This window comes from Camelus dromedarius, chromosome 13 (assembly GCF_036321535.1).
Source record: "Camelus dromedarius isolate mCamDro1 chromosome 13, mCamDro1.pat, whole genome shotgun sequence".
Classification (NCBI taxonomy): Eukaryota; Metazoa; Chordata; class Mammalia; order Artiodactyla; family Camelidae; genus Camelus; species Camelus dromedarius.
The window spans coordinates 59,871,328-60,159,685 of NC_087448.1; the positions used below are offsets into that span (position 1 = coordinate 59,871,328).

The 288,358-nt window shown below is 37.0% G+C and overlaps 2 protein-coding genes and 1 pseudogene across 9 annotated transcripts; all 3 read left to right on the forward strand.

Annotated features, from left to right (window-relative positions):
* Positions 1-17,339: 17,339 nt before the first annotated feature.
* TRPC4 (transient receptor potential cation channel subfamily C member 4) lies at positions 17,340-184,246 on the forward strand. Its single transcript, XM_031465903.2, has 11 exons — positions 17,340-17,732; positions 65,802-66,206; positions 98,054-98,572; positions 139,468-139,804; positions 152,208-152,347; positions 161,457-161,770; positions 166,147-166,342; positions 169,779-169,973; positions 180,961-181,002; positions 181,128-181,217; positions 182,896-184,246. The coding sequence occupies exons 2-11, from the start codon at positions 65,829-65,831 to the stop codon at positions 183,607-183,609; spliced, it is 2,925 nt and encodes a 974-aa protein (XP_031321763.2). The 5' UTR covers positions 17,340-17,732; positions 65,802-65,828; the 3' UTR covers positions 183,610-184,246.
* Positions 184,247-215,717: 31,471 nt separating this feature from the next.
* Positions 215,718-249,694, forward strand: POSTN (periostin). Of its 8 annotated transcripts, XM_010993799.3 has the most exons (23): positions 215,722-215,949; positions 217,255-217,353; positions 221,802-221,866; positions 223,536-223,693; positions 225,803-225,967; positions 226,890-227,036; positions 227,529-227,670; positions 228,815-229,027; positions 229,605-229,739; positions 230,887-231,035; positions 232,396-232,532; positions 233,107-233,237; positions 233,751-233,881; positions 233,988-234,090; positions 234,197-234,264; positions 234,982-235,027; positions 237,935-238,015; positions 241,404-241,493; positions 242,167-242,256; positions 242,949-243,026; positions 243,408-243,491; positions 247,851-247,892; positions 248,900-249,694. In XM_010993799.3, the coding sequence occupies exons 1-23, from the start codon at positions 215,831-215,833 to the stop codon at positions 248,935-248,937; spliced, it is 2,511 nt and encodes an 836-aa protein (XP_010992101.2). In that variant the 5' UTR covers positions 215,722-215,830; the 3' UTR covers positions 248,938-249,694. The 8 variants fall into 8 exon arrangements, with proteins under 8 accessions (XP_010992134.2, XP_010992126.2, XP_010992101.2 ...); XM_010993824.3 differs by lacking the exon at positions 241,404-241,493 and having other exon boundaries at positions 215,721-215,949; XM_010993807.3 differs by lacking the exon at positions 237,935-238,015 and having other exon boundaries at positions 215,723-215,949.
* LOC116157290 (U4 spliceosomal RNA) lies at positions 231,800-231,931 on the forward strand (annotated as a pseudogene).
* Positions 249,695-288,358: the final 38,664 nt, after the last annotated feature.

A 288,358-nucleotide genomic window follows, 5' to 3' on the forward strand; every position in this document is an offset into this window, starting at 1 on the left:
TATGATGGAGTCTAGGTTCATTGTTTCACATTAGCAAGGGACAGCCCAGTGAGGGTTTCACTTGGGGATATGAAATTGCAGATCAAAGGAGAGACTGTAACAAGAAAGAGGAGTTGAAGCGCAGATTTGGGAGGCATCTGCTTGGTGGTGATAAATACAGCCCGGTATTCTCCTAAGAGTAAGGAGATTTGAGGGCGAACCCTTCAGAAATTGCAGGGAGCATCAAGAAGGAAAAAAAAACACAAAGGTAGAAGTCAGTGAAGGACCAGAATTATATATGTTTAAATTATTTCTCAGTTTCTACTTTAAACTTAGAACGTAGATGGATAATTTATAGTTTTCTTCTTAGGTAAGTATTTTTATTATTTATCATATGACCATTAATATATTCTCAGGAGTGTCTTAAATGGGCTAGTACAATATAATTGTATGAAATAATTTTCTAGAAAAAGGTTGGTGTCTTTTTACCACTTAATAAACCTGGGTAAAAACTCTCATGGAATGCACTGAACAAGAAACACTTGAATTAGCATTACTTTGTCTAGAGTTATGTGTTCAATCAAGAATTCACCAACTTTTATGATTGGAAGGAGATTTGAGTTAGATGCACCTTTCAGAGCCTTTCATCAAGCTGAATACTCTGGAAGGCCTCTGTGATCTGTTACTCTCTGTGGCATATAGGAAAAGCGCATTTGCTTCTATGTTAATTTAGTGGTGTAAATTATAAACTGGAAGATTAAAACAGGCTCAAATGAGCACATACCCTCCCGGGCTTCTTTTAAGTGTACATTAGGGCCCAATAAATCCTTGCCATTTAAATATTCTAACATTTGTATTCAAAGTAAATAGTTTTCCATATATCTTAAGTTATGAAGCTTACTTATGGTGATTTAGATACTCTCAAAACAATTATACTGGTCTCATTACTGCTATGAGTGCTCCTTTTGAATTGCCACTTAGAGGCATGGAGATCCGATATGGCCTGCTGCTTTGGGTGACAAGGATTAGTTCATTATCCATCAAAAATACGTCCTCTTATTTCTTATATACTTTCCTTAGGATTGTTATTTTTACAAAACCACCCCTATCTTTTTTGAGTGTAATGTAATTATGTTGCCATTAAAATAGATAAAGTATCCATATGTCTTTTTAACTCAGCTGAAAACTCAGATCTATAAAGTAGGGGAAAGAAAATTCTGAAAACCCCTGGAGTAAATGACATATTCTACTGAACAGAGCCAAGTTAGGCAGGGCATTTGGCCAGCTCCTGTCCAGAAAGCTTTATCACAATGCAAATATTATTTAAGCTCTTAGTTTCTGATTTTGGAAAACAAAGCTATTTTTTCAGCCACCTCATAGAATTTTAGCAATTTTTTTAAGTGATGAAATGAATGATATTCTTTAACATAGAGGGGGGGGAAACAATTTGAGTGTATTTATCTTTCAAAGACCGTGTGTATCCTTTGGGCAACATGCTGTAACAGGCCGTCTTAAATAAAGCCAATTCTCGCCATTGGACTGCAATGCCCTGGGACTCAGTTTGGGATCATGAAAGTGAAATACTGATCCATTGGCCCAGGACAGACCTGGTTTACTCTGGTTGTCCTTGCTCTTTATTAATGCTACTCTCACTGCAGTCTCTAGTGTGCCCTAATTTGGATGATAAATCATACATCCACCCTACGACTTCCATGGCAATGAGGAATTGCTCTTACGGCTCCTTGTCTTTCATGAACACATGCCTCTCCTGTTTATCTTCTGGAACAAAGGTTCACACGCCTGGGTGCACACTGGCATCACCTGTCAAGCTTTGTGCCCAGGCTTCACCAACAGAGGTTCCAAATGAATCAGTTGTAGGTAGAGTCTTGCCAGGAGTATGTTTTTTTTAAGCTCCTCAAGTGATCCTAATACATGGGCAGGATTGAGAGTCACTCTTCTTTATGGAAGTGGCTCAGGGGAACGGAGCCTTGAAATCAGAAAATCTGCATTGGGCACTGAATGGCTCTGTGGTACTGCCTTGGGATCCCAAACTGTTCCCTAAGTTCTCTGAGCCTCAGTTGTCCGAATTGTCTGTAAAGTGAGAATGGAAATATTAATCCCGCAGGGGTAGTCTTAGTTTAGACAATGCATGTACAATATATGCAAAATAGCCTCATAGAATTTTAAACATTGATAAATTCTACTGAGTCATTCCATATAAAAGCATAGCCTTATACTGGGAAGGACTGGAGCTGTTTAGTTGAGAAAGTTCTTCCAGAAGTATGACTCATCTGCTTCTAAACTGAAATAAATGTCTTTCCGTTAAAAAAAAAAAGAAAGACTTTTCTTAACATCCTAGAACTGGGATACGAGTTTGCAGATACCTGACTGACTAGACTATTCAGCAGGTCACAAGGGAGGAAGGTTTTTTTTTCTCCAGATATAAAGACCATTGAGATTAGCATTATTTATCAATAATTACTGATCGTAAGCAAATGATTAGGTATCAAAAGCCCCAGATTTTATTACTAACAAGTAATGTGACTTTGAGACATTGAACTCTTCTTTCTGTTTTAGTTTCCTCGTCAAAACTATTCATACTTTTTATTCTCTTTGAGCTCTACTTGTTGTTTTGTTGGTTTTTCTTTTTGTATTCAGTGCTTGGTACTGAGGGAGAAAAATAGGAAATAATACCTTCTGAGACAAGAAACTTAAAATTAAGATTAGTTACACTATTAGGCAAATCATCATTATCATCATCATCATCAAAATATCCTATAGAAGGCTTAACAACATAGAGACGGTATTTAAACAGTATGAAAAACAAGTCCAAACTCACTTGAGATTGACAGATTTCCAGTTTCAGCTATTGAGTATAAGCTACAATGACATATTTCAACATTTTATCGTGATTTGGGGCACATGCTTTTTTTGCCTGTGGAAACCTGCCCTTGGCCAGTATTCTGTTCAACAAGTAACTCACTTTATAGAGTATAGAAAATTCTTCTGCTGCTGTTACCCAAACGCAGACATTTTCTGATTCATCAAAATCCTTCCTCCCTAGCTTTTAGAGGTTTCTTGCTTTTCTGATTAAGTTCTCCTTATATAAGTTCTACACAAACAAGTAGCAGTTGAGAAAGTGATGCGATGTGAAAGAATTCATCTAAAAGGTTTCATTTTAGAAATGCAACCTTGGGCTCATCTTAGCACGCTTCCTTATTACTCACATTTGGTTTCACATTGTATCCACTGTTGTTGTTCATCAGGACAGAAGGCGTTGAAAGTGAAAAGCTGAAAAAGAGGAAAAGCAATGAAACCTGATGGAGGGACGCCCATTAGCAGCCTTGGTCCATCCCTCTTCCTCTATTCTTGTTGCCCTTTCGCACATAATCGGACTGAGCAGGCAGAACAGTTGCTTCTTCTCAAAAGTCTTAGGTAAACAGAAAGGATAGCTAAGCTAAGACACAGGCGACCCGGAGGAAACTGTGTGATCACTCAGCATTCTGCTTTACTGCAGTCTTTAAACCATCAACAATGAAATACTATGATAGGTGAAATGCCGTTCCTACGTGCCACGGGTGTCACTTTTCCTAGTGACTAATATCTCGTTTCTTGCTTATATCCAGAACCACACAGCAAACACCCACCCACTTCATTCACTTTGGGTATTGAGTCTAATCGAAATCATTGATAACAGTAACCAAAGAAAAGCCTTCTTTAAGTAAAATAGAAAATACAGTTTTTAAATATTCTACACTAAATGTCACCAAATGCTGTGGATCAAAATACAAAAGAAACAAAAGGAAGAGTCAAGCTTTCTTTTAAGAGTCGTAAAATGGCTTTTGAGTGCTCATTCTCTTAAAGAACAGAAAGATCTGCAAAGCCTGCAAAAAATAATAAAGTGATTGAGAAGATGGTGTTATACATAGATTTGTTGATTTAAAAGACTGGGAAGAATTAAGGAAAAGAAGAAGAGTGTTGGATTATTCAAGAGTAAACAGGTCTGCACTTCTGTGAGAGAGAATTGTAGAGACAGTTCCTCTGGGCAGGGGGCTTCCTATTCCAAAGAGTAACCATTGAGAGCACCAATGATGTCACACCACGAAGCACCCTCATCAAGGTAGCCAGGAGCATCTTAACCATCAATCCACTCTTTCTTCGTTTCCCCACTGTACCTCCTTTTCTAGCTCAGTTTTCTGACATAATGACTTTCCAGATCAGTTCAGAAAGATTAGATATTCCCTTCCTCCTTCGAATCACATTTGATTTTCCCAGAAAGTCTATGAGACAAAATTTAGCATCCCCATTTTACTAATAAATGACCGACATTCAGACAGAATGAGTCACTTTTCCAAGATCTCAAGTCAAAAAGTGGTGGAACTGATATTCTAATGAGATTTAAAGTCCTCACACTCTTTGTACTACTACACCTTTGTCTTTTGGTTAATCAGGACTTTATTAAGTGACCAGATCCCAATTCAAACTGGTTTAACAGAAGACGAAACTCAGATAAGCCAATTAACAAAAAGGAAATGCATTGAATCACCTTAAAAGGATGGCAAATACAGAACTCCTCAGACTAGTTCTCTGTATCTCAGTAATTTCCACATTTTCCTTTTATTAATTCTATTTTGTGACCTAGAATTTTACACCAGTAACTAACCAACTGACCCTGTTGTTGCTACTTAGTCTCACATATGCCTTTCCGCTCATCATTTGTCACCTGCTTTTTTTCTCCATTTTATAGCATTGGCAAGTGGGCTAACCAGTTTTATTATATGTCCTTGGGGGACTTATTTCTTCTCAGATCCTCCCCCTGTAAAACCTAGAGGTGGAATTAAATATCCTCTAGCTTTTCTAGCTGATCATTTTTTAAACTCAATAATATCTACCGCCTTTTCGTGTCAGTATGGAAATGTGGTGTCTGGACATAGAGGTGTAGAACATAAATTTCCTCCACAGCACCACCTATAGGCCTATTGAATCAATTGTCACGTCAGCCACCCCACTGCTTGCTTTCAGTGTTAATTAATTACGAAAGAAACACTTTTTGTTTGTCATTAACATTTTGTCATATTCAACCTTAAAAATCAATGATTGATTGGCTCCAATAATAATGACCTGATCTGAACTTCTCAAATTATAAAACTGAGCCCCATTACTCAAGAACTATCTTGCAAGAGAGCCAAGCATACAAAAATGTATGTATAAATAATGCCAGAGAATTTTAAAATCAAATTACTCATTTATTGAATCAAAATAACTTTAATTCTTAAAACTGAATTCACCTTCTCTTGACCAGCTTTTTGCCTCTGAGGGTATAATTTGTACTAAATGACTAAGCAGTGATCTCTCTTTTCCTGGTATTACTTTCAATCTACGGCACTGTTCCTTACCAGTTTCCACTTGCAAGAACCTTTTACACTTAGTGTGAAAATTAAAAGATTTGTATATCTATATTCCATAATCCGATTCAGTAACTCTCCACTATGAATTATTTTGCTTGACTAAGATCATGTATATATGTATATATATATATATATATATATATATATATATATATATACACACATATATATGTGTATGTATATATTTCCAAAGAACTCCTGAAAAACTGTGATTCTAGTGGGAGAAAAGGCAACAGAAGGCATTTATGACACCTTAACAAATCCTAAATATCAAACGCATTTTCATAGTATTTATCCCTATATTTTGATATTATTTGCAAAAAGGCATCTCAGAGCTGAGAAGGGTAGTTTTGGGTCACACTGGGAAGGGGCACTGAAAGTCATCAAACCAAAGAAAGGGAATCTGGAGTTTCGTACAGAGCACGAGTTACATGCGCTGTGCACAGTTGTTAATAACCAAGTGATCAAACTGCACGGCTGGCATGCCTGACACTAATGTCACATTTACATATGATTGTTGTTGCTGGAGCTGCTCAGGTGTGTTGCTTTTAGTTCTCCAGACGAGCAATTTAACCCTATCTTTTCTTACTGGGGTCTATGACCCAAGGAAGCACATTCGCTTTTCACGTGAGCAACAGAGAGTCTCCAGGTAATAGCTGTTTACTAAATTCTCGTTATTTCACAGTCTATTGCATTGATCTCTACATAAATCATTATTATTTGAATCATCCACTCGCATCCATCACATAATTCATTAAATAGATGTTCCTAAATCTTGATCTACTGAATATCAATCATCTGCTTCCTCTTTCATGAATAAGAATTAATATTAATAGTAACCCTATAAAAATAAGTCACTCCATATAAAAAACAAGCTTTTTCCTATACATAGATTTTTTTTATCATAAACACCTTTGAAACTAGTTCTACTACGTATGATTTATATCCTTGAAATAACGTTTAGTATAGTTCGGTATAGTATTCGTGTGCCTAAATGAGATGTAAAATTATTTCAATGTAGGGTAGATGGATAGTTATGATATAGTTCTATGTATTTTGTAAGAATGTTTCACTTATATGATCAAAACCTTGTGAGATTATCATGCACAATACTGTTACTTTCAAGTTACCAATGAGACACTTGAGGTTTGTCAAATTTAGCAAACGTGGCCGAGACCTCACGGTTTTACTGTATGTGGCGTAAACCAAACTTTGTCCACGCCAACGACTTAACAGAAATAAGGTCATGTTATCTTTACAAATATATTTTTGTAGTTCTCTAATAAGTGCTTACATTCTTTAGAAAATCAGTAATTTTCCTGAAACTTATTATTTCAACAGTAAAAATAATCATAATATGCTAACATACAACTATGGGTAGCATTAAGTCCATCTTGAGAAGGACACAGGTTCTCCTTTTGAAAAAAACAACTCTTTTGGCTCTTCAGACACACACTCCACCCTCCTCTAAACAGAACTAGCAAAAGTCTGCTTTTCACACACGCAACCGAATTTATAGTTTCTCCTAAAGGGAAAAGATACTCCAAAAGAAACAAGCAGTGGAGGGAGGGTGAAAGTCAACATAACATTTCCCTTTCTAGAGATGCCGAGGTGCCTTGTTATATTCCACTACATCAAAAATTTACATCTCAACCACGAGCACTTCACTGCTGGCATCAGTGTGTGACAAGAGACATGGCAGAGGCCACGCTTACAGCAGCCAACTTGAATTTAATTCAAGGGACCTCTGGCAGAAAAATGACACCATTGATCTGAAACCATCATTGCCTGTTCAAAGAATAATAAAATGCATCAATTCGGTAAAACATGGAAGTATATTTTTATCTTTTATGTTCTTAAACATGAGGGAGCTTGACATACTAGGGAGGGTAAACTATTTCTCAGATGTCAAAAAACAGGTCTTTCTTCCTTCCCTTCCCCTCTTTCCCCCACCCCTCCCTCCCCTCTCTCCCTCTCTCCCCTTCTCTAAGTATTTTGTCCTTAGCAGCAACTAACATCTGCTGTATTTTCTCCCAAAAGAAATATGAAGATGGGTGCAATAAAAATAACCGGCACTACTACCAGCCAGAAAGCAGCTACCTTGGCATTTAACTTGGATGTCAGCACAATTACAGGTACCATGTAATTCAACTGAATCTTTGTGTTACTTTCAAGGGCATCCTTCAGTTTATAACTCATAAAGCAAACAGTAACCCTCCTCAGAGTCCTTAAGTAGCTTTTCATATTATGCAGTGGCAGGGCTGGGAGTTTTCTTAATCATCTCATTTCAATTAATGATTTTTTTAATTGAAGTATAGTCAATTTACAATATTGTGTCAATTTCCGGTGTGCAGCATAATAGTTCAGTCATACATGTACAACCATTTTCATATTCTTTTTCACTATAGGTTACTACAAAATATTGAATATAGTTCCCTGTGTTATACAGAGGAAACTTGTTGTTTATCTATTTCATGTATAGTTGTTAGTATCTGCAAATCTTGAGCTCCCTATTTATCTCTTCCCACACCCTTTCCACCTTGGTAACCATGTTTGTTTTCTATGTCTGTGAGTCTGTTTCTGTTTTGTAAATAAGTTCATTTGTCTTTTTTTTTTTTTTAAGATTCCACATATGTTATATCATACGGTATTTTTCTCTCTCTTTCTGGCTTACTTCACTTAGAATGACATTCTTCAGGTCCATCCATGTTGCTGCACATGGCATTATTCTTTTTACGGCTGAGTAGTATTCTATTGCATAAATATACCACAGCTTCTTTATCCAGTCATCTGTTGATAGACATTTAGGTGGTTTCCATGTTTTGGCTATTGTATATATTGCTGCTATGAACATTGGAGTGTATGTATCTTTTTGAATTAGAGTTCCCTCTGGATATATGCCCAGGAGTGGGATTGCTGGATTATATGGTAGGTCTATTTTTAGTTTTTTGAGGAATCTTCATACTGTTAAAAAGTAGTATCTAGGAAATGCAAATTAATCGTAAAGAACCTCGATCGATGCAGGTCATGATGCTTAGAGCTCACCAGTTAAAGGGTCAGAAGAAATACAATACAATTTTAAAAAGTCAAAGAAATACAATATAAATGTAGTAATTATTTCAAAGAATCAGCAGTATCTGAGCACAGGTACATTGGCTTCATGTCAAATCTACATATATTGTGTTGCTTCCTTGAGAAATTAAAATCTACCAAGGTGGTAAAACCCTTTACATGTGACAAAATATGAACTCTGTAAGTACCAAATGAATGTAACATGCTAAGCACATTACATAACAAATTTAGGAGCAAAAAAAGCTATTCGAGGTTGGGATTGTCAACAAAGAAGTAGGGTGCCCAACTGTCCTAATTTGCCTGGGATGGAGGAGTTTTCAGGGGTCAAGACTTTAAATGCTAAAGTTGAGACTGTCTTGGGAAAACCAGGATGAACTGATTACAAAGGGATGAAATCATACAGGGTCGTGAAAATCTCAACAAAAGAAATTTGAGTTCCTTGAAGAATGGAAACCAGAGAAGTTTGTGCCATGATTAGCATGTTAAGAAAGGGAAGTCCTTCTTTGATGGCGTATATAATTGTCAGCATGTATAATGGAATTCCACTGCTGTTGAATCAGAAAGAATAAACCAAATGAGGAATCCCATATTCCATTCGGGAAGCAAGGTTGATACACACACAAATTACCAAGCCAGATACCAGTGTTGGCTTCAATGACAAATCACCAGTGTTTGCTTTTGAGCACTATGAACAATTGAACTCCGTATCTTCATCACATGTTACAGAAAAAAATGCTTCTGCTCATTTCTTAAGTAGAGATGATCACACTTTCACTGGCTTTCTTCACTTAAAGACAATTTGTACTCACACAAAAACTATAGTTTTAGGTCTTACATACTATGTTTTGTGTATTGTTCTTTTTGTAAGCTCTTAAAACAAGTTTCAGGGATTGAAAAGAAGGAATAAAATTTACTATATTTATTGAATTCTTACTTTGTGCCTTATAAATACCACCACATTTAATGTTCATAACAACCACAGAAAGCAAATACTATTAATCTGTTCATTTGCCACATGAGGACCTGGAGTCACAGAATGATTAAGTGATTCTTGCCCAAGTTCACTTGGTTAAAAAAGGGGTAAAGGCAGGATCTGAGCCCAGATATTCTGACTCTAGTGCCCATGCAGTTAGACACCACACAATATCCAGTACTTGAAAAGAACATGAAATAATTTAAAACTTTGCATCCTAAAGAACTCATAAAAGATAAGCTACCCAAAAGTCTTATGTCTGAGGACAAATGTATATCTGTGTGTTAAAACCTCAAAGCTATTTTTTGAGCTCAGAACTCAACTCTCATTCTGGGACGTAACTTCCCCTGGTTTGGTGCTGTTTGCTACAGGCGAACCAGCTTTTCCAGTGTAGTTGGAAGTTCAGGCAATCCAGACAATTCAGGACTGAATTGCCCTTGCAGCTCTGAGTTCTTTGAGTTGGCTCTTTTCTCTGCTTAAATTCGCTGATAAATTGCAAACCTTGACTCTACTTTGTTCTGCACTGATACATTTCAAGAATTCCATGAAAATAAGCCTTAACTTTCTTGAATAAACCATATTTTTATGAACATTTTAGGAAATAGATTCCCCCTCTGTGCAAAATCAGAACAGGAACATACTTCTAGGTAAAGTGAAAAATAAAGCAATACGTAACATGGATCATGGTAGGTACTATAAGCAAGTTACATTCATTATTTTACATTTATTTACACTGACTTCTCTACCAATCCCACAGAGGAGGTGCTATTATGTTTGCCATTGTAGGAATGAAAAACTGAGGTAGAGTGGTAGAGTGATGTGCCCAAAGTCGTACAAATGGTAAGTGAATTCAACTCTAGGCAGTCTGGCTGTAGAACACGTGTCCTTGTCCACTGTGCTAATTGCCCACTTCATCTTCTTTTAAAAGTCATTTGATCAGTTGATGTATCTGAATCAGTCTCTAGAGACTAAAGGTTATACACAGCGGTAATTGCTATGAGTTAGTGTAACGTAAATGCTATTTCCTGGTATATTATTTTATTTGATACTGTTAACATAGGTAAGAGCCATTTCATTTAACATTCACTTATTTCCTCAGAAACTTATAATCCTTATTAAAAAACAGTGATGGCCCGGATAAATCCATACATACAATTGGTAAGAAGGACTGTTTCTAACCAATAACAGTATGTTTTCTTTTTTTTTCTCTTTTTCAAGAATGGTCTGATTTTGAAGATTAGGTAAAATGTTCCAGCCTGAAATAGCATCTGGCTAGCCGCCCTTTTACAACTTCTCTTAACTTTCCCCAAATTCGTGTCTCAGAAAGGAGATTTCATAACAATATTGAACTTAAGTAGGACTGACTGTTGCTCTGTCAGCAGAAGTGGAAGGATTTGCACTAAATGCAAAAATAGTAGAACAGAACACAAATTGTACAACAAAATGGATGGTGTACCAATGCTTTGCTTCAGGGATTGTGCAAAGCTATCCTCCTGAAACCGGGAGGAAGATCCTTTAGCCAGAGCTCATGATCTCCTTTTTTTTAATTAGTACGCATTACGTACATTAGGTACTTTTAGTCTCCATTAGTGGCCTTCGGCAAGTCTACTCCTTCTGTTTCTTAGGATAGTCAAAATGTTTCTCTTGGGCCCCCCAGTGGTACTTACTTCCATTCTAGATCTAGGACAAGACTGCAATCTCCAGAACATAACTTAGCAGGGTTTGTGGAAGAGCATGGTACCAAGTGCAAGCTCACATTGCTCAACGCATAAGAGGCCAATATGTCAAGAGACAGCAGCTTTACTCAGAAAACCAGCAGACCTAGAAGGTGGTGGTCTAGTGTCCCAAAGAACCATCTTACTCAAGTGAGTATTCAGGCTTCTTCTATACTAAAAGGGGAGGGGCCGTGGCTGGTTGTGGCGAACTCCTTGGTGCTGAAATCCTTGGTTCTTGCAGCTGGTCATACAGGTCCGGTCACCATGTTCCTGTAAACCTCCAACAAGACAAATGTTATTTTTCTGTTCTGCCACTTTTTGTCTCTATATGAATGGCAAGGGGTCGCACATTTAAAGGGCAAGCCTGGGAGGCAGAACCATGAGAATGGGCTCACAAGGACATTTCAGGCTCTAGGCCACATTCTTTTACAGAGGGGCAGAGCCACCACGGCTCAGCACAGGCGACAGAGCACAGGGTTAGCGCTAAGGGAATAGATCCAATATGGAGTCAGGTTTGTTCTTCTCTGTTACAAGTGCAGTTAATAAAGATGAACTGTGTGCTGTGAAAATGTTTCCAAGTTAGAGCTGAGAACAGACATTCGGGGATGCGTAGGGCATGCTTGGGATAGGAGTCCGCCACATTCTGTATGTGATGGAGTGCGAGGCTGAGGGTAGGCGGGTAGACAATTATTCCATCTTAGGGGCAGCAGAGCCTCATTCATTGATGGGTACAGATAACATGGACATCAGCTAACATTTGTTGACCACATTCATCCCTGTTAATAACACTTACAGGTATTAGGTCATGTCACCCTCACGATAATGGCTTTCACTGGCTGTGCCCATATAGACACTGGGGACTGATGGCAGGTCTGCCCAACACCAGCCTTCCAGCTGTGGTATTTAGTAACTGACTAACTCCAAAAAATATAAGGAATGAGACAAAAGGCAATCAGGGGCTAATTCATAAAAATGGAGGTATCAGTAGAACTGAGTAGATAGCTCAGAAAGAGGGATTGGCAAAAGAATTTGGTTCATAATTAGTTGTGATTGATTGTTGATTACCTGTTGTAGTTACCTTATCAATCAGTGTAGGAAGAAAGAATTAATTCATGAATTGCTAGTCATAATAAAGAGTTCTGGTTCCCTATTTTGTCAAAGAAAAATGGATCTTTACTAAATAATGCATGCTAAAATCATTTCCAGATATGTTAAGATTAAGTGTATTAATATTAATAGACAAAACCGACATATTGCATACTCTGTGTTGATAATTACTGTAAGTGCTTTACAAATGAAAATGCTTTGGTCTTCATAATAAGTTCCTATGAGGTAGGAACAATTATTTCACTCTTCTACGGGTAAGAAAACCAGTGTGGATGGAGGTTAAGTAACATTGTCCAAGGTCACACAGCTTATCTGTTCCAATCGGCATCTCAGATTTATCATGTTCACACACAAATTCTTCATCTTCTTTCTAAAAAAAAAAAAATGTCATCCTCTATCATCTCCATCTCAGAACATAATTTACTTAGAGTCATCTAGTTACTCAAGCCAAAAATCTCATAACCATCCTCAACTCTTCTGACTCACATCCTGCACACAAGCATGTTGAAAAATTCAGGTGGATCTAACTGGGTCCACACCCTATTTCCTAGTTTGTTTCAAGAATCTCCTAAGTGGTCTCCCTGCCTCCAGACCCCTGCTTCCTTACAGTCTATGCTCAGTGAAGCAGCCAGCATAATCCTTTCAAACATGCATCGGTCAGATTACTCCTCTACCTGAAGCACTGCTCCCCCAGTTTAACCCCACAGCCAGCTCCCTAACCTTCAGGTCTTTGCCCAAATGTCTCTGTATTAATGAAGGCTAACCTGATAAGCTGCCTAAAATTACAACTCACCATCACCATTTGTCCCCACAGGCACTTCTAATCCCCATACTTCATTCTTTTAATCACTGTCATATGATATATAATTTACTTATTTAATAAACTTATTATTTTTGTGTTTGTCTTCCCTAAAGTATAAGACCCTAGGCAGGATCCTCTCAGTTCTGTTCACAGACGTATACTAAGCACCTAGCACAGTGCCTCACATTTAATAGAGACTCTACAAATATTTTTTGAATGAATGCTGAGACTAGGACTTCAAACATAAGCAGCATGAGTCTAGAGTCCCTAAAATTAATGACTAAGCTATTCCATAAAAAATTATTTCAAAAAATGTCCAACAAATCGGTATACATGGGAGGGGAAAAGGCTTTAGGAGAATTAAAATACTAAAAGAAATTGTTCAGGAAAAGTCTGACAGTTAAAAGTATAGAAGAACTAAACCTTTTTAAAAATATAATATTATCCAAAATGTTAACAGTGAATAAAAATGAGCAATATCTACTATACGTATAGTAAGGGATTACCAGTCACAAATCAATTTGGGAAAAAAGCATTAAAACCTCTATAAGTATTATAAATACATATAAACTCACAAGAAAAGTTTAATGAATATAGAGAAAGTCATATTTCTTAATAACACAACTCATTACATTGAGATGTCATTTTAAAAAAACAGGAAGTCACCAAAAATGTAGAAAGAAAAGACGAAAAAGCAGATTATATACGCCGCATGCTGATGAGGGCTCAATGAATCATATCTAACATACCATGAGCTTTAAGTTATTCCCACATTTGGATGCAGTGGCTCTATTTCTAAGAATCTATTCTGAGGACATAATCAGATGTATAGAGAAAAGTGCGTGTACAAAGGCTTTCAACAAATTCTTACACTAGGGAATAAGACTATAAAAACAACCCACGCTTTCAAGATTTGAGAAATACTTCAGTATTTTGTACAAATGTGTAATAATTCATTAAAATGAATGTCTTTGAAGAAAACTTGGAAACTTAGAAAATAACATTTTTTTTTTTTAAGGCAAGTAAAAAGCTATGTCGATGGCATGGTCCATGTGGATTGGATCAAAGCCTAGTTACAACTGATGGCAAAACAGAGGACGCAACAACCTGGAGCAGGGTCTGGTCTACAAGGCAAGCTGATCAGACCTACGCCTTTCAGTGAAGGGCCTTCGGTGAACCTTGTGCAGAATCAGGGGAAGTCCTGGTCACACAGGTAGAATACAGGTCACTTGGACTTGAAAGACAATGCAAACGTATTTCTCAAATTTGCCTAAGATAAGAAAAGGCCATGATTTAATGATGGTGGTATCATTATATATAATTACTGTCACAGAAAATCCCAGGAGTGTCATATGTGCAAAACTAAATTTTCCAAATACCTGTCCTGTGATTGTCTCTAAGTCAGTCATAGCAGCTTTGGAAGAAACATATGTTACTTATCAACTCCTAAGTGTAAGAATAATTTTCAGAAATAAGTTGAAAGTTGAATTCCTGAAACAATTGTAACTCCAGTTCCATGATACATTTTTGCGATAAATGAACAGGCATTGGGGAGAATTGTTTCACTGCTATCATTTCTTGGGTCACTCACTTGTCTCTTGCTAATTTCAAAAGAAGAGTACTTTCTTGTTTTTCTGACTAAGGTATTGAAAAGTAATTCCCAGTCATCATATAACTTTATATTGTAAGTTTCTGTGACTTCAGTGAATTGCATGTTAAGTGCAGCGCAGGCTTGTGGAATGAAGCCAAATTTATATTTTAAAATTGAAACAAAAACAAGTTGTCCTCCTTATCTATGGCTAATGACTGTAGTATACACAGTTCACTGTGTTGTTTAAGTAGATTTCAAATAATTTTCTTGTAATTGCTAATCATTTTAGGAGGTCACATGAGGTTAGCAATCAATAATCAAGTGAATGTGTTGCAATGACGCTCGGGGATCAATAGAACATTCTTCTTCCCTTGGAAACATAGCCTACTCTGCTGGCTGTCCTCACTGTTCCTTTCTGTTTTGTATTTACTGCAGATTCACAGGCACATTTCTTATGGAAAAAATAACAACTTAGGGAAATAATAATACAAAACACCCCTCACCAACGTCATGACGGAGATGCTATTTGTTATAAAGAACATAATGTAAGAGAGGCAGGAACAGGCATATAATTTGGTACAGAGGCTAAGGTTGTAAAGTAAAAAGTTCTTCACCCTTAATTAGTGGATGTGTGTTACTGATCCACTTTCCTTTGAACGTATTTTTAAATGTAGGATAAAGACATACACTCATCTCAGTATGTGGAATTCTATTAGAGGTTTATTTTTAAAGACACACACTCAGAATATGTATTGTGTATCAGGCTGAGGCAAGACGTTACCTCCATAACTGTTGGCTTCACTTTTGTTTCTTAGGCATTAAAACATTTAAATTAATGATGATTAATGGGAGTATGTTATTTCAGAAAAAAATACAAACACATTTACTGTTGCATTGCATAAAACAGATTTTCATATACATTGTCCTCCCCTCCCCTGTTAGGTAGAAACTGGACTTGTATTTATTATAAAGTCCATTCCCTTGTCTACAGGTACACGTGTCCCTGCATGTTTCATAAACGTCATTATTTAACATTAAAACATTTTAGAAACTGTTTAAAGATGTTAAAGTACTTTTGTGGTAAAAAGCAAAAATGTTCGAGGAAAGAAAGGAATTCCTTTGTTGTCTGCACCTTTAATTGTTTTCTGAAGTTTGCCTCAGTACCTGGGAGGAGATGATCTAGAGGAAGCACTTTGATAAATTTAGAACAGGGGTCAACAGGGGTCAAGTCTGGGCTTGGGATAAACTCATGACAAGAGCAATAAGCTAGAGAGAAAGAGAAATTTAGAAACAAGGAAAGTGGTTAAACAAACAAACAAACAAACAAACAAACAAACAAACAATCCCTCAACTCTTGTGAACTAAGGAGGAAAAAATAAAAGACAGCCAAGAAGGAAATTCTTTAATTTGGCGCTTTGGAGTCTGCGCATGGGTCCGGCTTGCCGCCTACCCTTAACTCCCCTGGGGGCTAGTTCTTGGGGAGAAACTGATCCTCCCGGCAGTCGGCAGAGCACTGACTCCCAGAAGGTGTAACGACGCGTGGCTGGGACTGGGAGAAAGGGCTGTCACTCATCTGTTGCACTAGCGCGAAGCTGGAGCAGGCATCTGCCGAGATGGGACCAGCGACCAGCAGTCACCCCAGGGTTTTCGGAAAATAAAAGAAATCAAGGAGAACCCGAGGGTCGTAAGCCAAGTAACCCCTAGCTAAGATTCCGCACGGACGCCACTCTATTTTACAAATAAACTCTCCAGTCCTTAAGGTCGAGACCAACCAAGCCTCCGCGGGTGACAAGCTGGGAATCACCGCGTCGCAGTGACAAGCGAGTAAGTTATTGCCAACTTTGCCTATACAGATCTTTTCCTCTACGCACGTTAATATTATCTTCAGGTAGGAACATCCAAGTGACTGCCAAGAGAGAACTTTTATTCTGCAATCTCGCTACGCTGTTGGGTGCATCACTCACCACACACACACACACACACACACACACACACACACACGCACGCACTCAACACATCCCACCTGAAGCCACCGAACCTCGCGCTCCTAGGCTGGTGCGCATTTGGGGTTTTACTTAATATTTGGAAACTTACTGATTTTCCTGGGCCTGTTGGAAGGAGCGAGCTGGGGGCGGGTGGGTGGGACGCTTCCTCATCATTTATTCATTGCGACTGTCTCCATTGTTGACACTAGCGGCGAGCCGCAAACGCCTGCTCTTGCAGGGGAAGTCTGACACCTTGAGGACGCGAGAGGGGGTGCCGGGACCCCAGAGCAGCGGAGTAGGAGAGGCTTTGAGAGTTACGGGGTGAGGGTGGGGGTTACTTTCTCAAGTCGGGCGACCTGCCGCCCGGGTGCTTGCTTACTGGGGTGGGAGCCGTGTGTGCAGAAGCTGGCTCCGGACGCGAACTGAGGTCGGACCGCCGGCAGAGCCCGCCCGAAGCCTGGAGGTGTGTCTGGCTGGCACCCAGGATCGCAGGGTGGGTTCCGTCCGCGGACGTGGCTGCGTGACCGCTGGCTTGAGGTGAGCTCTCCTGCCCAACTGGCTGACCTCAAACCTTTGGCCCAGGGAGGCGGAGGCTCTTCCTGGGCAGCCGAGCCGGGGTCCTGCCCTCGCGCAGGTCCCCTCACCGCGGCGCGGAGCGGTGCGTGGGACGCGCATCCTCATGAGCTGCCCTTCGCGGACCCAGTCTGGGCGGCCCCTGAGTCCGGCAGCCGTGGGAGACGGAGGGCTGAGTGTCTCCCTCTGGGTTCATCCGTTGGCAGCCGTGGGAACGCTAACTTTATCCGGAGGGATCCGCAAGGGAGGGGGTGGGCGAGGTTCTCCTCCCCCGGCGCTCACCTCCCCTTCGGGGCCTCCCCTCCCCCGCCTCCCGTGGCATCTCTCTCAGAGCATCCTCACTCCGCCCAGCTCGGTGCCAGCTGCGTGGGCTCCGGCTTCGTGCGTTTTCCTTGGAATGCTCCAAAACTCGGCGGAGACCAAGGATATCCCGTTGGAATTTGCCGGGCGTGCGCTCCCCGGGCATAGCACCCGCGCCGCCGGCCTGGAATCGCTCCCTCTTCAGCCGGAAGGTTGCAACTTTGCAGGTAAAGAGGGTGTCGCCTCGGAGCTCCGTCTGACCGGAGCTGCATACACCTCGCCTCCTCCCTGGGATCTCCGTTAAGTTTCTCAAGCCGCCTGGGAAGCCGGCTCGCTCTCGTGAGGCGGACGTCCCCGGGGGGTTCCGAGTTCAGAGGCTCCGGCTGCGTGGCCTCTCTTTAAGGCTCGGGACCGGATCTGCGAAGGTTTCTCTGGTTGAACGGGCTCCGCGGGAGTTTGGGGGTGCTCTCAGCCTCTGGCCATACCCCGCTTTAAAGCAGGGGAGAGGGCAAGAGTGAACCCCCGGTGTGACTTACATGGTAAACAAAGCAGCAGCAGCCGCGCCGCGGAGCTGGGAGGAAGGCTGCTTTCAGCCTGTTATGCATTTAGGGAAGATGGAGAGCTTGGTGGCCCCTGGGTGTATGTAAGTGAGCCCTAGACTCTGGTACCTAAACTGGGGTAATGAAGAAAGCAGAGGGATCAGTATTCTGTCGCCCAATTACACTCTGCGTCATTTCCATCCTCTATCAAAAGGCAGCAACACTTTTATCCGTGCGTGGCTGGACCCAGGCTAGGGGTTCCTAGTTCGCTTGGCAACTGAAATTCCCATTAAGCCAGTGACCCTCTTTGCGACTTGGCTGAATCACTGGCGTTCGCAGCACAACTTGTTGTTCCAGCTGTGAACTCAGCTGTCTTTTGTGATGAGATAACCAGAGAATACCCGAAGGGGAAGGAGGGTGGGAGAAACTGCGGAAAGGGACCTCTGTGTCTTGTCTGGGTCACCATGCTGTATCCACTCTGGTGTATCCCTGTTCACATGGTGTCTTAGGGGGGCCCTTCCCAATTAAGATCCACAGCTATAAAATGCAGCAGGTTGCTTAGTAAGTAAGCACCAAGCCAAAGGAGTGCAAGGAGGCAGAAACAATGTTTACTTGTTTTATTAAAAGGAAATTTAGAACAGACTTGTAAAACTAAAAAAAAAAAAAAAAAAAAAAAAAAAAATTCAGGTCTCATATAATTTCTGGATTTCTATCACAGTAATTATTGCACAAAATATATTACAAATTCTTTAAGAAAATAGGGTAATGAGTTTGTTGTTTTTTTGTTTTTTTTTAAAGAAAAACTCTGAATTAGCGAGAGTAAGAGTGGGTGGATATGTGAAAACACTGAAATCGTCCTCACTGTGTTCTGTTTGGCTGTTTAAACTTGCATTTGTGATGCCTACTTCTATTCACCTGGACAGTAGACAAGAAACACCCCTCCTTTATGTATTGAAGGCAAAAAATTAATAGGATACAGGGATAACTAATAATTCGAATGTTAGTATCCAAATTCAGTAGGTATTGTTAAAGAAGCTCTTTAAAAACTATTTATGAATTAATGTCATTAATGCAAAGCAACATATAGTAGAGGTTAAATTGGCTTTGTCAAAGCATTTCATGCAAATGTCTTGAATTAATGGAGAGTCAGCACAGGTAGAAAAAAAGAAAGCACTTGTATCGTTTGTGAATAAGAGACCACAGAGCTGGAGAGCCTTCACAGAGCTCAGCTGCTCTGCTAAGCTTGCTGTTGTAGAGTGAAGAACCAATAGATTTATGCCAAGAAAGTTACAAAAGAGAAATACCCACAGGTTAATGAAATTGATACATAAGTAGTGTTTAATATTCACTGAAGTAATAAGTATATAGTGAGGTAGAAAGAAAAACTGTTTAAGGCGTAGGGAGATTTGTCATTGCAAATTTAGAAACATTCTTCCACTTAAGTAAGAACTTAAAGGAACATGGGCTTTTATCAAAGCATAGAAGATCTAAGCTCAACAGGTATAAGAAACGTATCTCTTTAGAAAAATCTGTTAAATATTAATACTCTGAAAATCTCTGATCTTGAAAAATAACATGAGTTTCCATTTACTTGCTTAATGGTCATTCTCAAAGATACAAATGGTGGAATTGATGTCCATTACCTATAAGCTTTAAAATTTTGTAATTTTTACATGATTTATTTTTCTGTGGCAGTTATTCCTGGAAAGTCAAGTTCAAAATGCAAAGAGAAAACCATGAGAAAATGAAAATTCTATGTGAATTTTATGGACACTTTGGTTATTAAAATATAAGAGCTCAAATAACTTTCCACATAATATAACCTTTATTAATTTATACTTTACATAAGTAGGAAACTTGCCAGAAACATTGCTTTTGTTCCTTCTGATTTTGAAGAACTTTGAATCTTATTCAGATCACACATTTTACTTTAAAACTTAAATTCTATTATAAACATAATACATTTCTATTGAAGTATAATAATAACCTTTAGGATGTGCTGATTAACCCTACTGAATTAAAAATACTTTCACAAATTTATTGTTGAAAATATTGTCAGAATTTTATGACTGCAGGTTTAATTGCCAGGATAACTTATGGCAATTCAGGTTATCCACATTATATCTAGCAACTGAAAGCTAAAATAATCTACCTTTTCTAATTCATTCATATATTGCAACAAAAATAAAGATATGCACACATTTATTCAGTAGTTAATATTGTGAGTATCAGTGCTCAAAGAGAGAAAGGATTTTGGAAATAAAGATGTAGAAGAAATGCTGAACATTAAAATTAGCTAGGAAAATAAAACTCTGGACTGAATATTTTCTTATGAAAACAGAATTGTTTTACTTTTAAAAACAAGCTAGGTGAAGGCAATATAATAAAGTATTAAATTTCCTTTTTTCAAAATCATATTTGCTGAACATTTTATGAGATCAGAGTCTAGTGTGCATCTTTACTTCTGTGTTTGTCTGGGTTAAACTGAAACCAGTGTTACCTCCTTAACATCTAGGAAAACCCACAATAAGCATTTTGATTCTTATTGAAAATGATGTTGAGGGACAACTCAAAATAAAAACCTTGTCTTTTAGCTTAAGTTATGCTTTATCATTCCCCTCCCCCCAAACACACCCACACCAAATAAACGTTAAATCTGGTTAATTCAACCCAACTTAAATTGGACATTTGCTAGCTAGCTGTGATGAAAAATTGCTTTCGAACATCCTCCCTCTTATGTCTTCTAGTTCTAATCTTCCCAGATGTGTCAAGACCTCAGTATTTTAAGAGATTTGAGAATATTTTGATCAGGGATGTCAGACCACGGCTATATCTTTTTAATCAGCACAAATAGAGACCTAATCTCTGAAAACATGAGTACTACCAAAATAATGCTATGATGAAAAAAACACACGTAGGAAAAGAAGCCATTTATTTGGGAAACAAAGTTAAAGACACATGCACTGAAAATATACCCATTTAAAACTACACAGTTCCATGAACTATTCAATAAATGAGATGATATACTTAAAGTTTTTTTTTTTAAATCTCAAAAATTCTTCTGAAAGTTCAGTTTCACTTAAATAGGAAATGAAACAGAGAGAGTAGTTTCAGTACTTGATCTCCTCTTGTAACTGGACTGTGGATGCTCCCCATTAACATGAGTGTATATTTTGTCAATCCTTTAAGAAATGTTTCCTTTGAAATACAGCAGTGTCCTAGAGTAACGACTCTGTGAGAAGCAACAGAAGACACGCGGGCACAGTTTTACACATAAAAAATAGAAATGTTAATTAAAACATTAATTTAAAAATATGCTTTGATAGCTTTATCTAGCACACTGCATTCTTTTTGAGAACTGGCAAGTGAAGTGTAATGAATCAGATATACATTCATTACATTCTGCCTGCCTGTAGTTTGCTGTTACATTTTTGAAGTGTGTTGAAAAATTTACCATAAGTAATTTCCTTGACAAATATTATCAAGGGTAAGATTTCCTTAAGACAGGGAAACTGGAACTATTATGAAAAAAGAAAAGGAAGAAAATGGGGGGGGGGTTATTATTTATGGGTACTTGGTGTCTGCCAGGAACTAGGCTAAGAACTTGAAATATTTTTTTTCTCCTGTTTATCTTCACAGCTACCTTAACACTAAAGTATTATTACCACCTTTTAAAGGAGCTGAAAAGACTAAATTACTAAAACAAAAACAAAAGCAAAACCACGAAGCTTTTTGGTGGTAGAGTCAGGATTTGAACCCATGTCTGCTTGATTCTGAAGCCCAAACTCCTTTGACTTGATTCTCACAGTTTCTAAAACAAAACATGTAATATCTGAACAAAATCCAGAAATTCATTAGATTTTTACAGCTATTTATTTCTTTAATTTTTCAAATGTTGTAACACAGGACATAAACAACCCCTTTAGGAGGCTAGAATTTCAAACAATACTCTGTTCAGGAAAACTTCAGCAGTTCTGAGCAGAGCAGAAGATGCGCTGCTCAGCTCAAGCAAGTTGTTCTTGGAATTATTTCCTGTCTTACTCCCAAATCTACATGTCATATAGATGGAGAGTAACAAGGTTTATTTTCATAAGTAAAATTCAAGGTAGCACATTTTTAAATAGTCAAGAGATTGTAATTACTACATAAAAAACTGTCATTCAAAACTTTAGAACATCTGTAGGCTGTTGATAACATGTCTTGGTTTACACAAAACATGGTCATGTTAAGACCTGTTAGGTTTCTCTCGTGTCTTATCAATGTCATGAGAAATTTCTAGACAAGCTGTTTTTGTCTTAATTTTAATTGCCTAATTATTTTGAATGCCCCTTGATATTTAATGAGGGAGCACTACTTCATATAGCCCAAAGACATCTGTCAGCTGGTGGCACATTTTAACAAATGTGCATGGGTTTTTTTGTTTTAAACATACACCTGAATTGAAAACTGATGTGCTTATGTCCAAAAACCTATTGACATTGAAGTTGAGGAAATGACTTTTTGGAATATATGTAATGCCATTACAAAAAATTAGCACTGAAGTGGTATCCATTCAGGAGCTGTTTGTTGAGTATTAGTAAATGAATCATTGAAGAAATAGATGAACGAGACACAAATTAGCTCTTCATCTTTGCATTTTCTGGCAAAGCTCCCTCTGTGCAGAATAACTTTTACCTTATTGCTTCCTCAAAATGTTCTCCAAGCACCAAAGCCTAGCTCAATTTCACTGTCTCCTTGAAAGTTTCCTTTTTGTCTCCAGGTGTCGCAAGTATAAATACAAGCCAAACCCTTGTTATATTCTGCTTTGCAGATGGGTAGAGGTCTCTCTGCTGAACTAGATGCAGACTCCTTTAAGAAACCCAGAGGATGCTCAAAAAATATGTTTTTAATTGAATTAGATTGTCATAAGTATTATGCGTTTGTAAGTAAGCATACTCAATTTATTTCACAGTTTTCTAATTCCTAAGTTGACTGAATTGTGAACTTGTTTATCGACTGAAGCCATTATAATAATAACATTGTGCTTATGCGATACAGTACGTACCATATTACTTCCTGTGTTATAAATATAACCTGCCGTCATTTAATGGATATAACGTCCAGTCACCTAGTTACTCCATAATTCTCGTCTTCACCGGACTTACATAACCAATTATTAATGTGCTTTAGTTTAAGTGGTGCTGTACTGGAATTCTGAAAGGGCAGTTTTTTTCTATTACATTGTGAGAAGTGTGGCTAGAACAAGTGTTTCTCAGGAATACATACTGAACTGAAGAAAGCCAGAGACGTTTGAGTGATTACATTTGGTAATCTAAGCTGAGAATTCATGGCTTAATAGTTTCTGATGTCCCGTTGTGGGATGACATGAGCTTTTGCTTTTGGGGGGTTTGGGAGATTTTGTAGTCTTTTTATTCTACTTCATTGAGAGTAAAATTGTTACAAATGAAGGTTTATGACCAGTGTTCAGATACTCTGCTACACTTCTAGTATCTTTTACCTCCAAATAATAGTGGAGAAACAACACCGTTGAGGAAGCTTAAGATCCTGTGCACCAGGCTCATAGTTCATAGCTCATTGCATTGTAATTTTCACTTTCATAGAATTAGGGTTATTAATGGTCAACACAGGCTTATTGAAGGGGTGAATGGAATAAATGAATGCATGGGTGATGGGTCTGTTGTCAGCTACTGTGCTCAGCCTCTGTATTTTAATATGCTGTTCTTTCAAGGAATGGTAACACTCCAATAGTGAATCCCCAAGAATGTGATAGAGGGGTGAGAGGACAGGCAGGAGCATAGTGTACCTTGAGTGGAGGATGGAGGATCCATCCTGCTTTATATACAGTCATCCCTACTGTTTGTGACAGGCTGGCGATCATCTTATGTAAGGATCTCTTTCACGACCAGTCCAGTGAAGGTGCCCACCCTTAAGATCACATTGAAGACTATGCTTTAAATGAATTCTCTTCTGTGGTAGTTGTAGCTTGACAAGCAATTTTGGACCTTGTTTAATTACATATCTATATATATATATATATGTATCTATATGTATCTGCATTTGAATATATACTAGCATTTAAAACCTCCATTTAAATTCTTTAATTAAACATAAAGTATACATATGTATGCCCATCTGTATATACTGTATATGTGTGTGTGTATAAACATATACATAGAGCAATATATAATGCCATATAAGTAATAAAGAATGATAAAGAATGGGAGACAGCTCTCGTGGATGGGTTCTTACAGTACTGCCTACAGAGTAATAATGATCAGAGACAGTGAGATAAAAATTGTTAGCAAAGAGCATAGCATAGCCCCTAAAAGACAACAGAAGTTATTTGCCAGTGTATTAGTGTCCCTGTAGAATAATTAGATACGTAATGAACGACTTGGAAGGTCATCAAAGTCAAAAGTTTTTTTAAGCAAGACTCTCAAATCTTACTAAGTGATTTTTTGAAATATACACATATATAATATATGTAATACATACACACATGTGGAATGCTTTCTGAAGGACTTATGTAAAGCATACGAGTAACTCTTCTAGATGCTGAGAATACAGAGGGGCACATGTTATCTTTTTGTTTAAGATTTCAAACAAAGGATTCTCAAAAACCTCTTAGTATGTCCTAGTGTCCCATATTATCTTGTCGATGTTTTGCTGTTTTATTGTCCTCTTCTCCTGGAAATGGAGAACTCATTAAGGAAATAACACAAGTCATGCTAAAATAAATACAGTCTATACTTGGAATTAAAAAAAAAATAACATTGGGTCATGTTGGAAGAAATCCAAATGCATCCTTTTTGCCTCAAATTATTGTTTCCTATAAGAGTAGGACTTAGAATTTCCAATTAAATTTATATTAACTTTAAATAGCATTATTGACACCCTTAAAGAGGATGCTTTCCTTTTGTACTTAGATGTTACTGAATTACAGTTCAAAGGTGACTTATGCTGGGAGATCAGTTGTTTTCCGTGGTCTTGACAGACTTACGGTGATGCATCCACATGTTGTCATCCCCCTTTGAACCAAAGACGCAAACCTAAGAGAGGAAGCCAGTTTCAGAACTAGGGGTGTAGTGACTTGGAATCCTCACCCCCTTACCCTTTGCTTTGGGGCATAAAAAACTTTGGCTCAAGACAGTCTGAGACAGATGAACCCATTCTAGGAGTTCTCAGTATATCCTGGGATTGTTTTCGAGGAAGCTCTTTTGTCTACAGCTGAGAATGTATCTAACAACTAGAAAGAGGGCATCCACCTCCTAGTCTTAAATATGGCAAACAAAAAAAGGACCAAGCTACATTCATCTTTTTAAAACAGGATTTTTGGGGAACTACATTCCTAGTATTACCCAGTCTTTACCAGAAGTTTTTATTTTCTGAGAGTCATCGTGTGATATAATCAAGTGCCTACCTCTATGCCTCTGAAAGCCTTGATAATTAAAAAGAAAGCAATATTTTTATAGAACACTCAAATGTTAGGGTTATTATGCTCTATAGGATATTAAATAGCTTTGTATCTAAAAAAAAAGAGATATGTCTCTCTGTATGTGCTGTATAAAAAGAAAACGTTGGCAGAGGGAAAAGACTTATTTGCTTATCTGGTTCATTTTAACCTCACAGCTTAACATTTTGATTTGTAATAGGCAAGCTACTTAGAGAACTGAACAGCGTATTTCTATTTAGTACTTCAGCACGTTCTTGGAACAAAGTGAACCAGCAAATGATTTTGCCCTTTCACGAATAAAAAAGCCTTAATGAAAAAACGTTTCATCATAATAGTTCTTATGATAAAGACTTTTTTCCAGCATATAAAATAGCAACAACTTTAACCTGAAGCACAAAAACCGGGTTTTATTCTGTTGTACTTAGCAGTGAACCACTAAAACCAGAGCTTAAAGCATAACTTTCCAGCCTACTTAAATACTTTCTTTCTAGTTATTACACTGCTATTGTTGAAATATTGGGTACAATGAAATCTTAAAAACTGCCTCTTTTTTAGATTAATAGTCAATGGTAATAATTTTTGACAACACAGAATGTATAAGATTTGCTTTATGTTGCAATATTTTAGCCTCTGATTTATTTTTGAACGTAGATCGCTACAAAATAAAATAGAGGTAGGAGACAATTTGATTAAGAAGTAAACAAATTGAGTATTTTAAAGGGAAGGATCTATTGTTGAATAACCCAGGATATGTTCGAAACATACAACCTCGGTTCATTTCAGTTTATGTAAAGAAAGCTATTTGAAAGCTGAGCCACTCACAATGGTTTTAAGAGTCAAGATTTTCTCATCTATAAAAATATACAAGGATTATGTGTCAAATGTTTAATATGATTAAAGATAATCTCTACTCATAAAACGTATTGGTATTTAATAGCTTTTAGGAGTGTTTCAGAGTCTGCCAGAATTTATTTTGATTTTAATCATGATGAAATGGATATGCAGGTATAACAAACCCAGTGACTGCTCAAAGAGTTTCATTTACCCTTTGGTTTATTTCCAATGCAATATTCAGTACTACCTATTGCTTGCACGCCCTCAGTCCTCGTATCTGCAGATGAGCATTTTCAGTTGTCTATTGGTCCATTGTTTATGGCTGCTCCCACGTAGACTGGAGGCTTATGACAGAGGACTGGCCATGTTGGAACCCACATTCCCTGCGGCCTCTACCAGATCAGGGTACTTCCATAGGTAGACGGCAAGTATGATGAACATTGATTTCTCTGAACATTTATAAAATTGTGGTAAGATTTTGTGTTCATGTTAAAATTTAATTGCAACATCTGTTGATATGACCTCTGATAAAATACTATTACCAGTTTCTTTTCTTTAGGTTAGACATAAAGTTTCTTTCCAATATATTTAAGAAAATTTCATATCAAAAGGGCTTGTATGAAGGATTTTAAGAAAGGAGACTTCATATCATTATATTCTTTCTTGTTGTACCAGCAAGTTGTACAATTAACTTAAACTACTGCATTTAAGAATGATCCATTATACTCTCTGCTGCATTATGAGAGGAAAATCATTACATGGCTGGTTCTGGAATTTCTAGCCATTTTTGCGTTTTACACTAAGATGGATGCTGACAACAATCACAAGGATAAACACTATATGAATTCACTATAAAAATCTATATGAATATTTTAAATGTCTGAAATAGCAAAATACTAAAGATATACTACTAATTTATTAATCATAGGCAATCATTCACTTTAAAAAGAATTAACCTTTTAATTTTAATTCATGCAACACTTTCCATGTATCTTCTTTTTTTTAATTTTATTTTATTGAGTTATAGTCAGTTTACAATGTTGTGTCAATTTCTAGTGTAGAGCAAAATTTTCAGTCATGCATGAACATACATATATTCATTGTCACATTCTTTTTCACTATGAGCTAGCACAAGATCTTGTATATATTTCCCTGCGCTATGTAGTATAAACTTATTTATCTATTCTATATATACCTGTCAGTATCTACAAATTTTGAACTCCCAGTCTGTCCCTTCCCACTCCTCTACCCTCTGGCAACCACAAGTTTGTATTCTATGTCTCTGAGTCTGTTTCTGTTTTATATTTAAGTTCATTTGTCTATTTTTTTTTTTAGATTCCATATATGAACAATATCATATGGTATTTTTCTTTCTCTTTCTGGTTTACTTCACTTAGAATGACGTTCTATAGGAACATCCATGTTGCTGCAAATGGCATTATGTTGTCATTTTTATGGCTGAATAGTATTCCACTGTATAAATATACCACAACTTCTTTATCCAGTCATCTGTTGATGGACATTTAGGCTGTTTCCATGTCTTGGCTATTGTAAATAGTGCTGCTATGAACATTGGGGTGCAGGCGTCTTTTAGAAGTAGGGTTCCTTCTGGATATATGCCCAGGAGTAGGATTACTAGGTCATATGGTAAGTCTATTCCTAGTCTTCCATTTATCTTCTTAAAATTCTTAGCAGGGCTTTGAAATTTCTTGCTATTTATTTGAAATATAAATTTAAGACCAACCAATACAAAATATTTATCTGATTATTGATGAGCTATTGATAAGGTACTGTCTTTACTTCTTACCATAGAAGTAGGTGGAAATAAACTTGGGGGACAGTATACTGATCTTTTTAAAAAATAAAATTTTATACATGTTGACCTACATGCATTTGGTGGGGGTGTGGGCTGAGCTGGATAAATTTAATTTTTTTTCAAGAACAATTATAAATCAGTTTTATTTTTTTATTTCAGTTTTCTTTTCCCTTTTTATAATTGCAGATACTATCCCCGCTATCTTTAGATACCCTCTGCTCCTTTGTACCACCATGCCTCTGTGGGCAGCCAAGAATTCTCTTCCTCATGTTTCATGTTAGTATGTTGGCAAAACATTTTCTCAGCTTTTGTTTGATTGAAAATGTTCTTATTCTGGATCTCACTTTTAAAGCTTTTTTAATTGGTTAGAGTATTCCAGATTAGAATTTATTTTCTTTCTGCACTTTATGCCACCCAGTTGACTTTTGACTTGCACCATTTCTGCTGAAACCTCAACCATCAGTCTGATTGTGGCTCCACTGAGGGCAATGTGGTCTGTATTTTTGGTTGCTTTTATGTTTTCTTTTAATCTTTTATTTTCAGTAGTTTTACAATAATGTACCAAAGTGATCTCTTTGGGTTTCTGCTGCTTGGCATTTGGAAAATTTCTTTTTTTTAAATTTTCTTATCTTTCATTGAAGTCTAGTCAGTTTACAGTGTTTATCAATTTCTGATGTGCAGCATAATGTTTCAATCATATGTATACATACATATATTCCCTTTCATAGTCTTCTCATTATAGGTTGCTACCAGATGTTGAGTGTAGTTCCCAGTGCTATACAGTTAGAGACTTGTTTATTGAAACATTTCTTAAATACGGCTTGATATCTTTCATCACTTGTGTAAAATTCTTGGTCATTATCTCTTCAGTGGTAGTATTGCACCTACGAAACGTTTTCCCCCCCAAACGCCTTCAATTACACTTTTTTTCCTTTCTGGTTTGTGCCATATTTCTTGTCTTCTTTTAATTTTTCTTTTAATGTATTTCCATACATTTTTGCTTTCTGTGCTGTAATCTGGGCAATTTTAATAGCTTTGTCTTCCTATCCATGAATCCTTTTTTTTTTTTCTCATCATGGCCTACTTGCTGCTAAAGTCACTTATTAAGTTGTTAATTTCAATATTGCATTTTTTTTGCTTCCAGTATTTTAATTATTTTTCATACATTTTAGACCCCCTCATAAAATTTTCTGTTTTTCCATCTAATTTCTGAATATTGTTGAATAACACATTTAAAGACTGATTGTGATAACTCCAATTACAGGGTCATGTGTTGACTGGATGTTCTTAATTTTTTCTTAGAATGCCACATACGTTTTTATTTAAAGGTGAAAAATATGTATCAACTATTGTTGAATTGTTGAGGATACACTCTGTGGTCTGGCAGGTAGATAAGATGGAGCAAACATCTTAGTCCAGTCATAACCTGAGCTCATGAGAAGCTAATTTTCAGATTTTGCAAGTCCCTATGAACCCCTGGTTGACCTCATTGAACATTATAGGATCCCAGGGTCTGGGAACTTTGACAGTTAAATAAGACCACTTCTCCTTGCAGGTTCCCAAATAAGGAATTCAGTCTCTGCATTTTTGTGAGATTGATGAATACCCTGCTCTGAATTTCAGCAGCTTTCTGCTAAGTGCCTCGCTTATTTTCCTACAAAGCTTAAGATTTTAACAAATGCTTTTCAAAATGAGCTGCTGAGTGTGAGACACACTTCCATCTGTCTCCCTTCTTACCAGGACTTGAGAACTTTGTATTTGCGTTGGCAGATGCCATGAGGGGAAACGTGGTTTGTGGAAGGTCAAACCATCTCTCTGTGGTTTCCCTCTAATGAGATCTTGGCTGCTCAAGTCCTGGTTATCTCTGCAACTCTTCTTTAGGCAGAGGTTTGTTTGCTTGTTTGTTTATATTTACCCAGCTTTTCTAAATGTTAGAAGGGATGTTAGTTCATTACATGCCATTCAGTCATAGAAGCAGTACTTCTTTCATATTTTTAAGTTAATGCTGAAAAATTTTGTCAAATGTTTAAAAGAATAGTATAGTGCAGATGCATAATTGTACCCACAGAGGGATGAATACAGCTATTGCAAAGGAGTCTTGGAATCTTTAACCTGAATTTTGTTGTTGTTGTTGTTAGCTCAGAAGTAACATTATTGCAAAATTACCAAGTCTTTGACCTTAGATACTAAATGACCATTTTAAAGTTATTTTGTATAAAAGAAAAAATTCTAAATAAAACCATATTAATGTGGCTCAAATGAGCTGTAATTAAGTTCCAACTAATAGCTCTTTCTTATTGAATAACAAACACACTGTTAACTGAACAAAAAGGAGAGGCAATATAATGCAGTAGCAATTTGACCTCTTTGTTACTGAGGTGAGGTTTTTTTCAGGCCTGTGGTTTCCTGAGTAATCTTTACTTCTCCCATCTGAAGTCCATTATACAAGGGTGGGAGAATGTCATCGCTCACTGCTGTTAGTGTTACATTTATAACTGTTGTTGCTAAAATTGCCTTAAGGCCTGATAGAATATATTTTCTTGGAGATGTTCTGCAGATGTACCAACACAATAGGACACCAGATCATATAACTTAAGACATCATTCAAACCTACCTGTGGAAACTCATCTCTGAATTTACCATCAGTATCATTGCAGCATATGATTAATATATCTGCTGGTTGTGTTCATATGGTCCAGATCAGACCTTGCTTACCCTGAGATGTGCGTCATTGTCTTTTTAAAAAAAATACACATTGTAGTTTTATTCTGTGCAAAAGGGATTCTGGAGTGGATGAGGGTGGGCTGTCTTTCCAATACACAGTGTACAGACTCAACACTGAGGAGTCCCAACACAGAGTGGTCTCAGCTCCAGCCTGACAAGTGAAAAGTTGTCAGGACTGAACTTTCTATGGCTGGAAAATCTTAAGTTTTTTTCCACAGCCCCTTCCAGCTTAATAATTGGCTTTAAATACAATGGGATTTTATTGGATGGTCTGGGGAAAGGATCATTTATGTTTGCTCAGAAGAGAATGAGGAGCTAGATTAAATTCTATACTGGATGCTGGTTGGCTGTGTCCCGGAAGTGAGATGCACATTTGTCTTTTGGGCTGACGTTCCTAACCTGTCCCTCAGCCCACAGTCTTATGCCATGGTTGTGTCCATGGTCCTGAACACCTGGAAAAGAGTTCATCTCATAGTCAGCAACGAGGGTGCCATCTCTGAGCATCAGGAGAACCCATCCTAAAGCCAGACTTTCCTTCCCATGGAACATGGTGGCCACCAACCAAGATTCATCCAAGACTGAGATTCATCCAAGTTGTGTGTGTATAGCAAGCTTGTTCTTTTTTATCCTTAGTAGTATCGCATGGTGTGGATGGAACACAGTTTTCATATCAGCTGGGACAATGCCATGGACAGGCTGAAAGGCATGAAGATCCAGGATCTCACTTCCCCACTGGGCTACCTTCCTGCTCAGGACATGAGCCTCCGTAGCTACACACCCAGTATTCAACCCCGGAAGCCCGCAGATTTCATCTACCTGCAGGGATTCAGGCCCACAGGGTGGGCTGTGCTGGGACTTCGGTCAATTTCCTGGCATATCCGGAGGGAGATATCCAGGCTTCCCCAAAAGTTGTGGGGTGCCATCTGGAGGACTTTGGGGTTATATAACCTTTGCCCAAGACAGTCTTTGCGGAAAGAGCAGATATTTGGGTTCTCTCTAACCTGAGTCAGAGAGCGACTTCATTTCTACTCCACAGACCTGTAAAAAAGCAAGTACTTTAGTCTTTAATTCTTTGTGACCTGAGTACCACTTTCTTTCTTCTCTATACATCATGTAGATTTGCTGGAAGGCCATCACGCCACTTTTATCAGTACGAGTGACCAAATACACCACCTCACAGATCCGAAGGCTTTCTTGGATAATGACTTCAGTAGCCTCTCAGTGATCTCTTACCTGGCTCTGCTTTTCCCCAGATGATGGAACAGAGGGCGGGCTATAGAATTGGAGGGGCCCATTCTCCGTTTCTGGTCTTCTTAGTGAAGACTTCAAGGCCCATCCTTCTCTGTATGCTATGACATGCCCTCTGGTGAGACCTTGTGCTCTTACAGGCAACAAGAATAGTGCAGACAAAGGGAGAAGTCAGGAACTTGAATTCCTCCCCGCTTCATACACTCCCATCTCTGCTCCTTCCTTGTCTGCTTTTTCTGTCGGCCGTGATGCTCCAAGGATGCTGTCATGACTGCAGTTTGTATATTACAGATTTTTCTACTGAAGTTTCTTGATGGCCAAAAATATTTATGCTGTACATATTTTTTTTACAAACATCAATTTCAAGACATAATTCTTCCACAGCCTAATTGCAAAGGCTCAGGACTGAAATCCTCTTTGTGCCATTAAGTAGCTGAAACTTTAACCCTACTGAGTTCAATTTCTGTGTTTTGTAAAGAGTCTCACACCGAGTATATGTTTTCCTCAAATCTTCTAGTCCTTTGCTTTGTAATATCACGATGGAGCTTACAGTCACATTGCAATCCCCTGAATATACAATTATCATGCTAAGTAACTAGTTGGCTTTCCAAGATTCTGGAACTTCAACAGCTCAGAGTATGGGAAGTTTAATGTGTTCTGACAGTGGCTAGAATGAAATTTTCCAACTTTTTTTTTCTGAAAATGGTAGCAATGTAACATGAGCTAACATTTAATGAGTGATTAGTCATGGCAGCTCCTAAGCTGGTTGGTTTGCCTGCATTATCTTGTCTTATCAGCCTCACGACAGTGATCATCAACCCCTTTTTTCAGATGAGGAAAATAAAGGCTTAGAATGGTTAAACAGCTTTCCCATGTCACCTAATTATTATGTAGTATAGCCCTGAATTAAACCCAAACCTGACAAATTCCACAACCAAGTTTCTTAACAATTATAATGCAAGTTTGAAATTTGAAGCATTTTCTCAAAGTGCCCACATGAGCTACTGAGCAACCTTTGGTTTTGTTTGTCAGTCTTAGAGCATATGACATCACATTTCCAAAAGCCTTTCTTGGTTTTATAGCACTTGCTAAAGGTATTAACTTTTGAAGGACTGGATTTAAATCCACTTGTACCAGGTCTAGGAAAACACAGTGTCCTTATTCTTTACTTTTTATTTATTATCCATAGTTATTAATGTCAATTTCAGGAAGGATCACCAAAACTTTATCTTTCATACTCTTTTCAAGTGTATTTTAAACAGGATTGTTCCAAGATCTGCCCCTTGATTTATATTTAAACACGTGGTGTGTGTGTGTGTGTGTGTGTGTGTGTGTGTGTGTGTGTGTGTATGTTTTGAAAGACACCATCTCTAACCACTAGGAACCATTAATTTGTTTCCCATCACTATAATTTTGTCATTTTTGAGAGTGTAATATAGCTGAAACCACACAGTATTTGACATTTTGATCTTGGCTTCTTTCACGCAGTATAATGCTGTTGAGGTGCATCCGTGTTATTGTGTCCATCAGTAATTTGTTCCTTTTTATCGATGAGCAATGTCCCATAGTGTGGATGAACCACACATTGTTTAACCATTCACCCACCGAAGGACATCTGGGTTTTTTCAGGTTTTTGCCATCACCAGTAACACTGCTCTAAACATGTGTGTACAGATTTCTCCGTGAACACGAGTCTTCATTTATTTGGGATACATGCCCAGAGTGTAATTGTTGAGTCAAATTATAGTTGCACATTTTATCTTTTTAAGAAACCACTAAACTATTTTTCAGAGTGACTGTCCTACTTTACACTCTGAGCAGCAATGTATGAATGGTCCAGTTTCTCCCCATCCTTACCACACAAGGATGTGGAAACGTGGGAGAAATTAACATCCTTGCCTCAATGTCATTACTGTTTTTCATTTCAGCCATTTCAGCCATTCTTCTGGTAGTAATGTCTCATGGTAGCATTAATTTGCATTTCTCCAATGGCTTATGGTGTCAAACATCACTTTATGAGCTTATTGGCATCTGTATGTCCTCTTCCATGGAATGTCTCTTCCTGTCTTTTGCACATTATCTAAGGTGTTTCTGTTTTTGTTTTTCAGGGTTGAGATTTGGAGTTAATTTAAGTATCTGTGTACTCGTCATTTATCTGCTATGGTTTTTCAGTATTTCCTTCAAGTCTGTAGCTTGTCATTTCAGCTTCTTACCCGAATCATATGCAGAGTAAAAGTTTTAATTTTGATGAAATTCAACATATCATTTTTTTTCTTTTATAGCACTTTCTTTTTAAAAAGAAAAAAATAAAGCATAGAAAAAATAAATGATTTACTCAGATCCTCACAGCATTGACAACCAGCTTCCTGCCTTCTTCTCTTGCCTTCAGTCATAGTATTCCTGAGCTGGGTATCAGTCAGCTGTCCCCAGCCATCTGCTCACTCCTAGGCCACTCGCATTTCTGTTGACATACTAGTGTAGCATAAGAGAAAATTTTGTCTTATATATTTTTGATTAAATGCGCATATGCTTATTATGATCGTCTGTAAATCACCTGTCATTAGGTACAATTCAGTATAGTTTTAACTGTTTTTTTATTCTATTTTGTATCATTTCAAAAGTATTTACAATGCATCATCTCAAGCCACTGATATAACATTTTTGCTTTCGTGGTGATTAGAAGTAGGTGGGTCTGTCTTGAATTCCAGATTCAAGATGAAATCATTAATCGAGTAGCAAAAAAATTCCGTTAAAAATGACTCTGGATTCATAGGGCAGGAAATAGATTCCCAGGCCAATACTCAACTCTGTAGTGATCAATATTATGGTTATTATAATGCAAATGAATCTTAATGATTTTCAACTGTAGAATCCAACTTTAGACAAAAGATAGAAGGCCAACTTTGGTGACAGGACCTACTGGAAATGTTATAAAGTTGAAAATGTGTAAGTAAATTTATAGCTCATTGAAGTCAGGAAGTAAAAGTTAAAACAAGAACAGTACATTGAATATAAATTTATGAATATTATTTTGCGAAAATACACTATGGTTTGAACCATATGAAACTGCCTATATGTGATGATTTTTTATATAAAAATGACTACATCATATGATTCAACCTAATACTAAAATAATTATCAACATTAGAAGGAAAAAGTAGAGAAGGATGAGAAGAGATGGTTTAGGTGAATGAGGTTTTTGTCCTTCATAGCAGCGTATCAATAGAAAAGTGTCTAAAGAATTGCATCAAAATATTTTTCTTATAAAATTGACCATTGCAGTTAACTTTCATATACCAATCAAATTCATACTCACAACTATCTAAATATTCTTTCAACTTTGTTGTGGTATAATCACAAATAAAATTGTAAGATATTTAAAATGTACATTGTGGTGATTTGATATAAGTGTATGCATTGTGAAAGGATCCCTCCCATTTAGCTGAAGTATCCACCACCTCACATATTTATCTTTTTTTGTGAGAACATTTAATCTACTCTCTTAGCAAATTTCAACTATACAGTACAGTTTTACCCACTGCAGTCACCAAGTTATACATGAAATCTTCAGATTTTACCCATAACAGAGCTGAAAGTGTATATCCTTTTAGCAACCTCTCATTTTCCCCACCGCCACATCCCAGCCCTTATCAGCCACTTTTCTCCTATTTCTATGAGTTTGACTTTTTTTTTTAGATTCCACCTATAAGTGAGACCATTAAGTGTGTGTCTTTCTCTGTCTGTCTCATTTCACTTAGTGTAATGCTCTCAGGGCTCATCTATATTGCCACAAATGGTAGGATTTCCTTCTTTGCCGTGGCTGAATAATATGCCATTGTATGTGTGTGAGTGTACACATGTATCTCACATCTTCTTTGTCCTTTTCATCCATTGATGGACACTTGCATTGTTCCTGTATCTTCACTATGGTGAATAACGCTGCAGTGAACATGAAAGTGATGGAAGTTCAGATAACACTTTGACATCCTCTTCTCATTTCCTTTGGACATTTACTCCCATAGATCATATGATGGTCCTATTTTTAATTTTTTAAGGAAACACATGAATATTTGAAAACAAACCCTTCTTTTATCTTCTTTGAATAATATCTGCATTAAAGATTTCTCATTTTTAATAATCCTCTTCATTTGAAGCATTGCGTTTCTAAAGCCTTTTATCTGAAATGGCTGGAAATGCTTTTTCCTGTAGTACCAGATACCTGACAATGGTAACAATGAAAAGGCAGAATTAAATAATTGATGTGGTTTCTTCTGGAACCAAGCTCTGTTTGATTTGATTTGTCTTCCCAGCACTTTCACTGACATGACCTGTCAACCAGAGTTGTCGAGTAAAGCAAAGGCATCAAAACACAAGAAAATGCATATTCTTTTCTGCTTGCAAAAATTCTGCTTGAGGTCAAATTTGTGTCTGAAAATTAATTATTGATGATCTGGCTAATAAAAGATCATATTTCAGACTCAAATCTGATTGTTTTTACAGTAAATTACCCAAGGCAGATGGAATGTTCTAGTTGATGGAATATTATGGTTAACAGCATTCGAAAACAATGATAGCATAATGACACACTTACACAATGTCTGTCGTTTTGAATTTTGCTAAACCACATTAGTCGTTTAGGAGAAAGTGATTAAAAGCCTCAGATTTTATGGACAGAGGCCCCAGGTTAATCCTTGACCCTCACATTCACTAGCTGGATAACCTGGTATAAATTACTTAATATTTCTAATCCTCAGGTTTCTCATCTAAATATCTACTGAGGATCAAAGTATCTACTGAGCACCATTTACTTCTCTTCCAAGGACTCAAAAATGTAATTTTCTGAGACAAGCCTGCCAATGTTTGTTTGTTTGTTTTAATTAAATGCAAATTTATTAAGAATTTCAAATTGCTTATTTCAAATGTCTAGAATGGAGGAGAACCATTTTGGAACTGGAGAGATGACATGATTGAACACTGATATCCCTTGAAACTCCAACTTGATTAAGAAAACAATTCTTCTGCAAACCACATCCCCCCGGTATCACAAGACACAACAGTGTCTACCTTTTCTCTTTGGCAATAGCCATTTCCTAAGAGAATGGGGTCGGGGGTGGGGTAGTGATTCTGCTACTTCTTTAAGTTCATTAATGCCAACGTTTTCATTTTCATTTCAGTTTCATTAAAGACCTTTTAAACGGTCATGGATGTTAGGCATTCCAGTGAACCTTTTCAACATAATGCTGAGATAATAATTGGGAAGCATGGCTTTGAATTCATAGAACATTATTTCATTATGCTCATTTCTTCCTTTAAATTCTTAAGAAAGAGAGCATAATCTTACAAATGTACTTCTAAATAAGCAGTCGAAGAAGAAAAGAAATAGATGTGAGAGGAACAAGACTTTTTAGCACCTGTCAGACTGAAAGGAGTCTGTAATCAGACCTCCTATGACCAACAGGCTGTCAGAGTCTCCTTTGAAAATAAGTAAAAATCACATTTGCAAATCAACAATTTGCAAACCTAAATTTGTATCATTTAATTGAAGATCTCAAAGTATTATTTCAAAGGGCTTCTTAAGCCTTTCGTTAGTCACCGTAGGCTAGATGCTTTTATCTCCTTTAAAACAGTTTGTCATTTATTTCAGAAACAGAATTGACACCAGTGAGAGCAATAAGTGATCACGATTCCATTTGGAAGGATGAAAAGAGTTTTCTGTTTGTTTCTCTTTGGATGTGGCAACACAGTGAACGTCTGTTGACTTAACATAAGTTGATTTAGTCCCTTTATAGTGGGTCCAGAACAGAGCTGTTCCATAATGTGGGTAGGACAGCGGACAAAGAACCAAGTGTCCTCAAGCAGTTTGTAACGTTTCACGTTGTTTTATAGTCCCCGTGTGTTTTTCTTAAAAAAGATACTAGGATTTTATGATTTTGATTATGCCTCAGGTGCAATTGGATGGAATTCTTGATTTTCAACTAGTTTAAGTAACAACACTGTTACTATTATTAATATTTGTATTAACATGATTATTTTGCTGGCAGAGGCTGAAAAGTGAATGTGACACTTTTAAGCATCCATACTGTAGGGAACTGTTTTTGATAAGTTTCCAATCTAAATGCTCAAATGGAACATTTGCGTAAGAATCAGCCGCTCTTCTGTGCAGAGAGATGAGATTATTACGAGCTTTGATGGCCCCTCAGGAAGGAAGGGTTTGAGGTGTGGGAAGAATTATTATAGCAATTTGACAAGCTCTGCGTCTATAGGGGAGATGGAGGCAGAGGGGAAGGAAGTGTGTTGGACTCAGTTTGAAGTCTTCATCAAGTATGAAGAAAGGGCAGGGAGAGAAGTCGGCACATATAATAATTGCAACTTTTTCATAGAGCATCTGAATTTATAAAGTGCCCCAGAAATCATTTTTTCCTATAAGCTGATTTAAGCAATTTTTTTTGCAGTTTCTTTCATGGACATTACTAAGGTTAGAGTTTTGATTAGATAGTTCTTTGGGAATAGGGACTGAGAGTGTCAGGACTCAAGAAGGTGAAGAATAGCATGTTAGCACATCCTGGTGATTCCGAGTCAGCAGAGGCTGGCCAGGGGCACTACAAGGACCCGGGGCCAAGGGGCCCGAGCCTGGTGGAGTGTGAAAGGAAGACACAGGAGGCTTAAGTTTAGACTTGATGCTGGTAAAGGAACATGCCAACTCCCTGATTCATCAGGTCAAACTGGGAAGAGCAAAGGTTATAATCATTCTGCTGACCCCTCACTTTGGCTCTAACGATCATGCAGCCTCAATTAATTCTCTTTTTAACTGCAAAACACAAAAGTTTTCATCAGTCAGATGCACAGGCCTGAGAAGTTAACAGAAACAAGGGGGAGAGTTTTTCAGATACATGGATGTCATCATAATTGTCCAAGGAATTATTCATTATTTGTATTCTAACTTCCCAGTATACATGTTTGCAACTGTATATCTGAGCATCTTTAGTATCAATAAAGGTTTGATAAAGTACCAGTAGTTCTCCGGGGAATAATAACTGCAAACAACACCCCCCCCCCCCAATTTTAGCTTATTTTGTCTTTTTCCTTTAATTAGGCTCAATAATTACTTTGTTCTGTACAGTAATATCAAGAGGCCACCTTTTGATTTGTACTAAAATTGAAGTGAACACAGGGAGATTACACTGCCAATACTCCTATTGGCAACAGTGCAGTATGTCAAAGATGAAGGTGGAGGAAGACAGCATACTTGATAACTCTGAGTTGCAATACTCTTAATTGTCTGATACTCTTATATACTAGCAATATTGTGTGGTGCTGAGACAGGAGGGGAGTGGGCAGGGCACAGCCATTAAAGGAATGACGCAGCAATTAGCACCAAGATGGCAGGAGATCCAACTCCCAGTAGACCTTGAGGCCCAAGATGGCGGGAGATTTGACTTCCAGTAGACCTTGAGCTTCATTATATGCTCATTGTAATGTACTGGTGTAGTAAATGGCACTCCCACAGGCACCATGACGGTTCCAAGGCTGATCATAAAAGGTCAAAAAGTGGGTGGTGGCCCAGTTCCTGGGAATCCCAGCCAACACGGTGTTGGAATAATCTTCCCACTTGTTAGCATATGAAGTTACCAAGCCCACAAAAAGTAGCAATCCCCACACCTCAGGGCCACTCTCCCTTCTGAGGAAGATGGCCTGCGTTCTGCCCATGGAATGTGTATCTCCTAGGCCCCTCTGTCGCTCTCTGGCCTGCTGAGACGGCCTGCACTCTATCTGTGGAGTATGTATCTCTGTGAATAAATCTGCCTTCACTCTGCTATGGCTCCCTCTTGAATTCCTTCCTGTGCAAAGCCAAGGACCCTCACTGGGTGGGGTGCATCCCAGGGACTCAAAGGAGAGCTGGGAAACGGCTGTCCTTTCACCCCACGTTTTCCTGTATCAGTACCTACTCCAGAATCTTTTCATATTTTCTGTTTAGATCCATGTCCATTAGGCTTCTAACTGAACTCATCAAACCTAACCAAGGCCTCATTCATTCTCTGTCAAACTTCCCTTCCATTTTCCCATGTGTGAGACTGCACACTTACTCCTTCTCTGGCTTTGTCGTCTTCTGACTCTACCTTCTGTTTCAGGGACATTTCTGATTCTTTCCAATTCCACTTAGGAATGCATTTACCTTGATCTCAAGGAAAATGTTTTTATTTCTCAATGAGACAGTGTTTAAAGAGTGGGATTTCTCATAGCTAAAGACATCAAAAAGAACTCTACTTGCTGGGCTCGACTGCAAGATTTCACTCTTAGGAAACGTCCTGATGAGTTGACATTCAGTTGGCTCTTCTGACTTGTTATCATGAAGTTCATTGTGAAATATAATATGCAAGGCTCTTGACAGCAAATTTTAAATCATAGGTTCAGAATTTGGGGTGTATTTGATAATACCCAGACTACTATTAAACAGCGTCCCAACTTTATAAAATCACAATCTTCCAAAACGTACCCTACAAAAGAACAAAACCTAGGGGTCACATATTATCAAGAGAAGAGTCTCTTTCCAACCAGGCACTAGAAACTCGTGCCTGCTGGAGGCGTTCTGTACATAGGCATCCTTACTGTAAATGGAAATGAAAATCACGGACTCATGTTTAAAGGAGTAGAGATTGCTAACTCAAAAATTCCTCAGAGAAGGCTTTACTGAGAGGAGACCATATATGCAACATGGTAGCAGCAGTAAAGATATATTCACTTTATTATGTAAAGTGACATGCAATTTGCCATTGATGGAAACAGGTTGCCTGCAGCCTATGTGCATTGCCAGAATCCATCATGTGAAGCAACACACACCCAGAGACAGTACTTCCTGCTTATAGAACAAGAAGCACTAATCAGTAGCATCCATTACCACGTTAATAAAAATAGTGTAAAGCATTTTCAGTAAAAGCAGAAGAAACCTGAATTCTTTCACACAGAGTATTCTAAGGGGGTTAAATAAGAAGATCCATGTGTTCCCTTCCAGATTTGAAATCCTGTGATCTTTTAAATGATGTATTTATAATAATCTATGCCATATAAAAATAAAGTACCAACAGTTTGAGACTGTCAGAGCATTTTTTGGCAGTTAAGAATCATATATAATTAATTTCTCATTTACAGGTTGTTAATACAGCTCTCAGCTGTTAAGACATGTCCTTATGGAAATATTCTAATTATCTTTTATGTGTCTTTATGTGTGAAGTCATTTGGACACATTACTTCTAAACCTGTTTCCTCATCTCTAAAATGGATATACTTCCTCCTGGGATTTTTAGAAAGATTCATGTAAGTGAAAACACTTTGAAACAGTAAAATATTATGTATAGATAGTCAAATTATATTTACAATTGTTACTCACTTTGCCATTATAGTTCGTTTCAGAGTATCAAGTGTAATCTTACGTACTTTTTAAAATTCTCAAACATTTTATTGTTATTATAGATTCACAAAGTGAAATTTGAAGAAATATAAAAATCTTTGTACCCTGTAAAATACAATATAAATCGTTTTAGTTACAACTATTTCACGATAAAGGTAATGACCCTTTATAAATCCATCATAATTCTTTTTTTGTTCCTGTTAATAAGAACTGCTATCCACTCTTCATAGATCTTTTCAGTTCTTATTGAAGAGCAAAACAGTGCGGGAGTAAAGAGTGTGTTTATACTGTTTGTTTATACTGTAAAGAGTGTGTTTATAAACCCAGACTGCCTGGGTTTGTACCTCGGTTCTACCAGTTCCTAGGTGTATGATCTTAGGGAAATGTCTTAATCTCTCAGTGCTTCAGTTTCCTCTTCTATAAAGTACTTATTACTTCCTCTTGGAGTTGTTGTAAAAATTAAATGAGCTAGTGTATATAAAGTGTGTGGGAAGGCTTAGAACATACTAGAGCATATTAAGTACCCAGTGAGTGTCAGTTTTTTTTACTGTGGTCTTTCTCTGGAAGTTTGTAACAAGTTCCCTCCTCCATATAGTTCCTTCTTCTTAATACAGGAAGGGTTACTTAAACATGAGGACCATCAAGAATCCTACTGTCTACGTTTAACGTTCCAGACACTTCTGCACTGGCTTCGTGATTTTGTGGCCTCTAGACTGTAGCCCCCAGGAGCCACGCCCAATTAGCTAGAAGATTTGAACTCCAGCATTAACAAGATGTTTGTCTCAATGGCCTTCGTCACGGCCCCTGCACACATCTCAGCTCAGCTCTTTCTTCCCGCGCTCCAGCCACACGGGCCTTCATGCTGAACCCGGAGTGAACAAGCCTGCCTCCTCCTAGTCTCAGACCCTTCACTCAGTTACCTTCCTCTGCTGGTGTTGTCGTTCTCTTCCATCTTCCCAACCTCCCTCCTTTTGTCACTCAGGTTCCGACAGGCTTCCCCCAACACAGTAATGGAGCTAAAGTAGCCACGTAGGTTCTAGGTATGACGTCACCACTTCTACTTGTCTGCACTTCCTCGTGGTCCTCGTGATTATCTTGTTAAGTTTGTTCTGTGTCTCCTTCCCCATCGTGAGATAGAAGTTCCATAAAAACAATGGTGTTACTGAACTCTGGTCCTGCTACTCAGTGCTCGAAAATCAATACCCAAGAGAGAGACAGGTGTTGGTAGAAAGGAAAGTTGCTTTTAATCAGAACGCTGGCAATCTGGGGAGATGGTACACTCAGTGTCCCCCAAAAACCGTCCCCCAAGATTCTGCTCTGCCGTGAAAGTTTTTAAAGCGCAAACAGGAAGTAATCTCGGTTGATAATTGAGAAATGCCCTGTGATCAGAGCCACGCCACCCCACAACTGCGTGCAGAGTCGTCGACTTCTTGTGACCTTTCCTTAGATGCTGTCTTGTTCACACAGTTTGTGAGATCACAGAAGGGAAAGCTGGAGAAGAGATCTGGTCATCTGCTAATTACTTATTCTTTATTGCTACTTCTTTGACCTACGGCAAGAACCAACAAGTTAGGCCAGGTATTGTGTGATCAAAAAATTTGAAAAGTGTGCGTGGGGGGCGCCTGGTTTAAGGTTAGTAACCAGACAAAAGGGACCTCCTGCAGAGAGCTCTTTCCTGCCAAAAGCTGCTTCCAGTGCCTACAACTGACTTACTCACTTACCGCAGTATTCTCAGCATATTATACAGTGTCGCCTGCTAACTATGCATTACATATTTACTGAATGCGGAAATGAAAAAGATGAATCATGTACTTCAGATAAAATGCCAGAGCAATTTTCATATATCTGGAATATCCTCCCCACATTTCTCTGTTTGTCAAAATTGCACTCATACCTATTCTGTGCTTTTAGCCTCACACCGGGAAAAATTAGTCTCTCTCCTATGTTCTCCTATAATGTACAGTTCCCTTAGATGCAAAGGCCTTTGTTAGGGATGATTTTGTAAGGAGCTGCTTGTGCGCTTGGCCCATATTGGGCTGTAATGCAGTTTTCTGATGGAGCTCGCCCGATACAGCTCGAGGGAGATTCTTTTGCTTTTTTTTTTTTTTAAAGATTTTTCTAACAAGCACATTTCTGTTTACAAAATCTTATACATAGAGTATGTACTGGTTTTTAACATTCAGTTACTTTTAACTAAAAACTTGGGGGAAGCCTTTGATAAACGTGACAAAATGTAATGTTTCTGATAAAGTGTAGATTCTTTTGGACAATCTATTTATCATTTGTTTATCCACTTTGGTGTTGCAAGCAGTTCTACTTTGGAACAGTCTCTTCTTCGTCTAGAGGCTTCTAACAAAAAATTGTAAGGATACTTAATCTCCATCTGCTCTTGTAAATAGCTCAAACACACACTCTTCATTCATTCATTCATTTGACAAAACAGAACTGATTATTATAGGGTAGGTAGTGGGGATACAGGGAACAGCAAACAGTCCCTGCTGTTAAGGAGGCTCTATATTATTAAGTCCTTTAATATATGTATGGAGCTAGGGTAGGAGAGGAAGATAGAACATCAGTGAGTACCGTGGAGATTTTAAATGCTCAGAGAATCCATTGCTCAAAGTATGAGACACTAGCTGCAGGACGTGGAAATGAAATTCTACCTGAACCTGCCATTGCTAGGGGGAAAGAGGGTCAGGAATTCTTTCAAGAATATGTGATGCTTGAGAGCAGAGGGTATAGCTTAGTGGCAGACTGTGTGCTTAGCAAGCACGACGTCCTGGGTTCAATCCCCAGTACCTCCATCAATAAATGAATGAATGAATAAACAAACAAACAAACAAACCGAATTACCTCCCCCCACCAAAGAAACCAAACCAAACAAAAAACCAAAAAAAAAAAAAGAGTAGGTGATGCTTGAGTTACGTCTTGAAATTCAGGTAGAGATAACCAAGGTGAGCAATTGTATTCCCATAGTCCTGGCTGCGAACAGAGATGCCCAGTGCTGGAACGGCCAATATGTTTTCTACAAAGTACTGACTTTCCATTTTCTCAGGCCCTCTTTCTCTTTACTTCATCTATTCTATGAGCAAACAGTGTGAGCACGCTCTTCCCCTGAATGTTGTTTCAATGTTGAGAAGATTTTAATGTTTGTGATCTTTGGCAGGAAGAGAACAATTTCCAAACAGAATCCACCCTGAAAACAGAACCCTATGACGTGAAAGTTGTTGATGCTGAGAGCCTTTCTGTCTCACACACTAAAAGGCATCTCTAGGCTGTAAGAGGTTACAAATGTGCTAAGTATCCCATGGCTACCGGGCGAGACCTCACAGCCACTTCCTGTTGTGCACACCCCTAGAACCGCGGGGACTCACATATAGACACTTCTTTTGAAGAAGGACCACATCCTGTCTACCTTAAACTTCAATAGCCCATTGTCCATACGTGTTAAAAATCTCAGTAATATTCTTTGAGTGAATAAATATTTCATTATTTTACCAAATGCCACTTTCATGATATTTTAGGATAAATATTCATTGGTTTTCATGCACCAGGATGCTCATTAATATTTCCGCGTTGTAGTTTGGTTTAGCAGGCATTTCTTCATTGTTATTAACACAAGTAAGAGCTCTTAGCTTCCCTTTGTGGGATCTAGCGTAAGCTTTACATCTTTTGTTCTACACAGTAATTTGTTAATGATCAATCTCTCTTGAACTGTGAACATTAAAAAATAATGGAATGGTAGGGAAGAAAGGAGGAGCTAAGTAACATTGGAAATGAACAGTTTGTCCAGATAGTACAAGGCTGAGATGCAAGGAGCTGTATACACAAACATGGTGCTCTGGTTGGTCCTTCTGTTTCTCTCAGGGGTGTGGTCTAGCAATTCGGAAACTATATTATGTGCATATTAAGGTTCAACAAATAGGTTAATATCGTGTAACTAAATAAGAGCCAGGTTTCTTATTGTCAGAAAAAGAAGTCACAAATAACCAAAGGGAATACTAGAATGAACATCAGTGACACCCCGGTAGCAGCAAGCACACCTAACACCCAGATACTAATTTCTAAGTACCGTGATTTGATCAAAGGATCTGGGCTCCTTTGAAAAATGGTTGCTTCTGGGACTAGGGCAAGGAAATTATAAGATGAGCCTGGAGCATCTTGTAGAAAGTAAGGACATGCTCAGTAAATAAATAAAAAGTCTAAGTATGTGACAAAAGAATGCCAGTGCCAACCAGATAGAGCTCCCAATGGCCAAAGCTGAGACAGTTTGAACAACAGAAAAAACAGTATGATGTTATAACTCAAATATAGAATGAATATTTACAAATCCATAATGATATAAACAAACAATTGGATAGATAAATTAATGAGTCAAAAGGACATATTTTTTTTTGAAGTAGAATTCCAAGTAATAACTGTAGGAATGAGAGAAAGAGAAAAAATACCATTAGAACAGGGTGATGATTGCTTCAGGGAGGAAACACAGATGGATACTGAAATGAATCAATGGACAAAACTTCAAGGAGAGGAAGGATATTTACATTGCCTCAAAGTATCTCCTCAAGATAAGTATTCATTATTGTGGTGGCTTTAACATATGTCCAAAAACTCTTTAATAATCCTCCCTGCAGGTGAGGCTTAATTCCCCTCACCTTGAACATGAGTCATATGTGTTGATTTGTTTCTACCTAAGTGAATAGTGGAGAAAGCTGGCAGGCATGGCCTCATTGAGTGATCAAAGTCACCACCATTGTTCATAAGTCATGTTGATATTGTGGGATGATACAGATGACCACTGTGGCATTTTTTCCCCAAATCCATAACCTTAGTCTAAGCATGAGGAAAAGCAGGCGAACAAAATTGAGGAACATCCTACAAAATACTTGCCCAGTGTTCCTGAAATGTCAAGGTCAAGGTCAAGAAAGACAAGGAAAGATTGAGAAACTGGCATGGATTTCAATTAAGAAGACATGATGACTAAGTGTAATGTGGTATTCTGGGATGGATCCTGAAAGAAGAATATTACAAGGGAAAAAAATGGTAATCAAGCCTATAGTTCAGTTAATAGTATTTTTTTCAAGTTTGATTTCTTATTTTTGCTAAAAGATCATGCTTATCTAAGATATTAACATTAGGGGAAGCTGAGGGAACTCTCTGAAGAGTCTTCGCAACTCTTCTGTAAATCTAAAATTATTTCAAAATAGAAAGTTAAAGAAAAGAATAGAAGTGTTTTAAATCCATTTTCTAGCATAGATTAAGCATTCACCAAAATTTTTAAAAGGAATTAATTAACGTATTAGGCAGTAAAAAATGTACATAACCATAGAATTATCCTCCATGATTTATATGTGATTCCAAAACTCCCCTCTCTAGCCAAATCATTTCCTTAAAGTATACATGGACTTTTTATGATGCCACATTTTGCTGTTTCCATCTTCCAGAAATGGCCACTTTTTTTCCCCTACCTTATAAATTTTTCATCCTTCAAAATGCAGTTCAAATATTATCTTTCTGTGAAGTTTTCTAAGTATCTATAAATCTTTCTAAATATACATTTGCACTCATGATATCATACCTGATACTTTAGATGGTTTTCTCACCATCTAAAAATATGAGCTTTTTAAAAGGAAGAGCATATTGTTGTATTTTTTAATTCTCAGTTTAGTACCCAAAGATAGTAGAACTTTGATAAAGTTTCCATGGATGAATAAATGAGAGAATAAATGATTAACAGATCTAAGTATCTGACTTGATTATTCTATTCGATTATGGGATATTGAAGTAAAATATTCATGTTTTTCCTTTTTTTATTTTTTGTTTTCTTCATTCACCAGAACCCATAATTAAGATTCATTTTGTATATGTGAGTGATCGCCTTATAAACCCTGTGTATGGAGGTCATTTACTGCTACCCAATTATGGTTCCAGTTGTTGTTCGAGTAGAGTGGAGTGAAGGATGATGTAATAGAACATCTACTGTGATCTTGTCATTCATTCTGGCTATTTGGTGAGGAATTTTATATTCTCTTTTAGGGCAGCATACATAGATCCTCTGCAAAATGGGGAAGATGCCCACTGTTTAAAATATTTGCCACAATGGAACTATCTTCCCCCACCTGGATAGACAATGCTGCTCTCCACAGTAACAATAAAGTATGTTTGCATATTGGGCATCTTGCCTTTTTCATGGCACAAATGAGATGTGGACTGGCCTCATGCTTAGACACATGTCTTTCAAGTGTTTCCTGTCAGGGAGGTGATAAAATGCTTGATTAGCTAAAGTATGGTGAAGTCACTATTGTATATATGATTTATTTGTATTTATTATTCTACTTACAAACAAAATATTGACCATTTTTATTTTGTTTAAATATTCTGATTGATTTTTAGCTTAGAAAAATCAAGCCATTAAATAAAAGGGACATATTCTTCTTGCGGGATCTTTTACTTAAAATATAGGCTTATGAAAATTCATATTAATTTACATCACAAAGGCTAAAGTATCAAGGTTGTATCATCATTTTATGACTTACATTGGTTCATATTATAGTAATTATTCTCGTTTTGTGTCCTGTTAATTCTATTTTATTCATATATTAAATGACTGGTAAAAATGCATTTCTTTACATATACATGTATTCTATCTTAGTAGCTCTTAAACCTGTCTGTCTACCTGCCTGTATATGTTGCATCTTGGAGAATATTTCTAACACAAATTATTCATCCATATTTCCATTAATTTTATGAGACACAGTTATATTTCCCCAGTGTTATAAAACTGACAGATAAATATTAAATGCATAGCATGGTAGTAGATTATTAGAAACTGGTCCTCTCATAAACTATGAACTTAGTATCTCCAATAGTCTGGAAATTAATTTTATAAAATTAATTTAAATATATCTTGCATTAAAAAATAGTACTGTATCATGATTATTACATATTTATTATATATATCATGGGATATATATGCTAATTTATGTCTTAATTTAAAGAAATTTAAGCTCATTTTTAACAAATATTGCCAAATAATTTTCATGAGTTTACATCTAGAAATTTTGCCAGGTAGAAATTCAGTGAAACTAAAGACAATCACCATCAAATGAATACCTACAGGTCAGCCACTCTTATACATTGAATCACGTTGCATAGCAACAACCCTGCATGTGGGCATCATTATCTACGCTGATAGATGGGGAGACTGAGTCTGGGAGGAGAGGAAATAACTAACCTGGGGCTGAGAGACAGAAGGAAACTGCAGAAACCTATTTGTGTAGGCTCCCAAATCAACACCTTTTATCGTCCGTTTAGAAGCCAGAGTCCTAAAGCTCAAGTGCTTTATCCTTATGAAAAAAGTAAAACCACTTGAAGTCCCTTAGACCAAAACTTCCTGGGTCGTGAAATTGAGTTAGTGTATTACAATGTGCTTGTAGTAAATTGAAGGTCAATTCAAGTCCTGAACTTCCAAAACTATAGAAGAAGGAAAAAAAAATTCAAGGCTGAAACTGAATAGGCATTTACTGTGTATCTTCAATCCAAGCACCGTTCAAGCTTAATATATTTTATCTTGACTCTTTAACACTGGATTCTGAGATAGTCAGTATTATCTCAATTTTATGCAGGAGAAAACATAGCTCTTGAGGTAAATTTTGTGTAGACCACACTGGTTGAAGGCATCAGTATTGGGGTACAAACAATCTCTTGCTGAGGGCAAATCTTATGTTCTTTAAAAATGCAAAATGCAGACACTCAAGAGGATTTCTAAAATTTTGACAAAGAAGGGGCAGCTGAAGGTACAGTGTATTAGGGGTTCCCCAGAGAAACAGAACTAATAAGAGACATAGAGATAGATAGATAGATAGATAGATAGATAGATAGATAGATAGATAGATCGATCGATAGATAGATAGATAGATAGAAAGAAATGATATTTATCATAAGGAACTGGCTCACACAATTATGGAGGCTGAGAAGTCCCACAATCAGTCATCTGCAAGCTGGACACCAAAGGAAGCTGGCGACATAAATTCCAGCCTGAGTCCAAAGGCCTAGGAATCAGGAATACAGTCCAGTCCAAGATCAGGAGAAGACATATCTCAGCTCAACAGTTGGGCAGAGAGAATTCAGTCTTCCTTTGTCTTTTTGTTCTATTCATGCTCTCAGCAGATTGGATGCTGCTGCCCACCCATGTTGTGGGGAGGGCTGGGGGATCTGCTTCTCTCTGCCCATCAATTCAAATGCTCATCTCTTCTGGAAACATCCTCACTGACATACCCAGAAATGTTTAACCAGATATTTGGACATCCCTTGGCCCAGCCAAGTGACACACAGAATTAACATAAACAGAAAATTATGAAAATTATCAACTAGAGAAATCAGATTAGTTTTGCAGAAATTTAGCAGAGGGCAAGTTAAGCACTACACTATTGTTTAATCCCCAAAATACAGCATTGATTAGGTATCGATGCTAAAGTTTACCTTGAGTTAAGACGGTCTTCCACTGTGTTTATTCATTATATAACATTTAAAGAGGAGATCAAAATAATTATTGACTAAAATATAATTCTAGAACAGTATATCTTGTCTGCAGTAAAAATTTACACAGAAATACATTGTAGAATTTGCACAATAATGATTATTTTACTTCTAAACACTAACAATGTTGGTTTCGGTGGCAGAAGGCTGTAATTACAATGTGTCAAACACCTAGTTTAAGAAAAATAAATATTTATTGATATTCCAATTTCTGATAGTCTGTAGACAAAATATTTAATTGATAGATGGGATTTTTTACTTTTCATCTAAATGTTCCATCAGTGCATACAGAGCGCCTGTGAGGTTATTAACATCATGGCCCTTTGAGATTGCAATTTTGAATGGAAAATGGAAAACTGACAACTAAAATATCAACTACCAGCTTCACTTTCTTGGTAATTTTAATAAATCAGCAATTGTTTACAAAACTAATAAACTGTTTTACCTGAGGTAATGTGGGATCATATCTATTAGAATTAAAGTAGATCTTGGTAGTTTAATTCCTCAATTTCCTTAGGGCAATTGAGTCCCCAGGAAGCAGAGAAAATTAGCAGAGATCCAAGGGCTGTTTGTAATGGAGCGAGAGTCAGAATGGAGGCATCTATGAAGTAATCCATAGCTCCTTCTCATCTCTTAAATTAATACTTTAAATTAGTCTATGCCAGCTCCTAGAATAACGGGAGAATGATGACTGAATGAAAATTAGTTTCATTTAGTTAAAGGTTAAATGAAGACTCGATGGAAAATAAACCATCCCACTTATGTAAATAATCCTGTCATATCTGTTAAACTTCCAAAGACACAGAGCTGATTGAATTTGGAAGAAATTGCTCACATGCCTGCTGATAAAAGCCGTTTTAAGCGTTGTCTTAAGTCTTTCAATGCCAATGTACTAAGAAGATAAACTTCTAGGATGAGTACTTTAAAATCATAATACAGCTTTATGTCATTAAAAAGTGATCACAGTGTTATAGGGCAAATGACTGTACAAAATAACAGAATCCTCTGGGGGGGGCAAATCTATCATAAAGTTGGACAATAACCAAGTAAGCTGTCAAAACTGCTTTGTGAAATAAATTTAATCTTTTAAGTTGCTCTGGGTAATTACTGTACTCATTGGAGGTATTTAGGAGATTCTGGATTCCTTGTGCATACTGAACTTCTATGAAGAGTCTTCTAAGCAGTCTAGTATAAAAAAAAGCTAATTTGTTTTGATTTGCATAATCGATGTGTGAGTTCAGGGTAGAAATAAACTCACTTGGTAAATTGAAAGGATGTGAAAAGATTGAGTAAAAGATTTAAAAGTTCAAGGCAAAAGGCAGAGATTGCCTTTTATAATATTTATGCCTTCGACTTTTCTGTTAACTGTATAGTGCTTTTAAATTGTTACTCAATCTGAATTACTATCCAGAAACAGCAAAGGAAGTGAGAAGTGCCTGCTGTGCAGTCTTACTGAGTTTTAACCTTCTGGGCTTAATTTAATATGGGGAGTGAAACCCACACTTAATTATTTACTAATTGCTACATTTTACATGAACAAGGGACTAGATTATGTTATCTTTTCTTGGCTGCTTTTGTAGTGGATTGAAGCAGATTATTTGAGATTCTGTGACCGGAGTGGGTTGGGGGAGATGAGGTGATTATGACTTGCCTTTTTAGCAGACATCTGTGAGCCTGGGAAATATTCTCCAAAGAGGAGAAGAGCCAATTGAGGGTGACAAACAGGACTCGTGGCCCTGAGTGTAGGTTAATATGGCAGCCAAGACTCAATCTGCAAAGAAACCTAAGATTTGAGGGGCTGATGTTCAGGGAGTCCAACAGGGTTGGTGAGGACCCAACAGGACTCTCAGAGAGCTAGTAATGAGGAAACTGAGTTGAGAGTTAGGAGACCAACTACACAGGTAATACAACCACTGGAAAATTAGGGAACATGTTCAAAACCCAGTCAGTGGGAAACTGAATGTCCATTCGTCAACAGAAAGAAAAGCAAAATGTATAATATGGAATAAAGAAAAGTGGGCATAAGATAGGGGACACATTTATCAAGCCCTTGTGATCTTGTCAAGTTATCTCAGTATCCTCCTCAAGAGTCACTAATGACAGTGCTTACCCCGGGGGGGGGGGGGGGGGCGGTTCCTGTGGACTGAGTTCATACATGTGAAACTTAGCACAGCCCCTGGCATGTATTAAGTGTTCAATAAGTGTGGTGGTTTTTGTTGTTGCATTGTTTTTGTTGTTACAGGGGATTGAGGTTTAAAGTAGACTCAGTCTCTGGAGACCTAAGCAATAAAGCAAGAAAAAAATTCCTAGGCATGCGAAGGGACAAGTCTCAGTAAGGAGCAGTGCTAACAGAAGTCTTGCGCCTGCCTGCCTGGATCAAAAATTGGTGGGGAATGTGGAAGAGAATTCAGACTGAAGGTGACGCTGCCTTCTCACTGCTACCATCAGCATTTTAATATCTCACCCTTTTGCTGTATCTTCTGGATGCAACACTTAGTGCCTATGAGATCTTGCAAAAGTTTTTAACCTTTTCTGAGCCACAGAAATTTATCTTTTCCTGTGACTTTGTATAGTCTTTTCGTATCCCCAAATTTATACAATCACTGAAAAGTTCAGTTTTTAGTGGGAAATAATAAGGGTCACTAAGTAATTTAGAATAAAATTGGCGTGACCAAAATTCTGAAAGACATACTAGGAAAGCCATTGTGTAAAAATCTGACTACTTATGAACAGTAACAGTTATTCTAGGAACAGAAACCAGCATAAAATGGGGAGCTCTTTCTCATCCCCATTCCTTTAAAAAAAAAAAAAAAACTGCCCCGTCTTTCTGGAATTCCTTGCTTGCAAGAGTCACTGGGGAAACACCTACTCGTAGTTAAATACTTAAGTAAATTTTGATTAGCAAGCATTTCTTTCCACCCAGGTACAACTAACAGCTTTCTCTTTGGAATCCCCAAGAGACATTTTATAAATATCTACTGGAGAACTTGCCACATGGTATTTATTATTGATTATCAACAGAACTACTCCTCCACTAGGTACCGTCCTCGCTGAGGTCAGGGATTTCTTGCTATTGTTTTAGCAGCTATACTGTGATATAATTTATGAACCATAAAATTCACCCACTGGGATTGTGTATTACTTGATTCAAAATAGTCCTGATCTGATATAGAATAAGTCTCAGTAAATCTTTTTCTGAATAATGGAACCCAAATATTCCAGTGGACACCAAGCAGATGTGAAACTGATGTACCCCAGTTAACTCATCTGTCTTTAGGAAGAAGTCAGTCGATCAGGTGTCCTCTGTCACTCTTACTCACTTCCTGTATTTCCTTTCCTTTCCTTTCAAGGATGTCCCTTCAGACAGAGGAGGGGACATAGTTTCACCAACGGTGACCCTTTTCCTGAAACTGCAGTGGACTAATAAACAGAAATAAGTTAGCTTCAGGATTTACAGCTTGGGACCTTGAGAACCGTCTCACCATGCTATCTTCAGTAACTGAAAATGGGGAAACTAAACAAAACAGTCTATCTTCTCCTCTTCATATTTATATCAGGACAGATTGTTTTAGGAATATAGAGAACAATGGATTTGAAAATATTCATGGATTAAACTTCTAAACATAAAAACTTTTTAGGAATTATGTATCAATAATTATAGGAGAGTCTAGTTTTGTGCCCCAAAATTCTAAGAGTTCTTGTTGTCACGTTAAATGAAGCAGATCATAAACTCAGTAAGTACAGGAAACACTGATTTCTACTTATGTGTTTCCTCCAAATGCCTCAGATGAAGACTAAATGGCAAATCAATGTCATATAATAAGTACCATTTAGGAGAAAAAAATTAAGGTAGATTGTCTTATTTATAAATATAACAAATAAAAATACATGTGTAAATTTTTAAAGTTATACCCCTAATAAAAAAATTCTTTCTAGTTCCTACATATATAGGCCAACCTATATATCTTCATTATCCAAATGAAAATACAGATTTTAGTTTTAATAATAAAAGTAGTGCTTTTTAGAAGTAAAAATAACCAAATTAACTTCATAACCTAATAGAGTGAAGACTACAATGGAAAATTATAAAAATTGTATGATCTCCAAAAACCTAATTTCTCTTTGTAGTTATCATAAAATAAGTAAATTTGAAACTCCTTCTTATAGTTGTGTTTATCTAAACAACTGATATATTTTGGAAACCGTTTCCTTAGAAACCTCAGTGGTATACAATGAGGAGACACCCAGCCTATAACCAAGAGCAAAAAAGTCATCTCTCAAAGCAGAATACAAATGACCTAGTATTTATAAAAATTAAGTCAGAAATTATAGAGCTTTATGAAAACATGAAGATGATTTAGTAGAACTTTAATAGAAGAATAGAAAGAGTGACAGTTAGTCATGTGTCCAAAGTCACATGGTTTATTGGCAGAGACAATGACAAAACCAGAGACTAATAGAATCACAGAGTCTAATTAGCACAGTTACAAAAGTTTATCCCATTTAATCATCCGTCTAGTCCTTGACTTCTGTCTCCAATATTCCCTCTGAGTTGTCTCCTCAATGCCTGGATCCTGTCAGAAAAAGAGTTTACGAGCCTCTGAGATACACATTGAATCTTTGAACAAATATTTCTGCTACTGATCACCCTGTAGCTGAGAAGAAAGCTTTTTCTTCTTTAAATTTCTACCCATTAGTCCTAGTTCTAGCTTTTCGAGTCATGAAAAACAAGTCAAATACCTTTTAAGCACAAGAGTTCTACTAATTATCAAGGACAATTGAGTGTTCTTTTTATAAAATGAACTTTTACTTTGTGATTAATGAGGGTTTTTTTTTTTAGTAAAATATTCCTTAACAAAAACTTAGAAAATGTAGGCAAGAACAAAAATCACCAATTACCCATAGGTAACCTCTCTCAATTATGTGTAGTTACCTCCTTTTACGTATTTTATCATTGTTGTAGATGTTAATTTTACTGTTTAAAATTTTATCCATGATTAACACATGCCATAATATGATTATTTTGCATGACATTAATTTTTAGTACATATTGTTTTAATAGTGGTTCACTTTTCTATTAAATAGATGTTTAGCTCTTAACTGAACTAGCTGACAATTAATTGCTTTTTGAATGTCTCCAGTTTTTCCTAACAACAGATTACAGAGTCCTTCTTCCTTTTGTGTATACATCATTGCCTGCCTTGTAAAATGCAGCTCTAGGGTAGATTCCTGGAAGAGATGCTCATAGGGTAAAAGACTTGAACCTTTCGAAAGACTGATATACACATTTCTAATTCCTTTTCACTTTAAACTATCACCAGCAATTAACAAGAGATACTATTTTCACCATATCCTTTCTCGTGTTGGTAGTTCTTTTGTATGTAATATAATCACATTTGGCATGCGATCGCTTTCATCTTACTGGTAGACTTCCCAGTTTTAGAGGTCAGTAAAGTAGAAGGCATTTTCCAATTATATTTTCCAATTATATTTCCTTTTCTCTGAAGGGGCTGTTCTTTTTATTCTTTGAATCCTAGTGATTTTCCTTTTCTATATAATAGCCTCTTCTCAGTCATATTTGTTCTGAACAATTTTCTTAGTTGCTTTGCCAAAATTATTGTGTATTATGTTCTAGTACTAAGATTTGTTGAATTCTATGTATGCACGCCGTGAGTCTTTCTCATAGTCATTTCTCCATGGTTTTTTGTTTAGAAAACTCTTCCCCACTGAATGGACAGATTAATATTTACTGACATTTTCTGTTATTTTATTTGTTTCAATATTAACGTTTAAATGCCCTGAGAATCCTCTCTCATGGTATTCCAAAATAATTATTTCCAAAACTTCTAACCAACTGTCTCAACATTGTTTATTATTATTCCATTTCCTGCTCTGATTTTTTCATGCTTTTCTGTTGATATGCTACTGTGAAATATGCATTCAATTACTTTCTCTCTTTTTCTCACATGCACCACCACTGCCAACACCATCACCACCAACCACAATAATATCTAAGCCACGTGGTATCCTTACCTCGGCAATAATCTAATTGGTATTTTTTTTAAAATAAAAGGATCATATATTTATCAAGAATTCTATATGTGCATACAAATTTAAACATTTTTATATTATTTTGCTATCACTACAAGATTTGTTTCTTTCTGTTTTGGTCCAAAGACTCACCATTACCGCCATGACCATTCATACACCCACATCCATACACACACACATGCACACACACAATATCAGAAACAAAAGGTGAGCTGTGGACTGGGGGATCTGATTGTTCTGGGGCACTTTGAACACATTTTGCTGTTGACTATGTCATTTTTGAAACTAGGTTATTTTGTCTTTCTTTTTCTAATCCTGTAAATGACTTGTTTGCAACATGCATTGCTTTCCCCCCACATTTCTTCTTAATACTGCTTCCTTTTTGACAAGTTATGCTTTCACTGTCAACAAGACAAGTAGTGACATCTTTGACACAATGAAAGAAGCAAAGTGTTTCTGGTGCAGTAACAGCAGTATGTATACACAGGTTCTTGTAAGATGACACACGTATTCCTTACAATCTTCACATTCTACAAAGTTATGAGAAAATTAGGGATGTGGGTAAGAACAGTTAGAGTAAGATTACTCAAAATATGTTCAATCGGAGCACTACTAAAATATTTATAAATTCAATGAAGCATGAGCAGACGTTCAAGTCTCCACAAACATACCACCTTCAGGATCTATGAATTTTGCATCATAACCCTAGGGGTTAATGTTTCCTCTTTCATGATACAGACTCTTGACAGCACTCGCTTGGTCTCTCAGCAGTTGAACTCTTAGTTTTCACTCTTAAACATTTCCAAATCAATCAGCAGCCTAAGTGACCATTAAAAGCAGAAATTGGATTATGTCAATAATCCCCCAACTCAGATCCCTTCAATAACTTCTTATTATGTTTCAGATACATTCCAGAATCTTTGCACTGCATTTCCTGTCTACAGACTCATTTCTTCCATCCTTTCCCTTCCTCCCAGTGTGCTAGGCAGGCTGCCCCTTTTCTGCATCTTAGAAAGTCCTTCTGCCTCATTCCTTTCTCACTTTCAGATCGCTTTACCGTCATGGACTTTTCTTCGCTTTTTCTTTTTACTTAGCTAGCATTTATCATCTTTCGTGTCATAGAGAGGCTACCCCTGGCCATCCTACCTAAAGTAGATCTCTATCTCTTTCCCCTCCTGCCATGTTTCTCCACCTCTTCTCATCATTTGTTTCCATTCTAGCCCTCACCAAATTGCAATTATTCTGTGCACGCCTTTGCTTTCATAAATCTTTGAGTGTCCCGTCCAATGGATCATAAGTTCTGTGAGTGCAAGGATGCTGGCTTTCACTCCCCATGGTATTGCCACGGCTTAGTACACGTATTTGACCTACACACGTTTAACAGATATTTGTTCATTTAACAAATAATTATTGTGCACTTTTTACATAGCAGAAACTTTTCTACGCACCATACGTACATCAGTGAGCCAAAGAGATGAAACTCTCAACTATTTAAATAGAAATCTTTCTTTTTATATTTCTATCTACACTTTCCATATATTATAGTACCCTCCTGTGATGAAATATGGTCTTTGTGTGGACAATCTTCTGAGCCTGTATGCATGAGACTAATTTTATTCCATCCTGCATTTAAGTAACTTTAATAAGAAATGAAATTCGAGCTTCAGAGTTCTGTTTTGGAGAGCTATTTTCCTTCTCTATTTTTCAAATAATACCCCATTATATTCTAACCTCCAAATTTGCTGTTCAGAGGTCTGATGTTAATCTGATTCTTCATTTTTTTTTAATGTATCGAACTCCACATAGTATTATTATACAATTTTCTAGATAAGTTTATTAGAGCTCCCAGCAGTGGGGAAACTGTCACATTGCAAGAGCAATGTGCCACCAAAGAGGCCAATAGGGGAGAATATTTATAAGATTTCTGCCCTGGGTACAAGTGGCTTAAGGTGGATCTTTCTAGGTGGGAGAATGATCAGGATTGGGCAATATTTGTGACATACTAGCTTAGGATTGGTAGATTTAGCCGAAAGAGAGTTCTGGAGAGAGTTTTGATAAGGAAAGTGTTTGATAAAGGAGCTATTTGCCCAGGTGAGCAGAATGTTATCTCAGGTAAACTCGTATGCAAGAGTTTCTTGACATGAACAGGGAAACAGTGAGTATTTACTGATTTAGCATCTTCTCTTCCCCGGGCAAAGTTTTTTCAGGACAAAAGTTAATGTTGACATGGCTATTCCTTATGATGTATGTGGTAGCAGTTCTCAGAGGGGATATTTTTTCTCCTCTATAATTGTTTTAATCTCTGGAGGAGTTGTTCTTATATATCTTATGTGGCACTATGGATTCTTTCCATCTGAAGTCTTACATCTTTTATAATTATGAATATCCTTGGTCATTACTACTAACAGTATTTCCTACACTCCGCTGTTTTTCTTTTCTCTTTATTCACTTGCTGTTTTATAGACGTTGGCTCTTATACATCGATTCTCTTTTTTTCAACCTTTATAGTTTCCAAACTGGGAGAACTTCACGACCTGAAATTTCAGCTTGCTGATTCATTCTGTTGTCGTTCTACCAGTAGCTCCAGTTACTTCTTCTTAAGGATTTCTCATTCCTCAGTGTTTCCCCCATCCTCTTTATAATTTTGTTGATATTAATATGCATATTTTAGTCTCCCATTAGCTGGTATATTAACTCTATTTCTTCTGTTTGCTAACAGCTTTTTCTTCAGTTTGCTGTCCCTAAGTGGACTTGTATTTTTTTTCCCTCTGTGCTCATGTTTCCCTGGAAGTATCAGCCAAGTGACCAGAGCCTTGTCCCTTCTGGTGATTTTAGGTAGTAGCGATAGGGGAAGCGTATTCCGGAGCAGAGAGCTATCGATGTGTTGATTTACACATCACAGTTGTAATTCTTCATACAGCTGAAAACAGCTGGGACTTTTTCATATCAAAAAAGACCTGTAAAAAAGAAAAACAGGTAAAAAGTGAAGGCATTTTACGCAGGCTGTTCAGTAGCTTCACGACTGTTGACTGGATGTCCAGTCAATCATTGCTGCATTCAGTGGACCTACAAGTGCTAAACCATTTTTCCAGCAATTTTGCCCTGTTCGTTTTATTCCTTTACCCAAAATGACAGAGGAACAGCGCTAAAAGTATAGTCATTAATTCACCGATTCATCAACAAACTTGGGGCACTTACCATTTTGCTTAGCATTGTGGTTGCAACACTGGATAAGTCGGAGTCTCTTATACAGGAAAAAATGTTCTTCGTCTTAAGAGGTCCACAGGGTTTATGAAGACGCATTAAAAAGGCCATTAACTCTGTCTTAAGAGGAAGAAGAAGAAAGTCCTCAGAGGCCATGATGCTTCACAGATTTTAAAACTTGGCAGGAGCTGCCAGAGGCTGAAAGGGAGGAACCACATTTCTGTTGCAAAGGACAAGTTGAGAAAATGCTTAGCACTTCAGCGGCCTGGTACTCTGGTATTCTTGTCCGTGCAAAGTAAGTTTTCCCAGGACTGTCTCGGGAGATCCATTTAAGAAGGAACTTAGAAGCCACATCATGAAGGTCCAGTATTCCAGAAGAGGTTGGTAGTCTTCCCATGAGTGGTTATCAGTCGTTTAAGGCTTCTCAGTGAAAGAGGGATTGAGTCAGCTTTACATTTGAGAGACATGAGGCACTGACATCGTGGAGGCCAATAGGGAGGACGCAAGCCTCACGTCAGTGAGATGAGGAGGAGGACACTGGGGTAGCCACGCAAACGATGATAAGCAGATGAAGTAAGTCAGCTTCACAGAGGGAATGCAGCTGAGCAGTTGAGAGGTGGCCAAAAAGACTTAAGAAATGACTCTTAATATCATTTAATGTTAATTAGTTTCCATTTAAATGGCCACATGTGGCTAATGGCTACCATATTGGACAGTGTGGGTCTAGAACTTAAGAAAGAGAGGTGGTCTGGCAACATTTTAAAATGCATACGGGATTTATGGAGCATTTTGAATCATGAGTAATGGATGAGAATGATGAATAAGAGCGACAGGTGGATAAAAGAGCCATGAGCAGAGCCCCGGTAACAGCATTTTGGCTTTAGATGGAGTCTGGGTGAACTACCAGGAGAGGTAATGCTGAGACAGAAGGCAGAGCATGAGAGAAGAGGGTGGCAGAGCTCAAAGCAGGACGCCTTTCGTGTCAAAGGGCTCAGTCACCTGGGGCTACTGAGAAGTCGAGTATTATGAAGCCAAAGTGGATCTGGCAACTAGCAGGACACACGTGATTTAAAGAAAAAAAAGTATTCCGTGAGGGAAGTAAATACCACATTAGAGAGAGAAAGTGAGCAAATGAGAGATGAGCTTAAAGTTTATAAAGTAAAGAAAAACAGACGAGAGAGAGAGCACTGTCAGAGATAAATAGAATTTAAAAATACCTCTGTGAGAGGTCAGTACATTTGCAGTTTGAGGGGAAGGAGTCAGTTTGAGGAAAAAGATTTAACACGTGAAAGATGGAGAGGACTGATGGGAAGTTTTAGAGGACAGCTCAGATGGCAGGATGAGCAGCGCGAAAGGGGAGAGAGCATCTATGGCTTTGAATTTGGTGAGAAAAAGGAAATAGATCAATGGACACGTGCCAGCTCTCAGGGTGGAGATTCCAACCTTGCTTGCTACAAGTGTTTTCTCAAATGGGTTTTCTAAATCCCATGAGATAAAAATTGGGACAAATAAAAAATGTTTAAATAAGTAGTAATAATAATAAAAGTAAATAGCTTAGAGCAGAACTTTCTTTGCCAGGCATGCTTACAAGGATGACCTAAAAAATTGACTCCCTACCCCTCCTAAAGAATGTACAGTCATAAAGGAACTTCTGAAAAAATAAAAAAACAACATTAGGTTGCTGTCTGTAATGGACTGAATATTTGTATTCCCCCAAATTCATGTTTAAGTCCTAACCCCCAATGTGATGGTATTTGGAAGTGGGGTCTTAAAAAAATTGCCCTGCATATGCCATTCTCCTCAGTATGTGTATATTTTTTAATGGGGATATTTAGTGTTTAAAGTTTGGTCTTTGTTAGATCATAAAGGACTTCCATTTTAAAAATAAGTTTAATCCCGACTTTTTTCTTTAAGATCCTAGTATGTCATAATGTTTTAGTTAGTGAAGTGTTCTTTCTTTCATTGAGTAATAGGACACCATCTTCTTGGAGTTCACAGAAATGTCTCCAAAACCTTTCAAAGAAGTTTAGTAGTTTGTTGTGCTTTTAAACATCAAAACAAGAGAAAAAATAATTGGCAGTTAATTTTTGGTCAGGCTAAGTTTCAGTCAGTATGTGGCATTTTGGGTCTAAGACTCACAGCTACTAAGGTTACATGCAGCATCCTGCCTAAAGAAAGCCGAAAAGGGTCTAGAATTCAGAAGGATAGCACACATGAGGGCATCGTGCTTTTATGTGGACTCTGCATTATGCCAGTGATTACTGAGATAATATACTCTACCGACAGCAAGAGAAAACCCAAATAGGATCTGGGAAAGTGTTATTTCATGTCAGATTTCAGAAAAAGTACAAATGCAACTTAAGTACATTCAGGAGTATCCCAACAAAAAATAAAGGGTCTTTATTTCTCACTGTGTCATGAGATCATACTGTACAAACGTATCTTTTAGCAGTGAACTAGGGAATAAAAAGCAAAAGGCAAAAAAAAAAAAAAAAAGATGCGTGGGGAAATTTTATTTTACTTTTAATAACATCTACTCAAGAGTGGAGATTTCTGTGTATTCTGTTTCCTTTGTGTTCTTTGGAATTCAAGTTCACTGTTCTCTCCGCTGTACAACTAAGTTTAGTTTTTAGGGAATATGCCTTCAGATCCCTAAAAATATCTAGAACTTTTGTTTCCCTGTAGATCTTCATGTTGTTTAGATAATTTTTGTTTTCATATTTAGTGACAGTTTTTTTAAAAATTTCTCTTGGAGGGAGGAGGGTAAGTAGACCTCAGGGGTAGAGTGCATGCTAATGCACGAGGTCCTGGGTTCAATCCCCAGTACCTCCATTTAAAAATAAATAAATAAATAAATAAGTTAATTATCTCCTCCCACAAAACAGACAAACAAAAATCATTAAAGTTTCTCTTGGGATTTATGTCAAGGTGCAGCTCTCCCCACATTTTTGTTCCTTAAGTCCCTAAAACATTTAGGGAAAATAAATGTTAGGTTAATTAAAAATTCTCATTGCAAGATTTGATTTTTTTCTCATCACATCCCATATCTCTTCCAAGTCTTTGAAACATAACTTGATGAAGCAGTCCGTTCACTTCTGGTGTATGTGTTATAAAGAGGGCATTGAACTCATATGCTAAATCTATAACTTATGGGGAGAACAGTATCATTTTTCCCACCAGGAAGTTCATTCTGAAAGTGCAGGACCAGGAACAGACTTCTGTTTCTACGTTTTAGGTCACAGTGTTTGCTGCCCCAAATCCCCTATTGTTTTTTTTTTTTTACAGACTTTCTATCCGGTAGCAATTCCTGAGTCCCTGATAAGTGTGTCAGCTCAGGAACACTGTCGGCCTTCTCAGCACTTGCAATTACATTCGTGTATCACAGTTTTAAAGTGTTAAACTTGAGTTTTGTCCTTCTACAGTATCGCTGCATCACTGGTAATCCAGAAGGATGAGTTGATATACTGAAAAATTATATGTTCTGCCTTACTCTTTTAAATTTTTAGCATCAATCGGAGTTGCTCCATTTCCTCTCTCTCTGTTTTACTATTCTGTTGTAAATATTTAAATTTTATTTATTTAATGTATTATATTTTAAGTATATTTCAAATCTACCTGGCCTTCCCACCGTGAATCCTTACATTTTTTTCAAATCCAAGACATTGAAAGAGGACAGCAGATAAAAGGTATTTCTTAGCGCTCACCCTTTGACTCTTCTCACCCAGTCCTTCATCAGTGCTGTTTTTCTCTTGTTATAGATGGAGAGATGGGTTATCTAGTGGAAACTCTCATCTCCGACTCACATCTTAAATACAGTGTTGAGTAGAATATGTCTCTCAATATTGCATTATTCCTTTTGAAAGTACTTACATAGTTTACATTTATGGCAGTTACCTGGATTAAATGACATTAAATTTTAATGTCTAGTTTCTCATTGTCTGTCCCCTCCCCTTGCCCAAATTCTCCAATGTCTTCTGTGTTGTCCACCATTCCCTTCACTGTCACCAACATCTTGCCCTCTGAAAATGAGAAATCAAATGCTGTTTAGCCATCTAATTTTTTAATTTGATACCATCATTAATAAAATAAAATAAATGAAATAAAATAACATAGAATAGAGTTTTTGCATCCTCTAAGTTGATTTCTGATCCTGATTGAATCATAATTCACATGAATTTCTGAGACTGTGTATGTGCATGGGGGAGGAGGTTCATACTTTCATTTTAACCTGAATTTTGGGTATGCTCCAATCAAACATCAGTCTTAAGCAAAAATATTATGGATGGGAAACCTCAAATTCAACTCTAAAAAAGGAAAATCCATCTAGTTTTCCGAGAGCCATGGGCAAGGGCAAAGGGAGGTAACAGAGAATGGATACTGCTGAGATTGACTATAAATGTCAGTTGTTATCATTATGAAGCATTTACATTGTAGTCCTGATAAAATAAACCACAACACTGATGCCACACACTCTTAACGGATGCTGACATGGATAGAAGTGAGTTGACAGCTAGTTTCCTGAGGCAGGTGTTTTAATGTTACCACCGATACATATATGGGACATTTGGAATCAGAAAATTAAAATGAGATATGTAGCATCTATAATGATGTTGATTTGTTGAATTTTTAGTTATACTGGAGGAACATTAAATTGTCTTTGTTATCTGATACTATAAATTTTATTCCCATTGTTCTGGTGAGTGAAAGCATCCTCCAACTACTAAAATTATAATCAAGCTTCCAGTAAGAAATTTGCACATTTAAAATTAGTATATTTGAACACCAGTATCATTTTTCATCTTCCTCTAAAAAAGTAATATTGGCATTTAAGAACTCACAACACCCTTTGCCTGCAGTTATGAAAATAAATTTAGACCATTCTGCATAGTTGGTCATTATACATTTAAAACACCAAGACTAATAAAATTGGGAATACTTGAGAAAAATATTCTGGATTATGAGATTACCATTTTTGCTTAGTCTATGAAGACACCTTAATAAAATGTTGAATGTAACATGCTAGAAGGGGACAAATTATGAAATCACAGTTTTGTGTATTAGATCCTAAATCTAGATATTTGAGAAACCATGATGAATAGTCTGGACATCAAAAGATAAAACTTTACTTGAAAACTGAAATTACTGTTAAATGAGGTAGCATGCAAACAATGCCTAATTTCCCAAATTGAGAACATTACATTAAATATAATCACATTTGTTAATGCAGTGCATGTTTAATCTACAGTTAAAGCATTATTCAAATCAGGTTAATTTACTTATAAAGTGATTAGGTCTAAAAAGTTCAATTAAGATGAATATGCATGTTCAGTTACCTTGAATGCCCCATTCATTTTAATTTGATGTAGTAAATATATGTAAATAAACATGTGAGTTGAATATAAATGACAGAGAATAATAAAATAGTTCAGACCGGAAGTAAGAAATCAGGAACTAACAGCAGTAAAGAAATGATATTCAAAACATATTACATTTTTCACTAAATCTGTATCACTAAGATGATTACCAAATCAATATGACTTCTAGCGATGTGAGACTGTTAATTAATCTCTTTCAAGATGACAATCTCTTATTTATTATTATCTCTTATTAAATAATTTCCTCATCTTCAGTTGTGTGTCTACTGTAACTTCAAAATAATAATCCATTTCACAACAAAAATATTCCTGCCTTGTGGCTTATTGTTTCATGATAGAGAGGTCATAGAATTAAGAAAATAGCATTTTCATAATAAACTCTCTATATAGGTAGTCTTTTTCTAAAATTCTTCCTTTGGAAATTGAATTGCCTAGATTCCTCTTAATAATTAATACCATCAGTACACATTCTTTTTTCCTCAGTGAATTTACTTACAAAAGGAAAAAAATAAAATTATGCCTGCCAGGCTCAGTATGGTGTTTTATTGATATTAATATCATTAATTCACATAAACTTTAACATCAATACTTACAAAGATTATGAACAGAATGCATGACAAATGAAAAGCATTTTGCCGACTTAGTGATATTCCGTCATCTCAACAGCATCTCCATGATGAGCAAAATTGACAGTGAATGACATACTCGAATATCCCTGGTCCAGTTTGGGGATGTCAAAGACAGCCTTTGATTTTCAAGGTCCTCTGCTAAAAACTACATGTATTTATGATAAGTTTTGAAAATAATCTTTAAAAATTACAGGTGCATCCTCTGACAAATGTCACTTTGAAAGTAACTTTCAAAAATAGCTTGCCAAATACTAGCCTTTGTTTATTCCCCTTAGATAAGAACTTTGTACCCTGTGATTCTAAATAACCGAGTAATTATGGTCTACTTCCATTGTTTAAAGGGAAAATAACTCTTAGTACTTAATAATTATGGTTCCATCGCTGTTATTGGCATCATCGTTAAGTGTGATGAGTCATCGTTTAAAAAAAAGTGCTAACCCTAATCCTTGTGTTTTTTTGGTTTTTGTTTGCACTTTCAGGGACAAAGAAATAGCATGGCATGAGACATGGCCCAGTTCTATTACAAGAGAAATGTTAATGCCCCCTACAGAGACCGCATCCCCCTCAGGATAGTCCGAGCAGAGTCGGAACTCTCACCATCGGAGAAAGCCTACTTAAACGCGGTGGAAAAGGGAGACTATGCAAGTGTCAAGAAATCCCTCGAGGAAGCTGAAATCTATTTTAAAATCAACATTAATTGCATTGATCCTCTTGGAAGAACTGCTCTCCTCATCGCAATCGAAAATGAGAACTTGGAGCTCATTGAACTGCTCTTAAGTTTTAACGTCTACGTCGGGGATGCTCTGTTACACGCCATCAGGAAAGAAGTCGTCGGAGCTGTGGAGCTGCTCCTGAACCACAAAAAGCCCAGCGGAGAAAAACAGGTACGTGCAAAACTACTGTTTTTAGTTTCTTTTGCTTGCAGAAAGTTTCTGCGGATGCTCAGATTCTCCCCAAATTTTAAGAAACAGAAAACCTGCAATCAGAACCGTTAAGACAGAAGAGTACCGTTAAGTCCCCAGTTTATACTCTCCAGCAGTCACCACCACCTGCCCCTCCCACCCTGGCAAGTCAGACTTCAGTGAGAACTAAAGCAAAACAAAGTCACCTATGTTGGCTTCCCGTACACTGGAGACATTTCTACGTGAGAGTCAAGATACAAGGTTCGGGGCTTCCTATGTATGGGTGGGTGTTTTTTCTCTTCTTCGTTTTTTGATATTCTACAATATTTTGCTATTTTCCTGTTTAACCTGATTGCCTGTTCAGGAATTCTGCCTCTTACTGCAAAAGCGAATTGTACATCTAATTTTGATATGGTTCTTTAGCAAACCCCATTAAATTCTTTTAAATTGAGACTTACATTTTTTTTTAAAAAAATCTAAAAAGATTACTAGAAAATAACTGAACTCTGACCGCAGGCTTAACTGTATCAAGTCCACTGATGGCAAAATGTCACTTTATCTTAATGTCATCAGTAGAAAATAAACTAAAATGGCACACAATTATAAATACAATGTGGTTTTTATTCCTGTTTTCTCCCTGCTTCTTTTTTTTTTAAACCACCAAGGAAGTGGCGATGTCATAGACAGAAATGAATGAGGCATCTATTTTGTCTGTCTAGTTCCTTCTCTTTCTTACTGCCCTGTATCTGAATTGTCTATTTGATCCTTTATCCTTTCACACTGAACTCTTCCTTCCCCGTTTCAAGTCTAATTGACTAATTGCAGAGACACTGCATGTACTGCAGTGGCTCAAAATCTGCCTTTTAAAGTAAAATCTTATACAAATCTGTGCCATTACAGCTCTAGCAACTTCTGTTCTGTTTGTTAATGTGCCAACAGTTCTCTGCAAATGATAGGCTCTTAGGAGACGTTGCAGTCTTTGAAGACGAGCTCTGCTGTAGCTCCTACTGTCTTTGCTTTACTGGAGGACTTTCAGCAGACTCCTTGCCATTAGTAAGAGAACTTCTTGGCTGCACATCTCCTGAAAACTCCTCCCCAGAAGCCCGCGTTCTATGGCCCATTCTTATGTCTCCCCACCATGCACCCCCTTTTCCTTACCGGACCCCCAAGCTTTGATAAAACAACACTCCACAAGAACCCTATTTCATTGCTTGTTGTTTTCCTGGCTTTTTCTTGTTTGTTTCACAGCCAGTTGTTTGTGGATTACCTTCTCAACATACTGGTAAAACTTTACCAATAGAAAAATTTGTTTCATTTATCCTTCCAAAACTTGTACAAACCCTCGACAGGGATGGACAGGTAATGGAATTTCTGAACATATTTGTTATGTTACATCCAAGTTTTTCACCACTGGAGAAATGCAAAGACACTTAGACAGGAAAGAGTAGAAGTCTGTTTTTATCTGTGTAAGTTCAGGCGCTACTCTCTCAGTCACCTTGTGATTTGGAAGTTTCTTCCATGATCATGTCTTGAAGTACTTGCATTTTTTAATAACAGTGATTTTATAGTGTATACCGTCTTGTTTTATGTCTCTATAGACCACCACAAGATAGGTATTAATGTCTGTGGGTCTGGATCATTTTAGACCACAACAAGTCTTTAGAACAAAATGGCCATTTGTGTTTTTCCTGTTTATTACTACATAACCTTCTTAATTCTATTTTCTAGAGAATATTGACCAAACATTTCAGTGTCTCTTTAGTCAATGACATTTGTGCCAGCCAAAGTAATTCGGTGTCTGGAGAAGATATCTGCTATTATGAGAGGGTTTGTTGGAAGATGTTCAACTTCTGAGCTAAATTCTAGTCTGACAAGTAGGTCCTGGCTCCTTAGAGGCACTTGATTTGAACCCTGAGTATTAATAAAAGGCAGTAAAGGTTTGCAATCTGCCAGGAGTCTGAAATATCCCAGGCCATGTGTTTCTGGAAGGTTTCTCTTGTATCAGTTTGTAAGCCAAGAATTTTTCTTTCCTATTCGCACATTCTGGAATTCCTTTTCAGCGAAGGTACTGAGAATAAACAAACAAAAAGAATTGTATCTTTTTCTTCAAACTTTATAATTTGGAAAGAGAAAATCCAGTCTACCTCAAAGTCCATGGTGTCTTGAACAATGACAGTGAGGTTGTTACAGCATGACATTTCTACAGTGTAGTGTGCAAAAGATGGCCTCAGGGGTTGGGTGGGAGGAGGGCAGGCAAACCCCATGAGAGCTTGGCTGTTTATCTGTGATTTACTTAGATTATGCATCTCCTATGTATGGCCACCATCTTGTGGAATAGCAGTTTCCATAAACCAGTGTCTTGTAGGTAGCAAGTAAGTTCTTGACAGGACATTTTTCTCTCAAAAAGTGTAATTCCTTAGATGATACTCATGATTGTTGAAAGTTATTTTGTGTGTTATTATAATTTACCTAATTTCCACTCTCATGGGCAACCCTCAAGGCTCTAGAACACATTACTATTCATCGTGTTGAGAGTATTGAAGCCAGTGGTTAAAACTTGAACACAATAATATCCAAGTGGACAAAATAAACATAGCTTGTCTTAAAATGAGTCAAAAAAAAGGATCTAATATTAAAAAAAAAAGCATACAAATCTCATGATTGGAACACTTAGGACTTAAAATGTGATGAATGTGGGTCTGGAAATATATTCTTCTTTTACAAATCTGTCACATATTCATTTCTTTCTCTGGAAGAAGCTGCAATGTGTGCTGGCATCCTGAAATCCTGGGGGCTATGAGACTTCAGATTAATCTGCACGTTAATCCAGTACATTCGCCTGGGAGCAATTTACAGTTGGCACACGCTTACTGTGCCGGGCGTTAGCTGAGCACTGGGAAAGAGACATTATTCCTGTTTTCTAGAGTCTGAAGGTCTAGTTGTGAAGAGAGTTGGGAAAAATATCTTGGGGATATGAATAAAGGTGATCACAATGGAAAAGGAAAAAGAGAAATAAATCCTTGGCTAATTATGAACTTGAATTAAGTGGACTCGGTAAATGCAAAATATTACTGTGTAGAGGGTGTCAGGAGAGCAGGAGAAAGGCCAAGAAGGAGGAAGAATGTTTAAGGGTTTATCTCTGGGAAAGCTCATTCCATTAACTGAGATCAAGAGTCTCAGAAAGGTTTGTGGGACCCACTTGGATATACTCAGGTTTTGATTTTTGTTGAAATTGACATGTAGGAGATAATTAGAAATTTTGGACTTAAGAAAGGGGTCTGGGATTGATACACAGACAGTAGGGAGGACATTGATGCACATAATATCACCTGTCCTCCTGTCACTGTGACATTGATTGTCTCTCCTTTCCCACGTATACTGTTTAAATGTCTATGTTATTTTCTCAACACAGCCTCTAATCAAGATATTTAGGTTTTGCCAGATACACAGATGGGCATAGATCATTAACTACTCCCTTCCATATTTAATGTAGATCTTCATAAATCAGGGCATCGAGTTCTTAGTGTTTTATTTTCATTTTTACTGTAAAGAGTGGGAAAAGTAATAATTGATTTCTGTCCTGCAGTAGACACAGCCTCCGTGCTCCACACTCGGCAGGATGACAGGACATTACGTATTCGTACTGGGACGGCTCCCTTGCTAGGATCACTCTTCTGATATTCTCCGATGACTTGAACTTTTCTTTAACCTTAGTACCTTCTTTCTCTACAGAGAATAACTGAGAGTGACTTCTTAGCCCCACTTTTCAGTCAGTTGATGGGTTCCTTGACTTTTAATTATTTCTAGAAGACCTTTCTCTTTGATGTCTTCTAAGGCCAGATTCAATTTCAGCTTTTTAGCGGCTCCAGTAAATGTTTACCAGAAACAGAATTTTCTTTTTCTCTCTTCATTTAGACAGTGGTACTTAGTCTTCAGCATCATCAGAATTACTGGGAGGGCTTGTTAAAACACAGGAGTCACAAAAGATGACCACCATGCTGTCCAGCATTAGCCATTGCACCCATTGGAACAGGGATCATTTAAAGGATTAGTTAATTATCCTAATTTACAATATGAGCTAGATACATTTAAAAGAGCCTCCAGGGCTGCATATCTAGGCTATGTCTCTATCTTGAATACCATGATGCCATTTATCATGTAGTTGCTCAATTAATACTAAGTCATTAGAAGCCCTGAAATGCCAGGGAAGAGCAGAGCTGAGTAGCAGAAGTGCTGACAAGTCTCTGAGTCTCTCTGAGCCTTGGTTTTCTTGGCTATTAATTGGAATCAGAGAATTAATTTGCTTGCTTCTTAAAGTCTGGTGGTGGTAAAATTTTGTAAAAGTGTTTTATAGGATAACATGTAATAACAACATCATATACGGTTATTACTATATTATGCCATGATCTCTGTCTTCCTGTTGACAAACAAATATACAAATAATACAACAGAAGGCTGAAAAGAAGGAGCTGAGTAAGCACTGGCCAACTTTCCTTCTCGAAAGCATGACTTCCTTTTCATTTGAAAAATGCAATCATTAGAAATAGAAACCCTGCTTAGAGAGAGCGAAGGAGAATTTAATTCAGTTTACCTTTTTTTGTTTCCATCTCAGTGCACATAGGAAATTTTTTTAAAAAATACTAATTTCTATAGATGTGCTAATACAATTTGTGGCTTTAGAAACAGTACCTATCACTTTTATGAAGTGATCAGAAAATCAAAGAGAGAAATAGGAGGTTGGCATTAGCAGGTTAATGCAAATATATCTCCAACCCAAAATACACCTTGCTGACTAAAATTAAGGAACATTTTTTCAGTTGATATGGATGCTAATAAATATACCCCTGGCTACTGGGCAGAGCAAAAGTTTGCTTTTATCTCCTGCATTTCTTTGATTTTCCTCTTTGGGCTTCACACGTAATGTACCTTCTACAGTCCCATGAAATTCACATGGTCCCTCTTCAGTGACACTGTATGTCAAGACAGCCAATATGCTTTAGAGCTGCCCCTTGCAGAATGAAAACATGTTAACTTCCTTGGTGGTTAACCAATGGGGGTTACACCTTCCTATTTATCTATATTAGATCCTTGATATCGATAGTAAGTGAAACTAAATAAATGTATAATCATATATATATATATATAGCACAGAGAACTATACTCGACTTCTTGTAATATATTATAATGGAAAAGAATCTGAAAATATATGTAGATGTATGTATGTATATATGTAATTGAATCACTTTGCTGTACGCCTGAAACTAACATTATAAATCAACTACATTTCAATAAAAACATAATTTTAAAAAAATGAAAAGGCTGAAAATGATCCCTAAATATGATCTTTATAAAGTAAAGTAGTAACCAGTATAAAGTATTTTTATTAGCAAGTACTCTGAAAATTCAGTCGAGTCTTATTTTTCCACAGCAGGGATTTTTAAGGCTATTACGACATAGGGCATAGATTGTGTTTAATCAGCTGGCAAATGGCAGTCATGAGAGATCTGAATAATTCTGCCTTACATGGAAGAATTTTTAAAAGATGGGCTATGCTACACTGTTAATAAGATAAAGTGGCTTCAGCTAACTGGTCATTCTGACTCATAAAATAATACACGTTGACATTGTATTATTCTTGAAGACCAGTAAATTATAGAGAAGTAATCCTTCTGGACCATGTTCTCTTGCTCTTTGCTCTCAGTGTATCACACTTATTATGAAGGTAAAAATCATCATCATCATTATTAAATATGTTTGGAACCCACAAGAGCAGAAGGCTTTTAGCGCTTTCTGAAACTCAAGTGAAAAGAGAAAGGAACAAAAAACAATCTGAAGCAAAGCAGTAAGTAAGCACTGAGGCATTTCCATCCCACAGTAAGAAAATACGAGACAGGGCTCTTATTCTCTGTTTGTGGACAAGGAAGGAGTGAGAAATAGTGAAAAGAGTCGAGAGATATAAATGCTATTTTATAATCTCAGACAACTTATTTAAGCCTTTTGAGCCTTGACTTTCTCATAAGTAAGAGGGGGTTTATCGTCCCTGCTCACCAGGTGGTTGTAAAGATTAGACAGTTAACACACCAATGTGATGAGCATTAAGAAAGCTCATTACCTGCAGACCCCCCCACTTTGATGCTGTCTGAGCATTCTACACTTATTAAATTCAATTTAATTAAAAATGCATCTGTACATGGAAGAGTCTAAAGGGTCCTCAAGCAAATGCTTTGTGAAGTGCTGGATGCTGCTATGAGGAGTGAGTGTATGTTAAAATAAGAAAGAGGAAAACTCATCTTTCAAATGTGAGCTTTGGTGAAAAGCTTTTGGGGGGGTCATTTTTATTAAATCCCCCCAATCCACCATAAATGTTGTGATTAAATCTAAAACTATAACCTGATGTCTCAGTAGGCAATATATTAATTGAACTTCATTCACTGTAATAATTAAAAAATTAATCATTGAGGAATATTGAGATGCCACTTAACAGTTGTAATTAATTGAATGGATAAGGTGTTAATATAATTGGGAATTTTAAAAAGACATGTTGTGATTACAATGTCTCAGAACTGTTCTCAGAATGCCCTTTCAACCTCATATTTACTTGTACTCTGATTAGATGCAAAATGAGTAAAGTTTTTGTTGCTTGAATATCTGAAGCACAAGAAAATGAGGACTGAAGTTATGTAGAATTTTAAATGGTCTTCTCAAGAACCAATTTTTCAAGCACTTAGAAAAAAGACGTGCTCTCAATTTCATCACAATTTATTCTTGATGAAATAATTTTCTGAATCAAGTCATTTCTAGATATCTCAATGTCAAGTCTCCAATGTTTGAATCGTGTGTTGGAAACTCTTGACAATAATTCCAAACTGTGTGTTTTGAGCAGGTAAGAGTCGATTTATAGAATACAGCCTTCTTAGAGGATGCTCAAATTCACCCAGAAGGAGTGGGTGGTTTTTGGAGGGAAAGAAAAATTCATAATTACAGATTTACCTAATGGATGCATAATCTCTCTACCCTTAAAGGAGACCATGCTGGGTGAGTGGAGTGGGTTTAACTTTGCAGAATCCTCACCCCCTCACGCGTGTAACCTAATTGCAACACTTCTTAGTTTCTGGAATCTCCCAGAGAAAGTATTTAGATTTGTTTGATTTGGAGACACAGGCTTAATTGTCAGGCAATACCAGCATCATCAAGTAAAAATGTGAATTTTTAATGCAATAATATCATGGTGAGTGTAAAGTATAAATTAGAAATAATTATGCGTTTATTAAGATTTTACGTGTTTTCCACTGTCCAGAATATCAGAGAATCTTCAACTAGTGGTATATTGAATAATTTTCCTCAAAAACAATACCCAACTTGAAAAATTAATAGGTTGAGGTACACTGTAAATTCCTACTACATTTTACCTTCGTGGTTGTAGGCAAAGGTAAAAAAATTATTTATGATTATTGAGCTTTCCAATGTGCCACGTATTCTCGCAAGACCATTCTATGCTGTTATCTCATTTAAACCTCGTAACAGTCTTTATTATTGCTATTTTTTTAAAGTCAACTTACCCAAAGTCACCATCAGTAACTGAGGACTTAAACTGCTCTCTCCCCTCTGGCAACCCGTGTGGATGCCACTAACAATTGCAGACTGCATTCTTGCTGACCTTCAAAAAAGCCTTAGAATCTTTGTTTAACAGATGTGGAAGCAGTTACTAAATAATAGGGCTTTAATGAGGATTAAATGCATGAGTGCGGCAGTAGGGTATACTCAAACTTTCTTTTTGACTGTCCGGTGTATATTTCCACATTTATTTAATGGATTCCTCCCAGTTACCCTGAACCATTCTAGACAAGGAAATTGAAGCTCAGAGAAATTGAGTTACTTGCCCTAGAGAGATTTGAATGTAGGTTTCTCTGTTTTCATGGACTTAACTCTTCTTGTGCCAAACTGCCTGGTTACTTTGTCCATCAGATGTCCAGCAATCTCAGCCCTTCAGAACTGCCGCCTCCTAGGAGCAAAAACTTGGTCCTGAAACAGCATAGAAAGATTTCTTCAGGTCCTTGACTTCTCCAAATTATCCTGAAAATTCCTTTAGCCAGAGGCTGCTGAGCAAATCTCTAGTGCTTTCAAATGACTCATTTAGCAAAACTGGCTATCTGATGTCCTAGATTGTTGTAGGCAACAATTGGCAGTAATGAGGAAACACTAGAGGCTGAGAAACTGCTGGGAAGCGGGAGGTGATTACATGTCAACCAATGTGCACTTCATATTGTCCCGTGGGTGGGTCTGACACGGAGGTGAAGGGACTCAGAGAGGACCCCATGGCTGAGACTCTGCAGAGACAGACCCTACCTCCTAGACTGGAGGAGGTTATTTTTCAGAGAACACAAATCCTTTTCCTATTTATGTGTGACCCAAATTATGAAACCCTGACCCAATTAAATACCTCTCTTCTTTACTACCATCATATCCTGTACACCTTGTACCAACAGTATGTAAATAGGTATCACTTTCCCCTCCTGTGCAAATCTCGCAATACCAGGAAGTGTGTGTGTGTGTGTGTGTGTGTGTACCCTCCCTCTCTGTAGGTTCTGCACTCTTGGATTCAACCAGTGACAGAGGGAAATATTTTAAAAATTCCAGAAAGTTCCCAAAAGCAAAATTTAAATTTGCCTTGTGCTGGCAACTTTTTACATAGCATTTATATTGTATTCACAACTATTTACATAGTATTTACATTGTATTAGATATTACAAGTTATCTAGAGAAGATTTAAAGTATATGGGGGGATGTGTGTAGGTTATATGCAAATACTGCACCATTATATATAAAAGACTTGAGCATTCTCAGATTTGGGGATCCAGATCTAGGGTCCTGGAACCAATTGCCCACAGATACCGAGAGGCACCCACATATACATACACAGATACACACACATATACATACACACATGTGCACACATTTATGCAGGCACTCACACTGTTTCACAATAAGAATAATGGAAAATGGGACTGCTTTTCTTAAAATCATCAACAGTATCTTAGGCTTGGAAGAGATTCTAAAGTCTATCTGAAACTATCACCCATACAGTGTTTATTATTTGTGCTAAGCATGAGCAATATAGAATTATTCCTTTTCTTTTCCTTTCAAATGATTTTGATGCTCACACAGATCAGCCTGAGTCAGTATGGAAGGAGGCTATTTACACAAGGGCATGAGTACCAGGCGGTGAAGGCGACTGGATGCCATCTTGCCGGCCAGCCACAAATACGTAGCAGAACATTAACATGAGTTATCTCTGGATATTGGGATAAAGGGTATGCTGTTCCTTTTTGTGCTTTTCTGTCTTTTCTAAAATCTCTGCAATGAACATATATTATTTTTAAATCAGAGAGAAATATGTGTCTCAATCTGTATGTGTCTATACATCTATGTATATTTATGTACAGAAACGTTTATCTTGGAGAAACTGGGTATGTATGTCATTATCTACACTGACAGACCCAGCAGTGTAGAATCACTATACTATTCTTGGTACAGAATCATGACTTCCGCACCTGCTTCAGCTCCACTGGAGCAAAGCAGCAAGGAAAACTCAAGATGAAGAGACAGACAGGGAGGCTGGGAGAATGGTTTGGGTGAGCAAAGATCAGTAAAGGAATCATGTATTTCTTCATTTTGATGCAGGAAAAATGGATGTGGGGTGTGAGGAGGGCCGTGTCCCAGGCTTCGGTTGAGCCCCTGGGACGTGCCCCGCCAAGCGTGGGTCCTTGGCTTTGCGCAGGAAAGAATTCAAGAGCGAGCCACAGTTGAGTAAAGGTAAATTTATTCAGAGAGATCCATTGAAAGGCAAGAGAAAGGCCACGAGGTGTGGGAATTGGGTGCTCAGATTAGAGTAAATGTAGGTACACACTCCATAGACAGAGTGCGGGCCGTCTCCGAACGGCTGGGTTTGGGGGGGGGGGGAGTGCGGAGCGGGGGATGGGGAGAGAGAGAGAGGCTGTGAGGGGCAGTGTTGCCCATTTTTATGGGCTTTGGTAGCTTCATATGCAACTAAGTGGAAGGACCAGTCTAACTAGTCTGGGAAAGGGGCTGGGATTCCCGAAGTTGGCCATTTCCCACTCTTTGACCTTTTGCGGCTAGCCTTGGGACTGCCCTGGTGCCTCTGGGCATGTTATTCACCATGCAAACGGGTTACAATGGGTGTATAATGAAGCTCAAGATCTGCTAGAAGTCAAATCTCTCACGTCTTGAGCCTCAAGGCCTCCTGGAGGTTGAATCTTCCACCATTTTGATGTTAATTGCTGCAGCATTCCTTGAATGGCTGTGCCCTGCCCTGTTCCTGTCTCAATTTCTCCCCTTTATCTACTGTCTTTAAAATTTTCTTGGCCTCCTACTGTGACCGAAATATTGCTAAAATGTGATCACAAAATAGTCCTTGACCTCAGGGAACTAAATCTAGCAATCAATTGCAGCTTCGAGATAAATAAAAGTAGTAATAGAGAATAGGTGTCCTCATCCATTTTGTTCTCTATACAAGATTGAATTTCCAATTGTATTTACATCTCTATTGTTGTGGGAGGAGGGGCACAGTGTTAAACATCTCAGAATTATCCACATTAGATTATACAAGACCCCAAAATTGAAGAAATTTAAGATTATTAAAAAAAAAAAAAGAAAGAGACCATTATTATAGTGTTTCTGTGAAACGATAAACGTGTCTAAAAAATATTCGGTGGATTTGGGAAAGTGTAATATGTTGACATTTTAGAAGGCTTTTTTGGTGCACAATGGTATGATACTGTTCTCTCCACCCCAAATAGAATCGGTTTGAAATGTTTTCGCTTTGCACACATATAACTATGAGCTTTATCAATGAAATGCTCAAGATTTTTAAAAATTTTATTGATCAATTACGTGTATGTTAAATGTTGCTAGTTCATTTTTCTCTTGTATACTTTACCCTAGAATATTAGAGCCCATTAATCTTTTTTTTTTTATTATCTGAGGAGCTTTTGATTCTTTTGACCTTAAACTACCAGCCTGAGGAAAGTGTATTTCAAGTATATTTAGGAAAGTGCATGTCGAGGGCTTTTCAGCCTGCACTTCACTATACTCTGAAAAGTACACTTCAAGTGCTTTTCAGCCTCGATCTAATGCCTTACTTGCAGGTAGATTAAACCATGTGTTGTGACTCCTGCTTTAGACGACTTTTACTTTACTATACCATGTGCTACTTAACCCTGGCCTAGGCTGCCTGGTTCTCTCAACCAAAAAAAGCAAAGACTCAGGTTTAACTTTGTGAAATCAGAGAGCATTTTGATATCATACATACTGATCCCATATCCCCCCCCCCTTTGCCACAACACACAAACACACACACACACACACACACACACACACACAGACTCCTGGAACCATCACAAGTATGAAGAAAGTGAAATTTAGAGAAATTTAGGAAACTTGCCAAAGATTACTGAGATTATTCATTCTTGAGCCAGGATTAAAGTTCACTTTTTGGGGTCGAGAATCAAATAGAAGTATTTATCATAAACATTACTTTCATTCCAGCCTTAAGCATTGCGTAGAACAAGGGGAAAATATAAATGTAAATAAATGTGTTAAGGCTTAGTTTTGCATAACAGAAACTGTTTCCTGTTGGAAAAGGATCAGATTTGGAATCAGACAGACAGGAATTCAAGTCGTATCTCCATCCCTTACTACTGGCATGACCCAATGGTGATTGTTAACTTGAAACAAAAAAGCGGGAATGGCTGCCTCTCACAATTACTGTGAGAACTGGAAATTTGAAATACTTTGTGTACAGTGAGTGCCTAGTGTATTTACCTTTGATGTAGTGTTGTTATCATCATCATCATCATTCACTTATTTCAGAACCAACTATGCTAATTTGATCTGTCTAGAGATTCACATTGGAATCACGATTCTATGTTGTCATGATTCAGTTCCAGATAGGATGATGCAGACCACTGGGGACAAACTTGTTGAATTCTCGTGATGAAATCTCTGAGGCCAGGCATCCTAAACACCCGCACAATGGTTAGGAGGGTTGCGAATCTATGAGAGGTCAGATGGACCCAGGAAAATTGACCGTTTCCCCAGAGACGCCAGGAAGCCAGGAGAGAGGAAATGGACCAGCCTTCTAAGACCAGTCAAGTCTACATATATATACAATCTAAACATGTTGTTAATCATCAAATACAATGTTGTTTCACTCTGAATACAGAGAGAGAAAAGGAACAATCATGATTAAAGAAAATGATCAGAGATGATCTCATGGAAGAATAAACAGGTTCCCTTAGGGATATTTGAGGGAGTATGTTTTCAGAAGAGACAGGTCATTTAAATTCAACATTATGGGAATAAATGTAGAACATCTCCTCACATAAGTCACACTGTTTCTTTTAATAAAGATGAGGTAAAGCAGATCACGTTTGTTTTGACCACATTCAAGGAAAAGACTGCCACCTGGTGAATACTGGAGGCCTCTGGAAACACGTGTATTAGCTTTAACTATCTGGCGTGAACTCAAAAATAATAGGCATATACTTTTTAGTATTTTTCTTTACTTTTCAATAGATTACAGTTCTGCATGCACACAATATTAGCCGAGGTTTTGTAAGGCGCCACAAACATCACCAGTTTCCATGAAATTTGTCCATTTTTACCTGGTATAGATGCCTCTTCTCTGGGTGACGTAATTCAGATTAAATGTTACCCCCCAAAAAAGCAAACACAAATTCATGGACCACCATGATACACTTCTTTGGATTTCTTCTTTACTTAATTCTATAGCAAAATGATTAAAATGTTATCTGGGGATTACGATAATGCTAATACATTCCATTCTTTACAAATCTGATCCAAAAAACAAGGAGCAGAGGAAGTGATTTTTTCATTCCGTAACTAGTGCTGCACTCAGCGTCTGTTTTGATTTTCCCTGAGACTCAGCCTCTTCTGTATATTTTATCTGAGGCATGAGAGATGTGGAATTCATCCCCCAAGTTTTCTTCTTCTAGTAACATGTTGCCCCTGCACCTATCCTGCTAGATACATTTTGGATGCTTTAAAATAGAGGTTAGGAAGTCTCTTGGCTGGTGGCTACAGAACTCGTAAATTGCTGAAGTCTTTCATTCTTGTATCTAAATATTCAAGTTCACAGCTAAAGAAACTCAGTGGAGGAAAGAATAGAACAGCATGATCTTTTCCCTTCCCATGTGCGTTTCTCAGCATCCAGTCAAAACTCTGGGTGACACTTTCTTTACTCGTGGGCAGAATGAAGCCACCGTTCCATCAGGAGGACCAAGTGCCCATCACTTTTCTCGTGCCCAGAAAGCCGGGCTACGGGGCTGCCACGACTTAGCTCCTGTCTTCTCTCATTAGCTTCACACTGTCACTTCCTAGAATTTTTCCAAGCGTTAGTTCAGTTATTTTTATGCAGCCTCAGAGGAAGAGTTTTGAAAAGCAAGTTATTTCCGTAGCACTCCTTGGTTTCATAGCTATGTTTTTAATCCTGAAAGGGCTACGTTTTTGTGGCCTCGACCTTCCTGGATTCTTAGCGACACAATACATCGTGTGACAGTGATAGCTCAACAGATTTTCCTCATTTGCATAAACTTGCTGATTCTTCTTAACGAAGCCTTTTTTTTTCCTTTTCCTTTTCCCTCAAGTGAATACTAAATATATAAATATAAAAACTCTTATTAGCCTTGGTTGTTATAGTTGGGTCTTTTAAAACAAAATCGCTTTTGAGCCTGTTATCCTGTGATGGTCTTTGTGGGTCACTTTCTTCTCAAACTTGTGAATGTCAGTGTGTTCCTTGGGCATCTTTTACTCTTCAAACCAAATCAAATTGTAGTCGCGTTTTCTTCTCCTGGCTACATAATACTGTGCACGTGCTGGGTATTAAGTAACAGTCTGCCCAGTAGATGGTGCATGGATGAACATGGCCGATTAAAAACCCCATCATCACTCCTGAAAATAAATCGGGCAAAGAACAATCTGGCAAGATAAAGTCGAACATCAGAGAGCTTAGAGGCTTTATTTAGTTAAGATAGCAATTCTCACTTAGACCATATTCAGAATTAATACCTTTGTGATAACGTTGTATGGGATTTTTTTGTTGCTGTTGTTTTTAATTTGGCCTCTATCTCCCCACGATGCTGTGTAGGATTGTAAGTGAAGTACTGCATCCTGAGAAGCCTCATCTCATCTTAAAAAGTTAAAGTTCCATATGGAACACGCAGCCTTCCTTGACTGCACTATTTCCATAACAGCCTGCAACTGTTAAAAAATAAAACACACCTGAAATTTTATACATATTGAGAGAGAGAGAGAAAGAGAGAGAATGTGTGTCTGGATAGAGAGAGAGACAATGTGTATCTCTGACTAGCAGGAGTTAGGGTGAATTTTCTGTCTCCTTTGTATTTCTGACATTTAAAAAGTCTTTATGCAATAAAGATATACAGCTTTTATAATAGGAAAGAGTCAGTGCTTTTCTCACAGATTATAATGCTTCTGCATATCACAACAGAGAAAGGCAACAATGAGAAAGCAGTTATTAAATATATGGGCAGGTTAAACATGAATATAAAGTTAGAATTCTTTCTTTGGAAATCTTTAATTATACTATTATAGTTATCCATGAAAGGGACATAAAATTTAGGAAATTCATACTCACTCAATAGGCCCATTCTTTTATTGCTCATACATGAAATAAAAATTTTTCTTTAGTATTCTTAAATTTAATTTCTCATTACTAACGGAAAAATAAAACCCACAATTGTAATAATTATCTGTTTTCACGTCTAAGATCATAAACGTAAAGGGTACTTTCTCCTCCTTTCATTTGTGCATCACTGCAACTCAGTGTTGGAGCTCAGAGCTCTTTCTTCCAATAGGTGACTCGATCCTGTGAGTAAACAGGCAATGCTGTTATGACTAAATGTGAAGCCAGTGAACATCGTCCTGGAGGCCACGCTGAGGGTCAGTGGATGAGCCAAGATCACCTGACTCCTCAGCTCTATCTCATCTGCTCCTTTTAAGGTATAACTGATCAACCACACATTCAGCTGTGGCCAACTCAAAATTGCCAGGCATTCAGGCTGCCCACCCTAGACAGCCTTACCAACCTGCAGCCGTTCATATCTTCTCAGCTCCAACTACCGGTTCCATATTTTCACTTTGCCATGTTATCTTCTCATTCATGGGAACTATTTTGGTTCCCGCCCTGGACTTTTGGACCAGTGTGTTTTCCCATTAGGACACCCCATCCATGTAATTCTGCTGCATCTCTCACTGCCAAGAAAGGATCCACATGAAATTTTTTTTTATCATGTTCTTTGTTAAATGGGTGCTGTGACAGAGAAAAAGCGGAGTGAATTTTCCACTTGAAGCATAGATTGTTTAAAGAAATCGAGGTATTAAGCACAGTATGCAATGGTATTTTGCCATGCTGGATTGATGACACCTCGTTCCCATGCCTCCACATTCCCCATATTTTGAGTGCTCTTCAATCAGAGTGGATTAAGATGTGAGGATTCATGTCATTTGTCCCTACATTCCTGCCAAACATGCTCCATCCAGCTAGGAGGACACAGTCTGGCGCTGTGTTTCCTACCCTCCTAAGAGTCTCAGGCTGCTTGAAAAGTACGGGCAAGTTTGATAGTGTTTGTTTAAATTTAACACAAACTAAGATACATTTTACTCCATGGATACTTCATTGGAACCTCAAATCACAGGACTTGACATAATTATGTCAACTTTTATTTATTCATGTAAATCTACATTAATCATGTGCAGCAGACTTTAAACAAACCTTTGGAGAAAACTATAAAACAGAAGACAATGAAGGTTAACCTCGGTGTGATTTTTAACCTCTGAAAGATGTGTTTTATTTCAAAATTATCTCTATAATGATTTGATAGTATGTATTCCTTTGTATTTAATACAGACAGTTTAAAATATGTTTAAGAAGTATTTAAAATAAAATGATAAAATCAAAAAAAGAGAAAAGAACTTATACAACATAAAACAAAAATTGATAAAAATAATTCTATCTAATGCAGACTGATTGACAACAAAGAACGAGAAGGCAATTATGCAATTTTCTGTATTTTATGCTCCATCTAGGTGGTGAAACTAGCACCCTTTATTTTTGTTGGAACTAAATCCTTTTGAAAAACCAGCTTAGCAATGTTTAGCAAAAGCAAAACCAAAGAAAAAGGTAGTCATAATTAATCACTCTTTCATGCATTCAAAATGGAGATGATTAAGTAAATTACAGTTTATTTTAACACCATACAAGTTAAAATATTGCACAATCATCACAATAATATTGAGAACACTTAAAATCTATCAAGGGATAAATACCAAATACCAACTGAATATCATGTGGATTAAATAATGTCATAATTAATTTAAATATGATGTGAATGCTAAGTCTCTTTAGCAAGCGTTAGAGGTTTTCATGTGGATAAGACTTTCTGAGCACAAAAGTAAAGCAGATATTTAGCTTATATGAAACCCTATACACATGGCATTCATTCATCCTCAAAGTTTGGAGTCCTATTTTAATGAATGAGTGACAGGCTACACTGAGCAATGTTAGGGGGGAAAAAGACTGATACATCTGATTAGTAAGATGAAAATAACGTTAACAGTCTTTATAATAAAAATTTACATAAAACCTAAAACATGGAAATATTTGAAATAAATACAGATTTTTCAAAAGGTTAATAAGTATATTTTAAAAATAATGGTGAAGAAAAACAGGTGAATTCTACCATTCAAGAAACACATTATTCCAGTCTTTCACAGACATTTCTAACTTTATGAGACTAATACAGCCTTGGCATGAAAAATCAGAAGGGGACAGTGTGAGAAAGGAAAATTCTGGCCCAACAAAAATATAAATGCAAAAATCTCAAGCAGTTTATTAGAAAACCCTATTAATGTAATTCACTACCTTAACAAGTAAAGGAGAAGGAAATAAATGATTATTTCACTAGATGCCAAAAAAATAAAGCCTTTGATAAAATTTTTATCCTTCTATGATAAGGAAAAAAAAACAACTAAGCAAACCGGGAGTGAAACAGACAAAAGACTTTCCTTGATTAAGAGAATCTATTAAAAAAAATCTAAATCTTGTATCATTCTGAACAGTGAAATATTAAAAGCATTTTTATTAGTATCAATAACAAAACAAGGATTCTCAATATTTTTTCTCCATACAGTACTCTACTGGAGGCTCTGTTTTGAATAACAAAAAGAGTAAAAATAAAAAGTATAAAGACTCGAAGAGATAAAAAGTATATTCACATAATGTGTCGACATAAAAACAAAATGTAATCTGTAAATTATTATAATTAATTAGAAAGCTTATCCAAGTCATGATATGAAACCTTATTGTAGAAAACTCAAAGGCATTTTAGACCCTAATCAAAGTTGGCCTATATGTTACTAACACTAGCTCTAACAAATTAGAGTTTAAAATTTTAAGTGAGTGTACAAACAAATATGTGTCGTAGGTACTTGTAAAAGGGGAACATTTTTAACAGTAACAAAAATATAAATTGTCTAGGCTATGTCTTACCTAACATGTGCAGGAGTTTCAAGGGGAAAATTATAAAAGGTTATTTGAAGCCCCTTCGTTCCTAACTGAAATCTGAGTCTCTCTGGCAGCATCAGTCACACCACTGGGTTTGGTTCCTCAGTGGCTATTTCATAGCATTGTTCTCTCTTTCATTCCAGCCCCTCTGCTCCAGTTGAATTGGCTATACAGTATTCCCATCACTTAAAGATTTTGGCCTCAGACATGGTCACACTGCTCAACACGGTCTTGTTTGACTTCTCTGATGATAACATGTGGTTAGTCCTAGAATTACCCTGGCTTTTCTAAACCTAGAATTACCTTGGCTTTTCTAAACCTATTTCCTTCCTTCCCAGACAGTTATCTTTAACGCCACCTCACCTCAACCACCTGCTCCCCTGGCCATACCAAGAACTGTTATTCTCATTAATGATACAACCTGCAAAGCTGTAGTTTCTTTCCTGCTCACTCTACCTAGTGCCCATAAGCTAAACTTTTCTTGGGTCCTTGACCCTCATAATGTCACTTCCTTAATTAAAATTTGATAGTCCATCCCTGGTGCCCCTCTCTACAGACAAGTTTCCGTCACTCCCTTTGTAATATTATCTGGTAAAATCCCATTTCTGGTATAGCCTGTACCTGACTAGCCAGAGGGGCCTTAAGAAAAACAGAACCCTTTCAATTACTTTAACTCCAAATGTTTAATCACTAATTTCAAATGGGTACTTTGTGGAGCCTGGCGATCCTACTACATTTCCTGAGTATGTATACTTCCCCCACCTTCCTCGATGATGAGTTCATTTTTCCCTCTTTTTCCTCAAACACCCAACAAGTCTGCAGCTCCTCTCCCCTTCTCTCTCTCAAGTGATGTCTTTATCTCCTATTTTACTAAGAAGACAGAATCAATCACGAGAGAACATTCATTTGCTTCCACCACCATAGCTACCAACCTGCCAGAATACGTACCTTACTATTCGAGGATTTCACACTCTTCTTGCATTTCTCAATATCCTTTGCAGGTCATTCTTCCTCTTCTTAACCTCTAAAATGTAATATGCTGGGGCTCAAGTTTCCGACTTCTCTTTTCTACCTCCACTCACTTCTCGTTTGCGACATGGCACCTAAGCTTATGACTTTAAATTCTATTTGTATGCAGATGACTCTCAAATGTCTGTCTCCAGATTTCTAACATCTCAGACTTAACATGCAAAAAACAAATCTTAATCTTTATTTATTGCCAAAGCTCTTCTTCCAGGATGTTGTCGGTAAATCGCAGTTCCATCTGCCTAAGCCAGGATCTTTTGTCATCACTGATCTCTCTTTGTAATATTATATCTCACACCCAATATCTAGTCCATTAGCAAATTTGTTGCCTTTGCCTTCATAATATATCCAATATTGGACCACTTCTCAAACTCTGTACTGAAATTTATTTCAGCCATCCACGACTATTTTTTAATGAAGGTACTGGGAATTGAACCCAGGACCTCATGCATGCTAAGCAGGCACTCTACCACTGAGCTATACCCTGCCCCCTATTTCAGCCATCTAGAACTCTTGCCTTGATTATTGAAAATTTTGCTTGATTATTATTCATTTTTCCTGCTTCCACCTCAGTTACCCTTAGTCCATTCTCAACACAGTGTAGTCTTGTAAAGGTGGTCAGAGTGCCAATTCTCTGCTTGAAATGCTCCAATGATTTTTCATCTCACTGGGAGGAAAAGCCAGAGTGCTTAAAATGGATTAAAATGCCTCATCCGCTCCTCACCTGCCACTTTCCTTTAACCTTGTCTCCTGCTGCTCTTCTGTTCAATAACTCAACTTCCATCAAATTGGCTAGATATATTAATCATAATTTATGCCTCAAGATCTTTGCACTTGCTGTTCCCTCTTCTAGGAATGCTCTGCCCTTAGATAGACGCTTAGCTTGTTCTTTAAGTTTCTTCAGCCTTTTATTCAAATGCCACCATACCACTAGGACTTCCCTGTTATTGCATATAGGGCTGCAGTCTCTCTTTGCTTCTGACACTATTTCCTCTTACTCTACTGGGCTTTTCTCCAGAACCATTACCATTTGACATTCCATCACTCATTGATGTATTCATTCAAATGTTCATTCATGCTGTGTGTTGAAACCCTCTCCTCTCTTTCTAGAATGCAATTTGAGTAAAGGCAGGGATTTTATCTTGTTTACTGCTATATTCTCCAAATGCTGAAGATTGGCATAAAATTGGTGCCCCAAAGTTTTACTGAATGGCTGGAGGAACACAAGTTGGCACGTACAGACTATAACTAACATGAGAGCAGCTAACGTGCGTGAGTTCATATATGTAGAATGAGGAGAACGCTCGGCTAAAGTTTGATCCCTGAAGAAGCAGTGGTCAGGGGATGAATCAGCGAAGGGGCCCCAGGAAGTGGGACTGAGAAAGAGCGACCAAAGAAAATGATGATGATAGTGGTGATGGTAATTATAATAATCACACGATATTTTGTGTCATCAGACATTATAGAAAGCACACGTTTATGTTCATCATGACTTTTCATCCTTAAAAGAACCCTAGTGGGTAAAGACCATAATAATCTCCATTTTACAGATGAGAAAAATGGAAGTTAAGGAGTGTTCAATAATGTTTCCAAAGCTACAAACCATCATTTGGACAGCCTGTATTTGAACCCGTACGCTACCAAGTCATGGAAATCAAAAGACTGGTGGCTTTCAAAAAGGAGACACTCATAAATACTGTCAACTAGAATCTCTGATCAGAATTTATGTGTAATTCTTATAAAATTAAGTAGAAAATTGACCTGTGAGCTATATTTTCAAAGAAGAAAGATTTCATTTAGATATCATTTAATAGATTCTCCTTCAATGTAATAGATATAAAAAGAGAGAGTTTTAAAAATAAAAGTGATATCTATGAATTGAATGATCTGGAAGTGAGTGATAGTAATCCTCTAGTTATTTGAGTGATTAAATCTAGCCAAAGCTGATGGTGATTTAAAGTTGCTATTTGTTTTGCTGGAGAGGGTGTGGAGAAAAGGGAACTCTCCTACACTGTTGGTGGGAATGTAAATTGGTGCAGCCACTATGGAAAACAGTATGGAGGCTCCTTTAAAAAACAAAAAATAGAGTTACCATATGATCCAGCAATCCCACTCCGGGTAGATATCTGGAGAAAACTCTAATTTGAAAAGATACGTGCACCCCAGTATTCATAGCAGCATTATTTACAATAGCCAATATGTGGAAGCAACCTAAATGTCCACGGACAGATGACTGGATAAAGAATATATAGTGTGTACACACACACACACACACACACACACACACACACACACACACACACAATGAAATACTACTCAGCCATAAAAAGGAATGAAATAATGCCATTTGTGGCAGCATGGATGGACCTAGAGATTATCATACTAAGTGAAGTAAGTCAGACAAAGAAAGACAAATATCATATGATATCACTTATACATGGAATCTAAAATATGATACAAGTGAACTTATTTACAAAACAGAAACAGATTCCCAGACATAAAAAACAAATGTATGGTTTCCAGAGCAAAGGGGAAGGATAAATTAGGAGTTTGGGATTAGCAGGTACATACTACTATTTATAAAAATAGAGAAGCAACAAGGTCCTACTGTATATCACAGGGAGCTATATTCAATATTTTGTAATAAACTATAATGGAAAAGAATATGAAAAAGATTATGTATATATGTCCGTATAACTGAATCACTTTGCTGTCCACCAGAAACTAACATGACAATTGTAAATCAACTATGCTCAGTAAAAAAAAGTTCCTATTTGTTCGATGTCTCCTTAGGAGTTGAAATAAATTTCTCCAGTTCTTTATCCAGGATACAAATGACATTATAGTTATTACAGAGTGCCTATAGCAGAATACAACAAAGAGCCCATGCTGTTTTAGGAGATACACAGTGTAAATGTTCAGTAATGAAAAGTACATGCTCCCAGCTTTGACCTCTACACTCACGGGACTGGCTGGCCAGGAAATAATTGTTCTATCTTTCTGATGAATCAAGCACAATAATTTGGACTGTGTTTATGTGAGGAGAAGCAGATAATCCAGCAAAACTGAGCAAAACAGTTTTCTACTCTTTCTCCTAACAATCTCGGGCTTGTCACATAACACTAGTCCCTTCCTGTTATTTAGTGATTTATAGATTACAACGTGCTTTCACATTTAATCTTCACTGCAGCCCTGTGAGTATTAACTTCGAGAAGCCTTGGATATATATTTCTCCCATTCTTATTCCACGAGGAGAAGAAATATATTAAATACATTTCCACATTTCAAAATGGGAACATGGAAATGCAGAGAAATTAACTGGTTTTGTCATTTTCACGCAACCGAAAATGGTGGAGGCAGGATTTAATGCCTATACTTGATCCCTGAGCTATTTCCAGGATCTCACAGCTGCTGTACCTGCAAGACATATAGTCTGTTGATTAAGAATTTAGACTCTGGTATCAAGCTGCCTAGATTTCTGTGTGACCACGGGTAAGCTACTGAACTTCTGTAAGGAGTGTTCTCATTTGTCCAAAGAGGATTACAATAATACGTACTTCCAAAAGTGGTTTTGAAGATTAACGAACATGAGAAATGGAAAGGTCCTAGCACACAGGGCACGGCACATAGTGAGTGCTTCACATCTGTTAGTTAGTGCTTGTGTCACTGTAATGGGACTCCAAGCACACTGGTCCTAACGGCGTCAATGAGTCAAAATGATTTTTTGCCAGATCCTCATTTACTGGGCTCAAGTGCGTATCATAATTGTCAAAGAGATCTGTCATCCATGCTATCATAGAATTATGTTTACTATGTGCCTCCTACACCTCTTCAAATCAATACGCACTGTATCTATTTGCTGATATTTTTAATTCAGAGTAGACTTGAAATTGACTCACGATAAAATATATAGCCAACACAATTTAAGATCAATGTTAACTTTAACAAAGTAAAAAGAGTTATTGATATTACATTACTTGTATTTATACTGGATGGATCACTAACCAAAGTTTGGGTAAAGTTCTAAGTAGTTCGTATGAGCACATTTAAAGAAGGTAAGAGAATCATAAATTGTACAATTTGCACTCCCTTGCTTTTCTCAGAAACTCCTCTTTCTATTTTTTTATAACTTATTTTTTAAAAAATGGATATTTATCTCTTCTGGTAAAATAAAAATAATAATACCCTTCCCTTTTCTCTGCCAGAAAAAACTGCCAGGTTTATGACAGTTCAGGCAGCAGAGAAATAATAAGGTTGAGGTGGGTCCTGAATGTCTTGTCAACTTGGGTGAGTGGGAGAGAAGAGGCAGAAGCCAACAAGAAGACCATGAATGGAAATGCGACGCTGAAATGATCGGGCCGCGGGCTGTATGTCAGGGTGGACTACAAAGTAGATTGTAATACAGGCGTGGGCTTGATTCTACAGGTCTTTGTTCATCAGATAAAGTAGTTCAGATATAATTAGGTGATTCCAAGGACAGTCTTTGATATAGAGCAGATTCTCAATTAATGCTTAAAGAACCTAAAACGAGGATCCTTTCTGTGACCGACTGTGCTAGAACTCTCAAAAAGGACAAAATGAAACTCAGCGCCAGCGCTCCGGATTGACACATACAGCATTCATTCAAGTTCAGATATTCAACAGCATCGTAGCGTTTTATGTAGGGAAATACCACAGTTACTTCAACCTTTCCCTTAGGAGAAGTGTTCAGGTGACACCCAAATTTCTATCATAATAGATAATGCTGAACTATAAATACAAAGTAATAGTCTCACGGTGGCTGGTTTTCTGTACGAAGAGTTCCTGGAAGTAAGACTATGGTTCTCAGAATTTATGTAAGTGCCAGATACTTTCCAGCAAGGCTGTACCAAATAGAGATAACTTCGTGTTGTTTCTTAATATTTTTTACTGATATTTTATTTTTCTAATCTTTTGCATTAGGTAGGAAATCCAACATAAGAGTGACTGACAATGGTGAGAATGAACATTGTAGTCTTATTACTAATTTTAATAGGAAAACCTTTCAGTCCTTATTAAGAGGTTTGCTATTGATTTTTGGTAAATAGGCTTTATTGTAGGAATGGTGATGAAATCGATCCAACACCTGTTCATGTGTGGTAGCATCACATTTGATAAAAAATACCTGAAGGTTTTGGAAACACTTCACTGCACCACTCATAGATGCATTCACTCCTTCAATAACTGTTTATTTGTTCATGTAGCATTATTTATTATTCATATGCCAGCATTAGAGCCAGGCTCAAGTTAGTGAACAAAACCGGCACAGTCCCTGCCCTCACGGAGCTTACATTCCAATGCAGAGACAGACAGTTACAATCAGGTAAATGTGTATCAAGCTCCCACTAAGGGCCATGCCTTGCTCTAAGTGCTCTATTACATAAACCCATGTGACTGTCAAAACAGTGCCACAGGTAGGTACTTTTATTGGCCCATTTTACAGATGAGGAAAGTGAAGCACAGAGAGATTCAGTAATTTGACCAAGGCCACGCAGGGAGTGTAAAGTAAAAACTTGCAGTAAATCCAAGCAATCTGACTCCGGTGTCTGTGAAAAATAATTCATTGTAATGAATTATAGTGAAAAGTATAATAAAAGGATTTACATTTCTGAAATAAGCCCTGTTTGTACACTATATTTTATTATTTTCATACACAGTTGGATTTGCTAATAGTTATTCTGGTGGTCTCCTTTCCAGAGAATTTTTAACTTCATTTCATTTTCTTTTTGATCCTTGGGTTTTTTAGAAGGGGATTTCTTACTTTGTTAACTCCTAAGGTTTGGGTTATTTATTGCTTATTTAAAATTCAAAAGTGAGAAATTGACACAACATTGTAAACAGACTATACCTAAATTAAAAAAATACAAAAGTAAAGGAGAGAGCTAAATCCAAGAAGATAAACAATAAGTATAAAATAATATGGAAACCAAAACTAATACTATTTGTTATCACATTAATATGAATAGGCCAGTTGCCCCTAATTAAAAGACAGCGGCTCACATACATATGAGCTGAATTAAGGAAGATCTATGTTGCTTCTAAGAGACTCAGTAAAATAAAGTGATATTTTGTTTTTTTATTTTCTAATCTCAGACCCTATCCCCCCAGTTCCTAGGTTACAGGGAGAGAGTTTATAACTGACTTCGAAATGATTATTGGATATTCTTTTTCCTTTTCCTTCAAGTATCTTTATTTATCAACCATATGACTAAATCCCAAGCACAATTCAAATAAGCATTTGAACTAACTCTAGATATTGCAAAATTCATGGCTCAGCCTTTTTTTTTTTTTTCCATCTGGAGGGGAATCATTAATATTGGTTACAATACCTTCTGCAAAATTTTCTCCTATAAAGCATATGTGTGATGTTCCTTCTGAATTCCAGGATAAGCAAGACACAGATATTTTTCTTTTATCCTAATAGAGTGAGAACTTGCCTGGGTATAGAATTCTTCAGTCACATTTTTTGTTAAAAATTGTTTGTAGATGCAGTTACACTGTCTTGCAGATTTTGATAAGTGAAGATGAGAAATTTGATGGTAGTTGCATTTCCATTGGTACCCACTTATTCTGTGTATCTGATGACTCTACATTATTCCTCTTTCATAAAACCTTGGGAGTAGGGGCCATCCCCAGGATGTGTCTATTCTATACCATTGTTTTCATTATTTCAGCAAAAGACCTGATGAAACCTCTCAGTCTACAGACCAAATTTCCTTAGAACAGCAAAATTTCCTTTGCTGTTTATGCCTCATTTTTTGGTATGCATTTTCCTCATTGTTCTTTATTGTCGCCTAAAATATCATTTATTTACATGTTAAATCTTCTGGATCTTTCCCTAAAATTCCAGAATTCTCCCTCCTGAAGTTAATGTTCATGTGTGTGTCCATGTGTGTGCGTGTGTGTGTGTCCGTGCGTGTGTGTGTGTCTGTGTTGTGATCTATTTGTTCCACTTGATATTCAAAGACATTTATAATCATACAACACTCTGTCTTTGAATTAAGATGAATATCTTTTTTTATTTCAAAAATAATGCTTTCTTTCTTTCCTTTCCAGAAAGTCTTTCTAATTCTCTAATTGCCTCTCCTAGAAAACAGCTCTCTAGTTAGTGCTTTTTAGTTAAAATTCTCATTTGAGTTTTCTGAATCCAATTTGATCAGCCTTGAAGAGTTCCTTAACTTAGGGATGCAATGGAGAAAATTCAAGGATATCTATGAATTAGGACAGAAAAAATTACATCTATATTTTTACTAACTTCTGAGCAGAATATATACTTTCCTTCAATTATGGACATAGGCCAAAATATTAGCTTTGTAAACAGTTACTGTGTCTTTGTCAGTAGCCAAAATCATAGATATCTTCCTATCAGATCACAATTTTACTGTATATTTGATATATTTGTATGTTGATCTTGACTTCAAAATTAGTCTAATTACCTGCAAATCAAGTGTTTCATTTAATGCATTAATAGAGCATATAAGTTACCACATCACATACTTGATTTTAAATATATTTAAAATCTATAGTTAAATACTTTTTTTTTCTGGCATAATACTGTGCACTAATGTTTAGAAATATTCTTTCTGAATAAGCATCCACAGACTGCTCTGGATACCCAAGGGAGTTAGTGGCACACGAATATTTAAGAAGCCCTGATTTAGAGCCATATGTACCCATATGTATGTATGGTAACTGATCCCTTTTGAGCTGCTTTTTATAATTATTTTCTGGATTAAGTTTTCATTAGATGTCAGACTATTAGCATCTTTAAAATCTTAGTCACTCAGAAGCAGTAGAAGGCACAAGAGTCTTTCCTCTAAAAGATGGGCTGTGAACATACTGGTAAATTATTAGCTCTATGCTGGGACCAAGAGGGAATTCCTTTTTCTGCTCAAGTAATATTTTTGAATTCTGTTGAGTCTTTCCAGAAAACAGTTTGGGCCTAAAAAAAAAGTAAAGTTGACTTTGTTTAGATAAGATTGTTACTTAACTATTCATTCATTCATCCATCTGTCTCTTCATTCATTCATATGACAACCACCCGATTTTTGTGTAGGTTCATGGGTGAATATATTTGTAGTCCTGAGTTTTAAGAAATGTGAGTTTTAATACATTAGATAAAAAACGCTGAAGTGAAAAGCAAGATGAAACTAAAGAATTCAACACGTTTTTGTTGAAGCACTTGGAAAAAAATTCTCATAAATTTTCAATTATTGTGCTACCAACTGTAGTATGAATAAGGTTTTAAGGTCATAGCCATTTCATGTTACAGGGATAGCCTCTTTCATATGACAGTAGGACAGATCTTAGGAGACTTTCACAATATAACTAATTAAGAGTACAGATTAGAATATGGACCTATTTAGTCTTAATAATTTAGGATACACCAAATAATATTATATAAGTACATCTCTTTTAATCAATTTATGCAACCTACTTTAACAAATGCTGAACTTAAGGAAATGAATCCTCTTAAATTGGATGAATTTCACTCCAGGATGAATTTCTCTCCTAGAAATGTATACTTCAGCATTAATAGTTCAAAAAATGCATGTGTTCGTGACAAAGAGACATTTCTATATTTGGATAGAATGTCACAGTCTAGATTTTACAGTATATGCCTCACACTGGTGTTGAGTCACTTCACGATAAAGCATTTGGGGATAAATTTGAGAAAAGCCATCCGTGTCTGAGTTAAGAGTAATCAGTTAAACTGATTAATGTGAGTTAATCAGTTTGTGCGTATGTCAATCATCCTTAATGCTATGTGACATGAAAAAGATTCAGTTAATAGTGTAACTAATGTTATGGTAAGGTTGAGAAAAAGACATTGAACAAATATGCATTCATAAAGCTTAGACAGAGGAAAAAGAGCGAACTTCCAGTTATGCAATGTAAGAAACAGGGACATGAATTTGGTTTCAGGATCATCTTTTAACTGCTTCTACTTAGTTGTAGATTACTGGGTGAATTATATAATTCAATCAGCTGAAATTTTTTTGATGCATGAGTGTGTTGTTTATGAGTAATGTGGGTTTATATCTTCATGCATGTATGTTTGCTTGGGTGTAATGCTTTCATGTCTATAGAGTTTACGTCAGCTAAACTAAGTCAAGCAGACTGTGTTTTTTTTTATTTTCAGCATTATGCTCCTGATTTTCATATGTATCCTTCAATATTCTGAATGGTAAATTTGAAAAACTTGGAAAAAAAGGTCTCGATCAAAACCAGTTTTAAGTAATAGCTACCGGGCACTTACAGTGACCTATTTATTTAATGTTAGAAAAATATGACCTTCACTTATAACATTGGAACCATAAAAGGAAAGAGAGACAGTTGTATATTGAAGATACTGAATAAAGCAAAGAAAAGGATGGAGACAGAAAATAGGCTGGTGAACGAAGAATGAAGAAGAGGGAGCAAGTCCATTTTCTGGATTATTCTAGATGTTTCTGAGCTCAGATGCCTTCTGTGTTAGACATCTTTAAATTTCTGAGTATTGAGTAGATAGTCAAGCTGATAATCAACTTGGTAAACGTCTCAGCTGCAGCCACTGAGCAAATAGGAGCCTCTCAGTCACAGCTCTTTGCCGCCCTCTTCTTGGCCGTGATACTGCCATCTTCCAAGGCAAGAGGTAGTTTGGGAGGGCTGTCTCATTTTCGCAAGATGTCAGAAGTGTCCTTTTATCAGCTTTCATTTAGAGCCAGCTAAAGGGCAGAAGAGAGGAGAAGGAGGGCCCTTCTTGGATTTAGGACTTCTCTAGAAGCCCCCATGTCAGCGCTAGATTTTGCAAATGTGTCATTAGAACATTGCCATTCTGTAATGGAATTTTGAATTGTTTACTTCTGTTTACATCCAGCTTTCCCTCCCAGAAAAGTAGATATTAAAGAAACTGAAATCTGAACTGGAAACTAGCTCAGGGCATCTGGACTGCACCTCTCTTGTTCTCTGACGTCTTAGTCCATGCTTCTATTCCCCTCCTCCCAGACCCCTACCTCGCCTGCTTGACAGGTCATAGTCATGGCCTTTCCTTTTCCATTGTTCACATAGCAATCGTTACCAGGCTCCTTTCTCTGCCTCCAACCACTCTACTTTCAAATTCAATAATCAAAATATTCTAGAGTAACATTAATACTTCAGAATTATCCCATTACCCTTCTGGTTCAACTCTTCTATGACTCCACTAATGTTTATAAAATAACGCTATTCAGAACCTTCCCTAGTCTTGCCCTCATCTGCATGAAGGCACTTGACATTTATTTATCTCTATATGACTTATTCCATATTCTAAATTATTTTCTATGACTTCATCTTCCTTATTTTCTTCCTGTTGCTGTCATTTTCCTGTAACTTTCCTACATTGCTTGTTCCAACAGTCTTAAGTATGAATTCCTCCTAAAATCCTTTTCTGATTCTACCTAGTAAAAATAATCTCGTCTCTAGATTAATTTCCCTTTTGCTTTATTCATACTCTCCTTAGGGAATTTACTAAATTCTTATGCTAAAATCATTTGCATAGTATTCTACTCTGTGTGTGTGTGTGTGTGTGTGTGTGTGTGTGTGTGTGTGTGTATGTGTGTATGTGTGCGTGCATCATACTTTTAGGACTAAGGAGAAAAATTATGTGATTATGAAGTATAAAAGGCCTTAGATAAGTTCAACACCCATTTCTCATAATAAATAATAAAATAAATTATTTTATTAAAACAGTTCAAAATGGTTGCTTGACATAATGAATGGCATAAATAAATAGGTGGCTAGAAAGACTGACAAGTAACTGAAATACCAAGTATAATTTGTTGTGGCCATAAAAATTGGTATCACTGCTTAATAACTCTTTAACCCAGAAATTCCATTCCTAGATACCGGGCCAATAGACATGGACAAAAATGTGCATAGGAGCAATATTCTTAATAGCCACAGATGGAAACCACACACGTGTCATCAAAAATAGAATGATAAATTGTGCCATGTTTATAAATCAAAATATTATGCAGAATAGAAGTAACAAAAACGAATACTACTAACTATATGAGTTAGTTTGGAACAGAGAAAGATAGACATAAAAAGTGTGTGCTTTATGATTCATTTATATAAAGTCAAAAAGTACGTGAAGGTTATCTGTGGTGATAGCAGTTTAGATTGGTGACTACAACATGTAATGACTGGGAGGTGACAAGAGGGAGGTTCCTGGGGTGCAGACCTTCTTCTAGATTTTTATCTGTGTCATGTCACACAGGTGTGTTCACGTTTTAAAAAGGTATCAAGCTGTACACTGATATTTACACATTTACCATATTATGTATGCCGTACCTCAGTAGCAAGTTCAAAATGAATAATCATTGCAGTGAATCATAATATATTGAATGAAATAAAGGAAGAACACATGGGTCCAGGAGTAATTCTCAATAATTAAAAGAAGAAGAGGGCAAAATTGTACATACAGAAGAATGTAAGGTATTAAACTTAGAAGGAATGGTAGAATAAGAAAAGTCCCAATTTTCAAACATGTAACTGATGCCGGCGTGTAGTTAGTACTCAGTCACAGGCAACTGATGAAGTGTTTTTGTTTTATCGTTATTTTTCAATGCAATCAGAGAAGCCCCAAAGCCTACATTCTGGGACCTGGATGAACATACATATGCCTGCTGGGCTGGCTGCTCAGAGTCCCAGCAGGCCCTTGTCTGCCAAATAAATAAACAGTTTGTGTGTTTTGTTTGAATATAGTTGGCGAAAATCATGGCATTTTAAAAGCAGCAGTGATTTGGGTTTTTTTTGATTTTGGTTTTGCTACTTCATTTCATTCTTGACCAAAGCTTCCTTTAAATAGTAAATTATGGAAAATTGTCACACTAACGTAAAGGAATGGGTGGGGGACGCCTGTAAATTGTCTTCTAAAAAAATTAAATAAAATACTTAATATGTTAAAATATATATACACATATATAGTGTGTGTCTTATGAAATAAATGGATATTCAAAATGGCCAGATGAATTAAAAGCATATAAGTTGAATTATTCTTATATAAAAATTATACATCTACTTAAAAGTAGTGCAATTAAAGTCTCCTATGAGTTTTGTTTTTCTCTACATACTTGTTTTCTTTTCATCCTTTTGTGTTTTCAATCATATTCAACCAGCAGCCTATTTTAATGACACATGGCATCACTTTTTCTGCCATGCCTGTTTCACTTGTCCTTCTGTAGCATTTATTTTCATAGATGCCTCTACGACTTTCTACCAGCAGGAAGAAATATTAAACCAGAAACTGCAAAGCAGCGTGGTGTAGTGCAATACATAGAGGTTTGAGTGTCAGACAGATGGACCTGGGTTCCAGCCGCAGGACTTCTGCTTCCTCACCAAGAGACCATGTCTATAAAGTATGAATAATGAATAGTGAGGGTTAATGTGCTTAACAGATGCCTACTGAATAACGCCTATTAAATTATTTTTGACATTACTATTCCTAGAGTATAACCCAAAGGAAGTTATTGAAGGAATGAATGGTGACCTGATTTATGGGGAAGCATTTATTTCTAATAAAACAGTGATGTTAGCACTGGAGCATCTCTTGTTATCTGGAAAACATACTATAAAGGGATAGATGAAAACTGAAGGCCGAGAGGCCAGCTCTCTTATGTTCTGCTGCCACATTTAAGCATAGGCTGGATTTTAGGAATGCAGAAGATAAAACAAACAAACAAGCAGAAAACCTGATTGAGGAATTAAAAAAAAATTTTTTTCCTATGGCAGATGAAAAGCTTGGGTTTAAAATAGATCATAACTATTTTTCAGTGTATTTCTTGATTATTTAAGGAGGCCACATCTCTGGGAAAGAAAAGCAAAGATTGTCAGTCGGGAGAAAAGGTGGGAGCAAGAAAATCTTTCATCAAGTAAAGAGCTTTCGTAGCCACTTATTTCAGATTTTTCGTAAAATGTCACAATCCGGATTAAACAAAGAAGAATGTGTCATTACATTGGAAAGCTTTTTTTCCCCTCTAATTTTTTCTTGTGAGGGGGAAAAAAGCCCCATCTTTCTTGCAAAAAAAAAAAAAAAAAGTACTGGCAAAAGATTTATGAATTTTGTTCAACATTGCTATAGCATGCTGTTTGAAATTCACCAGCTTGAGCAAATGAGTAACTTCTGCTTTCTTCTTTCTAGGTGCCGCCCATACTCCTTGATAAGCAGTTCTCTGAATTCACTCCGGACATTACACCAATCATTTTGGCAGCCCATACAAATAACTACGAGATAATAAAACTTTTAGTCCAGAAAGGGGTGTCAGTGCCCAGGCCCCACGAGGTCCGCTGTAACTGCGTTGAGTGCGTGTCCAGCTTGGATGTGGACAGCCTCCGCCACTCACGCTCCAGACTCAACATCTACAAGGCCCTGGCCAGCCCCTCCCTCATCGCCCTGTCAAGTGAAGATCCTTTTCTCACAGCCTTTCAGTTGAGTTGGGAGCTCCAGGAACTGAGTAAGGTGGAAAATGAATTCAAGTCAGAGTACGAGGAGCTGTCACGACAGTGCAAACAATTTGCTAAGGACCTCCTGGATCAGACAAGAAGTTCCAGAGAGCTGGAAATCATCCTGAATTACCGAGATGACAATAGTCTCATAGAAGAGCAGAGTGGAAATGATCTCGCGAGACTCAAATTGGCCATTAAGTACCGTCAAAAAGAGGTGAGTGTTGCCAGACCTTATCCATCCAAATACTACAGAATTTAAATCACGGTGAGGTTGGGGTTTTAAAGCATTTTCTATTTAACTGTAAGGGGATGATATTTGTTGTTTGTCAGGTTACTGATTATGAAGCACGTTGAAGAGTGGCAATAAACGGTGTAATAGTTGGTGATGGTTTTTGGCATCTGTGTCAAAATGTACACATTTACTGGGGGATAACAGTAAAACTGTTGAATTTTAGAATCTCTGCACTGAAAGTTCTGGTTCTGTCATTTATAAGTCTTGTTACTTTGAAGGGTCACACAGATCTGAAGCTTCCGTTTAAATGGACTTATTTATAATATTTGATTATGTATATTTTTTATATATAAAAAATACTTTCCCCATAGATTTCTAGGAAGTGTAAAATGAATGGATGTGTATGAAGGCTCTTAGTGATAAAGTCTGACATTAATAAAATACATAATCAGAAGTTATTAATAAAGGAAAGCCAACAGCAGAAAGAAAGTACTGAAATTTCTCTCATGTCTGGCTTAGTTTCTTGATTTGTCACAGGAATGAGACGTTAATGAAGTTAATTGCAGGAGAGTAATAAATTTTTCAGTAGATTTCCATGGATTTGAGTATTAAATAAGGAAAACTCAGATCTATTACACTTATCCCTTAGCATAATGGTTTTTTCTTCCATCACTGGGTTTGAGTAAGTTCTCAAAAATCTGTTTACATCTACGTCCAGAAAATACTGGTTTTCTGTTCACTGATGAATTACAGTAATGAAGAACAATAGTTGGGAAAAAACTATATATGTGTATAAGATGAAAAAGAAAGGAAATGAAAAAGAAACTTCTGAATAAAAAAGAGTATTCTATTTTTTTTAACTTGGCCCTGATTATTCCACATCATCACTGGCTACTTTATCTATTGCTGCTTACTAAATACTTAAGGTTCGAGATACCAGAATTTGCTTCTTTGAATTTTTCCTGTAGTTCTTCGGCCAGTTGTTATGGGAACCTGAAACTAATTGAAATGATCTTTTCCCTGAACAGTTAAGGAAACAGCTTCATTTTGTGTGTATTTCCTCTGATTCTAAAATCACAGGCAATGGTTTGAGCCACGTCAACAGTATCACCTCATTTTGTAGGTTCTTGTGTTTAGAACTCAGGGTCCCGCTTTCTAAAAGGACTAGAATAATTTTAATATGCAACTAGAAGAAACTGATGAAAAACTTCACTTGGTTAAGGGTTTTAAAATACTAAATTAGAAAATTTAAAGTGATTGCATTCATTGGAACTGATCAAACACTAAATATACATTGTTCACTGTTTTGTTCCTGAACCACTAAAACTGTTCATCCCAACTGAACATTTTTTTCGTTGCTTAGGTTCTTTTGTACATGTTAGGAGTATACAAAGCGAACTCAGCTTCAAAACTTGTCAAACAAAAAGCCACAAATTGAATCCTTCGTTAGATGTTTCAGAAGCAAAGTAATAGAAAGCATTTGGTAATTTCTAACACTTCTTTCCAGATGCTTGTACTTTTTGCTAAAATGAAGTTGTGGAATTCGAGGGCTGAAGGATGGCTAAAATCATAAAACATACTATAAGAAAATAAGAATTAGTAAGATCTTTTAAAATATACATTTTTTAAAAGATGCTGCATTTGCATTTCCTCTTTAAATCTTCTGAGATTATGGTGGAGAAAAAATTAAAACAAAATTCTTACAGAGTTTTTCTGGAGTATCCTTTATTCACTATCAAAGAGCAGATTTCCCTGGAGTGGACCATTTTTCCAAAGCAAAGTAACTTCAGAGGGCTAATAGCATTATAAAACCAAGAATAAGGTTTCACTTTGGTATAAATTCTTTGAAATTGTGGCTTGTGTTTTATGAAACATATTCCTACATTGTTCAGAAATGATCGATTTCAGAATATTTAAGATTTTCTGGTAAGGTCATATGTGTTAAATGAAACTCTGCTTTAGCATTAATGTCTTGCCTTTTTACCTTTTCACCACAAGTTTTCCTTGTTTCAGCCTAAAAAAGTTTCAAGTTTGTCTTTCGTCCATCTCTTATGTTTTTGGAATGGCTTCCCATTAGTTTTCACATGGCTGAGTGCTACTCAGTCTTTAAAGCACATCTCCAGTCTCCTCACCCAAAGGGAGACTCCATTAAAGCAATGCCCCTCCATGTGGTCTCTGGGATGAATGCCCCTTGTTATTCGCACTCTGGATTGCATTGTATTGCTGCCTTTCACTTGCCTTCTCTAGGCCATAAATGTCAGGAGCACAGCTGTCCTATTCACCAGTCATACCTCAGTACCTGATGGAGAAAAGATACTCAGTATGCGTTGCTCTCAATATGCTCAGTATGAATGCACTTGAATGAAGGTGCAGAATCTCTTAGTTCTGGAAGAGTCCCCGCATGTTTCTTTGCCTGATTAATTTGTTTAGGTTAATTGCCTTCCTCTGAACTCAGATATTAGAACAATTCATGTTAGCAAGACTTGATTGCAGACTTGTTCTGATACTTCTCTAATATCATCCAAAAAGGAAGGCCAGCATTCATTGTGTGTTATTTTACAGGCATAGAAAAAGGAATTATTGCTTCTATTAACACCAGACTAATGATTTTAGAGCTGTGTTGATTACCTACTGGTAAAAGAAAGACCATCTAGGAGCTAGCAATCTGAATCAGTAAACGTGAGGGACTTGGTTAAGTCGTTAACATGGTTTAGAATACTTAAACCTCCAAACAAACCTATGAACTATAAACTCTCTTTTTCTCCTGTGAGCAATCTGACTGCTCAATAAGGTGCATCGTTACTCTGTTAAATCTTGGAGCCCAGATGCAAATCCAGATCTTAACCACAGAAGTTTTGCTGTAACCCTCAGGCCACATTGCCTCCACCTAGATATCCTGGTAAGGGTGTGGTGAACCTGATCAGCTTGGAGCTCCTCGCCTAGTTCAGTGGAGCCCAGAACTGTGTGTCATGACTCAGCTTCTTCGTAATTAAGCCCTAATTTCAACAGGAAGCTTTTTTGTTTTCTCATTTTAAAGAAGGACTTGATATTTCCAAAGAGTGCAGAGGCCCTTCTTGCTTTCTTCCTTACTTTACTTTTTAAATTTTTTTTTTCTTCAGATAATAATCGTTATTGTCTCATTGTGAGACGGGAACAGAGAAAGTCTCCTTGACCAAGGTTAGACACCAGCATCCCATCCCAGTGTTACTGATCAAAATGAATAGTGTCAAAGGAAGCCAGAAAAATACAGAACCAGAATCCATACCCTTAGAACTGATTCTCCCGCTACGTGTGAGGTAACGTTGAGAGGTGGCTGAAGACATGCCTTAGACGAGGAACTTGTCCTTTGGTCCCGAGCATAATTTTCGCAGATCCAGAATTTATGGCAGTTAAAATTACTTTCATGCTGTCTTTCCTCTCGCCTAATATTAGTAAAATCATTGAACATGGAGGAAGAGCTTGACACATTTCTTAAGTATTTTTACAGCAAAGACCTTACCTAGTTTTAGTTCCACATGGCTGACAACATTGTGAAGTAACGAGTCCAAAAGCAAAGAAGCTTAGATGTGGAAGAATAACGGAAAGCAGTGAAATACGTTATTTTGGATGAAAAGACTACAATTCAGCCTCTTTATAGCTGTTCAAATTAAAATGAAAAAAAGATCATCTTTACGTAGTCAACAGCATATGTTCTTTTGAATTTACTTTTCCCTTTTCCTGAAGGTATGTCAATAGTTTGCAACATTAACGTTTCAGCGCCTGCCTCTGTATAAAGGATGAAGCCATGGCTGTTGAAGCAACATTAACTTTGGTACTAATCTGAGTTCTGTCTTAGAAATGAAGGGAGTTGCTAAAGAGGAAGGAGAGCAACCCACACTTGAACAGCCCTCTACTCATACCTGTTCATCCCATTTTGGAGCAGTGAGAGAAACATGAAGAGCTTCAGGTCAACCAGATGCCTTCCACAGCGTGAGGCATTGGATTGACTCCAAATATTCCACAATCACAGCTCTTTAAAGCTCTCAAGATTTATGGGTTTCTGTTTCTTGATTTATTCAAAACTCCTTGATGTGGAATCAACAGACAAACCCACTATCAGAAAGGATACCTGGAAGGTAGAATTCAGGGACAGGGGGATCACAGAGAATCCAGCCCCAGTGCAACCAGAGGGGCCCCCAGCTCAGCAGGAGGGAAGGAGAGGGAAAGGCGGAGGCACCAGAAGGGTGCTGGGAGAGCAGTTAGATGATGAATGGAGCAGAGGCAAAAGGAATTTTCCCTCCTCTCTACTTAATGTCTATCCTGCCAGTAACAGGATTCTTGGAGCTTCCATTCCCTCTATCTGCAAAGTGAGACCCAAGAGTTTGGTAGGGAAAAAAAAAAAAATCCTACTTAAAAAGGAGAATAGACCTGAGGAAATGAAAAGATGGAAGGGAAGAGGTCATATTCCCCTGTCATGTGATAGAGAAATAAAAGCTCTCCATCTCAAGGACACACACCATGGTCATAGTTTCAGGTGAACTTCCGGGCATCTAAGAACTATTGGAAAGATGTCTGTTTGTTGGTATCAAGTAAGTCATCTCTGTCTAATTGAAATAAATTTTGTGTGAAACACAGGAAGCCTATGAAATGGATACAATTCTGTTTTCTGTTCCTAACCAGGTAGGATGTTAGGCAAACTGTCCTCTGAGTTTTTGTTTTCTCACCTTTAAAACAGGAAAATACTACCTACCTTACAGGTCAGTAGTGAAGAGTGAAGCGTGGTAATACAAGTCCAGAGCTTAGCATCCTTCCTGGCACATTTGTCCATGGAAGAGTAGCTTTCTATTATAATTAGTTGTTACTATTATTCTCACTGTTTTTGTTTATCCCCTCATAGACCCTCAGTATAAAAGACTAAGCACATGCAGTGAAGTGACGTGCACCACTCTTTGTAGACTATATAGCGAAAAGAGTTGGCTTCATCATGAAATGTTTTAGTATTTGTAACGAATATTTATCTAGACTGCACGGGTAATTAAATTTTTGAATATGAAAAATAAGATCATCCTTCTTACAGTCTGTTAATATAATCAGCGTGCTAAACTATTTATATTAAAACATGCGTTCTCATCAAAAATGTATAGTGTGTAAATTTTATCTCAGACCCTAAGGTTGTCCATACTCGAATTCTTCCATTATAGTCTTTCAAAAGTAACTTAGATTACGTACTGCATACATGATTTCAGTTGGTCATCCTGCCTTGCATTTTTAAAAATACATTTGAGGCATTGATGATGTATGCCCTTTGAACCTGACTGCTGCGTGCTACACCGCAGAGCTAACTGATAACAACAGCAGGGCTCATCAAAAATGCGGGGCAGATGGTAGGGTTTTAATACATGAGGCTACAGTGAGTGATGTAAATAATTAAAAGACTTGTAAAAGGGAGAGAAAGCAGCATTCCGTTAGCTCAGTTTCCTCACTCTGTGTTCTCCGGGGTACATCACTGACCGATGGCTGGGCCCTGCCCCTCTGTTCTCCGTGTAGGTGCCCACGCCGGCTGTTGCTAGGCAAAGGCAACACGGATCAAGGCTCCCTAACGCCTCAGCCCCTCCCCCTCCTGGGGACCAAACCTTTCAGCGCCTGCCTCTGTATAAAGGATGAACCCATGGCTGTTGAGGACTTGTCAGCCTGGCTGACAGAGCTATGACAGGTCATTAGGCATTTAATTTAACACTAGGTTTTTAGAGCTTGGAATCCAATCTCCATGAGTTTCTTTACAGCTAATTAATGACATGAAACCACTTTTTCCTAAGTCATATCTGAAAGTGTGTTTTTTTTCCTCCCACAACTATGAAATTGTATGTGTCCAAAACATCATATAAATTCATCCTTTTAAGCTGCGCTGATTAGAACGTGACAAATTGTCCTCTAAAAACATAAAATAGCAAGCTTTAACTTTAAGTTAGATATACAATGTAGCTCATATTTGATATTGCTTTAATAACATACAAAAAGAAACAATTAAAGGATTTATTTTCCAAGAAGTATACTTTCCTATTTACCTAACAAAAATGCATTACGTCTGCAGGATAAGCAACTCTTCCCAATGTAACATTCATTTGCCAGGGACATAAGCTAAAAACGTTAGAGTCACAATAATATCTTTGAAAAATGTCACTTTGTATTAGACGGCTTCTCTTGGTCCTCAAATGAATTCCTTTTCTGTATAAAACTGGTGCTTCTAACTCCATGATGACTGACAAACAAGAGCAGGGGTAAGACCGGCTCTTTTGCATTAATCAGATCCAATCGTTCATTTTGTCAATGATGAAGAACCATTTCTTATGTTTCTTTTGCACAAAATTCACACTTAAATTTGAGGGTTCTTTTTGTTTGAGTCATTACTTAATGTCTCATATTTTCTCCGTCACTCATCACTAAATCAAATTAAGAATTACCAATTTTTGAAATTACAGATTTAACAGTTTATCCCAACCCACATATTTTCTGGAAAATACAGAAATCCAGTAGGTTTCCTTTAAAACTTTATGAAACAGGAACATTACTGTTCTCCAGAAAATTTGATGGTTTAGAGGTACAGTATAACCTCCTGCTTGAGATCCCTTATTAATCATGTGTATGAGAGAGAGCTTTTAAATTTATCCTCACCCTCATTCTCCTTTGACCATCTGAGGCATAGTCACAATTTTTCTAAATAAATGTTGGGGTGGGGGTGTGTGTGTGTGTGTCTCAATTCTTGGAAGCAGAGGTAAACAGGGAACAGCTCGAGGATGTATAACGCCCATACTATAATTTGGTGATTCGTGATTCTGAAACTGCGTGTTTACAGGTTGCTTCTGGGTCACACAGAACTGGGAAAACATCTCGTGGGATGAGGTTTTTGTTCTTTGTATCACACTCTGTTCCCTTTTCCCTTTAGCTTTAGGGAGCCCCCGGTGGCAAGCCCCTGCTGCCACCGAAAAATACCAAGACCTCTTTTCTTAACGGTTTTCTCTTTACCTTCATCTGCCCAGTTGCAAGCTCCCTGCATGTTGTAAAAAGGCCAGTTTTCCCTTATTCCAAAACACTGCTTCGGTTTTCAGTGTTGGGCACTATTGCTGTTTCTCCCCGTGGCATTTTCTAAGCTCAGGGGTTTTCCCCAGGCAGCTGTGGAGTGCGCAGCCCAGAACCCCTTTTCATTCTTGGCCACAGTCTCCTCTGATACTGGGGGAAGCAGGTCATCTTGTTGGCAGCTGCTCTTAAGCAAAGGCATGAGGAACGCAGCTGATGGGATTAGGGAGCTCTGGCCCAGAGATGCTCTTTCTCTGTCCAAGGACAATGTCACATATGCTTGCAGGGTACCTACTCTGTGCCAAAGACAGAGAAGACAAAATGAGAAGACAGCGGGTCCCAGGCCAAGTTTGGATTTCTTCCAGAAGTTTCCTAGAATCTAGAATTGTACTCTTGCTTAGATAATAAAATGAAGTCTCTCTCTGTCTGTGTGTGTGTGTGTGTGTGTGTGTGTGTGTGTGTGTGTGTGGACAGCAGTGCTTAACCAAGCAGAAACTGCTGACTCTAAGCTGAAAATATCTGTGCAGCTAGATTGCACTAACATTTTACATGCTGCCTCCCTCATTTACGATGTTTCTCTCATTTTCTTCCCTCCTCCCCTCCTTGTCTTCTTTCTTAATTAGGCCCTTCACTCACTTATTAAGACAGCCTTTACTATTTGCTACTTGCTGGGGATGCTGAAATCAAAGACAAAAGCCTTACTCTCAAATAACTACCAGGGTATCGGGGACGGAAGGAAAGAAGGTAAACACAACCGTCAGTGTGGTCGCAGAGGATCCGTGGAGCTGCCTTCCTGGAGCCCAGGAAAAGCGCTTCCTAACTTGGGCTGGGGGCTTTAGGGGAGGCTTCCTGGAAAAAAAAAAAAAAAAGCGCCTTAATTGAGTTTCACTGGAAAACCAGGAGTCATCCAGGCAGAGAAGCTAAAGTCATTACGGGGCAAAAACACCATGTGCAGATGCAGGGAGGCAAAAAAGAGGATGGAGTATGGAGAGTGCCTTCATTCTTTTTTTTTCTTTTTAACATTAAGATCCATCTGATTCATTTTTTTATTGTAGTACAGTTGGTTTACAATGTTCAGGTGTACAGGAAAGTGATTCAGAGAGAGATATATATATTATATATGTGATATATATATATATATATACTTTTTCGGTTTCTTTTCTATCAAAAGTTATTACAAGATATTGAATATAGCTCCCTGTGCTATAGAGTAGGTCCTTGTTGTTTGAACTGTTTTATATATAGTAATGTGTATATATTAATCCCAAACTCCTAATTTACCACCCTCCTTTCCCCTTTGTTTACCGTAAGTTTCTTTTCTATGTCTGTGAGGCTTCTTTGTCCAGTCATCTGTCGATGGACATTTGGGTTGTTTCCATGTCTTGGCTGTTGTAAATGGTGCTGCTGTGAACATCGGGGTGCATGTATCTTTTTCAGTTAGAGTTTTCGTCTTTTCTGGATTTATGCCCAGGAGTCAGATTGCTGGATCATATGGTAGCTCTAGTTTAAGTTTTTAAAGAAATCTCTATGCTGTTTTCCACAGTGGCTGAACCAATGTATATTCCCACCAACAGTGTAGGAGGGTTCCCCTTTCTCCACACCCTCTTCAGCGTTTATTATTTGTAGCCTTTTTAATGATTACCATTCTGACCAGTGTGAGGTGGTACCTCATTGTAGTTTTGATTTGCACATCTCTAATAATTAGCGACGTTAAGTATCTTTTCATGTGCCTTTTGGCCATCTGTATGTCTTCTTTTGAGAAAGGTCTATTTGAGTCTTCTTCTCATTTTTTGATTGAGTTGTTTGTTTTTTTGATATTGAGCTGTTTGTATATTTTGGAAGTGAATTCCTTGTCAGTCGCATCGTTTGAAAATGTTTTTTTCCCATTCCGTAGGTCATCTTTTCACTTTGTTTATGATTTCCTTGGCTGTGCAGAAGCATTTAAGTTTAATTAGGTCCCACTTGTTTATTTTTGCTTTTATTTCCATTACTCTAGGAGAAGGATCCAAAAAAATATTGCTGAGATTTATGTCAAAGAGTGTTCTGCCTATGTTTCCCTCTAGGAGTTTTAGAGACTCCTTTCGTTCTTTCTGTCCTCATTCCCACCCCTCATGGACTCAAGCCTGTGCCTCCGCCCGGCACGGAGGGATGGCTTCTGTATCAGGTCTCAGTTCATGTCATCACCTTCCCAGTGACGACTCCCAAAACACTCACCTAATTGCTGTCCTCTTCCTCCACCCTTCATTCTCGGGGTTGCCCTTACACCACAATGTTATCACCATGGCCTTTATCAAAATCGGAGCGCCTTCTATTTATTTGTGTGTTTTATAATTTTTATCTCTTTCTTCACCTGTATTTAAATATTATCTTGTCTGACTTGACTATCAGTGGAAGTCCAGTGCTTGGGACAGGGCTTAGGACATAACAGTGCTAACTAAATGATTATAAGTTAGAGGGGTGGCAGAAGCTGAGATTGAAGGAAACGACAAAGAATTAGCTGTGAAGGGCTGGGATCCGCAATCCTAAGGAACACGGCGTGTCGATGGTTGTCAATGGTTTGATGGTTGTGATGAAGTTTGATGTGGCAGATGAAAGACGGCTGCAATTGAGAGATGCCATCTACTTACCCTCCTCTTCATTCAGAGCCTTCCTCGGCTCCCTGCATGACCGATAGAACGCAAGAGAAATGACTGTTAATCTGGTGATGGGCATTTGGGCTGTTTCCACCTCTTGGCAATTGTGGATAATGCTGCTCTATTATGTTATTTTAAACCTGTAACCTGGTTCCCTGTCCCTTACTTTGTAGATCCTATAAAATAAAACCCAGTCTCCTCAGTAGTATATATTGGATCTGGACACTGATTTCCTGTCCAGTCTCATCTCTCACTGCTTCCTGACCCGTGCTGTGTGCTCGGCAACTCCGGATTGATACTATTTCCTCTCCTAGGCTGTGCTCATGGAATCTCACCTCTGTAAATTTCCTTGTTGTTTTATTACCTTGAAATACAACCATTACCGCTGGCTAGATCCTACTCTCTGCTTAAGATGTTAAGACTTGGCTTCAGAAGCTCCTACATCCCCTCTTGCAGCCTGGGGTTTGTATTCCCTCTTCTACGTCTGAAGCATGCCCATTGACCACTTTATGTTGTAATTCATTGTTTACATTTCTTTCCCCTTTATGAGATTGTGAGCTCTGAAAGCAAAGAACTGGGATTTTTATTTTGCTATGTTCAGCATCTACAATAGCGCTGGCACATGGTGTATGAGCTCAACAAATGCTTTTTTCTTCAAGTCGATACATTTTTGTAAGACCTTGTTAGTAGTCCTTCTAAAGGATTTTGTGCTGCAGAATAACTTGGTCATTGGTGACTAACGTTACGTTGTTACTTTCTAGTAACAAAGCTTGCTGTATGATTTTTCTTGACTGCCCCCTATCTTCAGGACACTGGTAAACGCAACCAGAAAAGACAGAAAAACAGTAGATAGCTCCCTTGCGAGTTGGGGAGGGGAGTTACTACAGTAATATTCAGGCAAACATATCAAAAATACAATTGTTTTGTATGAGTTTGCTTTGCATTATCTTAACTAAAAGAATTAAATAATTATTTTTAATAAAATAAAATGCTTTTAATAATATTGATTGATTTCCATCTTTATCTGTTACACAGTTTGATTTTTATCTGTTCAGACAAATGTTGATGTCAGTATTATTCCCATAGCATTGATCAGGTGATTAGTTTAGGTGCCAGGATGCTGTGATAGCTATTAAAATATAACTGAGATATTGGTGTATTGAACCGTTTCATTTTGTGTCCTTCCTTTGTATTCGCTCATCTTTTTCCACTTCTCATTCTGGTTTTGCTTTCTGTTGTATCATTTCTTTATGGGCTACTGGTTGCTGATACACCTTTGGCTGGGACTTTGGCTTTAGAAGCAGAGTTTTAAGTTTTGCAGCTTTTTCTGTTAAGGAAAAATAGTCAATAGCCCAGAACATGTAAGCAACCTTAGCTTTGAGATAAGGCCAGTAATCCAGCTTCAGTGTGGTGAATGTGTGGATAGGGTGTCTGAGAATCTTGGCAAACCATTTCGGAAAGGGCAAAGTGGATATGCAAGAAAATCTGTTATCCAAGGATATCAGAGAATGGAGAGACCTAAAAATAACGCTAGTAACGTTCCAAGTAGTTGAGTTTTAAGCGGCAGCGTTTTTTTGTGTGTTTATAATGTAGTCAGTTTATGTGAAAATTATTGGCTGAAAGTCTATGATTTTATGTATTCCCTCCCATTTAAACCAAATTCACAGAACAAAACTAACCTTTTCTTTATAATTCAGAGCTTTTCAATGTACCTCAGTTACTATACTCTTTGGTCTTAGCAAGTTTAGGACTTTTTAAACAAACACTGGTATTAATAGCTCTTTAGGCCTATATGAAAGTGGAGCAGAAACCCATCCTTTTCAGTTTCTGAGTCTCTCCCCACTCTCAGACTTCCAACGATGAGCTTTGGAGAGTGCTAATTCAGCTGCCCTTTTACAGTTGTTTATTTTAATCGACTTCATATTAAGCAACCCAATAACTACTCCAGGTAGAAGTATTGGAAAATAACACGGTCTGAGGGCCTGAAGACACCTCTATAAATATAATGCATAAGATTTAATGCCTGAAAACTGTGACATTTATTCAACTTCTTTGGGATCATTTTTACTTTCATGGGTTTCAGATGGATCAAGATTGCCTAACAAATTACTTATATTTAAAATGGACTTGTGTGTGTGCAAATAAATATGATTCCATGGTATGGAAATGTTAAGCCCTTTTGACAGTTAAACTATAATTAATCTAAACAATTTCTACAGGGTTCATGGAAGTACAGAAATTTTCATTAATTTAACCAAGCACTTAACATATTGGAAGTTATCAACATGTGAACAAATGGGGAAAACACTGCTAACATTTAGAGAATAATTTAATTATAAACAAAATACAGCAAGAGTTTTTTTTAAATAATCATAATAAATAAACTTAATTCCTTGCTGTAAACCAAATCACCTAGAAGTTGGGGCTTATTTTTGCTCTAATAGGTCATTAAATGCTCCACCACATCTAAATGCAAAATATGTTGAAATTGCTATGGTTTGAACTGCTTTTACAATAGGCAATCAAAATTGTTAGAGAGGGCTTTATTAGCAAAGAATTTAGAGACATTTGGAAAGAAGTATTGGGGGGGGTGTCTGTGACTATAGTTGGACATAGAGCTTTAAAGAGGTAATTAAATCAAACATGAGACCATTAAACTGGACTCTAATCTAATCTGACCGGTGTCCTTATAAGAAATTTGGACATACAGAGAGATACTAAGGGGCATGCACACAGAGGAAAGACCATGTAAGAACACAGCTAGGAGGCAGCCATCTGTAACCCAAGGAGAATGGCCAGAGAAGCAAACAAATCCTCCCACACCTTGATTTGAAATTCTAGCTTTCAGAACTGTGAGAAAATAATTTTCTGTTATTTAAGCCACGAAGTCTGTGGCGTTTTTTTAATGGCAGCATTAGCAACTAATACGAACATATGAATAGCTATCCCATAAATTACATATTACGTATGTATATACATTACAGTTTAAGCATTGCTCACAGCTCTTTCTTATAGAATTCTAGTTACTGCTTTATGGGATTAATATTACTTGTTTTAAATGTAAAACTGAAAGGAAACATGATAAACATAAAGGAAAAGATTTGAGGGAATAAGATTACTTAAAAAAAAAACTAATCTTTGCATTGAATACATCCTGTACTAAGGTGTGAGGGTCCTGAAACCTCCTACCAAACTGGGATATTAGTCTTTAAGGACAAAAGTCATGTAAGCAATTCAAAGAATCAAGGCAAACTCTTGAGATTTGTGATGAAAACTGAATTCTAATTATGCTTTTAGAAGCAAACTTTTTCCTCAAACAAGATACTAGAAAATCAAATCTGATAATGAAAAAAAAAAAGAATTATAAGCCATAACCATGTAGGATTTATCCCAGGTAGGCAAGGTTGGTTCAACATTTGAAACCAACTAATATAATTGATCACATCCACAGGTTGACAAAGAAAATCACATGATCATTTCAATAGATGCTGAAAAAGTGTTTGGCAAAATCCAACACCCATTCATGGTAAAAAGTCTCAGTAAACTGGGAATAGAGGGGAGTTTCCCTGATTCAATAAAGCATACTTACAAGAAATCTACAGCCAGAGGTTCCATTATTATTTATTATTATTATTGTACTATTTGGGAGATGAGGCTCAAAAAGATGAAGTATGACCTTATGCAAGGTCAGAGAGCTTACAAACAGCAGACCCAGGGTTCCATACAGCCCGAGTCCAGGGTCCATGGATCCACCACTATACACACTTCCCTGCTTTATTGTTGAACAGGTATCATCATCCCAGGCTATTTCTTGACACTTTCAGAAATGTGTAGGGACTTTTTGTTTCTTTGTCATTTTGGTTTTCGTATGACATGCATTATTAGTAATAGTTGTTAAAGTACAAAGTAATTGGAAGCCCAGAAAGAGAGGTTAAATTAGGAAACACATTATTCCACAAAATGAAGTCTATGATCACTTTTCCAGTTATAAGATTAATATTCACTAACACAACCTGAAATAATTAAATATACATTCATTGCCTTTGTATATTCAAAGTTAAGTGGAGAAAGTTTACTAGCCCTTAGTTTGATTAATTATTGCAATGATGCTATTTTATATAATTTTTTATAATCTACATGAAAACACTAAGTGAAACCCCTTTAAGCCACATGAGCATAGCCAGTCCTCTTCCTCTGCTACTGTTGTTTGAGTACAGATGTGTAGGTTTTATATTTAGTAAATATAGTATATTTCAGTGGCTGAAAAATGTATTACTAGTTTTAAGTTTTTTTATTTATTTATTACTATTTTCAGTTTTGGAGATCCATATCTAGACTTAACAAAGTTATACTTCATTCTCAAATTGCTACAAAATGGAAGTCTTGTTCCATTTTAGTGCTTCAGATAACACCTGATTTATAACGCTAAAATGGAATTTCTATTAGCATATCATTTGGCAGAATAAATAGGATGGGCAATAAAGCCAATGATGAATTTTTAATGAAATAGATGGTTGTCTTACAGTATATCACCTTATGTATGGAATATAAAATTCTTTAAAATCCATTTAGCATATGGCCATAAAATCGCCACCTTTCCTAAGACATTATGATGCATAATTATAAGTATGAATTAATACAAGAATGAATCTCCTCTGTTTGGAATACCATTCTTCATCCTTTTACTAATTTATTCATACTTATTAAAATGATGCCTTTCTCTGTTCAAAAGAAACAAGGATTAAAGAAAAATGTAAAATGCCTCTTAATTATATTTAATTTTTAAAATTTGGCTTTCTCTCTTTCTCCTTCCATCTCATTTTCTTTCCAAAATTGAAATCTTGACTTTGATAACCAGAAAATATTCTGCTTCCCCCACTTTTTTCCATTATTTAATTTCACTTATTTTTATGTATCAATTTAGGTTTTTCCAATTCCAGGAAATGTTACTTCTCCCTTATTCCATAGAGTTTAATATGACAATAGAAAAATCATCATTTTATACATATATATATATACTTAAAAGTACAATAGAAATACCTAATATGTGCTAAATGTACACAGTTCAACTGATTTCAGTGCACAGAGTGGTAAAAGTTATAGTCTCTTCTTTTTTTCCATTCTCAATTCCTTCCTCAAAGTTAAGAATTATTGCTGAATATATTAGAGGAAGTATCCTAGATGTTTGTGTATGCACACCTTCACACCCCACACCCCCACCCACATACACAACACACAAACACACACATCTAAATACATACGCGGACACATATTCAGTTATAAATGGTTAGATTTTTATATTTACATGCATATATATGGGATTATTTTATATAATTTAGTTTTTCCTTTGATGACCATGTCTTAAAGATTTTTAAAATGTCATAATTACAGACTTCCTTATTATTTTCAAGTTTTGTATGAAATTTGTAAATACTAGATTATCATTTTTATATAATCCTTTATTGGTGGACATTTAAATTTTCCCAGTTTTTCTTTACTATAAATAAGTCTTCACGAACTTCCTTGTAAAAATGTCTTTGCACTTATGAGCCAGTATGTTTGTAGGATAGATTTTTAGAAGAAGAATAGTTTCATCAAAATAAATATGTTTCATAAAACTTGATAGACTAAATTTGTTTCCTATTAAAAAGACAGTAATTTACACTGCCACCAGTAGTGAGTAGGAATGTCAATTTCCCTTCACACCTGTTAACCCTGGATAGTCTTATTCTTTCTGAATTTTACCAATCTAAGAAGGGGAAATATGATTTTATTATTTTAATTTGCCTTCATAATATGTTAGCATAGCTGATAATATTCTCATACATTCATTAGCCAATTGTAATTTGGGGTTGTTTTGCATGATCATTTTCTTTGCCCATTTTTCTATTAGATTGGATTTTTTTCTTATTGACTTGCAGATACACTTTATATATTGTGGATATAAATCTTTTGTTTATATACTGCAGATGGTCTTGGGTTTGCTGTTTTTGTGTACATCATTTACATTTTTCTGTATTCAATCTATCAGTCATATGCTTTGTATATATTCAGATATTTGTCTTGTTTAGAAAGAGCTTTCCCAATGCAGGATTATAAATATGTTCTCTATATTTTCTTTATATATGTATACAAGAACGAGAGAAAGGTCTTGCCACTGGTTTTTTAAGGGAATCTTATAATACTGAGCTATCACAGGTCCCATTAAGGTTTTTTTAACATTAGGATTATTTTTCTGGCTTTTGAGATTTAATTGAGGGATAAAAATTGTATATATTTGAGGTGTATGCATGTTGATTTGATATACCTGTACATTGCAAAATGATTACAATTAAGCTAATTAACACATCCATCACCTCACTTAGTTACCCTTTTTGTGTGTGTGATGAGAATACTTAAGATCTGCTCTCAGCAAATTTCAAATATACAGTAGGTTATTATCATTATTACTTTATATTACAGTATTATAGTATACAATACAGTGCAGTATTTTATTACTCCTTCGACTCAAACCTCCTTATTTTTCCCACCTCTCCCAGAGCCCCTGGCAATGACATTCTACTCTCTGCTTCTGTGAGTTCAACTCTTTTAGATTCTACATATAAGTGAGATCATAAAGCATTTGTATTTCTGTGTCTGGCTTTACAGCCATTATGGAAAACAGTGTGGAAGTCCTTCAAAAATTAAAAATAGAATTACCATGTCATCCAGTAATCCCACTTCTGGGTATGTACGCAAAGGAAATGAACTTAGTACCTCAAAGAAAAATCTGCACTCCTGTGTTATTACAGTATTATTCACAACAGCCAAGGTATGGGAACAACCTAAGTGTTTGTTAACAGATTTCATTATATATATGATAGTATTCAGCCATTAAAAAAACGAAATTCCGCCATTTGCAACAACATGGATGAACCTGGTGGACATTGTGCCAAGTGAAATAATCCAACTAAGTATTTATTAATCAAACCTTCCTCCCTACTCTTTCTATTAGCTGTCCCTCCTTTGATCTGTCCCTCCTTTATATTCCTATATTACTCTGCAAATCTCTATAATTTCACATCCAAGTGTTTCATTTTTACTTAATTGAATTTCTGTTTCCTCAGTGAATGGTTCTTAAGTGCATGGATTCTGTCTAACTCATGTTGACTGTTCCTCATGTAATAATTGTCACATAACAAGTGCTCACTCACTCACTAACATCAGGATGAATAAAAATAAAATCAAAAGAAGTCATTGTCGGGGGAAGGTATAGCTCAGTGGTAGAGTGTGTGCTTAACAAGCACAAGGTCCTGGGTTCCATCCCCAGTTCACCCATTAAAATAAATAAATAAATAAACCTAATTACCCCCGCCCCCCAAATGTAATAAAGTAAAAAAAAAAAAAAAAAAAAAGAAGTCATTGTTCCTTGGTCTTAATTTCACACATTCATTACTATGTGTAAAGACTAAAGATTTTGAAACCCAGATGGAACTCCATTATTTTCTTATGTACTTAGTGAAAGCATGGGAATGCCTTGTCTAGGAGAACATTGTAGAAAACAAGGTACTCGGTAGCTCTGAAAAGTTAGAAATTAGAAAAATCTAAGCATTTTCTATAATAAAATTTATTCTTCTCGTACTTTTTTAAAGAAATTGACCTATTCAACAACTTTTGGATTAAGTGGACCGATATCTCATGAGAGATCTCATAAGTCAAGTGGGCACAGCAGATTGGAATATTTTTGTTTTTTCAGTTTGACCTAACAAATGTTTTTACTCCTGCCAAATTATAGTCAAATAAGTCACTGGTAAAGGCTATTATAAAGCCTTCTATATGTGATTGATTTGACTTTAGTGTGTCAAACCATTGATCCCCAAGGCTGATTCTGCTAATGTTAGTGAGTCAGAGAAGAGTGTAATGTAATAAGAAATTTACCGGAACAAGATTTGTAACAGAAAAGTCTAAACTACTTTTCTGCCGCTTACCGCTGTGTAACTTTGGGCAAATTACTTAACCTTTCAGCCTCAAGTTCCACCTCTGTAAAATGGATATTAAAATATCTATCCTGTCAGGTTGTTGGAAAGATAATAAATAACATCTAAACCACGTTGGGCATAGCAGGAGTTCGTAAATGGTCTATGTACAATCACATTAATGCCAGTAAATGGTGTATTTTATGATTACCTTTTATATATCTCCATATGCCCATCTGAAATTGTTCTATCAAAGAGAATAATTCATAGTCTTCTGCCACAATCTCCAAATAAATGTTAATATGATAATAGCCATCCTTGACTAGGACCTTCTACCTGAAGAGTCATAAATTAAAAAAGCCCACGAAATGCATTGCTCTGACAGCGGGAGACTGAAATATGAAATGAAATTAAAATTTATTCAAATAAAGTTAATTGGAAAATATTACATCTATGTTATTTATAAATGAATCAGTTCAAAGTTGAAGTCAGTCTTTGGACATCTAGTTCCATTTTTAAAAGTAAAATTATAGGGTTTGCAGTGCTCAGCCAAAGCTACCTATCTGATTGGCTAGTCATTCTAGAGTGATTTTTTGAATGCTCCTGGATGCACAGTAGGGTCGAGTACAGTGGGCAGAAACTTCTTTGTAATATTCTAATAAAAATAGAACAGTATAAATGCCAAGGTCCTGTCTTTGATTTTAACAATTTTATTGAAATACATGTTTTAAATGTCACTGATTTTAACAATTATATTGAAATATATGTTTTGAATGTCACTTTACAAGATTCTCCAGGGGGATTTTGATGAAAGTCTTTTGCCTTTCAAGGAGTGATTTACTGTACAAGTTTAAAAAAATTTAAAAAGATAGCTAGAAAGGTTGATTAACAGATCGATCAATAGATAAAAACAACAACGTGAGTTTACTACTGTATTTACTAAACTCTTCTTAGTAAGATGTTATCGGGGAGAACCTTATAGAAACTAGGTTTGTTCCAGTCTTCTTTAATAGTGAGCAGCTGTTTTCTTTGTAAGCAGTTATGAAAAATGAAAAGATGCAGGCTATAAATGAAGCAATCCTTCCTTCTTTAATAGAATAGAGCTATTCATAGTCTGGTTTTTGGAAACCTTTGTGTTTATTCTGTGAGGTTATAAAGAAGCAGTTCTTTGAGGGGAATGTGTCTCCTCCTGGTCCTCTTCTTCATTTTCTTCCGAGTATTCATAATAAATATTTTTCCAGGCAGCAGCACATGGTTTTACACTAGCCCCTGTGTTAGCTGTGTAAATCATGGGCACATCCGTGCATTTAAAGATTAGACTCCACCAATCGTTGAGCCGCATAAATGTCCTGAACTGCATCTCTGTATATTATTGAACATACGTCCCTGAATAATTGAAGATGGAGTGTATTCAGAATGTGCTCAAGTAAAACTTCTGTTAGCAATATGGGAAATATATGCTCAAATGAAAAAATGGAAAGATAAATCCACTCCTGAGTAGAAATTGCATGACATCACAAGTGCAAAGAGTTAGTTTTACCAATGCCTATGTAGAATCTGTCATTATCAGAAGGATTAAAAAGTAAATATTTATTTGTAAAACTCATAAATACTGATCAGTCCTATTTTTTTAATTTGTAAATTTTATACCGTTAGATAAGATTCCTATATAAAAGGTCTGATACTGAAATAAAATGTCACTTAAAATCAGTTTTCATTAAATACTCAAAGCACTGCTTTCAATGAGTAAAAAAATAATTCTAGGAGAAAGCAAAAAGAAAATTAAAGCCTTACTGCTCAACTTCTCAAGCCCAAAGCAAAGAACAGAATCAGCCTTCTCTCTGTCGGGAATGACAATTATCTGGAATTGTCTTCCTTCCTCAGGTCCATGGTAGATATTTGCATTATGTTTCAGTGGTTGCTTTAAGAATTGCAATATATATATGCTTCATACTAAAGGTCAGCATAGTATTGCCTGTATTCATTTATAGCACCAAAATGATTAGTTTAAGATCTATGAAGGCTTTAGCTGCAGCTTCTCATTTTCAAGAAATACAGGGTTTAGAGTAAAAATTAAAGAGAATCACAGGAATGATAGACAAATCCAGAATATGGGATATTTTGCAGGTCTGGTTTCTTCCACTGGCAGTTGCCACGCAAAGAGAAAATGTACTATAGAGGAAAAGAAAAGCGATGTGTGGTTCTCACCAGGATCATAATTTGAACAACAAAACTGTGAAGGCCATTTTTGAGACAATCGAGGAAACCTGGGTATGAATTGGGTGTTAGATAGAATTCAGTATATGATATTAATTTTGTTAGTTGTGAAAAAAATGTTTTATGTTTGACATGTCATATTATCTAATTTACTTTAATTATTTAAGCATATAGAAATCAAGAAAGAAAACAAAGAACAAAAAGACAGATTCTAGACAAAAACAAAAGCAAAGAAATGCAATATATACCTTTATTACTTTTCTCTTGCGGCTCTAACAAGTTACCATACAGAAGCTCAAAACACCACCCATGTGTTATCTTACAGTTCTATAGGTCAGAAATCTGACACAGGTCTCCCGGACTAATATCGAGGTATTGGCAGGGCTGCATTCCTTCTGGAAGCTCTAGTGGGGAATAAGTTTCCTTGCCTTTTTGAGCTTCCAGAGATTTTCCACACTGTTTGGCATGTGGCGCTGTCTTGAAAGTCAGCAGAAGGAAAAGGTTTAGTCCTTCTGGTGAGCACCACTCTGGCCTCCGCCTGTGCCTCCATTTTCCATCTTTTGAAGACCCTCTGACCATGTTGGGTCCCCTGGATAATCCAAGGTGATTTCCCAATTTTAAGGTTAGCTGACTAGCCACCTGAACACCATCTGCCACCCAGTCCATCCTCGGCCATGGAACATGACATGTTTACAACTTCTGGGACTTAGGATGTGAGCATGTTTGGGGGACCGTTCTTATGTCTACCGTAATGCCTTTACTTTTTCACCATATATTTAGAGTTCATATTGTACGAACATCATGTAAAACGTAGAAGCATTGCCACAGAACAGGCTCAATTACCCCACACGACTGTCCTTTCTGGTCTAGTTGTATATACATTATAAACCTCACAAGAGGGTGTTTTATTTTATTTTTTTCACAACAGAGTGTTTTAATGTTTGCTTTCAATAGTGGTATGTATTTTTTTAATACTAAGAAAATAAATTTTTATTCATCTCTTTTCCTTTTCTTATCTTCTTCATCCCTTCCTGACGACCTGAGTTTCCCTCTAGAATTATTTCCTTTCAACCAGAAGAATTCTCTTTAGCATGTTTACCAACAGATATTCTCAGTTTTCTTTCATCTGAAAATGTCTTTGTTTCACCTTCATTCTTGAAGAAGGATTTTGCTGAGTATAGGATTCTGGGTTGACAGTTTTTGCCTCTCCTTTTCAGCCTTTAAAGATACCATCGCACTTTCTTTTGGCCTTTGTAATTTCTGATGAAAAGTCAGCAATAATGTTCATTGCTCTTTCCCTGTAAGCAGTGTGCCGTTTTTTGTTGGTGGTTTTTTTTTTTTTTTTCAGGATTCTTTCAAGATTTTCTCATTATTCTTTGCTTTTTAGAAATTTGAGTAATATGTGCCCTAGCATGGTTTTCTTCATTTTTATCCTGTTTGAGGTTTTCTGAGATTCCTGAATCTGTACATTGATTCCCTTCAATATGGGGAAATTTAGGCCATTATTTCTTCGGATATTCTTTTCCTGACTCGTTCTCTTTCTCTCATTTTTCGGAGGCTTCAGTGATGTCTTTTGATATTGTTCCACAGATTCTTGAGGTTCTATTAATTTATTCCATTTTTTTTCCTCTGTTTTTCTTCAGATAGCATGATATCTGTGGCTCCGTCTCCAAACTGACTTACTTTTTCCTCTGTCATCTTTATTTTACTGTGACTTCTATTCAGTAGTATTTTTTTATTTTAGATATTTTATTTTTCAGTTCTAGGCTTTCTATGTGGCTTTTATATCATTTCTGTGTGTCTGCTGAGATTTCTTATGTTTTTATTTATTTTGATTTATTTTTTTTTTTTTTTTTGGCTTCTTGAGCAGAATAATAATAGCTTCTCTAAAGTTCTTATCGGCTAGCCTGTCATCTGAATCATCCAGGCGTCAGCCTTCATGGACTGTCTTTTCTCCGGAGAATGGGTAACATTTCCTTGGTCCTTTTTATGTAGCGTTTTGCATCATATTCTGGATATTGGAAAAGTTATGTTGTGGTAACTCTAGATTCTGGTATGCTCATTTAAGTGTTTTGTTTCATTTTAATTTAGAAACCAATTGCTCTAAACACTGTCAACTGTTTCTACAGGCCAGAATAATTCAGAGTTTTCAAAGTTTTTGCCACTCCGTATTACACCATAGTGGTGATAGATAGATGATTGATAGATAGATAGATAGATAGATAGATAGATAGATAGATAGATAGATAGATGATAGATAGATAGATAGTTATAGAGATAGACTCATTTATCTGGTCCTTTCCTCCAAATTTTGACCCTTTTCCACAATCTGTGTTTCCTTTGTCATTTCTCGGAACTGTAGGCTAGGTTTTCATTGTATTTTATATAAAGTTACAGTTATTTTCAAGAGGGTTGGTATATGCATTAGTCTGCCAGGGCCACCATAACAGAAAACTACAAAATGAGTGAAAACAAATGTATTTTCCCACAACTCTGGAGACTAGAAGTCTGCAAGCAAAGTGTCAACAGAATTTTTTTTTAAAAAAACTTTATTACTTCTTTAAAGACCCTTTGTCCAAACACAGTCACATTTTGAGGTAGTAGGGGGTTAGGACTTTAACACATGAATCTTGAGAGAAGATAGTTCAGCTCATAACAATATATAAGGAAATTTTTCAGCTGTGCCAGAACTGAAACTCACCCATGGAAATTAGAAATATTGGGCAAGATAAGTTTTTCCTCTGAATTCTAACTTAGTCTCAGACTCCTTTTCAGTGTAAGTTCTAGGCCCCCATTACTGATAAACTTGTGTTGCTCTGCAAGATAAAACGTATTTTCTGTCCTTGTTCCAACATACTCACAATATCTACAATGTCAACTACAATGTTAATTCCTAAAATTAAATCTGTATGGCAGCCTAAATGCAACCTGCCCTAAATCAGTAAATAGCAACATAACAAACACAAGTGTTTTCTCTCCATCATGCCTTGTGTCCAATGACCAGCTTTTGCTGAATTTATCTTAATATCTCTTGTGTCTGTCTCTGCCTCTAAACTGAAGCACAAGACGTATACTTTCATTGCTCACTGTTCTCTGTCTAAAACTTCCCGGTGGCTCTCAGTTTCACTCCAAATAGAGCCAAAATTTTTACAGTGCTCTCCAAGTTTGTAAATCAAGTTTTTAGTATTTTATTAACCACATCACATACTTATTATGTATCATGTGTTGTTTTGTTTTGCCTTATTGCGTATCTCCCTCAAGTGGAAATAAAATTACACCAAGACAATTTTTCATTTTTGCTCATTGCAAAATCTAAGTCTAGAATACAACCTCGATTCTGATAGATGGTTAAACGTATCTGTTGAATTAATTTGAATGGACACACTATGTAGCTTTCCCATTGTTCTCTGAAATGATGTCATTGGAAAACAATAACTCAGAAATAAAGAACACCAACAAAATGCAAGATGTTAACCATTTTTTTAAGACCAGTAATAATGTTTAGAAACCCTTTCTTTCTTACCGTAGTCTTCTATATAAACCTATAAAAAATAACCCACAAAACTTAGATGTGCTCAAGAGAAACAACTATGAGGAAAATAAACTCACAGAGGACAATTTAAAAATAAATTTTTTCCAGCTTCCTAGTTTAAAAATACCATGCTTGTTGAGACTTGTAAGGATTAAAAATAGCTCTTAAGTAGAGAGATTGTGTTTTTTTAAGATCTGTTTATCTGACATTTCATGTCAAAAATATTTAAGAATCAACATTCATATTTCACCAGTAATGTCTTAAAAGTCCTCAGAGTAAACCAGCCCCTCCCCTGCCGGTTCCACCACATACAGTGTATTAACCACTTCCTGAATATGCTAGAGAGATTGATTCAGAGTTCAGATCAACCAGTTTCTTCATATGCTGTGTAGGTTCAGAGTTCAACCTTATTTAGAAAAAGAATAACTCCATTTAGAAATTTTCTTACATAAAACTTGGCTAGAAACTCAAAGCCAGTGAACTGCAACCACAGTTCACGGACTATCCCTTGTTGGGAAATGTAAAGAAATGTTGGTATGAAATAGAAGTGTCCATTTAAATGAAAAGCTTGAAGATACTGGATTTGTAATTTTACGATTTAAAGTTTAATTTAAAATTCTGTTTAAATTGAGTAATTAGAAGCTTTATTAGGAAGTTTTAGTAGTAAGATAGAAGCGTATCTCTGCACTCTTTCGTAGGAAGGACACTAATTTAACCCTACATTCACCAATTTCACTTTTTTCCAGTTCTTTTTCGCCTATACCAGGAATTACTCACTCTTTAATGAGCTTGTTCGTCTTCCTACTTGTAAATCTTATAATTTTTAGTAGGTTCTCCCTAGACCTTTAGGGTAAAGTGATAACCCAGGCAGTCACCCCGCCTAAGAGACTACGTGGAAAGTCACAGCAGCCACAGAAGGTACTTTCTTTTGGGCAAAAAGATAAAATAAAAGTTGTTTTTAACAGTATTTGTTCTCTGCTTTTGATTTGCAGCTGAAAGAGAAGAAATGTTTTCTTGTTCTTCTTAGTCTTAAAAATACAAACACATATAAGCAATATATTTAACTCTAGCGAAAGTTTATCAAGTCCAGAGGCTCTTAAGAACATACCATAAGCCTCGATGTGAAAAAGTCATGGGAGGCCTAAGACTTGACCTTGGCTCATGAGAAGGAAGCGGGGGCGGGGGGTGCCCAAGGCACATTCTCACAGCTTCTCTGAGTCACTTAGCTATATCTTTCATGGGCTGGCAAGGCTCGTTTCTAGTCAGCAACTCAATTCCGGTCACAGTCAAACCTCCATATACAGTTATAGGAGAAAAAAGAGACAGTTTTTCATGTTTGCCAATTCTGGATGACTACTGAGATCACATGTCAATCAGCAGATTTCCCAGGAATCTTGTGTGTCAAAACTGCCTGTGACATTATAATCCAGTGAATAGTAATTTCTTTCTTATAAGGTCAGATGCAATGCCTAGAGTAACCTATGATTGAATTTAGTAAACCCATTCCTCTCATTACAGATTTGCAAGTGAATATAGAAACATCTGAAAATTGTTTTGAGCTGTGTAGTGCTTCAGTGCAGATGCATGTGTTGAGAAGGGAGGATGGGAGGAAGGAAAGAACTAATTATATATATATATAAAGATTTGATAGAGAAGTGTTAATTTTTTATTTACAATGTTGTGTTAATTTCTGCTCTTCAGCATAGTGATTCAGATATATGTATTCCTTTTCATATTATTTTTCATTATAGGCTATTACAAGATATTGAATATAATTCCTTGTGCTATACAGTAAGACCTCTTTGTTTATCTATTTTATATATAGTAGTGAGTATCTGCAAATCCCGAACTCTCAATTTATCCCTCCACCCACCCCTTTTCCCCTCTGGTAACATATATTTGTTTTCTGTGTCTGTGAGTCTATTTCTGTTTTGTAAATAAGTTCATTTGCATCATTTTTTTTTTTTAGATTCCATGTATAAATGATATATGATATGTTTCTTTCTCTTTCTGGCTTTCTTCACTCAGTATGACAATCTCCAACCATGTTGTTGCAGATGTCATTATTTTGTTCTTTTTTATGGCTGAGTAGTATTCCATTGTATATATCCATATATATGTATATATGTGTGTATACATGCCACATCTTCTTTATCCAGTCATCTATCAGTGGACATTTAAGTTGCTTCCATGTCTTGGCTATACTAATAATATTTTTGCACCTGATACTATGATAAGCACTTCTTATATTTTGTTTCATTTTATTCTTCAAAAAAAAAAAAAGGCAGCTACTTTTACAATCTTTAAAGACAGGTCTTTCTGCTTCTGGAGGCTGTATACTTTATATAATACCACATTATTAGTATCTATGAAACAGAAGATTTCTGTACTCATTTGCTGCTTATTCAACCTGAGCTAAAAGGAATTACCTGATTGGTTTCCATATAGGTCTATATACTGGCACAGGGGATAGGCATGTCTCGCCTGCAGATGGCACATCTCTCAGCTTTGGCATCAATCAGGTGCTTCATGCTGTACTGTCCTGCCATGTTCAGGTGAAGATCCCAGGACAAAGGTGGACAAATCTGGAAGTTGGGCAAAGACAAGTGCTTCCAGGTTCAGACCCTGAGACTCTTGTAAACTTGTTGGGGTTCTGAGAACTCTTTTAGGGGAGAGGAGATAAAGAGTCACATTGCTTTCATTCATTTATGTGTGCACGCATACCTGGATTTATGTATCGTTCCCAAAACAAATATCATTTGTGTCCCTACACATGCCGGGCATTGCGAGGCATCGGAAATGCAGAGGTGAGTATGACTAGCGTAGTTCCTGCCCTTATGTAACTAGGAGTCTAGTGGAAGAGAATAATATTAAAAAAGAATTACCCAAATAACTGGATTAGTGCTGTCTTTGAAAAGTACAGTGAAGGAGAATGTTGGGAGCGGTGTGACAACGCCAGCCCGCAGTCTGAACCAGTCCAGATGTGCCAGGCAGAGCGAGTGAGGAATGGGAGACAGTTACAGGAGGCGGGTGGGCAGGGGGGTGGATAGCATTGCAGACAAAGGGAGCATCACGTGAGGCAGTTCTGTGCTGACAGTGAGACCCGTGGCCTGGAGCACAGAGAACCACAGGGCGAGCGGGAGGCGAAACTCTGCCAAGTGGAAAGGCAGGAGCCAAGTCAGCCGGAGCCACGTTAACGATGTGTTTTCATCCTAAAAGCTGCAAGAAGCTTTTAAAAGGCGTTAAGCTGGGAGATGTCACGCTTAAATTTGTGGTCTGAAAAGATCTCTTTAGGTGCTGTGTTTAGAATAGAGTGGGGAAAATGATTGAAGAGTTTCAGATCAGAAACGATGGTAGCTTGGGCGAGAGTGGTGAGAGTGGAGAGTGAGAAATAGAAATGTAAGGGAAAATCATGTTTCTCCGTGATGGCTCGGATATGTGGAGAGAGGGAAAAGGATGCCTACGGCTGTACCTGGATGCTTCCTATACGAGTTGAAACTGAAGTGAGGGACATACGGATTCTTATTAAATATGGTCCCCAGTTGGTTCTGTCTTCCTCCCCTCATCTTTCTGAGCACATCTGTCTCTTAGTAGAACATTGCCCCTTTTATCCTTGGGATCAATAAGTGATTCCTCTACTTGACCCTCTAGGATTTCTGCCCTGTATAGAAAGTTCGAGAAAAGCCAAACGAAACTAAACTACAAGACAAAGCACCCAAGGGTTTTTTTTTTTTTTTCCTTCTGTCTGGCTTCTCTTCATTTTCACTCGATCTACGTTCACACAGCTATGTCTCACCCCATGTAAAAGTACCTCTCCCTCCATCCTTTAACCTTAAGGCATTGTTTAATTCCATTCAGAAAACACCAAGTAAGATTTAAGAGGCCCCCGCAGTGGAAATACTCATTTCTCATTAGAGGGAGTTTTTGGGGTTTTTTTCTTTCAAGGTTATTAGTTATCTTGAGCATGAGAAACAGAGTCTACAGCCATCTCAGGGTCTCATAAGATCAACAACAAAAAAGAAAAGCCCTTTTGACCACAAAGCCAGTACTTTGGAATTGAATGCCTAACTTTTATTTCATTCAGTTTTCAGAACATGATTAAACCAGTCTTATTGATTTTCTGTCTTTCACTGGCTACTTAAAGGCATGCAAAATGGTAGAGGGTGGTGTAGTGATGCTGCAGGATCCAGAATCTGTAATTACTGAGTTGGGATTATAGCTCTGTAAGTCTGACTTTATTTGGGGGTCGGGTGGGGTCCTGAGCTCCTGCCCCACCTCCCCACAGTTCCAATCAGCACCACATCTGATAGGAAGCTAGCTTTGCCTCTGCTGTTAACTAGTTTCATGGCCCTGGAAAATTCTTCTGACCTCCCTGGACCTCAATTTCCTGTAAAGCAAAGAGGTGCCACTTGATGATTTTTGAAGCACCTTCCACTCGGACTTTCTAAGAAAGACAAATCCTGCTGTGTCTGACACAGAGTGTGCGTGTGTGAGCCTGTGTGCCCTTTTTTTTCATTCAACTTTTTCAATCTTGTGTGTCATAAATGTAAAAAACTAACATGACATACTTCTTTCTCCTTTGAGGAATAAAAGCAGATAAATAATAAGCCAGGCATTTGCCATTTGAAGATCACAGGCATCTGAGATGTTTGCTGACATGCCCCCATCTCACCCGTCTCTAGACTTGTCTCCTCCAGGGCCGTTAGATTCTCCACATCTCCCTTAGGCAGAAACCCTCCCAGGCCACCCCAGTGAGGAAGTGCTCCCAGATCGAAACTGAGTGGCCCTCCCAGGCCCTTAAAGATAATCTTAGCAAGCAGAAAAGTTAGCTGATTTCCTGTTCAAAAATGTTACACACAAAGATGACACTGTCTGATAGGCTGAACTGCCCCGGTGTTGTTTACGTTTGAAAACAGGCATGACTCACATCAGTGGATTGCTTATTGATCAGGTGCCCGTGAGAAATGTGTGGGAGCAGCCAGGCAGCCTCACTGCGGGGCAGGGGTGTCTGCCCCCAAAGGACATGCAAAGAACAGAGGCCTGAGGCTGGGCACTCCACTGAGCACTCCCCATTGTTCAATCTCTTTTTCACACTACAAGGAAAGGGCACTTTCCAGAGGAAGAGGAGTACAGATCCTCTGCACTGCATAGCCCTGGGAGATGGAGGAGGGAGATGTGTGAAAATCATTAAATAGAATTGACTGCCTGCTTGGTACCCTTCAGAGAGAAGGGCAGCCCGGGAAATAGGGACCGTCACTCTCTTCTAGAATAGACTTTTTATTAACAGCCACTGAAACAACAAAATGGCTGCTCTCTGCATTCAGTTCTCAGTGACCCTCTTAGATAGTTGTTTTTTTTTTTTTTTTAATTACAAAAGGTATCTATTAGTCTGTAACTTGAAAGCACTAGATTTATGTTGTCAGTACATAGCCATTTGCTCCATAAGGTAGTTAAGCATCCGAACTGTAGTTTGTCCAAACTGAAGTATGATCCACGTGTCAAATACACACCAGATTTCAAGACCCCTAAAGACGTTTAGTCATCAGCTGAAGATTTTTCTAACAAGAGAAAGGATAAATAACATGATTGGTTGTATACATTTAATAGGATATTTAGCTAGGAAATAAGTATTTGATATTTATATTTCTAAGCATGTCCTTCTTTTTGATATGAAAACAAATAATTTTCACACCAAAGCTATCACATTAATTCTACTGTAGTTGAAAAGAAGAAAGGAGAACATTTGATAAACTACTTTTTCTTGGTGGTGGGGGTAGTCACTTATCCTCTCAAGATCTAAAAACCATAAATCAGCAGCTCTTTCTAAAATTAAAACCAGCAGCCAAAAAAAAATAACGTTTTGTGCATTTTTTGGTTAACTCTATTCTTCAAGCATTGCCTATTAAAATACAGTCACAATCAATACTTATTTAGTTGACACTTGAAGTCTTATACATAAGCCCTGGTTCCGAGCTTTATCTCAGTGTTTGCATAAACCAGGAGAAGTCTCATAATCCAGCAGCAGTCAGAAATCAGTAATTAATTTGTAACAGAATTAAAGTAAGTCGTTCCCTTTCCATGTATCATGATCATGTTTATTGATGGAGAAAATAATTTTCTTCCTAATTCTTAGGATGGAGTAGTAAAGTCAGTTCCATGCTGTGCTCTATTCCTTTGACTTCCTTTAGAAGGAATGTTGTATTGTCTGCTCTTTTTCCCTTAGCCTTCAGCCGTATGTTTAGACTCTGCCTCTCCTGCCATGCTACACGGCAGCATTAAAGTCATGAAATAACATAGACGCAATTCTGAAAGCAGTAGATAGAGTTGGTCAGATTTCTACTGTCGCCATTCATATATTTCCTCATTCACCATAAAAATATTTCTCAAGAATCTTCTTTGTACCAGAAACTCTGCAAAGCATTGTAGATGCAGAAATGAATAGTATCAGGTTAGCATGGGGGTATCCAGAGAGATAGGTATCAGTAAAGAGTTAACTGTCATGTTACATATTTAGTTGCTGATGGACGAGTATTTAGAGGAAACCCACTGCTGTGAAGGGTCCTCCTGGACAGCTTTCTTAGAATGAAGCCGGCCAGAGAAGAAGATGGTGTGGTGATTGGAGTGGTTGAGTAAGGGGGAGGCAGCATTTGGGACAGAGGATTCCGAGAGCTTGAATGTATACATGAAAGGAGGAAAAGCGAATGGTGGAGGGTGTAATGTTTCATTCTCTAGTTGCTTTACATACAAAGTTTTGCCTTCCTCACTTATTTAGTAATTCTACAGTGATTGCTGATTATCAATAATATTAGTTCATTATTAATCGTACACTCTTCACAGGGACAAGACTATCTGTATTTTACACTAATTTGACATCTCTCCAGTGCAATCGACAGATCTTTGTGATCTTTTGAATTCCCTTCAGATCTGGGTATTGGGCAGTGTCTGGACGCTGACATATAGTACCAGGAAATATTATCACTTCTTAGATAATGAGTGAATGTTCCAAGTCTTCAACTCAAGAATATTCTTGGTCTTTAGACCTTTTGAGGTCAATACTACAGTGACACTGGGAAAAAAAACCTATCTCAAAATAGACTCCCATGTTTCCCAGTGCAGTGTTGTCTGCCTCCATAATATCCTGGGGTGGAAAATTTTGCCTTGGACGTGGCTCCAGTTGGAGGAGGCAACTTCCTTCTCTGGGCAGACTTCTGTAGACACAGCAGAAGATTATTGTGCTAACGATGAAATAGCGAGAATATGTCAACCCCAAGAAATTATGTCATGAAGGCTTCTCTAGCCCTTTGCTCCATGAGAAACCTGTCTTCACTGTGTTGAGAAGGCAGAGATCACTTGGATGCCTTTTTTTTTTTTTTTTTTAATGTGGAGAGAGAAAAAGGAAGTGTCTTAGTCACTCTTTGGGACCCTAAGTTTCAATTAACTAAATAAACGATGTACTTAAAATTCAGACTCCCGATTGAGCTATTATGTTTTGTTGAACCTTGCTCACTGTTCTTAAATTCTGGGACTAGGTATGAGAGTACCCCTTTCTTGAATTCCTATTATGACTTTTGAAATCCTTTGGAATTAGGGAATGAGGTACCTACGGATGTGTCCAGAATAGGTATCATGGTCTTACTGAATTTAGTAAAAGGAAAAAAATTCCAACTGTCTTCAGCTTTCAACGATGTTTTAGGTAAAGTAAAATTATCCTGACAGAAATAAAAGTAAATATTTTAACTACCTTCCTCGTGTGTATGATGCACCAAAAGTTGCATTATAAATGTTTGGAAGTGGTTAAATAGTTACTCAGAGTTGGCAATAATATGTCTAGATGAAATGAAACAGATAGGTTCTGCTTGCTATCAAATGGACTTTCCACTCCAGGGAAGAATTTAGCAAGAAATTCTTGAGCATTTGTAAACCTCCTTGTAGCTTTCATTTACTCCTAATAAAAGTCTAAGTACAAAGTACAAAAAAAAAGAGAGAGAGAGAGAGGCATTCTGTGCAATTTCCATAATCTTTATTATTTCTAAGATCATAACTCTTTAATATCAAGTATGGAAGCCTCTCATCTGTTTGAACCAAGAAGTCGACTCCCTGTTCTAGGATAAAGAAGGCACCAGCATTGAAGGTGACCTATTGTCCTTCCTCCTCCCAAAGTCAGTATAGATCAGGAGACTCAGACCAAAGACAGCACTGGTGACAAGGACCCAGGGTGGAAAGTTTCCTTCAGTGCTGGGACCTCAATCTCTGTCATTCACTACCCTGAATCATATCTTAAATGCAAATGAAAGATTAAGGTGAATCCAATTAAGTGTAATTTTGTACAAATTCTTTTCATCTCAGAATCAGACCCTTTCTAGTTAAATATAACTATGAATATATATAAATATAACTAGAGGGACAGCCTTGGTTCTGCTGCTGGAAGTAGATATGCAGTTTGGGGTGTCGCAGGTTAGCAGGAGGACTAAGAGTTACTGGATGACTGGCTGTAGGACTCCCTGAATTCTGTTGCGGTAGGATTGGTGGTGGGGTGGGGTGGGGTGGCGGGGGGAGGTTGGAATGGATACTGGCGCTGGCATCAGAATGTTCACATCTTGTGATATTTAAAGATAATTGCTGAAAATCTTTTAGAGACAATCCCTAATTTACAAACAGATTGTATTACAGAAGCTTAGAACTTGATGAAGTGAAGTTTTGGGTTATAATTACCTCTTGGAACAGAGTGATACTGGGTATTGAGAATTCCAAGTCAAAACACACAGTGTGCTTTAACCTATCTATATATGTCATCTGATCTATGTTAATAACATAGGACAACAAAGTTTTGAATCTATTTCAAAATCTATTTCATTGATCACCCCCTGAGGACACACACCTCTCGTCTAGATTTGGGTGGCGTGGAGATCAGCGTGTTAAGGGTAATGAACAATACATATCCTCTGTATAGAGGCTAAAAATGTTTTGTAAAAGTTGATAGTTCGTATGTATGCATTTCTAACATCAACAGTTTCTTGCATGAAAGTCCAATGTTGCTATTTCTTCCCAGTGTTTGGACATTATCAACAGTTTTATACTCAAGGAAATGAATTCCTTGAAATTGGTTTATCTTTTTTTTTCCTTACATTTTTCATCAGAAGCATCAGACGTGCATACACCTCTGATTGCACAGAAGAGCAAGGTAGGGGAGAGAATATCATTATCTTCTTTTAAAGAAATATCAAGAGGATGACAGAGAACCGAAGACCATGTTGCCACTTCAAAGTCCCACCCCTCTTCCACTGATTCTCCTGGACTTGAACTACATTTCTCTGAGATATATTTCCTTTAAAACTTCTTGAAACACTCTGTCTCTGTACTCCTTGTAAAGATGTGTTTCCAAGAACAACTTGATTTTCAGTAGCTGCTAAGGCCTGGCATCGAAGGTAGACCGAGGTAGACTTCCCACCCTATGCTCCAGCGTGGGTCTCCTAGGAAGCTGCTGGACTAGTTTATACGACATTCAGAAGAAGGAGAAGCAGCTAATTTTGCAATTTCTGGAAACAAGCAAGAGAATACAGTGTCCTTCCTATTGCTGAGGCTAATGACTTCAACCAGGCTGTTCCGTGGAACTTACACGAGTGGTTTGTGCCTAATTAAATGGACGCACAGGCCTTGAGTCATGTTCAGCAGTTAATTTAATTGGAAAGCCAGCCCACAGCCAGGATGAGGCCCAAACTTTCTTCTGTTTTCCATCTGCCATTCTCACCTGTTACTCACCTACATAATCCAACAGTCAAATGATGGTTCCTTCAAAACTGCATCATTTTCTGCCTCCACCTCTCTCTTCTTTTTTAAGAAAGCATCTAGGTAGCCACCTAGAAATGACTGGCAGTTTTTCATCTCTTTTCCATGATAGTTTAAAACAGTTCTTCATGTGCTCCCTAAAGAGATGAGAAATTCATATCATAGATGATGAATTTCTACCAACTGCCACCCTTTGCGATGTTCACAGAACGAACCATGTCTATCGACTCTGCCTTCCCACTACCAAAACCACATTTTGTTTGTTTGCCAAGTTCAGTAGTTGAATGTATTCACTGTTGGATTTATCACCTCCCACCCTATTTCCTTTGTCTCTGCATTTTCAGCTTCCCGTTATTGCCCACTCATCATCCCAGCTCAGTTGCCAAACCAATTTTGAATTTAGGCCCAGAAATGATTTAAGAAGTTTAATCCTGCCCTGTCTCACTGACACTACCAGAGGAGTTTAGTTGTCACCTTCTCTTGAGCATATGTAGACATCAGAAGTGGCTCCCAAGTAATGTGTTGTGAGTTGTTCCTTGAATTGCAGTCTGCAGATCTGAGTTTGACATGCAGGTCCAAGGAAGAAAATTAGGTGATTTGATGACTGGATTGGAGAGTCTTTGAACTTGACAGAGCCGGGGGTTTGTTGGCCAACATAATCAGTAGAAGACTGTACTTAAAGTTTATCAGTCTTCTTTACTAATCTCAAGCTTTTCAGCCAGTGTCTTCTTGGATATGATTAAACCTTCATTAACTTTTTACCTTTTAATGAGGCTTTTAAAAGCTTCATAGTCAACTAGTTATTTTAGTGGTATTCCCTTATGCTTGAATTATTATTATCTGATGAAGGTAACTTCCTTAAAGAATTCTTTTTAAACTAATCCCCGATTTTATGTTCATTGAAGTTAGGTTATACACTACGTAAACATATATAAATGGGCGTAGCTACAATACTCTGTAAATCGATAAAAGTGAATAAATATTATATATATTTGTGTATAGGACTATGAGTGATTGTACAGTCATGTCTTGGGATCCACTGGTTACAGGAGCCCCCGAGAGATACCAAATCTGCAGATGCTCAAGCTGCTTGTATAAAATGGCTCAATACAACAAGTACAGTCACCTTTTCATATCTGTGGGTTTTGCATTCCAGAGTCAACCAACTAAGAATTCAATCTTCAGTTGGTTGAATCCATGCTTGTGAAACCCACAGATACAGAGGATTCAAGTGTGTATGTAAACGGACATATGTGTGTGTACACATATCCTTGTGTGTGCAAATATATCTGTGTATATGCAATAATGGTAATATCTAGCATTTACTGACCATATGCCATGATCTAGCAACTGCTGTATTTATTGTGCATTAATTCAGGTAATTTTACAATAACCTTATATGATAAGTGTTTCTATTATCTCCATTTTACAGATCAGGAAAAAAACACATGAATAATTTAATAATTTATTAACATTCACACAACCCCCACAACATCCAAGTGTATCATGTAAGGACAGTATTATTTATCATTTCACTTTAGGGTCGTGATGAAGGCAGAGAGTGATGCATAGGTTAAAGATCTGGCGGGAACTAGGTATGATAATTTTTTTTCTCCTTTTCTGGTCCAGGTTCTTTATCATGTCTCTTACATCCACTGTGCCTCAGTCTGCTTCATGCTGGTCTAGTCCCTTTCTGGCCTTCACGCTTAGACAGTGAACGAGTTTGCTCTCTTCCTTTGCCCGACATCACACAGTGTTCAGCTTTGCTACCTGCACTAGGGTTCAGTGACTTGATGGATGTTACTCTTGATATTTTTGTGTTTATTCCTGCAATCAGATATTACACTAATCTGTGCCACGACGCAGCATCTGCTAGATGTCTTCCACTCACCTCCCTTCAAAGGCATCTTTACTCAGCTGGCCTGTTCATAACCTCAAAAAGAGGACTGGCCTAAATGAGGAGAGCAAAAAAAGTAGAAAAAGAGAAAAATTAGAGAAAATTGGAAGACTATTCTATACTACTCAAGTCTTTTTCTGTAAGGCATTCTTAAAAGTTAGTCTCGGATCAGCAACATCAGTATCCCCGGGAACTTGGTAGAAATATAAAGTTTAGGGCCTCATCCTGGACCTACTGAATCAGAAATGCTGGGGGTGGGGCTGAGGAAGATGTGTTTTAACAAGCCTCCAGGCAATCCTGTTGCTGACCCAGCTTTGAGAGCCCCCACTCTGTGGCTGGTCTCCATCACACAAGTTCTCATACCACGCACACCTGAGTTTAGCTTAAACTCCTGCACGCGTGCATGTACGTGTGTGTGCACACACACACACACTTGATCCCAGGATTTATAAGTATTTCAATGTATATTTACACTGACTTAAGACTACTCCAGTGTTTATCAGATGCAATGAAGCTAAATATAACTTCATTAGACATCAACTCCTTTAAACCAGCATTTATCAGATTTTCATTCAGAGGAATCACATTGTTAACCGCAGTGTGAAATGGGGCCTGGGGTTCCCACATTGCTACTGAGCTTCTGGTTGTTGCTGGCCATATCCTTCACTGAACACCAAGGACTTAGATTGGAGAAATTGCCTCAATAAACTTTTCCATCTATATCGCAAAATATGGCCGCAGTTTTCCTTTACACTCTCTCTGTAGTATATTCACCATTGATTGTAACCTTCGAGCACAAGGGATAAAGGGATAGCTCATCTGAACATCCTTATCTCCATCCTCACCTTTTTAACGTGGTATTCTCTAAACCCAGACTAAAACTCAGCCACCTACCAAGCTGTGCCTGTCACAATTCTACCTGGTATCTTGGGCTCAACTAATCAATTCTGCTTCCTTTCTTTCATTTTCCCTGATTATTTCATGTTGGGCATAATTCCTCCTATACCCTCTCCCCCCTTTTCTAAGAGGTCACATAATCCTCCGTAGTAAGTTACCCAGTCACATGATCAGTCTCCACCATCTTCTGAGATCCCAGAAGGTGGATTCATCTGGTTCTTACAGATCTTGGTCCTCTCCCCACGTAGTCCAGCCAATGTCCGACTCATAGACGATGCAGAACACTATTGCTTAATTAAAATAGGGAGGACCAGGTGAAATGCTGCTTTGAAAGACTAAGTGGGAGAGTCTGATTAGTTACGCAGTATCACCATGCTCAGGGAGACCGGAGAATCGTTTTAATTAGGAGCACAACTAGAGCTATCTTTAGGAAGCAGAGAAAGGCCCAGACAGTGAAAGGCCACTGGCAGCTATGAGGGACTTCAGGGCTGAAGCAGAAGAAAGGGTTTTCAGCTAGGGACAAGATAACTCCCGGAAGCTCTTCTGCCTACAGATAATTCCTAAGCCTTGTTATCAACACTACAAAATGAGTTGCTTAAAAACATTCCTGGGCAGAGGAAATAAAGCCCCAAAGGATATAGGTTACTTTTGCGTTTTTAAGGAATAAACAGTCAGACCCAGGGGAGACTGACATGTATAGGGATCTGTGGTCCTATTTAAGCAAAAGAATTCAGATTGCACTTCTGTAAATCAGTGTAATACATTCACCCCAAACGCTTCAACTCTCTTTAAAATCACCTAAGAGCCAACTGAGATGTCCCTGTGATTATCTGACTTAGTCAAGATGCATAAAGTAGGTTGGTTGGTTCCAGAATCTAGATTTTGCTCTTTTAGAGAATATGGCCATAGTCTGAACTTTGGATACTAGTTCTTAAACTAGAAAAATACATTTAAAAACTGAAAAGAGGAAGAAAACGCAATAACAAATAAATCTGATCCATCGTTGTTTTAATCATCAGGGCCCCATTAATTTTTGATTTCTCCTCTGCTTACTAGCTTTGTCCATATTCAATTAATAGTTTAATTTCTCCCCATATTATAGTGAGGTTTCTTGTTTGTTGTTTTTTGACTGTTTGTTTTCACTTTTCAGCTTTATCTCCTTTCTCATCATTATTTTTTGGGTTTGTTTTTTTTATGGTTTTAGGTGTTTCAGTATTTTGAATAGGTGTTTCTCATCACTGATACTAGAATTCAACTTATTTGTAAAACTGAGATTAGATTCAATAATCTTCACAGTTTCTCCAACATTTAAAATTCCATGACTCAATAATTTTATAAATAATCATGAGATTAGGTTTTTGAAACTTTATTTTAAAGGTTATTGGAAGAGAGGCATAGGAAGTTTTTTTCCTTTTTTTTTTAGGGTGTCTTATAAATTCATGGCACACATGGGAATTTGAATGTTTATAATGTTTTAATATGAATTTTAATGTCATGGCAGGGATTGTTCAGGAACTGGCCAGCCACTGCAGAGAGAGAAGGGGCTGGAATGCAGTGTGTGGCAAAGAAACCCCACTCCCTCCAGTCCTGGGGTGATGCTGCGACTGACTTCAGTAGAAAGGTGGAGCAGAGGAGGCAGGAGCTGTGGGCTCCCAGCATGGCTGCAGGCAGTGAGGGCCATCTGAAGGGAGCGTTGCTGGGACGGACCAATAGCAAGTGTCAAAGTATAGGGTCGCCGCATTTAATGATGTCCTTCAAAGGGGACTGGTATAAAGCTGAGTGTCCCTCTAAATAATCCAAGTAATGCAGGTGGGGGAGAAAGAGAGAAAGAAAGACAGGAAGGAGGGGACAAAAAGAAAACAAAGTACAAAGAAGGAAACATTTAGGAAAGAGGCAAAGAACAGAAGAGAAGGACAGAATGAAGGAAGGGGGAAGAGATAACTGAAATGTTTTAATCTACTTGAGCAATTAAAGGCAGTGATAATTTTTATCAAATAAAAGTTTTCCTTCTTTTTATCTTTAATTTGGTAACTATTTCTTTTTCATGGAAACATCTTTTCATTAATGGGATACAGTTTGGAGAATGCTGGTGCAGACGCGCAGCAAACAGGTGTCGTAGAAAGAGGATGTAAAACCATGGCGAGAATATTTAGATCTACAGTGCCAGTTATTTCAATCCTAAAATGAGAACAAATTTGTACCCACATAGTATCTACATTTTGGGGAATTTGTGTATTACGCACACTCCCTCGTGTTCTTCTTACATTGTCCCGTCGTTACTCTTTACCTCTACATAAACCTCACTGTAGCCGTGATTAGTAAAAAAATTGTGTACACAGTTCATTTACTAAGCACAGATGTGTACTTTTCGGTAATTAAGGAAAAAGGTCTTTTGAGAAAAAGCGTTAGTAAAAATTAAAGCTGACCGAGGGCTTGACAATGGCAGGTGTTCTGTGGGGATTAAATGATTTGCTGCTTCTAGGTAATTTAACACAGCCTGTATGTGTGTATAGACAGAACAGAAATATCTATCCAAGCAAGCCTTAAGTGCTCCCAATAAAGTTATTTGCTGAATTGCCTTGGGGTGTCTCGTGCTTTAATGAGATTTTGGCCAGGAAGGTCAGAGTATGTTAGTCCTCAAATTCACCCAGACCATGTGGAATGAGGTACATAACCTTCCTTTGACTTTTTCTGCCTATATGAACAGTGTTGTTTATGCTCAGTTTCTTACAGTGCCCTTCAGTTTCTGAGAATTAATGAGATGTAGCAACTGCTCGTTAAATCTTGCATTTTCCGTAGGCTTTGTTAACTCCCTTCTATTAGGACCTTTCTCCTGTGCTAAACTCTAATGAAGAATACCGTAAAAAAAAATAAAATAAAGCTTCATATGAAAACCAGGAAAAAGATGGTAGATTATGCTCTGATAACAAAGTGCCGACATGAAGATGGTGTGTGTGTCGGGAGGGGAGGGGAGCCAACTCCAAGAGGACAGGACGTGCTAACGCCCCGTGTCTCCTTTTGCTGGTACTCTGCAGGTGTATCAGCAGCAGCCCTGATTGACCTTCAAACACGTGACTTTGACCAAACTAATAGGCAAAGAGGGTATGAAGGGAAGCGCTTCTTTGGATTATGAAATTTAACTTTACCAGCTTTGGAGCTTGTCACGTACTTTAATAAATTACTTACAAAGTAGTGAAGAGAGCCCCTTCACCCCAGCCTTGAAGAAATGCAGTTTTGTTTTGTCTAGCTGTATTTGCTTAACCTATTGATGTAAAGTTACTTCAATGTACCCATCTATTTTTTGCCCACGGTGTCTTTTAATGAACAGGCTCTCTAAGACAAGATGCAGAGAAACAGTCGCACGAGAAATCATTCCACGTCCAGTTCATGTGGTTCCACATCTCAGCCATGGAACTGCTGTTTTAATCCATTGCCTCATCTCTCCTTCCACTTTCAAATACCTTTTTTTTTTTTAATGATAATCAAGCCATTTTCTGTGTACCCAGGGGCTGTTTGCTTGATTGCCATCAGAGAAGAAAAGGGTTACCTATGGGACATCCATAAAAACCAAGACTGAAGAAGAACAGTGAGAAATATTGAGGGGGCAGGGGAGTCCTATGAAAGGGGCAGGTGTTCGGTTTGCTTCTGGGCTGGGCCGATTTTTGACACCAACAGAACTTTCTTGAGTCCCTTACAAAGGACTAAAGCGTCTCCTGCATTCCGAAGTCCCCTGAGGGCATCCTTTCAGCACCCTGTGCACCTTCTCCCCAGCCTCTGTTCCCTCTCTCCCGACCTGCCTTGCCTTCCCCTCTCTTCTCGGCTTATACAGATCTGCCCATGTTTAGTGTAGACCCACTGGGAAGCATTTTCGGACCATCCCATCTGGAAGAGAAAACTCCCTCTGAATTTATATAATGCTTAGCTGTCAGTCTCAGTGAGAAAGATAATGTGCAGGAAAAAATCCCAGATCAGGTAGCCATACACTTCATCATTTACTAGGTGTATCGCCTTCTTGAATATATTTACACACTCTAGTAACTCTCTCTATCCTCGTCCTTAAAGTAGAATAAGTCTACACCCTCACAAAGGATAAAAATGATGTCATGTCCCTGAAATGTTTTGTATGTGGTAACTGATTATACTTGTAAGGTATTTGTTTTATTTCCCCCAAACTCAGCTCCGAGGATTCACACCCTGGTAACCCTAACACGCTTTCATGTGTGCTTGACTCATTGCCCCAATCCAATTAAAAGTGCATTTACTTCTGGGGGGAAGTTACAGCTCAGTGGTAGGGTGAGTGCTTAGCACGCATGAGGTCCTGCGTTCAATCCCCAGTACCTCCATTAAATAAATAAATAAATGCATAAATAAGTATACCAAATTACTCTGCAAAAAAACAGTGCATTTACTTTTTCTGATAGAGACAGTAGTGTTTATCAGAGAAAATATCAAATATACACCAAGTATAAAAATGAAAAAAAGATAAATGTCATAACTGGAGAATAACCAGTAAACCAAGAAATAACCAGTCACATTTTTTTACATGAGTGTCATATATGCCACAATTCTTAGATATGTACGTATATGTGTGTATTGCTGCACAAGCTTTGTTCACTTACGGACACATCCTATGAATATTCTGTTCTCGGCTCTATTTTTGCTTCCTAAGGTGCAGCCCTAGTATTCTGACACCTGTCAAGACTGGATGAGCACATAGCACTTTGCTTGGGGTCTTAAAATGTTTCATAAATGGGCTTTATTCTCGGAACGACTTCAGGCACTTTATGATTGTTAAACACAGAACTCTTTAAAACAGAACTTCCGAGTTTACTGAGAAGTCTTTGTTTTTGTCACTGAACTGGAGCCCCTGCGGGTAATGCTGACTCTCCCTGTTCCTCTCTCTGTAGTTTGTCGCTCAGCCCAACTGTCAACAGCTGCTGGCATCCCGCTGGTACGACGAATTCCCCGGCTGGAGGAGAAGACACTGGGCCGTGAAGATGGTGACGTGTTTCATAATAGGACTTCTTTTTCCTGTCTTCTCTGTGTGCTACCTTATAGCTCCCAAAAGCCCCCTTGGACTGTTCATCAGAAAGCCATTTATCAAGTTCATCTGCCACACAGCCTCCTATTTGACTTTTCTGTTCCTGCTGCTGCTTGCCTCTCAGCACATCGACAGGTCAGACTTGAACAGGCAAGGTCCACCACCAACCATCGTGGAGTGGATGATATTACCGTGGGTCCTGGGTAAATGTGATACTATAGAAAATATAATAAACACGTGTTGCTGCCATGGAATTGTGTTGCTCAGAAAAGAATAATCACTAACGTTTGGGACATAGGAATACTTAAAACAGAGTCTGACCATTATAGCTTCAAGACCTAATCCTCAAAGCTAAATAAATCCTTTCCAAGCTGCTGTAGACCTGCCCCCAGATGTGGCCTATGAAACGTAACCTTAGGTTTGAATGACTTCGGGTCCCATGAATGATTATCTGTTAGGTGTCTTTTGTTTGTTTGTTTGTTTGTTTTGTATGTTTGTCTTTAAAGCCTTTCAACATGTCTCATTAGCCATGTGTAAATAATTAGTCTAATTTTTTTTTGACAGATAGACCCTCTAAAAGACAAGCACAAATCACTCTGCAGAATTGGTGATTCCGTGCATAAAGTAACCATAACCATTTTTTTAACTTAATCCATTTAAGTTTATCTTTGAAACTAGATATGAAATCAAAATAATAGGAAGTTAAACAGTAGGACATCCTCCAATCGCTCCATGTTCTTTTCATAGCAAGAAAATTGTTTTTGATCTGCAGCAAATCATGGTAAGGTAGAAAACCTCAAGGCAGCTGCTTAAAACCTTGGTCTCCTCTCCTCTTGTTATTGTAGCCAGAGTTAAAATTTACATTTGAATTATTCTCTCTTCTATCCTTCCGTGGTTTGCTGAGAAATCACATTTTCTCAATTTAGCCCATCATTTTAAACCTCTCTGGTACCATGTCCATCTCATCACTTACTAATTAGGAAACATGTGCCAGATTTCCTGATTCACAGTCGCAGAAGATCAGTTTGGGTTAATGGTCAAAACAGCCAGAGAGATGATAAAATGAGGAAAAGGCAGAAAAAAAGGGCAGTATCTGAATCTGAGATAGAGACACTTTTTAAAGATGATAAATTCTGTAAGTACTGACCATAAGAAAAGTTCATAGGAACAAGACTTGATATTTTATAAATAGTACTTAAAAAATAAAAACTTTCTCAAGTGAACTTTGAATCAGAGCACACTCTCAGTAGTCTGAAATGCACAAAGCGTGATCCTGCTTAAATGAGAAGGGAGGCAGAGACAATCCGTACATGGCTTTTTGAATAAAATAAGTATGACCTAGCAATTGATATTAAACATAAAAATTCCCTGCCTGTTTCCATTTAGAGTGAATATCTCACATGAGGAATGTTCTTCATTGAGTTTTCTTCATAGACGATTTCTTGGGAACAATTCTTAAGGAGGCATTTTAAGGTTGAATTTCCCATCATGGATAACTTACATTGAAAGTCTACAAATCCTGGTGTCCCAAATGAAATACAGACTATTTCATTTTGAAAAATGCTATAAATATAATACAGCATAAACAAATATAGCATTTTTAGTCTTTTCTTTATGTAGTCAATGAAAATAAGCAGCATACTTTCTATGTAGTAAGGTCAGTACAGGGCAATAGTAAAATAGAATTTTCTTTTAAATGAGAAAAAAAAAAGAAAATATCCCTTGCCTTTGTGAGGGTTAAATTTTATTAGAAGAAATGGGTAATAAACAATGAGATACGTGATTTGATATCAGAAAACGGTAAATAAAGTTAAAAATAGAAGCTCCAAACCTTGAATAATTCATACAAGTACAACAGTCATTGGCTGCCTCCTACATGCAGAACTTGTAACAGAATCTTCCGTGAAAGTTGGCTAGAAGAAATCTTATCTAAATCACCGCTGAATGGTTAAATAAGGTATAAATTTAATTGTGAGAATTATAATTCCAGCCAAAAGAAATATCTGCTAAAGGCAACCTTTTCCGTAGATATCCTGACTTCAGTGAGTTAATTTATCTGGGAACGTTTTAGAATTAAAAAAATCCATATGAATGATCATCAGGCTTAAATGACAGAGAGTGAGGAAAAGAATGTTTCTATGTCAAGGAGATCTGTCAAAACAGTTACATTATCCATCAAGCCTGGCGGATTCTGAGTGCTTCAAGTCTAAGACGAGTTCTAAGTCCTTTGCTAGAGCCATGAGTATAAAGGGTATTCTGTGTATTATTTGGCTATAGCAGAAAAAGCAATGGGTTTGAACCCATGCCCAAGTTCTACTGCTGCCAGACTGTTAAATTATAAGTGGTCACAATCTCTCAGGATTTTCTGTTTTCATCAATAAAATGAAAGAGTCAGTGATGACTTCTTAAGTCCCACTGGGTCCCCTTATCCTGTACTGGGGACCTAGTGCTATTAGCACAGAGAAAACTGGTCTTTGTGTTGGAGGGAAAGGGGATGGGTGAAGAGAGGAGGGCTGAAGACAACAGGATGGGAATCCTTTAACCTTTTACCGAAAGTGTAATAGACTCGAAAAGGCAAGGTCTGATTTGATGACTCTGCTAATGAACCTTCTCCATCGCCTCGCTTGGTCCTGCTGCCTGGTACAGTAAGTGACCATGCACTTTATGGTCCCTTCACGGACCATCTAGATTTAGGATAACAAGATGGACGACTTACAGAGAAGGGTGTGGCTTGCGTTTCCCACATCTTGTTAATTTTCCCAAAGAAAGACTGAAGCTCTAACCATGGTTTTTTCTCAAGTGTTCTTGAACCAACCTAGATTTTCAACCCATGTCACCTCTGTGAGGTACTTGGTTTGTAAAGAAATACTTTTTTTCATTTCACTAAATTTCCTTTCCTTCCATTTTCAGATGTTTCCCAGACCTATGATACTACGATTTAAGAGAAATGATTACTTTGCTACCTCTCATTTTGTTTATCCTGACAAGACTTTCGCTTTACCTGTTTGATATATTTATGTCATTCATTTTCACTTTTTCTGAAGAGACAAGTTTTCTAACTTTAAAGCTGATCTTCTCAGATCGGTCCCTTTCTCTGAGGAAGTATGGTTTTGCTTGTGAATTTCTACTTTGTATACTTTGCTGTGTTTCAGCAATAAGAATTTACTCAGCATTACTCAGATGGATCCAGATACTTTACAATTTAGTGCAGTGGCAGAAGAATGTTTCTATGTCATTTTCACCATCTTTCCTGTTGAAGTTCAACATCTTTTTGACTTTATCAATTGAAGTCTACTGAGTCTGGTATCTTTAGAAGAGAATCTTCAATGGTTCTTATATTCTTCTGCTGTGGTGTCATTGATAAATCGTAGCTCATCTCCTACAGGCCTTTTTGAATTGTTTTTCCTTCAGACTTTCTTGTAGTGAAGGTTATCAGCCCTTATTTTCTCCCATCAGACTGCCTCAAGAGAGCTTCTTGCAAATATTTGCTGTCGGTATTGACTTTAGCAAAGAAATTTAAAAGCCTCATTCAGAGATCAAGCCTAGGATTTTGGTCATCTTGAAATACACAGTTTTTTGTTTGTTTGTTTGTTTTTAAATTAAAGTATAGTTAGTTACAATGTGTCGATTTCTGGTGTACAGCATGTCCCAGTCATGCTTATATATACATATATTCATTTTCATATTTTTCATTAAAGGTTATTACAAGATATTGACTATAGTTTCCTGTGCTATACAGAAGAAATTTGTTTTTCGGCTATTTTTGTATATAGTGGTTAACATTTGCAAATCTCAAACTCCTAAATTTATTCCTTTTGACCCCTCTTCCCCCTAACCATAAGATTGTTTACTATGTCTGTGAGTCTGTTTCTGTTTTGTAGAATGAGTTCATGGTGTCCTCTTTTTTCCCTTTTTTTGGATTTCACATATGAGATATACAGTTTAAAGCAACAGAGAAAACTAATCAGATAATTCAGTGAATTTTCTCAATAGGAAGGTAGATTGTAGACAGATAGGCACCAGTTTACCTCTCAGACTGTCAAATTACTCATTTGGATTAGAGTAAAAAGTAAAATAATAGCTTTACCTAGCATGCATATGGGCCTGATAACAGAGCTATACTTTTTTTTTTAATGGAGGTACTGGGGATCGACCCCAGGATCTCACACACGCTAAGCACATGGTCTGCCACTGAGTTATATCCTCCCCCCAGCACTGAGCTATTCCTGCCCCTTTACTTTTCAATTGTCTGGAAAGAGAATGTCCCTGGAAAGACAGAATGATGGATTAAAGGAATCCTGGAGCCAGATCAGAGACAAAATTACTTCTATTTTCTGTTGTGCCATGACCCTGAGGCTCTTTATTTAGGGTTTGATTTTAACATATAATCCTAAGGATACGAAAAGACTATAATATTCATGTGAGAAATTTCTTTGTACATAAAATGTACATGGAAACTAAATATGGCATGTTACATGTATAATGTGTTTTATGAGAATTCATCTAAATTATAGTAGAAGATTTATCTCAAATAGATGTCATTTCTTTCTGGAGATACTATGGAGTAAAATGTGGGGGAAAAAACTTTGGAATGCTAATTTTTAAGGCCTTCCCAAAACTAGTTTGGATTTTTCCACAGAATCCATTATAACTCAATTGTAAATATCAAACTAGTGTCATAGCTTATTCTCCTGCAAAAAAAAAAAAAAGTGTGTTGTATACAAGATATCAAAATGTAGACTTACCACTTAGCAAAAAGAAATTATGACATTGATAATATTTTTCACAAAAGAGGTAGAATGTTGATGAAAGCTATCATAGAATTAAAGCAGGAAGTACTTTTTTCCCAATGAGGAAACAAAATGACTGCCAAAGTGACTTGATATTACATGTGTGCTTAAGAATAGGCCACAATTACTTAGGATATAAATCTATGCATACTGAGCATGATGAAGAGAAGGGTGAACCGAGGAAAAGATGTGTCAGAGGAAGAGATCTGAGCTCTGTGAAAAATAGCTTTTAGTGAATTTCTAGGCGTAAATTAGGGTTTGCTCATAATATCCAGATTATACATCTTGCGTATCATACATACTTATTTAACAATTTTTCTGTAACAAATTTGGCTTCTCATTTCCCTGATTTATTTTATATTTTTATCTTTCAAAGGGTAGATATTAACAAATCTGAACATTTCCACAAGGCCTGCCAAATTGAAAATGTAAAATGAAAAATGATGATCACATTCGCATCTAGACGAGGACTCGGAGACAGACAATCCTATATATAGTCTTTCTTCCCGAGGACCATTTCTGCATCTTCTAAGATGCGTTAAGATCATATAGCTTCTGCTACTCATACTTCCAGCCTCACCCCCGAATAATCCATCTTCTCAAAGAGCCCCAAGAGGTACTTTTGAAATTATAAATAACAAGGCTATAGATTTTCCCCATTCTCCCCCTTGACAAGGTGTTCTAACCACCTCAGCAAATGAGCTCAAAAAAAAAAAATTTTTATATATATATATAATTAAACAACTACTACCGCCCATTGAAAAGGTGACTTGAAAAAAGACTTGGAAGAGTACTTTTTCATTGTTTTCCATCTACATAAATATCCAGTGTCTTAGTTCTCACGGAGAATTTTGAACAAAATAGAAATCCTATCAAAAGTCTAATACTACATTGATAGAAAACTTTTACTTGATTTTTAAGTTATTACATTTAGGTCATAAGCAATCAGATGAGCTAGAATTCTCAAGTTCTACATTTTTTTATATCTTAATTTAAAACTAACATGGTATCTTTCCTTGGCCCAGTTTGAAAACATGTACTTCCTTAATTGCATACTGCTAATATTTTTTTCTCTAAATGTTAAACTGATGGTATCAGAACTAGTAATTTAAAGGTTTTCGATGTCTTCAAACTAAGCATATTTAACCATTCACTGTTCCTTTAAGTCAATGTTTCTTGAAGTGAAGAAATAATCACTGGATTTGTATGAAAAATTTAGCTTTTGAATTCTCCCCTTGGTTGATTGATTCAGAAATTTTAGAGGTCTTGAAGTGCTTTAGTATTTAGTTTAGATTGAGAAACAATTCTGGAAACCAAATTTTATGCTGATTTCATGTTTATTTCAGATTTCAGATTTAGGGTTTATTGAGAAATTGAGACTCATGAGACTCAGAAACCTGAAATGATTTTACTTCTTGCAATCACACTCCCCGACCATCCTTTATCAAATAGCTTTCCCCTGTTCCTTCAAGAGATATCTAATGGACATCATCAGTTTGCTGGGACTTTGAGTTATTAAAAAGTGGCTCCAGTGAATTTTACCATCAGTTTAAAGCTGTCCCTCCTCTTCTTACCAAAAGCCTGACACGTGGCTCAGAGGTCCTGGAAACATTCATCTTTTTGTTCATCCTTTAACCCCAGCACTGGAGTGGAAGAAGGGACACAGACTATTTCTGTTCTTGCCATTCCTTGGTTTCTGCAGGGAAAAGGGATGGCAGGAAAAGTTAAAGGGCTTTCCTTCACTGGCACCCTGGCCACAGCTCTTTCCTTGTTGTTTGTCTGCATCTCTGGCTAATCCTGAGTAGCCTCCTGATGCTCCTGATGGGTGCACAGGTGTTCTTTACATGGCCCTGTGTATCTGCAGGCTGCGTAGATCTCTGGGTCTGCGATTCAGCTCTGCCTGATTCCTTCCAGTCCCCGGACTCTTGTAACCAGCATTCGGCCTCTTTCGGAGCCCTGTGACCCTAGCAAGGCCAGGAGGGCGAGGTGGCTAAAGCCCAGCTTCTTGGATCGCAAAACCTTGCTACCTCAGATGGCAGGAGGACAGGCGGCTGCCAGCTGTCCCACTGCCAAGTCCCGTCGTTTGTCTGCTTTTGCTGTCGTGCTAGACCCAGACAGACGAGCAAGCCAAGCTCCTGGGAAGATGCTCAGCAGGAACTGAGACGCCAGCTTCTCCTGCTGTAGACGTCACCCATCTTTACGGGGCACTTTCTGGGAGTCTCCCTCACTTGACTTAGGTGGCTGGTGAGGCCACCCTCATCTCTCCCTCTGCTGTTCCTAAGTAGCACCGACATGTCGTGCCCCGACCTCACAGCTTTCCTGCCACCTCCTCCCAGTGTTCTCTCCATATAGACCATGGGGTTGGAATGGCCGGTGGTTGATGACAGAAATGATACTCATACGTCTTATGAAGCCCTCGAGGGAAGAGGAGGCTGCAATTTTCTGTAGGCTGTCTTCAGAAAGTGGCTACTTGGGGCTCTTACCTGCATCTTCGGGTTTTAAGTAGACACAGACAATAGCATCTGCCCCTCAACTTACTGCCCCTTCTGGGGCCGACTTAACGTGAGTCTCTACTGAGGGAAATAACTGTATTTAGATTTTTTTTTTTTTAACAGAAGCAAAATTTTGACTAGAGACTACCTTTTTATTCCCTGACTGTGTGTGTGTGGGGGGGGGTGGGGTGGCGGGAAGCCCTACACCAGAGAGGAACTGTTTTTCTTCTCTTTATCTTCATTGATTTGGTGCCACCACACGGAACTCCGTGTTCCATCAAGAGGCTTCCAAGGTCAGATCCCTTGATTAGCTTTGGTGCTGCCTTAACAGGCGCTTGGAGGCGCCGGAGGTGAAAAGGTGGCTCGCTGTTTGCTTGGGATTATTTATTCTTTGTGTGAGTACCGGCAGCAAGAAAGGAGAAGACCAGAGGTCTGTTTGCAGAATCACCCGTTTCTCACATGAAATCTGGCCATTAAATGCAGCATCTGAGGTCAGCCCGCTTCATCACGCACCCCCGCGCCCCAGCCCAGGCAGCTTCACATGATTGATAGGCTGGAACAACACACTTGAACAGCCCTGATTAAAATGTTATGGGAAAGGTAGTAAAAACTTCCAGGCATCCACAAATATTTTTTAAAGGAAGTTCTCTGACTCATTGGCACTGTGATCTTTTTGTTGTTGGCCCCCAGTCTTACATCAAATGCTTGTAATTAAACCTCCCCCGCCAGGCTGAGAAGTCATGTCATCTGTTTATAAACAGCGGAGAACAGTTTTGAAATGTTCCCATTGTGGGAACGGCCCAAACAGTCTGTGACAGAAGCTCCCTCAAGCTTTGTTCTCTTCAGTCTCTTTCGTTACCACGAATAGTTCACTACGCGGATGCATTATTCAGCCAGTTACTAGCGCCCCTTAGTTTTTCTAAAGCACCCCCTAGTGTTTCTTTGTAAATATCCGTGAATGTTGCCAGAATAGAGGAAACTTGGTACTTCACCAACATGCCCGTAACAAACAGAAGTCAGGGGTCATCAGACACGTACCAAGTGCTATAAAAGGTGACCCAAAATGCCCTCTGGAGTGATACTGTCACCTGGTGCTTTAAAAACAAGAGACCCCAAACCCCATCAGCCCATGAGCAAAACTGGTTGACAGCTCAGGTTAACACACTCATAGGCTGAGTCCTCAGTTTCATCAGGAGCTCTGTTTTTTCCATACACGTGTGCCTTTTGAAAGTCAGAAGTAAGTAATTTTTTGTGTGATTCAGGAAGTCATATTTAATGTCTACTCTTTGAACGCCAAAGGAACTGTAATATATCCGAGTTCCGAGTTTTTGTTTTTCTCTTAGGAAACCTTAGTAGTCATCTAGTTCAAACTTCCAATGAAAGTGTCACCTCCTTGAACCTGTGTGATAAGAACAGAGTCTGCTCAGATATTAAGGAGCTCCAGGTTAGATGTTGCTTTGTCCTGAGCTCATAACTGCTTCCTCATAACTCCTTCCTGATGGTTCCCATTTTGTCCTCTAAAGCAGTCAGCCTTGGTATCTTTATTCTTTTACATAATTACCCACAAAATATTTGAAGTTAACTATTTTGGTGACTGTTAATTAATCACATTTGGCTTTCCGGTTGGGTAGAAGCAAAAAACAAGAGAGAGAGAGAGAGAGAGAGGTGCAACTTATCAATAAAGGGAAAGAGAATATAAACCCTCTGGTTGGTTAGCAGATATTTAAATAGTTTTTATTTTAGAATACATACAAATTTTGAAAATACCAGATTCACAAATTCATAGAGTTGAAACAATCTTTAGAGGTCAGGCGGAACAGGTTTCCACTCATTGCTAGAATTTCTCTGTCGTCTGACTGATGGAAGATGCTCCAGGCTCTGGATTGGAATCTCAACCACACAGGGTGATCCATTCCAGCTCTGGAACAAACTCGTATTGCCAGGGAATCCCCCTTCCATGCCTTTCTATAACTTTCATATCAAAGATCCAAGTTCTGCTTTCTGGGGCAGATAAAAGCAATTCTCTGCCCTCTGGAACAGGGCAGTTTTTGATCATTCATAGCAGCTATGGCGATGACTGGTTTTCATAAAATTTTGATAATCCAAACAGGAAGAATCAATATCTGGCTATTAATACCATTAAGGTAGAATTATACATCTAATATGACTCTATATACAGAATTCTGCTTATAATTAAAACTTTTTTTGAAATGAGATAACTGAACAGGATGAGATTGTCTAAGATCATGAAGCTGATTGCTAGTGGAGCTGAGCCTGGCACCTTGCTCACCTGACACAGTCTGTTCGTATCACTGTGCCTTCTGATAAAAGTTAACTTGAAATGCTTGTTTTCAATCAACAATTGCAATGCACTCGTCTTCTAATCTCTGGGAACTGGCAGAGTTTAGAGCAAAACAAAACAAATACGTCATGCTGTGAAATCTCAGGAGTAAGAAAGTGTTGTCAAAGAGCCACTGCTGAAGGACACTGAGGTCCAATTCTGGCTTCTCCATTAACCAGGAGTATAGCTTCTGTCACATGGCCTTTTTGGTCCTTAGTTACCTTATGTAGGTTTTGTTTGTGTGCTGGATTCTGAGATGATACCCACATGCTGTAGGAAAAAGCACCACGAATGTGGAAGGGGACAGTGTTTCCATACATGAACACTTTTCCGCATTAGATGATGTAAATTGTAAATTTCCCACAAGCTCTAAAATCTGTGCATGCATCCTCTCTTATTCAGATCTCATATACTTCTTCAATATGGAGACAGTGAACATTACACCTCCTCAATTATTCTCCAGACTTATCTGCACTCTCAAGAGAGATTTATTTATGAAAGAAAACTCAAAGGGGAAGCTAGGTTGTAAACACCAACTCTAGAATAAAGCGGTAACCTACAACAGACTTTAAAATGCACTCCATAATTAATTCAGCTGAAATCAGTCCTTGTCTGGGTTATTAATTTCAATGTAAGAAAATTTGAAAGTGAAACTTCATTAATAATATTAAGTAACTATTGCTAGTTTTCACTAAATAATTATGGACCATAGAGTTGAATATGCTTTTACTTCTTCCAAAGTTTTATTGTGAAAATCTTCAAGCACGTTTATTGGCAATATATCACAATGAATACTTTATTATATTCCTCTATTTTTAATCTACCCCTAAAACATAAACTTTTTTTGTTCACCTTCATTTATGAGAGATATTTGTGCTGTGTTTAAAATTCTGGGTTGACCTTTTTTTTTCTTTTCAGCACTTGAATGCGATCACTCTGTCCTGCATGGCTTCAGACAGTTTGATATCAGTCTTATATTTTTCCTTTGAATGCAATGTGTCTCTTATTTCCACTCCACCCCCAATCCCCACACCTTCAATATTTTTTATTTATTTTTTGAACAGTTTGAATATGGTGTATCATGGTGTGCATCTGCTCGTGTGTGTATTTTGTGAAGGTATTTATTCTGCCTGTGCAGAAGGCTAGACAGAAGCATATAGAGTTTATACCAGGAAATGCACATGCCTCATTTGCTAGGACATTAGTGCAGGAATTTGAGGCAATATTGCCAGGAACTGAGCTGAGTTTGAGTTTCATTGTTGCTGCAGTCAGTTTCAGCCGACCATACTCTTCTGCTTAGAGTGGTGCTATGGACCACAGGTCTTTGTGCCCCCCAAATTCACACAATGAAATCTTGACCCACAAGGTGATGCTTTTTGGAGGTGGAGCCTTTGGGAGGCAATAGAGTCATGAGGGGGTGGCCCTCATGAATGGGATTAGCACCCTTATGAGGACAGACCAGAGAGCTAGCTTGCTCTCTTCCTGCCAAGTGAGGGAACAAAGAGAGGTCAGCCGTCTGCAACAAGAAAGAGGGCTCTCGATGGACCCTGACCCTGACACCCTGATCTTAGACTTGTAACCTCCAAAACAAAGAGAATTCAACTTCTGTTGTTTATCTGATGCTTTGTTATAGCAGCCTGAACTAAGACAGGTAGGAAAGAGGGGCCCAGGGCTGTTTCCTCTTCTCCCACTCGGCTAACGTGTTCTGCTCCTTGGAGGAGAGGTGCCTGGGTGGGACTTTGTGCCTCCCCGCCAGAACCAGCCTCCTGAGCAGTGGTGGGGTCTACGGAAAAGAGCTTACAAGTGAGTGGACACCCCCCTCCTGTCTGTGTCCCGGGGGTTCTAGCTTCTCACACTAGCGCGCACTCAGCCTTTAGAAGTCTGTTTAAGACGTTTGTTCTGAAATCACCTTATTCTCTTGTCTGGTGCCCGTGTGTCTCACCTGCACTCAGCCGCAGGTGAGCTGATGCTTTTTGCAGGAACCTGCTTTCCTTTGAAGTATAGGTTCCTTGGTTTCTCACCCCTCCGATGGGGTCATAAAAAGTTCTGATTCTATAGCTATGTGACTTTTGTCTTTTTTTTTTTTTTTTTTTTTTGCTTCTGGTGTAAGACATGTGAAACTGCTACACACATTTGACATTTCAGACTGTCATATTAAAAGAGCCATTGTTTGCTTGCTTTAATGTGATTATAAGATCATATTTATCCTTTTAATATTTCCTGATTCTAGATATTTTGATCTCTTTCTCATCATTTGGCTCTAAAAATAGATTTATAAAATTTTAATTAGATTATGGAAATAGAATAATGATGTACAGTGACATTTGGTAAATACTTTCCGGAATTTGAAACTAAAATATTTCCTATTAGAAACATGACCATAATAAAGGAAAGGGATTTGTATTTTCCACAGATGTCACTTTAAAGCTATTATTAGATACAAGGTCTTTTAATGAAGTATCATGAATATTACGAGTCTTTTATCCAGAACTGAAATCAGATCTCTGAAGATGCTAATTGTTTACAAAAGCACAACAAAGTACTTTGCTTAATGGTATTGAGCCAGTTACATGAACTAGATATGCTGTTTTTTCATAAATCTCTGAGTCATTTTGACTTTGGGGGAAAAATGTCTTAAAGTATCTGTTTACAAATCAATGTTATGATATTTTTCGTGGGAAAAATATATAGGTATAGAGGGATTACAGTTTGATTCAAAATTGCACATTCTTATGAATTTATCAAATGGAGAGAAGAAAGTGAAGTGGCCCCAAGATAATTCTCTACAAATTAACTAAGTGTTCTGAAAGTTTTAAAATCTGACTGGGACTCAATTATTACTACCTATTAAAAATAGATGTTGCATTTAGTGTAACTATATAGTTTCTCACAGCTCCAAGATTCTCTAATTCCTAATTGTATATCTCTGTTTTTAGTGATTTGATTGAAAATCACCCTTATATGAATCTTTCTATAATTACAGGTTTTATATGGGGAGAAATTAAACAAATGTGGGATGGTGGACTTCAAGATTACATCCATGATTGGTGGAATCTAATGGATTTTGTGATGAACTCCTTATATTTAGCAACAATCTCCTTGAAAATCGTTGCATTTGTAAAGGTAACTACTGTTTATTTTTGGGGGAAATGAGTTCTGATAAGTATTGACATACCTTCCATTGCTATTATTTTTATTAACACTGTTACCCAGAGTGTTAGCTGTCTGTGAAATTTGTCAGCTCATGACTTTATCAATAGGAATAAAACATATAGATAATACAATTTATAGCCATAAAACCAATTTTAATAAACATTTAGAAGTTGTCACTCAATTTTGGAGGGATCTAAACTGAATGATGCCTCAAAATTATTCACGATAACTGCACTAGTTTCTAAACCTTTCCACTTCTAACGAAACTCTACCTCAAACATCGCTCGCATTTCAGTAACCAAAATCTATTTTTATCAGTTACAACTAACCGATGAAATTACATAGATCAAAATATTACTCTTTCAAAACATTGAAATTATTATTTCAGTTTAAGCTAATGTCGTTTGATATAATTAGAGCAGAATATAATTTCTTTCTTCTCATCCCATTCAACATGACAGTGCCTGAAATCTCACACACCCGTCACTCCCCCACATTTTGTACAACATCAGTCTTATCCCAAATCACATAATTTACATAAAATGGTTTTGTTCTGCAATGACAGCTGGGGTTATTTTGTACTTTGGAGGATGTTTTTCAAACCTAAGTACTATCATCTCCTCCTTCCTGCCTTTCTTTCCCCCCTCTTTCCTTTTCTCTTTGTAAAAATTTTGTTTCTAAATGATTCGTGAATTAGTAAAAAAAAAAAATAAAGAGCATTTAATGGGGGTGTACATGAATAATTCATGCACTCTAATGATCTGAACTGGAAAATGCTAATGTGTAAGTGAACTCTTATTCATTTAGTCTCGTTCTTAAACTCGTGGCTCCTGCCATGTTCAGCTATAACAGGGTCAAATTTGCCCAAAGTTGTCTCCCGAATTGTTCAGTTAAAATGTTTCCAGCACTTGCCAAAACATTAAGACCGAGCATTTTCTCCCAATTTCATGGAAAGCAAGCTGTGTTTTAAGAATGGAAAGACGTTCTGATCATTTTTCCTATCTGCATTAGGATGAATGGCCTGAGGACCTTATTAAGATGACAGAAGGTACCATGTGAACCTAGGAGGTTATGTATCTGCCTGGGAGATAGACAGTCTGTTTTTGAGTTTATAACTTTTAAGTGCATATCTCCTAAAACACAGACTCCTGTTCTCCAATCCCAGAAATTCTAAATCAGAAATCTTAGGGAGGGGCCTATATTTGCATTTCTTACAGATTCATCAGGTGATACTGATGTTGCTGGTCTAAGGAAGATACTTTGAATAGCCGCGGGCTGTCAGATTCTATTCTGCAGCTCAGAGAAGCATGGGGCTGATTCCAAAAAGAACCTCTCTCATACAATATTTATTCTAAGAAATATAATATTTTTATAAATTCCATTGATATGGTTTTACTTACAGTACAAATATATTTTTGTATATAAGAACTCTGTTATCTATTGGGTGCAGTTACATAAATTAATGGATACTTGCGGATTTTTTGCCTGGATGGTTTTAGATACTGGATTTGAATTTTCTCCAAATGTAAATTCTTCATGTGCAACATCTATTTGAATATTAAAATATAAACGTTGTGCTTTATACTACACCAGGGGAAAATTTATGTTAAAAATTCAACTCACCCACCCCAAGGGATGAAGAGGAAAAGAGAAGAGGGGAAAAAAGAGAGATGGAAACGTACACAGAAATTACCTTAGATGACGATGATGGAGATAACACAGACTCTTCGGAAAATATGCAGTTTGTTGATGCACTTTGGTTGTAGGAGTTCAGCTAGGATTGTAAATATAATTTATGAGATGTTGTTTCTGAATGATTCGCTTGTGTGACTAAGGCTTGAGTTGCATGGGTAGTGCTAATGGCATGCACTTTAGAGCCTGGTTTCCTGGGCCCAGTACTTTCCTCCATCACTTGCTAGTGATGTGAACCTGGACCTGCTTCTTCACTCCTCTGTGCCTCTCCTGTAAAGTAAGGAAAGTAACAATGTCTCCCCGATGCTGTTGGCATAAGAAGTAAATGGATCAATACGTTTAAAGTGCCGGTTAGACAGTCAGTGTACAAGATTAATCCTTCTGTCTCTTTCACCCCTGTTCCTTCTCCTGCTTATACTGTGAGTCCGTTGGACTTGCCTCTTGGAAGGTCTTTATTGGGCCTCTTCATTTGCTTTATTTTAGTTGCGAAAGAGTCGGAGCTCTGAATTCACGCTTGCCTTTACTAGGTGCAACCTAGGTGAATTAGGGCAAGTGATTTAAAATAGGGCTCAATTGTACTATCTGCTCAGTGATGATGCTAGTCAAAAGAACACCTACTTTGGGAGTCTGTGATGTCAAACTGATTTGTTGACTCACCCTTCCTTACCCTTTTTTTTTGTGTGTGTTCTATCATTCCATTTTTCTTGCTCGTTTTTAATAAATTATAACTTACTATTTCAGGAAAAGGCACTTTATTAGTGTCCAAAAAGAGATTGCTATAAATAAGGCAAACCGTCGTTATGTGAATCAATCAACAGGAACGTATGAGGTCACACTAAGACACCAGCTCTCCATCTGTTTGCTGAGAATGCAAAGATGCCTGAGCTTCAAAGCCCCCGCCCTTTAAGCAGTTCACAGAAAGGAAAGAGAAATGCACAGAAAGACCTTACAATGTGGTCAGGTCCCCAACAGGGGCTACGGCAGCATCAAGGAAGGAACCAAACTTTGCTGCATCATTCTGCAATTATTTAGGGCAGAGTGAGTGGACATCTACCATGTACACGAACACACACGCGCTTTCATTCCAGGGAGAAAAGACACAGTGGGCAAGAGTCTGAGTGTGTAAAGGAAGTCAGCATCTCGGAGGGATGATCCAGGAAATGGGGGCAGGGAGAGGATGGAAGGACCTTCCATATCCTGTGATAGAATTTGGATTTTGCCCTTCGCATAAAGAGGAGCCATGAATGAGATTTAAACAGAGAATGAGTCAAATGATGATGAATGCCTGAAGCTGCTCGCAGGTAAAGACTTTCCTTAGCATGATGCAGACAGGATGACCAAGGAGTTCGATACAACTGGGATCCCTGCTGGGGCTGCACGGGTTTTACCTTCCATCTGCAGGTGCATCAGCAGTAACACAAATCTCACCCTAGGTCTTTGTGGCCAAGCCATGGGTCCAGACCAAATGAACTGTCAGCCCTTACTGTAAAAACCCTTTCTTCCAGGGGGAGTACCTCTTAGAACAGGCCGAAGGGCCGTACTGGCTGATTTGGTTCATCCTCTTACAATTCACTCACCTGGAGTGGGTATTTTTTCTTTTCTTAAACATACAAAAGAGACCTTCTAACCAAAGCCATAGTTTGGGCTCTGATCCATGCGTGATATGGCTACTGCCTGTCCCACTGTCGTCCTACCAGTGTGATCTGGGGCAAGTTACTTAATCTCTGCCTCAATTTTTTTATTGGTAAAATGACACTAATAATCAAATCCCATAGGATGTGTGTGAAGATTACATTAATAAACACATTTAATGCCACGGGATAGCTCTTAACAGAAGCACTCGGTTGGTTTAAATTTTTCTTAAAATGCAATAGTGTTACCTTGTGCAAAGAGAGCCCTGAAGTTTTGAGCCCTCAGTAATCTCCTCCTTCCACACAGGCTTTGTGGTCCCTCTTTAACTGCCTTGATTCACAGCTCATGGATTGTAGCTTCTTTTTGTTTGTTTTTAATTTGCTCTTTATGTTTGAAGGCGATGGTTTGTCAGTCATTCCCTCTTCTCAGCACCTATAAAATGTGAGTTAATCCAGGGCTTGTGGCTGCCTGGGCACACTTATAAAATGTTACTTCACCTGCATTAGGACTGGTTTTCCCCTAAATATTCCGCAGTCCCTTTCCATGTGTACAACTTGTCTTTTATATTTTTTATCTTCAGTTATTTGGAAGAAATGATTAAATTCCTATGTCTTGGGCACTATGTAACATAACATGTAATATAAATAACATTTTCAAAAATCGAAATTACTATGAATAGGAACATTTTATTTTAATAGTCATGGTCGAATTTTTCATAGTACCATTCTTCTACATAGTTCTAAATATTTCTCATTGATCTCCCTTATTCTTATCAGCAGGAAAGAAGGCAGATGTGGTTTCCATTTCAGAAATGCTGTAATGGTAGTGTATTCTCCAAATTATGAAATTTTCTGAGTATTCTTTAGTTTTATGGCAGACAGCTGTAGATATTTAAACTAATTGTTTGATCTAGTATTATCTACCACAGGAGAAAATCATATGCCTTCTTATTGTCTCTCCCTACTTAATGATCTAACCAATTTGTAGAAAGGGAAAGGTTTTCACCTTATAAATCAGACATTAAAAACAGCCTACATTTTCTATTTAATTTCGTATGAAAATACTTTCAATTTGCATCAACTTAAGCTTTACTCATTTTGATTGATTCCTTGACCTTTATAAGTATGCATTATACCTATATTTTCCTATATTCAAGGAACTTAATAACCCAACATTATGATTGAATCCATCTTCCTCTCTTAACACTTCTGCTGATGTCTTCATGACCTGGATTCAACTTCCTCTTTGAGTCATCACTCTTCCCAAGCCCTCTGCATTCCAGCTGTATTAAGATACTCACATTTCTACAAACGGTCCGTCTTTTCTAACAACCATGCTTTTGAATATGTCTGTGATTCTTCACCCTAGAACCTAGGCTTCTTGAGCTCCTATCACATATAAAACACTCTACTAGATGTCCAATATCAAAGATGCTTTAGACAAAGCGCCCTGCATGGAAATCTGACAAGTAATCCAAGGGTAAATATTCTATTTTGTAGGTCAGCAAAGGAGCAAGTGTCTTAAAAAGAATCGAAATAGAAATGAAGGCTTAAGGCAAGACCAAGCGTTTTATGTTAGAAAGTGAATCCTTGCGGGAAAGGAGAACAGGAAGGGATGGTCCTGAAAGGACTAGAGGTGGGTAAGGTCACTCTGGGTCTGTCTCTCTAATGTGGCACTACCTGCTCTGGTCAGCGGGGCCCCAGTGTCCACTCCTCTGTGGTCTAGAGTACTTCTCAAGGGGAGGATCAGCGTTCCTTATTTAATATCCACCTGCTTCACTGTACTGTCAGCCTGCAGGGCGTGAATTATATCTTGTTTGATCATGACTGTGAACCCTGAAGATAGTGTCTGACACCCAGTAGGGACTCAACACGTATTTGATAAATGAGTAACAGCTGAAGAATCAAAAGAATTAGAATTTAAATCCATTCTAGACAAAGGGCCCAGTATTCATAGAAGAGACATTTTGGTGAACATGTGAGGGTCATTTGGGAATTGTCGTACGTACCTAATTGGGTACAAGTGGCAGGTCAGTCTTGAAAGGAAGTCAAAACCCAGATTCCAGAAGCTTCATAGGATGTGCTGGGAAGTCAGAATTTTATCAGGAGGACATTGCAGTCACAGGAGAACATTAAGCAGGATATGTGATGGTCTGATTGGCCCTTTTAAAAGATGATACTGGAGGAAATGGACGATTGGTGAGATAAGGCTCAAGACAGGAAGAACAGTTACTGGGCTATTATCATTATTTCTGTGGGGAATAGAGGTGCTTGTTGTTAACAGAGAGGATACCCCTGTAGAAGGGAAAGCAACGTATATAAGATTTCAGTGTAAAGACTGGGGGTTTGAAAGGGAAGACTCCAGGATCAACCACAAATTCTGCCTTGGGGCATTTGCTGCCATTCATGGAGATCAGAAAGCATACCTTGAGGAGTTTGAGGATGAAAAGATGAGTTTCAATAATGCTGGCCTGTGAGATTGAGACACTTGTGAAATATCCAAGAGGAAAAGTCAAGAGGCAGCAGAATACCAAATAGGGCTGTGGGGTGAGATGTCTGGGCTGGGTCGTGCAATTGGAAGTCATCAGCTTAATAACTGACAGTTGAAATCACAGGAAACATCCAGGGAGTGTAGACAGAATGAGAAGAGAGGAATCTTGAGACTCGAACTCAACATTGAAGGGGAAAGTGAGGAAGAGGAACCTGCAAAGGACACTGACAAGAGTCATCACCATGGCTGCAGGCAAACAAGCAAAGACAAAATGGGAGTATAGATTTTATGGATAATTTTTAGCAAATAGCATCAAAGCAAACTTTAAAATTCAACTTAATCTTTTAATTCCTGAAACTGGCTGTGGAAAACACATTTAATAACTAAAGAATTACAGTTGTTCTCTACAAAGTCCCAGAACAGCCTGGTTTGTAAGAATTTTAAAATTCACCTTATAAAACAATGCTTATATTTAAAGACCTAAGGTAAATGTACATAGATGTGAATGAGAGAAAAAGAAATTAAAAGGTAGAAGTTAAAAGAATGAAATCAAGAGATCATTACTAAATGTTCCTATCTCTATTTCTTCCTGACAGGAAACAAGGTTTCTGGGTCAGAAAACAAACAAATTACTTACGTACCTAATTTACGTACGTAACAATCCCAGCCCTGGTTCCCTGTGCTCCAGGACCCCACAGGGCGACCAGATGTATCCTTCACATACACGCGATTGTACCACAGGAGAGGAACTGGGAAACCATGGATCTCAGTGCTTATTCAGTGCAGCTGTGTCAACTGCCCACCTTCCCCCTAGAGAAGGAAAGAGAAAGACCTTCACTTCCTAAAGTAAACAGATTCTCTCTGCGGAGGCACAGGTCCCTCGGATTTTTATTCTTAGAATGCAAGCAGGTGGTACCAGGGGAGATGTTTCTCAATTTCTCAGGAGGGTCCCTGTCTTTAGCGTCCATGGCTTGTTTGCCATTCAAATATCTTTTAACCCGAATACCAGCAATATTTTTCAGGAGGTCCTGACCATGCAGGAGTGTGAACGTATTCACGTAGCATTGTTTCTCAACACTTAACAGAAGTGCTGGATTCTGAGTTAGACTCGGGTGATTCCACTGGGGCAGAAGCTAGCGTCTCTGATTTGTAAAATGGGAAACCCTCCTCTTACGATTTTGCAAGTCCCAGCTGAGATAATTTGCTAAGAAGGGTTCCAAGGTACAGTAAGTCAGCAGCAGAGCTGCAGCCGGTCACCATGTGATGATGGATTCTACATCCAACTGGCTCCAACTGGCTGTGAGACCTAGACAAGGCATCTCCAGTAGACTGCATGACTTCGGAGGATGATTAGAGCTTGAACCACTTATCATCTCTATCCGTTGCTGGCCCCATTAGCCCCAGATAGAATTCATCACTTTCTCTTCTTTAATCCCACAGCACTTTTGTGTTAATGTGTTAATGTTTTAAAGCATTTTTATTATAATTAGCTGTCCCTGTCCTCATCACTGGACTATGTATGAACACTTGATGGGGGAAAATGTCTCTTGAGCATCTATGATATGCAGGGCACTGTGTTAAATGTTGTGCGAAATTTCAAGAAACCCATCACATCCTTAAGAATGCTCACCATTTAGTATTTTGTACATTCTGAGATGTGGTCCTAAGCTGGATTAGGTAGGGAGAGAGAGAGAGAAATACAATTAGCCATCAACAGAAGGGGAGATGTTCTCCACTAAAATGTGTGTGTCTTTCAAGAGACATGAGAAAAGGAAGGTGAATGTTATCTTAGTCTTTGAAGGAAATAGTGGCAAGTACAAGGTTGGGGTGGGGAGTGGAGAGAAGTAGGTAGTGCTGGGTACCACAAACCCTTACTCTGATACTTGTTATAATCAACACCACCAACAACTTAAATTTTTTCTGTATCTTCAGTCCTCAGCCATTTATGCTGAAGTTATGCATGGGAATATTCAAGAACCGTCATCAGGATTTAAAAATAGAAAATAATTCTCTTCTAATTCCAACTTGATTGTTTTAAATTGTCACTCAAGCAGGAGTCTGAGTGTTGAGCAAAATCAAGAGCTTGTGTTGTATTTTCTCCGTAGGGAGATTTAAAATATACTGTCTACTAGTTTCAAGAGAATTAATTAACATTTGTAAAGGTCTTTGATATAAACTAATGTAAACGGAAGGGGAACAGTCTGATGGGACTTACACAGGAGTACACTTTTTTTTCCTGACATGATCATTAGGAAAAAGATGCAATTGTTTAGATGAATTTTTAGTGACGTGTATGAAGAAGAGAATTCAACTTATTGCTCAGTTCTTACACAGGTTTAATTATAGAGGTTCATAATGTGATATTTCAAAGAGTGTATTTGACTTTTTTTTTTTTTTGGTAAGGATACAAATTTACCTCAAGACAAAGGACAACTTTCATTGTGCTTTTTACATAGCTTAATAATTCATAGCTGACATTTTAATTAAATCATACTTTTAAAATAATTGCTGGTCAAAGTTTAATGTAGCAAGTATTTTTCTCAAATCACATAGTTTATCTAATTAAAATGTCCAGACAAGTATCACACTTTCTACACATTAAATATTAAAAATTAGCAATTCATTGACTGATGGCATGATTTCCAAGTTAGGTTTTCTGTACATTTAAGATGTAACAGATACCAACCACTCACGGTTACGCCCACACTAGTCACTACTATAATCCAAGGCAACACACCATCACTTCCGCTCCTTTATACGGGATTTGTATCCTACAGGCCTTCCTCTACAATAGGCAGGTGTGCCAAGTATGGTAAGTGAAGCCATTGATTTTGATTAAAATGCAATTGTTTTCCTTTACAATGTAGTTTTCTTTGTTATTATCCTATTGGTCTTTTTCCCCCAAAGTAAAATCAGACTCTTCTTTTTCATATGTAATAGTTTCCTTTCCTTTTTTTTTCTAAGTTCCACTGGAAAGATCAAGGGCAGATGTAATTCACAGATTCACAAACATCACAAATGGGCAAGGACAGACCAGGAAGGTCACCGTGATTAAAGCTCATAAGTTATAACTTCCGTTACTAAATTCTTATTTTGGGGGTGGGTTAGTATTGCTGTCCCCATCAAGGGGGACACAGCTTCTGCACAATAGGCAGCGGCTGTCCTGGACCTCCCTGAGAAATCACCCTGGCCCGAACTTGACGTTATCTGTTTGTATGCGCTTCTTTTATGTTTTATTTTCCCTTTGTTTCTCTCTTTCCTCCAGTACAGTGCTCTTAATCCCCGAGAATCGTGGGACATGTGGCACCCCACTCTGGTGGCTGAAGCTTTATTTGCGATTGCAAACATATTCAGTTCCCTGCGCCTGATCTCACTGTTCACTGCAAATTCTCACCTGGGGCCCCTGCAGATCTCTCTGGGAAGAATGCTCCTGGACATTCTGAAGTTTCTGTTCATCTACTGCCTGGTGCTGCTAGCATTTGCAAACGGCCTAAATCAGTTGTACTTCTATTACGAAGAAACAAAAGGGTTAAGCTGCAAAGGCATACGATGTGAAAAGCAGAACAATGCATTTTCAACGTAAGTCGGACAGACATTTCTGTCGGAAATGTTGGGCAGAATTTTGAGTGTATTACATATTGAATTTGAACCGTGACAAGTGCTTGCAAAGAAAAAAATGTGCTTAGTGCAGAAACAGAAATATCCAGTACATTTATTTTAAGTTTTAGTAAAATGGTCTTTTCTTTTAAATGACCTCATATAAAAGACAGTTATATATACTGTTTTAAAATGTGAAATAAAAAGGAAACTTGTGTCCATTGACAGCTTACAAGGACATTAAGAGAGGGAATGTATGTAAAACCAATCATGGAAGAAAATCCAAATGCTTTTTAATCTTTTCTCAGGCGTTTTCCAGATACTAAAGTCCTTTTACATGTCTCTTTTATCCTGGGGTTCCCTACACAAAAATCTAAGCAGGCAGAAACAATTCAAAATAGAGACCTAAGGCTAATCTAAACCATTATTATGATGCACGTGAAACTTTCTGTGCTCTTACATTTGATGAGCATCTGGACTTGTCTCGTGTCGAGCTCTGGTCATTCTCACAGTCAGGTTCGTTAACAGCACAGGTTCATGACCACCGTGTTCCTCGCTCACACAGCCCTGATAGAAAACGCCTCTCCATGTCCACTGCCATTTCTTCCCTGCTTCCCTGCTCACAGGCCACTGTGAGACACGCAGTGAATTTACAGATGAATTAAGAAGTTAAGTGATTTTTCTCTACACAGTGAACACCTATGAACACGTGGTCATTTTGTAGATGACTTTAAAAGTCAGGCAGCCATTACAGAATTTTATGGAATCTAAGAGAGTACAGTCATTTCTCAAGTGGGAGGAAATCAATAAGCAGAATCACTTTTGGTGAAAATATTCTTGTTGGTTCAATTCTGCATATGTTTTTTCTCTCATCCCAGTATTAAAAAACCCCATTTTAATTCACCAGCATCTGATTATTTGTACATAAGTTTTCATCACAGCCTTAGCTGCCTCAAATCCATTCAGAAATTGATTTGATACAAATGATGGATCATAAAGAAAACAAAGTTCATCTCAGCTCCCCCGTGTCCTTTCATGGCCTGTTCCCAGCCCGTCTATTCTGGGCTTAAGCAGCGGTCCCCCAGCCCAACGAGCCTGCTCAGCCTTGTCGTCTTCCTGGGGCTTTTTCTTGCCCAGTTCAGGGAAACCTCTTGCAGCAACATCCTGGTGACTAATGGCCATGGATTGTGTCTCAGTTTTCCTATGAGACCATGTCCTTCTCCACCCACTTGGGATCCTTGACTTGGGCATTTGCCTGTGGCAACGAGGACCAGGGATTTACAATGGTGGAATCCACCAACCTCCCCCTTCATAGATTGGAAGCTGCTTCTGACAAATTTCTTGGATGGTGTCTGTCTTCTGGCTGGCCTCTTGGGTTTCTGATGGAGGGCCGTTTGGCAGGCTCCGTCTCTCACCATCCGCCGTTGTTTTGCACTTTGTGCCCTGATGCAAAGTGCTTGCCGAGGCCACCCCATCCATATCTGCTGCCACCTCCTTCTGAGTCCATGCTTTGTCATCCAGAAGGAACTTCCACACAGCACCCAGAACTCAGTTACCACCTCAGATCTTCTTTAATTCCGATTAAGTGGAACTAACCTGCCAATTTTACTTCTGATTCATTCTACTGAAAAAAATGAAAGGAAAATAAAAATAAGAATGAAATTCAGAGTTAATCACAAAATGTCATCTTGTTTTGAATTTTCTCATTTTCAAATTTTAATTAACAATGTAAATAAATGCTTTGCCAATGGGTTTGCTAATATTTCTTAATGATTAATAGTTCTTATTTATACAAAAGCAAATCAGTATTAGTCAGCCATAACCATTCTTTTATTCCACATCACCTTCTCGTTTGAACATTTAGGAAAGTAACTGTTACGGGATTTATGTGGCAACATTTTATATAATTTATTGTATCTCTCATGTTATGTAACTTCTGCTCTCTCTCTGAACTGCTATTGACGTCAGGGGAAAACCAGTTGAATTATATATGTATATTCACAGTGAGAAGATACACTATTTAGAAAAAAAGAACAAAATCATTTCACATTGGATCCAATGACACTGTCATTAATTTTAGAAATTGTCCTTAAAGTTACTAAAAATAAAGACCTCATGGCCTTGGGTCAAATTTACTTTTTTTCTGAGGAATTTTTCGAAAAAGAACTTCTAGTGGCCTTTGTTTGGGGCCGGCAAATTAGATTAAACTCTCCCTGACAATGTTATAACCTGACATCTGGTTGTCCTTTAAGAATACATGTTCCAGAAAGAAAAGAAAAGAAAAAAGGCAAACATGGTCAAACTACTACAAACAAAATAGATAAACAACCAGCCCTACTGGATAGCACAGGAAGCTATATTTAATAGCTTGTATTAACTTATGATGAAAAAGAATATACATATGTATAACTGAATCACTATGCTGCACACCAGAGACTAGTACAGCGTTGTAAATCAATTATACTTCAATTTAAAAATAAATAAATAAACTATATTAATATTTTATTAATAAATAAATCGATAAAAATAAAATACATTGAAAAATAAAAATAAAAATACATGGTCAGCTCCTCACAATGTACAATCTCCTGGCAAGTCAAGGGCTGACTGAGGTTAATCACCCCAAAATCTTCATGATAATTTGCCTCCTGAAGAGTTGAACAGCTCCAGCAAAATAAGTCAATACATAAATAATTACATTCATATCCTACCATTAAAATTTTATTATACAATTAAAAAAATGAAATTGTTTACTTTAAAAAAAAAAACAATATATTTGAGAAAAGAAGTCCTGAACACCAGTTAAGGCATCCTTAGTTAGATTCTCCTTTTTATACAGAACAGAAATTCATGGATTGTTTCAAGTAACAAGAGTTTGGTACAAGAATCACTCGCAGACTTACAGTCCTTTGATCCTCTGAGCAACAACTGATCTTACCAACGGCAGAGCCCAGAGCAAGCCCTGGCTTCTGGAAGAGCAGGAGTGGACATCCAGCTGGACTATGGGACTTTTTCACTCCGAGAACCAATGTTAACGTGATTCAGCTGCTCTGTGTGTAATCCCCTTCAGTGTTTCCTTATTAGCGGAGGGCATATTCATTCTCAATTCTCTGCTTCTTAGCTTATGCTGTCTCCAACCTCTGACTTCTTATAACTCCAGTGATCCTGATTCTACACAGTAACTCCCAGCGCTTCAGCCCCTTTTCACAGCTACCTCATTATCTTGCTCTTTCTAGGATAAACTTCCATGGAGAGGAAATCTGACAGTTCAGGCTTATCTTTTCACATCAGGCCATACCATCACCCACTGGCCTCATGTGAACTGGCTCTTCCTGGGACACTTGACCACTGAAATCCTACATCCTTGCTCACCAAGCCGAGTGTGAAGATAGTTTGTGGGTTTGTTCTTAAAATATAATTTAACTACAATCTTATTTTAACCATTTCTCAAAGAGTATAAGAGTTCTGTTGACTTTTTATGACATGAAGGTGTTATCATGGTCCTCCTGAAACAATTCTTCATTTGGGTTCAGATACTATTCCTCTTACCCCATTTTGGGAGTAAGTTAAGGAATGAATAACACATTCCCTAATACTTGCTAAAGGAAGCAGCAAGTTTTATTATCTGAGCATTCTGAGACATTGTATCATCGGGCAGGATTCACTCTGTGCAAGTTTAATTCTAAATGTGGAAATTCATAACGATAACATTATTTTTAATCCTCCTACAGCCAACAGCAAAATCAGGTAGAAGAACTTATATTTTTCAAAGACTAAGCCTAAGGATGTATCATTTATTAACTATTACTCAGTGCCCTCAGTGACAGGGGTTTGCAAATTTGCTATGACAAGGACAGGTCATAAATATTTTAGGTCTTGTGGGCCATAAGCTCTCTGTTGCAACTGCTCACCTCTGCCTTCCTAACATGAAAGAAACCATAGACAACGCAGAAAGGAACTGGTATGGTTGTGTTTCCAGAAAATTTCATTTATTGGCATTGCAATGTGAATTTCTATGATTTTCACAGTCACAAAATAATCACTCTTCTTTTGATTTCTTTCCAACCAGTGGGAAAAGGAAAAACCATTCTTAACTCAAGAGCCATACGCAAACAGGCTGTGGGTTTTATTTGTCATCCCTGCTCAGGAAACTAAATAGTTTTCAAAGCTCTTAGGAAAATTAAGAACATTATTTGTGCTAGTGTGATGAAAACAATTTTCTCTGATTCTTTTTATCAAGTTTATTTTAAATCAATCAAATATAACCTAATAGTAATCATATTCTCTTGTTGTGTTGTATTGTATTGCATAATGGTTCTGTTAATGTAGCTATGAGTGTCATTTTATCTTTATTCCAGGTTATTTGAGACACTGCAGTCCCTGTTTTGGTCAATATTTGGTCTCATCAACTTATATGTGACCAATGTCAAAGCTCAGCACGAATTCACCGAGTTTGTTGGCGCCACCATGTTTGGGACGTACAACATCATCTCTCTGGTTGTCCTGCTCAACATGCTAATAGCCATGATGAATAATTCCTACCAACTTATTGCTGTAAGTTGAATAAGTTTTCCCCTAGAACGTGTTCTTCCTTGCTGTACTCCATCCTATTATCATTGGAAATGCAGTCTGCCATTGGGTTGAATCATGAGATGAATTAGAATTATAATATCAATAGTTAATTAGAAGTTTCTGCGCAGTATCACCATATTTGGCTACATACAAATTTAGGTTTTTTTCTCTATTATGGATGATTATAAAATAAACTCAACTTCTCCTGCCAGGCAGTCATGGGCTGTGGCAGACAGTAAGTGAGCCATGGATAATGAACAAGCAATTCGTCTTTATGCAGAAACTCAGTGCAGTGCCCAAGTTTTGCATTGTCTTTGACCATCTAATCTAGAGCCTTGATGTAAGCAAACTCATGCCGATTTAGCAAGATACAAGAGCCAGCTCAGAGAGGAGTCTGAGGGAAAAAGCACAAGATTTTCAGTTTCTTAAAGGCTAGAGGGGGGAAAAAAAAACCCATGTAGGAGTAACCTTGAGTTGTGTAGCAGAATACACAGTACCATATGTCTTTATTTGAAACTCTGGAATCCAAACAGCTTAGCTTATTTATTTATTCAATAAATCCTTACTGAGTGCTTACTCTGTTGCCAGGTACTGGTCGAGGAACGAAAGATAACGGTGATGAACAAGGAAGCTAAGCCCTTTATCCCCTTGAGCTTGCGTACGAGTGATACATGTCTACGGCCGTTAGCAATAGTGACAGCACAAACCCACACTGGAATGAAATATATTCCTTAAGACTTACATATGTATACTTTAGACAAGTAGCATCTTATAAGAATAATTACAGGCTACCCTTGTACTCCATAAATAACTGCAATTATATTGCATCTTTGAATCTATTGCTAAGCCTCTGGGGTGTTATTATTGTTATTTTGAGAAGCAGAACTCTGAATTTTATTTAAACGTCCTTTATGGAAAGCAAGACACCTGTCACAGATGAAAAACTGCATAAACCACAAGAATAAATGATTTTCATTTACTGATTCCGAGACTAAAATGTTCCCACTGAATACACCTAGGTCCTAGGATTTGAGGCTAAAGATCTGAATTTGTGGAACTCCATTTAAGCAGCTCACAAACTGAAACTTTTTAGATAGTCCATATATATACATAGGTAGTCCAAATATATATATTTTTTTCTTCAAAAGTTCTGTATTCCTCTCGTCAACACATTTGCAAAATGTGGATTCTATTTTCCAGATCACCTTTCCAAAAATATTAGAAAGCCTCTAATTATCAAGCTATATACAGAGAAGCTGTATATACAATTCGGATGCTATTAAATGCATCAGTTTCATCAAGAAGAGAATATTATTCAAGAATAGTATAATGTTTTCTTTTTGCTTCAGGGTAAGGTGTGTCCTTCTAGGTGACTTCTTATAAAGATGAGAATGATCTTCAAACCTCAATTTTTGTTTCGCCCAAACTCTAAAGCTACTTGAGAGGGGAGCAGGCACTGAGAACCTGAGACAGGTGTTCCCCCAGCATCCTGCACACGATGCCTCCTTGGAGCGTGAACATGCCAAGTGTTTGATTTTCACTTGCCCCACAGTGGCGGGATCTACCCCAAAGTCTCTCTTTTTGTCCTGCTACCCCTTACTCAGATCTTTAGGGTAAAGCATGAAAAAAAAAGGGGGAAATGCAGTCATTGAAAGGCAAAAGTGATCATGCAGCCCATGTCTGAAGCCTGCTTCTCATTCACTCCTTTGTTTGTAGATCAAATATTTATTGTGCACTAGTATATGCCAGGAATATGGTTGACTTTAGGGACACACAGAAGAATGAAGTCCCTGGCCTCAAGGAAAAAGTCATGCAGTAGGGAAAAAAATTCAGTAATTTCAATATTGAGACAAGTACAGAAAAGAGGACCACGATATGGACTTGGGGGAGGAGGCGGCTGAGACTGATGGGAGTCAAGGCAGGGTCCTAGGAGAGGAAGTACCTAAGCAAAGCTTTAAATATTGACTACGAGTTAGAAGGTGGGTAGCGAGATGACTTAGCCATCACGGGCCTGGAACTTTTCACCTCGTTTTTCTAACCATTAGAGATTTTGCTACAGACCCTTTCAGAATCCCAAACCTTGAACAAGGGAAGAGTCTGCTTTGTGGCAGCAGGAAGAGAACAGAATGAGGTCAGGATAGTCCTGAACTCGTGACTCCCTGAGAATCAGAAGGAACTGAAGCTACTCACTGGCTAACATGTCACCTATGTGACTGCCTCTTTATGACCTTAAGCCAATTTCACTCAGTCCCGTTCCCCATGACTGCAGCAAACCATATCTGCATTTCTTCATTAAAGCAGACTCGATAAGCTTGCTTAGAAAGAAAGATGGAGTAGGAGGTCGAAAGGGAAGAGGAGAGAACAAGGGAGGGAAACTGTGCTTCCAACAATCGATCCATCCATCAATCAAACATTTGCTAACGAAGACCAGGCGTTTTCTGGATACGGTGATGCCTGTTGAAAGCACAGTCTGCCCAGTGTCTAGACTACAATCCGCACTGTTCAGAGGAGAAATGTATGCACAACATCTGCATTCATCAGCAGACAGTGAGTGAGGACTCTCAGAACGAAGTATAGGCCAATAGTCTACTCGAAATTCTGAGTTCGTTTGGATAATATTAATGGGTTAACATGAACTATTTTGAATTCTTAAAATGTGTGTTTGCCTAGTTTCTACCACCTCCTACTTTCCAGATTTTCTGCTTAAATAAGCTTTGTGGTTAATTTAAGAGGAGAGTGGCTGGCCCATATCTCATTGCCACAAATGTTCCTAAGTTTTTCCAGGAGACTCACAAAGTGGAATCATTAATAAATAATTGGGTGGAGGCCTCAGGCTTGCAGGCAGCTGCTAGCCATGCTCCTCTTTGGCCAAGTTTATGTCAAGGTCAATACCGTGTCAGAGGCCCTCTTACACATTTGTTAGAGGAACTTCTCTCTGAGTTTATGCCTGTTGCCTCAAGGTGAATGAGGTGGATTCACATGGAAGCATATCAAGCAGGACTTTTCCTGGAAACACCAGAATTCTAATCTGTGAGCATGCACCTAGGTCGGGGTTCAAGGCCTTGGGTAAGACATAAAGCCCCACTCGTGGCCAGAATCTAGTGACACTGAGAGAAGTGAGGATTCATCATCAAGTCACCACTCACCACTGCAGTCTCTTTGACATGGAATTACTTTACATGTCCATTTCCGAGAAGAGGGAGGGGTGAAAAGTGACAAGAGAGCGGGGACTCCTCTCCATGGTCAGCCGTTGTCTGAAACGTCCAGGTGACTATCTCCGGGAGTCGGCGGTGCTTTGATAAGCAACTTAATTAATGTTCCAAGAGCCATTCAAAGTCAGGTTACCGGCTCTCTGTGAGGGTTCTCTCACCTTATTAATTAAGAAACCTGTCAGCAGTTGTCATCTTTTCCTGCTCAGGACCATGCAGACATAGAGTGGAAATTTGCTCGAACAAAGCTTTGGATGAGTTATTTTGAGGAAGGGGGCACCCTGCCTACTCCCTTCAACGTCATCCCGAGCCCCAAGTCTCTCTGGTACCTGATCAAATGGATATGGACCCACCTGTGCAAGAAAAAGATGAGAAGAAAGCCAGAAAGTTTTGGAACCATAGGGGTAAGAACACAGCATGCTAGCATTCCTGTTTGTTTCAATTGTGTGCTTGAGTCTGTTTGGATTCCTTACTGAATATTTTTGCGTTTTAGCCTTTTGGTTCCTCCTGGTTGCATTCAGTGAACATTTACTACACAGCTACTGTGTCTAAGAAACTGCCTGGTTAACTGGGATTAACTATGGCTTCCCAAACCCATATCCTCCACTGAGGGCAGTCACTGTGATTTTCAGAGGAAGCACACTTCACACAGGCATCTCCCAGCCCCACCAGTCAGGGATCAGGGAATTAGCACATTCTCTTGTAGACCCTTAACTCTGGGCTCTATTCAGAATTCCAGCCTCTGGGCACTTGTGACATGACTTTCTCATTGTCTGTTTCTCTCTCTGGGTTGGAGGGAAGGGGTCTGTTTCAGTCACCTTCTATTCTCACTGCCTAATATAGGTCCCTGCGCAGAGCATAGAATGTTTGATTAAAATGCCTCAACTAAGTGATTGAACAAAATTTATAGCTTGAAAATGCTGTGCCGTATTCAAGAACAGTGATTCCAGAATAGGTTCAATTGCTCAACGTCTTGATTCCTCTTTCAATCATGTTAAATGCCAAGAAGTTGTGGTTTTAAAAAATATTAGGACCACTCAGAGCCGTGCCTCTGTTCTACTGGAAGATCATGCTTCCCATGACAGTGTCTTTCAAATTGGAAAGCAAGAGTTCAGGCAATTCCAACACAAGAGGCATGGAGGTAAGGCTTTGTTCCAGCCAACCCACTGACCTGGGATAAGTCATTCTTCATTTCTTTCTCACTCAGTTCCCTAATTTTCAAAGTTCTCCTAGTGATGTTTAGGGAATTACCACCCTAACATTCATTCATCACTTGAACCTTCTCAGAGAAGTTGCTTTGGAAGTATTCTAATATGCCTTTATATTAGAATCACTAAGTAATATTAGTTATTTAATTAAAATTTAATTTATTTTGGGGCAGGAGGGTATAGCTCAGTGGTACAGTGCATGCTTAGCATGCACAAGGTCCTGGGTTCAATCCCCAGTATCCCCATTAAAGAATTAATTCATTCATTTTAAATTTTATTTGACTTAGTTTATGATCTAGTTATGCTGTTAACTCCATCACCCACCAGCATTGTTACCAGCATTGAATGGGGCTCTCTCTCCTGAAAATGGCCTTGATGGTCCTGTCATCTCAGTAACAATTTTAATCTAAAGACAAATTGACTGGCAAGAAAGTATAGCAAACAGAGAGGTGGTTAGGCAAGGCTGTTATGTTCTTTCTTATAAACTGTCTCTCCATGAACCTGGAAGTGCGGGCGTATATCTGATATTAGAAACCCAAGTCAGAGTATAATGCAACCTTCTCTTGCAGTCCTCATCCTCATTTATAGACTTTATCACTGACCTTAGAATGGGTGAAATTATTTTACTCCAAATGTTTGATTTCACTCTTAAAAAATTAGTTCAACTTAATAAAATGGGCATAAAATAAATGGAATGACTTGAGTTTAATAAGCAATCATGGTATGTGTTCCACCTGCCAGTAACTGAGTGGGAGCTGGAGTGCGAGGAGGTACAGAGGCATAGCTTCCATCCTTGAGGACATCGTTTCTAATGTGGGAGACAAGGACATGAGAGCGTATTACCGTAATACATGTTGCATGACATATTTAACATTACCATATATTTATACACAAGATGCTATGAGACCAGTGTGACAAATAATTGATGTTGTCCTTGAGATAGACAGGAAAGGGTTTCAGAGAAGCCAGGTTGGCTTACTCCCTTCCCCACCAAAATAGTTTTGTCCTTTTTCTCATCTTATTCTTAACTTCGTCAGAAATTTATTTACTCAATCCTTGAAAAAAGTATTAATTATTACACTAGCTTATCATACTATCTCTCATAGGAGTATTTCAATTTAAGAAGGGTTTCTGGGTCTAAAAAATAAATGCCACACCCAAAAGACATTTGCCTTTAATATTTTCGTTTTAGGTAATTGCAGAAGGAATCTTGGGTTTTAAGATACCATGGAACTTGTAACAAAATGTAGGGCCCTGCTCTAATATTTTAAGAGATCCATCTGTGCTACCACCAAAATAATGGAGGACCACTCTAAGAGTTTGACTTCCAGCTCTCCCTCCCGCGCCCCCAGCATCCTCCCACTGTTAACATATTTTTAAGAATCTTGTTACCATCATTTCTTAGATACGAAGAGGAGCTTAACATTGACTTGGGCTTCCCATGAAAGCAACCATTCAAAGGGTAAATGGCATAAGTTAAAGAGCTTTCTCATATACTACTGGTCAAAAAAACAAATTTCTTTTTAAGTCTCTAGCTCCAACTTTGAATATTTAGATCCAAACTGAGGCATAGAAAGATGATTCATAATGAATTGTGACCTCAAACCATTCCTTTTTCCCTAGCCGTGTGAATTTTACTAACTTTTGGTAATGGATATTTTCATGCTTTGGGAATTTATGACAAAACTAAATAAACACTGTGAGTCATCTCTCTCATCCCCCTTCCTCTCAATCCTCCCTCTTCTCTGCCAAGCTGAGGCGCTGGGCAATCACCAACCTAACCAAACTGAAGGCAATAAATCTACCTGTTACCTGGACTGCTTTTCCAGAATGAGGACGTATTTTGGTTTGCATACTCTTAGTTGAGCTTTATACATCGAGGCTGTAAATGGAAATAAATAATATGAAGTATTCATAAAGAAAAATAAAAGATAAATGAAAAGTAAATTGAGGGTTGTAATATTAAAGGAGGAGTTACATAAGAAAATAATGCCAAAAGCAATCAATTTTGCTGTGAATTCATTTCAGTTAGGTTAATCCAACTGATGGCCCCTGGGTAGACATATGAAGACAAGGAGATGTACACTTGTCCATTAACTAAAAGGTGGCTTTGAAGTACCAATGACAGTCACTTTGCATAACCAAGGCATGACTTAAAGATCGCATGACACTTCAAAAGGAGCTTAGAAATCATTTAGCTCAATCACGTCCTTTAAAAAAGAGCTTGTTTCCCTTGCCCAGTGTTTCAGGTGACGTAGCTTGGGGGAAAAATAGAAACAAAAACCAAAACTTGAGTCTTTTGTTTCCTGTCTAATGTGCTTCCTATTGTCCCGTCTTGGTTCCCTGAAGAGTCTGATGACCATGCAACAATACCTTCCAGGTTGTGGGTCCATCTTTGGATTTTTCTCAGCACCTTCTGCAGATCCTACCGCTGTTTCCAGCAGCCTCTGAGACTCCTGGACCTCCTTACCAGGCTGCCTTACCTTCTCTCATCCCAACTTGCTTTTATTTATGCCACATTTTTGAAGCAGAAAACTGAAGTGGAACCGGAGGTAGAGTTTATACGTTCTTGGAGGCATTTTCTGCAAACCTTCCCACTTGTGATTCACTGACTCTTGTCACCAGCAGCTGCTTGAATGTCACGCTGGTGCCCACTCCCTTGCTCTCTGGAAGCCTGAAGCCAGTGCTCCTCAGGGCTAATTGCACTGGCCATCATCGGTGATCTCACCTTGCTCTTTATGGCTTCCGGATAATACTGAGACAGCTAGCCCTGGAAACTCATTAACTTTTTTTTTTTTTTTTTTTAACTTTCGACTTCCTTTTACGGGAGATGGGAGTTCCAGGTAAATGAACCTTTCATTTGGAACGCTTTATGGGAGAGAGCATAAATAAAACAGAAATGCTTTATTGAGCAAAACTTTTATTGTAGGAGGCAAACTCATTATTGAGAAATGCCTTGTGTCTGGGAAATCATGAAAATCCCACCAAAGAGGCAGCCTATTGAAAATTCAGTAACAAAAGAAGAAACATTTTCTAGCTTCTGGCATTTTATATCGCTTGTCGAATTTTTTGCTTAACACATTTCATCAGTCAATATCCTTCTCAGTATTAAAACACTGGTTTGCAAAATTCAGCGTGTCCTACAATCATCAGGGATCTCCACTTCAACAAGCATTTCCGGCTTGTAACTTTAATTAGAAACTGCTGTCAAAAAAAGCATTGGTATCTAGCTCAGCTTTTTAAACTAAAAGCCAATGTTTGTTCCTCAAGAGGTCTGGATCATTTAATTAAAGTAAAAAGAGACAAATGCAATAATACGTGGCTAAAATTTCAACTAATATGAAACATTTTTAATACCATAGACCAGGTTTCCAAACAAAATGCTTAAATTAATGGGCAATATACAGAACCCAAAAATACTAGGTCTTTTGACAAAGTCCTGAAAAATGGTTTTAACTTCTTTAGTTTTATGTTTTCCACTCTCTAGTTTTCTCCTGAGCACGGAGTGAGAAGAACATGACACATTCTCTCTGTTAGGGTCACTTAGCATCACTCAGCTAAGGGACTCCAGGCGGGACACTCACTCTGTGCCCAGTTGCCACAGAAATACTTTTAGTTAAGTCACTGAAAGAGAATTAGGAACAGAGAATGGATTGTTACTAAAGAAAAAATGCTAATAGGATTTGCCTTTCAGACATCATTTCCCCCCCTTCTTAGTGATCTGCTTTTTTTTTTTTAATTAAGCATAGTCAGTTTACAGTGTTGTATCAGTTTCCGGCATACAGCGTAATGTTTCAGTTGTACACATACATACATGCATGTATTTGTTTTCATATTCTTTTTTATCCTAGGTCGCTACCAGATATTGAATAGAGTTCCCCGTGCTATACAGAAGAAACTTGTTGTTTATCTATTTTATGTATAGTAGTTGGTATCTGCAAATCTCGAACTCCCAATTTATCCCCTCGCATCCGCTTTACCCCCTGATAACCATAAGTTTGTTTTCTATGCCTGTGAGTCTGTTTCTGTTTTGCAAATAGGTTAATTTGTATCTTTTTGTTTTGTTTTGTTTTGTTTTTAAGATTCCACATATGAGTGATAGCATATGGTATTTTTCTTTCTCTTTCTGGCTTACTTCACTTAGAATGACAATCTCCAGGTCCAACCATGTTGCTGCAAATGGCATTATTTTATTCTTTTTATGGCTGAGTAGTATTCCATTGTATATATATCACAATTCTTTATCCAGCCATCTGTCATGGACATTTAGCTCGTTTCTATGTCCTGGCTATTATTGTAAATAGTACTGCTATCAACATTGGGGTGCATGTATCTTTTCAAATTAGAATTCCCTCCAGATGTAGGCCTAGGAGTGGGATTGCTGGATCATGTGGTCAGATGTCATTTTATATGATAATTATCAATATATATAGTTTCTTAATCATCATGACTCACAGTGTGCCTACCTCCTAACGCATCTTCAGACATGACCGTGCTCACGCACGAGTACCTCTCAATCCCTCACTTACTGCTGTAAGATTTGCTGATGGGACCTTTTAATTAAATTCTCTTTTCCAAGTGGGGATGTGGAGGAAGGGATTTCTTCTTGGTATTTCAAGAGTGAGATCCTGAATACTCAGTTTGACAAGGCGACCTTAGCATTTTGGATCACTTATTTTTATATGCTTAGAAAGCAAGTGTACAGACAACAATATGCAGAATCGTCTGTGGATGAGCCCAGCTGCTGTCGTGACAGAGGGACCACATCCTGGAATGGCCTCTTGCCTTTTTTCTTGTTTTTAAAAGATGAACACAGCAAGCTGCCTCCCTAAGGGAGCCACTGAGCAAAGCAGAGAATAAAAGGCATAATTCATGGGCTTAAAACCAGTGATAAACCAAAGCCAGAGTGGCTATGAAAGAAAGCGGCGCTGACAATTGACTGCAGGGAGCCAGTACCTGAAGGGAGCCCGACACCTCACACGGTGGCCCCGGAGAAAAGGGCAGATGAAGAGGGAGAAAAATGTCACAGCTGGCCCCCCAGCCCTTCCTTTCACAGCTGCGAAACCCTTGCCGCTCTGAAGCAACCTGACACGTCCACTGAAATGCGGAGTTACCTCGCGGCAGCAAAGGCATCTCACTAGCTGGTCTTTTCCTTTATCATTAGCCCTGTGATCCGAATACTGCCATTGTCCTGTCCTAATGAATCAGGAGGAACTTGCAAACCAAGAGCTCTGTTCATGCGGTGCCCAGGTGTGCCCTGGGCACCTGCGTCGACAGCCACCTTGCCAAGGAATATTCTGCGCATGGTGCCAGACTGCCAATGTAATTCATTAAGAAAACTGCCACAGCTCCCTCCAAAATACTTACCCTAGACATCAGGTTAAGGGAAGAAAGTCCCTGATTGGTCATGCAGCGCATTTTCCCCATCTTAAACATAACAGACAACCAACTGTTAGCGGATAATGAGACCCCTGAAATTAGAGGCCCGCCAAGTTGTGGGTCCTTGCCGCCAGCTGTGAAAGATTTCGAAGCACAGGTAGAGGGACAAAGTGAAAAGGCTGCTTTATTTCTCAAAAGAGAAAAAGGCAGGAAAGTGCTCAAGCAGGGAGAAGGGAAGAAAAGCACTCTAGCGGGGAGCTGTCAGCCAGGCTGGCCGGCAGAGACAGCTCCACCCGGGCCGGGCCACCGGGACTTTTATGGGAGGCTTCCACCATCGCGTCCTCCTTCTGGCTGAGATGGAGCCAGTCAATCCCTGTACAGGCTCTTCAGTCCTTGTATGGGCTTTTCTCGCTGTTGTCATGGCAATCATCAACTGTCATGGCACTGCTGGGTGTGCCACTTAGCGTGCTGATACATTATAATGAGCGTACGATGAGGCTCAAGGTCCACTGGAAGTCAGACCCACCACCATCTTGGGCTCCACTGGTTCTAACCATTTCTTGTTTCTTCTCTGCAGCTGCCTCCTGAGACTTAGATTAAGAATAATTGGTTTCTATTCGAGGGAGGGGCAGGGGTGTGATCCTGAGGGCAACAGCCTTGGCAACAAAAAGAAAAGTTGCTTTTAATTAGAATGCCTGCAATCTAGTGGACCCAGCATCCCCCCCTAAAAAGAACTTCAAAGATTCTGTTCAGCCCTGAAAGTTCTAAAGGGAGATGGGGGAGCAACTGCAATTAATCGCTGGTAGGTGATCAGAGTCCTTGCTTTCCCCCAGTGCCTGCAGGCTTGTCCTCATCAACTGCTGGACCCTGCTCTTCTTCCATGACTCACGGAGCCTGGGAGACTTCAGCTTTTCTATAAACAAGAGGCAGGGGTTGGGGGGCCCACAGGGTCCTGCGCAGTATCAACCTAAGTTATTTTCTTTAAAAGCTGCCAAATGCAGCTCCACAAATTTCCCAGTAATGTTGCAAACATGAACTCATTCACAGAAAATGTCTTTATTTCTAACCTAGGTTTACCGTGATCTAATTCCACCCAGTTTATTATTTTTTAGTAAAGCTGGAGAACCCCTAGTCATGGCAGGTCATTTATCAATTAAAGTTTAACATATGAATAGCTTGAAAAAATTAAATACCTCCTCTCCCCTTAGGTTTTTTTTTTTTTAAATGAAATGTCCTTTATTATAATACTTTTGTCAATTGAAAAAAAAATGCACAACCTGAAAGCTGAGAATTATGTTTTGCTCTCAAGTTAATGAATTTAGCTCTTTCCTTTGTGTGGGAAGATGCAAAAATCAGGGCTCATTTAAACCATTCCTTTGATATGCACCTTAGCTATCCAGGGACTGTATCAGGTTCTTTCCCCTCAGGGTGCACCGTTAGGGGTGGCTGCAGTGGCTGATGGCTTGGCAGCCAGCAACCCACTGGTCTCCATCGTCCACCACAGAGGGGTAGGGGCGGCTGTAGAGGCTTGATGGCTGCAGCATCCTTTGGTTACTGACACGGCAGGCAACATTTTTCATTCACACTTTCATAAACGCCTATCAGTCAATTCTGTTCTTGGTCACTTCCCGTGATAATTATAAGATGTAATGCCTTCCCTTATGATTGTAAATATTTTTGACGCTCAGCTGAAATTTCCCCAATAAAAAGGCTGCAAACATGCTAGTTATTGTTGGTGGTCACTCTGTTACATAATATTGAATGATGTCACCAATTGCCAAAAATTATCATTATGTTTATTGCAAAGAGTACATCTCGTATGGACTGAATTGTGTCTCCCCCACAAATAAAAAAAAGATATTTTGAACTCCTAATTCCCAGCACTTCAGAATATGACCTTATTTGGAAATAGGGCCTTTGCAGATGTGATTAGTTAAAATGAGGTCATACTGGAGTAGAGACCTCATACGAACGTGACCAGGTGACACAAGAAGAACATCGTATGAAGATGGAAGTAGACACTGGAATTGTGCAGGAGCAAACCAAGGAACACCAGAGATTGGCAGACAGCACCAGAAGCTAGGAGGAGGAAAGGGAGGATTTACAGAGACAAACCGAGCAGGACCCTATGGGGCAGTCCCCGTACAAACCTGTTCCCTGTCCCCTGTTTCTGGTTTGTAGGAAAAAGTCTTCAGCCTCCTAAGACCTCCTCTGAGTTCCGAAGGGCAGATTCAAACAACTGCTAGCAGAGCTGGGGGAATACAGAAACAAAGGAGGAGCAGTTGAGAAACAAAAGTGCAGCCCTGGGGCAGGGACCTGGTTCTTCCAGAAGAAATATACATAACAGTATCTTTGAGTTCTGCTGCAAGAACTAAAGCCCCCGCCCAGGTGGAGGATGGTAACTTCAGGCTGAGCACAGGCGTCCTGGATCACCAACAACAGATCAGAAGAAAGTCACAAACCCCGTTGCCCTCAACTCAAATTGTGCCCGTAAAAACTCCCCCCCCTCAAGCCATTGGGGAGTTCGGAGTTTTTGAGCACAAGCCACCCGTTCTCTTTGCTTGGCCCTGCAGTAAAACCTTCTCTGCTCCAAACTCTTTTCATTGCATTCATTTTTGTTTTCAGCATTCAGAAGATGGTTAACCGCATCCATCCTTATTTTCCAGGAGATTCAAGTGCAGTTGGCTTATACCACCTCACTCACAAGACTAAAACTTGTTCCGTCGTATCCCCATATAGGTGTGGTAACAAACTGGTTGGCAAAAACAACCAGATTAGCTTAGCCTTAAACCTGGGCTGTGGATATTGAATAACTTCTGAAAGTTATCATAGCAAACTTGTTCTATGTTCCTTCTGCCAGACTATTTTGTTTTAAATTTTTTTATCCTAAAAAAATAAACCTGGAATTATTTTTTAAAGTGTGATATTTGCTCTATTTATATTTGTTTTCAAATTTTGAAATTTGTATGTGACTAAGGTTGTACCAAAGGCAAGACAATTTGTGATCTCTTTAATGCTAAAATGCGTTATGATAATGTTCACTTATTGCTCTTAATTTTAATTTTCTTATTCTGTCATGACTTCAAACTGCTCTCTGCTGACTATTTTTTATTGGTTTTTTAAAGACTAAACTAGCGAAATGCTATAGAACCCCAAGATGATAAAAATTGAGTTGACTAAATTCTGTATTAAATTCCGAGTTTCTATTTACTTAAATCATGGAATACAATCTCCTGTATGACATTTACACCAGAATGCCAAAGAAGCTAGTATACAGTCTGCTTTAGTATTTGGGTTCACTGAAAGAAAACTTAAGAAGTTCTCAAAGGCCTGTTTCCTTCCCGAAGTGCTTTTTGTCTGGGATTTCAGCTGATCTCAATAAGGGTCACATATCTCCATCTTGTGGCCCAGTCTTAAAATTCCCATGATTTTTTTTCAAGATGTTCTAATTTTGTACTAAGTTTCAAATTTCCGAGTCTTTTAATGAATCCCAAAATCATATTGAAAATTTGTTTCTTAAGATTCATGTAAAATTGAATGTACTCAAACCGTTAGCGGTCTTTAGAAAGTTACACACTGTCTCATCTGCTTCTAAAAGTCACTAACAGTCATGAAACACAAATCCATTTTCATGGCCAGTGAAAATGTCATTTTCCCCTATTCCCCTCAAGAGAAAAAGCAGTTTCTTTTGAATTGTTTTCTTTTTTTTCCTAATATCATTTCACAGTGATGTACGCACAGCCCTTTTCAAAATTCCATTTTATCAGCCTATGATTAAGTATTTAGTAAGGAACAAGATCAAAAGACTTGTTTAAACCCAAGATATGTTACCTCTTTTGCTTTCTCAGTTTACCAAATTCATTCCTTTGTGACAGAAGTATTTTTATTTTAGATTGCTTTGCCCAGTTTTCTTCTTAAGAATCAATACTGATATTTATTTCAACTTGCATAAAATTAGGATTATGAGAGCTTTTTTCCTAGTAGCTTTAGAATACTTGTGAAATCTGCAAGTATATAATTGTACTGTTCTTTATTATTTAACTCAATTTATAATGGATTTTTTAAAAAGTCGTTAAACATCTCTCTCCATTCTGCCCTCCATAATCACAGCTTTGTACTAACTCCAGCTCTGCTCCCAAACCATTCTGACCTCTTCAGAATGACAGCTTGGACTTACATTTGTTTTAAAAATTAAAATTTAATCAACACTATCTTTGAACAGAATCTTTGATTTGATTTGATTTTAAATTCAACCATCTAATTAAGAAAAGCAATCTCCTCTTAATGTACGTGTGCTTGAAATTAAGTGTTGGGGAGTTTATTGTCTTACAGTGTTCCTGATTACACGTTGTGTATCATGGCTCAATGCTTAATGTTGCTATGTTAATATTCATGAAGACTTTCATATAATGCTAACTTTTTATGCTATCAGTTATTCTTATTTGACATTCATTTTGTATATGAGATGTCCCATCTGAGTCTCGTAGCATCATTGTAAGTGATTTGGGATAGAGTTGGTATAACTACGATTACCTAATTCTCCATCACCTTATAGTAAAAGAACAATCTTGCCATCATTGTTAACATATGTATATTAAATGCCGCAGGAATTATAACCTTGCATTTTGGGATCATTCTTTGGATTCATATGAAGCACGCTCTCTAGCGTGTCCATTGTCCAGTAAAATTCCTACTTTGGAGGAATGAGGAAAATAATATCCTTGATTAAAAGAACAAGGAATTGTTTTACAGAATGATAAAATATCACTGTAACCGAAAAGTAAATGTCCCTTCTCCGTTTCAGAGGCGAGCGGCTGATAATTTAAGAAGACATCACCAATATCAAGTAAGTTATTCTTCTGTCTTGAAACTTGCATTAAAATAAAGCACAATCTCGTCTTTAGAACTGACTCAAGAGAGAAGTCATATTTATGTACTGAAAATCAATTTTCTTGTTTTTAAATGCCTCAGGAAGTTATGAGGAACCTGGTGAAGCGGTATGTCGCCGCTATGATTAGAGACGCCAAAACTGAAGAAGGCCTGACTGAGGAGAACTTTAAGGTAACCACCTCCATCTTCATCACTGAGATGCAGATTCCACTGAGCATGGAACCGGGAACAGCACACTAAAAGTTTGAGCTAGCCATGTGTTCTATCTGTCTTCTGATTTTTAAATTAAAGCCCTATTGAATTATCAAAAAAAAAAAAGTGGTTAAATTTCTTTGCAAAGTGCATTGTTTTGAAACATACTTAATTTGAAAGATCAAGGGGGCCCATCTGGAGGCAGAGAAAAATCCTAGTGCCTGTGGCATTCTGATTGCTGATCCTGGCCACACTCTAGTGAGGAAGCTTTAGCTCTTAAACTTTCAGTCTGATTTCTAAACCTGAAACATTTAGTAACCAAGGTGCTGAGAACAATGACAACAAAAACCTTCTTTCTGTTCTGCATGGCTTTGGTAGCAAGAAATTTAAAGTTTGAGCTTAACTGTAACTTTACATATAGTTTTTCTCCCTGCAGTTTTGGGGTTTTTTTTTTTTAATTCTATCAGAGAATTGGAATACCTGAAATATACATTTGCTCATATCATGTGTGTAAAATACCCTTGTTATTCTGCATGAGTCTTTAGAGATTTTGGAAGATTGACTGAAGTCAATAAGATCTTAGACGCAAAAACAGACAAATGTAATACCTTACTGGAGACTTTTGACAAAGAAAAACAGCAGGCTTGACAGAATAAATATAAGCAGCGAGTTAGGTAAAAAGAGATAAATTGCAAAACTAAAAGCACAGACTGAAAGGTGGCTAGGATCCAAAATGTTCTTTGGGGCCACAACATCCAAATTTTGGCATTAAATGATTCATGGTGCTTTGGGAGACAGGTTAGAGGTAGAAGGCCACCTCAAAGGCCACTGTCAGGTTAGGACTGAGAATTCAGTTGTCCAGAAAGATAAAAGGATGGTTGTAGGAAATGCTGTCTGTTCTGCAACAATTCCCAGGGGATAGGGGCAGACCCAGATGTTGGGATAAAATCAACTCCAGGATAGTAAACAATTGAAAGTAACTGCCAACTCTTGGAAGGGCAGATTCCACTTTCATTATTTTGTTTTAGGCATTCCTTTGGACAGCAAACTGTGCCAATATTTAAAAAAAAAAAAAACTCTAAAAAAATGCATCCTTGAGAGACTGAAATGACTTGAAAGTGGATGAATATTTTGGAGAGAAAGGATGTGAAATAGTCGGCTGAAAGACACCCAACAAGGGAAGGGGTGGGTATAGCTCAGTAGTAGAGTGCAGGCTTATCATGCATGAGGTCCTAGGTTCAATCCCCAGTACCTCCATTATAAATAAATAATAAAAAACCTTAATTACCTCCCCCTGCCCACCCCCTCCCCCCAAAAGCTTAAGAAAATAGACACATTCACTTAAAAAAAGACCCAACAACAAAGAAACCAACAGACTCCACTACACAGTGGTGGAAAAGAAAATTCTTCCTGGTTCTTTTTACATCAACCCTAGGAAGTCCCTTGTCACTACAGAACTCCAACAGAGAAATGATACAAGTACCAGTGAGAGAATTGACAGTTCTCAACAGAAACCCCAGCAGGGTGGAATCCTAGCTCTCAGAAGTGGGTGAAGACAGGTCAGACCCATGATATGAAAGGAGCACATGATGTTTCCTAATATTTATTCGTTTAGGTCGCAAGCTAATTTTGTCTTTTTTTTTTTTTTTTCACTTAGGAACTCAAACAAGACATTTCTAGTTTCCGCTTTGAGGTCCTGGGCTTACTAAGAGGAAGCAAACTCTCCACGGTACAGTCTGCTCAGGGCATGAAGGAGTCTTCTAACTCCGTCGACTCCGATGAGAAGAGTGACAACGAAGGCAGCAGCAAGGACAAGAAAAAGAACTTCAGCCTCTTCGACTTAACCACCCTGATTCACCCGCGATCGGCCGCCATCGCCTCCGAGAGACACATGAGCAATGGCTCGGCGCTCGTGGTGCAGGAGCCCCCGAGGGAGAAGCCGAGGAAAGTCAATTTTGTGACCGATATTAAAAACTTCAGGCTGTTTCACAGACGATCAAAACACCACGCTGCCGAGCAACATGCAAACCAAATCTTCTCCGTTTCGGAAGGGGTTGCTCGCCAACAAGCCGAAGGACCCCCGGAGAGAAATATCCCCCTGGAATCTCGAGGATTAGCTTCCCGGGGTGACCTGAACATCCCCGGGCTCAGCGAACAGTGTATATTAGTAGATCATCGAGAGAGAAACACGGACTCCCTGGGTTTACAGGCAAGCAGGGCAGTGGGTTCGTTCGAGTCGGATAAGGTGGTGGTGGAGGACACGGTTCCGATCATACCAAAGGAGAAGCACGCGAAGGACAAGGACTCGAGTCGAGACTACGAGGCCACAGACACGGTCACCCACGAGGATTATGTGACCACAAGACTGTGAACCTGGAAGGAGGAAGCGTTTATCATCCACAACGCACATTTTCCATAGTGCTTTGGGTGTGTGTGTACGGGGTGGGGGGAGATGTTTAAAAGTAAATTAGCCTATGCTAACTTACACTTCATAGCATTTATCAACCGTGGTATATTAACGTGTGATGTTTAAATCAAGCAAAGTCTATCGACAACCCTTGTTTGTAGCCCGCTTTTGCTTTCACAATTTGTTTTACTTTTTTTTTTTTTTTTTTTGGTTAATAAATAAACACATCTTGTATTCCTGTACTGTTGCAATAACCCACAGGAAATTTTTAGCTCTTTTTCAATTAAACAAATGCAACTTATTATATGTGGTAGAGGACTCCTATCATAAGTATTTTATATGCAAAAAAAAATGTAGCTGAAATATTAGAGCTTTTCATAATTTTTTAGGGTCTCTAGGGATGGTTGCACCTTCAGTTACTTTTCATTCAGCCCTGCAGTTTGGCTTTAAAACCCAGATGTTATCCAATTATTTCTTAAGAGCATGTAAATAATTACTGTGCACAATCAAAGCGAGCAAGCCTCCTCTCACCAAGCCCAGATCAAACTCTTGAAATGGAAGTCAAGGATACTTTCTAGAGTTTTAGGTTGCCCGTTTTTCCTTTCAGTAAGTAAAAGAAATGTTTGTGTTAATCAGTGTTGATGACTGACGATTTGTTAATGATATTTTGTCAGAAAAATTTTCCACTTTAAGTTTTTTTAATGCCTTTTTCCCGATTCATCTGCAAATCAGTATAAGTATGAGGCTTTGTGGGTAAGTGAATTTCCAAAATGTGGCATAAGTTCTCAGCCCTAGAAAAAGGTAACAATAAATTAGAATAGTTTAAGCATCTTAAACAAAGCAAGATGACTGGACATTCATAGTATCCAGGTGAATGAATTCATTCTAACAGTCTAAATCTAAGCAAAGTTAAATTCTATTTTCAGTCAGTGCGATATTGTTATAATTCAAAAGAAGTACAAACTCCTAGTAGTCTCTTCTTCCCCCCCAGTGACTGGTATATATTTATTTAAAATTGAAACCACCCCCAAATCATTATTAATTTTAGCAGTAGGTAAAGACATATAGTTTCCCCTATGGAAACAACATTCTTAATTGCTTGTTTCTTCTCTTGTTTACAAAGTAATTCAGCTTATATTATACTCATTCATTGAACCACTGAAAAGGAAGTGTTTTCATCAGATATGAAAAAGGTATTGGCAACTCCTTAAAGTTTAAATTATGTAACCTGTGTCTCTTTAAGCCATCACGGAAATAGAAGTTTCCTCACCGCACGCAATTAGCATTTCTTTCAAATCAATAGAAACACTCTGAGTTCATTATACTTCAAAAATTACCTCCATGGACTAGGCAAATCATATATGATTTAGCATCGACCGAGGACTACATCGTAGGACAAAACCCAGTTTCTGGTAACCACACATCAAATACAAAGCTGCACAGCAGCAGCGATGCCGGCCCATGCTGTAAGCACTATGCGTGTGTTAACACACAGGTACTGCTCGTGACAGCCCTCAGAAGTAGCTACTCTTGTCACCACTTCCTCAGATGAGGAAATGGAAGAAGCACTAACTCTGCTGAGGTGCACAGCTAGTGATGAAGCCCTGAGGAGTCCTTCCGGGTCCTGCCCTTCACCACTTCCCTGCACCGCCTCGCACAGCGCAAAGACCAAGCAAAACAACGTGCACAGATAAGCGTTACTATTACCACTTCTGAAATGCTATATTTTGAGTGAGAATGAGTTTGGTAAAGTCCATAAATTCATGTCCTTCTTGTAAAGCAAAAGATTGTGCAAGATTAAACATGTCATGGATTCGATTCTTTAGATTTAACTGCATTAGAAAAGTTAGGATATATTTTTTAATATATTTGTTATGGGATATCAGAATTCAATTTGAAAGTTTAGCGTTTTCAGGGAAGCCAGAGGCACTGAGATACTGCTCATTTTTAAATCTGGATTTTTGTCCTAGGGATTTAAGAATGAGGCAGGGAGCTTTAGAGTAACCCAATAAGCTTAATGAATGTTCTTACTGCTTTGAGAACACCTTGCTCCCAAGTATGTTAGGACTCAGAATAAGCCCTCGGAGATAGTGAAATACCTGAGTTCTTCTAAGTCAGACATACAGTAGTTGGGAAATTGTAGTCCTAGTCTCAGTCCTTGGGGTGTTTTTCAGTGATTCCTTTTTTGCTGTCTCTGTTATGCGTGTGTGTGTTTCCCCGTGCCTCGCAGCCGCAGTGAAGATCACGTACATCACCATGACACATACTTTGTCAGAATTTAGTATCAGATTTCCTCTGTTCCTTTAAATACCACCACCAACAATAAAGGCACCCTCAAATTTTTCCTAGTAGCTTATTTATATCAGAGGTTAGGGTTCCGATGTTTTACAGGTGAACATGGTGGTAATTACAGGGATTTATTCGGCGCAGGTAACATAACTGCTTTTCAGTGCTCTGGAAATGATGGTTTCTAACAAACCGCAGACGTCACTGATAGAGGCATTTATGAGTTTAAACAAACTACTGGGTATTGATTGTACCGGACATCGTAGAATTGAGTATTATTCTAAATCTGTAGTGATATTGGGTAGCGTTGATGAAGAAGAACAGTAGGGAAAGAATAAGAAAACATAAAACAGTAGCAGGTTTGCAAAGTAAAGAGGGTTTTGAGGTTTTTTAAATGAGTAATTTGCAGTTTCTTTTCATTTCTATTCATATTTCTAGCACCAGAAGTTCCTCAACACCAGAGCGAGGTAGGACATCACACTTGGACTCATAATTAATGCTGCTTGTGTTTCCTGCCCTCTTGATCTTCCTGTTGCTCATCTTTATTTATTTACTTATTGCCAGGGTTGGGTGGAAGAAGATCTGGAAAATTCAGTGTAACTTCCACAGAATTAGGTTCAATTCACAGCACTTCACTTATCATAGATATGTTTTGGAAAACCCATTGACAAGAAAGAATGTTATAAAGATGCACCTCATCGTTTGTGATAGATGTATTCCTGCAAATATCTGTGTAAATAAATCTGTATTAACTCCAGTAGGGAACTGGCTATGTCAAAAAAAAAAAAAAAAAAAAAAAAAAAGAATGGTGGTGAATTATTTTGTAAAATGATGAAATATTTTTCAAAGTGATAATCATCCTCAGAATGTAACTGTTAGGTAAGTTGGATATTTGTATATCAAAATTTCTTAAATTAGGTATTTTATTTACAGGCTGTCAATTAAAATACTGCAAAAGTATACTCACTTTCTTGCCTTGACCTGGATAGCAACTTGACATACTTTAGTAATTAAGCACACAAACCCAAACAATGCAATTTCTTGGGTAACTGTTGGAATAGAAAGAAAAATTTGATGAAGAGTTAAGGGTGGTAAACTTACTATTTTCAAAGAAGCAGCCAATTTCCAAGGCTTTCCAGCCAATGGGGGAGGGATATAGGTGACCAGTGTTATAAAAATGCACCCCTCCCACTGTTCAACAATCTTTAGTAATTTTGCCATTTACTTGAGTGAATGATTGTCCAGTCCCATGTCTTTCTGTTGAAGAGCAGACATCGAGCCCTGAAATCCATTCATTCTTAGTTATTTGTGCATTGCGTTTGTAGCAGAACCTTCTACAGTTTAGACATCTGCTGATTTAAACAGTTTAAGTAGTACCCCTAAAAATCAGCCTAGCAAAAAACATCCATGCGTCTCTATATATATGTTTACAATGACTCAGATTTAAAAACCTTTTTTATTGACGGACAGCTGATTTATAATGTTGTGTTAGTTTCAGACGTACAGCAAAATGATTCAGTTATACATGTATATAAGAATATATACATATATTCTTTTTCAGGTTCTTTTCCATTACAGGTTATTACAAGATATTAAATATAGTTTCCTCTGCTATATAGTAGGTCCTTGTTGTTTATCTGTTTTATATATAGTAGTGTGTATTTGTTATTCCCAAACTCAAATTTTAAAAAGCCAAATTTATGAATATATTTCACCATTTTGAAAATTACTTCTTCAGTTTAGCTGTATTTTTTTTTCTTTTGGTTTTTTTATCCTCTGAAATTCAGAACTTTCAGTAACCATAGAATTTAGAAATTTAATATACCTGGCAGTCTCCTTAAATTTAACTTCAAAAATATTATTCTAATTATTTCACAACATATTACAATATATTTTGTTTATATAGTGCTATCACATGATTTTTCAAAATTTAAAAAAACATATTAAATATTATTTCTCCATATATAACTGGAGAAACTAAGGCTCGGCATTTATGACAATTTCCATATTTACCCAGCTACTCAGCTACTCAGTAGTTGAGTTGGAGCTTAAAGGAAAATCTCTTTAGATATTCTGATAAGAAACAAGGTCATAAAAGTCTTGGCCAATGAATTCTTATTCTTGTGGAATTTTGTCTTCTTTGCTGTCTCTTTCACTAGAAAATATTCATAGTTGTTTAAATTTCCCACAGCTAAATTTTAGAATTAATATCATACTACCTTTTTTTCTCTACAAACTTGTGTTCACAGATTTTTTTAAGCTGATTTCCCTACTGTTTTCTAAAAATACACTGTTCATTATTTTCACTTCAACCTGTAGGTTTCGTGACCATTCTATATGTACGTGGGTAATAATAAACTATATTAACTAACATTAAAGCTTTTTAACTGCAAAATGATACAGCTGGAAACTAGGAAGTTAAACCAACACTGAGGCCACTGGACCAGGGCTGGCTGTGGCCATGCTGTCCTTGAGCTGATGCACCGTGAAGCTGTGTCTTCACCGCCAGTGAAATTCACCAGTAGCAAAACCATCAGCTTCCACTAAAATACCTTATTAATATTTATACTGGCTACATGCTGAAATGATAATATTTTGGATGCACTGGGATAGGATATACTAATTAAAGTAGCTCCAAGTTTCTTTTAACTTTTAATGGAGCTACTAGAAGACTTTAATAGACACATGTGGCCCGCATTTGTGACTTGCAGGACATTCCTCTTGGACAGTGGTGCTATTTGTTTCACTCAATTCATGCATTTCCCTCATTTGAATTTCTTAGGTTAGAGCTTATGTATGCGACTACTCAGAAAACACTGATGTGGCTGCACTAAAATGTCATCTCTCCAGGATTCCCAAATTCCCAATGGAATCACTGCTAATCATTTGCTGTTTTTCATCCATTTTCCTTTGCTTTCGTAAATATATTATTACATAAATATGTATAGGTTATGGGTTTTTTTTATTGTTTTTATCAGGAATGGGATTATATTATACCTACAACTTAGGGACTTATTTTCCATCAAGCAGGATATCATGGAAGCCTTTCTTAGCTCTATTTAATAGAGCGGAGACTTTTGAATCCATTCAAAGAAAGTTCTTCACTAGCTGTTTTACCTTTTGAAGTACATCCATAGGTTATTCTAAAAGCTCTGTGGAAGAGTTACTTATTGGGCCAAACAACAGGTTTTGACGAGCACTTGAGAGACTACAGTGAGGTGTTTTGAAAGGCAAATACGTTCACTGCGCTCCTCTATTTGCAGTCTCCTAGAGCTTTCAATTTGCCTTGTATTTAAGTGCAGATTCCACAGCAGGGCCTTCATAAAGTGGCCCCACGTGATGTTACCAGCATCATTTCTCAGCATCATTCTTTCGTACACACTGAACTTCAGTCACGCTGGACTTCTTTTTGCTGTTTAAGAATTAATATATCTCTTTCCCCAACATTTGCAAATACTGTTCTTCCAGGCTTGGCTCATTATTGGGCTAAACATTTATTACTTTTTTTTTTATTTAAGACAGGATTTTAATTAATTCTGATCTATCCTTTTTATGGTTTCCTTTAGGTCTGAATGTTTTACCAACCATCTTCTTTCTTAAAGACTGTATTTTCCTGAGTCTGCACATAATGACCCAGACTTCCCCACTCTGGGAGTAAGAGTTTATCTGCACTGACTGCCTTTCAGACCATCAACGTACTTAGGTTTAATTTACGCCCAGGAAATAACTAACTGTGTTGCTTCAGCATTCACAATGCAACATGCCCTGTGGTCTAGAAGAAGACAGGATGCTGATATTTTTTTCCATAGCTTCTGCGGAGCGACCACAAACTGGGTATTTCACTCATTTAGACGTCATCTGCTGATGCCTGAAATTTCTGGATGAGAATGTCCCATCTATCTCTAAATTACTGAACTGTGCTAAATCATCCTTCTAAAGTTATAAGTACCAAATAAATACTAAAGTGGAAATGTGGGGAAAAAATTAAGATACCATGAAATATTCAGTGAACAGTTATCTCTTCTGTTTTGTTTTTCATTACACCCTAAAAAAAATTTTGAGATCATTATAGAGTCATATGCAATCGCAAGATATAATACAGAGATATTTCATGTACCATTTACTCATTTTTCCCCCAAGAGAAACACTTTTCAAAACTATAGTACAATATTATGTAATATTGATATAAATATAATCTACCATTTTTATTCAGATTTCTGCAGTTTTACTTGTACTCATGTAGGTGGGCTTGTGTGTATATTTAGTTATGTGCCATTTTATCACATATATAGGTTTGTGTATCTACAACCATAGTCAAGATACAGAACACTTCCATCCATACAAGGATACTCGGTATTGCCTTTTTTTAACCACATCCGTTTCCTAGCCCCTCCCCCCTTAATTATAAACCCCTGAGAATCTAATTTATTCTCCATTTTTATAATTACGTCACTTCAAGATTGTCATACAAGTGCAGAATCATACCATATGTAATCACTGGGGACATGAGTGGCTTTCACTCAACATTAATTCTCTGAAGATTCATCCAAGTTGTTACAAGTATTAGTAGCGTGTTCCCTTTTGCTGAGTCTTATTCCATGAGTCTTATTCCATGATGTGGGTGTACCACAATTTGTTTAGCATTTCACCCACTGAAGGACATCTGGGCTGTTTCCAGTTTTTGTCTGTTACAAATAGAGATCCAGTGAAAATTCATGAATAGGATTTGATGTGACCAGGACTGTGACTGCTGTGTAGTATGGCAGCTGCATGCTTAGTTTTACAAGAAGCAGGCAACCTGTATCCCAGTGTGGCCACACACTTTACATACCACCAGCTACATATGAGTGAGTCAACTTCTCTGCATTTTTGCCAGCATTTGGTGTCATCACAAATTTCTATTTCATGCATTCTGATAGTTGTGTTAATATTTTGTCATGATTTTAATTTGTATTTCCTTGACAGCTAATGGTGTTGAACGACTTTTCCTGTGCTTATCTGCCATCTGTATATCATCCTGGTGAAATTTCTGTTCATGTCTTTTGCACATTTTCTAATTAGATTATTATTATATTTTTTAACACGTTGAGTCTTTTGAGAGCTCTTTTCATACTCTAGATCCCAGTCTTTTGTTAGATACGTGTGTTACAAATATCTTCTCCCAACCTGTAACTCATCTTTTCACCCTCTTAACAGGGTCTTTTGCAGAGCAAAATTTTTAAATTCAGTGAAGTCCAATTTTTCAGCCATATGTTTTATGGCAGTTCTCAGAAGCCCCTGTCTCGGCCTAGATCATGAAGGTCTTCAGTTATTTTTTTCTAAAATCTTTATACCATTATGTTTTACATTATGTTTTATATTTAACAGTAATTTAACAATGTTATTTTCATATTTCTTTTCTTCCATGTACTTTAGCATATATTCAGATGTACAGGAAAAAAAGTCCTTGATGAGTGAGATCACGTGCATAGAGAAGAAATGATGAGAAGGGTTGATGACAGGTAAACATGAAGGTAGTAGTGAAACTGGGGTGACAGAAAGCAAGTTTAGTAAATCATTTTTATGACATAATCGATTTAGTTCCCCAGAAATTATAGCCAAAGTATTCTGAAGTTTGAAAAAAAAAACCTCAAATAACATTTCAATTTCATTACACTCCTCTCAACTTCCTGAATCAGGTGGAGAAGCCACAAAGAATGAGAAAACTGCTGTGAAATGACTGAAAACCAGAAACACAAAAAAATGTTCATATGCACCTTCTTCACAAAATCCAGTTGCTGTTTGAAAAAGGCTGGGATTGTTGAAATAGGATCTGAGCCTCATTTTCTGAAGATTAGTCACTAAATTTGAAGCTAGTATGTTATGTACCATTAAACTTACCAATCGTTTGTTTAAAAGGCTTCTTTCTTGCTTTAATAGTGCATCACCAAAAAAGAATAATTTGGGTATAAAAGTAATGTAATTTATTAACGTAAACGTATAAAATGAGGATAACAAAATTACAAGTACATGAGAATATATATGACCCATTAAACAAAGCGATTTAGTGCACACAAAAAATAATGACTGGATGATAAACAGTGTGGCATAACATTCCCATGGTAACTAAAGGCATTTCCCAGGCTTGCATTAGAAAAAGTGTCACTAATACCGATAAAAAAAATATACACTAGAATTTTGGCTAAATCATTATGCTATATAATATCCCAATATTTTGATTCTGTAATGGAAATAAGGCAAGAAATCAAATTGCTTAAGTGATGGAAATAATTGGAATTCTGCTCCGATAAAATGCAAAGTGGCCACTTTGCAAAGCGCAAAGTGGCCACTTTGCAAAGCACAAAGTTGGAAACTGGCACTCAATTCACAAGGTGATGTAGAGCTTCAATTTTGCTTTTACTTTCTTTCATTTCTTATCTGCCACCCTCCATTAGAGATTCAGCCCTGTGGTAGACAACAGGGGTAGAAAGATGAGATATACTTTGTAGAGGAACCTCCAAAGTCAAGTCTGGAAAATCTCACTCACGTTTCACATTATAAGAGATTAGAAATTGCATTGTTCTCCATACAGCTGGTGCCTGGCAGTCAGGGTTTATAGATTGGATTTCTTTTTCTTCATCATCCATCAAGCCATGTGAAAAGAAACAATATCATTAAATGAGGTCTGTATTTTCATCTTCTTTGTGGTAGAAATGTAGTAAGAAATACAGAAAAGTTTTTTTCATGCCAAAAAAAAAATTTAATTGGTAATACGCTAATCAATTAGCATCTTCATATTTTTACCCAGTCACCTCATAAATTGCCTTCATTCACAAACATTGATTAAGCATGCGTTTTGTGAAAGCATCCCAATACATGCTGAGAAAAAAAAATAATCAACCAAAAAGTCACTGAACTAACAAAAGGTGAATCTTCTGGAAATCACAATTCAGTCTGATGGGCACAAGGTCCCTGGGGAGCCTGTAAGAGCAGCACCTAACCCAGTACGGGTACGGAGAACAAGTGTTGTCTACGTCAGTTCCTAAAGATGAGTAACAGTTATTCAGAAGTTGGTTTTCATCCTGGGCACAATTAAAAGTCATTAAAGAATTTCATGTAGGAGTTTGTCATGACAAAATTCTCTTGAAGTAGAAATGGAAAGGGATGTGGAAATCATCACATTTGCACTACAAAATTAAAGAGAAGTGAGTCCTTTCAATTCTGAAAAAGAGGATTTTTTTTTTTTTTAAGATTTTGCTTCGTGGTTTTAAATAGCCTAATCTCCAATCTGCAGATGATAAATGGGTACTTTTTTCTCAATTTTTCTAAAGCAAAACAAGTCAGTGCAATTCTAATTAGTTTTATATTTTATCTTTAAAAAAGCTGACTATGTTTTATATTCAATCATATTAAACTTTCCGGCCATTCTTTATCATCTGAAGAATAATTATCTTTTACAATAGTTTTACTGAGATATAATCCACGTACTATACAATTCATTCTTTTAAAGTGTGAGATTCAATGGTTTTTAGTATATTCACAGGTTGCAATCATCACTGCAGTCAATTTTAGAACATTTTTATCACCTTAGAAAGAAACCCTGTGTCCTGTGGCCATCACCATCCTATCCTCCCACCCCGCCCTAAGCAACCACTAGTTTCCTTCCTGTCACTGTAGATTTCCTAGTCTGGAATTTCATAAGAATTTGATCACATATTTGGTGTTTTGTGACTGCCTTCTTTCAGCTGACATAATGTTTTCAAGATTCATCTGTGTTGTAACCTGTATCAGAACTTCATTTCTTCGTCTGGCCAAGTAACATTCCATTGTATATATACATTTTGTCTTTATCCTTTCGTCTGTTGATGGGTATCTGTGTTGTTTCCACCTTTTGGCTATAAATAATGCGGCTGTAAGGTTTTGTGTGGACATATGTTTTCATTTCTTTTGAGTAAATATCTAGAAGTCGAATTCCTAGGTCATGTGGTAACTTTGCATACAATTCTTTGAGGAACAGCCAGACTGTTTCGATAGTGGCTGCACCACTTTAAGTTTAAAATTCCCACCAGCAGAGCATGAGAATTCTGATTTCTCCACCTCCTCATCAACATTCTTTCTCCTGAGTGTTTTATTCTAGCCTTCCTATGAGGTGTGAAGTAGGATCTTATGTGGCTTTGATTTGCGTTTCCCTGATGGCTAATGGTGTTGAGCATCTTTTCATGTACTTATTGGCATTTGTATAACTTCCTTGAAGACATCTCTCTTCAGATCCTTTGCCCGTTCTTAATTCAGTTATTTGTCTTCTAGTACTGAATTTAAGAATTCTTTATATATTGTACATTCAAGTTCCGTATCATATATACGACTTGCAAATATCTTCACCCTCTCTATGGGCCATATTTTCATTTTACTGATGGTGTCTTGTGAAGGACAAATGTTTTTAACTTTGACAAAGTCCAATTTATCTATTTTTCTTTTATTGCTTATGCTTTTGACATTATATTTAAGAATCTTTACACAATGTCATGAATATTTAGTCAAATGTTTACTTGTAAAATTTTTATAATTGTAACTCTCCCATTTAGGTCCTTGATCCATTTTGAGTTAATTTTTGAATATGCAGTGAGATAAGGTTCCAACTTTATCCTTTTGTTGAGGCTAACCAGTTGCTTCTGCATGGTTTGTTGAATTCTTCCTCCAACATAAGGTCATTCTATCCTGGTCAAAAATCAGTTGACCTTAGATGTATGTACACACTTACTTCTCAACTCTCAACTCTATTTCATTGAGATATATTTTATCCATGTCTTGTTAGCACACTGTTTTGATTATTGTTGCTTTGTAGTAGTTTTGAAATCAAGAAGGGTGAGTTACCTCACTTGATTATTTTTTTTTTTTCAGCATTGTTTTGGCTATTCTGGGTCCCTTACAAATCCATATGAATTTTAGAATCAACTTTTCAATTTCTACAAAGAAATTAGTTGAAATTCCGATAGAGATTTCACTGAACCTGTAAGTCAGTTTATGGATTATTATCATTTTAAGGATGTTATATCTTCGAATCCATGTACAGGGGATGTTTTCCCATTTGTTTAGATTTTTAAAAAAATTTCTTTCAATGATGTTTTGTAACTTTCAGAATATAAGTTTTGTATTTCTTTTGTCAAATTTATTCCTAGGTATTTTACTCTTCATGATGTTATTATGAATAAGAATTATAATTATCTTTTAAGATTCTCAAAAGTCAGAAATTACTGATACACAAATATATAAAAAGAAGTTCACCAATGTTATAATTACATCAATTAAAAACTGAGTAAAGTGAAATTTCTGTCTCCTGTTACCTCAGAAACTTTAGCTAAATAATGATGCAATCTCTGAGGACCCAATCTCTTTGACTGATGAAGCCATTTAACTGCTCAATTGTTTTTGAAGGTGATACATATAAAAGCCAAGAATAAAATGTATTACGTATTTAAGCATAGAATTCTTCATTCTTATTCAGAATTCTACCTCATGGCTGCTTTGAATTACCTTGTATAGTATCTATATAACTTCTGTCACTTTAAATTTCAGTGGAGTTACATGTGTTAATGTGTTTGTACTTACACCTAAACCTAACATAAGGCAGGAGGGCATAGCTCAGTGGTAGAGTGTAGTGTTAGCAAGCATGAGGTCCTGCCTGGGTTCAATCCCCAGTACCTCCATTTAAAATAATAATAATAATAAATGAATAAATAAACCCAATAATTTAGGTTTATTTCTCAAATACCTCCCAAAACACAGAAACAAAAAATTAAAACAAACAAACAAAAAAACCTTCCATGATTATCCATCTCACCATGCAATAAGGTAAACACAAACTTCCCATTGTTCCTTCTTAAAAAGGAAGTTTCAAACTGTACTGGGTTTGTATGTGTGTATACACTGTAGTTTGTTGATGCTAACAGACACTATGTAGCCATTATAGGAGACAATTTATGAATATATCATAATCTTACTGATAATGAGGAGTGAGGAGTAGAGAGGTGGATTAAAATTATTACTATTTTTCATATTTGCAATTTTACTGTATCTAGAAGTGTTTTTGGTTTTTTTTTTGGTCTAGTATGGAAAGTATGCCTGTAAATTTTACCAGTTTATAGAATCAAGATATTCCATTCCTCTTATTATACAGGACAAAAAGAAGAACGTCTAGCTACTTGGGAGCATTGGTGCATCTATTGCTTCCTTAGATGAGGCCATCACCAAGCTAATTTGTTAATTGGAAAAGTGAGATGAAAAGAAAAAAATGGATGGTTGTATCAGAAAACTAGGTCCATGATATCTGATGGTTACTGTTCCACTGGGGGCGACAAGAACAGGTGAGAAGGAAGGTGGCAACAAGCACACCTCTGCACCTTCCACTCTGCTCCTGACTGTGCCTCCCCCGTTGGCCTTCATTTGCTCTTTCTGCCTCTGTCTCTATTCAGGACAATTTAAAGAGGAAGAAGACACATGTACATATATGTACGTTGTATGTATATATGCCCACATGACATTAAACTGAGTAGGAAGTTAGTTATAATCATGTCTGATGAATAAAAGAGCCAAAACCTACCCCACCCCCCACCTCAAATCTGTTGGCCAGAATCCTCTGCTTTGGCTCTTGGACTTGGAGGGAAGAAGCTCAGTTTCCAGCTTTACCCTCATGTCTCTCCTGGCTCATGTGTAAAATGAGAAAATACCAACTTACTCTGGTCCAAGGAGCTCAGTTATCTGTATGATTTTACAAAATGGAAAAAAGAAATGAGAAGCATTTTGTCAAGCATAGAAAAGTATGTGTGCATGATTTTCTTTTCATTTCATGAGGATCACACTAAGGAATCCTAAAGAATTTAGGATTAAGTGGTATATAAGTTCCCTCTCATATAACTTGCATAGAAGAAAACTGTAAGTGTAAATGACCCAAAGGCAGCAGAATGAGGCACCGGCCAAGAAGACTTCATTACAACTGGGTCCAATGTATCAATGCGGCGAAACAAAGAGTCTCTGTCTGAGTGGGTGTGACAGTCACGATCCGGACAAATGCCACAGGAAAAAGAGAAAGGAGTGTCAGAGCAGCCAGTTTTGGCATGTCCCACTCACATACTGCACTGGAAGATAAGGAACCTTAGCTCGTGGATTTGGACCATTCCGTTTCCATGGATAAGGCAGATTCAGTGTGGTGGTAAATGAACTAAGGTAAGTTAGCTTCATGCCTCTGATACCATCTCCCCGATTTTACTTCCTAATCCTAGACACCACCCCCATCACAGCTTCAGATGCACTATTAACATTGAATCCTGTGTTCCAGATTATGCGACAGCTATAACCATGGAAATAAGAAGTAGGCATCTTGATTACAGAAAGCCAGCTCCTGAACTTAATTAACTCGAGCCTGTGAGAGATGGGGCCACGTTAGAGTTGCTGACAAAGTTAGATTTCAGAGCCCGAAGGCAAAGAGCCAGACACTGAATTATGACCAATTAATTACAGTGAGGCCAGCTTGAGAGATCTCCTGGAGGACAACCAGCTGGCCTTTCCCAGGGTGCACGCTGGTCTGCATCACTGTATCCATAGTTATTATTATTACCATTGCCAAATCCCATTTTACACATTACACTGAAGACCCAAGTTATTAAACAAAGAAAGTAAGAGGATCACAGATGCTGTCCGTTCCCTGGGCTTGGATCAGATTCTGAAATTTACAGGTGTAAAACAAAATGTGTATGCTAACAAAACCTATGCCTATCCTTTTTTTTTTTTTTTTAAAGACCTGCACAAGCTGGTGGTGAGAAAGATGGAGAATTCAAGCAGCATGCTCACCTCTCTGCCAGATGAACAGAATGAAGAGGAATAACAAAACAACCTAAAGGCCATAGGCAGAAAGATAGCGGGAAAGAGTTTCAAGGGGTCAAGTAACATAACTATAGAATCTGGGAATAAGAATGAAGAATAGAGTGGGCAGAACAAGTTAACATGAGATCCCCAGGGTAGAATAGCAATATTCTGAAAGGTGTATTAAAAACTGAAAAAGATTCAGACTCCCCACTTCCTGCTCTCAAGATCCATGGGATGTGAGAATGAATCACGTCCACAGGAGAGGGCTCCATCCGGAGGTGGCTTCCTCAGGTGAGAACCAGGGATTTAGGAAGCGAAAATCAGTGGAAATTATTTCCAAAGTAGTGGGTGGTTATTTAAAACTCATTAATTTGCCATGAAATAAGTAAAGAAATAATTGTTCCAGAATTTAAAATAAAAGAGTTTGAGGAAGAGGTCATGAGAGAGAAGAGGTGAGTGGGAAGAAACACAGGAAGGGAAGTTAACTATATAACAAGGATAGAAACAGAGCCGTTCCAGTGTGTTGCAAGATTTCCTCAAATAATTGATTTTCCAGGTTCCTGGTGGATTTGGGAAGAGAGCAGAAACTTCGCTTACATCACGATACCTTCTGGGAAAAATCAGCCCCATCTTTGATTTATTGTGTTTCTGAGAGAAGCTTAGCCCCGTTGAGCAGGATGTCATTTGTTTAATTCAAAATTAAGAATATACCCAGGAGGTGTAAGTAGTAGATTAATTCATTTGCTGAATGAAAGCATCAACTGAAACCAGCATTTTTGTACTATGAGAACTGTTGCTAGAACCAAGAAAGAAAGAAAGAGAGAAATTGTTTAAGACAATGACATGTTTATTCAAAGGAGTTAATGGATCCATTAATTTTTATAAGAAGTTGAGTAAGTTATTTTCTAGCTCTCAATTTTCATGATAGTTTCAAAAGCCACTAGACTATCTAAGCTTTTTCCTAGCCACTAACTTGCTTATTTGTTGCTTCTCTGTGTATTTTCGGCCTCTTCCTCTCTACAACATCGCTCCATAAAACAGGGGCTTTATCCATCTGGTTCGCTCGTACGTCTAGTGCCTAGACCAGTGTTCAGGATATTAGCATATACCTAACAAACATTTTTGAATAAAGTTTGAAATGTCCCTTCATAATACCAGGTTCATTAACCACCTCGATTTCCTCTATCAATAAGTCAAAGAAGTAGGTACAGTAGAATGTATATAAACTCAATGGATTTCTAAGATCACAGTTCTTACAGAAAATTTAACAAAGACATGAAGGAAAGAAAAGAAAGCTATCTTTGATCTTATTCATATCAGGAGACTTTCACACATATTTCATTTAATATAACTCCTAACAGTTGTTAATAAATAAGTTTTGTAGGTGAAGGAAAAAGAGACTGAGAAAGGTTTTTATACTTTGCTGTGTGTCAAATGCTGTGTTTGTGGAAGAAGATGGATTTTAACATGTGTGTCTCATTTCAAAGAGAGGAAGAAGGAAGACGGAGGAGGATCAGGAGAAGGTGGGGGGAGGAGGAGGGAGACAGGGAAGAGAAAAAAGCTGGAAGAAAAATGAATACTTCTTGGGATAAACACCTTATCTCATAATTTTCACAAGAATTAGATGTGATAAACTCCATTCCCATATTATTCAAAACTGATGCCTATAGACTTTTTCTGATTGTTCTGAATCATAGCTAGAAGGTAGTGGAGCTGAGGTTTGCACTAAGGTATTTTTAATCCCAAAGCCTGCACTCTTCTGATTTTATCCCAGTCTTTGACAGTAAGAGAAAAGAAATGCAGAATATATTTAGTTTCACTGAGAACCCAAACTGATTTTCAGAAAACTACTTTTGGGCTGGTTCTGACAGTCATGGTAAACTGAGGGACATGATGTACCTTCTTTTTCACCAGTCCCCATGTTTCCACTAGCTGGAGTTACATTGTTTGCATTTTACATAGCAGTACTGTACTAAAAATAACATTAGGAGGAAATTATGATTAATAAGCTATTGTCCTTTACACATATAATTACCATCATGGTAATTATTTCCTCTCATATTAGAGAAACTGTCAGAGAACCACTTTATAAATACAAACAAAAAGAACGATTTTTTCCCTTTGTTTTCTGCCTCTATAGAACAGTCATGTAAAGTCACCACGTGAGTCTAAAGAAATGCACCCAGAAATTAGCCCCAGGAGTAATCTATGTGATAAAAAAAGATTAAGTGCACTTTTCATTAAAGATGTATATGAATTGCTGCATTTCCCATTAATAAAGGAAGAGGAATTTTAAGGAGCTATGCCTACTCTAACTTTTCACATCTGTTCTGTCTTCCCTGAGCGTCCATGCTGTTTCATTGAGTCATGTCATCACCACCAATAATTGCAGACTCTGATAAAGGTTTCTATCATTTGATTTTTGGGTAAGTGATACATATAATAGCAGCAGATGAAAAACTCAAAAGCTCCAGAAGCCAAAATTATCTTTGTGTGGAGAAGAATAAAAGAGAACAGGTGCCTCACCATCCAGTCAAGGCAGATTCTGTTATCATGACATGATGTTTTAGGAAGGTGTACAAATTTATTCTATAAACTTGATCTGAGAGCAAAGTAACAAATGCTGCTTTTGTTTGCATTTTTAAAATGTCATATTTTGAAGATTTCTGTTATGAAATTTTTGATACACAGCCTTTGCCTGACTCTAAAATAAAATGACTAGTATAGTTTTGCCACGCCCTGTGCAGGATGATTCCAGCTATTGACGAGAATTGGTTCCTGGCTGCTTGGAGGAGAACAAACAGGGGCACAGATGCCCTTAGTCGTTTCCTCTCTGCCATCCTCCCACATCCTCTCACCTACTCCGGCCACTGGTACTCAAGGTCAATCACCATTGACTTCCTCCTGTAGGAATGCTCTCTTGACCTGACTCGAGTGGAGACGTAATGTCGATTGTCACAGCTGTAACCCTTCTCCCATAGGTTATTACAATAGCAATTTGTCTCTTTTCAACCTCTCTCCAGCAGGTTGACATCTCTGAGAGAATTGTTTCACAAAAGAGACACAGCAGGTTGGGTCCAGGTCCTAAACACATTGTTTGTGAGTGTGGAATGGAGAAGTGTGAACTCCACTCGAAAAGAGAGTGGTGCAAGGATGACTTCCAGCTAATTTTGAGCTTGGGACATATGTCTGAGTGTGAGTTTGTGCCCTGCCGCCTGCATGTCTGTGTCATAGGCAGGGAATAACCACAGCCTGGTTCCCCGTTCAGCGGAGACGATCAAAGGTTGCTCTTCCCATTGGGGACACGTTTGGCAGTGGCATCAAACTCAGGTGATGTATTTGTTTACTATGATGGACTTTGACGAGTTTTCCATTCTCTCTGTTTATCAGTACCATGAAATTCCCTATAAGAGATATTAATACTGAATAGAATAAGAAAAGCTACAAGAAGGGATTCAGATCCTGCAGATCTTTTAAAAATATTCACTTTAAATATATGCAAATAATATGTGTAAATATGTAAAGATGGTGAAACTGAGGGTTAAAAGGTTAAAAAGTGGCCAGTGTCACACAGCCAGTAGAATTCATGTCCTAGATGCTTGGGTTTTATAGGAAAGCATCACACACTCTCTGCTGTGAAAAGCAAACTCTCCACCATCTTTCTTTCACATTCTACATGCTTTGAGCTTCTCACTACTGTTCTCTTTTGTCCATGGTAGCCGAGGGGAACCCAAGGCTTAAATTTAGGAATGCTGCTAGTGAGAGGAATCTCAGACACGTATGAAGGAGCAGATGACGCATCTTTTCACCTACAGCTTCAGTGAAGACACTGAAGTGCATAAAAATCATTTGTCAAAAACCCAGAGAAGCAGTGGCACTTCTGACTTGTACCAATATGTGTGAAGATATAAATTATCATTCTGAATTCCTTCTTCAGGGGAATAGTTAAGAGTTATCTCACCTACATTAACAAGGTACTGTAGCTATAGAATTTCAAGTTGAAGGGGATATTTCAAAGCATCTCCAGCACTCTAATTTCAGCTGAGGTCTTGTGAAGTGAAATTACATTTGCAAGGTTACACAGCAGGTTAGAGATGGAAGTGACTCTGGAATCCAAGTTTCCAGATTCCTAAGCCAGCATCTTAAGTCTTATCCACATGACCAGCCCTGTGGAATTCTACTGAATGGAACCTAATGCTGGTTAAATGCTATATTTTAGAGCTTCCTGTATAAACATATGAGATCTGAGGGGGGTTGCTCAGAACCTGATGTGACCCTGTGCTAGGCTGATACCTCATGGCTACAATTAAATCAGGCTTCGATCACACCAGGTGTAGTATGATAGGCGTAACACTGATCTCATGTCAAATTCAGGAATTTTAAGAATGAATTTATATTCTGTGATAATTTATAGTATTTCATCTCCTTGGTGAATTTGTCCTAGGTAATATAGGCACCAGGGCTCTAATAAGAAGTCTAGCGCAACCTGGGACCCATTTATCACAATTTGGTTTGTAGTGACATATTCTGGCTAAGCTAAAGCAGTGTGCAAAGTCAGAAGCTTATTTATGTATTACTCCAGAACCCATCATTTAGGACTTATTCTAACTTCCCTTCACAAGAGCTTGTTGCCTTAGCAATAAAATGGAGTTAATCATAGCACTTGACTTACTGAATTATGAGAATCAAATGAAGTCAAGTGTTTGAAAGTTCTTTGAGGTACAAAAATGTGCTCAACAAACATTGCCTGGTGGATCTCTTGCCTGAACTCAACCTACAGATGCCACAGAAGCAGGAGAGACACTGAAAGAGGCCAGAATCTCTCTCTCTCTGTTCTTCTGTCTCTCTGTCTCTCTGGTGTGCTCACTTACGTGCGTGCTCTCTCTCTCTCTCTCGCTCTCTCTCTCTCTCTCCCTCACAGACACACACACACACACTGATAGAGCCTTGGAGAAGAAAACATGTTTAATTTCAAGTGAGGATTTGGGGGAAAAACGGTAACCTAGGACATTATTGAAAAGGCACAGGCTAAGCTAGAGATTTCTAGATGTTTATCACTAAGGGAATGGATAACTCATTGTCTTACAAGCATAAGTCTGTCAGAAGTAACAAACTAAATCTACATATAGCTACCTGGATCAATTTAAAAACATGGTATTCAGTTAAAAATACACAAATCTATTGCAAAACACTATTTGTGTAAATTCATAACGCACCTACAGACAGAACAAAACATTGTACATTTTTCCTACCACACCATCTATTAACAGTTAATTAAGTTTCTATAAGAATAGGAGGAATGCCATGTGGGGTGAGGTTTTTAAAAAAGAAAGCAATAATAAAACAGAAAAAGGTAGGAGCCTTAACCTTCCCTATGTGGAGAATGTGTCGTGAACATCATTCTCATCAATCCACTAGGAAGAAAAAGGAAGGAGGAACAGGAAAAGAGTAGGAAAAATAGGGAGACCTGCCTGAAATTAGGCAATGCCTCACTGTCTTCACTGCTGGTACAGAAAAGTATCCTACGGCGGTTCCACGGTAACCGTCCCGATTATACGCGTAATCTTTGACAAGTGCAAACTGTCATTTTCTTTTATTGACATTTGTATTCCTGTACCTACACATTTACACCCACACACACATAATGTCCACTCATGTCTTTACTGTCCGCTTAAAAGATGCAATAAAAAGACTATAAATAGTCTGACTCCACTTTTGAGGTTTCACTGCTAACAGCTTTCAAGCCCCGCCCCTCCCTTTTTCCTCTTGACTGGCATCTAGATAAGCCAATAAGAAAGCGCACAAGCCCTTTCCCCTGGCGCTGGTGGGAAATTCAAACCGAGCATACCCAGGACCTGATGTGAGACCACTCACCCTGGCCCCACACCCTAACTTCAAAAGTCAAAGTCAAAGTCAGTTTCCCCTTCCTACTCTTTCAAATCACTCTTGAACCTTCTCTGGAGCCTGTCCTGCTTTCCAGAGAAAGCCTCTTTGTGTAAGTCATACACGTCTTTATGCTCTCTTTGCGCACGTGTGGAATCACCAGTCTTGCCATCCAGACCAAATCTGAGGAGTGGAATCGATCCTGTGGCCTCACCCCCTTTAGGAAACCACAAATCAAAAAGGCAAACAAAATATACACGGGCACTAATTCCCACTCACATGATCATTCTGACGATGCTGCTGGGCTGAGGAGGCAACACATAGTAAAAGAAAGTTGCTAAAGAGAGATAGGCATTGATGACCTTTATCATTCTATCTGAGATTATCGTTAAGGCTGAACGTTAAAGAAGTACATTTTCCTAACTTTATCTCTATTTCATTTTGAATAAAATAGAAATAGCACATAAGCAAAATAAGTCTTTTATAAGCCACAGGGAATATATTACTATGGTAACATGATCCCCAACAAAATTAGCAACACTGATTTTGACATACTCCTGGGATTCGTTTCCTCTGGGTACCCACAGTAGCAGACGGAGAAGACCTGCCAAGACCTTAAGCGAACACCTCAGCCTCAATGTAAGGCAATCTCATAATGAGGTTATATAAAGCTTAACCCTCAAATTCATCATGCAAAATAAGCAGAAACTCCTTTGTGGACTGTGCATTTTACATGATAAAAAGGGATACAGCGCAAAGTTGCTTTTTCAGGGCGCATCAGCAGAACAGAAACCCTGTCAGGTACTCCTTACGTTAAAGTTGGTCTCAACTATCTATGTCTCCTTGCGTCCAAAAGTCAAAACTCAAAAACCAAACCACACCTCGACAACAAAATATCTTGTACCTTTCTCGATAAAATACTAAAAAGAGATTTTTAAAGCTCAATGTACATTTATTTACAAACAAATACGTAAAGTTTTTGTATATCATCCTGATGCATTACTGAATAATATTCGTATGTGTATATATGGATATTTTTCCTCTTTATTTGGATATGTTCCATTTTGAAGACTTGTCAGTTTAGCATCCTAGAGTCATCATAACCTAACGGTGCAACCCTAACAGTGAAATTATTCAACAAGTACTCTGTCTTTTGTCCGTTTGGCCTGCCTTTTCTCCTCTACAGCTGGGCTCTCTCTGTATCTCCCCAGAGTTGATTATCTGAGTCAGTTGAGCAGGTACATCTATGTACTTTCCTCCCCCAAGAGATGTCTTAGTCCTCTGACTCCAAATCTTCCTTCACCTGTTGCACAATTTAAAAATTGTACAATTACACACATTCCACTTCAACAGAAACAACGCTGGGCATTTTCACTGTTATTTTTGGTGCCACTGCAGTTTCTTGAGGTCAATTGCCCGTGTCTGTCAAGACTGAAAAACAGGTATCTCCTACTGCCTTTTGAAGGTCTCACTTGATATAAATACAGAGTTGGCAATTTTGAGTATTATTCACTTCTGTCAACCTTGAAAAGGCACTGAATTTATTCCATTTGGACATTTAATTTAAAATTCGCTCTTACTTTAAAAAATAACTCCTGAAACATCTCCGAGGGGTTGAAAGGGCAGCTATTATTAGCTGATTAGTCAGCTAAGGAAATTGAGGCATAAGGATGTAGCAGCCTCTTTAAAATATGTAAGGTAAAAAACTCATTTTTACCTTAAAAAATAATCAGTTAAAGTTTCACTCCTGCTTCTTGGAGAAGCTGTACCTTAACAGATGAAATTCTTAAAAAAAAAAAAAAGAAAGAAAGAAAGAAAACAAAACACTTTCATACAGTTGGATTTCAGGCTATGTCAAAGAGTGGAGGATACTAAAAATTTTGGAAGGGAAGGAAAGTGTGTGTCTGCTGGTCTCTGAGAACACACCCAGGATGAATTTTCCTACTTAGCCTTTTTTTCAACTCCCTTCTGTGCTTTAGATTTGATGGTTTGGGTCACTTCAGTCCATAGGCAAACCTCAAACACCCTTCATCTCACTTTTCACCCCTTTCAACCATGTGTAGTGATGGAACACTGTCTGAATCAAAAGCAATCCTAAGAATTACCTAATCTAATTGCATTATTTTGACCTAATCTCAAAAAACACTGTCCATGTACTGAGTTCTAAATATTTTACATGTTGAAGAGATTTTTATGTGCTTATTAATTAAAAGCTGAAAGCATTTCTTTGGATAACTTAAAATAACAACAACAAAATTCAGTTAATACACTTTGGGTCAGAACACCTGAACCAGCGATTCTCAATCCTGACTGTTTATTATTGTTTCTCCAGATTGATTTTTTATTTTCTGGGGTGGTGGTCTGGCTAGCTGTGTTTTTAAAAGTTCTTCAGGTCATTCTAATGTGCAGTTAGGGCCAACAAGAAGTGATGTAGATGTTTCATATAATAGTACTTAAGAGCCCAAATGGTCAAAATATTTTTTCCCTATGGAAGTATAAAACTCTCACATTTTTAAAGGTTTAGCATAGCTATATACAGAAGTTAAAAGTCACCTTTAGGATTTTAGCTACTAAAACTTTAACAGAAGTATTTTCATCTGCTACATCATGGATTTGTTATTTTATCAATAAAACTCACAGCAAATTCTAAAGACTCCACAAAAAAACCTGTAGAACTAATCAACAAACTCATTTAAATTTTGGGGTACAAAATCAACATACAATTTATGTAGGTATATACACACACACACACACACATACACATACATATATATATAAATAAGATCACATTGTATACCTTAAATTTACATCATGTTATATGTCAATCATATCTACATAAAGCTGGAAATAAGAAGAAAAAATATAAAGACATAGAAAAGAAAAAATATACTATTTAATCACAATCAACAGAAAGCTGGTGTTGCTAATTTAATAATTGATAAAGCAAAATTCAAAACAAGAAGAAACATTAGAGATAAAGATTTATAATTCATAATGATCAAATGGTCAATTCATGAAGAGGACAGAAATCTTAAATAAGTTTACTTAATATCAGAGCTTCAAACACATGAAACAAAAATGGAGCGAGCTGAATTAAGGAGTAAACAAATCAGAATAGTTAGAAATTTGGCAGTCAAGATACTTATCTCTTCTCCCCACCTCCCCCTACCCCCACCAGGACCACCTGTATGCTCTACAAAGAAGGACCAAAGGTGGGCTGTCTTGCTGAGATTTCAAATAGGGCAACCTCTAGGGGAACCTCCCGCCCCTTAGGCCCTAACCTCCTTACACAATAAAATCCACCCTCTTCTGCATCTGCTCACCTACCTATCAGATCCAGGGTGAGCCTTTCTACTGGGAATCCCTCCATTGTTGCAAATACTAAGTAAATTTTGTTCTTTTCTATTGGTAATGGCATGTGTTATCTGTCTCAACATCCAAATAAATTCCTAAGTGGACAATCATACTGCCTCTGGGGGTACTGATCAGAACAGTTCTCAACACTCCTCTCTCAAGAATTGGTTAAAAATATAAGTAATCACACAACTGAAAAGGATATTAAGGAATTTAACATTTGCTGACATGAAAACTTACCAAGCAAAAACATACGTTGGACCATAAAAAGTCACAGTTAATATCAAAGGGTTGAAATCATACATAGTATGTTCCATGACAAAACTGAAATTAGGTAGCAATCAGTAACAATGATATAAAGGAAATATCTAAGATCGTGTAACACAAGGTTAATTTTATTTACATATACTAGCAATGGACAAATGAAAACGTCTACCATTTGTGATAGTATTGAACAGCTTGAAATACTTTGTGAAGATGCATCTCTAAAAATGTGTAACAGTTCATAGTTGCAAAATTTCGTTGCAACCACTAGAGGTCAGACATTTAAATCTGCAATATGATACTCAAATACTAAAGCCATCCAGTTTAGAATTCTGTATCAAGATTTTCCAAATATTTTCTAAATTTTCTTCCATTGTTAAAACCTGTGTCCTTGGTTCAAAAACCTCAAAGCATTTCTTGCCTGTGGATGGATGTTTTACACTCTATTTAATCCAAGCTGCAAAATTCTAAAGAGAAATGCCATCTAGGAGTACAGAAAGTCAAAGCACTGTGATCAGCATGATGATTTTCTGATGATTTTCTTAAAGTAAGATAGAAAGTGAAGGTATCAGGTATATAGAGCTTCCACATACATCATCTAAAATAACCGCCGGTTAGAGGACTATGTGCACGTTTCTAGGTCTACCAGAAGTCCCAGAGCCTAAATGCCATTCTCCCATTGTCAGAAGTATTTTTATCTTCCTGTCATTGAGGGGTTGAGTGTCTGAGCTCACCTCTTACATTTGGGCTAACTTGTGACAGTTTCAATTGTTAGCATATGCGGCAGAAGATTGCCATGTGCGCTCTGAGTCAGCTCATTAAAAAACCAAGCATATTTTGCTTGTTAGGGGGATTGCTGAGCTGTCCTGTACAGAGTCCAACTACTCTGAGGCCCCCATGCTGGAGAGGCCACAGGGAGATGCTCCAGCTGACAGTCCCAGCTCAGCTTAGCCTTTCTATCATCTGCCAATGAGCTGGACATGTGAGCAAAGACAGCGTCTCGGAAGTGGGGCTTCCTCCAGCACAAGGTGTTCCAAGTGGCAGCTGGCAGTCATTGGAATCACCCCAGCCACTCAGGTCTTCCCAGCTGAAGCTCCAGACATCACAGAGCAGCACAGATTATAAGCAGTCCCCACTGTGCACTGTCGGAATCCCTGACTCATAGAAATCACGAGTGTAACGACTTAATTGCTATTTTATGCCACTAAGTTTGGAACGGTGTGTTCAGCAGCACTAGGAAACGGGACCACCCAGAGAGGTTAACTGAACTCCAACCCTTCAACTGGGCTTTTGTCCAAACAGAAATATCCAAAATGTGGGTCAACCTAAGCAAATGATTTGTTTATTCTTCACAATTACCCCTTAGCTATTAACCTTGTAAGACTTGGGGGTGGAAAAAGCTGGAGAAAAAGCCATTGCTGCATGGTAAAAATATGTGCTGATAGATGCTTAAATACAGTTGCAAAATTAACACAATCTGTTTCAAAATTGAAGTTCCCAAAGTGTCACACTGAAGAAATATTAATTTACAGCCCCATGGTTTTATGCTGCTTGGCTATCAAAGTTGTTTTACTGTACCAGAACCAGCAACTTCCACCCAAGATAAGGTTTTCTTACTACATTTTACTTTGTGTATGGATTCAAAACACTACTGATGTACATGAATATACCCATTAGAGTGATATCTGTTATAATTATTATTTTAACCAATGTATGCATACTAAAGAGTTAATTTTACTTAAACCGAAAGTGATTTGCTAAAGTCAAAAATATATAACTGCCTGTGTGTGTTTCTATGAAAATTTAAAGCTGATTTAAAGAACCAAAAATTCTTTCCTCATTTAAGATGAACGCTTCCATTAACTACCATAGGCCTTATTTATTTTTCTCCGGAATAAGAACCATAGAATTAGTCTCTATGTCTGCTTGAATGATTTACCTCCCTAGAACTCTTTCTAATGAGGTCACTTCTCTGTTGTTCACTACATACCGGGAGGCTATCATGTCCAAACCCCTGTGTAGGTCATACATGTAGACATGATTTTAGGTCCTGTGACTTGTCTAATTCTACTTTTTCCACAAGTATGGGTATCTCTGGCAACAAGAATAATAATATGAAGAATGTTGGACATTTGTTAAAATAAGAAGACAAAGTCTTTTCCATTTTTGTCCCCCCACAGTTCTAACATAGTACTCCAAGATTAGTTTGCATGTAAGAAAATTATAGCAAATAAAAACCTTTACCAGGTACATGCATTTGGAGAAGGAGTGACATTTTTCAGTAACTTTAAGGAAAGCAGGAACTCTCATGTCATATGGGGAGAGCAAGTAGAAAGAATCTCTAAGAGTAAAAATGTTGAATCCCTGTAATTAGAAATTCATCTTAGAAGATTAGTATCTGCATAAAGGCTCCCCAATGTTCATAGCAGCACTAGGTACAATAGCCAAGACATGGAAGCAACCTAAGTGTCCATTGCCAGATGACCAGATAAATGGTGGTGTATATATATATATATACACACATATATACATGTATATATATATAATGGAATACTACTCAGCCATATAAAAGAATGAAATAATGCCATTTGCAGCAACATGGATGGACCTGGAGATCATCATTCTTAGTGAAGTAAGCCAGACAGAGAAAGCAAAATACCATATGTTATCACTTATGTGTGGAATCCAAAAAAAAGAGACACAAATGAACTCATTTACAAAAAGAAACAGACTCACAGACATAGAAAACAAATTTACGGTTACCAGAGGAGAAAGGAGGTGGGAAGGGATAAACTGGGAATTCAAGATTTGTGGATACGAAATATTACACGTAAAATAGATAATAGGTTTAAACTGTACAGCACAGGGAACTATATTCAATATCTTGTAGTAACCTTTAATGAAAAAGAATATGAATATATGCATGTATATGTATGACTGAAACATGATGCTGTACACCAGAAATTGATACAGCATTGTAAACTGACTATACTTCAATAAAAAATAAATAAATAAATTTTAAAGATCAATATTTGGAGAAGTGGAGAAACACAGTTTATTTTAGAACAGAATACAGTTTATTTTAGAACAGAATATATTCAGTGTCTTTGAGGCTAGCAGGCAGATGATGGTTGAAAAGTGAGAAGTAACTCAGCTTTGTTTGGCGTTTCTCCTGGAGAGAAGTACAGGAAACTTCTCAGGTGAGGAGAGGAAAGAAGAGAATATAAACCAGGTATGACAAATGTTGGAAATAGAAGATGAAGAGAATCTGAGTACAAACAAACAGAGGAAATATTAGCAGATGGAGGGCTCACTATGAGACCTGAGGGACAGACTCCAAGGAGGTGATAAGTGGATGATTATGAATTATGGTGTTATCTTAATTCAGCCCATTCTGTTAGCAGACCCAAAGTGCCAGATGGGATGTTGAAATTCTGGCACTTTAAGGGATGGATGTCTCCCGAGTTCTTTTAATCGCAGCAATTATCCATCCCTTCATCTTACAATCTGGTCCAAAAGAATATTAGAAGTTTTCTGTAAGTGGGAGACAGATGATGACTAGGGTCTTAATTGTCTCTGAAACAAAGTCATCCACATCTAAGCAAGAGGAAAGATAAGAGGCCCATGCCAGCAGCATCAAGCAGGCCAGGGATGAGAACTACGGGATGTGTAAACGGAGGGAGAACCGATCAGTGAAAATTGACTGCAGAACTGATCCTTCCCAATCATTACCTTGACATACAAAAGTCAGTTACAATTTCTTATTCTTGTTACTAGTCTGTGTCAGCATAGAACAACGAAAACTCACATAAAAAAATTAAGCAATTCATTTTTCAGCCACATACATAAAGAAGCAAGACCAGTTTTTTCACTTTTTATCTGGATTTGACATCATTTACTGTGGTCAATCTAAATCTGCTTTAAAATATTACATAAGAGACCATTATTAATTTTCAGTTGTCTGACATCCTGAATTGCACATAATGTTGAAGATTTTTTCATGTCAATTACATATGAATTATTATTTTAATCAAAATGTAGTAGACAGTTATCTGTGCTATGGGAAACATATACTGCACCTTCTCCACTAGATGTCTCCAGAGAAATGCAAGTAAATATGGATAATAAGAAATGCTACTGATACACACCCAGTTTCACAATTTCAAAAGTACCCAGCTCAGCTAAGGACAAATAGTTACATTGATTACTTAATCCGAGAGTGAAATCTGTCACTTCATATGCTTTTAAAGAAAATGACAGTCTCAATGTATACAGGAAAGATGGCATACTGCTTACATTTACCATGGAAAGCTTGTTCGCTTCTAAATGAATTAACATTAAAGAGACATTAACATTTAATGTTTACTTTGGGGTCAGGCTAGTCACATCTTTCTTTGAATACGTTTCATTATCTTAGATACGTTAAACCAGAGCATGCCTGCAGGATCTATGGGAGTAAAGGAAGAAATCCATTGGAAATATAATGGGTGAACAGGGAGGTGACACTTTACAACGTGTCAGCCACAAATATCTGAGCCTATGAATTGTCCTTTTGACCTTTTTTCAGTTGGTCATTGATGTTCAATTTTATTTTGGCTGCGTGAATATTTTAATGAGAGAAAAAAATTACAAAATTTAATTTTTGCTTAATATGAATTCTTTCTACTGTTGGCTGAATTCAGCATAATCTAATTACTTTAAGAAAACGTTTTCCCTCATTGAAGGAAGCAAAGATCTCTGGGTTTTGGCAGAACTTCAATCCACAAGGCTGCAAATCAAACCCAGGTTCCAGGGAAGACTGAACCCTTCAGTGGCCAAGGTGCTTGGACCCTAAGAAATGCTGTCCCGAAGAAAGAGTGGCTTTAATTTCAAAGCCTTTCGTGTTTTTACAAATAAGCTCTATCACCTATAGTTTACAAATAGGCAATAAGAGAAAAAAAAAAAAAAAGAAGTGTGAAAATCTCACAAACCTTATGTTAAAAAACAAGGGTTTATAAATTATTGGGGGGCAAATAACCACGCTGGATCATTCAAAACTGAGGAAGTCATGTTTAAATAAAAAATGCTCCTGACCTCATTATCCAGGTTTGTTGACTCCAGAGGCCATGTCCAATCCTAGAAAGTGTCGGGCAAGTTCAGTGTTGGCTACATGCTGGCGATGGTAAGCATGACGTTTTGATGACGTCACGATGACGTCACGGTCTCCAGAGGTTACAAGGCTGGCTACAAAGGTCTCACTGGGTAATTTGCGAGCTGCCAGTATATTAGCATCCTGACAGCTAGAAACAAATGTCTCTGTCTTTCAGATATATTATTTTTCTTTCTTTGCATAATAAACCATCTCTTTTTCATTAATAACTTACATTTTGGGGTCAGACTTTGCAATCCTGAAAGTCAGATTTAATTGCCAAGATTTCACTCTTCCTCCAAACTGCTAAGAAAATGATGTAGCCAACCCAGGAGCAGGACCTTTTCACGAAGCAGAAGAATAGGGGTCCTGTGCGGGGAGAAAGAGAGATTAACCCTTAATGCGTGCTCTGAAAGGAGAGAACTGTGTCCCTCTTTAGATCTTTAAATCTTTTCGCTACAGCTTAGGCTGTCCTTTCCTCCCACTCTCTGGAACTATTTCCTTCCCTCACCCTACCCCAAGTTGTCAGCCATGGATCAGGGCTCAATTAGTAGCCTCCCTGAAGCCAGGATCCTGGTAAACTAGTTACTTGGACTTTCTCCCACCGTATAACATCTTACAATATCACACTTCTGGGCTGGACTGAGCATTTTAAGTGGCACTGCTTTTATCTTTTTATATTTGTCCTAAAATTTTCCTTCTCTTGGAAGGTTCTCCAACCTCTAAATTTGCATGTAATGTATATGTACAACTGCCCTCAGTTTCAAGATCCTCTTTGATGGCATTATTCATCCTGAGTGTAAATATTTGTCGAGGGCTAGCATTTGTTGACTTCTTTGGGACTTACACAAGTTCCAAATGGCATGCTCAGGATAGACACATTTAAGACACCATTTTATGAAATTCTGAAAAGAAAAATCTAAGAACCTTCTTTTTTATAGTATGAGCATGTATCATGCTTTTTATAAAAAAGTAAACCTCAATCTTCTATCAGAACGGAGTCATCTTTTGAGATAAGAATGAACGTATTTCCATTTTCATGACTTTTCCGATGCAATTATTCATCCATTTGTACCGCAGAAGGAATCAGGGTGAGTGGAAGCCATTGATTCCAATCGATGAAACTGTGGTCACAGGAACGAGCAGGTCAAAACTGTTCTTGAAAATAATCAATACATTTTCAATTCATAGGCACTATTAAGAAAGCAGGTAACGCGACAGGAAGTTATTAATTCTGTCTTCACCCCATCCTCATGATCAAGTCTATCTGTTATCATTGGACTGGACTGAAAGAACACTTTTACTCTTGCTCCGTATTATCCAGGGCTCTGTCTTTCTCTCTGCACCTCATTCTTTCCTCGCCAATCAAACCCCATTGGATTTGAGATTTCAGCTTCATTACAGAAAAGCTTATAAAACAGTAGCAGCTGTCTAAAATGAAAAGGGTTGCATTAATTACTAATGAAGAGCATCCCAGTAAAGAATAAATGATTATTTATAGTGGTGATGTTGGAGAGATTGCTGTATTTTGAGTTAGACTTATTCCTCTGTAATTCCAAAGTTCTATCGCTACCTTAAAAGATAAGCAATCCATGTTATAATGTCTAGCCAGTCTAGAATTGAAGACTTTTATATAACTATATTATCAATAATGTTCTGATAGCTAATATACCTAATCTTTTAGGCAGAACTTATTTTCATAAAAGCCTTTCTATCCTATTCAATAATCAAGTACTGACCACCTACTCTTTGCACAACCTAAGATTAATAGAAAAACCTATTATATAAGGCAAACTAGCGACATACCCATAAAGTCAGAATAATTCCATTCAGAGAATCATAAATGATAGATTAAATCTCTTCTTCCCACAAGGGACCAGGGAAAAAATGTAACTTACCTCTTATGCCATCTTCTCTCCAGCTCTACTTTTGAATTGTTCTTTCATGTTCTATACCTTAATATCAAGATTTTCAAATTGAAAAGAAGCCTCTGAATCATATTTAAGAATTTATTATTTCAGCATATGTTTTCTTAATAAACTAGCAGCAAGTTGCAGGATTATTTTCGTGTCCCAAGACAAAATCCTATAGCAAGCTTACTATAACTCTCCTTGGAATCTTCCCTGGCCCAATCCAGCCTTCCCTAAAAGCCCTTCCAATTGGACAACATAGTCTAAAATCTCTCTATATGGCCAATGGGGCTGTTGGGCCATTACGGTGGGAGCATTTGTAACAAGATGTATTTGAATTACACTTTTCCCCTAGGGTAGTGTGTCTCGTGTTTATCCAGGGAGACTCATTGCAGTTATCATTTCAGCTTATTGGTGACTTCTGACATTCAGACTTCTTTTATCCAAAGTGTTCTGAATATCTGATATACCATGTGTGGAGTGGTGAGAGTGCAGATTCCCTTGGCTAGGAATTGCACTGGGTAACATTAAGAGACTTTAGTTCCTCTTGATAGAACAGAAGAAGAATAATTCTGGCAATGCTTCTGCTTCTTAATTGTATTGAATTACTCGATTCCAGTTAGATTGGTAATCCTTGTTTCCTACAGGGGAAGCTTTGGTCCCGTGGTTGTCAATAGATGTGTTATCTAGAGATGGTCAACACTACGCCCTGGATGTGATGAAAAAACAATAAACCACATATATTTTTCTTTGCTGCTTCATTTCAAAAGTTCGGGAAACTTGCCAGAACTAGATCTATGTTAACTCTCTCTATACCTTGATATTTGAAAAGAGAAGTCAAATGGGAGGTATTCCCCCAGGGTGGTGGGAGTGCAAGGGAAATGTGATTCCTCCTACACATCTCATCAGGAAGTTAAAATTCTTATTTCATACTTTGTGACAGTTGATATCTAGTCAATATTTGTTTTTCATCAACAGCCATTACTGCCTTCTGATAATCAAAGCTACACCTACCTTTAGTTTTCTGGTGAAAAATAATAACATTTCAGTTCTGAAGAGAACGGACTATGACAAGATGTGATAAGATCAAATAATGCTCTCAGTGAGCACGAGAACATGTACTCTGGAAGGGATGGATTACAGAATGATCTTTAAAACCTAAATAAAACCCTTTTCCATTAAAAAAAAAACCCCTCCTGTCTGAGTTATAAAAGACTAAAACAGAAATATGAACATGAAATGAGTCAGGTAGTAAAACAAAGAGAAAGATAAATAATGTAAAAATAAATATCTTTTTGATAATGAGAAGAAAAAGAGGCTCAGTGTGCTTGGGGAACAGAACTCACAAAAGAGGACGTAAGCTGGCAACGTGAAGTCGCTGATGTCTTTTGGAGGGAGTTCAGATTCCCAGGTTGATAGAGCGCTCCCTCCCAGAACTCTGGCATGCATATAAACTCTGAGCTCTCCAAAGCCCACTGCCAGTTCTCTTCGTGGACTAACTACAGCGGAGAGACTAAAGATGATTCCTTTCTTACCCACAGTTTCTCTGCTCTTGCTGGTTGTTGTTAACCCTGCAGATGCCAATGGTCATTATGACAAGATCTTGGCACACAGCCGGATCAGGGGCCGGGATCAGGGGTAAGTCAGTGGTTTGATTTTATAAAACTTTTTTTTCCCCCTTAGCTTGCTGTATGTACAATTCTACATAAAGTTCTTTATTTATACCTCAGGGGTTTTTATTTCTATTTAATACAATGTAACAAGAAAAAGGGGGAAAAATGGGTATTCTGTGATTTTTAAATGTGTTTTAAACTTTAAGAATTACTGTCAGAATAATTTGTGCATAACTTAGTATAATTAAAAACATTTAACAGGCCTTTTTTATGACTCAGTTTATTTGTATTTCTATTTCTTACAAATTTCTGGAATGAGGTTTTCAAAATCTATTTCAGAATCTTTTGTTGGAGACTCTCATGTAAACAGCTTTTAAGTATCTTACATGATGTTAGGGAAAATTTCATTTAAGTTATGTATGAAAATGAAATAATAGGTAATGTAACTAGTTCTCTGATTTTTTTTTTGAAGCATTTAAGAATACTTTTAAATTTTGCATTCTGTAAAATTTGCAAAAAGTTTATTTTTTGGAATAAATTCAACCACAGCTTAGCATTTTTTGTTATCAGACATCATTCAGCAACTTAACCAACCATTCATTATTATTTTTTGAAATGGATCTTGGCACTATTCCCTGTGTCTCAGAGGGATTTGCATAATGCCCCAAAGTTCCCTTGCCTTACACAGCAAGGAAGACTTCCATCTCTTTAAGGGAGAAAAACCCTTAAAAGTCTGGCAGAGGATGTTTTGATCTAATTGCTTCCAGTCAAAGAAATGAATTTTCCTTTGTGCAGCCATGCTATCTAAGTTAGTCTTAGCCCTCATTTACTTCTGTGATCACTTTCCTAGAAAATTACAGAGTACAGTGTCCTTGAACTTAGTGAAATGTATCTCTTTTGTTGTCTGATCTGTTATTGTTCCAGACTCCTGAAGGCACCTCAACACCCCAAATAGGCACATGTTTGGTTTAAAGGGGTCAGTGCGTTATCTACTATTAAGAGTAATAAGACCCAGGAAAATAAAATTATGTTCAATGTAACAGTGTTTTAAATACTCTATTAGGTCAGCTTAAAATACTGGGGTTTTACTCTCAGTGATGTACAATTTCCTCCCTCTCTCTGTCTCTCATTGGCTTTAGTTTTTCCAATGATTCAGTAGAATTGAATCAAGAATGAGATTTGTGCTTGATTAGAATCACATCTTTTTTTTTAGAATCGCATCTTTGAAAACCAAATACATGTTAATTTTTTTTAAACCAGCTGATCTGTAGACATGGAAAACTAGTTGTCATTAGGACATTAACTCTCTTTCCTTCTCTCTATCTTCCAGCCCAAATGTCTGCGCCTTTCAGCAGATTTTGGGCACCAAAAAGAAATACTTCAGCACTTGTAGGAACTGGTATCAAGGAGCCATCTGCGGAAAGAAAGCGTAAGTCTCACCTTTTCCTTAATGTGCCAGTTCCAGCACATCCATGCTTTTCCTTGGACATACACACCACTCTTCTTGAAAATATCCTCCAAAACTGTGAGCTTAAAAAAAGGATCAAATGTGAATAAATACATTTTTCCCAGCATTTTCCCCTTTACTGGTGGAACGCTCATTATTCCGGAATCTATGGCAATGGCCATGTGATCTGGTGTACAATCAGTGCAAGAGTTTGACTATGTTATCTGTACTCTTGGTTTGGCCTCTTCTTTCTTCGGCAAGTCAATTCACCTCTGTGCCTCAGTTTCCTCATTTTATTTTAAAAATGGGCCAGAAGAACCAATTGATATGAAATATTAAGGTTTCAAGGTAAAAATTAATATTTGCCTATAGTCATTTAGACATTATCTAAAGTATTCCAGTTTACCCCAGATGTTTCACCAAAGCTTAAAGTTGGACAGGACTTAAGTTTCATCTCTTGATTTAATCTAGTCTGGGGAACTGCCAGACCCTCAATGACCCCTAGAGGTGATAATAGAAGCCAGTGACTGTATGTACCATTTCAATAGCCAAAAAGATGTTTACTCTTCAACTTAGTTACATATTTTACTGATTAACTTAAAATTGGAAAACACCATCTATTACTTGATAGCTTATTGGTTTAATCAGTTAATAAATATTAGGAAACGGTAAATAAATGAATATTAGAGAAATACAATTATACAATATTAGAAGAAATACAAGCCTAGGCATCTAAAGGTTGAGAACTACTCATGTGGTGCAAATTCTTCAAGATGAAGATTAAAAAGGTTAGAGCGTCATCCTCAGTCAAGAGAACAGTGGAAATGGCTCCTACCTGCTTCCTGTTAAGCTGGACCCCACCCTCAGTAATGGACACCTTGAGAACCAGAGTATCTGAAGGAGGACCGGCTTAGCACATCATCATTCAGCTTCAGTTCCCCTAAATAGATGGAAAGATTGGGAGGATTGTTAAAAATGTATTCCTAACTTAGTAATATTGGTTACAAATATGGAATCGCTTAATCCTTGGAGTCTCTGTTTCTTTACCTGTGAAATGTGGATTTAATAGTTATAGTATTTCTGAAGGTAAAATGAATGAACAAATACGAAATGACTAGGTAACTCTAACCCACAATACCAATTATCTTTAAGTTTAAACTATTTTAAGCAAATTGGATATATGCTGGTGGGAAAAGGAGGTGTGAGCAGATGCCTATTTAAAATGCATAGGGTTACCTTTATTTCCAGTAAGAATCATGTATTCAAGGCATATAATCTTAACTGTGTTGTCCTTCCCCACGGTAACCAAGTCTAGGACATCACAGGACCTTGCTGCCTGTTCCTGCATATTGTCTTACAGACTTCCAACTGCTGTTACTTTTTGACCAGTTAGTTTGCAGACATCTGCTAGACTTGTGACTCATTCACACAACTACAGTGGAAGCCAGTGGTTACAGTGATCCTGGCCAAGACTGAAGTCAGGCCTCAGCTGGGAACTCCGAAGCTCTGAATTCTTCTCCCCCCTTTCCTTTCTATTCTTGATTACCACGAGGCCTGCTTGGAACACACACTAACTACATAAAGAAAGGACCTGCTGTCTGAAATATTTAGGGGAAATCTTTATTACAACCTTCCTGGAAGTTAAGGAAGTCTGATATAATCTTACTTAATCATCTAAACATAAAGATGCCAAGGCTTGTACAAAGCGTATGCCAAGATACTTTCTTACTTTCCATTAAAAACAAATTCCCTGCTTTGAAGCCTGGCTTTTTACCAGAAATATAACAGTGTCTCCTTTGTTTAATTATATTAGCTTATTTCCCTTAACTGCATTTTCACAGACACATTTACATCTGTGCTCTGGAATAAATGCAAATGCTAGCTGTTGGTTTCAAACAACCAAAGAAATCAATCATATTGATGGGAAGAACGCCTGGTGTGCCATCTGGTTGCCGCTGATAAAATTTTCAAAGTCATCTTTAGGACTTTCTATGTATCAGTTGACAGAAAGGTTGATCTTCTGGTTGAATACTTGCTTTGGGGATTTGGGGAAGGTAACTGGGTCTAATGAAAGACATGAAGTTTCCTAGGTTCAAGATATTTCCCACAATAAATGTTGGCTCACAAAAATAGTTATTTTGTAGACTTCCTTTAAAAGATATCAGTAACATTTTCAGTTGGTATTTCCCCAAGACTTTAGATTATTCAGAAAATGTAGATAAATCGGAGATGTGCACAGTGAAGATTTTGCTTTTTACTCTAATTTGTCCTACTGACAATATGGGAACTTTGAGTTTTGTGTAGCATAAGTATTCTCCTAAAAAAACTACTTTTTTGGTCTGTTTTTAAAGGATCAACTCAGATAACCATATTGTTCAACTATCAGCTGAAATTCAATTGCCTATTTGGGAATTCTATCCCATCTAATGCATTAATTCTCTACATTAAAGCTGATTCTTGGGTTACATTAGCAAATGTCACAGAAATGTTTGCTACATTAGCAATTTCTTCTTCTAGTCACTATTTTACTTAAAGTGTTATTAGTCCTGAACTAAAAATTATGTATCTCATTTTTATTGTTTATAATATATGCTAAAGCTAATATATAAACAATTCTTAATACCCTGACATCCAAATATTTGCCTTTAGTTTTATGAGTATCCATGTAAATAAAATTATTTCAGGGACCATATTTGCACAAGGCTCCCCTATAATTTGCATATGTTTCCAATACCAACAATTCTTGAAATTATTTTAAAATTAGAGAACAATTTAAAAATTTCATTTCCTACTTCATTTAATTTACATCTTCTTATTTTTTATTATCCTTAAGCCAATATTCCATGACAGAAATGTTATTCTCATCTATATTTTAATATTTTACTACCTAGGTGTGTATATCCATAAACAACATTACATTGTGCTTTTAAAATTTATGTTAAGAAAGTAGAGAAATAGGTTTCCAAGGTCACAAGCAGGGCCACAAGCCATGGATAATCAGTTCATGGACGTGGCTTCGATCTGAAAAGCTAATTTATTTCCTTTTATCTATGTAAGACCATATCTTATATCATTAAAATTTCCACTTTTTGAAAATTTGCTCGTATTATACATTTTTATCATACTAAAAATGGTTCTTTATTCTTAGAGTTGGTGATATTTCTTCCAAATATGTCCAAATTCTTTCACTCATTCATACTTCTTGAGTACAATGATTACAAATAGATGAAAAGACATAAAGCAATAATCTGAATTAGCTAATGTATGTTTAATTACTGAATTACAAGATAATTCATCTATAAGTCATTGTCTTAAGCTCTAGGACATCAAATTTATCAATTAAAAATTACAAGATGATCTATATTTCCTCTTTACTTGTAATATTCCCCTATTTCCAATTGTTGTTTCATAAATTCCTCTTCAAATTTCTACTGAGAGGGAAAAAAAGCATTATGGAAAATTGTAATTAAAAAAATACTACTTACACTGGATCCTGAAGAAGTCCATAAAATGTCAAATGGAATTTGATAAAATGAAGATCAGAGTTATATTTTTAATAAGGTGAAAAACAGAAGCAATTATTTAGATGACTTCAGGTTATTATTTTACCTCAAAATTTAGGAAACTAGACAGTTATTTTGACTATATCTTTGTTTGCTTGAATTTTCTGGGCTGTTGCCTTGATTAATTATTGCCTGTATGTAACTTAACACACTTTACTAACTTTGATCAGCATAGCATTTTCTTAAATATTATATTTTTATATTTATATATGTCAAATTTTTCTTAAACATTATATTTTTATATTTATATATATCAAATTTTACAAAAATAAAAATAAATAGAATATTGTAAAGATTGTCTTTAATATGATCACAATTAATAACTACTGTCAATTCAAACCAAAAACAGTATTATTTAATTAGCAATGGGATAGCAGTTGATTGATTGGAATGGGTTAATGTATTTTTCTGATGTTTCTAGTTCCTTTTCCCTACGCTAATAAATATTTCTAGCTATTTATGGTTTGCAAAATGATTTCCAAAGTATCATTTTGAGATTCACAGCTATCCTGTGAGTAGGTATTTTAGCTACTATATTCATATTAAATAGTTGAGGAAATTGAGACTCAAATTTATTAAATTATTTGCTCAAGGTCAACACATCTACCAAGTAGTGGAACTGGGAACCAAACTCCATTCTTCTGACTCAAGATCTTGGCACTCTTCCACCATGCCGTGAGGCTATAGAGAGACGTCAAGCTAATAATATAAATACTTTAGTGTCAGAACCAACCAAACAAACAAAAAACATCTGATTTCAAATTCTTGATAAATCATGGCAATGAGTGATATGTTTTGCTAAGTTTATGTCAAAATGTATCCTATGTAGTTCCCCCATTTTAATATTAATTTTCTTCCAATGTATAGGACTGTGTTATATGAATGTTGCCCTGGTTATATGAGAATGGAAGGCATGAAAGGCTGCCCCGCAGGTAAAGTTTCAATTATTGAATTAAATGAGGAGTTTGTCTTGTGTGAGAAAAAAGAGTTGAAGTAGCTTGTGGATAAGCCAGTTTCATGTGTGTGTGTGTATTTAGCACCAGGATAAATCCAAGACATATCCCCCACAGCTTGGTGTTAATTATGCGTTTATCACGGTGATAAAGTATGAGGACATACATCTTATACACTGGATGCTGGACAATGCAACAGCTTAATCTAAATTTAAATTAGTTCAACTTCCTTTCAAGAACAAACATTCCCTCTACAAAATCCCTGTCTTAGAATTTATCTAGAAACATGGGCTGACTACTTGGCAAGGCATCATCTTCTCTAATTCAACACCTCTGATTTTATAATGTTCCTCATATTGAAAGTTAGTTTCCTATAACTCGCCAACTAGAGAAAAAATAATTCATCTATTTCCTCTTTGAAATGACAGCCATTCACGTATTTAACACAAATCATCACACACTTCCTATAGTTACCCTCTCTTCCCCAACAGAACCTTCCCTGTGCTCCTCATCCCCAGTTCTAATGTGATAAAGACTTGGGAGCCCTTACCATCACTGGCAACAAACCATGAAAAGCCTTTAGTCCAGTCATTTTTTTTCCTGATTGTGATCCAAGACTGGTGTCTATAATTCATGGGGGTCCAAGCAGCTGAAAGAATATTAAGACAAATAACTCAGTTTTGGGGGCTCCTGAACTTTGGTTAATGTCATTGCTAAACATGTCATATCATTATGTCATGTTGAATTTATAACTAATTAAAATTGATTACAAGTCTCTTTTCCATGAACAAGATCAAATCAAGTCTTTCTCTAAGATTTGTTTTCCAACTGAGGCATAGGACTTCTATGGAAATCTGTTACATTTAACCTGTTAATTTTGACTCATTTTCCCTAATCTGTTGGGTTGTTTTTAAATCTTGATTTTGTAATTTAATTTACTAATTGTGTACCTAGTCTTGCTACATTAACAAAGGTAATAACCATTTCTCCTATGATATCATCCAAAACATAATAAATTTCAAATAAGACAGGATCATAAAAGGTAAGTTGGCTGCAACAACCTTCAGGATGACATTCATATATGAATCTTTCTTCTGAAGTTCAGGAGATATATTCTGGAAGTGTTAGGTATTTGATCTATTTCCTTCCTGAAATTATGATGAAAAGAAGCAGGTCTAAATATTTCTTTTTAGGACCCAAATCTTTATAATTATATCCCTATACTCAACATATTATACTGTGTGGAAGCTTTTATCCAACATGAAATAAAAATTACTTTTGCCATTTTCAGTGAGAAGTGAGGAACTTTTTTTTTTAATGAAGTAATCAAATATATTTACTGATAATTATAATTGAACTTTCATTGACATAGATTTGACACCTAAGTAGACTAAATGTTAAACTAGGATAATAATTTAAAATCTATTTTCCCTCAATACAAAGGATATATGAAATGACATTTTTCAGTAGTACTTTATTATTTGACATTCAAAAGGCAACTTTCATATAAAATTGATGATTTCTAGAATTTTATTGCTAAAATTATCAGCTAAATGTATTGGGGAACTGGGCGTAAAGTTTAAACTATTATAAAATAATATTCTTGAAATATTATCCTAAGTACTTACTCATCTCTTGATTATTTCAGTTCTGCCCATTGACCATGTTTATGGTACTCTGGGCATCGTGGGAGCCACCACCACGCAGCGCTACTCTGATGTCTCAAAACTGAGGGAAGAGATTGAAGGAAAAGGATCATTCACTTACTTCGCACCGAGTAATGAGGCTTGGGACAATTTGGATCCTGTAATTCAGTATTTTTAAAATTATATTTTTTCTGTTATTGTTATTTTATTTTAATTGGTTTATTAACTTGGAAGTTAATAGAAATCGTATCTCTTTCTGTTGTTCCTGTATGAGGACATATAAAAGGATGAGTTACTGAGGGCAAGGAGCAAATCACTGTAATACAACCATAAATGGAGTAACACCCCATCTCATGGACTAACGAAAAAAGGCAAACCAATAGTGGACCGAACAAGCACTTATTATTGTTCTATTTTACTCCTTTCCTCGTTCTCTTATGGCTGTGAGGAAATATATGTAATTTTAGATGACTTTTCTCATAGAAAGGCAAGATAAGAGGTCGAGTGGAATTTAAAATTCATAATAAGCTATATTTTATATACCTATCATTTTATCATGTGTAAATATATGTGGCCACTCAGAGATCGATGGATTTATAAATGTGTGTGGATATTGAAATGAAGGGCTGTAAACAATGCATTACATTTTCAGGCTTTCTGTTGTGCATAGTCCGGTTTACATGACACTAAATTATGACTCAATATCCAAACCTGTAAGACTGGTACAGAAACATATTCCTACTTTCTACTTGGTATGAAGATGAGCTGACAATTACTACTAGAGTGAAATAATATCTAGTAAAACTTAGGCAGATTCCCCTAGATTCTTCCGTGTTACATTAACTGTGTGGTTAATCGCTTGCACTGTAGAACTTTTCCCCTTCTGGTTGTCTTTGACCACATTGCTAAACACCTTCCTGGCTCCTTCTGCTGGCTCCTCTTTGTCTTTGCCTTAAGAATGGAGCTTATTAACTCTTATCCAGGAACTATACTCTGCAGTTTACATGCACTTCTGAGAGCTTCAGATTCCACTTTAATGCATAGAACAATGAAATTGTGTTCTTGAACCCCAGGAGAATATTTCTAATGTCCATCTTAATATCTCTCCTAGGATACACCATCTGTATCTTTAAACAAAATGTTACCTAAAACATAGCCCATTTTTCCCTCCCCATAAATAACTGCTTTTCTGCTTTTTTCCATAATTGGTTGTATGGAGTCTCAGTGTTCAGACTTGAAAATTATGAGTCATTCTTACTTCCTCTCTCTCCAACTCTTAGAAACTACTATTAGTCACCCACATCTCATTTTTTATCCTCATAATATGCTCATTTCTGCTATGGATTACCACCAGATTGACCTTTCTGAAGCCCAGGGTAATCATTATATTCCAATGCCACAAAAGCTTCAGTGACTCCCTTCTGCCAGTTTAATTTATTCTTTACTCAGGCATTAAAGTCTTCTATGTTATTATCCCACATGCTTTTCTAAATTTCTTTTTTAATATTATCTGAGAAACGTAGACGTGTATGATAACCACACTGGACACCTTCTGCTTCCCCAACGTCCACCCTGAGCCTGCAGCTGGACTTAGAATGGTCATCACCCCATTCCTATCCTATCCACCCTTCAAGGCCTGTCTCCAAATCTTGAACTGATGGCCACCTTCATTTAACCCCGAAAGCATCTGTTTCTCCTCCTGTCCTTTATCTTAATATGTTTATTTGTACCTGCTGCTAATGATAAGTGTCTCAGAGGTCGAGACTGCACTTTATTGTATTTCTCATAACACCAAGTACAGTGTGATATAATATGGTTTTGGATAAATAAAAAGGTACAGGATGGTTGAATTCTTGAATTTCTTTATAGAATAAACACAAAATGCTTATTGAAAATCAAATGTTGTATACAAATATAATGACATTCTTGTTTTGTTTTCCACTCAAAATATTTAAAATATCTGATAACTTCATATTCCCTAAGCCTTTACATCAAGATCATCTCTTCATCAATATGTTCATTAAAATATCTGTTTTGTCTCTAAAAATATTCGAGTGCTCTATAAGATCCAGAAGCCTTTACTGAGTACCTTTACTTACAAAATTTCTTTATCAATTATAATAATATAATTTTAAGTTATTTATGTCAATTTGGTTTGACCTTCTGGGTAATTCAACAAGAAAATAACAAGAGAGTAGAAATAGTGTGATTATGAGAATTTTAATAATTAACTACAGTAAGAAAAGCCTGTCATTTCAATTTTTCCTAGGATATCCGTAGAGGTTTGGAGAGCAATGTAAATGTTGAATTACTGAATGCTTTGCATAGTCACATGGTTAACAAGAGGATGCTGACCAAGGATTTGAAAAATGGCATGATTATTCCTTCAATGTATAACAATTTGGGACTCTTCATTAACCATTATCCTAATGGGGTAAGTTTCATTAATAAAAAGTACATTTCTCAGTAATATTGCCCTTAAGTTTTTTTTCTGTACATTTATATAAGGTTCACAGAAATAATAAAATGTCAGTGAGTATAAGTGCCATGTCATGGCTTTTCCCTACATCTAGAGCATGTAAATTTCTAATTCAGGGACTGATTTCTACCAAAGATTGATTGCGAGGAAGAAGTTAGATAGACAGTTCATTGACAGTAGACTTAGATGTTCTACAAAAGGAAATTTTAATATTTGATGTGTTTGAAAAACTAACAATCAGAGGAAAAAATAAGAATCTATCAGAGAATTTATCAAAGAATGATCAGAGAATGAGTATTCCTTCATTCACCCTCTGGCTACTATTCTGATTTAGGTTCTTGTGTGTTTAGATAGAGTCTTTAGGGGAAACTTCTGACAGGGTCTTAGGGCTCTTTCAACAGTCAGATTTCAAGGGACAAAAAGGGTCAGTGATGAGGCAATATTTAGGAAATCATTGGAATAGAACTGATTATATTAATGCAATCATTATATCTATCTCAGAACTTTTTTTTAGAACTAATTAGATTTCTTTATGAAATTCATTGACCTACATTAGAAATAGTGTATGACTATCTCTATAAAAGAAAGAGAAAAATAAAAGCAATAATTCAAGTGAAAAGAATGCTTTTGCCTTGTGTTTCTAGATATTTTAAGTGTAACTGGACTTGGGTTCTCAACTGGTTCTGTTTTGTCTTAGGTTTTTTTGTTTTTAGACAAAACAATGTGAAGTCTTCGTCCTCAGCATTTACATTCAGACTGTCAGTTCTTTCACGTTACATTTACCAATGAAAATGAAAAATAGGAAATGGGCTTACCAGTCTCAGTGGTCAGTGGATAGCAGTGATTTCTGCAACTTGATTTTCTCAAATAATTACAGGTTGTCACTGTTAACTGTGCTCGAATCATCCACGGGAACCAGATTGCAACAAATGGTGTTGTGCATGTCATTGACCGCGTCCTTACACAAATCGGTACCTCAATTCAGGACTTCATTGAAGCAGAAGATGACCTCTCATCTTTTAGGGTAAGTACAAGAAGTACCAGAAGATTGTCTTGGGCCATTGACATCCCCTCTTTCCCTGTCAGAATCTTAAAACAAACAAACAAAAAGCTATTAAATCTGACAGAATTGTAATCAGTATATTTCTTGAAATGAATAGGTTTTTACTTCACATAGAAGATATCATCTCTTCATATGAAATACTATTTATTTGGACAAAATAGATAAGGATTAGTCACATGACTGTAGTGGACCGAGTGCATTTAGAATGTGTCCATCAGTTATTACATTTACTGCTGGGTATTGCTTCAGTCACACAGGCATTGGCAAAACTCCCCATCTTACATACAGTTTGAGGAAAAGTTGAAACACATAGTTGATTGTGCCAAAAATTAATGTTTTAAAGCTCTAACACAAGCAAATGTCTGTAGTTTTCTATAGAATCGACCCCCTCACGTCTGAGTGTGTTATAATTGTCTTCTGGATTTGCAATGTAAAAGCACATTTGTGTTTCAGGCAGCTGCCATCACATCTGATATATTGGAGGCCCTTGGAAGAGATGGTCACTTCACACTCTTTGCTCCCACCAATGAAGCTTTTGAGAAACTTCCACGAGGTGTTCTAGAAAGGATCATGGGAGACAAAGTGGCTTCTGAAGGTACTCAATTGTCCTTCTCTAGGAGAGGCGTCCTAGAATTCTAAGAAAGAGAAATGAAAAAGAGATTAAGCCCTGCCAATATTATCAGCTTTGATAAGCAAAGGCAAAGAAAAACTTTTATTCTGAGATGGACTATAAAAATCTTAAAAAACAAAGTTCTTGAAGGAGTAGGCAAAGTAATTAAACAGTTAACTTAATAATTAAAGTAACTAAATAACCAGGGTCTCTTAAAGATCACGTTCTTTGGCACTGCTTTCAAGTATATAAGTAGCCAGCATTAAAAAGAATTAGAAGGTGCTGAAAAGAAATATTAGATCATCAAATTTTAATATTGTGTATACATTATTCAATGCTTTTAATTCTAAACTTACCCTAAAGTTGAGTTGAGAAAATTGCCTGGTTCTCTTTGATCATTACTTACGGATACACAGAATTTGGTTTTTTTCCAGTTTCCCTTTTTATTTTCAACTAGATTTTACATTGTGACTAGCACATTTCACTTACTCAGCCTACCCTAAATATGCTTAACCAATTTAAGATGAGAACTTTTGGTGCAGATATAAACAGGATATGGTTTAGGCACAGAGCCCTTCAGAAGTCCTTCAAGAAATCATCTTTATTTTGGCTACTTTCTGGAGGTTGTCTTTAGGATTGCCACAAACCTTCAGTTTGTTAAAAAAACAAACAAACAATATCTGCAGAGCGTAATAAAGTGAAGCTCAGTGAAATGAGGTATGCCTGTACAGTTATTCTGCTATGAGTAGCTAATGCAAGATACTGCTTGGGTGTTTTGGAACAGGTATCTCAAACAAATGACTTTCCAGGCCTTCTGAAAGGAGCAATTATTCTTGCTTCCACATCAGAAATTATTTTCTTATGATACTGGGAACTTGATCTAACACGTTTTCTAGAACTGCACAAATCATTCCGTGCAACTGATCTTCTCTCCTACCTACTTCCTACTGTGCTGAGCTATTTTTATTGTAGAGTTGATGGGAAAAAAAATTCTTAGAAAACAAACAGAATTTTAAGTCTTATACATGTATTATATTTCCTACTTAGTTCCACAGGGAAACACATCTCTTCAGCGTCAAATGCTGTTTTCCTTGATCTGAAAGCTTGTTCTTCTTGCTTTGTCCTCCAGCTCTCATGAAGTACCACATTTTAAACACCCTCCAGTGTTCTGAGGCTATCATGGGAGGAGCAGTCTTCGAGACCCTGGAAGGAAACACAATTGAGATAGGATGTGATGGAGAGAGCATAACTGTAAATGGAATCAAAATGGTGAACAAAAAAGATATTGTGACAAATAACGGTGTTATCCATTTGATTGACCAAGTCCTAATTCCTGACTCTGGTGAGCAGCAGCTTCATATTCTTCTACCTACTCATTTACCAAGTATGATGCTTCAAGAGTAAGTCCATGGAAAATAAACGTGCAGTATAAGGACCAGCATGTGAAGCACAAACACAAACTAGTGAGCTGAGTACCAAACACGTAGCTTGTGCAGTCATGGGCAACCCACGCATTGATCATTGGCCTTCCAGAGTTTCTAACACCTAATATTTATAAAGATTATCACAGTGCCAGGGTTTTTCTTGAAAACAGAAGGCAAGACATAACCAAATGGTTACTTTTGGATACATGAAAGAGTGATGGCACTCACAAGAGCAGAGAGACAAGAGGTGACCAACAGAAAAATGAAACCTGAAAAGCAAGACGTCAGAAAGATGTCTTCCTTCTGAAATTCTTTGGTTATCAACCACCAAAAAGGAGAGCTGGCATTCTCTCATTGGGGAAAGGCAGGCTGTCTTATCACATAGTGAGTGCAGCCAATAACTTACGGAAAACGGTCAAGAAATGTTAGACTAATGTCATGATGACGGTAGTAACAACGATGACACGGTTGGCATGGTGATGGTTTATTTTACAGCCAAACAAGTTATTGAGCTGGCTGGAAATCAGCAGACCACTTTCACAGACCTTGTGGCCCAGTTAGGCTTGGCGTCTGCTCTGAGGCCAGATGGAGAATACACTTTGCTGGCACCTGTGAACAATGCGTTTTCTGGTATGTACAGGACACTGTCACCCCTGCTCTTTCCTCCTCTACGCACCTTTTCTCTTCACCATGACTGTTTGCATCAAGAACTAATCGAGGTTTTGAGAGGTGTTGATCAGTTTCTTAACTGGCTACATATACAATGTGTTAGCACTATGTAGTCGCTATTAAAATGACCTTCATTTGAAGACATTTCCTTTCAGTAGATAATAGCCTACAGGAAGTGAAAGTTTGTGATAAGGAGTCTTCAGTTATTCTGTGAATTGGATCATATTTCCAGCACACATAATGGGTATATTAATAGATCTTAAGAAAAATAAATTTGAGTGGTTTACTTAACACCAACATAATAATATTTAGGGACACTTAGGCGCATTTTGCAGCTCAGAATTTGAAAGTAAAGTACAAATAAATAAAAACAAAAGACTATGATACACTTTCATATTATGAGATGAACTGTTATTTTAAGTATTTTACCTAGCAGCTGCTACTCAAGGACTGTGTTTAGATTAATGGAATCTGCCACTTTTTCCAGAAAAATGACTTCACAGAGATGAATTTAAATTATTAGGCAAAATTTAGCAATTAAAAAAATAAATACCATCTTTTTACATTTTTATGTTTTTTTCCAAATACTAAATTATGATATAGAAAATTAATTAGAAAATTCAAATTCTGAGAAATGCTGTTTTTCTTCTTTGTAAGAATAATATCCATCCATGTTGACATTAACCCACCTTTAAGAGGTTGTGTGCTTCAGTTCTCTCCCCAATAAGAAAAAAAAATTTACAGATGATATATCAGTAGTTATCATGTGACTAATGGACATCAAATTCTCAGAGAAAATCTTGGCCAACATTAGAGTTTAACTTTTGTCAGTGACCACATACAACCACGTGGTCCTCACAGAGATGAAACCCATTGTTTGGACAGCTTGGTATCATGTTAGCCATTTGATGAAATGGCTCATGGAGTTTCTAATTGATGCATAGAATTCCTGGCCTTCAGCACTTAGTCAACTCATATATTATATTAATGTAGGACCAATAAGATCAGTGGTATTAGGGATTATCCATTTTCATGATTTTCTTTTATAGGAGAAACTTCAATGCTTTCTAAATAAAATAATACTTTTTCATAATGAATTTATCTATAGATGATACCCTGAGCATGGATCAGCGCCTTCTTAAATTGATTCTGCAGAATCACATTTTGAAAGTAAAAGTTGGCCTTAATGAGCTTTACAATGGACAAAAACTTGAGACCATCGGAGGCAAACAGCTCAGAGTCTTCGTGTATCGTACAGTAAGTGAATCAGAACAAGATAAAATACCCACGCTGGCCTAAATGTCAAATAACATGCCCCTGTCAAAGAATGTTCTTATAACAAATGTTTCTCAGAATTTTATCAATGTGTTCTTAATATATTGTAAATATTTATAGGAAGATCAGGGAACTGAGTAGCTTGTTTGAAAAGACTGAGGAAGTAATCAAAAAGTGCTATGTGTTAATAAATCTAGTAATTTGTACTTGTTTCAATATAAATAACTTTTTCTAAAGCATTATTTCAATTCCACAAATCACTAAAACTCCTTTAAAATAAGACTTTGCTTTATAGAGTACCATGCTTTACTGTGTACAGGGTAATTTTTATACTGGGTCAAATATTTAGGAGGATCTTTTATGTAAGATCACCGTTCAGCAACCAAATTTCTTTCAAATGACTTTCAAGATACACTTTTATAGGCAAATAAGGGTTTTGAAAATGGTCCTAATGTACATCATCTCAGGGAAAATTTCCATAAGGGTTTTGAAGATGGTCCTAATGTACATCATCTGAGGGAAAATTTCCATAACACATTGCTTACCAAAATTACAGTGCTACTAGCAGTGCTGTTCAGTTTCCTTCCCGGCAACACTTGCAGCTCCCGAGTTACAAAGAATTCACAGGAAGTCAAGCATCACCTAGAACCGAATATGACACACTGCACTGGTCACTGACGTTCCACGAGGACAAGACTCACATTTTAACTGATGCAGAAAATGGGCTTCATTCTAAATCACACATAAGCTTTGTGCAGTGGCAGTATCATAGCCAATGAGGTTTATGCCAGGTGTGATTATTGTTAATTGAAAACTAAATTATACACAGATAAATATTACATTTGTTCAAAAATGCTATAACTTAATCAGTAACTTGACTTATAATTGATAGGGTCTTACAGTCAAGATAATATAGTAAATACCTGGGATGATCACAAAAGTCAATAAAGTCATGAAATTTCACTTCATGGTTAAAGAAGGTCCTAAAAAGTTAAAAGTGTTAAACTTCACCAAAGAGGGTCTGGAAGAATGATTAGAGCCTGGAGAGGAACGGCAGAAAATGTAGAAGTGGAATTATATGGAATTTTTGTGATTTACTGACGAAACTACCTGCCACCCACGTAGGATGGCTTGACTAGTAGTGAAAAGCCTGGCTGAATAAGAAGGATGAGGTCAGATTGTACAAGACCTTCCAGACAGAAGAGAGAAACTGTTTGCTCTGGCATCAGAAGCCAGGGTACCTCTTAGGAGAGACCATCCAGAAATTTAATTATGTAGTTTCTTCCACATAAGAAGTTTCAAGTAAGGAAATGGACCACTGTATCTTTCTTTTCTTTGCTAGGCTGTCTGTATTGAAAATTCATGCATGGTGAGGGGAAGCAAGCAAGGACGGAATGGTGCCATTCACATATTCCGAGAGATCATCAAACCGGCAGAGAAATCCCTCCATGAAAAATTAAAACAAGATAAACGCTTCAGGTAAGCATCCTAGTTTCACCTCCACAAAAGAATGAGACCTGCCAGCATAGTTTTGTTTCACAGTAAATATTCCAAAATGCATCTAGTATTCAGTACTGCTGAGAACAGAATTTAGAATAAGAAGCCCATGTAAATATTTTCAAAATTAAAATATGTTCTTAACACTATTTTTCTTCCTAGTGCAGCATAACATGATTTGGCAAGTTAAAGAAATTAATTAAAAAACTGAAAAATCTAATAGACTGAACTACTCCTTGCAAGTTCTTTATAATTATGTTTCTAAAAAATGCTATTTTGTATAACATTTAATTAAATATGCTTCTATTTTGTTATAAAGTGTGACTTCATCAAGTTTTATCAGATAAAAAAGTTTATGAAATTTAATAATCATATGTATATTTAAATTATTTCCCCATGATAAAACTTTAAAATAAATTGCATCTGAAACATAGGAAACTGTATGAACAATTTTGTCATGCTTCCAGATTCAGGGATTCTATTGTATCCCGTGCACGGTGGGTAGGTACATCTAGATTAAATCCAACAAAATAAACATGTGTTCCTTCCTGCTTAGCATCTTCCTCAGCCTGCTTGAAGCTGCAGACTTGAAAGAGCTCCTCACACAACCTGGAGACTGGACTTTATTTGTGCCAACCAACGATGCCTTTAAGGGAATGACTAATGAGGAAAAGGAAATTCTGATGCGTGAGTAGACGTGAACACCAGACATTTGCCCCTTGATTTCAGGATCTCATTTATTCCTCAAGAATTCTTGCCCAGATATCAGCCCCCTAAATGTCCCCTCTCTCATTTCATGACTAGCCTTGGTCTCCTTCAAGTCCACTTGGGATATGCAGAGAGCTACCTGTAAACATTCTTAATTAACTGCCTACTGTCAGGTTGTAGGGTAGGTGTTCACTTACGTTATTTCTATTAAAGGCCACACAATTAGGTGACAGAGAAGCAAACAGTCACAATTTCCAAAATAATTTGATTTTTTTCTCCCAGTAAGCTGGATCATATTTTGATTGAACTGATTGAAGAGACTGCATGTTAGGACATAGCACTGAGATCACTTTGAGAAAACAATGACATTATGAGAAATTACAGTATGGAACAAAATAAAGACAAAGAAATATTTTTCTCCTTAGTCCTTATAGTACCAAAATGTCAAAATATATGACATGCTATTAAATAAGTATACACTTTTCTCCCTAGGGGACAAAAATGCTCTTCAAAACATCATCCTCTATCACCTGACACCAGGAGTTTTCATTGGAAAGGGATTCGAACCTGGTGTTACTAACATTCTAAAGACCACGCAAGGAAGCAAGATCTATCTGAAAGGAGTAAGTTCTCTAGAATGACTCTATGAGAGTGTTCATCCGTCACTCAATTATCCTAATGCTCGCATTTCATTACATTTCTCATTGATATTATCCCTTGTTTTAACAGGTGAATGATACACTTCTGGTAAATGAGTTGAAATCAAAAGAATCTGACATCATGACAACAAATGGTGTCATTCACGTTGTAGATAAACTCCTCTACCCAGCAGGTTGGTGATTATTGAACCCACCAATGGGCTAACTCTTTTTCAATAGAAAACTAGGTTTTTATTTTACCCATTCTTACCAATATTCATTTAATATTCCTTTTCATAGACACACCTGTTGGAAATGATCAGCTGCTGGAAATACTTAATAAACTGATCAAATACATCCAAATTAAGGTACAGATGTGAATGCATCTATTTTTAATGTGCTGAGAAGGTATTTTAGGTTTAACCTAAGAGACTAGAAATGTGCACACTAAGCAGATGTACACTGGACTTGCCTCGCACTTTGTCGATGCACCGCTGGCATCATTTCTTCACAGTTTTATTCAAGAAATACCTAATAAAAGCTACCTGGGGCCAAGAAGTGTGTTAAGTATTATGAGAAACATTAAGTTCAATCAGATATGGCCCTTTATTCAAAAAGTTTACAATCCAGCAGGGAAGATAAGACATGTAGATAAAAAACTATAATCTTCCTATCATCAAATATTTTTGCTGTGGAATATAAGGGAAAGATAAAATATTTACCTATAAGAAATTGCCATTAATCACAATAGTTGAACACAAAGGAATATTTTGGGATAAATACTGGGCTGAATATTGGTAGAGCTGAAATACCAGGCAATATATGAAATACTATTTAATAAACAAACTTAATTTGGGATTAGTTATTCTATAATTTTTAAAACTCTTGAGTAACAAATCCAATCATTTTATGCCATCTTGCCCAATAGCAGGAAATTGGAAGATGATTTATCTGAAGACTTCATTTCTATTAAATGTAATGATAGCTTCACTATTTTTTTATTAAGAATTAAAAACCATGGTGCCATGATTTTGTTAATACAATGACTACATTTCATGTTACTAAATATAAATATTTATTTTCAGTTTGTTCGTGGTAGCACCTTCAAAGAAATCCCCATTACTGTCTACAGTAAGTACATAATGAATATTTGTCACATATATGTGGCAAGATATACAAAAAAGAAAACACAATAATTTTCTTTGTATTTACAGAGATGAGTGATAATCTGGTATTTAGATTGCCAAACAATGGCAAATCAAATCTCATCCCATTTAGAACAGAGCTTGACCCCTCGGCCTTGTCTATACCCTTCAACCTGATGAACCATTTCCCCATTTATCTGAAAAACAGGCATGATGAGATATGAGAATGGCAGTAAGTAAGATAGCTCACACGGCAAACAGGCAGGGGGTAAAAAGAAGACATACAAACATAGTAAGAGGGGAGATGGCTAAAAGGCACTCCAAAGCTATCTGAAAATTCAGTTCTGTGGACACAGAAATAACAATGCTGAAAGATATATAGCTCACTCCACTCTCAAACCCTCAGCCGTCCAAGGGCAGGCTGTCAGAGAATTCTAATGTCTATGCGCTGGTGGGTCAAAAACTCTCTCCATCCAAAACTGGATGAAGGAACAAAACAAAACAAAAAATTGCCAGGTGATAAACCTAGAGTTTCTAGATGCCAAGGTTTTTGTTTATTCATGATTCTACCAGATTATCAAGATTAAACCTTTACTATTTAACAACGGTGAAGGGTCTTTTCATTTACATACATGTAACTCATTTCTTTTTCAATGTGGCTTTTTCTTCGTCTTTTTTTCTCTCATTGCATCTTTCAAAGAAGAAATTCTTTTCATTTTGTTTTGACTCTACAATTAAACACTCAAAGCGTACCCATAGCTAAAGCATTGCTTCAATTCTCACGTTTGTCTTGGCTAGACATTATTCTATTTTATACCATGAGCATCCTATTATTTAATTAAGAAAATTTTTCTTAAGATTTACACTAGATATGGACAAGAAGCAAAGGTGATGTCAAGGAGCAAAACAAAATGTCTGCTGCTCTTACTGATTTTCAATTCTGTGATAATAACATAAGCTATCCTAGTGTCAGGCCAGCTCAGCACCATCTCAAAGATTTAGTTGAAAGAGTTATAATTCAACGTGGTATAAACTCCAGTATGGAAGTATATGACCTTGTTAAAGATCTCTTTTATAATACATTAGAGAACGCTTGTGGGCTCTATTCATCAGAAATGCCATGTCATCTTTCCCAACTAAGAATGTGCATCCGCACTACTTTATCCCTGATAGGTTCACCACTGTCTATGTATGTCAAGGCAATATTTTGCGTACAAGGAGCCAAAAGATTATAATTTTCCTCTACTTAAATTGGATCCTCACTCACAAAGAATAAGCTACATTTTATGAAATTATGCAAGTCTAATAATCTCGTCTACCTACTCACAGCTCTTGAAACAGCTCTGAGATTTACATTCTGATGTTGAATATTTCTTTAACTCTTCTCTGAAGTGTATGCTGCTTTTTGGCAGCATGGTTCAAATAGAGGTAGACACTAATTAAACCAAAGATTCCATTTTTCTGTTCCTTACTGATTTGTCTATAAAATTTCTTTAATTTCCTATGTATTAATCATGTCCCCCAAATGCCATGCATTTTAAATTGTATGGGGGGAAAATGCTCTTTAGTGTATGTTGTCAAATAAAATCAGTAATTCTCAGCCCGTGACCTGTCAAAACTATTCAAGTCTTCTGAAAGCAAGATTGGAACAAAGCTACAAACCAGCTAAACATTCTAAACTTCAAGTTCCTTAACATGAAGTGAAAATTTAAACTAAAAGTAATTAACAATCTGATAGTAGCAGCAGAGATCTCTGTGGATTTGACCCTCGTGGAAAGGTTCCTCTGTGGCCAGGCCACCCGTGGAATCAATCACTGGATATACAGATTTGATATGTTTTAGAGATTCATACCTTGAGATCTCAAGATATAAAATCTGAAATAACTGAAATATAGTCACCATTAAGTCCTAGAATCTAAATTATTTCAAAAAGTTGATGCAGCTAAACATATCAGAAACCTCAAGTGAGAATGGGACAGAAATCCAAACTGTGCTAACATCTTGTCTCTAGTGTTTCAACACTATCTGTTATGATTGCACAGATAGCTTTAGTGCATTATCTAAAAAAAAAAAAAATCCATCCTTTATGGCTCTAATTAGAAATGATAAAAAGCCAGTAGCTCTGGTGTATGGCCTCAGGGGCACAAATCCTGTTGATCTATGTAACCAAAAGCCAACCAAATAGTAGGCTGCTATCTTAAATACATTTTGCATATAATTTTCTCAGTTGGGTGAGTGACATTCAAAATACATACTTTTCAATATAAGAAATAATAATGATGACAAAGCTGAAAATTAAAGCCAATTTAGCCTATAACTTAAGGACTGATCATATCATGTTTGTTGCATAGAGCCCATGTCTGGCTGGCTGACATTCATTTTTACTTTTAAATATTCTGAACTATTTTTGTATTTTCCTTTCTATATCACTGCTATCAAATGCATGGAAAATATTTTGAGTCTTTTTCTTTTAATGTATTCTACATGAGAAAGAATCCAATAATGCAATTTAAGATATTATGAATTGCATGACATTAATCATGTTTATTTGTCTTTGTTGCTATGCAGCCAATATTTTCAAGAAGTACAAAAGAAGGTAAAGAGATTTAGTGGTGCAGTTCAAACTTACAGATTTCTAGGTAGAGTTCCTCACTTAGCAAGCATATACTTCACTAGAACAAATCTAAGTCACTGGACTTCAGAGTTCATCATCTGGACATGAGAAGATACTAGATGATGTACCATGAATACTGACTGCCTTAACATATTTCCACATCTGATACCTCAGTGCCCAACACGACAAAAAAAAAAAAAAAAAAAAAAAAAACCCACCAATTTTATTGAGGTTGTTTTTATGTAAACATCATTTATGTTCCACTTTCTATACTTTCAGCAACTAAAATTATAACCAAAGTTGTGGAACCAAAAATTAAAGTGATTGAAGGCAGTCTTCAGCCTATTATCAAAACAGAAGGTAAAAATCACTGTTATACATGGTGCTTTAAAAATCCATGTAATAGACTGATTTCTATGAATGTATCTACATTCTTTTTGAACTAACATGCTAAATATTTCTATACCAGTGGCATGCTCATTTAACGGCAGAATGCGGAATGCAAATTATTTAGCAGAGTAGATGGTGCATTCCTAATACTTTCAGTACATTTGCTTGTATTTGATTTCATTTGAACTTAATTCGCCATTGCGTTAGCACTAGTACCCAGATACCAAACAAATCAATCCTGAGCTGTTTTTTTTTTTTTTTAATACTGCACCTAGACTCCTTCAGAGAGTATACTTTTTATAGTTTCGTTTCCAGTCTCCCCACATAAATCTCTTTGGTACTGTTACAGGGTGTTCCAAACAGTGCAGACATTTTTCATTTAACAACCTAAGGAAGCACAGAAGCTGTACATTCAGGAAAGCTTTTAAAATTACATCCACACATGATAGATTTTTTAAATGAGACCGCCAGAAACAGGAAATAAGTAGTTGGTGCAGTAAAGCCAACCTTTGAATCCTTAATTCCACTCCTGAATGTATGTGTGTATATGTATCTATATACATATAGATATAATACATTCTTCTATATTCTTGGTTGGTATGGTTTTATTGTATCCACACATCCATTCAGAAGCATCCATGATGGTTTCTTTGTTCTCTGCAATATGCCTGGTCACATTCTCAATAATTGGCTGGTATCCACTCTCTTGGCTCTTGGTTGCTATGAATTCTTTCACTACAAAATTATTTTGCTCATGGTGTTGCCACTTCCTCTCCAAATTTGTAAGCTGACAATGTCTTGTTTTCTTGAAATTGAATTTTTAGTGTCTCATATATTATGTTTAGTTTCTGAATTACTTTTAAAGGCATTTCTGGGGCATTGATAATAATAATTACCATATCAAATCATCAACCAAAAATATATTCTTATGTGTATACATATATAGTAAATTAAATAGGAATATATAATTATCTCCTGATGTTTTAGACTAGAACATTAAATCAAGTCACTTTTCTTTCTACCCCTACTCTCTAGGTTGGTCAACTCCAACATTTCTGACGTCTTCATTTCACATATTTTAATTCATTCCACAGGATCAGACCTCAAAAATTTTTTATTTCCATGTCTAAGCATCTTAATGTGGTGACTAGCCACAGAGAAAAGGCCAGGTTATCTTCTTTGTTCTATTAGAAGAGTGGAAACAGTCTTCCAAAAAAGAAAGAGATTATATCTTCAATTGAATCTCAAGAAAACCATTATTGTAATTATCTTCAATTTTGGTATTTCTTCTCATTTTATGCATTGAGAGGGCAACTTCTTGAATACTTTTGTCTATTGCTAAATGTGAGCCATCACTTAAAACAGTAGACATTGGAAATGCATATGTAAAAGCTTAATTCTTAGCTAATTAGTTATCTCTACTTTTACACATTTTTGAGATTTAAAATTGAGGTATTCTTTGAAATCTGTGGCTTTTTAAAATCATAGAAATTTTTGTTGAGAAAATGTTTCTTCATAATTTTAAAGGAAAATGATAAAGTGATCCTTGGTAGTATATTTGATTTTAAAATTGTACTCATTTTTAAAAATTAGATTCTTTAAAAATTTGAATAATCACTTTTACACAGCTTCTATAGTAGAAATCATTCACATGTACTGTACTGTTCTTATTTTCAAAGATTCTTCTCTTTTTTTTTTTCCAAGCTTCTTCATTCCACCCATTTATCTTCCCAGTCTTTGTCAGCAGGATTCTATTGTGTTAACCTTTCTCTAATTAGGAACACAATGAAGCATCAAGCTACTTGGCTTCTTCCTATGAAGGGAATTAGGATGAAAAATGGGGTCGTGTCACTTACGCATTAATAACTCTTCTGTTAAAAATTTCAGAAGTTTAACTTTGTGTAACATAATGAAGGAGACAAATACTCACCTTGACAGCTATTTACAATTGTCCAGCTCTGAGATTGCTATCAGCAGCTCCTTTTCACTGTTCAAACATTTGCTGATTCATTGATGACTCCTGAATTCTTACTCAAGACATTAGACTCCAAGCCACAATTTTTAAGAGGTTTCTTATAAAGAGTACTTAACCAAACTTTAGAGCTAGGAATAAATCAACTAAAATTCAATTCAACAAATACTTATGGGGCCCCATAAGGTGCTAGGTACTCTTCTGGTGCCTGCCAGGAGTAAATACCAAAAAACAAACAAACAAACAAAAAACATTTGTAGTACATCCCTGCCTTCATAGAACTTAAGGACAGGTGATGTTTCTGAAATTCCAGTTTAAGCTCTTCTAAAGAAATGTCTGTTGGGATATTTTATTAACTCATTTCCTGTTTTTAAACTCCTTAGGTGTTCTTTCCTTTTGAAGTTTCCACACCTTAAAAACCGGCCTTATTTGATACGCAATGTCCCTTGGCCCCATAAATCAAATATTATGGTGTGAAATACTTATTGTTTGAAAGAACTGTACTCTTGTTTTCATTATTTTAGATTGTCCTAGACTATTTAATTCTGGGTAATGGTGTACATTGACAATTTCTGAACAAGCAAATAAATCTCAAAGATAAGCAAATATAGTTACATTCAACTGTTCATACTGTTACAGTATGAGTTAAATGTACTGAACTTTATCTTTCCTCTCATCTAAGAAATAGTCTTGATTAACTAATATAGTAATCAGCTTTCTAACATTCAAAATGGTTTTCTCTGGGAGCAAAATCATTTTGCAAGTCAAATGCAACACTTGTTTAACTTTTGCATTTGAAGGACTATTTAACTATTAATTAGTAAATTTTGCATCATTCGCATGCAGAAGGTAAGTACTCAAGTCCATTTTCCCCTAAAACTCGTATTTTAAAGGTAAGCATAAAGTTGGGCTTTTTTTTTTTTAATGTTGTCTTATGCCCAATAGATTAAAAATGTAGATACTGAGCGACTAAAAATTAAATTAAAAAATTAATAAGAGAGTAATAGACAATACCAGTTTGGTAAAGTAAGACCTACACTAGTTATTAAAGCAACTCAAATTTGTACATCAGCATGATTCACAGAGTATAGCCCCATATAATATTTTGTGTGATCATACTTTACAAATACAAATACATGGATAAACATCCATTTAAACGCTAGAACTGATGAAAGTTATTTTAGTAGCACACCGATGGACTGAGTCATTTCTTCTTATAAATACTGTGTGTTTGAAGACAATGGGAACTATTTAAAACCAATTTCATGAAGCTTGAAACCGCTGTGACATTTGAGCAACACCGAATGTTGAAAAAAAATTTCCTGTTCTGGTAAATTTGAAGGACTGCATTAACATGATGATTTGTCTCCTAAAATGACGCCTCAGGACCCACAATAACAAAGGTCAAAATTGAAGGTGAACCTGAATTCAGACTGATTAAAGAAGGTGAAACAGTAACTGAAGTGATCCACGGAGGTGCGTCACCCGTGTTTCCTGGAGCCTGGCTAGGGTCACTGGGAACGTTTTGAAACAGTGTTGGTGTGAATGTTGAATACCTGACGTTTTTTCCCCTTGACTTTCGTTTTATATAAGTTGTGGGAAAACTTTTCTCAGTTATAGATTCTTATTAGCAGTCAATTCAAACACAGTTTACCTTTTAAGGGACCCAGTTGGAATTAATTTAACCATTAAGACAACAAAACTGTCATTACTCAGCATATGCAAGTGATGGTTATGGAAAATAATGAAAATAATAATGTCAATACAGAAGAACCTGTCGAACTTAGAAGGGAAAAAATGACTATTCTGTAAGACTGACTAATAAGCCACTGTTAGAACTTATCACATGGTTCCCATTTTCATGATGTACAATTCTCTGGATTCCCCCTAAACCCTCATTCCACAGTCAGGAAGCAAGTATGACATGAAGGGTTGGCTTACCAGTTGGCCCTCTCCCTTACCCAAGATGCAGCATATAACTATTACCTCTGTTGCCTGAATTTATTTAAGATATGTCCCCAGAATGATTATGACTGAATTCTAGATGGTATTGCTTTGAGAAATATATTTAATCATTAAAATGTCTAGCTTATGATAGTTTAGACACCATTGTGGATAAGTCAAAAGCATTTTTCTTCCCCTATTTCAGAGCCAATTATTAAAAAATACACCAAAATCATTGATGGAGTGCCTGTGGAAATAACTGAAAAAGAGACAAGGGAAGAACGAATTATTACAGGTAATCTTTAATTGCCTGGATTATAAAGAGCAAACCATATTTAATCCTAAAATACCTCTATAAGGATCATTATAGAAACTAAGTCATTTTCATGGGGATTACTGAAGTAACTTCATTTCTTTTTTGGCAGAAAGCTTCTCATCCTAAATATGTAACCTGTGTTTTCCTCTGAATTGGAAAATTTTTGGACAGATCTATAAGCATATATTTTTATTATGAATATGCAAACGTATATAATGCACTATCTTCACTTTGCTATTTATTAATGAGTTACTAAATCCTAGAAGAAAAACCATTCTTTCCTTCATTTTCCAATAATCTTAAGGTCTACACATCTACACACCAAAATATACACAAGTTTGTATAAAACAATTAATAATTTCAGTAAACCTCTTGTCAGTCTCCCACTAATGAATTAGCCTAAAATTCTGAATTCAGCTATTTTCTAAGTACTTGTTTAAACAAGCAGTCAGCAACTTTGGCCTGTGCCACCTGCTTATGTAAATAAAGTTTTATTGGGACGCAGTGTGACCATTCATGTGTATGATGTCTATGGCTATTTGCGTAGGACAAGGACAAAGCTGAATAGCTGTAACGCAGACCATGTGACCCATAAAGTCCAAAATCCTTACTATCTGGCCCTTCCAGAGGAAATTTGCCTACTCTTGTTTTAAAAATTGTCTTTCCTTTAGGTCCTGAAATAAAATACACTAGGATTTCAACTAGTGGTGGAGAAACAGAAGAAACACTGAAGAAATTGTTGCAAGAAGGTCAGTATGTCTAGAAAAATAAGAATGTGACTTGACTTAAGCTACCTTTATCAAAGTCCAGAATAATCTTTGAGGACTTTAACATTTTCCACTCTAAATCATTCCTTTGCTCAAGTTCCATACCAACCAAAGAAAGAAGCCCAAAGACTGGGAATGAAGCTCAGAGGACAGTCATATTGATTGTTTTGGTTGTTATAGTTGTTAATATTGTTCAACGCTTTGTAAGAAAATTGGTTTATCAAAAAATAGCACTAAAAAGCAAGAAAGAACCAAGTGTTGGTCTGGAATTCATTGTTGGGCAGATACCATTATATATCACATCAAGTCTCCAGCCTATTTATTACATAAACCAATTTCTGCTATAAACATGTATCCTCTCAGAGGTCACCAAGGTCACCAAATTCATTGAAGGTGGCGATGGTCATTTATTTGAAGATGAAGAAATTAAAAGACTGCTTCAGGGAGGTTAGTAAAAGGGAAGCAACTAACCCACTTAACAGGTTCTGATAACTGAGTTCTTCAGCTTTTTAAAGACTGAGCATTCAGGTATTTCTTTTAATTAGGTTAAAAAAGACAACGTCATGTGCTGTCTTAACAGATTGATTGGTTCAATGGTAGTGAAAGTTGTGAAGAAATGATTACTAGTTTAAACAGTCTTTAAAAAGTTCCTTGGGGAGCAATGAATATTTTTTTGCTTTGATACAGATAATTGTAAGGATATTTTAAGTATGTGAAAGGGAAATATTTTTAAAATTGGTAGATGTTTAAAGAAGCAAATTGACATACTTCTTATATTTAAAAAATGTATTCACTGCTCCTACAATAATAATATAAGGCATGTTTATAAATCTTTTAAGTGTGTAGATGTAGCCAAAAAATTGCATTTAGTAATTTTCTTTTCCAAAACTACATGTTTGGGAATGGGTATCTGTTTCTTCTAACAGTTTGAGTGATAATCTATACTGGAGCTGTAAATTATTTTGCATATGAAATTAATCTTAATCTTTAAAATATGGAATGTTCTCTGTCTATGGCATTAAAAGGACCTACTTCTAAAAGGAAAGAAGAAAGAAAAAAAGAATTCAAAACCTTACCAAAACTCTCATTGGTAATAATTCAAAGATATAGCAAATGTTAATTAAGTATAATTTGGGTAATTGGCATTTGAATAAATTAATTTCTAGTTCATTATTTTAACAAGTACTCAGATGACAAGCTGTTTTAGAGAAACAAGTATTTACATTGTTTAGAAAACTCAAATTTGCTCCTTGAAATATACTGTGAATTGAGAAACAAACTGAAGATTTTGGTATTTATACAAAGTATGGCCCTGATGGCTTTTCTGCTTAAAAATTTTAAAAACTGTAGTACTATGTCCAAGAAGTTGTAAATTCTCTTGAGACTGTATATATTTTTGGCAATTATTGTTTCCTTATTCTTTATTTTAATATAGGTAGAATTTCTTATATAGTGTTGAGACTATTGAGTGGTAGTAAAAATAAATAATTTTTATTCAACCAATGATTGAATTTCCCCTCAACAGAAAAAAAAATGTGTGTGGAAAATACAAGATTTCCTTTCAGACTGCAGGGAGCATGTAATATACCTAAAGCCTCAGCAGAACCAGTTTCCCGTATGGTCTAACGCAGAATTTACTCACTTACCCCTAAATGCTTAACTATCTGCTAAAAACGGTAGGGATTTGAGGCAAGAGGTGAAGACATTATGAAGATTAAGTTGAATTCTTTTTTTTTAAGTCCTTGCCATAGTAAGCAGCTTTGTAGAATGGCAGTGCTTTTTAGAGAATGAGCCAAATTAGTGGCTGCACCTGTATATATTGCTTTGATTTATTTAGGCTTGAACTTCAGGTAAGTATGTTTTCCACTCCTTCAATAAGCTTCTGTTAACAAGTCTATTATAAACAATGAACTAAGTACTGAAGAATAACTTCAGCCAAGAGACAATCCCTGCTACAGGTTAAGAAGAAGGTATTCTATTTTTAGTTAATGGACTCCTTCTTTAACTCTGCTTTGTCTTCATCCCAGAGGTTGATTCCATGAGTTCCCAGTATTTGGTTTCTGTACATATTTGTAAAGCATCAGTTTCCACAATACCACATCATAAATTTTTATCAAAACATTTCCAAGTTTTTTTCTCATAAGAAAGACAATATAAGTGTATAGGTGCTAATAGCTGAACATTAATTGGACATTTTAGGTTTTTTTCCAGCCCTGTAAAACCATTGGGTCAACACTGAGTTACAAGTGTCCTCTTGTCTAGATCCTAAGAGACACCAATTTACAAAGAAGCTGGTATGAATAAAGATTATGTCATGCAAGATTGGCTTTTTTTTCTTCCAGAGTATAGATACCTGATCTGTATCTAAACTACAGTCTTCATCTCAAAGCTTGGAGTTTTCTGTCTGCACTGCTCATGTTGTGGTACACATACTGCATTTTGATGAACTGAATGTATGCCTTGATCATTAATGTCATGACTCAGCATGGCTAAGTGGTCCTTTCAGTACCAATACTGTCATTTGTCATTGAAATACTTCAGAGCCCTTAACTAAAAAAGATTTTACAAAACGTGTTGTTTTTCACACTTTTCTTAGGTAGAACTACATTTACTGAAACTATTAAAGTAATTAAGGGACAATAGCAGGCTATGGAGAAAGGAACAAGAAAAAGTTATTTGGGAAGGTTTTGATAAATCTGCCAGTATAACATGTAAAGATTTATGGCCTCTGTAGAGAACAGAGGATCCGGTTGTAGGTCTGACTTCCAATGTGGGCTCCAACCTGAACTAACTTAGGTAAATTGATTCTTTCTGCTTTGCGTTCTTCATCTGAAAAGTGAGGATAAATAACATTACCTACATATAAATGAATATATGAAAAGCGCTTGGAATCATGCTCAGCACATATAAACTCTCAGTAACACTATCAGTATTATAGTCAGTTAACATTAACACGGTCAACAAAGTAATACTGTACACACGACTTTAAATTTCCAAAATCATAGCCACATAAAAATGCAAAAATCTTGCAAACGACTGGGAGGAAGCACTTCGCATGTTTTGAATTCTGTTTCTGTCTACTGAGAAAAAACGTAAAACATAAAACATAAAACATCATTCAGATGTTTTATCTTGCCACATTTTTCTTCTCTAAACATGACCTAACACAAGTGCCATCATTTTGAGACGGCAGAGAGCCACTGAGAGCAAATCTGGTTTTCTGTTCTTTAATTGAGCTTTTCTTCTAAAGATGTTTGTTCACCTCAGTAAACACTTCTTATTTTGATGTTATCACAGCCAGATAGTAATTAATTAATGAGTTAGTTAATTGGATGCCCTCAATTGGATGCTGCCAAATTTATAAAAGAAAACCTGGGTTTAAGTGCTTGTTTTGAAAAATAATGTTGTAAATACTTCTATGATCTTCTTTTAAATTGTATAATAAGTGGCTTTTGGAATTTACTAAGTCCATTACAAACAATGCTTTTATTCACTAATTAAAGAGTGCATCCATCTTTTCTTGACAATATTTGATAAGCCATTTTTGTGACCAAATAAACCTGAAGTTAAGGAAAATATATCAATTGGTACATATTCTGTAATTCAGACTTTTCTATCTCACGTAAACTTTTCCCCACTATCCAACCTAATGAGGTTTTCTACAGTTCTGTATTTTATTTTGGTATTAATGTGATGTGACAGGTTATGTATCTTATATTCTGGGGGAGGGGGAAGGTATACTGGAAATGTGCTCAGTAGACAGAAACAGAATTCTTCAAAAAATGCTTAATGTTTCTTTCTTCTTCTTTTTTTAAATTTTGGTATATATTATACAGCCAAAATACTGTTGGTGATAGATTCACGTCTTACTTTTTTATGGGATTTCAGAGAATAGAATATATGTATAATAGAACATTTTTGACTTCCTTATTGAGTATAGATAATATATAAAAATCAAGATGTCAAAATTTGGAAAAAAAATTAAGAAAGGTAAGCAGAGAAATGAAGTCACTGTAGGAACGACATGTATTTTTATATCTCAAACATCCAACAACAGAGTGAAAATGTGAATACAGGTTAACTAAGTGGTCTTGTCAATGAGTTAAAAGAAAAATGAGGATTGGGAAATATTTTGCAACTGTAACAACAAAAAACTGCATTGTTATGAAACACTTGAAATTCCAAAATATGAAAGCTTTTACTATTTTTAACTACTTAATTTTTAAATGGTCTTGTAGGATTGGAATTAAATTTGGGAGTCTGTTAACATTTACTTCCTCAATTGCTTATTGGTATATTTCTAACGTTATTAGGCCAATGCTATTTTGTTGTTATCATGTATTGTAAGGTGATCATGAATTAATTTACAAAGAGAATTTTACAGAGGCAGAAGCCTGACACATCACAAATAGGAATGACTGGAAAAAAATGAGTGGATATCTCTGGGACGATACTTCTGCTAAACTTTACAGAATGTTAGACATCCCTTCATCATAAAGTGATGCTTTTTATAAAAAGGGTGAAAAAGTCATGTAAGTCACTTACTCCATGTGAAACCTGAACATCATATAGGGCTCCACACGCCATAATGAAACAATATGTTTTGCAAATAGTGAACATTCGTACATGGAAAAGAAATGTCTGTTTGTTGCCAATGCAAAAGTCTCACTGCACTGCTCCAAAAGAAAATTTACTTGTTTATGTGATGTTTATTTAAAAGTTTATACTTTTCTGCTTGACTGTGGTCTCCTGTCTCATGTTAGCCATAATTTCAAAGTATTTCTAACTACAACTATTTAATTTCAGACACACCTGTGAGGAAGATACAAGCCAACAGAAGAGGTCAAGGTAAATATACTGACTATGGTAATTTGCATATACGATACACCTTTTGCTATATTAAGACAAACCAAAGAAAAGGAGAGTGTTTTGATATATTTTACCTTGAGCAAAGTATTTTGATGATGTGAGTCAGAAAACAAATTACTCATGTTATTCTCTATTAGTAGAAAAAAGAGTAACAAATGTTAAAGGAAAGGCAATTATACTCATGTAAACTGCTAGACATTTTGAACCACTGAGGGAGACTCAAGTAGAGTTAATTTGAAAAGAAATTCTTGAATACCAGAGCCAAGTAAAAATAGGTTGTAGATGGACATGAACTCTCTGCAAATATTTAAGATCAGGTCACAGTTTGAGACATGAATAAATTCATAGCTCTATGTATACATACAGAAAATGGTTACTACAACTATGTACAGAATTTTGAAAAATGTGTTAGGTTATATAGATGGCATATATCTTGCATGAACTATTATTTTCTTTATAACTCCATTCTTGTATATTTTGTAGTCTTCCACTTAGGTTACTTTACATTCTGATACATTCAAAAATCAAAGATTTCCCTTGTGGAACTTAGAATAAGTTACATGTTTGGAATTTCTAAGATAATGACATACTAATAGACAACAGAAGTCACAAGGCTTATAAATGCATTATAGGCATGGCTGAGTTTAACCCAGTTCAATGTAGACATTTGAAACTAAAAGTTCAATTGTACAAATACTTTTTAACTGAAGGATTTATCAGGAATTTCTTTGAAACATACAGATTCATCCAAATTTTCTAAAGAACTAAAATTATCACTTCAAATTATTTTTATATACCTTTGGTCAAAAGATACTTGACCAAACATTATCATAAACAGAAGATATTATTACAAACATAATCTAACATTTATTACAACAAGAAATGATGGTCTTTTATAGATTTAGTTATGTACAGAGTATCATATTCTTAAACAGTAAAGTTTCATCACATGTACAATCTATGTGTTCTCCCTTCTTCCTCATCAGGATCTCGGAGACGATTAAGGGCAGATCATCCTCAGTGAAAACCCAGAAACCAGATGACAAAGTTTATGCAACCCTAAAATCAATAACCTGATCTTAAAGGAAAAATATGAGAGCCACTTTGCCCTGAAGAAATGAACCGCCAACACAAAAAAGCAATCACTGAACAATTCTGAATGCAAATACAGCATTTTTTTTTTCTGAATGAAAAACATGAGGGAAATTGTGGGTTTAGCCTCCTGTGGGTTAGGGAAGCCTAACACCTTACAGGCTTGTACATCCTGACATTACAATTTCTGGCTAACTTTGGAATCCATCACAGGAAATCCTTGTCACTGGATTCATTACAATTCAAATCACAGAGTGATGAGCTGTTATCCCACTGAGAAGATGGAGCCTTGAATTTATATAATGGATAGATAAAATGCATGCAAGGAATTACCGGTCCATGGGAAATGGATAAATAAAAGTGGATGCTCAGCATTAAAAAATAATAACAAAAACAAAACTTTACATCAAAACGCTTTGCAATTTTTAATACAATGTGGGTTTACCAGTAAATTATGCTATTTCTACAACTCATTTTTTACTCTTGAAATGTTTGCCTTATGCTTCTTGCAATACATATTTTTATCTCAAACATTTCAATAAATCCATTTTTCAGGTATAAAGAGAATTACTTCAAATTGGGTTATTCAGAAAACTCAAGATTTAAGTTAATAAGAGGTTTGGACTTGTGAACAGGACTTTATATCTGTCTTTTTTTAAACAAATACTCATTAAAGGAAATTGAATGAATTTAGTGTGTTTTGAATTTTTAAAACTATATGCTACATAAAGAATTATTATACAATGCAGCAGTAATTAAACATCAACTGGGTATATAACATAACCCTGAAGCTGTGCTAAATTGTGAGGGTTCAAAAGATGAATCAGACAACTACTATCTTCGAAGTGTAGAGAAAAATCACCAATAATCCACAGTGTACCATGGGCTACAACAGAGGAATAAACAGCACTACACAAGCACAAATACACCAATTAAATTTTCCTAGGCTTGTGCGAGCATAGAAGGAGCCACAGAGATGCCCTTAACTAAGCCTTGAAGAGTCTACCGCATGGCAAAGGAGGGGAAGAAAAATATTTGTTTGCTGAGAATGAGAAGGAGATCAGTTTGATTACTCAGATCTCAACAAGCATCACCCTTAGATTGGACTGGTTGAGATAAGAGCAAACAGAGAACAGAATCCATACTGCTGAGAAACCGAGTGGTGACAGTGTAATACACTGTACCGTGCAGTGGAAGCTGGTCACTGACACTGTTTAAGACCGAGGAAGAGCAAACTGAAGATGCCAGTCTTGACCACAGGTGTCCAGCTTGGATCGGAGGCTCAGTCTAGAGTAACATTAAGGACCTGATAAGATTTGGGGTAGCTGAAAAGCACTGGTTCTCTGAGGAGCAACTGGGGTAAGGAAGTGAGATATAAAGTTCTGACAGTGCCCCTGACGGCGGAAGTGCTGGATAGCCTGGGTTTTCCAGAACGCTTCCTAGTCTGGGTCGGGAGTGAGATCTATGTCTAGCATTTAGAGCCCCTGCCAGGAAACAAAACATCCTACCAACTCAGTACTCATGTAGAGAATCTTCAGACTTCAGTCTCCACTGGACAAAGTGTGGCCGTGACTTACCCAGAATGCTTCAAAGGAGGTGGTTACGTAAGGTGGTGCTGGTAGAATATACTAAACTATCGTCAACACAAATGGCTGTTCCGACAGATAGCATGTCGTTAATGATTCTCTGGAAGATCACCGGTTGATTGCACAGAACAAAGAGTGTATGGATTCATTTTTAGCCCCTTCAGGCTTTTAAGGCCCTGCTTATTCTTCTTATTCTTATTCTTATTCTTATTCTTATTCTTATTCTTATTCTTATTCTTATTCTTATTCTTATTATTTTGGTTTTTTTTTTTTACCACAGAAGAAAAAAGTGTCAGTATTGGCTAGTATACATACAAAAATCTAGCATATCTCTCTGATAAAGGACAGCCAAGTGATACATGCAAACGTACTGAAGGATGAAAGTTAAAGAGAAATTATTAATAAAAATATAAATAAATCAATCTATAATAAAAATGAGAAATACTATTAAAATACGTGAATAAAGAATAATTTAAAACTGCAAAATAAGAATTTAAAATAGGTAAGTAGACTGATAAGCAAACAAATAAATAAGTAAGTAAATAAAATAAAGTTCAACCCTACTGGAACACTTTCTACAAGTCAAAGCTGCAGAGTAGCATGTGCTTTTACACACAATACTTACTCCTGAAGTTTTATTATCTCAGATTTTATATTTAAAAAATGAGCCTCAACGAATTTACATAACTTTTCTTTCTCCTTTTGCCCTGTACTCTTAAAGCAGGCCATCAGTCAATTTACCACATGCCCACGACTCAACAAGCACAAACCTGAGTAGAGCAAACATGCCTGTTTTCAAAATTGTGCTCACTCTGCACGATTTAAGTTCTTTTTTCTAACCAACCTCTGCGTAAGTGGGAACTTAAGACTGAATTTTACAGTAAGTCCTTCTAATTAATCCTGATGCATAAGGTCCACCACCCTGACTTGGAGAAATATGACTTTCTAGAGACTTCTGTTGAGACCACAGTCTTCAAGCAGCCACTGACCTACTTTCTGTCACCTACAGATAACAGCGTTTCCAGACCTTTATATAAATTGAATCACACAGTGTGTCTGGCTCTTCTTTGACTTTCCTTTCTCTTGGATTAGTATGGAGGAAGGGACATGGCAGGACTCCATGAAAGGTGTACGATTAAAGCTTTAGGAAACTGCCAAACCACGCACCACAGGTGTTCTATGGTTTGGCATTCCCACCAGGGGTATGTGAGGGTTCCTATTCTTCTTGCCAACATCCGACATGGTCAGTCTTTTCAATGTTAGCTATTCTAAGAGGTGGGCAGTGGTATCTCATTGTGGTTTTAATTTGCACATCCCTAATGTTTGTTTTTCATCTGTTTATTTAATATTTGTTTATTTTCTTTGGTGAAGTATGTGTCTGTTCAAATCCTTTGCCAATATGAACTGGCTTGTTTTTGTTTATTTTTTAAATATTGAGTTTTGAGAGTTCCTCATATATCATGGATATAAGTCCTTTACCAGCTTTAAGAGGTGCAAATATTTTCTCTCAGTGTGGGACTTCTCTTTTCATTCTCTCAGCATTCTTTCTGAAGATACCAAAGCCTATTTTACCTTTTTTTATGGTTATACTTTTGGTATAATATTTTCAAAATCTTTTATTAATCAAGGTCACAAAAATTTTCTGATACATTTTCTTTTGTAAGTTTTATTAGATTTAGGTTTTACATGAGGTATTTGATCCATCTTGAATTACTTTTTGTTTATGGTACTAGGTATGAACTGAGGTTCTTCTTTTTTTCTGTAAATAGCCGATTATTTCAGCACCATTTTCTGAAAAGACTCTCCTTTGTCTACTGATTTGCTTTTATATTTTTGTCAAAAATCCATATATTTGTGAACATGTTTCTGTTTCTTTCCTACTACTCTGTTCCATTAATCTATTTGTCTATCTTATTTGAAATGCCACACTTAATTGAAATGCTCCACACTGGATTAGAGTAGGTTTAAAATAAATCAAGAAATCAGATAAGGGTCAGAACTCCAACTTTGCCTCATCTTTTTCAAAGTTGTTTTGGCTATTTTAAGTCCTTGCACTACCAGATGAATTTTTAAATCAGTTGGGCAATTTCTACACATACAACAGAGATAACTGCTGGATGTTTAACTGAAATTGTGTTGAATCTATTGATCAGTCTGGAGATAATCATAACCTTCACAATCTTGAATTTCTAAACCATGAACAAAATATATCTCTCAGTTTATATAGGTCTTCCTTAATTACCTTACCAATGCTTTATCATATTAAATGTATTGCACATCTTTTGTAGATTCTCCTTAAGTACTCAATATTTTTGATGGTATTACAAAAGACATTGTTTTATTTCAGTTACTGATTTTTTTTCCTGTGTATTGATCCTGTATTCAGCAACCTTGTTAAATTCACTTACTGGTTCTAGCGACTTTTTGTAGATTACACCATGTTTTCTACATTGACAATTTTAAGTGTTAAATCCTTCATCCCCTTCATAAATTTATTCTGGAATGAATTTTGCTTGGTCATAATATATTCAATTTATGAAAGATTTAAGAATTTTTACATGTATGTTCATGAAGGATATTGGTTTATGTTTTCTTTTATTGTAATCTCTTTGTCTGAGTTTGGTATAATGGCAATGCAGGTCTCACAGGATGAGTTAGGAATAATTCTCTTCAACTTTTAGAAAGTGTTTTGTGTAGAATTGGTAATTTTTTCCTCCTTAAATGTTTGATAGAATTCATCAGTGAAGTCATTAAGGACTGGGGTTTTCTTTGAAGAAAAAACTTAACTACAATCCAATTTCTTTAATAGACATATGGCTATTCAGATTTTTTTTCCTTGAGTGAGATTTGGTAGTTTTTATCTTTCAAGGAACGTGTCCACCATCTTCTTGGTCTCCTGGCTTTCCAAATAAAGTCGTTATTCCTTGCCCCAACAACATGTCTTTTGATTTACTGCCCTGCCGTGTGTTCAGCAGTAGAAGTTTGGACTCGGTAACACTATTGATGAGTTAGTCTCTATTTCTAGTCACATTCATTAAGATGGCAGAAAACTTAATCTTTGGTCAATTGTAAATATTCTCAAAACATATAGATTTGAATGCACATGTTTTTCGTCCACTTACTTCTTAGATATCCAGTCTCTAGTTCCAGTGCGCGTATGCAGCGATCTCGAGGTGTGGACGGAAGGTGCTGGGCCGCCTGTAAACACATGCAGATTGGAGGCAGCTGTGATTTTAGACGTAGCTGGAACTGTCTGCTGCTCAGCTCTCCTCGTCTGCCCGAGGTGCGCACATTCCCACGTTGTCCCTGGCCGTCTGGCCCCGGCCACTGCTGCTGCGCTGTCCCGCTCCCCTTGTTCGGAAACATGGTTCTATGCCCATGCTCACAGCTCTCTGCGGCAGCAGGAAACTCAGTCTTTGCTCAGTTCTATTCTGCCGAAAATCAGAATCACTCCACAACCATTCCAAAAGTGCAAATATTCACAATATAATACTAAAATTGGGCAAATCTAAAAACAATACTAAATATTGGTGAAAATAGAAGTACATGGGAGAATTGCTGGCATATTCTTTTTGGAAATTATATCAACAGCTTAAAATTTTATATACACTTACTTAGTAACTCCTAAGAGTATGCTGGTATCTAAGTGCAAAGATTTGTAGGTACAAATGTCTTCAGATCACTTACAATAACAAAACATTTCTAATAAACATATTATTTAAATAATTTTAAATTTAGGGGAAAGTTGCAAAGATAATTCACAGAGTTTCTGTTTATCCTTGACCCAGGTCCCCCTAACATTAACATCTTACATAACCACAAAAAACATTTTATAAATAACCTGAATGTTCAGATTAGATTGTGACAGCTTTTTAATATGTGTTTAGAGACAGAAAAATTTATACTAAATAAAATTTGAAAAGGAAATTGTATTGTTTAAACCTATTTATACAGTATAATGTATACATAGCATAATAAACTATAATATATAAAATTCCACTCATCTTCTTCAAGAATTTGCCCAAATATCTCCTTCTCAGTGAGACCTACACTAACTACCTTACCTAAAATTGCAAACTGACCCGATCCTGGCACTTAAAAATCTCTTTTAACAAAATTTAGTAATAATATTTAATATTTATTGTGCATCCACCTCCCCTCACTAGAATATAAACTCCGTGAGGGTAGGAATCTTGTCTGTTTTGTTCACAGCTATATCCTTAATGTCTACAACTGGCTTTGTTAGATACCAAGCTTCAATATTGAATTTGTGAATAAGTCTATTAATAATAAGTGTCAAAACTTTGGAAGAACATTATCCAAAATATTGACAAAGTATCAAAGGGATATTTATATCCCATCAGCATTTTCCTTACTGTATACATCTTCTAACGTTGATATTTACAGTCAGAAAACATATCTTAAGTGGATATTTGCTCATGTATTATTGAAAAACATTGCTAATGGAATTTGTATGTAAATGGTAAGGAACATGTAAATCCTTACACATACCAGAGCCTCAGTATTTTCTTCAGACTTCCATGGACCACCTCACTGCCTCATTTACTCATCATTGATCCCAGTCCGTGATGATTTCCGTTATTCTTGCTTTTTTCCTCCACTTTTTCCCTCCTGTTAGACATAAAATGTCTTCTCTTAATATATCCCTCTAATATTTAATTTCTTCTTTTTAACACAAGGTTTTTCTTTTTCTTCTCTCCACCACTTCATCCTTCACTACACATACCATCTATCAGACTTTCATGCTCTTCCTTCTTTTACACATCCCATAGCTTGCATTATATGAAACACTCACATCTCCTTATCAAGAAATAGATCTGTGTTTTAGTCACATGTGTACTCCCCATTGCCTTACACAAGGGCTGGCATAGACAATACATTCAAAAAAGCATAAATTAGGGGTAATAACAAAGGGTAATCTTATTAAGTGGACCTGAATTTTCAACTTGGAGCCTGTGCAGACCTCATTAAAGAAGACAGACATGCCCTTGTACAAGCGATGAACATTCAAAAGGGGAATTTCAACACTCATCTCATTCTTGGATTTAGTTTCCCCAGATGCCCTGCATCATCTGCACTGAACAAATCCTCAGCTTTATTTTTCTAGCTTCTCTGGTCATCTACTTACTACCTCTTCCCCTGTTATGTCATCACCCTGTGCCTTTGTTCTAACAAATGTTTCCATCTTTCTTGGTCATTACTTGGTTAGACTTATTTTTTTTTTCTCAGTGAACTCACACTGGGAAACAGCTTTCCGATGGCTTTCTATCTCACACTTATAAGCAACCTCCTCTCAGACAACCTGACATTTCCAGTGGAACCCAGAAGTTATACAGCAATAAGAATGATTTTCAAAACAAATAACATCAATTTGGCACCTGTTATATGACATAACTTGTTGAGCACTTTGTACAAATCCTCCTAACATTTCTAGGCGCTAAGAATAATTTTTATCTCTATTTCAGAGAAGACAAAACTGGATCACAGACAGTTTAAATAATTTGCCTAGATTAGCAAGAAGCAGAAACAGAATCTGAATCCAGATAGCATAGTTTTATAGTCTGAGCTCTTAACTATGTGATAGATAGAATCACTTTTCTCAGTTTTCCCTGAATCTGGTCTTGAACCCCATTATTATCCTTTAGACCCTTATGATTTATTTTCTGGACTATAGCAATAGTTTCTCAACTGGGGATCCTACTTCTCATGTTTCTTATCTTATTTCATGTTTAAAAAATTAACTAATTTTTATTCCTAAAACTCAGCTCTGATGGTGTTACTCCTATGCCCATCAACGTTGAGCACTTACACTTAACTACAGAAGTCTAAACTTTTATCCAGGCATAAACAGTGCCCTTCAAATTAACACAACATCACACGAAACCTTGACAAATACTGTGTATACCAACCAGACTGAATTACTCCTGACTTTCTAGGCATGCCTGGTGTGATAGTTACCACATCTCTTTCCTCCTCATATGGAAGGTTCAGCTTAAATCCCATATTGTCCATGGCACCCATCTTGATTTGCCCAGTCAACCAACCCCTCCTCTTCTGATCTCATGTACGGCTTTGGTGGACCCTCTATGATCCCACATTACAGCCAATCTTGTATCTCTCTTGCATTAATTCATTCAGCAAACACAAAGCTATATATATGTGCCATCTTTCCTACAAAACTTTAGATTATGAAAGAAAGGGCTACTTTTTTCCATGTTGGTATCTCTATGGCTCCTAATTAAGTATGTTTCACATAGGTTATATTTAATAAATAATGACTGAAACAAATGTATTCTTCTTTCGAAAGTTTATTGAATACTTTTCAACAATTTCTCCTAAATCAAAATTGTAGTGTTTCCAGTTGTGAATTGGTCCAATTTTTCTCCATCTTTAATAGTCATTTCTAGACAGTAAGGCTGTAAACAAGACATTTGGAGGGTAAAAGTGGTCTCAGACTCTTCCCAAGCTGTTGTTCATCTGTACACATCTGTTGGTCATTATTAGTCACAGGAAAATGTCTAAGATTTTACAAGTTTTATGTAAGATATCCTTCAAAGTCTCTTCATTTTAGCCAACCATAATTAGATCCTGGGTACACTAGCCCTTCCTATGTGCATGAACTTGGCTCCCTGCTGCATCTTCCTGCACATTGTTTATGTAGGTAAAGCGAAAAAGCTCATAACCTATACCACATTGAACACAGTTCTGGGAACTCCAGATGCTCTTTTTCTTTCCTTCAGAAAGAATAACATCTTACACAGAAATACTACTTTGAAATTATCATTTTGGGCTTTTGAGAGATTATTTGGCTTTTAATACCATGTTGTTAATGAACAATTGCATTTGGTAAAAATGATGGTCCCGTTATGAAACCTATCTCACTAACATTGACCCAGTCACAAATACAAGCTCCTGAAATTTCATAAACATATAGAATTTTAGTCTTCAAATACTGCAATTGTTATTTGTTCATATGCATAACAATAAATTATTTTCAAGTCTGTGTGCAGAGCACATAGAAATGCATGGACACAGAATGCAGAATGATACTATGTTTAATGCAATATGCCATTTTTCCAATATTATGAATCACTACAAATAGGAGCTAGGAAAAAAATTAAATGTTATGTTCTCACATTATCTAATTGAATAATACATATTACTTCTTTTAACCAGATTTCTTTCATTTTCACATGTGTATTATTCAGGATTCACGAGCATGTAAACAATAGAAAGCCAAGTCTTAATAAATAAAAACAAAACAATAAAATTATTAGTTTATATACTAGTAAATATGTACAAATAGCTCCCAAGTTTCAATAAATAAAAGAGCTGCAGACCTGAATCTTAGGAACAGAAACAAGAAACTCAAGGCGAATAAACTCTAGCTCTTCCTGGATTTTTGTTTTTGATTTTGTTTTTGTTTTTGTTTTTGTTTCTGGTTGTACCTATGGTATGGAACATGGTTACAAATAACCTCAGTCCAGAAACCCCAGTAGAAAGGACGGTTTTATATTTCAATGCCTAGAAAGGAGACCAATTGATCTTCCATGAGTTATGTTACATGTTCACTCTTTGGACCAGTCACTGTGGGCAGGAGAATGTGGTAAGAAGAATGCACATAACTTGATAAAGACCCAGACTTCTCCCAAGAAAAAGCTACCACAATGTATAACAACGTGTAACCTGTTGGGGACTTCTGTACTGACGTCAGCCGAGAACGTGCAGGTAACGTAGGAGAGTAATCAGGAGAGTCCGTGCTTCACAGAGTGAGGTTTGGATGAGAAACACAGGAACTTAATAGTACGGTAATAATTTAACGTATATGGGGAGGTAAAATTGAGTGCCTGGGCACCAAAAGGATTAATAGTAATACTTCAAACATTCTCTCATAGCAGGAGATAAAATGTGCCGGAGCTTTCTGTAGCTGGCGCCCCATTATCTGCTGCTGCAGATGATGCTCCATCCGGTGCAGCAATAGCCTCTTTACTGCTGTCCCTTGTACCTGCCTTCACTGCTTTTTCCAAACAGGTTTCCTTGATCCAGGTAAGGAAATGTGAGCCATGAAACCTTTTATTCTAATTATGATTCTTATTATCTTTTAAATAAAACGTAACCTTATAGAACATAAATCACCCCTCAAAACATAGGAAACATATGAAAACATACATTAATTATGAAAAATCACCAATCCCTATTCAGTTCTTTTCGAACCTAGGGGTTCTTTATTTATGATCTAAAAAAAAATCACTATCAACTTCTTTTATCCTTCCAGCTATAAAATATTTTAATAGAGGATTTCATATAATTTAAAAAGGAAATGATCTCTCGTAGTTTAGAAAATACTTGTTGGAAGTTTTTTTTAACACTCACCACCAAAAACATAAGATTTAATTTGTCAGCCAAAGGCAAATTTCCAAAGAATGACAAAAACCTATATTGAATCACAGGCTAAGATTTATACAAGCTAGTGTCTGCTTAGTAGGATATTCTTATTTTTGATGAGTTTTAGACATTCTCCCCTAATAATTATCACTGAAGCCTATGGGTCTGTGGTCACCACACACCTAATGTTACAGTTAACGTTCTGATAATTTGGTATTCTTAATAGAAAAGTTATCCATATTATAGAAGTTATAAAATATATTTTAATAACAACTATGGTAGCATTCTGTGCAAAATGTGGTTTTTCTTGCTTGTATTCCCTCGCTTTTACCATGACAGTTCATCTGGGTGCCCGCCTACTCTGGTAGTGAAGGTATAAATAGGGCCAGCCTCCCAAAGGGTTATTTTGAATTAGAAGCATGCCAACCCTTTGGCCTAGTAATTCAGCTAACAACAGATTATCCAAATGAAATAATTAGAGAACCACACTACACACTTATTAAAATGTTTACTATAAATTCATTTATAGTGCTAGAAAATGTCAGGCTTCAAGAGAATACATTCTGGCTACTAGAATAATATCCAAACAGAAAATGTTTTAGTACATTTTTTCTTTGAAGAACCTGACAAACTGATCAGAAGAACAAAAGAATAACATGTTACATAATAAGTTACTACAGAGAATATACAGCATAGATCCAGTTGAGTAAAATACGTATGCATAGGAAAAAATACAATTTTTGGTAATACCTTAAAAATAATTATCTTTAGTGGTAAATTCTACTTTTCATGTTACAAAATTTTTAAACTAAGATGCAGCACTATTAGAATGAAAAGTTATAAAAATGAATCTTCAGTTATGTGATTTCATGCTCTACTATATTTACATGTACTCCATCCATGTGTGAAAAAATGTATGGAGACGCTTATGAAGACAGAAATAAGACAGACGGAGAACATTTCTTTCCCCTTACAAAAAGGAAGGCACATGGGCAGGCATTATGTTCTGTTCATGAATACAGGGACTACAATTTGTCTATAAAAGCAGAAAGCAGGTGCAAAGATTGATTAAGGCTTTCTGTGGACAGAGTAGAGGTAGGAACATCTGGCATACGATGGACTACAAAAGAAAAACAAAGACCAGTTAGAAAGCTACTGAGGCAATCCAACGGAGAAATCCTGCTGGTTTGAACAAAGGTAGTGGCAATGAAGATGAAGAGAAGACGATGGTGATACAGTGTATTTTGAAGGTAGAAATGACAAGTCTTGGTGATGGACTGGGTAGAAGGTGGAAGGAGAGAAAGGAATCGAGGATGATCCCCAGGTTCCTGACTTGAGCAACTGGCTGGATGACAGTATCATTTAACAAAAGAGGAAAGTCTGGGAGAAAAAAAAGTTAAGATCAATTTTGGACGTGATAACTCTTGGGATCTCTAAGCATACAAGTGGATACATCAAACAGATTCTTGGACAAAGGCTTTGGAGAGCAGATACTTCAGCTAGAGGAGATATAAACTATGCATGTGTTGTCACACTGCTGTTTTTTGAAATCATAGAACGGATCAGATTAGGAGACAAGTTAGAGAAAAGAAAGGAGGGATGTGCATACGGAAGAATTTCAGTGGCTAGAGATTGTTGGAAGGGGTGGGGGGCTAGGAAACAAGATTAAGACAGAGTGACAACAGAGCGGAGAGAGAAACCAAGATCACAGCAGGCTTGTCTCAAGAACAGAGCAGATGAAAGCATTGCTCAATGGTAGGACAATAAGAAAGACAAAGGCAGAAGTGTGCTCGTGGAATATTCCAACAAAATGTCACTGTGGGCCTTGGCAAGGGCAGTATTGGGAGCAGAAGCCAAGAGTGGATTGACAAGAAGACGAAAAGTTAAAGAATGTAGGCAGCAGAAATATGCAACTTTTTTTTTTTTGACACATTTGTCTTTGTAGCAAACAGAAAACAAGGCAGTACTTGGAGAGGGCTGAGGAATCAAGAGAAGTGATTTCTTAAGAAAAAGCTTTTCTTTTTTTTTTAATTGGAATGATTCAGTAATGATTCTACATAGCAGGAAACAAGATGCTTTGTATTACAAACTATTAATGAAAGTTTTCTGGGAGGTAGACAACTTAAAACTGTATCTAAAAGACCTTTTAAAAATGTTCTGGACATCCAGTTGAAGTAAAGATGAATTCACTATTTTGTTTCCACTGTCTTTTCTTCATTACCACTCTCATGATATGAATCTTTTCTACCGTAATTTCTCATCTGGGTTACTACATTAGCCTCTCATCTTTCAGCTGTCAATTCAAATGTCACCTCTTCTGGTAAGCGTTATTTATCCCATTTATTTTAGATTCTGATTCTATCAAGTACATTTTACCAACCATAGCATGCATCCCACTGTATCATAGCATTGTTTTCTCGTCAAAATTGGAAGAAAAAAGCAAATCCCTGAAGGCAAGAGCAAAGGTTCCTGAACCTTGTGGCCCCAGGGCATAGCATCCTGCCTGGCAATTGTTCTTAACTAGCATAAGGCAAAATAGCTGGAAGGAAGCTGGATAGAGTATTAGTGAGAGAAAAGAAGCATTTACAATTTACAGACAGTCCTCAGCTGAATCTTAATCCCATTATGCCAGCCTACTTGAGAACTACTGATCTGGGAGAACATCCGTTCCTGGGAAGCAAATGGAAAAAATTACTTCACTGTTTTGCTTATGGGTCTGAAATCATACCTAATTAAAAGAACACTTTGTTTTTCCTAACATAGCATATACTAAGAATTACAGATGTCAAATTTTGGCACATTCGCAATAAACTTACCAAACAAAAATTTTAAATCCACTGCTTGAACCAGATAGAAGATTGGAAGGAAATAAAAAGTAACATTAATGATAACCATATTTTCCTCAAAACAGGCTGCACATTTTTTGAAGAACACTGTTATTTCTTATGGTTTGACTCATCCAAGTGAAGTGATAAGTGCAAATTTTGATGTGTCATTCTTTTGGATCTTACCATCAAAAATAAAAATATTTTATAGCATTTCACTTCTTAAGTAATACGGCAAAATAACAACGAAAACATCATTTGGCACAGTATTATGCGTACATTTTCAAAACTGTTTAGGCTTTAAAATATGCATTCTGTTCACCTCTGTTTTCCTTCCCAGGCCATCTACTCATACCTTGCGCTGCCTTCAAACAAGCAACAGGTAGCAGAATAATCTGCTTGCTGCAGATATGCTCAGCATTTGTTTCTCAACCTCAGCTTGCAAGAAAGGGGCAAAAGAAAAGAATATATTCTACTTCTTTTTCTGTTACCTTCTGGTTAGTTTATAGGTCCCAAACTTGTGTTTTCGGAATTACCCTCATGATATATGTTTGCTGAGTAGCTGGTTTCTAAAAGGATGCGTACCTTGCTAGAGGGAAACTTAGAATAACACATAGTGAGATACTTAGAAATTTTAGTACCTCTTGGACAATACAATTCTAGAGCTACAATTTTTACATTGAAGCCAATCGATTTTTATGTCTCCTGCTTTCCCACTTCTAAAATGTCTAAATGAATCCATCTCTTGTCCTCCGCACATCCTTGAAGTCTTCTCGTTTACTGGTCTCCCTCTGCCTCCAAGGTAGCTAAGCTTTCCTGCATCTCACCCCATTGTCACAACACATACCCAGTTCTCATCTTCTTCCTAAGTCAGGCTCACGGCTAAATGAGAAATGAATTGAGGGACCTAATTTATGATTCTTCTCACAATAGCTGTGTCATCTTGACCACATTTAAGACACAGAATTCTCAACTGCAACCACAATGAGATTATATTATTTCATAAGCAGCAAAAAATAAAGCTTCCCTTCAAAAAGTAATTTGCATGTCAAGAAATACAGTAAACATATTGAAATTACTTTTTATTTATTACTGGAAGGAAATTAGGGAAAGAAAATTTATTAAAATTAAATTCAGAAAATAATTTTGCTAATAATTTCCTCTAATCATGTATGCATTTTGAAATATTTGTTTTATATCAACAGCCATCAGTGCTTTAGTAATATACCAATGAGAAAACAAACACAAAAATGTGAGAAGTCTAGAAACTACATCAAGGAAGTGAACACCAATTTGGGGAATGTCTGGCTTTTAACAAAGGGTAAAGAAACAAAACCTAGTAAGAGTTTACAATTCAGAGGTTCATAAGGTACTTCCGTATGAAGAATGCATCTCTTCCACATTCCATTTCTAAAGAAAAATGGGTACTTTTGTAAAAGTATATAATTTGATTGTGAGTACCTACCCAAATGAAAAAGCCAGAATACTCTTTGTGAATAGAAAACAAATTCGTCTACTGCCACGGATTTAAGACTCAGGGTGTTGAAGGAGAACAAGAGGTTTAGAATAATCTCAGGGATAATGACAATTTCTTACTTCTGCTAAAATCTTAGAACCTTTCAGCTCTATTTACCTATACTTTGAACTTCTGCATTATAGTTGTCAGTCAATTTAATTCTACCTGAAAAAAGAAATCCCTTTAGCTTTTTTAATTTGGTTTAGGATGGATGTTGACATAGTCTTTCAGTTTTTGTCTGAAAATGCTTTATGTCATCTTCATTTTTGAAAGGTATCTTAGCAGGATATAGAATTATAATTTGGTAATTAGTTGTGACCAGAGCATATGGATTTCTTTCTTTTCTATTTTCTTTCAGCAACTAAACATGCCATTATATTACCTTCTGGTTTCCAATATTTCCGTTGAGAAGTTAGCAGTTTTGTTCCTTTGATAGTAATGTGTCTTTTTTTTTTCCTGACTGCTATTAGAATTTTATGATTTTGGTTTTCAACAGTTTAATTACTCTATGTTCAGGTGTGATTATCTTTTTATTAACTCTGGGTTCTCTGGGATTTTTGAATAGGCATCGGTATCTTTCATTGGTTTTAAATTTTTTTCTTGGCTGTTAACTCTTCAATATTGCTTCTATCTTATTCTTTCTTTTATTGGGACTTCAAGTAAATGTATGTTACGTGATTCTCCTGTGTTGGACACTTTTGCTCTGTTCAACCATTTCCATGCTTTTTACCCTCTGTGCTTCAATTCAGATTTGTTCCATTGGCCTCTTTTTCTCTTTACTAATCATGTATTCTACTGCATGTAATCTGCTGGTAAGCTCATCTATTAGGCTGTTAACTTTAGCTATCACATTTTTTCAGTCGCAAAATAGCAATTTGATTCAGTCTACAGGTAATATTCTGTTGCCATTTTTATACTTCCATCTATTTTGTCCAACTTTTCCTCTGTTTCCTTGAACATATTAATCACAGTTGTTTTGAAGTCATTGGCTGTGAACAACAGTATCTAGATTAATAGTGACTTTATTGTCAGTTACTTTTTATTTTCATTTGTAGTCATTTTTTTTGGTAACTCTGATTGTTATAAATGTTTGATTGCAGACTAAATACTATGTGCAAAAGAACGTGAGACTACAGACAATGTTACCTTCTACCAGAGTGTTGCCCTTTTCCTCTGTTAGGCAAATGGTCTAAGTTGCTAATCATTATCAATTAAGCCTCAGAATAAGCTTGTTCTAGATTTCCTTAGAGATTTAATTTGAATCTATCTACTTCAGGGTCAACTCTGTCTTTCTAGCATATATGTTCTTGGCTTTAGATTGAAAACTTTGAAAGTATTATCTCATCAGTCTTGAAATTCTGCAAAAGATTCTTACAAATAATATTACCTATTAAAATGAAATTTAGTTTAATATTAGAGTGTAATATTTGAACTTCAAAATTAGTTGACTATTCAAGTTTTCCAGCCCAGTTTTCCAACTTCTTGCCAATATGACTTCAAAGTCTGGCAAGTATCTTGAGGTAAAGATTCAGCTGGCCTCTTCTCCCTCGGAGGGTTGGCCTCCTAAAACTATACAAAACTATTGGAGATTTCATTTTGCCTTTACAGAAGGCTAGTCCCAATTCCTCAGCCTTCTATGGAGCACCAGAGTTGGGAAGTGCCCCCTGACTATGTCTCATTTCCAAATTGTCACGGTGGCTTAGCATGACCACTGCAATTGCTACGTTAGCTTCCTGCTCCCTAACAGAAGCTTTCTGTCAGAATTAAATCCAATCATTAGCTTTTCCAAGGAATCAGCAAATGTCCCCAGGGCTGGGGAAACAGGAACTTCTTTTGTCCTTCTCAAGCTCTCTGTGGATATGATTTATGTTATTTATCCAGTTTTTTTCCTGTTTTACTGGAAACATTTATTTTCCATTAACTGCTTCTCACCCAAAGGGAGAAATTCTCCACCTGCTTTGTAAGCTTTAAAATTTTGTTGGACTTGACTCTAATTTTATTACCAAAACAAGCTAATAAAAATTTGTCAATTTTTAGTGCTCTGAATATTGAATTACATTTGGTCAAATACGTCACACCTGCCTTCAAGATTCTTACATTTCCCCCTTAAAAGGATGCCCCTATGTACCCTCTGTTGTGGGCAATCCCTTTCCAGTTTGGACCACATATTTATACTAGAAACAATCCCAAAGCTATTGTGATTTTTTTTTTAAAAATCAGCTAACACCTACCAGAAAGATTTACTGTTTAATTTTAGGAATCAAGATAGGAAGAATAAGAGAAAATTTGTGGGTGTGAGAGTTGACAGTACTAGAGAGCAAAGTTAAATATTTTATAAAATTGAAATAATACTAAGAGCTGAATGAGAAACCAGACAAAAAGGACCTCAATGATGCAGAAAAATAAGGTTCACAAGAGTGAGAGAGTAGGAAGCATTAACAATTTTGCATAAATTAGCAGAGCATGTACATAATGTAAAGTAAAAGATCATTCTTCAGAAATATTCAGTTAAGTTGAAGATAACTGAATTTATCCTCTACTAGAAAGGAGAAAAGCAACATCATGAAGTTCAGGGCATCTGTTAAAAATATAGTCTCTACTATACAGAACCAACAGCTCAAAATTAGAATTACATTAAAACTGAAATAAACACCCCTTCTGATTGTATTTCACTTTAGTGACCTTTAAATATTAAATTTTTGTTTAGGTTAGATAATTTATCTTTAATGAATCTTCTTTGGGTTATACATAAATAATTCAGAAATAGTAAATAAAAATTCTGAAAAAAATAAGTTTGACTGTATAAAACAGGAACTCTTATATAGCAGAATACCAAGCATCAAAGACCAGTACCAAAGTTTTCACCATGGAGTAATCCAGAACAAAGCCTCTAAGACATGGAAATACTGACCATTTCTTTTTGTAACGTAATATGTGTCAAACAATTAGAAACTGACTAAGTAATTATTTATTGATCTTTGTATACAGGCTTTGACATCAATTGAAACAAAACAAAACTTATTGTGAGTCCAAAGCACATTCATTAACTGAGTCCATTGACTTTTCATATACTTGATTCTATCACTCCTACAACATGAGTGGCTGGTCACAGACAAAAAGAAAAGATGACAACTTCATTGAGAAGTAAAGTTTAAAATTTAAGTCAATGGTTTATAGGTTGGTTTTGTTCTCAGGGTCTTAAGTTCTATAGCACAGAGTATTCTGTGTTTTTTTTTTTTTCCCAAAATATGGTTTTGTAAAGGTAATGAACATACATGACATAAAACACAAAGTACAAAAGACTGTCTTTTTAAAAACTGAACCTCCTTCCTAAATCTACCCATTCTTTCCAATTTCCTGTGTTTTCTTAAAAAAATATGCTATGCATATATGAGCATATGTATGTCTATCCATGTATCTGTCTACCTATCACCCATCTGTTCATTCTATACATCAAAAGTAGCATATTAATCTTATTTCTTGTACCAATTTTTTTTGAAATGGTAATATATTTTGAACATCTTCCATATTGGTGTATATATAGGGTTACTTCATTCTTTCTAAAGCCTCCTTGTTCTGTGGAAGCTTTCTTCTTTGACACAAACGTGGCCACAGAGTTTATAAGTTATTACTAATTTTTTTACTAAAGAAGAAAAAAAAAATGCTTGTTTATCTGTTGGTGGTCAATGTCTTCAATCTTCCCATAACTGACTTCCTTTCATGTTTACCATATATAATAATTTAATACACTTACAAAATTGGCATAACTTACTTCAGTTGTATTTTATTCATTCAAATTTTGAGAGTCATAATTTCAAATACAGTATGGCTGTCTTCCAGTTTTGAAAAATCTCTGCCCTTAGAGGAATTGGGAGAAATCTGGAGAGGCAATTACTGGGTTAAAACTGGCATCCATCCAGAAGGCTAGTTCCCCAGCTGAGAGACTGTTATGAAATTCATATCCATTAACTCTGAAATCATTTACAAATATCATTTACATGTGTGCACAGTCTCACTGGGATTCAGTCTCTGACTTGACCGGTTTGGGAAGCTGTCAAGCACAGATTATTTAAGAGTATCCAAACTAAACTGTAATCCTTCCAACCTAGTCATCCACTTAGACAAAAATGACCAAATCTTTGGTCACTGTGTTGGAACAGGAGAAAGCCATCATATTAGGAGCCTTGAATTGCATTCTGTTAGATTCTATGAAGTACATAATCAACCTGAAAGTGTGCAAATAAATATCAGTTAACTAAAAAATTAAGAACAAAAATCATAAGCAAAGTCAGTTAATGGTCTTTACTTATGAGGTCAGAGAAGTGTAAGGTAATAATTACTAGCATTTGCACTATGTACGTAGGGTTTACAAAATACATTCACAAATTCTGATTCAACTTACTAATTGGAACTTGGCATACTGCACATTTATGAGTATAACCACAAAGCGAGTACAGAGATTTGCATGTTAACATACCATATGTTCACACAGGCTCTACCTATGATGACATTAATACGTTTAAATTATTACAAAGGAGTGAATGGAAGGAGGTGATGGGGGTGGATAGCTTCTAAGGTATTGTTAACGTTCTGTCTCTTAATTTGGATGCTGCGTTCATTGGTATGTTCAACTTGTGAAAAGCCATCAAGCTAAACATATATGATTTGCATAGATTTGCATATCCCACCTTACTTCAATTAAAAACTTTAAAATGGGAGGAAACTACAGAGTAGCACATGCTCTAAATAATAAAAGAAAAATTTTACAACGTTAACCATAAATGTATCCAACTGTTCAGGGTTCATACAGTTTTGGTCTTTATAGTTCAGTTTTTTTTTTTTCTGTTCATATATTATAGATACAATTCAACAAGACATATAATCATAATGTGGCACCTTTTATAATTCTTTTTTCACATTATAATGTACTATGAACTAAAACTTTTTCCTGACACTAATAATACCTCTAAAGTAGCATTTTAATTATTTTAATTATTTTTTCTATTTGGCGATACCATCATTTATCTTTGGCTTTTGTCATTTTCTTCTTCATAGAACACTGAAATATGTCACAAATTAATTGGTATCTTTACCTGTTCTGTTAGTTGCCTTGTGCCCTCCTCTGAATGTCTATGTTGGTTTCTATTTTTATTTTGAGCCATCTAATCAATTTTTTTTCCAAAATTTGGTTACATCATTAAAATTAGCTAGCAATTATCTTAATGTATCTAAACTTAATTCTCCAAGGATTATTTCTGCTCTAAAATTGACTTTATAAGGAAGAAAGTCTTTGGTGTCCTGAAGATTAGAATAACAATGCTGGAAAAACACATCTACTATAGATAACTCCAGGGAGTGGAAGTGGTTGGGACCACTGCTGGTCCCCATTGCAAGGACTGGCCTTGTTCTTACTTCAGGTAAATTGTGAATCACTCCTAAGGAGATTGCACATTTTTTTCAAGACAATAAACATGATATATGAATATCCTTTGTATCCTTCACATTTAGAATAAAACATGGCAGGTAGTAAGTGCTCAATAAATTTTGGAATAATGAATGGATGGATAATCAGGTAAGTATGAGCACTAACAAACAAATGAATACATAACTTGCTCTTTTCAAGATACCTTGGATCCTTCCTCACTCACAATGAGATAGTGAAGTAAAGACAATTTTTTCTCTATAATTGTGATTCTGTATATATTCAACTCAAAGTCACAGTCATAATTCCAAATACACTGAAATACTTTCTTTTATCATAATGAGAAGTAGCGTTTACACAGGTTACCACTGCTGTTTCCCTTGAAAAACTAAGCTGCCTGCTTTCTAACTCCTTATTCATTTTACATGCTTTCCTTTACCCCCAAACTCCTTTTCAGGTAATCTCATCTTAAAGGCAGAGGGCACCATCTTTATAGTAATCTTTATTTACTGCTCCTCAATGCCTAGCACAGTGTTTTGTGAATTATGGCTCTTTATTAAGTATATTTGATATGTACTTGCAAACTACAGATTTAGATTGGTGTCTAGAATGATAAAGCAACCTTATCACACGAATTTCTCCAAACTTCTCTGCCCATCGTGAAGAATTTTTGTTACTCTATTCCTCAGACATCATCTTTACTCCAAAATGAAGATGCAGATTTTTCACTGCCTTGCTCCTCTGATGATCTTATATTCTGTGATTTGTCTTTTCCTACTTCATGAAAGTTTCCTTCAAGAAACATCACTTACACAGCTGATGGCTGATAATGGGAATTTAGGTCCATATCCAGTGATCTGGAGGGAACAGGGGAAAGTAATAACATGTTATCTAATGGACACATTCCCTAACTTTACCACTACTGGTGCCACAGGAAATTATTACTGTAGTAAAGAAAAAGTAACATTTATCGAGCATTTTTCTAAAAAAGATTATGTGCTAACTCAAGAAGTTCATCAAATAGAAATTTATCTAGTCTGTGAAGCTAAGGAGAGAAATATCTGGTATTAAAAAAATTCTCAATCAGCAGGAACAATGGATGAAGGTACAGAAGTCCCTGAGGTACCGGTCAGAACACAAGTGAGTCATGACTCTGCAGACAGAGCTAGGACTTCATTTCTGTGCTCAGACTTCTCATTTCTGTTTATGCTGGGAAGCTTTACTGCTAGTCCTTCAGGGAAGGGTTCTGCATCCAATTTCTGGCACTTTCTTTCTTGAGGTAAGCTGATAAATCTCTCTGTGCTCCCATATCTTACCTTGAAATTATTGGAGAGATTAAATGACATCACGTATATGAAGAACACAGCACGTGAGTGTCTAGAGCATGTTAGCTTATCTCCTATTGGGGAGCTTGACAGACTTATTGCACCAAAGTCATATTCTGGGCTCAGGGCAGAGCCTTTCCTTTTGGAAAACCTCAAATTTCTTTCATCTTCATGGCTTCTCTACTGTTTCTTGAATCCATCTTGTCCTTGCCAAATGATAACTTTGTGGAAGACACATGACACGGGCAATAGCACAGGAGATGTCAGCAACAGCTGGAAGCCGTGAAACCTCTGGAACAGTAGTAACCTACTTAGTCTATCAGAGAACCGTGAACGCTGTGAATCGGGACAGCCTTGGAGCAGACTGCCTGTGTCATCAAAACCCAGAAAGACATGGGACACGAAAGCCCAGATTTGGAAAGACAGCAGGATCCAGAAGACCACGGATCAGGAACTTCACTATCAGCAGTTTAATGTCTTTCAACCCAAAAAGCTATACCCTGTCAAATCATCCATCAATTGCAAGGAAAAATAATGATATCTAGGGGTATGCAAATGTTTAAAATATTTTCCTCCTATGTACTTCTTTTCAGGAAGTTACTAGATAATATATCATACAAACAAATTAGCCAAGGAAGAGGAAGACATAGAAAGAGAGGTAAGGGATGTTCCAGGTGATGGTGAAGGAAGTTCTAGGTAATAGCCCTTCAGTGGGTCTACAATAGGAGAATAACAGCCTGCTTAGATTGATGTAGAAGGGTCAGGGCTCCAGATAGGATCTCTTCTTTAAAAGGATGAAATAAATTTAATGCCACATGTGCCTGTACATAGAAGAGAGTCACACTTCTATTAGAGAACTGGTAGATTAATCTGTGCAGATAACACTGAGCTAAGAAAAACAGACAATTAATAATTCTATGGAACATAAATTTTTGTTCAAAACAGGTGATCATGGTCAACAGTCTAACTCTGAAGTGTAGTTATATATATATATATATATATATATATATATATATATATATATATATATAACTAATATATAATATATATATTATACACTATGAACATCCATCTAATAAAAATTAGAATGGAACTCCTTCAGAGAATGTGAGTAAGAAAAAGCACATATATGAGAGAAGGAGGAAGGCTGTGTTATTAGAACTTAATCCTCATCTTCTGTTGCATGAAATCATGAACTGTCTCAAGCCAAAAAAGTCAGGAAACAACAGTTTTGGAACGTTACTTAGTAATATGGATTCAAGAGCCAGAAGAATCCATTAGATCGGTTGAGGTAGAGTGTCTCTGTAGAGTAAAAGCTGGCAGTGGGGAGAAGTCAAGAGAGTCATTCTGCATGAAGAGTCTTGTAGAACTGTTTGCCTTTCTAAAACCTGGGTATAACTTTGATAATAAAAATTATATTTAAATAAATAAAATTCTATTTCAACAAGTTAAAATCAAAACAACGTTCTGGTGATAGATAGTTCTTACAGGTATTCCAGATTTATATTGGGACCTAATAGAATTCATCCTTTCTTACAGTCCTTTTGCTCAGGCGTCTTCCTAAGGAGCCAAAGACTGAATTATCTAGCTCCTACCTACCTGGAATTTTTCAACTGTGGTACTTTAGCCACTGGGGGCCAGGTACTTCTTTATTTTGGGGAGCTGTCCCTATGCATTGCAGGATATTTATCAGTATCTCTGGCCTCTACCAGCTAGAGGCCAACCTCCTTTTCCATAGTGACAACCAAAACTATCTCTAGACATTGCCAAATGATCCCTGAGGGGTAATAAGCCCCTCCAGTTGAGAACCACTGCATGAGAGAATGGTAGGGAGTGTGGCCGTCCAATCCCCAGAACGAAGTGCAGCCAGAATGGGGGGAGAATGCGTTGAGAGGCAGAAAGAAGTGTACTTTGAAAAAGAATATTAAACATCACAATGTAATTTTATATTTGAAATAATACCTGTGGTATGGTCTCAAAATTGGAAGGAAAAAAATAGACCCTGAAATGGGTGATACTATCTATTGGGAAGACAGGAAAGGTATCTGAAAACTTGTTTTATTTTTTTAATTTGAAAAAGGAAAGAAAAATTCCAGATTTACTGAGAGTTTTATAACATGGACTGATACCTGCACCTTCACTCCGTTCATATGACTGACAAACAGTCAAGTCAGCAACTATAGAAGCTGCATCTGGGGGGAAGTGACAGCGAGACTCTCATTCATTCGTGTTGAAATGCATCGCTGTTTAGAGGGGCTGAAGATAGATGGTTTACGGACACCACTACCTCTCCTTACTTATGCAAGTACTCTAAATGGAAAAAGGCTTTAAAAATGCTCCTGGTACTGTAGGCACAAAGAAACAAAAACAAAATGCTAGAGTTGACCTCTCTCCTACTCCTAGTATAATTTCTTCATCAGCCATGTGATGCTGTTAGGAAAAAAAAAATTTAAATGTACACAAAAACTCGATTCATTCATTGTACCAAATATGCCACACTGATGAGGGATGTTGAGGTGGGTGGGGTGGGCTACGTGCAAATTCTCTGTAACTTCTGCTCAATTCTGCTGTGAACCTGAAACTTCTCTGAAAAATAGTTTGTGAATTAAAAAAAAAGTGAACAAAAACTTGAATAAAAATGGCATTTTATGAGGACTATTTAAAATATTGATTTATATAAAATTGTATTAAAGACAAACCATTCAAGTATATACTATCCTGAGAATATAGTTGATTATACGTATGAATATATATATACACACACACATATAAGTTTAATTAAAGTATGTGAGTGTATATGCCTTGAAAAGCAGTAAAGAGTGACACATTTGTTTGATACATGTCCATAGAGGGAATGATTAATCCAGGGAATTCTTCAAAGCAACACGGGATTAGTCTACTGACTCTAAACGTCTGCTCGAAGTGCTGAGCTTGACATGGAGTTTTCTAATTCAGATAGTCTTTCTCTCAATTAAAGAGGTTTTACTTGTAAAAATTTGCCCACATAAAATGATCATAGATGATCTGGAAAGTAGTTTAATTTACTCACCTTGCTTTAGAACCGAAAGTTATTTGAACAAAATTAAACTCCAGCGTTATCAGAACTGGAGGGTCTACAACATGCTGTGTAGAAAGCGTAAGGAGAGGTCTATTTTTTTCAAAGATGAATGGATGGCTTGTCATCCAGAGCCTCCTTTAGAAATGTCTTCTCGTTCAAGCCAGAGACCAAAATGAGTCGTGTCAGAATCCCAGGCCACACTAATATCCAACTAACGCCTCCTCCGCAGTCCTACAGATGTTCGGGCTAAGATAAATATTGTTCTACTTTGAAAATTTTGCAACACTGTATCTCAAATTCTAATCTGTAGATATAAAAACATTGTATTAATAGAACCTTTTTTCTTCTGCAGAACATTGACCACTTGTTATAATACTTGGCAATTTGTGCCTTAAGAAACAAAAACAATCATGTCTCTAACTGGCCAGGCCCATAAAACCGGAAACCAAATAAAGTCAACCAAATGCAAAAGATGAAATTTAGAGAGAGGGAAAGAAAACATTTTAAAATGTGTTCACAAATATATTCTTAAAGTTAAAACTAAATTTTCACACCATGTCAAATGCCTACTACAGTTTAAATACACTGCTAACCAGAGGGTGCATGAAACTTAACCTTGTCAGCTAAGCTCCAGAGCTACAGAGTTCATCCTGTAGCCTGGACGATAACTAGACATTGAAAGATTTTAAACAAGGAAGATGGATGGGATCCACTTAAATATCACATTCCTTTAGAACTTTTGTTTGGCTCTTAAAGTTTTCTTGATTCCCCTGGTAATACTCCCACAGTAAATGCTTTACTATAATTACAGATGAACTTGGGTATATTTTGAGACATTAATCTTTGTTAATTGGTATTATACATACGTACACACAGAACAAACAAAAAAGGAATTCTTCCAGATGTAGGGAAGGAGAAGGGGTCAAGGATGGGCCAGAGAGCAGGCCCAAGAATCTCACAGAAGCATCAGAGAGACGATAACCAAGGCCTGCAGGAGGGATGGGAGACATCGCAGGAACCACCGGTGTAGACTGACGCGGGATTATTAACCCTAGGAGGACAGGAAGTCAGTTATACACAAACTCAGCAGAATGGAGGGTCAAAACCATGGGTTAATTTTTCATTATTTATAGATAAGCAAAATTATGTATTTTGAATGCACACCTCTGCTCCCCAACCTGGGGTGCTGAGTGCTGAGTGCACCTGGAATCATCATAGGCTGTGTATCCGGTGCCACCACAAGCAGCGGGTTTTGACCCAGTGCAGTCTTTGCTGCTCAGCACTGTTCCTGACCAGACTCATCTCCCATGTTCCCAGTGACCGCAATGAGTCTCTGCACCTCTGCTTAAGTCTTTTGTTCCATTACCAGCACCTCTCTGTTTAAGGGTGATCTTGCCTCCTAGTTCTCTGAGGAAATCAAGGCCCTCTTGCCCCCTATCTCCTTATATCTGCAGCAACCTTCCCTTCATTTTCCTCTAAGCTGATGGGGGGGGGGGGGGAAGAGCTTTGTTTCTCTCCCAGGCTCATTCTTTTGTCCTTCAGTCTAGTAAGATAACCATTCACTCTTTTCTTTCCTGTACTTTCATATGCTCTTTCTCCGTTAGCATCTTCTTTAAAGCTTATAAATATTCTCATTTCTATCTCATATTAAATAAATACCATCCTAGCCCATGTATTTTTCCCTGTTGGCTGATCTTTCTCATATTTTACTTCCAAATACAAGATTCTTATATAGTAGCCAACACTTAATAAATTTATTCCTTTCCTCCTGTTCATTAACATCTGCCCCCACTTGTCCAGTGACCCACATTGGTCATACAGACTCTTCACGACTCCTAGGCTCCTGGTGAACAGCAATTGGAGACGAGAAGCTTCATCTGTATTGAAGATGGTATCATGCCACTTGATTTGTTTATGACACTTGACCCTCTTAATGAAGTCTCAGATCACTCTGCTTTCATAAAGCCACCCAGTATGACTGTTCCTCGTTCAATTTATTCTTGTCTCCTAATCCTCTAATCATTTCTTCTCAGTCATCTTCATGACTCAATTTTATTTCTAACTGCTCCTTCCTATGGCTTTTCATCTTAATAATACCAATCAACTCACAAGTCTTTGAACACTTAATTCTATTGCATGCGTTGGGTCTTTGCACTTGTTACTGTCTCTCCAGTGCTTAATTTGCATTTATCAGTTAAAGCCCAGATCAGGTATTATCTTCGCCAGGAAGCCTGCCTTAACACCCTCTGGCTACACTGGACGACCCTCTCAAGGGTTTCCATTATATCCTGTGTACATTTTTATCTCTGCACTCAGTTTTCACATTTTAAATAATTTTACAATTATTTGTCTGTTTCTTCCATTAGGCTGTTATCTTCTTAGAGACAAATGGTGTTTCATGAATCTGTGCATCCCTATCAAACAGAACAGAGTAACAGGGGCATAGTGCTTACAGAAAGCTTGTGGAATGAGTGAAATATATTTAATAAAGTGGAATAGCTTAGTAATAATGGAAAGCTACTAAAAGCTTCTGAGTGGAGGAGTTGTACAATTTAACAAGTATTTTGTGACATCCAATCTGGAAGCTTATGAAACAAAGATCTGAGTGAAAAGGAGTCGGAGAAGCAGCATCAGAGGCAGGAGATCGTGGGAGGAGTGATAGTGACGTTCCACAGGACAAGAGACAAGAGGTTCCCAAGAATTAAGTAATAGTCAGCAACATTCCTATAACAATGCCAGAAAAGACAAGCTGGAAACAGATGGAATGATGAAAATAGACTGAATAATGGCCCGTAAGGAGGCCCAAGTCTTAATCCCCAAAACCTGTGAATATGTTACCTTACATTGCAAAAGGGACTTTGCAAGTGTGGTTAACGTAGGGGTCTTGAGATGGAGAGCTTGCCCTAGATTACTGCGGTGGATCCAGTGTATTCACAAAGATTCTTATAAGAGGAAGTCAAGAAAATCAGCATCATCAATATGTGACGTCAGGAACAGGGGTCACAGGAGTGCGGAGCCACAAGCTAAGGAACGCCAGCGGTCTCTAGAAGGCAGAACAGGCAAGGAAGGGACTCGCCCTGGAGTCTACAGAAAGAACACAGGCCTGGCAACTGAGTTTTAGACTGCTGAACTCTAGAACTGTAAGAGGACAAAGCTGAACTGCTTTAAGCCACTAACTTTGGGATACTTTGCTATAAAAGCAGGAAGAACCCAATACACAGACCTCGAGCAAGTAAAAGGATAAATTATAAGGGGAGATCGCAGGCATAAACCTCACGGGTGAAAAAGTCCATTTAGTGAATGAAATTATAAAGGACAGACATTTGGAAAAACAAGATCATGAAGCCATTTCTTCACAGGAGAAACTTAGGTATGTTCAACAGGAAAAAGGGAAAATGGAGATGAAATTATCAAAGATTATGAAGAGAAACAGTGTATGTGAAGGGATGAATTTCTCATGGAAACAGTAAGAATACTGTAATACACACAGCTACCACGTGCTTCCTCTGTGACAGTCGTCAGTCAGGTCCTTCCCACTTTACAGAAGCATCTTAATGAGTTCTCAGAGTGACCCATTTACTGATGAGGAAATTACGGCTGAGGGTGGGTGAGTAGTTTGTCCAGGCTATACACACTATAAATTGTGGAGCAGGACTTGAATCCACTTCTGCCTGATAACAAAGATCATGCTCTTAACCTGCCAAAAAGAGAAGAAAGGTGAGCACTGCTGTCAAGTCCTGCCTCCCCGTCCTTTGAGACGGGAGGGGAGGAAGTGAAAATGGATGAAGAAATTAATGTGCTGTGGATACAGAAGAAGGAAGATGAAAATGTCCTTCGTGAAATAAATTTAATGTTTTTTCATGAGCCAACTTTTGAAGTATGAGGTCAATATCAAAATATTTTTCCACTGAATCACAATATTCAATCAATATGTGATTATTTTTATGTGCAATTTTAATGACTACTAGATGGTTGAGCGTTTCAGTTCAACTAAATTTTTACGTTTTTTCCTTAAAAGAGAAAAAATAAGTTAGGAATAAAATTCACATACCAGAGTGTTCAGGTTGAATCTAAATCAAAATAAATTATATTTCTAGTGAGTTTCAAAACTATGAGCTATTATTTTCCCACATCTCTGAGTGACAGATTTCACTGAGTCAGAAAGTCCAAACTACTTTGCGGAACATAGTGTAAATTGTCTTATCTGAATGGTACTTTGTGCTTCTAATTTGGGAAGGTTCTTGCTAACAATCTGTCTGCATCCAAAAAAGGAAGAGAGACTACGATAAGAACCGGGTAAGTACATAGAATCAGTCATTAGTGTGCAGATGTTTTCACAAAGCCTTTTTAAAATGTTTAAAATCTATACTTTCTTAAAAATCCAGGAATTATTCTAAATTTTAAACAATTAGATGTGATTCATGCAACATTTGATTGGAATTGGGCTAAGTTTTGAAGACAATTTGAAATGCAAATTGATCCCCAAAACAATGTAAGTGGGGAAACATTTCAAATAAATGGGCCAGTTTGAGCAGTTCACAGAAGATAAAGATAAATTAAGGATTTCAAGGAAACTGTTATAAAGCAGAGTCAAAATTTGTACTAAAGCAGAAAAAACAGACTGTCATTTTGAAGAAGCAAAAGTGTGAGGTAGATAATAAACATAAGGTGATGCATCAGAGTTTATAGGAAAAGGAAAAAGTTTAAAATCATAACACAAATTGAGAATGGAGAACAGAAATACAAACTAAGAATGGCAATGTTTCTGCAGCAAAGCAGAGCAACTGAACTGGACACAATAATCAAAATACAATGAAGGATCAAGATATTTTATTATATTCTGAGGGGCGGGGGCAATGAAAAAGACCCTTAAATGAGACACATCCTGGAAAATAGCCTTCTAACAAGATTAAAAGTATACCTCCAAGCGTCTATGCAGAAACTGAATATGCAAAAAATTTGAGGCTCTATTGAAAGAACAATACTCAAGTTCTCCCCTAGATACTGTTTCAAACTTCCAGGTAACAATGGTGAAGCCTTTAGTGCAAACAAAAAGTTTTGAACATGTGACTTTGGCCACCCCGCCAAATTGGATTTGTCAAAAATAGCAACAGAAAATTTCAGATACTTAAAGACTCTGAAAATAAGTCTCCCCTCTGCCTTTCTTGAATAAAAGATTCCAAGTAAGAGTTGCATTAGTGTTTTGCACATCCTTCCATAGCTTTCCTTGAAAGAGCCTGTGTTTGTGGGAAGTTTTCCTCACTTACTATCCATCCGCACACAAGTAGAGCTCTGTTCACGGGGTTTGCTCACAGAGAGTGCCATCATCACCGCTGACTTACGCTCAGTCTCTGCTCACGCGCAAGAGAAGGCTGCTCAGAGCTGTTGCTGGAGGGCACCCCATGCTCGTCTCAGCTGCAGCCCACTTTATCTGAAGTGGTCTCATTTCTTTGGCTTACAATCTGCCTGTCTCCTCCTCTGGGCTTATTCTAGCCATGGGCTTTGTGCTGGTATTGGCGGCAGGACTGAGTCTGTGCCGGTGATGATGTGGGCTAAGATCTCTTCCACTTCCGGTCCTCTGTCCTTAGCACCTGGATTCCTCCATCAGAGGACGGACAGAACAGTGCAGCTGCCTCTTCAATGCTTCCTTACTTCTCCTAGCACACTCATACAATCCTTGTAAACCAGTGCCTCTCAGAGTCCTTGAAGTACAGTGCATATTAAAAACTTTTGAATAAAGGAATGAAAAGGAGCTGCTTAGCTAGACATTATTTTAAATTTTACTTTTGGTTGACTGGGACTCCAATAGTTTGCGTGACATTATAGAATTTGTGCATCTGTTTTTCCTCATGTATATTAAACAATGTCTTGACTTGTGGGGCCAATTGTGGCTACTTTGTTATTATAATTTATTTACATGAGAGCTTTTCCCTTTCATTGAAAAATATTATATTCCTAATATAATTGGCCCCAGTGTATGTCTGTTATATGTAGCATTCAAGTTATGTTATAAAGGTTTTGATAACTTAATCAAGTCAGAACATGTTAAATCTAAAGGATAGATGCACTGTTAATATTCCATCATCATTGAAAACAAGACAGTGGACAGGGACATGCTGGTGCTGGCTCATAGCAGCTCATGACAACCAACTGTTAAATTTCCAGAAATTTTAAGAGCTGGTTGTCAAAAAAAAAGGCATTAATAAAAATAAATTATGTGAACATACAATTAAATAAGTCATATGAAAACCAATGATAATTAATAACCAAAAGTTACCATTTTCTAATTTTTTACTGCACTTTATAATTATCAAGGCTTTTGAGTCTGTTCACATTTATCAGAACTCTATGGGAGACATACCATATAATGGTGTCCTGCTAAGCACATCCTCCCCACTCTTCATTGCTGTCCACCCTCATTCTGGGTCACGTATTCAGCACTGATAGGTTGGATTTCATCATATTAATTTGAAGTTTTCAATTTTTTAGTCAATGCAGTTATTCACAACAAGATCTCAGTTCTCAGCAGAGCAAGGCTGAATCTTCTCTTGGTGTCACCTCCATAGCACAGAATACACGACAAACACTGCTAGGTTTTCTGCTACAAAGGTAGCATTGAGGACTAAAACGCTGAGTTCCTTTTCAGAAACGAGGACCAAAATATCCTACTGAGCATGAAGAGCCTGATAGTCGAAGCTTCTGATTCTTTACCTTAGAGACTGCTCAAACCACCACTATTGTCTGGATTTCTGACTCTGCCATGGTCTGAGATTTCCTGGTTAGTCCAAGGAGTATAAGAGGAAGAACTACAATAAAGAAATAAGAAAATTGGGAATAAAGAGAACTTCACCTGGATGGATGCAACAGGAGAATACCTAGGTGACTTGAAACAAGGATAGCAAATGAGAAGCTTTACAGAAAAAAAAACAAAAAAACAAAAAACAGAAGGAACTGGGAAAGAAATATATATATTTAAATATACACATACCTCCAGAACAAGTCATTGGATTTTCCACAAAAGGGAAGAGTGTTGGGTGCATCATTCCTACTTAAGCCACTTCCTTCTTCCTCCAAACCTTAAGCTGGTTACAGTAGGCTGTTCCTTACCTCTTACTTTTTATGAAAATAAAACACTTCTTGGCTCATAGCCTTATTTTTATCTAAAATTTTGCATATCTGACTTATCTTATCTCCTGTGGTCACAAATGTTTTTTTTCTTCAAGTTTCCCAGGCTTCTCCTCAGACTTTTCTGAGGCATCACACGGACCCTTGTGTAATTTAGTCTAAAAACTAAATCATCCTTCCCACCTGCTCCTGGCTTATCACCAAATGTATAAAAAATAGAATTTCACTATTTCTTGTAAGCTGATTGACAGACATCAAAATTAAGACACACTGGGTTAAACAAAAAGAATGAAATACCACAGATGCAGTTATAATTTGCTTATGACTTTAATATATAATTTTAAAACAAAAGGTTCTCATAGTAAAAGTCTATCCTGGGTGCCCTATGCGTTGGTGGGCTGTGAGCATCTTTACATAATCTAGATTTGGGGAGGAAGTTCTCTGCATCCATAGACTAAAGCCTAAAGGTTAAAGAATAAGAAATTCTCCCACTTGTCATCTCCTTACAGGAATATTTATGTGAACTAACATCAGAGCTATTGGATTTTTTCCATGTCAGTGTTACTGGATTTTTCCTCTCTCCAACTTTTGCTTGCAACAGCTTGCACTTAGGATATTTGCTTTGCTATGTGTAATGTCATATGCAATATGCTTTAGATCTTGATAAATGGAGGAAGCTGCCAAAGCTGCATGTCTTCCATCCTCAATTAAATTTTAATTTACTGAGAGCCAACTACATAGTCAGTGGTGGTGGTATGCAATCCAGGATAATATTAATAAGATACAGTCTTTATTCTCAAGATGATTACATCAGAGGAGAGACCATTGTAGTACAAAACAGAATCTTTTATGTGCAATTGAAACATTTGGCGAAGAAAGTCTATATATATCTTAAAATCAACTCAAAACTGTGAATATAAATTAAGTTTTCCATCACAACACATGGCCAGTGGGAGAGTGGAGGGAGCAAAAACAAAAGACAAGACATCAAAGATTTGGTCACATGAGGCTGTGAGTCCTCTGTTCTGTGTGTTACAATGATGTATAAAAGGAAAAATTTGGAAGTAATTCTTCCCAAATACATTTTGCTGCCAAATACAAATTGCATAGAGTGTCCAAAATGGAAAGAGCCACATCAGATAGAAAGGAACACAAAGAAATAAGAAACAGTGTAGAATTTCCATACTCACCACTCGATCCTAAAGAGGTGAGATTAGATAAATATGTCTGGAAAACAAGGTATATAGAGAAGTATTTCTATGTTATCAAAGGCTACTCTGTTTCTCAGAACAGTGCTAACAAAAACTGAAACATTTAAATGCACCTTTTCAGATCTGGCAATCCCACCTTAACATAAGAAAAAAGCCAGTGGGCTGGAGATCTAATCCTTTCCTTTTTCCTCCTCAGAGTTTATAGCTTGTTTAGTGTTGTCTTCAAAGGAATTTTACTCTGATCACTTTTTAAATGGTTACATGTACTAATAAAATAACTTCTTAAAGGCTCAGAGCAAACCAGAATCTTGAGCCAACAATATGGTTCTGTACTCTCATGGCATTTCACACTCACGACTTAAGTTTTATAAAAAGCTCAAAATATTGCTAGGCACAGGTAACTTTAACATAAAGAGTCACAGAAGTAGGGTACAGGATTTGTGGGCCATAGGTTTTATTGAACACTTCCTTCTTATAATTACTCAGATTTCGAAAATCAATTCTCCCTGAAAAAAAAAAAAACACTATTTTTTAAGATCTTAGAAATTCTTCGCTTTCCTTCATATCAGCTTCAACAGATTATACCTGTATTACTCTATTTAATCACACTAATTACCAGGTATTTTGACTGAGCAAGAGTAAACATACTAGGAAATTTACTCACCAATTATTTCACTATAGTATAAGTCACCAGAAGAGGAAAAAAAAAAAGAAATGAAATTTAGGTAGTCATTTTGTTTACATGGAAATAGCAAAAATACTAGATATCACTTATCAATTGAACATTCACTATGAGACATATACACTGCTCTATTTAATCATGTCCAGAACTTTTTGATGAAGGTACTCTTAGTTCGTTTTATACACAGAAAAATCATAAGTTGCTCAAAGTCGCATTCAGTAAATGACATACAGAACCACAGTTCTGAACCTGTCCATCTGATTTGCTGCCTCCCTAATCAATCTATTTAAAGTAAAAATGCATTTGGTCCTTTCTTCTTCCTTTTTTTTTTTAATTCTCGTGGAATCAATAAGATATATTTTGATTTAAATCTTAGGTATAATTTTTGCTTATTTCTTTAGAGTAACAAAAATAAATCATAAAATTGTTGTAATACCAATGTTCTATAATCCATAATACTGGGTTAAAAATATTTTTTTATTAGATTATCTGACAACACTGCCTTTCAGGTTTAGCTACATCAACTTTGCACTCACGAACTAAATAAAAATATCTCTCCAAGAATTAATCATGCACTAGGGGTTTTGCAAATTTTATTCTGTCATTTCCAATACAACATTAAAAAATTTTGATTTATCAAATTTTAAGGAATCAGAAGAAATTTAAGAAATTTTAAAAGAAACGTTTAATGTGTCTACGTTAGAAATATTTTTATTAAAAACGAAGAGGAAAAACTTGATATTATGATTTCTCTATTCCTAAGGAAATCAAGAGAAAACATAAAAAATCTCTACATATAAAGTATTACTTTTTTTTCCCACTTAGAGCTTCAGTGATGGGTCAGATCTGTTGTTTTTGATGTTTGATTACTGAAAACCCCAGTGTTACTGAGAATTATGTCTGTATTAACATAGTCCTAACTTTACTCAGAAGACAACTTGAACTTTGAGAGAGATGAGTCACAATGAATAGAACTTTCTCTGCATGTTCAATGTCTGACTATAACATCCCAAAGGAATAAGAGAAAAAGTGACTAACCATTAACAACACTTTTGTTCTTAAAAGACAAATAGTATTCTCTATGGAGTGAATTACCTCAGAAAGTCTGTTTTTGTGCAATTTTCACATGCTTTTTAGTTAGCAAGAAAAAAACTTGAAGCAGTGAACATTAAAATTTCTACTTTGATTCAGGATATAGGCCCTAAAACAGATATAAAGGTCTTTTGTTAGTCACGTCTGTCTTTCAAAGATTCGGGCAATATTTTGAAATTTAGTTATCAAAATTTTCTGGATAATGTATGATTCATACAGAAGTTTTCTTGAATCATAATTTTTTAACTTACTTTAAAACAATGAAAACAGTATTAGTTTAATAACTCTGTTTTGCTTCAAGCTAACTGAAGTTAAAATCAAAGGGACACTAGAGAAAATAAACAATAAAATGGCTTATTTTTCCTAAGTGGTAACAAGAGAAGAGGGAACGCTTTGATAAGTCATAAGACAATAACACAGTATTCAAATGCTGTTCTGTTGCTTTGGAAAAGTGTGTCAGCCCACTATCTAAAATATAGAGAAAAAAGTCTTGTTTTTAAGACTTAAGAAGAATTTTATTTATTAGATGTAATCACTATGTCTACATACTAGGAAATAGAAGTATAACTGGGCATGACACTATGGAAAGCTAAAATTGATAATTCAGATACAAAATTAGATATGTAAGAATTAGTTATGAAGTCTAACAAGTATATGGGAGTTGCATACTGAAAACTCTTAGTGAAAGAAATACTGATGAAAGACATCAAAGAAGATATAAACAGAGAGACACACCGGTGTCCACAGATTGAAAAACTCAACATAGTGAAGATGTCAATGCACTTCAGATTGACATACAGTTCTGATGCAGTCCTTATCAAAAGTCCCACAAGATTGTTTGTCTATACAAGAAAGATTATACTAAAATTTATATGCAAAAACGAAGAAACTCAAATACCTAAATAATTTTGAAAAAGCAGAACAGAGCGAGAAGTATGTCTACTCAATTCCAAGACATTGTATAACCATGGGAGTCGGGAACATGTGGTTCTGGTGAAGGAACTGACAAGTAGGCCAACTAAGCAAAATAAATCATCTAGAAATAGATCCACAAAAAGATGCCCAACAGATTTTTGAACAAATGTTCTAAAGGAATGTAGGGAAGATAGCTTCTTCAACAAATGGTACCAGAGTAACTGGCTGTCCATAGGCCAAAAGGACCTAATCTTGACCTGATTCTCCTAATGTATATAAAATTCACTCTAAATTGAATTAAACATGACAGGTAAAACTATAACCCTTCTAGGAAAACACTTAGAAAATCTTCTGGATCTAAAACTAGGCAAAAGGTTTTTAAATTTAATGACGAAAGCATGAGCAGGGAAACATGATAAACTGGTCATCATGAAAAGTCAAAACTTCTGCTCTGAGAAAGACGTGGTTAAGGGGATAAAAAGGGGAACTACAGAGAGAAAATATTTGCAAACCACATGTCTGAAAAAGTATGAGTATCTGAAATATATAAAGAAATCTCAGAATTCAATAGAGAAAAAACAAATTGGAAAATAGCAAAAGACACAAAGAGACACTTCAACCAAGAGGATATACAGATGGCAAATAAATGCATGGAAAGATATTCAACATCATTAGCCATTAGGGAAATGTAAATTAAAACCACAAGAAGATATCACTACACATCTATCAGAATGGCTAAAATTAAAAAAAAAAAATAGTGAAACTACAAAGGCTGGCAAGACTGCAGAGAAACTAGATACATGTGGACTGGTTCAGCCACTCTGGAAAACCATTTGGCAGTGTTTACAGATTTAGTATGCCACTACCATACAAGCCCACAATTGCCATCTTGGATATTTATCCAAGAGAGATGAAAAGTTATGTTCACACAGAAACTCATTCATGAATGTTCATGGCATTTTATTATGTTGTAGCTGTTGTTTTGGGGGAAGGTAATTAGGTTTATTCATTTATTTTTTTAATGGAGGTACTGGGGATTGAACCCAGGACCTTGTACATGCTGAGCATTTGCTGTACCCCTGAGCTACACCCTCTCCCCGCCATAGCACTTTATTCATGACAGTGAAAAGCTGGAAATAATCTTGTGTCCTTCAATAGTCAACATGTAAACAACTGCGGTACATGGATACCATGGAATTTCACTCAGTAATAAAAAGGGGCAAACGTGATTCATGCCACACCGTGAGTGCCTGTCCAGAGACGTATGCCTAGTGAAACAGAAAATCACAAATGGTTACACATGGTAGGACACCACGTATATAGCCTTCCTGAAATGACAAAATTACAGGAATGGAGAAACAGATTAGTGGCTACCAGAGTTTAAAGATGGGACAGACAGGCAGAGAGGGAGAGGAGACAAATGGATGTGGTTACAAAAAGGCAACATGTGATGAGGAAAATGTTCTGTATCTTGATGAATCAATATCGGTTTGCTAGTTGTGAAACTGTACCACAGCTTGTAAAATGCTACCATGGGGGAAAACTGGGTAGAGGGCACATGGATGTCTCTGTACTTTCTCACAACTGCATGAAAATCCACACTTATCTCAAAATTAAGAGCGTAAAGTTGCTTCAGTGACGTTATTTCCCCAGTCCCAGGATGTACAGTGGGAATAAACACACTTAGTAACCAAGAGAATTCCCATATGGGTCCCATGACCCACCTGAGATGGGCCAAATAGAAGCCCTCATCTGGTCTGTGCAAGAGCTATATGGTTCTTCAAGAACAGCTGAGTATAGATTTCATCAAAGATAATCGGGTCATGATAACAGTTGTAATGTCTTTACTAAAACAAATTAGAAAACCCCTGTCACGTTACATGCAGTTATTGATCTAGAAAGTGCACTCCCTGCCAACCACCATCTCTATCAGAAAAGATAATCAGATGATCAGCAAAAATTGCCATCCTGTAGCAAAGGATAAGAGTAAATAAACCTTTAACACTTTTCCTCAGGGGTACATTAATGTGTCTGTTTTCCATGATAATATGATCTAGAACTTTGGTCGTCACACTATCCCATAAAGCATTACATGAAACCATTACATTGATGACATTTAATTGATTGATCCTGGTGAACAAGAAATAGCAAGCATCATAAGTACTTCATTTAGTAAGATGAATGGGAGGCTATGTGAGTGTCGTATGTATATGTTATGCATAGGGGATGGGGCTATAATTGGCAGAACTAATGGTTTGGGAAGAGCTTACCGTGGACAGACAGTGTGGAACCTCTGGCAAACCTCGATAGGAAAATAGTAACACGTGGCCCGAAGTTTGGGAATAGAGTCATGGCTTCTTTTGCTCACAAATATTCCCTGCTTGAAAGACTTATTGCTGAGCCTGAACGCCCGACCCTACAAGATGCAATGCAGGCTGCCCATCCCAGGCAAGGCAGTACTTACTCTGACTGCTTTTTCACATGTTCCTCTATATGGCCTCACTGGACGCTCCCTAAGGCCAGTTAAAAGAGATGGAAAAAGTGGGCTGACCAGCAGTGGATTTGTACAGCAGGCAGACACCAGCCAAAAGTGGCTGGTGACCATGTTACAGCCCTCATCCGGCACCTCGGAAAGGCAGCAGTGAAGGCCATGTAGACATGTGGAGGGACGTGTGAAAAGGCAGTAGGTATGGTGAGAGTCTGCGCCACCTGCTGGTGGGGTTTACTAGTGACATCCGAATCTGCTTGGACCTAGTCATGCACACACTGTTCCCATTTTACAATGGCATTCTTCTGTGAGTACCTGCTTTTGTGATGTGGTAGATGATATAAAAGCTTGCTCGGGATGGGCAGTCTGCACTGCATGTGGTAGGGGCCGGTGTTAAGTTCCCGCCTTGGCTCCCGCTAAGTCTTTGCAGTAAGGACGGCACAAAGTCAGCTTAAACACTTCTAACCTCAACAATGCGACAGCTCATTCAGAAGAGGGAATAAGGAATGGGCAAGCAGACCAAGAGTGTCCACGCCAGGGACACATTTCATCACTTTAGAAAATTAGGGCACAGAGGTGGAGTCCCTCCCCTAATTTGCAGTGTACATCAAGAAATCCTATACGCAATGAGAAAAAGGCAACATAAAATAGAAACTTTCCAAAGGATATGAAAACGCAGTTCACAGGAGAGGAAATTCAAATTGTCAATTAGATCCCTCCTTACCTAATAGACATTCAACATACCATTTATTTTTATGAGATCACATTCATTATTAGTTAAAATTAGTTTCCTATTTGGTGTCACAGTAAATATTTTGTCAATGATCAGAACAATCAGAGATAACATCTAAGTCAGTTCCAAACATTCACCTGTTATGTGAAGGCTTAAATGTTTGTCTTCGTGGTTCAGGACTGTCCTTCCCCTATCTTGGACATTAATCCTACCCTTAATAATGAAAATAATAATATCATTTATAAACAGGGCTTGCTATTGCCAAGCAATGTTCTAAGTGCTTCATATGTGATAACTAAGTTAACCTTCTCAACAATCCTGTGAAGTACACAGTATTATTATTCCCTTTAATAAATAAGCAAACTGTCTGCCCATGTTCACTTGGGATTTGAACTAAGAGAGCAGGCCTGAGGATCCATGGTCTTAACCACCGTATTATTGCTGCCTCTGATTTGCAACTCATTCCTGGCTTGAGCGATATTCGATCTATTTTAATCAGCTTTCTTCCCATGATCTGAGTAGTATAAACACTAACTCATTCAAGTACAAGGAAAAATACAAAGCTGCTGATGGAAAATGTGAACTGTGGTCTAATCCAGTGTGGATACCATGAAGAAAAATGGTAGGCATTATGTTAATACATTTAATTGTAAAACAACAGATATAATCCTTTGGAGCCCACATTCCTCTCCATCTTCACGTTTCCCAGCGTTTGGGAAAGATTTAGAAAGACGTAATGGCAGTGGAAGGGGGAATTCCAGGCTGGAAATAGAGCTTAGACTCAGTAGCCTATTTCAAGAGACACAGGATTTCCCAGGGAGATAAGAAATGCAGACCAAAGAACGAGAACCAGCTCTCAGCACCGGATGCTGCTCAACCTGTAAAAGCATTTCAGCAAAAAACCAGGACCACAAGAATGCAGTGCCGCTTCCCTGCACAAAAAGATGATTATACTTTAAGCGCCAAAAG

What these genes read in the sequence shown, in the direction of transcription:
- POSTN (XM_010993799.3), top strand. Translation starts at nt 215,831, where the DNA reads ATGATTCCTTTCTTACCCACAGTTTCTCTGCTCTTGCTGGTTGTTGTT. An exon ending in AGTCCTAATTCCTGACTCTG is followed by an intron (nt 229,028 to 229,604) that starts GTGAGCAGCAGC and finishes TTTATTTTACAG; the next exon opens with CCAAACAAGTTATTGAGCTG. An exon ending in GGAAAAGGAAATTCTGATGC is followed by an intron (nt 233,238 to 233,750) that starts GTGAGTAGACGT and finishes TTTTCTCCCTAG; the next exon opens with GGGACAAAAATGCTCTTCAA.
- TRPC4 (XM_031465903.2), top strand. Translation starts at nt 65,829, where the DNA reads ATGGCCCAGTTCTATTACAAGAGAAATGTTAATGCCCCCTACAGAGAC. An exon ending in AAAGTTTTGGAACCATAGGG is followed by an intron (nt 169,974 to 180,960) that starts GTAAGAACACAG and finishes TCTCCGTTTCAG; the next exon opens with AGGCGAGCGGCTGATAATTT. An exon ending in TGACTGAGGAGAACTTTAAG is followed by an intron (nt 181,218 to 182,895) that starts GTAACCACCTCC and finishes TTTTTCACTTAG; the next exon opens with GAACTCAAACAAGACATTTC.